At 42.9% G+C, this 288,358-nt stretch overlaps 11 protein-coding genes and 1 non-coding gene across 14 annotated transcripts; 6 read left to right on the top strand and 6 right to left on the bottom strand.

Annotated features, from left to right (window-relative positions):
• Window positions 1–37,742: 37,742 nt before the first annotated feature.
• LOC103177639 (mucin-21) lies at window positions 37,743–59,852 on the bottom strand. Its single transcript, XM_007891889.2, has 4 exons — window positions 59,593–59,852; window positions 42,901–44,127; window positions 42,095–42,173; window positions 37,743–38,550 (listed from the first exon to the last, which is right to left on the bottom strand). The coding sequence occupies exons 1-4, from the start codon at window positions 59,633–59,635 to the stop codon at window positions 38,466–38,468; spliced, it is 1,434 nt and encodes a 477-aa protein (XP_007890080.2). The 5' UTR covers window positions 59,636–59,852; the 3' UTR covers window positions 37,743–38,465.
• Window positions 59,853–61,720: 1,868 nt separating this feature from the next.
• On the top strand, window positions 61,721–107,210 carry LOC103177640 (diacylglycerol kinase theta). The gene is made up of 23 exons (XM_042344445.1): window positions 61,721–61,757; window positions 63,432–63,511; window positions 66,059–66,161; window positions 70,566–70,651; window positions 71,658–71,783; window positions 72,538–72,691; window positions 73,517–73,597; window positions 76,096–76,196; window positions 78,079–78,302; window positions 79,166–79,256; window positions 80,254–80,308; window positions 82,273–82,334; window positions 85,579–85,729; window positions 86,554–86,592; window positions 88,412–88,527; window positions 91,208–91,359; window positions 92,475–92,623; window positions 94,738–94,919; window positions 95,802–95,902; window positions 97,431–97,577; window positions 99,344–99,455; window positions 100,980–101,132; window positions 102,599–107,210. The coding sequence occupies exons 1-23, from the start codon at window positions 61,721–61,723 to the stop codon at window positions 102,698–102,700; spliced, it is 2,604 nt and encodes an 867-aa protein (XP_042200379.1). The 3' UTR covers window positions 102,701–107,210.
• A 5,374-nt stretch (window positions 107,211–112,584) lies between these two features.
• Window positions 112,585–129,758, bottom strand: wdr32 (WD repeat domain 32). The gene is made up of 7 exons (XM_007891891.2): window positions 129,424–129,758; window positions 127,434–127,547; window positions 121,820–122,017; window positions 120,185–120,384; window positions 116,863–116,976; window positions 114,531–114,676; window positions 112,585–113,738 (listed from the first exon to the last, which is right to left on the bottom strand). The coding sequence occupies exons 1-7, from the start codon at window positions 129,717–129,719 to the stop codon at window positions 113,370–113,372; spliced, it is 1,437 nt and encodes a 478-aa protein (XP_007890082.2). The 5' UTR covers window positions 129,720–129,758; the 3' UTR covers window positions 112,585–113,369.
• A 5,368-nt stretch (window positions 129,759–135,126) lies between these two features.
• si:ch211-175m2.5 (uncharacterized LOC103177642) lies at window positions 135,127–143,285 on the bottom strand. Its single transcript, NM_001292716.1, is given in 5 exon segments — window positions 135,127–136,318; window positions 136,406–136,536; window positions 138,140–138,239; window positions 140,499–140,672; window positions 143,192–143,285. Coding segments are annotated over 5 exon segments (720 nt in total). The 5' UTR covers window positions 143,234–143,285; the 3' UTR covers window positions 135,127–136,045.
• Window positions 143,286–144,479: 1,194 nt separating this feature from the next.
• Window positions 144,480–152,201, top strand: dctn6 (dynactin subunit 6). Its single transcript, NM_001292720.1, is given in 7 exon segments — window positions 144,480–144,523; window positions 146,077–146,141; window positions 148,176–148,281; window positions 149,379–149,467; window positions 149,637–149,684; window positions 150,969–151,111; window positions 152,095–152,201. Coding segments are annotated over 7 exon segments (588 nt in total). The 5' UTR covers window positions 144,480–144,485; the 3' UTR covers window positions 152,194–152,201.
• A 5,384-nt stretch (window positions 152,202–157,585) lies between these two features.
• LOC121850785 lies at window positions 157,586–157,751 on the top strand. The gene has a single exon (XR_006085758.1). It is a non-coding gene; the product is annotated as a U1 spliceosomal RNA (small nuclear RNA).
• A 1,257-nt stretch (window positions 157,752–159,008) lies between these two features.
• Window positions 159,009–184,166, top strand: gtf2e2 (general transcription factor IIE, polypeptide 2, beta). Of its 3 annotated transcripts, none has more exon segments than NM_001292728.1 (8): window positions 159,009–159,190; window positions 161,649–161,804; window positions 171,577–171,662; window positions 174,497–174,604; window positions 176,145–176,327; window positions 176,968–177,061; window positions 181,871–181,986; window positions 183,631–184,068. In NM_001292728.1, coding segments are annotated over 7 exon segments (870 nt in total). In that variant the 5' UTR covers window positions 159,009–159,190; window positions 161,649–161,650; the 3' UTR covers window positions 183,760–184,068.
• smim18 (small integral membrane protein 18) lies at window positions 164,763–166,021 on the bottom strand. The gene is made up of 2 exons (XM_007891894.2): window positions 165,991–166,021; window positions 164,763–165,701 (listed from the first exon to the last, which is right to left on the bottom strand). Exon 2 carries the CDS (start codon window positions 165,656–165,658, stop codon window positions 165,353–165,355), a length of 306 nt encoding a protein of 101 aa, XP_007890085.1. The 5' UTR covers window positions 165,659–165,701; window positions 165,991–166,021; the 3' UTR covers window positions 164,763–165,352.
• Window positions 184,167–192,742: 8,576 nt separating the features above from the next.
• On the bottom strand, window positions 192,743–223,202 carry b4galt1l (DP-Gal:betaGlcNAc beta 1,4- galactosyltransferase, polypeptide 1, like). The gene is made up of 6 exons (XM_042344519.1): window positions 222,929–223,202; window positions 215,680–215,915; window positions 199,161–199,348; window positions 197,401–197,523; window positions 196,855–196,959; window positions 192,743–196,157 (listed from the first exon to the last, which is right to left on the bottom strand). Exons 1-6 carry the CDS (start codon window positions 223,200–223,202, stop codon window positions 196,007–196,009), a joined length of 1,077 nt encoding a protein of 358 aa, XP_042200453.1. The 3' UTR covers window positions 192,743–196,006.
• A 9,050-nt stretch (window positions 223,203–232,252) lies between these two features.
• LOC103177648 (leptin receptor overlapping transcript like 1) lies at window positions 232,253–242,489 on the bottom strand. Its single transcript, XM_007891898.2, has 4 exons — window positions 242,411–242,489; window positions 239,477–239,552; window positions 237,257–237,443; window positions 232,253–233,232 (listed from the first exon to the last, which is right to left on the bottom strand). Exons 1-4 carry the CDS (start codon window positions 242,424–242,426, stop codon window positions 233,116–233,118), a joined length of 396 nt encoding a protein of 131 aa, XP_007890089.1. The 5' UTR covers window positions 242,427–242,489; the 3' UTR covers window positions 232,253–233,115.
• Window positions 242,490–249,574: 7,085 nt separating this feature from the next.
• On the top strand, window positions 249,575–259,058 carry saraf (store-operated calcium entry-associated regulatory factor). The gene is made up of 6 exons (XM_007891899.2): window positions 249,575–249,688; window positions 251,090–251,268; window positions 252,812–253,238; window positions 254,514–254,655; window positions 256,521–256,636; window positions 257,755–259,058. The coding sequence occupies exons 1-6, from the start codon at window positions 249,628–249,630 to the stop codon at window positions 257,778–257,780; spliced, it is 951 nt and encodes a 316-aa protein (XP_007890090.1). The 5' UTR covers window positions 249,575–249,627; the 3' UTR covers window positions 257,781–259,058.
• Window positions 259,059–263,767: 4,709 nt separating this feature from the next.
• gsr (glutathione reductase) lies at window positions 263,768–283,818 on the top strand. The gene is made up of 13 exons (XM_042339591.1): window positions 263,768–263,975; window positions 267,992–268,018; window positions 269,465–269,553; window positions 272,608–272,677; window positions 272,942–273,089; window positions 274,721–274,775; window positions 275,970–276,069; window positions 276,998–277,084; window positions 277,183–277,341; window positions 278,348–278,459; window positions 278,861–278,992; window positions 281,135–281,268; window positions 283,245–283,818. The coding sequence occupies exons 1-13, from the start codon at window positions 263,820–263,822 to the stop codon at window positions 283,392–283,394; spliced, it is 1,419 nt and encodes a 472-aa protein (XP_042195525.1). The 5' UTR covers window positions 263,768–263,819; the 3' UTR covers window positions 283,395–283,818.
• Window positions 283,819–288,358: the final 4,540 nt, after the last annotated feature.

The following is a 288,358-nucleotide window of genomic DNA, read 5'->3' on the forward strand; positions in this document are numbered from 1 at the left end:
CTGAAGTCAGACAGATATGATGAAATCATGACCCCCAAAGATTGACAAGCAGAAGAAAAATAGCTATTATTTTTACATTGCTTTATGCCAAAGCACGTCCCCTATAATTCTTGAATGCTCGCAGAAAAGCAAGGCAGAAGAGTGTCAAAATAACAATTAATATGTATGCTGCAACACAAAACTGCTAATAGTTGTAAGGCATTAAGAAACAAAATGACTCAGTGTCATCTTAGGTATCCAGCTGTTTCCTCCAGCTGGGCATATTTTGCCTGCAGTGACCCATATGTTAACTTGATTGTGCTTAGTTTTGGGATTAGAAATATCCTTGATTTTATGTTGGCAAAGTCTGATTTTCATTAGCAGTGGACGTGAAAGTGTGACCTTTTTCCATTTTGCTTTGTACCATTGTATATTGGGTCAGTATGTCAGAGGCTCCGCTTGGTAAAAACAATCAGGTTGATTTACAGACAGATTCAATCTCATAGTTGTTGCGCACTAAAATTTCTTTTAACAAACGAACAGCTTTAGTAGGTCTGGTGAGTCAATTTACTAGACAAATAATAAATTGCAAGTCCTAAATTAGGCATATTGTGTATGCATTCTGTGCCTAATTAGAATAAAATTCATTTACTTGTCTTCCCATGAATTGCCTTTTGTCTCATTGAAGCTAATTGGCAGTCATGTGGAAAAGGAATCTTGTTGGAATAAGCCAATATTCTCCCTCATTGTGTTCAGCAGTCTGACCTCAAGCTTGCTTACTTCACTACCTGATGGAAGCAAGCTTGGAGTCAGGCTACTAAGTACAACAAAGAGTTGATAAGCTACAGCTCCGATATCAACTCACTTATGTCGTTGCAAAATATTTACAAGAATTGGATTTTTATTCCAGTTTTTCATTTGACGTTAAAAATGCAAATTGATTTTGCCTTGCAGAAAAAATGGATTCCTAATGGAATTTCTCACAGAAACAAAAACAGTTTGGACTTATAAAGTACCTTTCACATAGGCTAGAGTTGTGATTGTAACCCTCCAGGTCCTGAATGGCCCCTTTATGCCATGATGACCAGAATTATACAGCCTGAGTATGACCCAGAGAACACATACAGTTCGGTCACTATGATGTAAGGAGACTGCCCAGGACCCAGAGGTGTGCAGAAGAGAACAACAAGGATGATCCCAAGTGTCAGAAGAATGAGCTCTGAACATTGATTAGACGAATTAGGGCTTTTCAGTCTTGAGAGAAGATGACTCAGAGGGGACTCAAAGAATTTTAAATGGGATTGAAAAGTAAAACCAGAACAAAACTTTAATGTACCAAGTCAGTAGAACCCCTGAGGGGGTGTTTTGATCTATTTGATCTATTTGATCTCTATTTGAATCACCCGAGTGACGACAGCCTGGATAGCATCTCAGATTTTATCCGCACGCCTTCAGACTCCCTTGTCTTAGACATCCCTTGGCTGTTGATGTTTAAGTGTGCTAATTAGTACAGTCCGTAAATTCAAATCCTCTGGTAAACCTACCTCAGTTACTGGACTCAGCACTGTTAAGGTGGGGAATTGTTTATCATGTAAAAGGTTATTAGAATATGGAATGCTTTGCCACAAGCGCTGTTGAGGCTGCAACTTAAAATTTACAAGGGAATTAGATAGTTATTTAAGGTATAGAACAGTAACAACTTGTATTTATAAAGAAGGATTTGGGGAGAGAGCAGGAATTGGGATTACAGTAAATAGCTGCAGTGGAGCAACTCGTCCCAGCATAGGATCAGTGGGCCAAATGCCCTGCTCTGTGCTGTAATCTTTCTATGATTCTAAATCACTATGAGTTCAACAGGATTTCACCCATCTCTGTTTGTTTATTGGTCTCATGTGACTCTTTTACTCATTAAAGTAAAATCAAACTCTACAGCTCTGCAGAGTTTAAGTCAAGTTTCTCCATGGTCTCCAATAATCTCAGGAATGCTTTTCACGTAATTATTCTTAGCTGCTTGAATGCTTGTAGTATAATTATCCTTATTTCCGAGCTCCTTGGTGAAACTTTGAAACATCCATTTCCAAGAGGAGGCGCAAGGATGATAAAATCTCTGCTCTGTTGAAGGCCAGCAGTGAAGGGGAACTCTGCAGGATTTACCCGGGAGGACAATAAAAACAAGTGGCCAACATCCAGCAAATACTGCTTGAGCTCTAGAACTTTTAATATAAACAAGCCTAAGGTTCTGGACCACAAATTAGCAGCCATCTTCACCCACAAAATCTACAGTCACACCACTTGAACTAAATACTGTGAAGTACTTTAGATGTCTCAATGACATGATATGGTCTATATCAAATGCAAGGATGATATTATAGACAGGCTCTAGACGGGTTTAGGTCCATGAACTTGTAACATGCAAACAAAATAAGTTAGAATTAGTAGAAAAGTGCTAGAATAGGTAAAATAGAAATAAAAACAGAGAATGGAACAGAAGAGAAAATAGAGGGAAAAGGGACTACAGGGCAAGCATATGCAAAGTTTTGTTTCTTTTTTATATTTATTGTAATGGTTCAGAGATAATATTTTGTAATAATGAAGCTGTACTAGTTTCTTTATAGTGTTTTAATTTCATTTTAACGCGTGGAATGGTTCAGTACAATGCGACATAAGTCTAATAGCAGATTCATATATTGGTCTCATTTGAGATATGTCTTAGCAGGATTCCTTAATAAGACTAATTTGAATCGCTCAATTAGCAACTCTTTCCCATAACAAGAAGTACAATACACCAAGCCACAGGGAGACGAGGAGAAATGTTTTTACCCAGAGAGTTGATACCATCTGGAATAGACTGCCTGAAAGGGTGTTGGAAGCAGATTTGATAGTAACTTTCAAATGGGAATTGGATAAATACTTGAAAAGGAAATATTTGAAGGGCTATGGGATAAGAGCGAGGGAGTGAGACTAGTTGGCAGTTCTTTCAAACAGCCGACACAGGGACAATGGGCTGAATGATCTCTTTCTGTGCTGTAAGATTCTATGATTCAATGATTCCAGATGCGACAAGTCCTCAACACAATCTACTTCAATCCACGAATGTTTGTGGGACACTGCTGAGAGCAACTGGCTGCCCTGTTTCGCCCACAAATATACAGTCAATTCACTTTACAGTATATTCTGTGAAGCGCTTTGAGACGTCTAGAAGATGTGAAAAGTGCTACATCAAATTCAAGGATTATTATTATTATTATTTCCAATATGGAGCTCCGGTGGTCAACAAGAATCTTTATAATGGACCACAAAAAATACTGATAATCATAGGCAATGAGTGAAAATATTCTTGGGTGGGAGTGGCTAAGTAACGCCCAGTTATAGGATTGATACCCTTTAAGACAGGCAAGCCGATCAGAAGTGAGGACACCCCAAAGAGCAGCCTACCAGACCGATAGTGGGCGGGCATCACTGATGTGTTGGGAGCGGCGCAAGAGGGGGCCCTCCCGTCGAGTTGGGGCCGCTCGGAGGACTGGCTGTGGTACTCCTTAGGTCTTTCTCTTCTCACCTCCCCTTAAAGGGGTGAGCTATAGATAGATTTGGGAGGAGTGGGGAGCTGAGTCCCCTCTGTCCTAGCTACATACAATACAAGTATATATTTATATAGCACCTTTCATATCAGGAGGACATCATATTCCTTGCTTGACACCCAAACTGGGGGTGGGAGCTGAGGATATGAAACCCAGAGTTAACTTTAAGTAATTTTTAATCCACCAATTGTGTCCCTAACCCTCCATATATTTCACTTATATTTACTTCTACTGGGATAATGTTCTGTGGTGACAGTTACCCTTTACCCAAGTGGTCATTATTCTTATGATAACAACAACAAAATTACATTTGTATAACGCCTTTCACGTCCCAAGGCGCTGGGCAATCAGTGTATCATGAGTATTCATATCTCTCAGGCCAGCCCAAAGCTGTCTGTCTATCTACCAGTCAGGTTACCTAGATCAGGACCACTGAGGTAAATGGTGGAGCCACAACTGATTAACAGCTGAGGTTGGCCTAACTTAGCACAGATCAGGTTTAAACTTACAGCTTTCTGCATATAGTCGAGTGTTGCACCAACTATACCATGAAGGCTTTCGAGTTCTTGCTATTATGGCAGCTGGTATCTCATGAAATAGTTATTGCCAATAGTGTTCCTGTCCTGTCAAAAACTGAAAAATGCACATTAGTGCTTTGATGTGTTTACCATCAATAAGCCACAGTGAACAAAATTCTAACCTTGATTATATTTTACAATTTTGAACAATGGCCAATAAAAGCTAAGAATATTAGGAACTCTGTTTTCTTAAAATAATGTTGAAATATTAACCTGTGGAATAACAGTATAGGTTTCAAGGTCCAAAACTGATTCTTTGATTCATTAGCACCCATAAGAATAAATTAAAATAACGACAATTTAGTGAATGCTAAAGTAGTACATATATCCTGTAGATATCCTTCGAAAGTCATGAATCATAGAATCATAGCACAAAAAGAGGCCATTCGGCCCATCGAGTTTGTGCCGGCTCTTTGAATACAGCAATTAATGTCAATCCCACTCCCCAGCCCTTTCCCCATAACCCTGCAAACCCGTCCTCCTCAAAAACCCATCCAACGTTTTTAAAAGTAGTTATCGAATCGGCCTCCACCACCCTTTCAGGTAATGCGTTCCAGATTCGAACAACTCGCTGCGTGAAAACATTTCTTCTCACCTCCCCTCTGCTTTTTTAGAGACTATTTTGAATCTGTGATGCTATTTTGAAATTAGATCATTTATGCCCATCAGAGACTGAAATATCTGGAAGAACGTTCAGCATTTTGTTATTGGTGTTACTGAGACCCCCACTATAATGCACTCTTGATCCTCTGTGTTATTTGCTCTTTAGCTTATAAGCCACCCTCTGTAATGCTCTCTTGAGATCACAGACGTTCCTTTTAATGCTCTGTTGGGCCTGTAAAGCTCCCTTTGTAATACTCTCTTGAATCCTGAAGAGTGTTCTCTGTAATGCTATTGAGCGCATACTGCTCACTCTATAGTGTTCTCTCGAGTTCATAGAACTCCCTTTGTACTGCTTCCTTGAGTCTATAGAGCTCTCTATGTAATGCTCTGCTGTACTTGGAACATTTGGGTAATGCTGCCTTGAGTACATAGAACTTGCTTTTTTGGTTTGATATACCCTTAACCCTATAATTTATTTGCTAAATGCTCTATAATGTATTAATCAGATAATATCCCTGAAGCTTAAGTTCTGCTGTTTGTCTATTTAGTTGTGTTACAGATTTGACGCTCTTCTGTTTTAAATATACATGAAAACAAGAAATAGTCTTCCATGTATCTTCTAAAGTTGCTCATAACAAATAACCAAATTTCAGATCCTCCACATTTTAATGCTGAATAATCAACGCTGTTGATGAATATAATCAGTGATAATCTTGGGAATGTTAGAAATCTTGGGAGATCAATGATTAAAGTCAAATCCTACTTCAGCATCATTTCAAGCTCAATTTGGTTGGGCTGTTTTACACATAAAAGGTGATTTTGTAACTCAGATTTCCTAATACAAAGTAGCTTTAATATTTCTCCAAAACACTTCTCAACTACCTTAAAACCTTCTTACATTAAAGAATAAAGTACAGGTGATCATTGAGCATATTACTATACAGATATGACCTGGAAACAATAACTTGCATTTATAGGAGGATAGACCTCAGGGGGAGGTAGTATAGCATAATGGACGGTTAAAGCCTATTATTACAACTTTTCATGAAGTTTACATTTTGAGCTGGGTTACTTGCTACTGCCAATATTGAAATAATAATTGTGGTTTCACTCCAGTGATATGTCGACCCGATGTAATATGTAGATTCTTTCAAAAGACGCAATATCCCTTTGAAATAGTATTAAAATAAATTCACTTCAGTTCCACAATAATAACAACAACTTGCATTTATATAGCACCCTTCATGTAAGAATGTTTTTGAACACTTTACAGGGGAAGAGTCGGACACTGAACAAGGGAGAGGGGAGAGGGGGAGAGGTGGCCATAAAGTGGAAGAAAAAAGTCTGTTGCAAATAACTTCTTTTTCACATTCCTGATCCGCTCTCCTGAAAAGAAACAAGACTTCACCATGATTTCTCAGACCCGATTCCAATAACTTCATGTTCATGTACCTTGATGATGATATTCTATAACTTACATTTCTCCAGAGCTCAGAGCAGTGTTGTTTACTTCACCAGTGCATCAGCCTGAGCTGTTTGCTCCACAAAGCCATCCACCAGCTGAGTGACGTGCAGATAAAAGAAAAATATGAATACTGAAAAATAAAAGAAAAGGCTGGAGGTACCCAGCAGGGCAGGCCTCATTTTCTCAGCATCTCTTTCAGATGCTGACTAACTAGACTTGCATTTTCAGCACTTTCTGCAATTGCTTTTGCAGCAGCATCCCACTGTGAATGTTTTCTGGGCTTGGGTAGCAACGGTATATGGCATCAAGTTTTCTTAAGCAAAATGGGGCTAATACTGTGAACAGAAAGTATTACTCTAGTCTTCCCCTCTCCTTTACGTGTTTGAATAAAGAGGTTCTCTTTTGTTACAGTATTGACTGCGACAGATTTGCACAGTTGGTTGGTAGCACCTCTCACCTCTAAGTCAGAAAGGTTGTGGGTTTATGATCTCACAGTCATCAGGACATGAGACCATGAAGTCAACTGACAGTCCAGTGCAGTGCTGGAGTGTGCTGCTTTATTGGAGGTGCTGTCCTTCAGATGAGACGTTAAACCAATGTCCTGTTTTACTTTTCAGGTGGATGTTAAAAATTCCATGGCACTGTTTGAAAACAGAAGGGAGTTTCTTCTGGTGGCCTAGTCAGCAATCCATCAGATAAAATTGGTCACTCACATTATGACTGTTTGTGGAACATTGCTCTGTACAAATAGCCTGCCTCATCTGCCTACAAAACGGTTACTGCAATTTACAGTAAAGTTCCGTGAAGTGCTTTAAGACGTCCTCCCAAAATGAAAGGCACTACGTGAAATTCAAAGATTATTTATTGTGTATCACTGTGTCTTACAATTCATTTTTCAAAGCATCTCGTAAAAGACATAAGTAAAGCTGCAGCTTTTTGCTGCTCAGACAATTATTTACCTCTCACTCCTCCTGACTTGACTCACTAATATGTCCTTGCCCAACTGTTTCCAACTAATTCCTCCTAAACTAACCGTAGGTTGATATTAGCAAATCAGAACACTCTGGATTTATAATGTTTGCAATGATTTTGTCTCTAGACGTATTAAAATAATATAACATTCAGTCTGCATTGTTTGCAGTTTATACAGTGAAAAACACTTATGTTATTTCAGTGCCCATTAACATAACTAAACCGCAGAATGGAACGAAATGAATGGGAGGTAATGAGATGTTCAGGGAATTATAGCTCATCAGACTGCCGCAGGTTACCTTCCAGTCAATTAAACTGATTACCTACTCAACAATTCCAACACAATTCAAAAATAGTGTTCGATGTCATGCATCTCCAATTACCATAATCCCAAGTAAATCTACTTTTCTGTTCTGATCTTTTAACTTATTCTAAACAAACATGCATTAGGTTCTGTTGGAGCTGATACGTGTTCCAAAAGTCAAGCCCTGAATCAGAACCTACTCACATCTTCATTGCCCATGTTGTAAATGGTCCTCACAAATGATGTCCTCTCTCTGTGTGACCAGGGTTAAGTCTGCCTCCTTGTCCTGGACCTCCCTGCTGCTTTTGATACAGTCGATCATGCCATCCTCCCCCACCATTTCACCTCCCTCATCCACCTTAGTAATACTGCACTCTGTGGGTTCAAGTCCTACCTGACCCACTGCCACTATGTCTCTGAAAATGGTTTCTCCCCTCTTCCCCACTGGGTCACATGCAGCATAGCCCAAGGCTCCAACCTTGACCCCCCCTTTTCCTCTCAGTGATATCATTCACAACTTCCACATGTATGCAGATGACACCTAAATCTACTTTCCTCTTCCAGTTATGGTCTTGCAATGTTCTGGCCTCTTGTTTTTCAGATGCCTAGGTCTGGATGAACTCCAACTTTTTGCAGCTGAATGTTGACAAGTCAAATCCTTAGCTCCTGTCAACATCTTCTCATGTGCGGCTCTGACCTCCTTAACCTCCCCACCTATCCCTCAGATTTATTCAACTGATGGGTAACCTTGGCTGTCCCCAGCTGTCTTTCCTTCCACACATCTGGTCCCTGACCAGGACCACCTTCCCCCACCTCTGCTACATTGCCCGCCACCAACTATATCTCACGTCCTTAAGCAAACCTTATTCATGCATTTGTTACCTCCCGCCTCGATTATTCCAATGTGTTCACCGTTGATCTCCTCATCTCCATTCATAAAATGCAACTAATTCAAAATTCTGCATCTCATATCCTCACCCACACAAAACTCTGTACATCCACCATTCCAGTCCTTATCAGACTCCACTGGCTCCTACTACTGAATGGATCAATCTCTAGATCCTAACATTCACACAAAAATCCCTTCATGTCCTGGGACACCCCCACTCTTCTACCTGCCTCCTCTGCTCGGCAAGTTCAGGCCTACTGCATGTCCCTCCTCCACTTCGCTCCACCAATGTCAGTCATGCCTTCAGCTACTGCCCTCTGAAACTCTGGAACACTCACCCTCAATCCCTTCATCTTGCCTCCTCCTTGCCCGCCTTCAGATCACCCTGAAGACCTTCCTCTTTGACCACCTACGGTCGGTCACTTCCCCCCACTTCCCAGCTCAGCGTCAGGCTCCACCACTTGTTAAGCACTCCGAGATGCTACCCTGCATGAAGGGTGCTATATAAATGCATGTTGTGTTAATGGATCACATTTAACAAATCGATAAATATTTTACCTGATATTTTCTCAGTGTGTATTCACTATATAAACAAAATGTATGTTTGTATGAACATTCCCGTGATATGACATTGACTCAATCCTGGTTCCACCAGTGTAAAAATCACATTTGACCATATCAGTCTATTCTTAACCGATAGCTTCAATCCCATTCCCAACCAGATGTTTGTCCAGCTCCTTCTTGAAACATATCCTATAAGCCTTAACTGCTTTCTCTGGATGTCTAATGCTGCAGACCCTCTGCTTTTTGGGGTATAGTTTTCTAATCTCCAGACTTGCTGGAGGTTTACATACAAAAACATGATAACATTTCAGACAGAGTATACTAGTGATCCATCTAGTTTACCACAGCTTAAGCAACTTACATTTACAAAACACCCTTCATGCAGGGTAACAACTCAGAGCACTTAACAATGTCATAGTTTGATGCCAAGCCAGGAGGGAAAAGGGGAAGTGACCATAGGCATGGTCGAGGGAAAACCATCCAACTTTCCAAAAGATTCCTTCAACACATTACAGACATGTGATATTTACAATATCAGCCTGGCTCAGAGAGTAGCATCTCACTTCTGGAACAGAAGGATGTAGGATCAAGCCCTATGTCAGCACTTTGAACTCACATAATCTAAGCTGATGCTCCAATGCAGGTTTAGGGATAAATTGTATTGCTGGAGGTGGCCATTGAATGATATGTCAAACCAAGATGGACATTAAAGGTGGACACCTGTTCAAGTGGACATTAAAGACCCCGTGGCAGCACTCAAAAAAGGTGTCCTGGCCAACAATCTACCAAATATTGGTCATTCACTCTGAATGGCTGTTTGTGGGGCATGGCTGCGTGCAAATTGGCTGCCGTGTTTGCCCATGAAAACAGTCATTCCACTTTAAAATACAGTATATCCTGTAAACTACTTTGGGATGCCCTCCTGATGTAAAAGGTGCTAAACTAAAAATGTAAGGATTAGTATTAGTACTAGCCACATACAATACCACATTGGTTTATCTAGTGCTGGTTTAAAACGAGTTTTTGTTTTGACCTATTGCACAACCTAACAAGAGAGCACACATTCCATTCCAACAATCTATCTCTAGGATTTCCATGTGTCGGTGGGATACACGGAAATCTCAGCTTGGTTTGGATACTCTTAAGCACGGTGATGGGTTTACGCATGTGTCAGACACCGGCTGACAAAAATAAATAATTAAATAAGATTTCCAGGGGATTTCTGACATTATCCAATATTCTTTCTGGTTTTTTTACATACAGTTGTACAACTTGGACATGGCACATCCTTACAATTGTCTGACTTGCTTACCTTGACTAATTTGCTATACTGAGATCTATCATAGACGTTTTGGTTACTTTATTCCATATGATGTTACAACCACAAGTATTTTTTTCTCTGCTTAATCTTATTTTAAATATGACATTTCTACTTTATTTTCTCTTAAAAAGAGAGGTTACTGAGGATCCAAAAGATTGCGCTTCCCTTGATCAATAAATGCCTTACATTTCTCAATTGATTTTTTGTTACCATTCTGGACAGATGATATAAAGTCACATTGTGTGCAAAGAACATTGGCTTGATCTAAAGGAAATGGAAAGTTTAATGTTTTTATAGCTTGGTTTCAAGAGTTCCTGTTGTAACTTTCTTGCAGGAAAGTCTTGGTAAATTCAAGAGAGGTGTTTAAATGCAATCTGTTTGTCATCCTTACAAAAAGTATCTAGCATTGTACATAGGGAGGGGCCACAAGGGTGATTCGTGGTTACTGTATGGCAGGGCAGCAAACTTGGTAATTAATGTGCTTTAAATTAAAACTTTATAATTTAATGGTTAGAAATTACGTAGAGTCGAACGGCTCCCTTCAGACAGTGTTCTAAATGTTGGAGTCCATGAAGCTGGATTATCCATTGTATTTACGATTAGTAAAAAAAGCAGCTTTCCTGTGAGTTTTTCATTAAAAAAAATTCCTTACATTTGGTACAACATCTTTGACACGGGAGGACACCTGAAAGCACTTCACGGGATATACTGTAAAGTGTAGTGACTATATATTTTGTAGGTGAATGCAGCAGCCGATTTGAGCACAGCTACACAAACAGGCAGGGAATGAATGACCAATTTTATTTGGGGGATTGTTGGCCAGGACACCAGGAGAAATTCTATTTTCAAATAGATCGGCACAGTATCGATTCAATTCCAATATTTTGTTGCAAAGCACATCTTAGAGCCAGCTCAGCAACAAGGTAACACCAGTTACCTCCCCCAAGATTTTGTTAAATGTCACCAGTGATATTATTCACTGAAAAGGTGCAGCAGCTTGTCTGGGCTCTGCTGCTCGGTACCCACTTTGCTCTCTTGAGGATGAGAATTGTCAGATGTGACAATTCATTTGTTTGGATTTTAATTTCAGGAGCTTTGAAACACAATGTAACAAATAACTTGAAATTTCACTTAAAGAGCAAAGCCTGGGGTTATATTGCAAACATCACAGTATCAGAAGCCAAGTTATTTGTTTCTGTAGAAACCTGGTTTATAGAGATTACGAGGGCATTTCTCTTGAGATTTAATTGCAAGGGAAAACTTATATAACATGTAGTCTGCTTTATTAGTAAAATCCATCTTGTTAGCTGCACTAGAGTGTTGTAATTGGGATAAATCCTATTTATGTACATGTTTGTAAGGTCCACTCTTTCCATGTGTTGTATCCCAAGTTAGTGTTGTCTGCCCCTGGTTGGGAAAGTGCCAATAAGGTCTCCTCCATATTTTGTTTGTAACCCAAATGTGTCTCTGTGCAGTCAGTATCTTAATCTGCTGCTCAGCACCAGTTGGAATCACAAACTGCACGTTATGATTGTGACAATGTTGGTATCCAATGCTGCATTGTTTACAGTGTTGTCAGGATATGGTCAAAGGTGTTTTGAATATGAATTGCTAGGCAGATGACATATCTGTAAATGTACTGTACATTTGTCCCATAGATTGCCAGATCCATCATTTCCACTTGCCGTATCTCTCAGAGATACATGTCCACTGTTTTCAACCCATTTATTGGAGAATATATTATCCACTGACAACAGCAGTTTAGTTCCCTCAGAGCTTTTCTATAACAACAACATTAACAAGAAATTACATTTGTATAGCACCTTACACGTTGGGAGGATGTCGAGAAGCCGCTGGACAAATAAGATTTGGACATGAGCAGAGAGTTGCGATCAGGAGGGGTGGAAGGTAGAGGTAGGAGGGTGACTAAAGGTACGGTTGAAGAGGAGGGTCTTGAGATGTGCCTTGAAAGAGAAAAGGGTCGGAACGAGACAAAGGGATTGTGAGAATTGAATCATGTCACAAACCTCCTGTGGGGTTATTGCTGTTTCAGAGAGCATAAAGAGTTGCACACTCTATATTGAGCAATATTTACGATATTTCTTAAGTGTTCTGTAGATTAACAAGCACTCTAGGATGCTACACTGCATGAGGGGTGCTATATAAATGCAAGTTGTTGTTAACACTGGCATTAAACTTGAGGAATTCCAAGGAATATTGCAAATATTACCCTGATACGGTTTCAGTCAAATTTTCTAAGGTAACATATTTCACTGAAAATACCTGCCTAAAAGCCTTCGAAGAACGTGCTGAGCCTTAATAATATGAACAATTCTCACTCTGCAAATCTTTTAACTGGGATCATTTCTGCAGTATTTGTAGTGGGTGATAGAACTGTAAACATACCTATTGCTTGAACAATGAGGACTATAAAGAAAGGGTTAGATATCAGTGTCTAATCAGGAACCTTCAAATGTCAATTCATTCTGTTCTTAGAGCTTCCATCTAATTAAATTCTGTCCAGTAGCAGTAATACTGACAGTCAGACTTGATTTAGCATCTCAGTTCAGTACAAATATCAACAGGAGGTACTCACCCAAAACAAGTTATATCTGTTGGAATGGAGGAGTAATAGGGAAGCCCCTGTGCAAGACTGTAGGAATTTTGGGAGTTCAACACAGGTGATTTAATACAATAGTATAACTTTCTTCAAAGTAATTGCACAGTGTCAGGAGTTTGTAATGTGACTTGATGCCATTACACAAGCTATGGCAACTAATAGCACTCACACAGACCGACAAGAAGCAAGCCTTAATTCACTCCTCTTACTCTGAGAGCTCTTGCCAATGAGCAATTCAGATCTATGCTCAGTTTGTTGTTAATCAACAACTTGGATTGCCAGATATAGCCATGGCAATTTCAAAGCATAAAATACTAGACTTTCAGTTAATTTTCCTGCAGGAGGACATCCCAAGGCACTGGACAGTCATGGATCTGCACCCGAGCTGGTGGTTGGGATCAGGAGGGGTGGAGGGTGGGAAGGGTAGGGATGGGAGGGTGACCAAAGGCATGGTCGAAGATTTGGATCTTGAGATGGGTCTTGAAGGAGGCAAGGGAGGAGACAAGGCTGACGGACTGTGGGATGGAGTTCCCGAGGGTGGGGGCAGAAAGGCTGATGGCCCACCCACCAATGGTGGGGCGGGCAAGACTGGTGACATTAATCAGGCCAAAGCCCGCTGAGCAGAGGGAATGGACAGGTTGGTAGGAGGTTAGGAGGTCACAGAGTAGGGAGGAGCAAGGCCGTGGAGGGCTTTGAAGGTGAGGATCAGGATCTTGAACTGTATCCTCTGAATGATGGGGAGCCAGTGGAGTCGGGTGAGGATGGGGGTGATGGGGTCACAGAGCCTGGAGCGGGAGAGGACATGGGTTGCAGAGTTCTGGATGATCTGCAGCCTGTGGAGGGAGGAGTTGGGGAGGCCGACAAGCAGGGAGTTTGCGTAGTTGCGTAGGATGTGATGACCGTGTGGGTGAGGGTCTTGGCGGCCTGCGATGAGAGATAGTGGCGAAGCTAGGCGATGTTGTGGAGTTTGGAAAGGTGGAGTTGGTCATGGCACAGATGTGGAAGATGAAGGACAATTGAGGGTTGAACAGGACGCCGAGTTTTCCATATTGGCTCTGTGAGGTGTAGATTGCGTACATGAATACATTCCCGTTAACCACAGACTCTCACACTTGTCTAAGCCTCAAAATTCAGACTGATATCACTATTTAAATTTACTGAGAACTGAAACAAAATATAGCTATTAGCAAACCACAATAATATAACAATTATAACAATAATGATAACCCTTACATTTGGTATAGCCCCTTATCACGTTGGAAGGATGTTTCAAAACCCTTCACAGCATTTGATGTGAAATAGATTTAAAGGCAAATGTCACAGCATAATTGCCCACAGAATGTCCCACAAACAGTCATGGAATGAGTGACCAATTTAATTTGGGGGATTGTTTGCCACGACACCAGGAGACACTCCCTTCTCTTTTCTAATAGTGCCATGGGGTCTTTAACATCCACCTGAACAGGCAGATGGGACCTCAGTTTAACCTCTCATCCAAAGGACAGCACCTCTGACAATGCAATCCCCCCCCACCCCTCCAACTCCCAATATTGCAATGGACTATGTGAATTCAGGCCAAGAAGGGACTTGAACTCACCAACTTCTGACTCAGGAACAAGAGTGCTACCACTGAGCCATGCTGACACTTCAATGGGATGAGTCTGCAATATTCCTAACCATATTCACACGGTCACACGAGAAATGCTTCACAAGATGAAGAAGGCCCTTCAGCCTATTTGATCTCATTCTTCGAGAATACCCACTCTACAATCTTCCCGTTGGAGCATCAACTATGTATTAGATGAGTCCAGCATCCTGACCATAACCACCCTTCCTATTATTGTCAGTAATTACCCATTGCATAAATAAATATTTCCCGGCGTCTGTCCTGAAATTGTCAAAGTAAACTTACTTTGGAGTTATTTCTCCCTTTGCTTCAACAACCAGAATTAGACATTTCAATCAATTTCTATTTTTAGCATCATCAATGAATTAGAGTAAGGCATAAACACAATAAGATTCATTCATAATTTTATTGCCTGGTCTAAAATTTATATGTTCCTATCCTCACCCAAATGTTCAGTCGAACTTCAAACAGGAATCATTGCCTTTGAAGATTTTGTTAGTATAATGTAGTAAGGATCTGAGATCCTTTCTGATGTTACTCTACTTTGATCTGTTGTCCTTGTTGAAGTCCGTACTCCACTTTCTCAGAGCAACCCCACCCAAAGTTTGTTTTTGCAGCTTAAATCCTTGCAGGTTTTGTTTAATAGAATATTTACACAAACAACTTCCTTTAATTTCCCATAAATCTAAAGCCACAATAGCACTCTACAAAGCACTATACATTGCAGGATTTCCCTTCAAAGCCCAAAGCCTATCCATTTATTAACTAAATTGAAACAAATGTTATGTGATAATGCTAATGTTCCATACTCCTATCATTGAGAAAAAGCATTTAATTTCATTATTTCATAATTTAAATCCTAAATAAGCACTGAACGAAATGTTTGCTGAATTTAATGAAATTTGGAAGAGTGCTTGATAGCACTCCCAACAACAACTATAACTAAAACTAAGTAACAAAACAACTAAAATAAAACAAGTAAAACAACATCGCTTGTATATCACCTGTCACACAAAATGAACATCTCAAAGGACTTAACAGATCCCTGTGGTAAAAATTCACCTGGGCCTAGATTTATTAGTGTAGCAATTCAGTGTGAGAATTTGGTTAATTGATGAATTCAAGCCCATGTTTTATAGTTACAAGAAAAGAACATACAAAATTTGCAGAACTTACAGAATTTGTCCACAAAATACAGTTAAACAACTTTATAGTATATCTAGTGGAGCGCTTTGAGATGTCTCCACAATGTGAAAAAGGCAAATAGTTTATATCAAATGCAAGAATTATCATTATAGAATTTTTAGAATGGTGACAAAATCCATGGTGCAAGTTTTTTATGATAGTTTAGAAGGCTGGGAGAGAGAGAGAGCAAGAGTTCCCGAGGCCTGGGGTACAGTAGCTAATGGCCCAGCCACTGATAAGAGAGATGGAAGAAGGAGCGAGCAGTAGACCAGAATGGTAAAAGCAGATGGCACAAGTATGAGAATAGTACAATTTCTGACCTAAAGACAATCCATCCTAACCTTGTGTACAAAACTAAGACATTGTTGATTCTGGCATCACTGTATCTCCAATATAGGTGGTGCTAATAATTTACAGAAATTTAGGGCATACTATTAACATTATTTTCCCCTTAGCTGCCCAGATTACGTCACAAGTCTTAATTCACAGACTTAATGGTACATAATATATTTGCAAATTGAACAGATTTCACACTCACTCCCAAACATACATATTCAGAATTATATTACTGAGGAAGGTCTGACTGGATTCCTGTCTGGAATCTGTTTTAAATGTTCTTTGAATACGGTTATCTCCTTATGGAGATAAAATATCCTTTCATCCTAACAAAATATCATAGCATGTTCATCATCCCTTAACTCTGCTGTTGCAGTGAAGGCTCACCTTGTGTAGTTTTGTGAAGTGTATTGAATGACCTGTTTCTATGACGAAAGACCATGTGATGCCAATGAAAACCAAAATATCTACCTCAGAGGAAAGGTTTCACTAGCTGGTGGAAAGGTCAGAGAGGTAGTTTGAAGAGTTGATGGGTAAGGCATTGTATATTCCATATTGAGTGATTGAATGTTTTGAATTGAGCAGCAACTGGATTCTTGCCGGATCATTTTAGTTGTTTGTTTATTAAGGGCACGAGGGCTTAAACCAAATCACGCTTGGTTTCATGCATCTAAAATTGATACTTTTTTTTAAATGACTAAATTTTTCCACTAGGCAGCCACACAGATCTTTGCTTATGTTATAAAAACAGTTTGGGTTCATCGGGTGATTTGGGATCATTGACATTAAACAGTATGATTGGGTATCAGCCTGGCTCAGTTGATAGCACTTTCACCTTTGAGTCAGAAGGTTATGGGTTCAAACCCCATGTTGGGACTTTGAACTTATATATTTTATCCAGTGCTGTGGCAGAGATGGGTGGGGGAGAGGGGGTAGACAACTTCCTTGCTGTTATACTCTATGGCTCTATTTATAAAGCCAAGGATCCCATATGCTTTTTTAACAGCTTTGTCAACTTATCCTACCACCTTCAACGATTTGTGTATGTGAACTCTTGAGGTCTCCCTGTTCCTGACCCCCTTTAAAATTGTACCATTTATCTTATATTACCTCTCCTCATTCCTCCTCCCAAAATGCATCACTTCACATTTCTCTGCGTTAAATTCCATCTGCCACATGTCTGCCCATTTCATCAGTTTGTCTACATCCTCCTGCAGTCTTGCTACTACTCTATCTTGCAATCCACCTCACCCTCTCGCTTGCTTCCTTCAAATCCCATCTAAAGACCTTCTTCTTCAACCGTGCCTTCAGCCACCCTCCCATTCCCTCCCCTCCATCCCTCCTGACCCCCAACTCCCAACTCGGGTCCAAAAAAAAACCTGTCCAGCACCCTGGGACATCTTTCCGATATGAAAGGCACTATACAAGTGTAATTTTTTTGTCATTGTCTTTGGGAAGATGGGAACTCAACATCTATCTGGGCTACTGCACCTCCTAAAGAGGTCATAGCTAGAGTTGGACACCATCTATTGAGGATGATTCCCAGATACACAGGGTAGCATTACAAGTCAGGGAGACTGTGTTTCACTGGATGCTTTTACTTTATTCATTCACTTTTATTTAACTACATTACATGAAAGGTGCAATACAAATGCAAGTGATTATTATTTTACTGCCTTAATTTTGAATTAGAGGCTGGGGAAGCAGAGACTCTCTCTCTCCTTCTATTGACTATTGCAATGGAATCTAGACCCTTTCCTTGAAACATCGGACATCAGTTGTACTCACATGTGAAGTTTCTAGGTTACCAGGGAAGCAATTTACTCACACTTTACTGGTAGTTTTATTGTTAATGGGATTTTTATTGTACACTCCCAACTGTTCACCAACTTTTCACATCAATATTCCTGATTTTCCACCTGTGATATCTCTTCATTGAGTTTATATTGATTCAAGGATACCAATATGTGTCAAAATTGAGCTTTTTTAAAAAAAAGAGTCCATATTCCAGGAGATGAAATAACAATAATTTCTTATTGGATATAGAGCTTTTTCATGACAAATCATTTTAAGGCGCTTCACACAATTACTGTGAAATGTAGTGACAGATGCTTATCTTGGCAAAGGGGCAGATAATCTGTGATTACAGTGTGCACAAACAGCATAGATCTGACCAATTAAACTCTCTGCATGAGAGCAACACTGATTTGTTATATCTTTAACCACCTCTTGTCTAGACAGCAGTGATCAGCAATAAGCCACGGAGACAAGATAGCTCATAAACCATTATAGAGATTAAACAAATCTTTGCGGCTAATCAAGTAGCATTGGAGAGAGTATCAATTGCTCCTGGCTATTGTGGTGGAGGTTGCATCCCATATTATGTTAGATTCCTCTTAATTTTAATAGGGAGGGTTTCTGGTGAGTATGTGTCCATCTAAGTCTAGGAAGGCTTGTGGGAAGTCCACCTATAATGTAATCCTTGTTAGAACAGTCAAGAGGGAAACATCGGATCTCATCATTTCCTCATCCAATAATTGGGCATTGAAATGTCTTGCTTGATCTTATAAAGAAAGTGTCTGCTTGATCTCTAATTGTATTGAGTGGAGGGAGAAGCAACTTCATGATGCACAATTGGTCATCCAATCAAAATGCAGTCATTTGTTTGCCATTCCTCCATCCTGCAGATCAAAACATTCTTCTGTCTATACATATATCAGCAGAAATTCCACATCAGTCAAAATTTATTGTACTTAAGTAGCATTCAGAGTATTCAGAATCTGGCAAATTGTTGAATTCAGTCTTAACTTTCAAGCTTTTTTTTGCTGTTCTTAAAAACACTTACTAAAATGGTTTTAATGTAAGACTATTTACGAAATTACCAAATTCTGGACATTCTAAAATGTTAATGGAGTAAATTGAGACGCAGGTTAAATCTCTCCCCCATCAGAATGTTTTATTTACTCTGTGGATTCTGTCGAAGCATTAAGCCCCACAGATCCCTTCCTTTGGGATCTGAGACCTGAAATCCCATTTGTCCTTAGTTTTCTGATCATTGTCTTATGATTTAAGACCGTGCAAAATTTTGGAAAACTCTTACATCAAGTCTCAAGTTGGAAGCTGTTTTTTTGCAGTAATTGACAACGATCTGTGGGGCAGCGTTTTCAATTTAAGACTGAATTTAAGAATTTTCCAAAATTCTGCATGACCTTAAATTGTAAGAGAATGGTCAAAAGATGGAATTTGGGGCCTCAGAATTTCAAACTCACTGGAGTTGAATCCAAATTGCATGCAGCCGTGCACACTCATCACACAACACAACTACTGGTTCCAATACAACAACAACAGAATTACATTTGTGTGGCGCCTTTCACCTCGGGAGGATGTCCCAAGGCGCTAGACAGTCAGTGTTTCGCACGGTCTTAAATCATAAGACAATAATCAAAAGGCTAAGGACATGTGGGATTTCAGGTCTCAGATCCCAAAGGAAGGGATCTGTGGGATCTAATGCTTAGACAGAATCCACAGAGTAGACAAAATACAACTATCATACTATGTTGAATTGATTTAACATTTTACCAGAAAGACAATAAATTGAAATATCTAATTTCACTTAAAATGATTATTTGAAATAAGGATCAGTTTATTTGATGACATCAGAATATATTAATATAATCCTTGCATTTGATATATAAATTGCTATTAAAATCATTGAAAATTTGGGTATAGAAGAGGCCATGCAGTTCACTGTTGATAGTTGGTCCCTCACTATAGCTGTCCATTCTTAATCCCATTCGCCTACTCTTTCCTGATTTTCTTTAAAAATGTTTCTCAAGTATGTATCCAATTTCCTTTCCAACTTATTCCACATTCTAACCTATCTCTGTGTAGGTTAGAAATATGTCTTTGAACTTCCCCCTCCCATTTTCTCCTGGTAATAATATTCAGTTTATACCTTTTTTGTTACTGACTCGCTGATCAGACAAACTATTCTCAGTCTATTTATTCCTATCAATGGCATTCTTAATTTTGTAAACCTCTATCAGATTTCCCCCTTAACCTACACCCTACTTTAGAAGTTGCCCCACCCATCCAACATCCTTCTGAATGGCCCCATAATAATAATAATCCTTGCAATTGATACAGTGCCTTTCATGTCAGGAGGATATCTCAAGTCACTTCAAAGGATTTTGTGAGCAAACAGAGCAGCCAATTTGTACACAGCAACGTCCCACAACCAGCCATGAAGTGAATGACTTTTAACCTGAATTTGCAGAACACCTCAGTTTAACACTGAAGGACAGTATCTCTAATAATAGAGATTTAGCCATGAGCAATATTGAGCCCAGCTGCAGAGAATCACTTTTATGCGGGTACTTAGAAGAAGCTTTTCTGAATGTATTGAAAATAATATTGGCGATTAGCTGCAAAAAACAATTAAAAATGATAAATGCCTCCAATATCTTTGCATTTAAGTTTCTTTTGGTGTTGCGTACATTCTCCTTCGATCAGATGGAAAATGACTCATATTTACAAGCCATAATAAAAATGCATATCAGAATTCTCCTAAAGCTACCATGTATTGTAATGAATTCGACAGCATAACCAGTATAACCAGTGTATGAGTGTTCCTAGCTGTAACTAATTGAAGCTAAGAGTAATGTAGAAATTGTCTGTCTCTTAATATTTTGTCAATGCATATAATTAATTAGTATCATGTTGCTGCTTTTTGGACTCAATTTCTTTCTTTTTTTGCCAGCATTACATCAACTTGACACATTTCACAATGTTGCTATGTTGTATACCAACAGCCGGGCGGGTGATTTTATGCGGCCCGCGATCATTTCCATCATTCTAACTTCCCTCCCTCCCTGGTGAATGTTTTCCCAGGGTAGCAGCAGGAGCCGGTGGTTGGGAGGCTCAGCACCCAGACCCAGACCAACCTGGCAGCTTTGCAGGGACACAGCCGACTAACTACCCCGGTTTGCAGAGAGGGACACATTAATTAATAATAATAATAATAATTAATTATTATTATTAATAATAATCCCTCCAAAATCAAAAACAATAATTAAATTGGTCATTTTCAATCTACGACTGTTTGTGGGACATTGCTGTGCGCCATTGGCTGCCGCGTTCGCCCACAAATATACAGTCAGTTCACTTTACAGTGTGTTCTGTGAAGCGCTTTGGGACGTCCTCCCGACGTGAAAAGCGCTATATCAAATGCAAGGATTATTATTATTATTATTATTATTTATTGCAGTCTGTCAGGAAGGCGAGCGCGGCTCTTATCTACCACGTCTTTAGCAAACAACCATCAGCTCCTGCCGCAGCAGACAGTGACCCGCGCTTGGGAGAGAGATTGGGAGAGAGGGGCAAGAGAGAATGGGAGGGAGAGAGACAGGGGTGGGGAGAGACAGAATGGGGGAGAGAGAGGGGGTAGACAGAGGGGGGGAGACAGAGCGGGTGGGGGAAGAGAGAGGGGCGAGAGAGGGAAGGGTCAACCTTCAGCCTGAACCAGGCCAAGAGGCTGTGGTGGTGCCAGGGTTCGGAAGGTACCAATATGAGAGGGCAGAAAGGGCCATTGTACAATGTTTTATGCTTTTTGGCGCTGATACTCCTCACAAATCGGCGTCCGCCTTTTTTCCATGAAAGTCCTGAGCCCTTTTGGGGAGCCAGTACACCACTGTTAAGATGAAAGCGGTCAATAAACAAAACCTGCACTTACCAATTATCTCAAAGAGCAATGCATTGCACGACTCATGATGGCAGGTCTTGTTTTACCAAGACATCTTGAGAAACTTACAGTATCGAGCAATTCATTGAATCTCTGAATGATCAAAGGTCAAACCCTAATTTTTATACTGTGCATCAAACACTTGAAATAAACAGCATTTAAAAAATTTCAAAGTTTCATAAATAATTCATTACATTTCCGAATGCCCAAGCATGTCAATAGAAGAGAACTGCTGGAACAATTGAAAAAGAAGAACACGCCATTCTTTTCTGTACATGAAAAGTCAAGATTTGAACTATTTTATTGCCTAATGGGGTAAATACTTGGTTTGGGTCAATTAGAAACAATCTGCTCCGAAAGCTTTGCTATTGCCCTGCCTATGCAATGACTTCTGTTGCATGTAAGTACCTTGGGATGTCCTCCCGACGTGAAAAGTGCTAGGTAAATGTAAATTTGTATTGTTTTGTATACACACCATTACACTTCGGTCTTTGTATTTCAGCTTCAGCTTTATTAAAATTGGGTCTAAAGGAAATAAACTGACATCACCAATTCACAATTCAATAGAATACTCCCTTTGCTATAAAACACATATCTATAGTGTTGCTACAGCGGAGATGTTCTCTGTTAATATTAGGTTTAGGGCAAGTAGATGATGTATCTTTATAATGGGAAATCCGATCAACCACACGCATCATTAAACATGCCCCCAAACAGAAAATAATAAACAGCTGAATAGGTTACAGAGAGTTGAACAAGCGCTCTGAAATGCTACCCTGCGTGGAGGGCGCTATATAAGTGCAAGTTGTTGTTGTTACCAGGAAGGGTGTGTTGAAGCCAGGACAATTTTAAAAATCAGCTTGATGCTTTGATCGGAACAACAACAACAATAAAATTACATTTTAGAGCATTTTTCACGTCGAGAGGATGTCCAAAGGTGCTGGACAGTCAGGAGTCAGGACCCGAGCACGGGGGAGGGAAGGCAGAGAGGTGGGAGGGTGACTGAAGGCACGATCGAAGAGGAGGGTCTTGAGACCGGCCTTGAAGGAGGCAAGGGAGGAAGCACTACCATCGAGGTGAAGGGATTGTGGGATGGAGTTCCAGAGTGTGGGGGCTGAGAGGCTGAAAGCCCGGATACCGATGGTAGTGCGGGTCGGGTGGGAGACATGGAGCAGACAGGAGCCCGCTAAATGGAAGGAGTGGGCAGGTTGGTAGGGAGTCAGCAGGTCAGAGACATAGGAGGGGGTAAGGCCATGGATGGCTTTAAAGGTGAGGACGAGGATCTTGAACTTGATCCTCTGGGGGATGGGGAGCCAGTGGAGTCAGGCGAGGGTGGGAGTCATGGGGTCACGGAGCCTGGTGCATGAGAGTATACGAGCTTCAGAGTTTTGGATGATCTGCAGCTTGTGAAGGGAATAGTTGGGAAGGCCGATGAGGAGGGAATTTCCATAATGAGTTTTGATGTGACGAATGTGTGGGTGAGGGTTTCGGCAGCCTGAGGGGTGAGGCAGTGGCAGAGTCTGGTAATGTTGAGGAAGTGGTGGTAGGCAGTGCCGGTCATGGGGTGGATGTGGGGGAGAAAGGACAGTTCAGGGTCAAACAAGACACCCAGGTTCCTGACTGGCTTAGTGAGGTTGAGTTTATAGCCATGAAGGCTGATGCTGCCAGCGCCTGAGGTGCGGAGACGCTGGCGCGAGCCAATCAGGAGGGCCTCGGTCTTGCTGACATTGAGTTGGAGAAAGTTGTCCCTCATCCAGGGCTTGATGTCGGACAGGCAGTCAGTCAAGACGCCAATAGTCCTGGAGTTGAGGGTGGAGGCAGAGAGATAGAGTAGGATGTTATCTGCATACATGTGGAAATTTACCCCATGTCTGCAGATGATGTCACCAAGGGGGAGCATGTAGAGGGTGAAGAGGAGGGGACCAAGGACAGAGCCCTGAGGAACACTGCACAAGATGGTGCGGGAGCTGAAGGAGAAGCCATTTGCAGAGAGAAGTGGAGTCGGTGTAAAAAATAGGACCTGAACCAGTCAAGGACAGAACCTTGAAGGTTGAGGTGGGAGGAGAGGCGGTGGAGGAGGATTAAATAGTCCACAGTATCAAAGGCGGTGGAAAGGTCGAGGAGGACGAGGAGGCAGAGGGAGCCCTGGTCACACATGGTCAGGATGTCATTTGTGACCTTGACCCGAGCAGTTTTTGTGCTGTGGGCATCACAGAAATCCGATTGGAGGGGCTCATGGAGGGAATGAGAGGAGAGGAAAGAGCGAAGCTGGGAGGCAATGGCTCTCTCAAGGACCTTGGACAGAAAAGGGAGGTGGGGGATGGGCCAGTTAAGGATAGTTGTGATGGGTCAAGGGAAGGTTTATTCAAGGTGGGGGTGATAGTGGCTGTTTTGAGGGGAGTAGGAACAGTACCAGATGACAGGTACTTATCATGAGTTAATGATGTCAGCGAGTAGTGGGGCAAGGAGGTGGAGCTGGGATTTAAGGAGAGGGGTGAGGATGGGGTCCAGGGAGCAGGTGGTGGGCTTCATGGAGGATATGGTGGTGATGACAGAGTAGAGGGTGACAGGTTCGAAGGTGTGGAAGGAGGGATGGATAATAGTCGGAGTGTGGGGGGTGGGTAAGGAGGGGGTGGAAGTTGGGAGGGCAGTGGCAGCATTTCCTTGCAGTGGGAGTTGGAGGAAAGAATCTGTGAGGCTTGGCGGGGAGGGCTGAGGAGCCAGTTGGTGGTGGAGAACAGGAGCCTGGGGTTGCCCTTCGCCTCCAGGATTAACCTGGGAAGATGGTAAAGTGGGTATCCTGACAGGATGAGATCAGATGAGCCAAAGGGCCTACTTCATCTGAACCTCTCTTATGATCTTGTAATATTATGCCTTGTAAGAGATTTAGCAAATACATGATTCCTTATTATAGATTCTGTGTTGTTCCTAATAGAAGGCCGGGTATGCACTCCAAAGCCCCTAGAATTTCATTCTTAAAATGATCAACATCACTTATAAGAAAGATTGATGCACTGGGGTTGTAATCCATACTAATGAAGACAAAATGTCTGTGTGTCTGTCTGTTATCCAATAATGCAATAACCGGTTGGCGTAGAGACATGATTTATACCTCATCGGAAAAGCTAGTGGGAGTGTCATGCGCATATTATGTTTGGGGGATCTCCTACCGTGACCTAAACAAGCTCATCACACATGTATGAAATCCAACAAGGAGCCCTCTCAACACAAGTCCTCCCAACAGGAGTCCTCCCACAGGAGTCCTCCCAAAAGGATATTTATGAAACTATGTGAACAAGGGAAGCTAACAAGTTCAATAGCACATCTTCTTAATATTTAGGGCTAAAGATGCCTAAGAAGCGAAGATCAAGCCTTCAAGGACAAAATGCCAGTAGAAAAAGAGAAGGACGATTAAATGAAACTGGTTGCAAGGGTAACTGCACCGGGTACAGCTAGTAACCAAACTGAATGAAACTGATAGCAATGAGTCAATGACTTTATTCTAGGTGTGTGTTGTATGGATTGCAGATTCACGTGGTCAGCCTTGAGCAATACAATAGTCTAATGCAAAGTGGAGTTATATACATTAGAAGGTTCATGGATACAATGATGTATTGGATTGATTGAAGCTTACTTTTACATGACATCGGTTATTGCAATATGTTTGTGCGTGTGTATATGTGTATACACTTGACACTACAGATCATTGTGAGATGAAGATGGCATTGTTTTTTGGGGTCAGCCGGGTGTCTGACACATGTGGAAACCCATCCCCATGCTTAAGAGTATCCAAACCAAGCTGAGATTTCCATGCATCCCACCTACACATGAAAATCTCAGAGATCGATTGTTGAAATGTAATGCGCACTCTCTCCCTGGAGGAACACATCCTGCTTACCTGATTCCGGAAAGTATTAGGTGCAGGTTGGCGAGAGCCAAAGCTTGGGCACCCCAGAATGTGCGTTGGAGTAACTGATGGAGTCTAACCAACCAGTGGAGCCTGGCGAGGACTGGTGTGATGGTGGGAATATGGGTGGTAGAGTTCTGAATCAGTTGTAGTTTGTGGGTAATGGAGCTGGGGAGAGCAGCGAAGAGGACATTAGAATAGTCGAGACGGGAAGTAATAGGCAATGATTACAATTAAATTGCCAGCCTCACAATTTGCTTGCTGTAGTGCCCTGTCTGGCCACTGGTGACACTGCCATCCCTCTAGTGGCTCCAGATTTCAAATCATCTGCTGCAATCTTGGATTCCAACCTTGACGTGAACGATCAGAGTTTTTGGTTTGGGCTCTTAGACAGTAAACTAAGCCAGTAAGGAACATTTAATGAATGCCACAACATTTACCCCAACATTACTTAAATTCAGAACGAGACATGTTTAGGCATAACGCAATTTTATCCTTATTATAAAAACTGACAGAGATTTCTGCATAGGTCTTCAAAGGAATACAAAGCAATTTTGCTGAAGTAGTGAAGCTGTAAAATAATGATCAGTATCAGAAGGGCATGAATTGTGTTGATATAAAAGCAGCTCACTTCCTTGAATGCTGATGGTGTCGCTCTGCCCTGGTTCAGATTGCTTAAGGGAGGAGAGGGAGCGGCTATCAGCTGGTTTGCCTGTTAATTACATTTCCCCCAAATCTGGAGATTCATTGCACACTTTTACCCTCCAGGCTTTCTCAAGGCGAATTATAATTCTATATTTCTAATCTCTTGAAAATGAGCTGGTAGTTGGTACAGAGGAACCAGCCTCCACTCTCTGGAATCTGAAGCAATCCACGTAAGACTATGAGAACGTAATAATTGCTAGATAAAAAAAAGACGAAGGTCCATCTAGTTCACCTTCCACCTTCCTGGCAGTCGCATGCACATATGTCCCGAACTACCCATGTACTGTATCCCATAAGGTTATTTCCTAAAAGAAAACTGTCTAATCCATATTGGAAGATGAGTTTTCATAACAACTCTTTCCCTTTGGATTCATTTCTTGCTCTTTTATTTTAGTACCTTGTCCAATATAAATATAGCCACCGGAATAAATACATCTAGCAGTACACAGGTATCTGCCCTGAATGTGACCAAGGTTACTCCAAAGGAATTGAATATTTTTTTTACTTGCAAGAGTCAAGATATTTTTTTGATTTCACACAATCATGCAATCCTTTATTTCAGGTCACCTCATACACCCTGACCATTGGCACTACACTACTTTGTTTTCGTTTTTTTTCACTTTTCACTTCGTCATCCAAAAACTGCAAATGACCATACTATAAATGGCAAGTCATGGCTGGTCAATGGGTTGGCTCCAAATAAGTCTTCTCTCTGACTTTACTTAGACTTTCCTGCAGTAAGAATAGAATTCCTTCAGTTCACCTCAGGAATAGAAGGACACATATTTACAAATGTTGCTGGTTTGTAATATTAGCTGGGAAGAGGTTCATGGAGTTAGTGGGTGAGTGGTGACCTCCTGAACTGCATAAAACAATGACTTTACCATCTTTTTTATAACTTTCAAATGCCTTCATGCCCTTGTCTTATCCTTGTGACTTTCTCTGTTGCTATTTCCAGAACTAAGTAAACAAGTGAAGACAATGAAGGGTTGGCCACGAGAGAGGTGGAAAACTAAAAGGTTTTGGGTGTGATTGTTGCACCAAACTCTACTCCCCGATTACCCAGTCCTTGCCAGAATGCACTGGCTGCCTATCCCAGAGAGGATCAACTTCAAGATCCTCACCCTTGTCTTCAAATCCCTCCATTCCTTTGCACCCCCCTACCTCTCTGACCTCCTCTCTCCTCACAACGGTGCCCGCTGCCTTCGCTCCACCGGGTCTGGCCTCCTCCTTGTCCCCCAAGTCCTCCATTCCACCATCGGCAGCCGTGCCTTCAGCCACTGTGCCCCGAGGCTCTGGAACTCCCTTCCTCAATCGCTTCGCCTCGCCCCCTCTCTTCCTATTTTCAGGTCTCGGCTGAAGACCTTTCTTTTCGACCGTGCCTTTGGTCATCTTCCTCCCCCTCCCCCTGGCTCGGCCCCGGGATCCGTTACTGTCAAGTGCACTGAGACGCTGTCCGGTGTGAAAGGCGCTATATAAATCCAAGTTGTTGTTGTTGTCGCTGATCGTTTTAACATATTTGGAGTCCTGTAGCTCAGTGGTTAGAGCACTCGCCTCGCAAGCGAGACACCTGGATTGATTCCTGGCAGGGCGAAATGTTGGGGAAGTTTTCTCAATCCACATGCCTCTGCTTACCTAGCAGTAAGTAGGAACTCAGTTATTAGTCGATTGGTGGAACGCCTAATTCCTTAACAAAAAATTGATCACTTCAATCTACGACTGTTTGTGGGACACTGCTGTGCGCACATTGGCTGCCGCATTTTGTCCACAAAATATGTAGTCAATTCATTTTACAGTATTCGGTGAAGCTTAAGACATCTCAAAGACGAGATAAGGCGCTATATCAATTGCAGGGATTATTTTTATATTTACTGAAGGTTTCCAAACAACGTAAAGTTCTTAACAACAAAACTATTTAAATACTGGGTCACATCTCAAGAGCATTTGACAACAAGTTGTAAAAAAAATTCAAACCTTTGTGTAGGTTGCTGGTACACACCTTCATTACATCGAGGCTCAACTATTGCAAACTCACTGCTTATCGGCCTCCCCATCTCCTCCCTCCATAGGCTGCAGATCATCCAGAATCTGTAGCCCATGTCCTCTCCCGCACTAGGCTCCACGATCCTATCACCCCCATCCTCGCCCAACTCCACTGGCTTCCCATCACACAGAAGATACAGTTCAAGATCCTGGTCCTCTCCTTCAAAGCCCTCCACGGTCTTGCTCCCCCTATCTCTCCGACCTCCTAACCCCCTACCATCCTGTTCGGTCCATCCGCTCAGCAGGCTCCGGCCTGCTTCACATCCCCCGCCTCGCTTGCCCGACTATCGGCGGGCGGGCCTTCCGCCACTGCACCCACCCTCTGGAACTCCATTCCGCAGTCCCTCCGTCTCACCCGCTACCTTCAAGACTCACCTCAAGACCCTCCTCTTCGACCGTGCTTTCGATCTCCCTGCTTCCCCCCCTGTCCCCCTCCCCACCCCGACTTCAGCTCGGATCCATAACTCTGTCTGCCCAGTGCCTTGAAAGGCACTATATAAATGTAATTTTGTTGTTGTTGTTATTGGTAAGGACACATTGGAACTCTGGGATCAACTCTGGTTTGTTTCATGTGATATTTATAATAATAATAAAAATAAGCCTTGCATTTGATATCGCGCTTTTCACGTCTTCTAGACGTCTCAAAGCGCTTCACAGAATAGACTGTAAAGTGAATTGACTGTATATATTGTGGGTGAAACGGGGCAGCCAATTGCGGATAGTCGTGGATTGAAGTGACAAAATTGAGAAATTTGAGAAATCAAGGCAAGAGGCAATGATAGCATGGATGAGAGTTTCAGCAGCATTTGGTGTGAGATAGAGGCAGAGGCAGGTAATATGACAGAAGTGAATGAAAGCAATCTTGTTTAGGGACCATATGTGGGGCAGGAAGAACAGCTAAGGATCGAAAAGGACACCAAAGTTGCGAACTGGTTCAGTGAATTTGAGAGGTTGATTGGGAGGTTGAGGTGGTCAGAGCCAGAGGTGAGGAGATGTTGGCGAGAGGTGAGGAGGATGACTTGTCTATTCTGGGCTATAAGAAGTTGGTGCTCATCCAAGTCTTGATGTCTGACACGATGGAAGCCAGAATATCAGCAGACCTAGGGTCGTGGCTAGAGGAGGAAAAGTAGTACATCTGCCGATGATATCACCAAGAAGGAGCATGTAAATGAAGAAAAAGGAGGGGTAAGCACTGAGGTATCCCTCAAGTGATCATGCAAGGACAGGAGGAGAAACCATTGGATGAGACAAAATGAAGGTGGTCTATTAGGATTTGAACTAGGTGAGTGGGATCCCTCGAGGGTTGGATGAGGGAGGATAGTTTTCCAGGCTCTGTGAGAAGGGTTGCTGTGTGGTTCTAGAAATACATGAATCAAAGCAACACTTGTCAGATTTATCAGGGGCGGGTCAACAATGGGACACGGTAATTGTTTCAGACAAGCAGACTCGTTGGATCAGAAGGTTAAGAAAGGTTAATGTCAGCTTGCACAAGAACATGAACTGAGTCACAATTAACTTCATTCAACTCATATACTAACTCTAACCGGCCAATATGGTTCACCAGCTGCTAAATTTAGCACATGCTTGGAATGACCAGGGCATGGATTAGATTTTAGAAAATAGTTGCTAAACTGGTTGTTTAGTCCCAGTAGAGTTATGTGCACTCAATATCAGGTTACTGTGAGAGAGAGGATTGTGTGTTTAGACAGTAATTGAGCATGCTATATTTTGCTTGAAAGGGATCGTCTGAGTTTTCTTTTCAATGAAATGACGTGTAAGAGCAATTGGTATGTCACTCCATTGTTACAGAAGAGCCACAGTGCTTTCAGAGTGGTATTTAAACAGCTGATGTATGCTGACTGGACTAAGTTGAAAAGTGATGTGAGCTCAGGAATTCTTCTGAATTCTTCTGAATTGAATTTCAAATGTCATGTTGCAACATATTTGGTGTTGCAAAGCAAACATAGCACTCCCTAGTCAAAGACACTTAAACAAAGAGGAATAACACTTTTACGTCACTAATTTATCTCAGGAACAATGCATAATGTACAATGGCTGGTTTCCAGGACTGCAGATATGGCAAGACCTGTCACTCACAGTCAGATCAGCTGTTCACAGCAGAGAGTGTGCTGAGAGAAAAGCTATCCGATATTAGTGGCATTCCCAGCTCACTGAGGCCCTAGTAAAATTAAACATTTGCAGCACAGGTAAAAATCTCAGAGCTCCTGATATCTGCCACAGGAATTCCTGACTATTATTATTTGCTAATAATTTTATGTTGATGCTCTTAATTTACTCTAGATGTAGATCTAGATGTTTCACTGCAGTCCCGTTTGCCTGTTCTGATGGACATTAGAGATTCCATGGCATAATGTGAAAAGGGCAGGGATTTTTCCCATTGTCCTGGCCAACAATCCTCCAGATAAAATTAATTGCTAGAGCTTCACAAGCGAGACACCTGGGTTTGATTCCTGGGCAGGGGGGAATGTTGGGCAAGTTTCCTTACTCCACATGCCTCTGGTTACGTAGCAGTAAGTAGCCTGATGATTAGTTGGATTGACGGATCGCTTTTCCGGGGGTAATAATCTCTTTAAAAAATTGGTCACTTCAATCCACAACTATTTGTGGGACGCTGCTGTGTGCAATTGGCTGTCACATTTCGCCCACAAAATATACAGTCAATTCACTTTACAGTGTGTTCTGTGAAGCGCTTTGGGATGTCCTCCTGACATGAAAAGCGCTATAACAAATGCAAGGATTATTATTATTATTCTGTGAAGCGCTTTGAGACGTCTAGAAGACATGATAAGGTGCGATATCAAATGCATAGATTATTATTATTATTACTATTATCACTTCCTGGTTGTCTTTGGGACACTACTGTGGGCAAACTGGCTCCTGCATTCCTCCACATAATATGCAGTCGCTGCACCTTACAGAAATGTTGTGAACATCTTTGATGTTATAGGTGAAATATCAAATGTGTGGATTATTATTATTAATACTCCACTCCGCATCTCAAAAAGTTGAGGTGTATGAATATTAATGCATAAAGTATAAACCAACCTTTGCCAAAGGGCACTCTGATTGTCCTTATATTTGTTTGACAGCAAGGTTCCAGTGCACGTCAAGCTTGCGGGAAGTAAGACCAGTGTGCAAACAGTTCTCATTTATCGATTGGAGCTCCTGGGGATGCAGTGGAGAGGCTTCCTTCAACCCATTTGCGAGGTCAAGGATCGAGCAGTGAGGTGGTTTGTGGCAAACATGGGAAGCGGCTACAGGGAAGGAGGGCTCCTGCCAACACTGACCTGTCACTAAGCACGCTAGAGGCAGAATCAGCTTCACAGCAGGCATGTTTATTTGCCAAAGGCCTCTCACATGAGGACCTGGGTTGAGCAGCTTGATACCGTGGCATTGGACTTGAATCCCAAGAACATGACTGGCATGTCACAAGCTGTCCTATAAAGATCCTCCCATTACTTTGAAGGCAGATGTCTGCCAGATAGCTGATGAGAAAAATCTGAGGTTTGGGGCGACAGCTGGTGGAAGGCTTTATCTGGAGTCCGAGTTTATGAACACACATTTATACATCCTGAGCCTGGAATCCACCTTGATTGGCCAGCAGAGAGGAAAGCAGATGCTGCTTAAGCTCTGCACTGCTAACTGGTGGAACCATCTCTCAATGGGAAGGGATACATGTTCGAGTTGTGGGCAAGAAGATGGTGGCAATGATCTCACGCATTTCATGCTGAGCTGTGTTGCCCACCAGGAAGCTCACAAGGAGTTCCTGGTTTCTACCATCCGCCTAGTGGTGGCTCAAACCCATGTTTATCAGAAGTCAGATGACCTGACTAGTGACTATCCTCCTTGGGAGGGAGGCAAGTGGTAAGGATTATTCTTACGATTATTATAAAGTAGATTTGGACAAAGATAATATGAGTTGCCAAACACGGAAGCTTTCTATCATGTTTCCAGTCCAACTAGGAACGAGCAATTGTTGATTTTGTTATATATATAATAATTAATGCCTTTGATAGCATCCCACAAACAGGTATGAATGGTTTTTTTCCCCTGGGGATTGTTAGGACACTATGGGATCTTAACATCCACCTGAACAGGCAGACAATTTCTCATCTCATCTCATCGAAACTACGGCACCTCCAACAATGCAGCATACCATTCTATGTTTGACCGTCAGCCTAGACTATGTGAGTTCCAATCCCTGACATGGGAATAGAAGCTTTCAAGAGGGAACTGAATAGATATATGAAAAGGGAGTGATTTGGAACAAGGGAAATGCAGGTAAATGGGGTTGAATGGATTTCTTCTTGTTGGTTCTTCTTTCAAAAAGCAAACACACACACAATAAGCTGAATGAATTGTTTCCGTACAAAGTTTTGTGGTTCCAAAATCTTGACAGCCATCCTGGTAGCTCCTATGGGCACTTTGTCAAAATAATTTTTCAATGAAAGATCCAATGAAATACAGGAATCTTCCAACAGACAGGCACTGTGATTCCTAGCATCCCACAAAATGCAGCTATCCCAACATGTCATGTGCATGGCTAGGTGATCATGGACATTCTGTGTAGGAATATCACAAGTGACTGAGGACAATATTTGCTACTCAAATTGAAGGCCTCGGGCATTTCATGTATGTCAGTGAAACAAAACATATTTTTTTAAACTGTTAGACGTGAATCCAGGCATGTTTGCATTACAAACATAGTTTTCCTTGCATTGCAAATCCACCAAGCACAAAGGTTGATGTTTTGTCTGCAGTAGTTATATATTTGAGGCGTTTACTGGGTGAATGCACTACTGGTGCTGTTGCACTGAAAGATGTTACATCTGTTATTCTCTGTGTTCTAAAACACTACATAGCATATATCCCTCTATCCCGTTAAAGGAAAATGCCATGTAGATCAGAAGACTTGATGAGCATTGGCCAATGCCTTGTCGACACCCACTCTTTTTACATAGGAGAGGTAAGCAACCTGGAAACTATCGCAAGGTGATGCCGGGAAGACCACAAGCATTGCTATGCTTAGATAAAACCTTCACGAGTTGTGCCAGAAACACAAGAGCTGCTGCACATTTACCTCAACCTCTGTATTAATCCAGAGAGAGAGTGCAGACTCCCAGAGGTGAAGCTTTGTGCAGTGCATGAGAACTCTTTTATTTCGATATGCAACTACAGATTGGGGTTGAAAAAGCATTCAAATGGCAAAACCAGAGGAAATGGTGCCTTGCCTCAAAAACAGGGCACACAATATAAAGTGCATTACTTTCAGAGAAACCCATGCAAGTTCACCTGCCTTTGGTCTGAGAATAATTCAGTTCAGAGCCGAAGTTTTGCAAGACAGAAAACACAGTTTTATATTGCTGGTATTTGTTATTATAATAATAATAATAATCCTTGCATTTGATATAGCGTTATATCAGATGTCTCAACATCTTAAAGCACTTAACAAGATTTCTCAGTGCTTCATGAAGCTATTGAGTGAAGAGCACTATATATATATATTCAAGTTGTTTTTGTTGATTTTACTGTGAAGTGAAGTGACCATGTATTTTGTTGGTGAACCCAGCAGCCAATTTGTGGACCGCAATCTTCCACAAAAATAGAGCGAATGACCAATTTTATTGTGGAATTGTTGGCCAGGACACCAGAAATCTCCCTTTTCTTTTCAAATAGTGCCATGGGATATTTGACATGCAACTGAACAGGCAAATGAGATCTTGATTTAATGTCTTATCCAAAGGACAGTCCCTCCAACAATGAGATCAGCATTGCATAGGGATGTCAGCTAAGACTGTTGAGTTTAAAATCCCGATAAGGGCTTCAACCGACAACCTCTGACCCAGAGTCAAGAGTGCTACCAGCAGGCTGATGGCCTTTTTTCAAAGTTTCTGTCATTAAAGGGTATTCAACCCCAATACGTCTGAACAGAACATCACTGGCAGTCTAGAGTTCCTGACTTCCCTGGCTGAAATAACATGGATTGGGAGGGAATAGATTCTGTGAGGGAAGAACAAAATTAAAATGTCCAAATTAGGGTCCAGTCCACTGTGATGTTCATGCCAAATACTTCAAAATATTAAAGTCCTTGGCTGTATAGTTACAATTTCAAATTAATTTGTTCTTTGCAGAATTCAGTGTTTATTTTTGACAACTTTCTCCTTTCTTGAAGGCCACAATTCTTGCTGGGATATGATTATAAGTCCGGCTGATTTCCTGTTTCTTGTCCAAATTACCATTCTTCACGCGTGGGCCTAGATATTGTGTGTTGATAAGATGAGTGCCTCACAGTGAAATCCCACAATGACACACGCACACTTTCCATGGAGGGAGAGGGGTTTCATCTCTGATGATTTGACCCTTTTCTAACCCAGGGTATTAGAGAAGGGGAAATATGGTGTGTTCTAGGTAAGATCAGCCAATTCAGTACGCATCTTCAGGTAATATCGGTTAAGGCGTGATTCATTTTACTTCATCAATGGAACTGGAATTTGGTGGTTTCAACAAGAACTAACACCAACAGGGTACAGCTAAATTTAGCTCTTGTTCGAGTACATTCGGTAACAAAGAGAAGCAGGACATTTTCCTACCTTTTTTCCTTTATTAATTACCAGCATAATTTAATTCTACACTGCATAACCAAGCTTTGGTTAGTATGAACTTCCTTACATAACACAAACTGACACAGTAAAAATAGCACAGTGTAATGAATAGGAAGTTTATTGTGCTCCATGAATTCTGGAGCTAGTTCCACGTTAACCATTGCAACCAAAACAGGGCATGATTTATTGTCTTCGTTTCATGCTTCTATTGATAGGTAATGTGATTTTTCACAAATAATAGAACAAGATACAATATATTCAAACAGGATCTATGTATTCAGCATAACACCACCATGTTCCCTTGTACAGACACAAGTATACTATCTAAAATCTGGGAGAAAGCACTATCACCAAAACAAAAAATCAGGCTTCAAAGCCTATACGTGGTGCAAATAAGTTGGCGTTCAAATTGATTTGCATCAATAATTGGCTAGCATGGCTTAAACATTAAATAAAGCATCAAACATCACAACATTCCAACAGAATGATAAATATGTGCTGACAGTAGGAATGTTGCTGACGTTTTACTGACTAAACTCCGTCAATAACAGCAAAAAAATTCTGTGAGTAGATGATTCGCCATGTCCCCAAAATGATGTAAGACTAAGCATTGTAAAAACGCTGAGTGAATACAGAACAAACTTTCAATTCTCAATTATACATACACATAGGCAACCCTAAAGAAGTAAAGTTACTAATTTAAAGTCACGCTGGTCAACCAGGATAAAGAGACAAACAATCGATCCCAGGCATGTATAAAATCTTACAAGCGTGCAATATTTGTATGATTTAGAAAGCTATTCCTTGCATTTGTTTTAATGCATGTGTATATAGGTGGGAAAATATTGTATGTAACCTTCATCAAGCAGCACTATTTAAATAGAGGAAAAAAGTTACACTGAAACTTAAAACACTGTCGTGTAATTCTTGGTTTGTGATGTTGAGAGATTCTCCTTCAGTCTATAAAAGTGATTCTGCAACAGATTATGGTCACTTTCTTTCACAGATTTATAGTAAAAATTGCTAAATACTGTATGTACTGCTTCTCTGTCTCGGGATGCAGGTGATAATGTTATGCAAGTATATTTTATATTGGAAGAAAACGTGAACAAACTTCATGAGTTGCAAGAGTTGTAAACCATGACATAGGGAATTTGTTTTATGTCGGCATTCCTGCCTAACTTTACAATACTCGCCAGCTACCTAAAAAAATAAACATCTTCACGAAGAGGCTTTCCTATTACAGCGATGCTGAATGGGGGCAGAACTGCCTTGTCAAATCCGGCCATCAGAATGCCACAACTTAATTTTTACTTTACATATACAAATATAGATGTTTTCTTTTGGTACAATCACTTCATTTGCTATTTTTTTATTCCTATATCTCAATGTCAGAAATGGTTTGTGTACTGTAATATGCAAGAAGTATACACCAGATTCTTATAATTCAGTTACAAAGCAATTCTGTCACTGTACTTTCCTGTCAATCATCTGATAGTGCTATATTGCACTACTTGGAATTCTAAATCTTTAATCAATGACAATTCAGCATCATGTTTAATTTATTACAGCACAAAGGTCATTTGAAGATTTCATTACATTTTAATTAAAACATTATTGTTGTCAGAGTGCGAGTATTAAGGAGGGTGTGTGTGCTTGAAATCTGTATGATTCAAGCTTTACTCTCATGCTTTAAGAACATAAAAAGGTTCTGCAAATAGTTTCATTGAAGAATCTCCCTCTACCACTCTATCTCGCTCCCTTTCTTTCTGTCTTTAAATCCCGCCTTAAATCCTTCCTCTTTGAATGCACCTATAGCCCCCTCCCCCACTCTCGCGCTCTCCTCTTTCTTGCTTGACATCCAACCATGTCCTTGTAACGTCCTCCGAGACATTACCCTAAGGGCTGAGTGCTATGTACCTGCAAGTTGTTGTTGTTCATTGCTCCCAATGGTAATCACACAAAACTCCAGAACACCTACTTACCCTCACAACCTACATTAGGTAATTTTGGTCAGTTATTTCCAGGGTATCTTGGTGCCACGGTTCCAGGAGCTCAAGAATCATTGTTACTCTTATTACTTTAACCTCATTTATAACCTTATGTAGTATTCACCTCATATGCTTGATAGCATTTATCTAGAGCTATGAGCATGGAATTGAAGGGCATAGCCTCAAAGCAAGACTGAGAATTACAAGGACATTTGTTCAGAGCAGTGGATATCTGGAAGGTTAGAGGAGTCAGGACCCGGAGTCTTCCCACTGAGTAAGGTGCTCTGCTGTGTCCTGGCACACACTTTGGTCACTGACCCACCTTCGAATTTAAGATCCTCATCCTCACCTACAAGGCCATTCACGGCCTCGCTCCCTCCTACTTCTCCGACCTTATATCCCCCTACCTACGTGCCCGTACCCTCTGTTTCTCTGGCTCCGGTCTGCTCCACATCCCCCGCCCCAACCGCCCTACCATCGGTGGCCTCTCAGCCCCTAGGCTCTGGAACTCTATCCCCCAGTGCCTTCGCCGCCTCCTCCCTTTCCTCCTTCAAGGCCGGTCTCAAGACCTTTCTCTTTGACCGTGCCTTCAGTTTCCCTCTCGACTCTCTACCCCCTCCTCGCTCCCTCCCTTCCCTCCCCTCACCCTGATCATTTCCCCCTTGTTCGGGTCCTGACCCAACTGTACAGCGCCTTGGGACGTCCTCCCGACGTGAAAGGCGCTCAATAAATGGAATCTTGTTGTTGTTGTTGTTCTCAGTTTAGAGATCACCGAGGAGACCAGAACCAGAGAGAAAAAAATCAACAGAAACTTTTCAAGGGATCCAACAGAAGGTATTAAAAGTTTTAAGTTAACATTGAGGCACTTGGAGGACCCCCACTAACTACCTTAATTGTCTCATGAATCAATGATTGTAAAAACAGTGCACTTTAAGAGTCTTGCATGAGCCTACATCCAAGAGAACATGAAGAACTCCAATTGAAATTCAATTAGGGCTGAGGTTTCAAACTTTTAAAAGACAAGAATCAAATCATATTTCCATACATATAGTGAACTTTATATTCATTTGGTGTAATTTACATTGAAGACAAGCTGGGAAAATAAGCAAGGTCAAGCATATATGACTACCTTGATTGTAGAACAGCTTGCAAAGCTCCATAAATCAAAACACTGTCTGTGACATGATCGTGTATTAGTAAGCATTGTTTGGTGACTTAGCTAAGTGGATACAAGACCGTTCTACAAACTAAGAGGGGTGCATTTGGGTAAGAAAATAATACAAATTACAAACCATTTTAAAACAAACTGAGGGAAAAAAAGAATACTGTACTTCGCAGTTTAAAAACCTCTTCAAACATCTTCTATCCACATCGTAATAAAAGCAAGCTGTCAGAGGTTGATCTGATCAAGTGCCTTTGGTTAATTGGTCAGCACTTACGAATCGTCATACAAAGGATTATTAAAATTCCCCCACGAACCATAGTCCTGATCATCCAGTAGTCGTCCATATGTTGTTTTTCTGCAACAAATAAGAAATCATTTGAACATTACACCTTTTGGTAGTACAACATATCTACATTGTACGGTATTTACAGCATTTTGCAGACCGTTTGTTCAATAAATCAAAATAAGGATTTTAATTTTGGGCTCAAATATGAGTCTCCCCTTCAACTGTTGATAAAAGAAAAAAAAACAATTGACTCAAACATCTTTTTCCATAAATTAATGGGTGGCAGTCCTTCTGGGAGAAAGTGCCTTAGCATTACCAAGACTGGCATTGCAAAGCAGATGGATTAATATCAGCAAATGTTTAGACAACCAAGTAATTTCAATCAATCTTTATTTTTTATCAATGTGTATTTGATATTGGATTTTCCATTACAAGCATATGCCACGCTACCTTACCAGTGGAACAAACAGCTTGTGAGATTTTTTTTTAATATTAGAGTCAATTGTGGTTGTTATAGAAACCCACTGGTGTTGGCAAGAGATAATCAGGTAAATCTGTATTTTGTCACGATTTTGGATGAAAGCCGCTAAGCTGTGACATGCGGTAAGTGAGAGTTTAAATCGACAGAAAAGAATCCGCATATTTTCCCCTCAGAATCTGGCTTAGAGCTAATATTCATTCATCATAAAATCATACAATATTACAGCACAAAACTGGCCACGTGACCCCATCAAGTCTGTGCTGGTGTTTTTCTCACATGGGCCACCTAATCTGGTTTCACTCTCCTATTCACTCCCCATAACTTTCTCTTTAATATTTCTCTTTCTTCAAGCCTCTATCCAAATGCTTTTTAGAAGAATATAATTTACATAGAGCCTTTCGCATCAGGAGCTCATCTCAGTTCAAATAAATAGAACCATAGGAATTTACAACACAGAAGAAGGCCATTTGGACCATCGTGTCTGTGCCAGCTCCTTTTAGAGCAATTCTTTCAGTCCCATTTGCCTGCCCTTTCCTTGTAGCCCTGTAGTTTACTGGATATGTTTGAACAGAATTATTATTTTAAGGTCTGCAAAACCATTTTACAAACATGACTGCCATCAACTTCACACATTGTTCAATTATTACAATGCAGTGTTCGAGGGTTCTTTACTGCTATTTAATAGTAATAATAATCCTTGTACAGTACCTCATCACGTCATTGAAACGTCTCAAAGGGCTTCACAGAATATATTGTAAAGTGGATTGACTGTATATTTGAGTCAATTCATTGATCCACAACAACTAGGGAAAGTACTGATAATTTCCAAAAATCAATCAAACTAATCATTTATATTTGCCGACACTCCCTCAAGGTTCCATGATCTCATAGAAAACAGTTGCTAAAGTAATTCATTGATCTATTTTCCTGGTTTTGTATGGAATCACATCTGTCAAGTTCTCAGAAACAGCCGTCATTTCCATGGCTGAGAAACGTTGTAAACCACTGAATACATACAAGTATTCAATAAACTAACAGCTGCATGTAAATGATCTGGAATAATGAATACAATCTTATTTAGGTGACTAGTATCAAGCAAAGCAACATACACACCAACATTATCAACTTAAGTAAACCCATTAATGTATAACAGCACATACTACCACATTGTGCATAAACAATATTTCCATAAACTCCTGATAAAAAAATCTTCCCCCCACCCCCTCCCTCTCGGCTGCCTCGGAGGCATCTGACCACCTTCCCCTCTGGGCTTCTTCCCACAATGACCTATCCTTGTCAGTCACTCTTCTCCATAGATCCCTCTCCACCACTCTCCATTCCCCTGCTCCCTTCTCTTCCCGAACTGTCTCCTATTCACATAAGTCACCTCAGTACACCAGCCACCTCCACTCCCTTAAAGCACAGTTGCATGCCACTGAATGCACCTGGCTTAAATCGAACTTAACAGTCCATCAGCAGATCTGACTGGACCTTATCAAGTCCTACTGCTCCACCCTCGCCTCTGCTAAATCGTCATTCTACTCTAAGACAATCTTGGAGGCCAAGGACAACCCCAGACTCCTCTTCTCCATGCCCAACCTCTCACACCTCGCCCATCCTCACCTCAAATGCCAACTGTGAGGCAATGCTGGACTTCCTCAAATCGAAAGTCGAGGGGATCCGCTCAGCTGCCTCTGCCATTCCATCTACTACCCTCTCCCCATCTCCCCCTCCCACCCTGGACCTTACCCATCCCTCCCTCCACACCTTCAAACCTGTCTCCCACTCCTCTTTCACCACCACTATAACCTGCATGAAACTGACGACCTGCTCCCTCGACCCCATCCCTACCTCTCTCCTTACCTCCCAGCTCCACCTCCTTGCCCCTCTACTCACTGACATCATAAACCTCTCCCTGTCCTCTAGTACTGTTCCCACCCCATTATAAATGGCCGGCATTACTCTTATCCTTAAAACTCCCTCCCTGGACCCATCTCTACTCTCAAACTACCGCCCAATCGCCAACCTCCCTTTCCTCTCCAAAGTCCTGGAACGAGTTTTTTCTTCCCAGCTTCGCATCTTCCTCTCCCGCCACTCCCTTCACAAACCCCTCCAATCAGGTTTCCGTGCTGCCCACAACACAGAAACAGCTCTGGTCAAAGTGACAAATGACATTCTGTCCATCTGCAACCAGGGCTCCCTCTGCCTCCTCGTTCTCCGTAACTTCTCTGCTGCCTTTGACACTGTTGATCACTCTATCCTCATCCACCACCTCTCCTCTCACCTCAACCTTCATGGCGCTGTCCTTGACTGGTTCAGACCGTATCTCTCACACCGCCTGCACTTCATCTCCACAAACAGTTTCTCCTCGAGCTCCCGCAGCGTCTCGTGCGGTGTTCCTCAGGGCTCTGTCCTTGGTCCCCTCCACTTCAATATCTATACGCTCCCTCTTGGTGACATCATCCGCAGATGTGGAGTCAACTTCCACATGTATGCGGATGACACCCAACTCTACCTCTCTGCCTCCACCCTTGACTCCAGGACCACTGCTGTCCTGACAAGACCTGGTTGAGAGCCAACTTTCTTCAGTTGAACATCAACAAGGCTCTCCTGATTGGCTCCCGTCAGCGCCTCCTCACCTCAGGCACTGACAACATCACCATCCATGGTTGCACACTCCACCTCACTGAGTCAGTTCGGAACGTTGGTGTCTTGTTTGACCCTCAACTATCCTTTCTACCCCACATCTGTGCCATGACCTGCTCTGCCTTCCCCCACCTCCGCACCTCCGCAAGATTATAATGCAAATTGTAATGTTCTCTGAATAACAACTTGTTGATTAAAATTTTCACAAATGTCTTAGGGAACTTAGTTTAGAATCCAGTATGGGATTTAGAGCCAACAGGAATTCCCAAGATCATAAGAGGCTGGGATGAAAGAGACACTTCAGCTCATATGATCTCATTCTTTAGAAATAGCAACCCCGTCTCCTTCCCATAACAGCCACAAAGTGGTTTCTTAAATGAGCCTAGCGTCTTGGCCACTCTTTTTGTCAGAATCAGATAAATGGCAATTATGAATTGACTGTATTTGATATTCAGCTAAGAATGAGCATGTTTTCGCAAACCTTACCTTAACTTCAAGTAAGCCACTCCTCCAAATACCACCAAAACAGCTATGATGATAACCACAACAATGGCTGCCACGCTTCCTAGTGATGAAAATAACAAAATAGTGACTAAGGGACAATATCATTGATATAGCGCCTTATCACATAATAATAATAATCCTTGCATTTGATATAGCGCTTTTCACGTTGGGAGGACGTCCCAAAGCGCTTCACAGAACACACTGTAAAGTGAATTGACTGTATATTTGTGGGCGAACGCGGCAGCCAATTGCGCACAGCAGTGTTCCACAAACAGTCATGGATTAAATGACCACTTTTTTTTAAAAAAGGGATTATTACCTCCGGATAGGTGATCAGCCAATCGACTAACAACCGGGTTCCTACTTACTGCTGGGTGAACAGAGGCGTGTGGAGTAAGAAAACTTGCCCTACGTTTCGCCCTGCCTGGGAATCAAACCCGGGTCCTCTCACTTGCAAGGGGAGTGCTCTAACCACTAAGGTACAGGACTTCACTAGCTAATAATAGCTAGCTAACGTTAATGTTTCACACAGGGTTATGATATAGTAATCCAATGTCCAATGTTGAACAACAGTTAACTATTAAGCGGTTAAAAATAGCTATTTGATTGTTTCCATTTCTATGTACTGAGGCTGCTGATCTACAGTGGTCTTTGCAGAAAAATAAATCTGCAGGATGGGATCAATTAATTAATTGAAACACTACCTTTTTTCACAAATAAAATGTTACTCAATAGATACCCTTTACTGAGAAAGGCTAAGTGCAGATGCACTATATCTTTTATCTCACCTGCACTCAAATGGTCACTGGTTTGGTTATTTTTGATGGCGCTTTGCTGGGATGATGATGTTGCAGTTGATGGTGAAGATGTAAAGCTTACAACAGTATTAGTTGCACTTGGTTTTCCATTTGTAGCAAACGTTGGCGAGGCTATTGGCTGACTTACACTTGAAGCTGGTAATGATGCACTGGATGCCTCTGTGTCATTTGTAGTTGTAGTTGGTAGCCATGTACTGGTTTCCTGTGTATTATTTGCAGTTGTAGCTGGTAGAGATGTACTGGATTCTTGTGTGTTATTTGCAGTTGTAGATGTACTTGAAACCTCTGTTTCATCTGTATTTGTAGCTGGTAGAGATGTACTGGATTCCTGTGTGTTATTTGCAGTTGTCGATGTACTGGATACCTCTGTTTCATTTGCAGTTGTAGTTGGTACAGATGTACTGGATTCCTCTGTGTTATTTGCAGTTGTAGCTGGTAGAGATGTAATGGATTCCTGTGTGTTATTTGCAGTTGTAGATGTACTGGATACCTCTGTTTCATTTGCAGTTGTAGTTGGTACAGATGTACTGGATTCCTCTGTGTTATTTGCAGTTGTAGCTGGTAGAGATGTAATGGATTCCTGGGTGTTATTTGCAGTTGTCGATGTACTGGATACCTCTGTTTCATTTGCAGTTGTAGTTGGTACACATGTACTGGATTCCTCTGTGTTATTTGCAGTTGTAGCTGGTAGAGATGTAATGGATTCCTGTGTGTTATTTGCAGTTGTAGATGTACTGGATACCTCTGTTTCATTTGCAGTTGTAGTTGGTACAGATGTACTGGATTCCTCTGTGTTATTTGCAGTTGTAGCTGGTAGAGATGTAATGGATTCCTGGGTGTCATTTGCAGTTGTAGATGTACTGGATATCTCTGTTTCCTTTGCATTTGTAGTTGGTAGAGATGTACTGGATTCCTCTCTGTTGTTTGCAGCAGAAGAGAGCAATGTTGCAAAACCAGTTGACTGGCTTACAGTGGAAGCTGACTGGAGTGTATTAGCTGGGGACTGACTGTTGGATGAGTTTGGGGTTCCTGTGATCATACTGTTCCCAATTGTGTCACTCTTCCCTCCATTATAGGGAATGGTTGTCACTTTAGGACTTTCAGGCACGGTGGTTGATGTAATGCTCGTTGTGACCCTGGTTGATGCCAGATTGCGTGTAGCTGCAATTGTAGTAGATGTGCTCAAGACCGTTGTGTCTGTAATAAAGGATATTTTTGTTACATTTTATTCTTCAGTTTTATTTTTGAATAATTAGATATGACTGGTCAAATCTAATTGTTCAAAGAAAACAAAGTAAATAATTGGGTAAACTAGCAGACATATTCCCTGTAATGCCCTTCATACAAGTCACGCTTTGATTCCTATGTGCTTAAATAAGATTAGAACCAAGGAACCCTGTCTGGATTCAAAGTACTCTTTTACTTTAAAAAAAGGGTCCACAGTATCCCTAAACCATCAGACGGAGCTGCAGACTATTTCTCCATCCTCTACATCTTCACCTTTGTCGTTCACAGGTGCCAGTGGCACATCAATGTCAGACTGTAGTTATGCAGTCTCACAATGTAAGCTGAGGCCATCTAGGAAAGTATAATGTATCAAAACTTGGGGAGCCTGAGTTCAACACCCTCACTCACGCATGCTGGGAGCAAAACAATCCAACACCCTGCTCATGTCAGTGGCACAAACAAATTGCAGTTAAGCTCTGAGACACAAGGGCGCAAAGACTGTCTGAGATCCTGGCAAGAAAATCACATCCAGCAACAGTGCTGCAAAAAATCCCTGTGGCAGATCAGAACCAAGACTTGCTGGACAATGCCAGTGTGCCTATCAGCCCAGTCCAAGGCGTTGAAAGGACAGAGGCTGACTGAAAGCACTTGGTAGAGAGGAGGAGGTGAACCAACACCAGCCTGCAGTGCAATAAGGAAAGCAGGAAACAGGCACAAGGATGCTAGCAGAGAAGATAGAAGGTGAATCAACTCTACAGGATTGGCTATGGAGAATGCTGCATGTTGATCTGCAGAAGCGAAACATTATAAACCAAACAAACAGGAGAAAAAACAATATTTTTCTTTTAAAGGACATTTATAAAAGAGGTGTCAACCTGGCTCAGTAGGTAACTCTCGCCTCTGAGTCAGAAGGTTTTGGAATTAAGTCTCACATCAGGACACTGAGCACACAGTTTTGGCTGACACTCCAGTGCAGTGCTGGGTGTGTGCTGCATTGTTGGATGTGCCGTCCTTTGGGTGATAAGCTAAACCAAGTTCCTGACTGCCTGTTTAGGTGGATGTTAAAGATCCCATGACAGTATTGGAAAAGAGCTGGGAGTTTTTCCCTGGTGCCCTGGCCAACAATCCTCCACAGAAATGATTCACTTCATAGTTGCTTGTGGAACATTGCTTTGTCGATAAAAATTATGAGAGAGTGATTCCAAGCAAATTAGAGCAAACAGGAAAATCCAGAAATATGGAATAAAATGATTGATGGAAGTAATTTTCAACTCCGGACAGATAAAACAAAGACATTCTAGGCAGTAATGCTGATCTCAGGGGCTTTCCTAATAAGATGAATCACTTGTTTATATCCTGGGAGGCAAAAACCCTTGCAACCAATCAATAATATAGGAATAAAGTAAATAAATTGAAGTGTGGAGAGTTACATTTTGCAGTAGCTTCTTCACAGTGGACCTACAGCACTCAAATAAGCCGTTTGGTACAATTATTCCACTCAATTGCCTTCACTCCACATGTGCCTCCAGCCATCTCTAACCTCTACAGAAATGTGGGTATTGTATTTTAAATGAAAGTGGCTCAGCCAACTAATGGCTTTTATAATATTTTTTAAAATGCAAATAGCCAGGCTCAGCTGATAGCACTTTTGTCTCTGAGTCAAAAGGGTGTGGATCCAAGCTCCACATCAACACTTTGAGCTCATGATCTAGTCTTTTTGTTTGCAAGATTCACAAAATGACAAATTACGAATGTCACAAATTGAGACTCCAACATTGTCAATCTTTACCGAAAAAGGCGTTCACTGGCTCGGCACAATTCAGTATATGTGACGTTTGATCTACTACCAATTCAAATCATACTCTTGTGTGTAGAATGTTTAATTGCAGCCATAAAATTGGATCAAATACTCCCATGCAGTGCTGGGGATGAGCTGCATTGTCAGATGAGATGTTAAACTAAGGTCCCATCTCCCTGATGAGGTGGATATTAAAGATCCCACGGTACTATTCAAAAAGAGAAGGGAGTTTCTTCCTGATATCCCGGCCAGCAATCTTACTTCATTGACTGTTTCAAAGACACTGCTGTGAGCCAACTGGCTAACATGGCAAATACATATACACAGTCACCACACTTCACAGTAAAATCCTTTGAAGCACATTGTGGCATCTCGATCACATAATAAGGTGAGGATTACTACAATCTCAAACCTGGAAATACAAGTATGCCTTAATTTACTCCCCAAAACATTGAATGTGTAATATTTGTAAACTGGATACTTTGTATTAATTGTACCTTCAAGGTAGCAAATATTGAAAAACTTTGTGTTTGCCAGATTCACAAAATGACAAATTAGGAATGTCACAAATTGAGACGCCAATGTTGTTGACCTTTACAGAAAGAGGCATTCACTGGCTCGGGACAATCAGGTTTTGAGGTGTAGTGTATGTGATGTTTGACCTACTACCAATTCAAATCATATTGTTTTGTGTATTACTTTTAATTGCAGCCATACAATTGGATCAAATACTTTTGAGTTGCTGAGCAATCTACAATGCAGTTTGAACAACAAAGTAGAATAAGTATATATAAGTCTCAACATTCCACCTTGTATCCGTTCTTTAAACCTGACATTTTAAGACATTCTCCTGATATAAAAGGCACTATATAAATGCACTGTATTGCAATTGCATTGTATACATTAACTTCAGTGGTTATGTGTTTTGTTTAGGAGTACAGGTTTGTATGTTTGACTTGCACCAATGATATCGTGTATAAACCTGTGCATTAGATACAGTTCCAGGCAAGTTCCCAAGTGTTGATAACATCAGGAAACTCAACTCTATGATTTATTGTGTAATTTAGTTTTCCTACTCTAAAATAAGGTCAAAGTAATAACACATCTTCCACGTGCACCATAGTAATTTTTAGATGAATGAATCATGGCAAAGATTTATAGAGATGATAAAGTTTGATGGGAGTGGCAGCGAGCGACAATACTGAACATTGAGAGTCATTGAAACTGTGAGAGTGAAACTCCAGGACAATGAGAGCCATTTCGCCCACAAAATACACAGACAATTCACTTTACAGTATATTGTGTGCAGCGCTTTGAGACGTCTCGGAGATATCATAAAACACTATATCTAATGGAAGGATTATTATTAGTATTGAAACTGTGAGAGTGAAACTCCAGGAATTTTGTTTGTCAACTGAACTGGGACTGAATTACTATCCGCAATCTTCTGCACTCACCCAGTCTGTCTCTACTGTACTTCGCTCCATCCCACATTTCCATGATGATGCAAAAGGTTACAAAATTTCACAAGAATTGGTGATATTGATACCACAGACTATATTATTACTTGTTGGAACTTTTAGCAATTTCCACAGGAACGTCTCAGGCGTTCTGAGGCCTTAAATGATAATAATAATAATCTTTGCATTTCATATAGCACCTTATCAAGTCTTCCGTAACGTCTCACAGAGCTTCAACAACAACAACAACAACAAGATTCCATTTATAAAGCGCCTTTCACGTCAGGAGGACGTCCCAAGGCGCTGCAGTTGGGTCATGACCCGAGCAGGGGGGAAATGGTCAGGGTGAGGGGAGGGAAGGGAGGGAGCGAGGAGGGGGGAAATGGTCAGGGTGAGGGGAGGGAAGGGAGGGGGCGAGGAGGGGGAAGAGAGTTGAGAGGGGAGCTGAAGGCACGGTCAAAGAGAAAGGTCTTGAGACCGGCCTTGAAGGAGGAAAGGGTGGAGGCGGCGAAGGCACTGGGGGATGGAGTTCCAGAGCCTCGGGGCTGAGAGGCTGAAGGCCCGGCCACCGATGGTAGGGCGGTTGGGGCGGGGGATGTGGAGCAGACCAGAGCCAGAGGAACGGAGGGTACGGGCAGGTAGGTAGGGGGATAGTAGGTTGGAGAGGTAGGAGGGAGCGAGGCCGTGAATGGCCTTGTAGGTGAGGATGAGGATCTTGAAATCAATCCTCTGGGGGATGGGGAGCCAGTGGAGGTGAGCGAGGGTGGGAGTGATGTGGTCGCGGTGTCTGGTGCGGGACAGTACACGAGCTGCAGAGTTCTGAATGACCTGCAGTGTGGAGGGAGGTGGCGGGAAGGCCGGCGAGGAGAGAGTTCCCATAGTCCAGCCTTGAGGTGACAAAGGCGTGGACCAGGGTTTCAGCAGCGTGAGGGGTGAGGTAGTGCCGTAGTCTGGCGATGTTCCGAAGGTGATGGAAGGCGGTGCCAGTTGTAGTGCGGATGTGAGGGAGAAAGGACAGCTCAGGGTCGAACAAAAGGGTTCACAGAATATACTGTAAAGTGAATTGACTGTATATTTTATGGGGGAAAAGCGGCAGCCAATTGTGCACAGCAATGTCCCACAAACAGTCGTGGATTGAGTGACCTCTGGAAAAACGATCTGCGAATCGACTAACAACCGGGTTCCTATTTACTGCGAGGTAAACAGAGGCATGTGGAGTAAGAAAACTTGCCCAACATTTTGCTCTCCGGGAATTCAACAAATAGTCCCCATTCCTAGCTTTTAAGACTTTTCTTATGAATTTAAGATGGAACCAAATGTTCGAGTCCTCTTTAATCTATCCTGTTCATCTTTGCAATCTACAACCTTCATTAGCTTTGTGTCATCTGCAAATTTAGCCACTGTGCTTGTGACTCATGGCTTCAGATCATTTATGATGATGTTAAATAAAAGAGGTCCCAACACAGTCCCCTGTGGAACTCCACTGGTATCATTCTCCCAGCCCGATGACATTCCCTGTACCACCACCCTCTGGGTCTATCAGTCAGCCAATTACGTATCCATTGTAAGATACTTCCTCTGATTCCCACTTTCTTTGTTTTCAGTACCAGCCTTTCAAGAGAAACTGTACCAAAGGCCTTACTGAAATCCAGATATACAACATATACTGCCTTATCCTTATCAATCTCCTTGCCACACTGTTAAAAAAAAACAAATCAGTTTGGCAGGATCTCCCTTTTAATAAACCCAAATTGGCTATCTTTTATCATTTTGTTACTATCCAGATGCTCCTTGATCTTATTTTTAATAAGAAAATTTGGAAGCTGATATAAATTACAAGTGAACTTTTAGCATTTTTCATAATTCAGTGCAACTGTAATACAGGACATGAAAAACAGTGGAACTTCCCAACCCTTAAGATGTCACCTCAATTTAGGTATATAATATCCAACCAAAGTCCATCTCAGCCAAAGCATGCAAGGTGCACATTTTGCTCTGTTAAGTTATGCAAAGATGTATAAAGTTCACATTTTTAACCATTCAGTAGACCAACAAGGTAACAATGTGGTCAGCTTCCTCAAGTCCTGAGCTCTGCTCAGTAACTCAGGCCTGCTGTGCGTGTCCCACCTTCTGAGCCTTATAATAATAATAATCCATGCATTTGATGTATCACTTGATCACCTTGTTCAGACTGCTCAAAGTGCTTCACAGGATTTATTGTAAAGTGGATGGACTGTGTATTTTGTGAGCGGAACGCTACAGCCAGTTGCACAAAGCAATGTCCCACAAACAGCCATAAAGTGAGTGACCAATTTTATTTGGGGGATTTGTTGGCTAGGGCACCAGGAGATACTCCCTTCTCTTTTTGAACAGTGCCATGGAATCTTTCACGTCCACCTGAACAGGCAGATGAGACCTCGGTTTAACGTCCGAAGGGCAGTATCTCAGACAATGCAACATCCTCCCCCACCCCACCCCACCAGCAAGGCATTGGAGTGTCAGCTTAGACAATGTGTTTACAAATCCCAACATGGGGCTTGAACCCATAACCTTCTGACTCAGAGGCGATAATGTCTTCAGTTATGATACACCCTAACCTCTGGAGCTCCTCCCTGTACCCCTCCATATAGCCTCCCCCTCTATCGGTCTGTAAATTCCACCTAGAAGCACATCTCTTTGAGCACAGCTACTCCACCCTCCCTTCTCCCTTGCTTATCATCCAAGCCAGTCCTTGTGAAGAGTTCCAAGACTGTAACCTATGTGAAGGGCACTCTGTAAATACAAGTAGTAATTAATGACTGGACAGGTTACCAGGGGGGTGGTTGTGTCCAGGACACTTGATACAATATTTAAGAAACAGCTTGATGCTATGCTGGGAGATGGTAGGACAGGTATTGTGGAAGGAAGAAGGATAAGATTAAATGGGCCAAAGGGCCTCCATTCAAATTACTCATCATCTGCAACCACACCACTGCCTACAAAATTCTGTGAAGCACTTCCTGTAAATCCTATGAAGCACTCCCAATGTGAAATATGCTAAACCAAATGCAAGGATTATTATTATTATTATTATCGAGTGATTTCTTTCAAGGTCCACCTCAAGACCTTCCGCGTTGACTGTGCTTTTGGCCATCTTCCCTCGCACCCACCCCATCCTTTGCCCACCTCCATCCTTTCAGCTCCCACCCCCAGCTTAGACTGTCCATCGCCTTCAAACATCCTCCAACGTGAAAGGCGCTGTATAAATGTAATTTTTGTTTTCTGATGGTGGGTTCACCATGGCTATAACAGATACATACAGGTGGGAAAGGGTGAGTTGGGAGGGGAGTAGTTTAGGGAACTGATACCAAGCGTTTGGTACCCACAAGACCAGGTTTTAACCCTCAGGATGCTAAATACAGCTTGAGTTTTGCTTGCAGACCATGTCTGTCTTTGATTATTTTAATCCCAACATTCACTACAACATTTACAGCAGATTTAAACTGGAGAGCTTTGTAAGTTCCTCAACATATGCCTTCCATTATAATCCTTGTATTTGATGCTTGACATCAAATGGAATGCCTTCCGTTCTAGCTCACAATAAATAGCCTCAGTAAACTCTCCTCTGAGCAGTAAATAATTTATTATTTCCCTAATGGACTGTGTTATAGTTGGCAAATGATCGGAAGAATATTTGAAACTTCTGACTGTTAAGAAGAATGAAAATTGTACCAATTTGGTGACTCAGCTCGCAATGTTTCTCCTAATATGAAAATGTCTGCATTTCTGTAGAGTATAATTTGTCTCCATGGAATGATCACAATAGATTTTTCAATGAGCTTCAATCTGCAAACTCAGCTCATTGAAGCTCACTTGTACACGTTAGTATGGAATTTGTTTACTCAGCCATCTGGATTCTTTCATATGCATCTTGTGTCTAAGTATTTATACACCCATAAACAGCTTGTTATTTCACATGCATGGATTACCAAAACTACAACAGGTACATAGTCTAGTTTGACTACACCTTATGTTTCTAAGAGCCATCATTTCATAATTTGGGATCCGAAATTGCAGGTTGAGCTAATGGCTAATAGCTAATAGTTATTGTTGGTCTGCTACACTGGAAATATATGAGAAATTACTCTGGACAAGAGACTTTCACATGTGATGCATATGTTGACATAGATACCTGATCTTTGAATAATTTCGAAGCTTTATTCCTATTGACTGCACAGGGGAGCAAAGGGAACTGTAGCAATGCAGTTGTCATAGGGGATTCGTTAATCAAGGGGATAGACAGGCAATTCTGCAACCACAGACAACAACAACAACTTGCATTTATAAAGCGCCCTTCATGCAGGGTAGCATCCCAGAGCACTTCACAGTGGTGGGGTCTGACCATGAGCCAAGGGCAGAAGTTACTCTCACATGGTGTGTTGTATCCCTGATGCCAGGGTAGAGGATGTCACAGAATGGATGCAGAGTATTCTGCGGGGGGCAGGGGAACAGACAGAAGTCATGGTCCAGTTTGGAACTAATGACATAGCAACGAAAATGATTAAGGTCCGACAGGCAGAGTTTTGGGAACTAGGGAGGAGACTAAAGAGCAGGAACTCAAACATGATAATCTCTGGATTACTCCTAGTGCCATGTGCTAGTGCATATACGAACAACAAGATAAAGCATATCAATATGTATCTGGAGAAAAGGTACAAGAAGGAGGGCTTCAGATTCCTGGGTGAGTTCTGGAGGGGGCTGGGACCCATGTCCTCGCAGGGAGGATGACGAGTACTGTAGGGGAGGGTTTAAACTAATTTGGCAGGGGGAAGGAAACAGGGTGTAACTTCAGAGAGGAAAAACAAGGAACTTAGAGGACTGGGAGAGACAAACAAACTATACGACAGTATATAGTTTGGGACATGACATATCAAGTGACTGCCAGGGTGGTGGAAGGCGAACTAGATGGACCTTGGTCTTCTTTCGTCCAGCAAATTCTTATGTTTTTATCTCAATAAAAGCTTTCAAAAGGGAATTGGATAGGTACTGAAAAAGGAAGAATTTGCAGGGTTATGGAGTAAGAGCAGGGAATGGGACTAGTTGGTAGCTCTTTCACAGAGATGGCACAGGCACAATGGACCAAATGACCTCCTTCTGTGCTGTAAGATTCTATGATTTATACAAACACCCGGGGACCAGATTGGCATGACTGCAGTGACACAGTTGTTCCACATAACCTTTCTACAATTGTTTAGCTCATACATGTATTTAGAACAGTGCTTTTGAAAGCCTCTGGAAAGCTTAGATACAATACAATAATACACATTGCACCCTTCACATCCAGAGGACAATCCAAAGCGCTGGATGGGTACCCAAGCTGGGAGTGGGAGCCAAGGTGCGTAGGGAGGGGAAAGATGACAAAGAGCAGTTAAAGAGATACATTTTGAGCTCTGCCTTGAAAGAGGGGAAGAAGATAGCAAAGCTATGAAGCACAAGCTGTCTACTGTGGGTTCATCTTACCTAGTAACAGGAAGAAGAATGATTGCCACCAGAAAGTGATTGCTTCACCTCTGGTTGTTGGGAGAGGAAGAATAAAAGGTGATTTTTTTTACCACAAAGCAGTTGTGAACATGGCTACATAGAAGCTATTTCATAATAAAGGAGGATTCAAATCAGTATGTAGAAGAAAAAAGGAAATAGAAACCTCTTTAAATCTCATGCTCAGTGGCCAGAATCTATTGCAAACGAGTTTCCCAACATAAACTGGAGATTACAATTGGAAGCGGAGTATTACAAATGCAGCCTTCCTCACTTTGAGACTACAGAAATACACGGTCACTACACTTTACAGTGAATGTTGTAAAGTGCTTTAAGACATCCTCCTGATGTGAAAGGCGCTACTTCAAATATACGTCCCGTGGATTAGTGGTCATAGCGTTCGCCTCGCAAGCAAGAGGACCTGGGTTTGATTCCCGGGCAGGGTGAAACATTGTTACTCCACACACCTGTGTTTTCCAGCAGTAAGTAGGAACCCGATTGCTAGTCAATTAGCGGATCGTTTTTCTGGGAGTAATAATCCTTTCAAAAAAAACAAAAAACACTGCTGTGCGCAATTGGCTGCCGTGCTTCACCCATAAAATATACAGGCCATTCACTTTACAGTATATTCTGTGAAGTTCTTTGAGACGTCTAGAAGACATGATAAGGCGCTATATCAATGGAAGTATTATTATTATATGGAATTTTATTATTTTATTGAGACTCAACCAGCTATTGATGCCTATGTATTCATCCAATCAAGAAGTGGAGAATCTATAATAAATTACTAGATATAAATGGAATAAGATTTCAGAGGGAAAAAAAGATCAGACTAAACAGCAAGGAATTTAAATGGAGCACAATTCATTTATACTTTGTGACACACTTCAAAACTGCACAGGCCCAAACAAGTGAGAGTAAACCAATTGAATATCATACATATTGATATCATACTCTTGCAACAACGTTTTCTTCAATACCAGAAATATTTATTTCCTAATATTTTCTAGTTATTGCCGTTACCATTGTTTTGACTTTGGATTAAAATGCATCTTGAAACTTTTTTTTTATAAATTGCTCTTCCTCAAAAAAGGATCTAGAAAACGTTCCAAGCAAACAATATTCTAGAGATAACTAAAAATATGGTGTCAACCGTTTAACTCGTGGGAAGACAATTCTGCACAAGGTTCAAAATGATCTTTGGCCCATTTTATCTCATTTTATCCAAGTACGCAACCTTTCCATTACAATGTAAAGTCACTCTTCCTAGTAATCCAATATCCAAGGCTCCCTCTCGTGATTTAGAAGCAAGATAAAGAATGTGTTTCTTTTGTGTTGCATTTCACACATGTTTGCGAATGTTTTTTTTCTGAACACTCATACACTCTGCAAAATAGTAACTCACCCACATAATAAATATCAGGTGCTTTTTGGGGGACTCTTGGTGAGGTGACCTGGTAAAATAATGCAATCATTTTTTATTTTCCCTTTGACAAATTTTCCCCTCTTCCCCTTTCCCTACAACGATGAACACTGGTTACCCTGATATCCCTTTCCTTCTTCTGAGGTTACAGTTCAACAGGAATCTCAGCTATTCTTCATGTGTGTGTCTTAGCAGTGAATAGCAACAGGCTGCTCAGCCATTAGAGCCATAGAAGGGCTATCCCATTCTTTCCTTGCCTGGCATATCTACACTTGCACATGGAAAGGAGAGATGACTGAAATTTTGCAGTTGATTTTCCTATCCGAATCATAGTCGCCTGGCTGGGATCAGCTAATTTGAGGTCAACAATTAAAAATGAATATAAGTACAGAAGTCGCTGGGAACACCCAGCAGGTCAGGCAGCTTCCATGGAGAGAGGAAAATTAGTTAACGTTTCAGGTCAGTGATGCTTAATCAAAAATGAATCGCTTTGGCTTAGCACCGGATAAACCCGCTGAGCCACAAGGCAAAGCTCGACTGATTTTAGGTTACATTTAGGTTACCCGGACTAAACTCCATACCAATATCTCACCAGTTCTGGTCAGGCTCCACTGGTTCTCCATCACCGAACGGATCAACTTCAAGATCCTCACACCCGTGTTCAAACCCCTTCACTCTCTGGCACCTCACAACCTCTCCGACCTCATCACTCCCCAATCCACCACCCAGTGCCTCCTCTCAACTGGCATCAGTCTTCTGCTCATCCCTCGCACCCTCTGCCCCACCATTGGAGGTCGCGCTTTCAGCCACTACACCCCAAAACTCTGGAACACTCTCCCTCAATCCCTCCGCCTTGCCCCCTCTCTCCCCTTTTTCAAGTTCTGCCTGAAAACCTTCCTTTTCAACCGTGCTCATGGCCACCTCCCCCTCCCCCGGCTCAGAGTCAGGCTCCGCCACTGTTAAGCGCTCTTGAGACGCTACCCTGTGTGGAGGGCACTATCTAAGTGTGAGTTGTTGTTGTACATTGGAATACATGGTACATATTTTACTGGTCCTCAAGGTTTATATTCAGCGTAATGGGTTTGGTACCAATGTCAGCTAAACACTTATTTCTAGGCTCCCGTATACCCTGCACACCACTGTTAAATTTCAGAAAACAGTATACGTTAATCATGAGTCATGGAGTTAGTTTCTGCAAATTACTAGCAATTTGAGTGCTACAAGAATATAATAGAATAGTATTTTGAGTATTGCCCTCATCTATACACCCTCACACCCTTACAGTGCCTTGTCTCTGTGATCTTCCCCTTCCCCCCCACCCCTTCTGCTCCCCCATCTGCTTGGCTGATTTGGACCTGCTGTACATCTCCTGCCCATTATCCCCCCCCCCCCACCCTAACAAGAGTATCCAAAATCTACTTCTCCAATTCTACAGAAACCTCCCCCCCCCCCGCCTTTCCTCAGCTCCAACTGCATCTTTGTGAAGTGCTTTAACACGTTATACAAAAACACCAACGACAACAACTTGAATTTATAAACACCCTTCACACAGAGCAGCATCTCGGAGCACTCTACTATGTGAAGTGTGCTACATAAATGCAAGTTGCTGCTGTAAGAAGGAAGTATATTTCCTTTCCTATCAGGGACAGCTGTCGAAGGTTAAACAAAAGTGAGATGCACATTCTCTTTTTGCAGCTTGTTACTTCAGGCCTAATGCTAAAAATACAGTATGTATCTTTCAATAAGCCAGACAGTCAATGATTCAGGCTAGATATCAATTATTCCCTCCACAAAAATGCCATTTCCCTTCATGTCAATCCTATTAACAAGAATCTAAAATGGAAACAAAATGTTCTAAAAGGCTGATAAAGCTTCCACATGAAAGTACTCAGCATTTTAATATATTCATTTCACATAGATATTATTCCACATGAAGGATACTAACCAACTCCATCTGTGGCAATCATGCAGTAGAATGAGTAATTCACATGTGGGCTAGATGAAATATTCAACTGTATAATGTTCAATTGTAATTGCACCCAGTATCTAGCATATTAACAACCTCGACATTACCACAGAAAAAGAAAAATACCACCCGACAACAACAATAACAAAATTACATTTGTATAGCGCCTTTCACGTCGGGAGGATGTTCCAAGGCTCTGGACAGACAGAGTTACGGACCCGAGCTGGGGGTCAAGGTGGGGGAGGGTGGAGGGCAGGGGGGAAGTAGGGAGATCAAAAGGAGGTCAAAGAGGAGGGTCTTGAGATGGGTCTTGAAGGTGGCGAGGCAGAGGGACTGTGTGATGGAGTTCCAGAGGGTGGGGGCAGAGTGGCGGAAGGCATGCCCGCCAATAGTGCGGCAAGCAAGGCGGCGGACGTGAAGCAGACCGGAGCCGGCTGAGCGGAGGGAGCGAACAGTAAAGGGTTAGGAGGTCAGAGAGGTAGGGGGGAGCAAGACCATGGAGGGCTTTGAAGGTGAGGTCCAGGATCTTGAACTGTATCCTCTGTGTAATGGGAAGCCGGTGGAGTTGGGCAAGGATGGGGGTGATATGGTCGCGGAGAAGACATAGGCTGCAGAGTTCTGGATGATCTGCAGCCTATGGAGGGAGGAGTATAACTTCATAAAGCAAAAAAAAGACTGTTAAATATCAAGTGTGTGTGTGCAGAGACCATAAAATGACTCAGCTCATTCAGAAATGACTGTTGGGTGTTGCTTAGTCTGTTATATCTGTGATAATCAGATATACAGCCAACTGCTGAAAAACAATTGTAAAAACTGAATACACTCCAGGGCCAGCACTGGGATCTTCATAACAACTAATAATTGTTTAGGCTCAGGGTTGGGAAGGGGAGCTAGGTTGAGTTTACTGATACTGGAGGGGGGGAGCAGGAGAGGGGGGAAGAGGACCAAAATGTACCAGGGAGGAGAGGGTGAGTTTATCCAAGGTTCAGTAAGTGCTGGGGGAAGGGGGCAAAATGGCCGAGTTTCAATGGGAACCAAGTCAATTCTATAAGTACAATTATTCTTACCTAATCTGCCTACAATGAAGCTCTGTCTTGCTCCAGTTCACACTGATTTACACAGCACATTCACACGGAGTGATGCATACATGTGCAATGAACTTTTCTTCCATCCCCACGAGAAGCTCCAATTTCTGTCCACTGGCAGAGTTGCGGATTTGACTGACATAACAGAGGCAGGCTGCGAGGGATCCTTACGGAGAGTGAGTGGGAAGCATTTGGTAGCATTCCCTTAATAATAATGATAAATCTTTGCTGGTGGGGGGGAGCGGGGGCTTGTAGTTACATCTCTGTAGCCGTGAAAGCCTGAGATCCTCAATAGCAAAATATATTAGTTTCCTGCCTTCGAGGTACATAAGTATAGAATAATTTACTTTATTGAATTCCTCTAATTTGCAACTTCCCACTGTGTTTGATTAGCTTTGATAACGGCTGCTTCACGTTAGGGTCTAAAAGCACCACTGTGTTACCTCCAGCTGTAGCAGCCTCTCCTGACTATCAGAAATAACTTACAAGATGTTATGTTTGAATAAACCAGCTAATAGTAGACATCAGTTCCAGTTGACTGTAGATTTGCTGAGTGTAAATCTGCGGTCACCTGCCAATTTTATCTTTTTCTCCTCTCCTGACGTCAATAACTCTTTTCTGTCGTATGATTCTATGAGGAGAGAGTGACCTTCAGTACCTGCCCATACTGCCCATTCTCAGAATATCATATAATCTGGGCATTATATGTCAGCAGACTGCTTGATCGGGGGCATCACAGCCGATTCCCATCCACACACGTAGTAATAATAATACTTGCATTTGATATAGTGCCCTATCACGTCTTTGAGACGTCTCAAAGCACTTCTCATGCACTTTCCAGTTGGGGGTCAATGGATGTTTAGGGAAAACAGGGCATTCCCCCTCCCGAGCATAGCAGCCTTGAGGCCAATTGTCGTGCTGACCAAAGCTAACTCAGCACACAGCGCAGCAGGCATGGAATGGCTCAGCTGCGTGGTCTCCACAAGGTTTTGGAAGAATTTCAAACCAAAATAAAATTCCTTGCATTTGATACAGTGCTTTATCAGGTCAATACCTCTCAAAGCACTTCACACCGAGTTTTCCGTGAGATAAAGTGACTGTATTTGTAACCCGGCATCCAATGTGCACACAGTGATGTCCCACAAACAGACGTGAGGTGAGCGAGCAATTTTATCTGAGGGATTGTTGGACTTCCTTCCCTTTTGAATAGTGACATGCAGATGGGACCTCGGTTTAACCTCTCTGTAGGATGGCGCCTCTGACAATGTGGCACCTTCCCAGCGCTGCACTGAAATATCAGCCCAGACACTTCTGTGTTCATCCATAGCTTCCCACCATCCTCATTTGCAAGATCATAAGCAGGTCCTCCATACACCAGGGTCATCGTTTTTTCTTATTACGGGACAAGCGCCGGGGCGGTGGGACGAGTCGGTAGCTCTTCCAGAGCCGGCCCAGGTACCGTGGGCCGAATGGCCTCCTTCTGTGCTGTAAGATTCTATGATCCTCTGACTGGACCTTGATGGTGACTCGGCAGAACTGCTCTGGGTTTGATACCACAGGCACAGAGCACAAGCCCGAGCTGCCAGCCTGTGCCGGTCTGTGCCGGCCTGTGCCGGCCTGTGCCGGCCTGTGCCAGTCTGTGTCGGGCTCTGCCGGCCTGTGCCAGCCTGTGCCGGGCTCTGCCAGCCTGTGCCAGCCTGTGCCGGGCTCTGCCAGCCTGTGCCAGTCTGTGCCAGCCTCAGCAGCACTGCCACTCACAGGGAAAGGTGCCCACACTCAGCAGCTCAGCCCTGCCCCTGCCCCTGCCCCTGCCCTGCCCCTGCCCTGCCCTGCCCCTGCCCTGCCCTGCCCTGCCCCTGCCCTGCCCTGCCTGCCCTGCCCCTGCCCTGCCCTGCCCTGCCCTGCCCTGCCCTGCCTGCCCTGCCCTGCCCTGCCCTGCCCTGCCCTGCCCCTGTCCTGCCCTGCCCTGCCCCTGCCCCTGTCCTGCCCTGCCCTGCCCCTGCCCTGCCCCTGCCCTGCCCGGCTCCTCGCTGCCAGCCCAGTGCCCTCCCTCCCCGGGTCTGTTTGCTGGGTTACCGACGTTATTAAGACAGCCGAGAGGGCTCGGCCGGGGCCGGGGCCGGGGAGGGGACCGGGGACGGGGAGGGGACCGGGGACGGTAACGCGAAATAAAGGAATAAACTTACCCGCAGCAACGAGGAGGAGAGCGAGGATCAGTGCGCGGGACATCGCTGCCGGTGACCGCTCCGCTCCGCTCAGGGCACTGCTCAACCCCCAGTGCGGGTACCGCGGGGCTCACATACACCACCACCACCACCAACAACAACAACAACAACACACACACACCACAGGCACTCACCCACTGACCGACTGTCAGCGCTGAACCAAACCCTCTGCACAACCTGTGAGTGTGAGTGTGTGTGTGTGAGTGAGTGTGTGTGAGTGTGAGAGTGTGTGTGTGAGTGTGTGTGTGTGAGTGTGTGTGAGTGAGTGTGTGTGAGTGTGAGAGTGTGTGTGTGAGTGAGTGAGTGAGTGAGTGTGTGTGTGAGTGTGAGTGAGTGTGTGTGAGAGTGTGAGTGAGTGTGTGTGAGTGTGAGTGAGTGAGTGAGTGAGTGAGTGAGTGTGTGTGTGAGTGAGTGAGTGAGTGTGAGGGAGAGGAGCCCGCGCTCAGTGACAGTCAATAGCCACAAGTGTCAGTGTGCACTGACTGCCGTGATCCAGGAGGACAAGGAGGCAGAGAGAGCCCTGGTCACAGATAGAGAGTATGTCGTTTGTGACTTTCACAAGTGCAGTCTCTGTACTGTGGGCGGAAACCGGACTGGAGGGGTTCGAAGAGGGAGTGGGAAGAGAGGTGTGCGCGAAGTTGATTGGCAACAATGCGTTCTAGGACTTTTGCGAGGAAGGGCAGGTTAGAAATAGAATGGTATGGCTGGGGTTTGAGCAATCTAGGGAAGATTTTTTGAGGAGGAGGGTGATGACAGCAGTTTTGAGGAGGGCAGGGACTGATCTGGAGGAGAGGGACTGGTTGATGACGTCAGCCAGTAGTGGGCAGAGGAGGGGGAGCTGGGTGACCAGCAAGTTGGTGGGGAGGGGGTTGAGGCAGCAGGTGGTGGGTTTCATGGAGGTGATGGTGGGTGAGAGGAAGGAAGGAGAGATGGGGAGGAAGGAATGTAGGATGGGGATGGTGGTAGGAGTAGATGATGGGGAGGGTGAGGGGGACAGAGAGGGGGTGGTGCTGGGTGTCAAGAGGCTGCCTGGCAACAAGCCGGGCAACAAGCTATAAACGTGTTTGCAATAACTCTAAAACACCCACCTTTACTCAGGAGATCCTGCATTCTGAAAAATCGAAGCAGCTGACTTATACTCTAGGGATTAAGCACAGATACGAACGTGAATGGCTCCTCGACAATTGCGTTTTTAGTGTAACTTTAATGCTCAGGGAATCAATGTTTTGATAGAGATTGTCCTAATTCCCATCTTGATGTTCATCACTGAGGCTCACAGTACAGATGATTTATGAGTCAATGAATTACTAAGGTGAATAAAGATTAACAAAGTTTGAAAAGGTCATTGCATTGGGATTGAAAATGTATACTAACTGTGGGACTACTGCAATAGTATATACCAGGGACCTTCTTCATGTCCTCTAGGTGAAGTAAAGGTGAAGTTCTATTGTGAGAGGCTCCTTGGCATCAATTAAATTAATGTATAATCTTCTAAACAAGGAACATTAAAATTAGTTTTTATCCACAAAATAATAATTGTTATTTGGAGTGAGTTTCAGGATCTTTATTGTCAGAAAAGAAGAATTGGGGAATCAATTTGACTCCCCCCAAAAGATCGGCGAAAATAATTTTGAAACATAAAAATACTCTGTAAGTCAAGCCAGATACTCTCAGTACATTAATTGCATTTTTGTAAAAAGAAAAGCTTCACAGATGAAGGCAATGAATCCAATCCAAAAGCGAAGAATGGACACTCAATGCAAATCGAGGTGTGCATTCTGAAACCCACCTTAATACAACAACAACAACAAGATTCCATTTATAGAGCACCTTTCACGTCGGGAGGACGTCCCAAGGCGCTGTACAGTTGTGTCAGGACCCGAGCAGGGGGAAATGGTCGGTGAGGGAGGAAGGAGGGACGAGGAGGGGGTAGAGAGTTGAGAGGGGAGCTGAAGGCACGGTCAAAGAGAAAGGTCTTGAGACCGGCCTTGAAGAAGGAAAGGGAGGAAGCGGCGAAGGCACTGGGGTATAGAGATAATAACAATCCATGTATTTAATATAGCGCCTATTGCATCTGTGTGCCTATTGCATGGTGCACCAATCCCCAGAACCAGTAGTGCAGCAAGGTGAGTTTGGGGATACCCATAATGGGAGGTTGACCTGATGTTTGTTTTTTGCATCCCATTTTGAGCCGATTTTTGCATCCCATAAAGTAACGTAGGATTAACTGCGCCGTATAATCTGAAAGGTGGCTTTTATTTGTTTTCACTTTTTCAGGTTGTGCATCAAAAGTATACAATTTATAGCATATGCTGTTAACAATTGCAACTGTTTGCCCTGTTTTTGTAAATATATCTTCAAAGGATAAAAACTAATGTGATCCTCACATTTAACATTTTGACCTTTAACCAGGGATCTTGGGAGATAAGTTTGGCTAAGACCAGATTACTTAAGTAATTGTATTGGAATGGTTCATTGTTAATGGATCCTCCAGTTGTTCACCAATCATTCCACTAGTTCTCTGTTCTGTACCTAACAGAGCTGAATATTTCACAGGCAAAATCAGAAATAGCTGTCTGAAGTGCCTTCCTTTTTATCAGAACAGGAAGCCAGTGGGTTGCATATTTCATGAAGAACCTCTAATTCCCAGGGGAGATTTCATTCCTCTCCCTGTTGCTGGCTGCACATTGCACTAAATGTTTGCATTGCATCATAACCTTTTTTTTAATGATGGACTTTTATGCTTGGTGAATGCAGAGTCACATAACTAGTTGATGAGGGGATTATGATTAGTCTCATTATCTCTGAGTTGGGCCAGCCAAGGTTCAACGGGAACTGACTTGTAGCAGTGTCCCAAGATAGGCAAGCTCGCCTTGCTCCTTGAATATTCAGTAAAAATCTAGTCACTCAATTAATACGAAACTCCAGTTATCTGTAAGGTTTGGTTCTCTTGATTTGCCATATTCTTTATTTTGTAAAAACTATAATTTTAGATCAGACTTCACCAAGTATGTGAACTGTGAGTTTTTTTAAGTCAATTTTGAACTTTGGAAAATAACTTCCAAGTTGGGTCTTACAGCAAACCATCTAAAATAATTATTAATGTGGACTTGAATAATAATCCTTGCAGTTGATATGGTACCTTTCATATTGGGGGTAACATCTTAAAACGCTTCATGGGATTTACTGTTAAGTGTAATCACTGTATTTTGAGGTCAAACACAGCAACCAATTTGCACACAGCAGTGTCCCACAACCCGCCATTAAGTGAATGACCAATTTTAATGTGGGAATTGTGGACCAGAACACCAGGAGAAGCTTCCTTCATGTTTCAAATAATGCCATGGGATCTTTAACATGCACCTGAACAGGTTTAAGGTCTAATCTGAAGGACATCATCTCTGACAATTCAGCATCCCACCCCAGCACTTAATTGGAGTGTCAGCCTGGACTGTGAGCTCAAAGTCCTAATGTGTCGCTTGAACCCACAACCTGACTCGGGAGAGTGTGAGAGAGAATATAGAGAAGAATGACTGAGAGAAGCTCCCTTACTTCAGAAAGAGATGTAAATATCTGCAAACTACATTCACAGCAGAAAAGTCAATACAAAATGATGCAATTTATGGATTTCATTCTTTTCTTTATTATCAGGTGTATACATTTAGTACAATTGGGTCCATATACAGCATTTTTTGTGGTAACATATGGTTAACTACATATAATTTAAATGAACACAGGATATATTTTATATAAGGTAAATCTTGTTAGATTATAACAACATCCTATCTTTATCTTTTCAGTATGTAACTTCATGTCTCACGAAAAATGTTTGAAGAATGTGAGGACTCTTTGCTCGTGTCTGGCAGCAAACCTTGTGAAGGTAAGTGACTTCAGAGCTTGTGCAATGACATAACCATGGTTTAAAACCTTATGGACCTGATGCATGTTGAACACAAAAGTAAAGTGTGATGTTTATACTGTCTTTATCACAGTGGTTCAGGATTAGTGTGAAGTTACAGTTGTATTTCACAATGTTGCTTTAAATCTAGGAAATATAAAACGTTAAATGTTTTTCTTTTGTACCAGTGTGTAGTTGTAACGATGCATTGGTCTGGAGTATTATAAAGCATGATAATTGTTGCTCAAATACTTATTTTAACACTATTCTGATCTTATCTTTACAAAGATTTCCGTTGATGTTTAAACAGAACTAATTCATTCGTCAGATCACCTAGAGAACTCAGAAGAGGCTAACCACATTTCTGTCTCCAAAACACATTTCATGGAATTTGCCTTTGATCTAAAATATCAATATGCTTGTCTAAGGCAATATCTTGTCTACTGTAATATTATGTGGGTGGTGGTACCAAACAGGAGGAGAGATTCACCTTAAGAACCATTTCAAGAATACAACTCAGGCATTTATTTTAAAGGTGACATCCATTTTGTTGTCACTTTTTTTAAAAAACACAAAATGAATTTGAACAGTGAGTGAGTGGTATGTGTGGGCGTTAATGGAGGAACTGAAATAACTTTGGCAGGGATACTGTCATTAACTTGACTTCTTGAGAACTCGTGTGGTTTCAGCTGTGTGGTGTTCATTCCAAGTCTGTATCACCAGGGATTTCACCAGCAGTAGTTGTTTATACACACTAGAGAAGGAGAAAGAGAGGGGAAGATTTAAAAATATACTTTTAAATATCTTTTGTTGCCTTTTCCTTTTTTATTTTAACGAGACATTAATAACAAGATCCCTGCCCTAGCATTTCAGCAAAATCAAGAAATGACGTTATTTGGGTTTCGGTGGTAATAGTGCTATTTATTTCAAATCTTTTTGGTCAGCCTAGCATCTATCGGATACATACAGGAACCTCTCCTGTGCTTAAGAGTATTCAAATTGGACTGAGAGTTCTAAATATCTACACATGGAAATGTCCCTAAATCTGAATTGGAATGCTTACACTCTCTCTGGAGGGTCGCATCCTACGTACCTAATTCCAGAGAGTGTTAGGAGGAGGTTGGTAAGAGCCAAGGCTAGAGTGAGTAGGGGTACAGCTGAACGTTAACCAGCTAAAACTGCACAGCTTGCCATTTGGAGCACTGCGTGTAAAGCCTTGTACTGTTTTTCCAGCTAAGATTACGCATTAGGGCTTGCAGGGTTAAGAGTAGCCGAATGGGAAGAATTCCTGTCCCCAGGAATTAGAGAGTATTCAGACTGGTTTTGATACCCTCTTCAGAAATGTGTTTACTTAAAACTTGGACCAAATTGTTAAATACTGTGGTCTTATTTCCAGTATTACTTAAAGGGATTCCAAAATAAAAAGCAAATTGATGTGGGAATAAAGATAACTATGGCTAAGGAAAATCTAGTTCTCAGTCTTAGTGTCAATTAATCCTATGAGATCCCTCTGGCCTAGAAACTGGACTGAATAGTAACAGCCATATTTATACTGCTGTCAACCTGCAAGAGCTAGATTGAGGTCACCTCGTCTAAGCTGAGACGCAAATGTAGTATTGAGAGTACATTGCATTGTCGGAGATGCCGTACCTTGGATGAGATGTTAAAGCAAGGTCCTGTCTGCCTGTTCAAGTAGATGTTAAAGATTCCGTGGCACTTCTTAAAAAGAGTGGTGTCCTGGTCCATAATCCCCAAATAAAATTGGTGATTTGTTTCAAGGCTGTTTGTGGGACATTGCTGTGAGCAATTGGGCTGCCGGGTTAACCTGTAAATGTACTACTGTCACTCCCATTCACAGTAGATCCTGAGAAGCGCTTTACCAAATACAAAGTGAAAGGCCATACCAAATACAAGAATTATTAGTATTTATTATAATTTCCCTTTTACACATTGCTATCTATTGTGCATCTACAGCTTTCTGTACATGAGTCCTACTTGGCACACCACATTCTCCTAACCAGGAGGTGGGACGCCTTGCTTCCTGGTGTCAATAATCCTATTCTACATCTAGCTGCTGGAAGTTGAGAGGGACCTGGATTGACTAGCCCATTGATATTTTGTTTTAAGATACTCCTTATCAGGAAGCACATTGCCTCTACTCATTGGGCATAATAGACCAGCTGAGGTTAGAGTTAGTCTGTGACTCTGTGGGATGCAAGGTCAGATTTCTTCATTCTACTATTGGAACATTAATGACCTGTACCAGATGACTGCTACACTATTTATCAATAAAGAGATCTGTAGTTTCAAAGTTGGTGTCAGTAATCCATCAATTTAAATGTAGTACACCAGCAAAGTTGGTGTCAATAATCCATCAGTTTAAATGTAGTACACCAGCAAAGTTGGTGTCAGTAATCCATCAATTTAAATGTAATACACCAGCAAAGTTGGTGTCAGTAATCCATCAATTTAAATGTAGTACACCAGCAACTAACGTGGTTATAAAGTGGGATACGTTTATTTTTCTAGATTCCTGTGGCGCACTGTCTTGGGGCTCCTGGACAGTACAAAAAGAAATTTTGCTCTGTATGTAGAAAACAACTGGAGGAGACTCCTGCAATACGATGTGAAGGTACAGAGATGATGTTTCATTATTTGCACTTTATGAAGAAAAGTATCTATAATAGGAAAAAAAAGTTACCTGAAGCAGAATAAATCCTCTCTAATGATATTATATCAAGTTAGCAGCAACGATTATTGCATCCATCGAAAATGTTCATATCTGTATAAAAACATTTCTGCTTTCCAGTTCACGTATTCATCCCAGAAATAGTACGCATCTACTTTTGTTTGGTCTCTGGCACACATGGAAGTCCAACACCATGCTTAAGAGAATCCAAACTAGACTGAGAATTCCACATGTGTAAGAAAATTTCCCTTTGCCTGGGATGGAATGCACTCTCCTTTCCTAATCCCAGAATCTATTGGGTGCAAGTTGCAAAGATCCAAAATTTGGGGACTGTAGAGTGTACTGATGGAAGTTAACCAGCTAACGCTGAATAGCTTTGCCATTGTGAAAATTGTCTGACAAACTTCCTGCTGCTTGTTCAGCTAGAATCCTTACCCCAAGTGCCTGTTATACCAAAGTCCTGTTGCCAATGAACCCGGCTGGCGTGTGTGTCATCAGCAGAGCCTGGAGGATTATATAGAGGATTGTGGAGTCCTGTAGCTCAGTGGTTAGAGCACTCGCTTTGCAAGCGAGAGACCTGAGTTCAATTCCAGGCAGAGGGCGAAACCTTGGGCAAGTTTCCTTACTTCACACACCTAATAATAATCCCTCCAAAACCAAAAACAATAATAAATTTTCAATTTACGACTGCTTGTGGGACATTGCTGTGCGCAATTGGCTGCCGCGTTTGCCCACAAATATACAGTCAATTCACTTTACAGTGTGTTCTGTGAAGCGCTTTGGGACGTCCTCCCGACATGAAAAGCGCTATGTCAAATGCAAGGATTATTATTATTATATGTACTTGGCTCAATAACTGGACTACTGAGAAATAGTATAAAATTGATTTGACTACAGTAAAAAGTGTTGATCGCTGACAGTAATTACTTGATACATAATAGGTAGAAATGAGACTATTGCAGAATTAATTCAAAATGCAAGCATGTGCTGTGTTTGCTAACCTGTCCCCAACCCCACACCCCTTGTGTTTGTACAGTCTTTGTAAAAGTCCATGATTTACTCTCTTTTGCCCAGTGTACCTGCACTGTGTGCTTCTTGTGGCCAAGCAGGAAGGCTAGAAACTAACCTCTGCCAATGCTGCACTTTAATTGAGAGGCATGGATAGTTATACCACATAAATTGGGATGAATCGATGGATGTGCCTGTAACACTATGGGATATATCGAATGTCATTATCACAGTACCCCTGAAACTTCTCTAAAAGTTGAGCATTAAAGGGCTACCCAAGTGTCAGTGAGAAATTAAACTAACACAGAGAATGGTGAATGGGTGCTGAGTAATTTGTTAAAAATACATAAAACTGGGAAAAAAAAGTCTTTATAAACTTTATACTGAAAGGTCAAGAGTCCACTAATTATTTACTATTATTTTGCTGCCCTTGGGAAGAAATAGCCTCAGCTTTTGTGCTGTTTTAAGACCACTTCCTCTCGATGCACAACTCACCATCACAGCTATCACAAATGCTACTTCAGTCCTCACACCATCTTCTCTACTAAATCCTCTAATGTGTCAAAAGGTTTATTTAACATCACCGCTTTAAACATCCACATGAAAACGTACATATCTGCATAAAATAAAACAGTTTACGGTTTAAATAAAACAAATTTGGCAAACAAGACAAGTTTTGCAAAGCAGAGTAAACTTAACTCATGGCAACAGAAATAGAATTGTTCTTTAAAAAAAAGGCAAGATACTGCAGATCCTGGAAATTTATCTTCTATATACCTATACTAATAATCTTCTATACTAATAAAATTACAATGTCTGTCTGAGTTTCAAGATGGATCTCAATAACCGATTGACGTAGAAATATGATTTATACCTCATCAGAAAGGTCTTGTTTTTGGGTATCTCCTATCGTTCATGAATTATATTCAGTTTTCGCTGCAATTATACCTGGTGACCGCGGAATCAAAGTGACGCTGTGGCATCGTGCGTTACAGAGCACGTAGATATGTACCCCTGCACTGCAGTTACACCTGGTGGCCGCGCCGGCTGACCGTGGCGTTGTGGCATCCTGCGTCATAGACCACGCAAGTAGCCAAGCGGTGGGAACAAAATTAAAAACATAAGCTAAGTCGCAGCAAAAACAACAAAATTACATTTTTAAAGCGCCAAGTCCTCCCACTGAATCCTCCCAAAAGGAGTCCTCCCAGATGAGTTTAGATAAAGATGAAATGTCTGTCTGTGTGTCTGTCTGTGTGTCAATGTATATTCCATATTGGGTCCTTTGGTTGCAAGTGAAGCTGCAACGGCTAGTCTGAAATAAAAACGGAAGTTGCTGAGAACACTTAGCAGGTCAGGCAGCATCTATGGAGAGAGGAAAGTGAGTTAAGGTTCCAGGTCGAGTGTTCCCAGCAACTTCTGTTGTTAGCTTAGAATTGTTCTTTGTTGGGCCAATTCATAGAGAGCTTTGCTGTGTGTGTGACCAGCAAAAAAGTGAAATTGTGTCCCTAACTCTCATTACTCAACCTGAAAACCGAAATCATCACGGAAAAAGCAAAAATAAAGATGATGCACTAAAACAGCGTTGGACTCTGTGCTGGAAGTAATGTTTGAATAGTTGAATTGAATTTGTAAGTGGATCAGGAGGTGCCTGGTTACAGTTAAACCGTTCTCTGGATGGTCTATGTTGGATAGCTCAATAATGTGAAGGAGTTTATTTTGGTGTCAAACCCCGCCACCCGCACATCTGTGAAACCACTGAAGTTGAATATAATTTGGTTGGTGTAGTAAAGGTGCTACACTAATGTTTAACAAATTGTGCCTGAGCTTCCAAAGTCAATGAAAGGCATTATTCATCTTGTTTTCATTATCGCTGTGCTGTTATAAGTCAAGTCACATTTTTCACTGGCAATTGTTGCCTTTTATTTTTTGTATTTTCTGACAATTTACACACAGAGTGATGAGATCAGGTTTAACAAATGAGTGGATGAGAAGCACTTTTAATGATACCACCTCCTCCTCGGTTCCAAACCACCCAAAATGTCTGCAAGTCTACCAGTCATCCCCCTAATGCACAGATATCTTATACATCCAATGTATGTACCTGCATTCTGTACCATCTGTAACTCAATGTTAGTCTACAAATAATCACTCTACTTCGCAGAAAATTTCTAAAGCTCTTTGAGACGTTTCAAAGGTGCTATATTGAATGCAATTATAATTATTGACATGCTTTGCATTCTATGAAGTTTGGAGAGAGTATGTATTCTTTGCAATTCTCAATAAAAATTCTCAAGCGATGTTGCCAATAAAAGCAACCTAAGTTATAGCTCGGGGCTCTTGGATCACAATCCATAACAACTATTACAACAGCACATCGCAGGACCCAATGCAAACCGATTGCTACCATTTGCTCCTTACGCACCTCTCCAATATTGCACTGTTAGCTAAGCACAGAAATATGATGTTGCTCTGGGCACTATTCATTTTATGTTTTGAAACTAATTTAAACAAACCAATGATGCATGATTTGAACACCAACCACATGTTCATTGAATAAAGGACAAAACTTGCATGGTTCCCAAGGTCTGATTATAATACTGCTTCCAAACAGATGCACTGGAATTTTGTGTATTCAGTTCGCTTACTGCATAACTCTCCTTTCATATGCAGACCTATCCTTGTTGTCTTGTTGAATGTGTAATTGTATATTACACAATTGTATATTACAGCGGACGTCCTCCCGACGTGAAAGGCGCTCTATAAATGGAATTTTGTTGTTGTTGTTGTATATAGTGAATATAGTGAAATAGAGTGAATTCAGAGAGGAGAGAAAGCAGATGGTCAATTCGGTGCTATCGAGTTGCGTGCAAGAAAACTGCCCAACTGTGCAACAACAGGAAAACTTCGAGTATGTTGAAGCAGTATTTAAATGAATGAGCAAGCCACCACCAAATCATCTGGTTACATAATTGACCTTAGACAAATAGATGTTTGTCCCCTGGGAAATGCTGTAAAAACAAAAGGTATTTGTTCTGTTTTTGTTCATTGTGTGGATAAAATCTTGAAGTGAAGCTTGTTGTAATACACTATAAACACCAATAAGGCAACTTCGTAAGTTGAAATGGGAAGCAACAGGTTTTTGTGGTATGAGAAGAGAGGAAAAGAGTTGTAGTTCTAAGAGTCTTATCTGACCATGTGTATAAACAGCCTGAAGTGTGCTTACAAAATTCATTTTAATTTCCACTTTTGTATGCAACTACTAATATTGCTCAGAACTTTATTCATTGTCATAATTGTGCATTTCTAAGGACATCTCCTCATTTTTTTTGCTTTCACTAGTGTGTGAGTTACACGTCCACACAGACTGTGCAGCATTCGCATGCAGTGACTGCCGACGATGTCATCAAGATGGACAGCACGATCATGTGAGTATCCGACACAATCAGATTGCACCTATCTGTTACTAGTGAAACAACAGTCTTGTACCAATTGTGTTCATTGCCAAATAAGGTATAAGATCACAAGAGGGGTATGAAGACCATTTGATTCATCCTTCCTGTTCATACTGTAAATCTTCCTCTTTTTCACTCAAAGATGACAATGTCCATGACAATAACAACACAAATCTTTTGTACCACAGCTCACTAAAGCTTCAGTAGGGTATGCTATCACTCCAGCTGCATTCTGGCAATTTGACCTCTGTCAGCACAAAAATCATTTGGGGAGTTTTCAAAAATTGGTTTGTTTTAATTATTGGCACATTTTACACAGTATATACTTGTCTTATATTGGTGAATTATTGCAAAGTTTATATATTCATTGTGGAGTCCTGTAGCTCAGTGGTTAGAGCACTCGCCTTGCAAGCGAGAGACCTGGGTTCGATTCCCGGCATAGTGAAACGTTGAGCAAGTTTCCTTACTCAACATGCCTCTGTTTCCCTAGCAGTAAAGAGGAACCTGGTTGTTAGGCGATTAGTGGATCACTTTTCCGGGATTAATAATCCCTTCAAAAAAAAATGTAGTCACTCAATCCACGATTGTTTGTATGACACTGCTGTGAGCAATTGGCTGTCGCGTTTCAGCCCACAAAATAAACAATCAATTCATTTTACAGTATATTCTGTGAAGCGCTTTGAGACATCGCGAAGACGTGATAAGGCGCTTTAGCAAATGCAAGGATTATTATTATAAAGATTTTTATTATTGTATTGAGACTCAACCAGCTATTGATGCATAAGTGTTCATCTGATCAAGAAGTGATACTTTCACATACTTTTACGGCATCAGTGATGCTGTAATAGGTTGTCAGTCAAAGTCATGTTTAATTTTAAAGGTACCATATCTGATTAGCAGGCTTTACCATGTGGAGGTTGAAGGGCTTGTATGTATGAGAGCAGCACATTTTCATTCATTCATCCCAATTCTTTGACAGGATTTGTATCACCATCACTGGAGGGAAGGGAATCTCTCTTCTAATGCACGTTGTGAAGTCTGTAAGAAATCATGTGGTTCCTCGGAAGTCCTGTCAGGCATGCGATGTGAATGGTGCGGGACTATGGTAAGTATCCACTTTAATTAGATCAGAACTGTGTGTTAGTATCCACTAAATGCACTGAGAATTGCTGATAACTCATGGCAATTGAACTGAACCGTGCAGAGAAAAGGGAACCTGTTTTGATTTTTAGTTTGCTGATTGAACTGATCTCAATTAGTAATATCCTAGATGTCAAGATTGGTTTGGGTTTCCCCTCTTTTAATTTTAAGGGTAGCATATCAAATTCACAAGCTACCATACTGTGTGTTCATGTGGCCCATGGAGGAGGTTTGTGTACATGTATAAATAATGCATGAGAACTGCAGTTCCCCATGGTGAGGTGCTAGGACTTGGACATGTGTGGGCCTGAGAACTTTGCCCTGAATTGTTTTGTGCCCTTGATCTTGTGGGACGAACCTGTCTTCACTTGGTGCTTCACCAGAGTGACACAGCTGGAATCAGTAACTTGTCTGGGAGTTTTTAAATGTGCCTCCTACTAGCCAGTGTCACAAGCATGGTTGAGTATATTCTCACAATGTCACAAGCTCACAATGTCCTCTCTTAGCTTGTCTTGTTTAAATTTAGGAGCCTTGGCTATTTACTTTCTTGTGACTATTAAGCTGCTTCACTAATGGTGGTTTAGGTAGCACAAATTACAGCTGGCATCAAGAGCAAGCAGTAAAGTCTTTGACAACAATTTATCAGTGTTAGCTTACTTTTGGGCTGATTTTGTTTGAAAAGTTGAATGAATTTTTCATTTCAATCTCTCATCCCACAGGTTCATGTTGGCTGCTACAGTTTTCTCACATCAGAATGTAACTTTGGAAGACTAAGGTCCATGATTCTTCCTTCAAACTGTGTGCGTTTGTGTTCTCGCAATTTCAGCAAGTTCCATTGTTTTCGTATATCAGAGAGTCCTCAGATGGAACAAAGTAAGCAAGAGAAGTGGCTATATTATTACATGCTGATATGTATCGAGCATGCCTGTCTATGAAAGCTGGCATGCTCATGTATATGAATACCTCCTACAACTGTTCTTCACTTGCCCCAACACATCCAATGCCCTCATTTATGCCCCTATCACTTCAAATTTGATTTGTCTAATGCTCTCCTTGATGGCCATCCGAGCTAAACTCTTCAGATTGTCCAGAATTCTACAGCTCTTACACACTAAGCTCTTACACACTATGCTCTTACACACTAAGCTCAATGGGCCCTTCACCCCCACCCTTGCTAAATTCAACTGGCTTCCTGTTTCCTAGCAGATTGACTTCAAAATCCTCGTCCTTATTTTCAAGTGGCTCCATGGCCTTGCGACACCTTACCCCAGCAAATACCTCCAGGCTCACTGTCCAACTAACTATCTCCACGTCACAAACTCAGGTCTGCTATCTACCCCCCACCCTTACTATCCTCCCCCATTAGCAACTGAACTTTCAGTGACAGTGCCCCAATTTCTTAAATTCCCTCCCAAGATGTCTTCACTTCTCACCTGTCTTCTCTGTTTCAGTTTTCAGTTAACTCTCTTCTGCCTCACTCATTTCCCGCCTTTCTTGGGTCTCCACTCTATATCTGTAAAGCACGTCGAACTATTACCCTACATGTCTCTTTATCTCTCATTCTCCCAACTTAGGCTCCAGGAATAACTCAGAGCTTTGAATGAAGTGTTATGCCTGCTGGAGGGCTATACAAAGTGGTTCCCAGTGCCCCCTGGGCTGTGTTACCAACTGTAGTTGAATTTGATTTTTCTTCCATAGATGATGATGAAGACAATGATGTTGATAGTGGAAACAGTGGTTCATATAAAGACTCACAGTCTGCTTCTACACCTGATTCTGGTGAGCTACGTTACCTGTCACTGTTGCTCTGTTCAATTGCTTATCTTGATATGTATATCGATCCTTTGAAATAAGATTAATAAGACTAACCATAAGAACATAAGAATTAGGAGCAGGAGTAGGCCATTCGGCCCCTCGAGCCTGCCCCGCCATTCAATCAGATCATGGCTGATCTATTCTAACTCCACCTACCCGCCTTATCCCCATATCCCTTAATCCCTTTATCCACAAGAAATCTATCAATCTCAGTCTTGCATATGTTCAAGGACTGAGCATCTACAGCCTTTTGGGGTGGAGAATTCCATAAATTTCCTACCCTCTGAGTGAAGAAGTTTTTCCTCAACTCAGTGCGAAAGGGCTTACCCTTAATTTTAAGACTGTGACCCCAGGTTATAGTTTCTCCAACCAGAGGAAAAAGTCTCCCACTATCTATTCTGTCGTGCCCCTTAATAATCTTTCTATAAGATCACCTCTTATTCTTCCATATTCTAGAGAATATAGGCCTAAATTGCTCAACCTATCCTCATAACTCATCCCCCTCATCCCAGGTACCAACCTAGTGAATCTACGTTGTACCCCCTCCAAGGCGAGTACATCCTTTCTTAAATAAGGAGACCAAAACTGCACACAATACTCTAGGTGCGGTCTCACCAGGGCCCTATACAGTTGCAGCAAGACTTCCCTACTCCTATATTCTAACTCTTTTGTAACAAATGCCAACATACCGTTAGTCTTCTTAATTGCTTGCTGCATCTGCAAACTAACTTTTTGTGACTGGTGTATAGGGACACCCAAGTCCCTCTGAACTGTAACACTATCTAGTCTCTCCCCTTCTAAAAAATAATCTGCTCTACTGTTTTTGCCACCTAGGTAAATGACCTCACACTTCCCTACATTATACTTCATCTGCCACCTATTTGCCCACTCACCTAGCCTATCTATATCTCGTTGCATTTTTTTAATGTCATCCTCGGTGTTTACTCTCCCTCCTAGTTTAGTGAAATAACTAGACAAGTTATTAGCAGGTTGGAATTTTTGGAAGGTCAGTTGGGTGTGTGACATGCGGAAACTCATCTCCATGTGTAAGAATATCCAAATCAGACTGGGACAACCATATATGTATACCATCTAAACATGGAAATTTCCCATTTTTCTGGATTGGATTGTGCACTCTCTCCCTGGACGGGCACTCTCTCCTGTTAACCTAATTCCAAAGAGTAGGTTGGCAAAAGTGTGCATTGGAGTACTAATATAATTTAAGCAGCTAAATCCACAGAGGTTACCACTGACAGCACTGTCTGGCAAGCTTCCTTCTGCTTGTCCAGCTAGGTCCACCATATCTTTTAAGGCTTTCGCTTGGCAGGGCTAACAGATGCCAGCTCCTCGGAACAAGCCTTGCCAATAAGCCAGGCTGGCTGAACTGTCATCTGTGCTTTGGAATACTGCAAACCTGTCTAGCTCAGGAACTGGACTTCACTACATTACCTACCTCCACCTATTTTATATCAAATCCTATTGAAACCCTCATTCATGCCTTTGTTACCTCCAGGCTAGATTTTTCTAACACGTTCGTTCCTCACTGATTCAAACTCCGTCACCCATATCCTCACAGGCACCAAACTCTACAAACCCACCACCCAGTGCTTTACAGGCTTCCCTGGCGCCCTACCTCCCTGTAGATTGAGTTTAAAGGTCCTCCTTTAAGAAAGAAACCTCCTTCTGCAACCACTGCTCAATTAACTCAGGCCCGATGCCCCCTGCCCCTTTCTTATCTGTTTAATAAATTTAATAAATTTCACCTAAATAAGCTACCTCTTAGTCTGTCTATGGTCAACTCCTCTTCCCCCTTCTTCATTGCTTGACGTCCAACCCCATACAAAGTGCCCCGAGATGTTATCCTATGTGAAGGGTGATATATAGACAAAGGTTTTTGTTGAAGTGAATTGCCACAGAGGATTGAATTGATTTCAATATTCTGTTGCCAAGCATATCACCTCTGCCCGATTAATACACGCCTTTGATGATGTTACAATATCAAACCCCTCCAAACAATTTGTACCTCTATCTCACCAATTATATTCCTTATACCTTGGGCATTAATATACATTCACCTCAGTTTCAAAGATGCTGAAAGAAGTATCAGTAACAATTTATGCATTTGATATATCACCTATAACATCAAAATGCTTCACAAATTCCTCTGCTTGGTAGTTTGTAGAACAGTGTAACCAGGTTGCCCATAGAAAAGACCCATAAACAGCTCTGAACTGACTAATGGATTTTATTTGGAGAATGATGTTGGTTGGGATACTGAAAGAAACTCCGTTTTTTTAAGTAGGATCTACATTGTCCCGAGACCTCTTAGTGAGACATTGTGGGTAATTTGCCTGTTGTGTTTGTCACAGTGACTTCGCTTGACAATAATAATCTGGAAATGCTTTGAAATGTTTTGAAGTTTATTGTTCTGTTTTACTATTATAAGTGTTCACTCTTCTCAGGTAAGCAATCCTTGAAACTTTTTGATGGGAATGACACCATCAAGCGGAACCTATTTCGTCTTATTACTGTACCTCGCATTTCAAAAATAGAAGAAGCAGTGGTGAGTTAATTTAGTCCTAAACCAGTAGAAACGTCTGCTACAATGTCTGATGCTAAAGAATAAAAACTGATTTAAATGTGATCACCTAAACCATTTAATCTGACCTCTGTACCCTGTCTGGACTGACTTCTGTACCCTGTCTGGACTGACTTCTGCATCCTGTCTGCACTGCCAACACTGTACCCTGTCTGGAGCATCTGGACAGTAATAAAAAGATAGCCAATAGGAATTTATTAAGAGGAGATCCTTCCAAGTTAGTTTACTGGTTTTCTTTGATTGTGTGACAAAGGAGCTTGATATGGATAAGGCTGTGCATGTTGTATATCTGGATTTCAGTAAGGCCTTTGGTACAGTTTCTCTTGAAAGGCTGGTACTGAAAACAAAGAAAGTGGGAATCAGAGGAAGTATCTTACAATGGATACGTAATTGGCTGACTGATAGACCCAGAGGGTGGTGGTACAGGGAATGTCATCGGGCTGGGAGAATGATACCAGTGGAGTTCCACAGGGGACTGTGTTGGGATCTCTTTTATTTAACATCATCATAAATGATCTGAAGTCATGAGTCACAACCACAGTGGCTAAATTTGCAGATGACACAAAGCTAATGAAGGTTGTAGGTTGTAAAGATGAACAGGATAGATTACAGGAGAACTTGAACATTCTTGGGAATTGGGCAGATTGATGGCAGATAAAATGCAAAGTGCTTCAAATGGGGCCAAAAATTCCAGGAAGGAACTGTTATTTAAATGGAAAGAAAATAATCTGTATGGAAAATGAAAGGGACCAGGGGGTCCTGATTGATAATAAAATGAAGCTATAGCAACAGTGTTTGTTAAGCAACCTAGATGCTAGGTTGTATTAACAGGACAATATTGAGCTGAAATAGTGGAGTAATCTTGCCATTTTACAAATCACTGGTGCGACCACACTTGGAATACTGTGTGCAGTTCTGGTCACTGCAACATGAAAAGGATATTGTAGCAATTGAGGGATACATAGGAGGGCAACAAATGACTGAGGGGATGGAGGGACTGGACTAGATTAGATAAACCGGGCATGTTCACGCTGGAGAAGAGAAGATTGAGGGGAGATATGATTATAGCCTTTAAGATTCTGAAAGGAATAGATAACGTAGACCATGATAAACTCTTTTATCTTGTACTGAACAGTAGAACTAGAGGACATGGCCTGCAATTGAAATGGGGGTAAATTCAGAATTAATCTGCAGAAGCACTACTTCAATGAACGAGTAGTAAACGTATGGAACAGGCTCCCCAGGGAGACAGTGGAAACAGAAAGTGTTGTTTGTTTCGAGAACAAATTAGATAGATTTCCTTTAGAAAATCATATCTCAGGATAGAGTGTATAGTTTGGGGCACAACATGTCAAACGACTGCCAGGATGGTGGAAGGTGAACTAGATGGACCTTGGTTTTCGTTTGCTTAGCAAATTCGTACGTTCTAATGCCCATTTTGTCTGGGATGCAGTTGTAGTACTCGTGTCTCTGGGTAGGAAAGTTTTGAGTTCAAGCCACATGTCATGCCATCATGTAGAGAAAACAGATGAGTTTTAATTGTTGGTTCAGTGGTTTCTGATAGCTCACCAAGTTCATGTTGGGTGTGGTGGGGGAAGTTCATCTTGCTTATCTGTGCCATCGCCTGATGTCTTTTTTTTAAAATGTAAGCAATGTAGAATGAATTGATTAATTTCTTTAGAAAATATATTTGCACAAACAAATCTTTGATCTAATCTTTCATATGAAGAGGAAGGTATCAATATTAGCACCAAGGATGATGTGAGTAAATCGAAAGTGTTGTGGGTAGGTTACAAATTTGTGGGTGAATTTGACTCTAATCTCACTTTTGCTGTTCCTTTAATAGGATGCTGCTCTGCGAGCATACTATATTCCTGATGATCCTCAGGATTATGAGCTCCAAACCTTCACCCAGGATGTTTCCTCTAGTGAGGATATTATCAACAGTAATGGAAATCCTGGAGAAACCAGGAACCATTTGGTGTTTCGTGACACCATACCTGAAGCTTGGGTACTACGAGCAAAACCAAAGGATTCTGAAATAGTAAAGATTTACCCTGGATGGCTAAAGTAAGTTGTTTCTTGCAGATAAATTGAATTACTAAATGGAAGAGGAAAATGTTTTGGAATGGCAAAAACCAGTTGATATCTGATTTAAATTTTTTTAAAAACATTTCCAATTATTTTTCTAATTTTCTTTAGAAAAAGAAGTACAACAAGGAAATCCTGCTCCTTACTCTGTCCCAAACCCTTCTATTACCCTCTCCCTCATGTGAAGGAAACGCAGCAGCTAATTGCACACAACAGTGTCCCACAAGCACTCGTGGATTGAGTAACCAATTTTTTTTTTGAAGAAATTGTTACCCCCAGAAAAGCGATCCACCAATCAACTAATAACCGGGTTCCTACTTACTGCTAGATAAACAGAAGGTGTGGAGTAAGGAAACTTGCCCAACATTTCGTTCTGCTGGGAATCAAACCCAAGTCTCTTGAAATTGAACCCAGAGTGTTCTATCTACTGAGCTTTGTGGCATAAATCTATGCTAGTTTGTTATTTTGTACGATTATTTTGTTGACCAACCAAAGAGGTTGGCCACCACTGACCTAGGCCAATTTTACCACCACACCAGCCTCAGTTGAAACTAGATTAGAACCAGCTAGTTTCTCGTCTACAGGTTGCCTCTCCAGTCATCTTAATTTTTGAGAATTGCTCGGGCTAGTGAATTTGGGTAGAAAAAAAACTATTGCCAGGCGAAACGTATTTGATTTGTGGAAGAATCACATTGAATCAATTTCACCCCAATCCTGCTGGACACATCCACAAAACATTACCACACTTCCTGTGCTCATGATTATTATTATTGTCACATACCCCATTTCATCCCAATGAAGTAAAACTATGTAATTACATGAATGCTGTGTTTTTGTTTCAGACTTGGCGTGGCCTATATCTCAATGCCTATAAATAAAGAAACTATAGTTGAAGCAGTTATCAAGGAGGTTCTTTTCCAGCTAGGACGGCAGGTCAGTTCTGATTAGAAATATTGCTGTTTAATTTGTGTGAAATATTTAGCCAACGTGCAATATACAGGGTAAAGAATCTAAAAATGTTATAGCACAAAAACGGGTCCCTATGCTATTAACTTCAATCCCACTCGCCTGAAACCCAACATATTTCCTACTATTAGCATCCAGACCATTATCTTAAAATTTAAGATAAATTCTTAAATTCAGTCATAATTTTGTAGCGGTTTTTCTACAGGTCCCTTTAAGAACAGTGTAAAACCAGCTATCATATTGAGATTGAGTTTAACTCTACACCATCTTAAATGTTTGGGACATTTGTTTTAAAGCTAAGGCTAGATGGAATTTCATGCCTCTGCTTGCTTGATCCCATTAACATTTCTCTTTTTAATCTATCCAATACACAGCTAATACAATTTACACCACCTTTAGACATGTTGATGCTATAACTGCTACATCAAATGTATAAGCTATAATTTTGTTATTATGCAATTTCAATATTGGATCCCATAATTTTTTTAGGAGACTTAAATATTTAGCACGTCAAAAGCATTATGTTGAATGTTACACACTGCTGATGATAGGCTTTCTTATCTGTATTTAATTGGAGTGTGTTTATCTCATTGTGGTGAGCAAACCATACCTACTATCAAGTCTAACTTCAGTAAAAGGAGAATGCTGAGGTGCCTCGCTGTGTGGCAGTGATAGAATATATATCCTCGATTCACACAAATTAACATCAGTCTTGGATGTACACTAGAGATGAGATGCCAGGGACAAAATGCCACAAGTAGGGAGTAGAAATTAGATGATCAGCCACCATTCTCTTACGCAATTCTGAACATGCAGCAGCAATGGAATGGAATTTTGGCACAGGTTTCCAGTCTACAACACTGATCGTGAAATACCAATTTGACGTCACTAATAATCACCAGTGTGATGTCCTACATTTATATCCTGATCATTAGAATGACCTTTCAATCAATTATTCTCACAGGACGAAAACCCCGATGATTTCCAATTGATAGAGATATTCATGGGTTGTAAAGAAGGTAAGAACTTTCTAGATTTTTAAACATTGAACAAAAACAAAAGTCTGCAACCCATATTTTTCCGACACTGAGTTGCACATATCCATTATGCCATATATGTTAGGCTTCACCAATCCCAGTTCCCTAGTCAACCTGTGGCCTGACTTTTGAACCCTTTTACAGTTTTCTCCCTCCCTATATATGCAATTTATTCCAGCCCTATTCTCTTGCCTGTGACCCTCCACTCTTCCACTCCACCATTGCTATGTGAGGATCTTGGTGGAACCAGGAGACAGTGGAGCCTGACCAGGATGGGGGTGATGAGCATTTAGAGCCAAATGCAGAAGAGTCCTGGAGAGTTCTGAATAAACTGGAGCTTGAGGGGGTTGGTTTAGAGAGGCCTATGAGAACATAAGGGGACTGACCAGTTCGTAGATGTTAAGCAGACAAGAGTATCATTAATGATCCCCAGTGTTTGAGGAATCCGCTATGAACAATGATTAAATAAGCTTGGACTCTTCAGTTTCGAAAAAAAAATTTCAGAGGGGACTTTGTAGGTATACAAGATTTTAAATGGGATTCAGAAAGTAAATCTAGAAAAATGCTTTTGGATACACTGAGTCAACAGAAAAGAAGATACAGATTTAAAGTTGCAAAAGGCAATTTCAGGACAGACACTAAAGTATTTATTTACCAAAGGGTAATTAACAACTGGAAAGGGTTGTTAAAGCTACGACACTGGAGCTCATTTAAAACAAACAATTTGATGCTATGATCGGAAGGCGGTGGGTATTCTGGAAAGATTAAATAAAATGGACTGAAGGACCTTCTTCATCTGAACCTGTCTTGTGATCTTGTAAAGTGAGTTTTAAGAAGTCAAGTCTAGAGATGACAAAAGTTATGAATGAAAGTTTTGGCTATATTGAGGGTAAGGTAGGAACTGAGTGGACAATATTCTGTATGTGGACAAAATGCAGTGTTGGTCAAGAACCAAATAGAGTTTGAGATGGAACAAACAACAGATGGAGGCTTGAGCCAAGTAAAACAGGATGGCTTTGATTTTACATCCAGTTGAATGAAGTTAAGGCTCATCCACGATTTAGTTTGTGAAAGTCGGTCAAAAACAACAACAAAATTACATGTGTAACCATCTGAGGTCCTGGAGTTGGGTAAATTTAGGTGTCGTCGGCATACATGTGGAACTTAACCTCATGCTTTTTGATGGTGCTAACAACAGCAAAATTACATTTGTATAGCACCTTTCACGTCGGGAGGACGTCTCAAAGCGCTTAATAAAGGGAAGCATGTAGATAACAAAAAGGAGAAGGTCTTCTGGTGTTCTTCTGGTGTAAAGTGTGGGAGTGAAGAGAGAAGACATTTGAAGAGACCTTGGCCTTAAAAAGGGTTGGTCTAGAAGTGTGAGCAGGAAGGAAAGACTGTGAAGAAGGAATGATGAATGGTGTTAAAGCGACAAACTAGCTCAAGCAAGAACAGGAAATCTTGGTTCCTGACTGAAAGAAAATCAATGATAATTTTGACTGGGCTTTCTCAGTGCTGTGGGCAGGAAGCATTCCAGACCAGAGTCTTGAACAGGAAATGGTGGAATTGGTGGGAGATAACTGGGAGGTGATGACAGGTTCCAGTAGTTTGGAGAAGGCAGGTTGGAGATGTAATTAAAGTTAGGATTGAAAGGGTCAAGGTGTTTTTTTTCAGGAGGGGCTGAACTTTAGCCAATTTTTATCTTGTAGATGTTAATTAACGTTTTATGTATTTCCACCGTTTCTGCTTCTATGGTTTAAACAAAGGTGTAACAGATGCTCAATAGCTTCAGATTTATTTCATGTGTTAAAAAACCTGTAAAATCGATGGATGTAAAATAAAAGTAACTTTCCATCTCTGAATGTATCTTTTCAAAAAAATACAGATGTTGTGGTGCTCTTATTTAGTGAAAGGGATTTAACTAACCTTTCTGTGTGTCTTTATAGTCCAGCGAGTGGCACTCTATCATCAGGAACTGTTTCTTTGTAGACTTCAACATATTAGAAAGGTGAGAAATTAAACAAGCTTATTTTTTGTGAAAGTTGTATATCTTAATTAACTTAATTTGTATCAACATGGAATCAGCTGATGAGCTGCATTTTAGTGATTAGTATGAATGTTAGTCAAAGGAACAATCTCATTTATGCCATTCTCAGACATGTAGACGTCACAGGTGAAAGCTTAAGGGAAGTGAACAATCACAGGTAAATCTTCCAAAGAGCTAAAGCTTCATTAAATGTCTTAATTGAAGGTAAACTCAGTGATGCTCTCCTATATGATCAGTTTTAGTACTGACCAGTGAAGTTCTACAGATAACTGTCCCATTGCCCCACATGTGGATCATATTGAATTCTGTAGAGCAGTCACCTCTGTCTATATATATTCTTCAGTCTTTTTGTTAATCAAATATTCATCCAAATCTATATTTAATTCCTTTTAATTGGTGGGAACAGTGCAGTTAATGTACACATTTTAAGATATCATCATACACATACATATTTTGTGAGCTGTCATTATTAAGTTTACGTGGTTCTTACAAGGGTGTATTGAATACACTGGAACTGTACCTTAGTTTTGTTGCATGTTGGAAACATCTATTCTAAGTCGCACTCTTTAATAGAGACACGGATTCATGTCTAGAACTTCATGGCATAAAGCTCTTGCTTTGTGATTTCAATGAGAGAAACTCATCAAAGGCAAAATATTAAGAATCAATGTTGGGCTAATAGACATGTTTTTGCCCACAAAATCCACAGTCACTTCACTTTAAGATATGTTTTGAGATATGCTCTTGACATGAAAGGTGTCATATCAAATACAAATATGATTATATTGATAGTGACAGAAACCAAAACACATTATGTGCGTGCTAGGCTTGTGTTCAAAAGTGGATTTCAATGAACAATTGCATCCCCTCCCCAAGGTCCTGGATGCGTTATATAAAATCAATAGTCCCCCCCATCTACAGCATATTTTCCCCAAACAACAACAACAACAAGATTCCATTTATAGAGCGCCTTTCACATCGGGAGGACGTCCCAAGGCGCTGTACAGTTAGGTCAGGACCCGAGCAGGGGGGAAATGGTCAGGGGGAGGGGAGCAAAGGGAGGGGGCGAGGAAGGGGTAGAGAGTCAAGAGGGGAGCTGAAGGCACAGTCAAAGAGAAAGGTCTTGAGACCGGCCTTGAAGGAGGAAAGGGAGGAGGCGGCGAAGGCACTGGGGGATAGAGTTCCAGAGCCTCGGGGCTGAGAGGCTGAAGGCCCGTCCACCGATGGTAGGGCGGTTGGGGCGGGGGATGTGGAGCAGACCGGAGCCAGAGGAACGGAGGGTACGGGCAGGTAGGTAGGGGGATAGTAGGTCGGAGAGGTAGGAGGGAGCGAGGCCGTGAATGGCCTTGTAGGTGAGGATGAGGATCTTGAATTCGATCCTCTGGGGGATGGGGAGCCAGTGGAGGCGAGCGAGGGTGGGAGTGATGTGGTCGCGGTGTCTGGTGCGGGACAGTACACGAGCTGCAGAGTTCTGAATGACCTGCAGTGTGGAGGGAGGTGCCGGGAAGGCCGGCGAGGAGAGAGTTCCCATAGTCCAGCCTTGAGGTGATAAAGGCGTGGACCAGGGTTTCAGCCGCGTGAGGGGTGAGGTAGTGCCGTAGTCTGGCGATGTTTTGGAGGTGATGGAAGAAAGGACAGCTCAGGGTCGAACAAAACGCCGAGGTTCCTGACTGGCTTTGAGAGGTGGACAGCGCAGCCTTGGATGCTGATGCTGTCAGCGCCTGAGGTGCGGAGGGCCTCAGTTTTACGCACGTTGAGCTGAAGAAAGTTGTCTCTCGTCCAGGACTCGATGTCGGACAGGCAGCTGTCAGGACATCGGTGGTCGTGGAGTTGAGGGTAGAGGAGGAAAGGTAGAGTTGGGTGTCATCCGCATACATGTGGAAGTTAACCCCATGTCTGCGGATGATGTCACCACAGGGGGAGCATATAGAGGGTGAAGAGGAGGGGACCGAGGACAGAGCCCTGAGGGACACTGCACGAGACAGTACGGGGGCCGGAGGAAAAAACGTTTGTGGAAACAAAATGAAGACGGTGGAAGAGATACGACCTAAACCACTCAAGGACAGGGCCTTGATGGTTGAGGTGGGAGGACAGGCGGTGGAGGAGGATAGCGTGGTCGACCGTATCGAATGCTGCCGATAGGTCGAGGAGGACAAGGAGGCAGAGGGAGCCCTGGTCGCAGATGGTCAGGATGTCATTGGTGACCTTGACCAGGGCAGTTTCTGTGCTGTGGGCAGCACGGAAACCTGACTGAAGGGGTTCGAATAGTGAATGGATGGAGAGGAAAGAGCGCAGCTGAGAGGCGACAACTCTTTCAAGGACCTTGGACAGGAAGGGGAGGTTGGAGATGGGCCGGTAGCTTGATAGCTGCGACGCATCAAAGGAGGGATTTTTCAAAGTGGGAGTGATGATGGCAGTTTTTAAGGGAATGGGAACAGAGCCAGAGGAGAGAGAAGGACAGGTTGATGATGTCTGTGATATGTGGGGCAAGGAGGTGGAGCTGAGAGATAAGGAGTGGAGTGGGAATGGGGTCAAGGGAGCAGGTGGTGGGTTTCAGGGATAGGATGAGTTTGGTGACAGAGGGTGGGGAAACGGTATGAAGGTGTGTAGGGGAGAATGGGTCGGAGTCGGAGTGTGGAAGGGAGGGGGGTGGGTGGAGGTTGGAGGGGGAGTGACCGTGGAGCGGATTCCCTTGATTTTGGATTCAAGGAAATCCAGCATCTCCTCACAGTGAAGGTTAGAATCCCCTGGATCAAGACTAATGCAAGCAGGAAAAATCAGTGAATCCCTTTTTAAGTGATATTGATTTGTGTTGCATGAATGAATAATCAACACCTTTTATTTAGCATTAAGAGAAATTAAACACATGAACCCATCATTCCCTTCCAAAACCTAATGTTATGATAACTCAATAAGAAGGAGGTGTACTCTAAAACCATTGAGTAATCATTGATATTTTCTATTGCTTTAGAGCACTGAACAAATAGGATGTGGAAGAGGAGCAATGGAAGTTTATCATGACCAATGTATCCAACAAATTATAATTCAAACCTGTCACTCTCTTTACGTATAAAAGCCAGATTGCAGATTCCATTTCAGCAGTTGTAATTTTTAAGATTAACTAGAACATGCTTTGATGATATTTCTTTGCCTTGTATACAGATTAGCATTGTCTTATTGTGCAATGACATTCTCTGCTTTGCAGACATCAATTCGACAAATGAATCAGACCCGGTTTTATATCACAAAGAACAAGAATTCAGTGGTGCAGATCATACTTTTGGTTATAGGCCTCCCACCTAAGCTGTCTGAGGAAGATTATCTCGCCCTCCTGAAGAAGCACTTAGACATCAAAAGTAAGTTGTGTGCACAAGAAAGGAGAAAAGTATGATAAAATAATCAAGGGTAAATTTAAAAAAAGGTAAATGTGTCGTCTCTGTAGTGCGTTCATCTCGCATGCAAAACATTAGGCAAGTTTCCCTAGTTTAAGTGCCTCTGTTTACCGAGCAGTAAGTAGTGACCCGATTGTCAATTGGCGGATTGCTTTCCAGGGGTAATGGTTTGTTTGTCAGCCTGGCGCAGTGGTAGCACTCTTGTATCTGATTCAGAAAGTTGTGGGTTCAAGCCCCACGTCGGGACTTGCAATCACATAGTCTAAGGTGACGCTCCAATGCAGTGCTGGGATTGTGTGTTGCATTGTCAGAGGTGCTGTCCTTCGGATGAGATGTTAAACCGAGGTACCACCTGCCTGTTCAGGTGGATGTTAAAGATCCCATTGCACTATTTGAAAAGAGAAGGGAGTTTCTCTCAGTGTCCTGGCCAACAATCCCCCAAATAAAATTGGTTACTCACTCCATAGCTGTTCGTGAGATATTGCTGTGCGCTACTGGCTGCTGCGCTTCACCCATAAAATACACAATCAATCCACTTTACAGTATATCCTGTAGAGCTTTGAGGTGTCTCAATAACGTGATAAGGTGCTATATCAAATGCAAGGATTATTATAGTAAAACCATTAACCTCAGGAGGGTATATTAACGTATAACTGCTTGGCTTTATTTGAATAATGGTACAAATATTGTACAAGTACTAAACAAACTAAATTTTCATGTGTGTCTTTGAACAGAACTAAGTAGACTATTACATCAGCTGAAGTAATTCTTTTTCTTTTTAATCTCAGGTAACCTAATATCTCTAAGTTACGTTTACGCAATTCAAGGTAAGATTTTCCCCCCCCCACCCCAGTTTTTGTTATGTTTGGGGGAATGCATTCCAAGAAAAAAATGGTCAATTGAAGTTCTTTATTTAAATAGAGAAATTCCTGGGGGCAGTGCAACTGATGAATTGCTGCTTTTCTTCAACTGTTTAATTTTTGGGGGTTGGCCAGACATATGTCTGACATATGCAAAAAAACATCATCAGACACAGGTCAGCACAAGCCAAGGCTGGGGTACCCGGGATTGTGAAGTCTAACTTGCTAAAACTGCCAATGAGAGCACTGCCTGACAAGCTTTCCTGCTGCTTGTCCAGCAAGGACCATCCTACCTGTTACGGCTTTAACTTGCAGGGTTAACGGGAGCTGGTTGGGAAGAGTCCCTGCTCCAGTGACTGGACTGCGCTTCCAAGTCTTGCCGGTGAGCCAGTGAGCAACTTAAACTGTTGCTCTGTTTCTCCCTTACTCACCTTGACTTTCCCTTTTCTTTGTTCAGGTCTTTTTGTCTTCCTCTGACATTGGTTGAATGGCCCACTTCCTTGTCATTGTACTAGGTACAAAGTACAGCATCCCCAAGAAATGCTCACTGTTGGATTGTTCAGTGTGCTCCAGATTGTATGTTGGCGTGATAGCTTGTTTGATTAATAATGTTTCCTTCAGCTAGAGGCATTTCTAAGCAATCAGCATCACTGGAGAGTAAAATACAGTTGTGATACCTACTTGTAATCAAAGCATATCATAAATATTAGTGTTTTGTGGTACCCATGCATAGTTTGGGGAATATGGTTTTAAATACTTTTCTAATTGTGAATTCTGCATATTTTGAAGACAGAAGTCTTTACTCAAAACGCAGCAATTTGCTGTGTCTGAAAGCAGCATTGCATGATCATAGTCACACCTATTTTCAGAGCAGTTATCTAACTCACAATGACTCACAATGATGTATGAATCAGATCTTGGCACCTGGAAATGCTTGACTGAAAGGTTGAGACCACACCTCCATCAACTTCTTTGCATTATTCCATTGTGTTAGTTATTCCTCCTTCCTATTTGGGTTGCAGTTATTTTCTACGTCCCTTTACTAGAAACAACATTAGGAGTTGGAAGTTCAGAACTTTCTTTATTTGAGATATTGATGCATTAAATTAAATTATATTCAAATGGGAACCTATTATTTGCATTAATATTAAGAGTAGGATAGAGAATCATGGATGATTGAAAGTGAATTTCAGAATTGCAATCTAATTGCAGAATTCAAGTAAAAATTATAGATTGCTCGCTAAAGCCACAATATTGGAGCACAGATTTATGTTTCTGTGGTTTTGTTATGAGGTATCCTGTGGAGTTCTATAGCTAAGTGTTTAGAGCACTCGCCTCGTAAGCGAGAGACCTGGTTTCGATTCCTGGCAGGGTGAAACCTTGGGAAAGTTTCCTTACTCCACACGCCTGATAATAATCCCTCAAGAAAAAAAAAATAATTTGATCACTCATCCACGACTGTTTGTGGGACACTGCTGTGCGCAATTGGCTGCCGCATTTCACCCATAAAATATACAGTCAATTCACTTTACAGTATATTCTGTGAAGCGCTTTGAGACGTCTAGAAGACTTGAAAAGAGCTATATCAAATGTAAGGATTATTATTATTATTATTGTTTATTTTGGGGCACCTTAATCCTATTTTGTTCTTTTATTGCTGCTGTTTGAGCTCTATTGTGGCCATGGTGCTGGGTAGTTTAGTGATCTGGTGTTGGCCGGTAGCTGGATTTACTACAGACAAAATCAGTTTTATGGTAAATATTATAGTTGGTTTGTTTGTTCACAGGTGCAGTCGTACTGGATATCTCGTGCTTTACAGAAGCAGAGAGGATTTACATGCTAGTTAAAGATATTATTATCCACGATAAACAACTCACATCTATCATAATTCCTGAAATTCGGGTAAGAGATCTGAGGAGCTCATTGCACTGACCTTGCTGATAAGAGGAACACACTGCCCATTTAATGCAGGTTTTACTAAACTCTGTACAGCTACTTTCTTATAAGAAGTTGGCATTACTGAAGGAAGATATCATTTTTTAATATTAAAAAAAGTTTACTTGTCTTTTTTCAAAACAGTGTTAGATTAACTGATGGGACCTGGTGTGGGTAATAATACAGTGGACTCACAAGCAAATGCTTCTGATTGGACACATTTAATGAGAATTCTACACAATACATTGTGCTGGGTGGGGATTTGGGGGGGAAATAACCATGTATGTGCAATCTAATAAATGTAATAATTCAGCCTTTTATGGTAGCCCATACCTTCTCAACCTATCTTATTGTATCCTGTTTTTGTATAACTCATGAGCACCACAGCCTAGAGTGAGATATGGAATTGGCTTGTGAATTGCTGAGTTCCTTTCAAACTGCAATCACCCAGTTTTTTACTATGAAGTTCCCTCCCAGAATGATGGCATGTGCACTACGCTCACAATCACTAACAAGCACACAGATTACACTTCAGTTACAACAGCCAGGCGATCCCTTCTACAGTCTGTGATTCACCAAAACAAAGTTGATAGTTTGCAGTAATTTTCTTAGAAAATAGCGTTGGACAGTGGAGTCTTGGAGTGTTTTCCAAAAGACATTGGGGTCACCTCTGGGGAGAGGACAACATCAGGACAGACATTTGAAAGTTTTCTTTAGTCAGAGGCCGATTAACGAATGGATCAGGTTGCTAGAAAGGGTGGTTAAGGCCGGGACACTGAACATCTAAAAAAAAAGCTTGACTCTGTGATGTGAGGTGGGTATTCCAGAACGATGAGATCAAATGACTAATCCAAACCGTTGTTTGGATGAAGGTAGCCATTTGATCTCATTGTTCTGGAGTTTTCCCAAAGTGGGTTACAATCTTTCTATTGGAGAGATTTTACAGTCTTTGTATTTGCAGTTTTTTCTGTTGACTTGACCCGCAATGTTTGGGAAAGTGAGTTGTCCCATGGCTGTGGGAACAGAGACCTCTGTAGTGTCTGTTCTCTGTTGCGCATCTCCTTGTGCTGGTTTACATAGCACCACCAGCCTGCAAACTGCCTTCCCTGCCAGAGATTGCTGGATGATGGTGTGAGGCTAAAGAACAAGCAATAATCATAGAAACAATGAGATAAGGAATAAACGTGAACTTATTGTTGCACACGTGGTTATGTGGGTAATAATCATTTCTCAATATTTTAAGTAAATACTCCTCTGTGGGGTTAACTGACTTTTGAGGTGCCCAGTGCAGATGGTAACTGAAGCTGAACTTTATGTGAAACCTATTGGGTGATTAATTTACCGTTTTGTAACATTCTGAAGCTACTGAAGCTGTTTCACTTCAAATATCGTGGTGTTTAACATACAAAAATATTGTAAAATTGAACGTGTTTCGTATTTGTTCTGCCAATGTCAATTTTTTCTTACTAGCTGCTTTCCCAGAGGTTATCAGGTAAGGGTTTGGTTGTAGTCGATAGTATAGGACCAGATATAGAGCCAGAATATCTGTCTTAGGTACAGACTGTCAAGTTCTGCTTTTAGAAATCAAGTTATCTTGATGCATCTATCTCAGTTTTCTTTATTGCTGAATCTATATACATTGAGATACTTTAACATTAATTTTTGAAGGTATTTCTCAGAAGGCAGATTGTTTGAATTCAAAAGACTGTCAGTATATACAATGCATTTTAAATGCATATTGTATTATTGAGAGTTCCATCAATCCAAACATTTTTATAAATCATAAATAAGGGTATTTTGTACTGTTGAATTAACATGAAATGCATTGTCATTTCTATCTGTCTCTGTATATTACTCTTTTATTGTAGGTGCATTTGCATTTTTAAAGTTTTTATTAAACTTTTATTAAATATACAAAATAAACATAAATGGATTCATTTGAGAAGACGAACTGCTTCCTACAGAATTTGCTCCATGTATCAGATTATTCACTCCTTTTTGAATGTCTGCAATCTATTAATATGTAGATCATTAAAGTGACAATCTTAATTGACTGGGGAACACCCATTAATCCCACTAAGGTCTCACCAATTGTTATTTTCTGGTAATAATATACCTGCAGTATGAGAAGCTTAGAAATCCCTAAGTGGTATGGGACTCGGCAGAGATTTTGCATTTATAGACTATAACCATAAGTGTGAAACTGACATTACTTTCAAATGTTGGTTAACAAATAGCATATCATTATCAAAGCCTAACTAGATAAACATAGAAGAATGTCATCCTTTATGCTGAAACCCAGAAGATGGTCAGAAAGTTGTCCCATGGCATGAGTGCCAGATCACAGTGAGTAAGTGCTGTAGCCAAAACATTTCATCTTACATTTGTTATGGCTGGTACATACTTTATATCTATTTTGAATGCAGATAAAAGCAAGTAATGTCAAAAGTTTGAATTTGAGTTTGCTGGCATCTAAGCTCAATATTTTAACAAAAGAGATGTAACACGAAAAGCATGAGTCGTGAAAAAAAAAAGAGCCACCTGAATGGGAATGTATCTGACAGATATTTTAACTGTTACTAGATTTATGTTTACTGTGTAGACTAAGGCTTTGCTTCCCTAGTAATATAATAACTTTTTGTATTAGTACAAGCAGGTGCCGCAGGACTGTTGTCCTCTCCTTCTCTTCGTGAATCCAAAAAGTGGGGGCCTTAAAGGCCGGGAGCTGCTATGCAGCTTCCGAAAACTGCTGAACCCACATCAGGTCTTTGACCTTTCTAATGGAGGACCTCTGCCTGGGTAAAGTGCCATTTTGTATTTAATTACATGGGGAAGCAAAGTACAGTAGAACCTCACTAATCCGGGCACTCAAAGAACTGGGTAAAAGTGACCTTGGTGAGGTGACCTGATTACTGAACAACAACAACAACAACAAGATTCCATTTATAGAGCGCCTTTTACGTCGGGAGGACGTCCCAGGTCGGGTGATTCAGGTCACTGATGTAATGTTAATGGCATTGGTAATGAGAAAAAGGTGATGAACATTCAACAACCATACTTTGCACTCTCATTAAAATAAAGGCATTGTCGCATTTAAAACAAAAGCTGTCGTGTATTCAGTTTACCTTTTGAGAATGCATCCAAATTGTGTTCTGGCAATGCCATAGATCACAGCTAACTGTGACTGTTGCGCTTGCTGTTTTTGATTAAGTCCATTCTCTCACACAAGGACAGCTCCTTCCATGGTGGCGTGTCTACAACACTTGTCAACAGTCACTTAATCAAAACAAACAATGTTCACACAAACCATGTGCTCTGAATACAGCACTTACCAAGAATTGGCCGCAGGAGCTCAGGTTAGGCCGCGGGCGCCGGGTAAAGTAGATTTTCAGCTCGCGCCGCTTCCGCGATCCCAACACTCCCCGCGCCGCGTATCCATGACCGGAGCCCACTCTACCCACAGTAGGAGCGTCGAGGATACAGCGCGAGAAGCCCGAGGCCTAGCGCACTCTGTACAGGTTAATAGTGGAGGAGGGTGTTTGTACTGGGTTCAAAGCAGAAGAGGGAGCTGTAGTGGCCACAATCAATGACCGTTGTCCTGAATAGTGAGATCTCTGGTTTACTGAAGCAGACAGACTATCTTTTAATATTGTCAGTGAAAGAGACTGAAAATGTGCCCACAATTGTGTGGTGGCTGGACTACTGAGGTGACCGCATACCGGGTTTCTACTACACTGTGGAACAAAAACTTATTAACTCAATATCCAATTAGTTTCCACAGACACCAGAGCCATTTTAAGCTTTTGTTTCTCTCGTTCCCAGCAGTCACAGTGCAACTTGCTAGTCCACTTATTCCACACTACTTCGTTTTATTTTTAAATAGTTTAAATTTCTTTCATCACTTTTTTCTGCAGACTCCACACATTCCGCCATGTTCCATATTTCCGAATACTGGTTTGTGGAGGAGACGGAACGGTTGGCTGGGTTCTTGGTGGACTGGAAGAACTCCGATTTAAACTGAGCTGTTCAGAACCTCCTGTGGCTATATTACCGTTGGGAACAGGTAAGGCAGAGAACACCCAGCTCTTCTACAAATACTGAATAACCATGATCCTGCCCATTTCTTTCAATGTTGTGAATGGTATTATTGAACTGTCTGAATACTGTTGATTGAGGTTTACAGAAATAGTTGGTACTTCATGGATTTTTTAAGGTCCCACCAACTCTCTAGTGAAGTTGATCATGTGAGGCCCAAAGAACACTTTCAGATAGATCTTATGAAGTGAAATTTTCTTAGATTTATTCATTGTAGTAGGAGACATTTTCAGAACATTTCCTCTGAGGATGAAATGAATGAAGTCCATGGTAGAGAGAGTTGTGTGGGGGTTGTTCATGCTATCGGTTGATGGGCTAGATGGCTTCTTCTCATTCCATGCTTTTTGTTTTCTAAGATGAATACTGTTATAATTCCATGGAAATTCTCCGCTTACATTACAGCTGAACAGTTTACAAAAATCTTCTGCACTTAAGGAGAAATCAAAAGCACAGTATTAATTCTCCAGAGAGACTCATTCAGGATCAGGAGAATTTGCTCAATCAATAAGTGCTCTAATGATCTCAAATGGCAATTGGCATCCTTTTCATTCTTGAATACCATTGACAATATTGATCATTTCACTCATTCAGTCATATGGTGTCTTCATTAACTCAGCAGAGACTGATATTGTTTTGATTCCTGGATATGGACACAATGGATACGCTATCACAGTTGAACATTAACATGCATTATGTACTTGCTTCATATTACAATCCCATTACCTGTCACCATGCTTTAGAAATTCGGGAATTATCTAGTAATTCGCTTCTGATTATATTGTATTTAATTTTGACTTTATCTTCTATTTGTTTCTCAGTCCTGGTGTCTAACTGGCCTACTTTGTAATGAAGCCAAAGGCTTTGAATAACCTTCGTGTTTCGCTGTTCTGCCTGTTAACTGCTGAGTCTTCCTCCTATCAACATTCTATTTCTTTCTAATAAATCTCAAACTGTGCTACTGTAAACTGTTTCTTTTACGTGAAAGGTACTATATAAATATAAGTTCAGTTTGAGAGGCTTATCATGCACTAGGACATTGAGCATCAACCAAGTGAGCAAAATGTTCAGCGACGTTATGCAGTTTCAACAAACAGCTAAAATTTGATTGAGAAAAGAGCCCGAATGCCTGTTACTGGACAATCGAATTCTGTTGATAAACCTGGAGGGTCTGCCAACTAAGAAAATGTACTAAAGTGTCAAACTGTTGAATTGTTCAGTGTACCCACAAATGTGTACTGCTAACCAGCCATTACATTGCTTCAGAAGCCACATTACATTCACATGTAAATTTCCGTGGCTGGAATGCAATCCAGTGTCTCCCTGAAGGACTGCACCTTGTTTATCCAATCCCAGAAAGTATTAGGCTCAGGTTGGCAAGAGCCAAGGCTTGAGTATGCCAAATTGGGTGTTGGGATACTGCTAGAGTTTAACCAGATAAAACACATAGCTTGCCACTAAAAGCACTGTCTGGCAAACTACCTGCTGCTTATCCAGCTAGGACCACCCTACCCATCAAGGCTATGGCTTGCAAGGTTAACGAACTGAGTGCGAAGAATCCCTGCCCTCAGTGACTGGTCTGCCCTTCCAGATCCTGCCGATGCGCCAGGCTGGGCTTTGTTGTCATCGGCAGTGCCCTGGAATGCTGCTTACCCGCCTGACTGAGGAACTGGACTCGAGACTGCCACCCGGGGCTGCCTCAATTCCGACATTCCATTGGCAAACATGTCATCTTGGGGCCAGTTCAGACTCAGAGTAACCCCGTTTACCACTCCCTTCACCCTCAAAGGATTAGTTCTAATAATTGATTAGCTAATTAGGGGAAAAGTCAAATTTCTTTCATAGATTTGAATAGCTAAATTAAATCACCGAATCGCCCCAAATTCCAGGAATTCATTGCGTATGAAGGTTAGTTTATTGCATTCTTTCTTAAATTCTTGTTAAATAAACAAAGTGCTAAGTGCAACAAACTTCAAACCCTTTCAGACATCCCCTTCTGTTGACATTGCTGCTGATGATGACTTTGCAAACCTTCAATCCTTAAAGTTGAGGCATTGCTGATGTTTTTTCTCATGCCTTTGCTAGGCAATGATTTGGCAAGGGTGCTTCGCTGGGGTCCCGGTTATAGTGGAGATGATCCCTATTCCATTCTGTTGGCTGTCGATGAAGCAGAGGAGATCCTGGTTGATCGTTGGACAATCCTGTTAGATTCCCAGGAAGCTGTCGATGACCCTGAAAATGGCATTCCAGAGCTCGAGCCACCAAAGGTACCTAGCCACCCACCTACAATACACAGTCACTACACTGTTATAGTAAAATCTTGTGATGTGCTCTGAGACGTTTCAGCGACATCATAAGGTCCTATTATCAAATCCAAGGATTATTATTGATTGTAATATATTATTATACCCTCTACCAAGACATGATCAAAATAGTCATGTACTAGTATATTAATATGTTTGAATTGGACAAAAGAGACAGGATCCATCTACATGTCTTACTAAACACTTGATTCCTTAAATACAAAATGTTGTCCACAAAGAACCATTATGGTAAATACTGTAATTTTGTTGTTTCATAGCTAATTTCTGCTTTTTCATGTTCTGTGAACGGTGTAATAGGGCAGTATTTATTTGGCTCCAGATTATATAAGAATATCTTAAAAGAACAGTGTTGTCTATGTTTTTACCAATGTTGACCAGGGAATATACAGAACAAATTTCTATATGAAGAACTTGATTTTACTGCTTTTAAGTTCTATTTTTTCTGTAATAGAAAGACTGAGATTCCAAAATGATTTTTGTTTACCATAAAGTTGTTTAGTGTGAGATTTGCTTTTGGCTAGTTTAAGAGAGCTGACCATTTCTCTTAGTACATAGTACACTCAATATTCAGTGAAAATTGATGTTATTTTCAATCGTCAAGGGTGGGGAATCTAGGAATGAGTCAACAAACTATTTATTAAGATTAATTTACAGTATATGACTGCTTATATTTGCAATTGGAAGGCACTTGATAAGGTAATTGTTCAGTTTTAATCGTTGGCAACTTTTGTGTAAATGCAGCTGTTGCAACATATCCAGGTTAGACACTATTAGTATTTTGGGTGATTGCGTACTTTACTATGGGTGTTATTCGTTTTTTGGCAGATTGTACAGATGAACAATTATTGTGGTGTTGGAATTGATGCAGAGTTGAGTCTGGACTTCCATCAAGCAAGGGAAGAAGATCCGGACAAATTCAATAGCAGGTGAGATTAATAGGTTAAATTGTGTATTAGTACTGCAAGACCCTACCTTTGTGAAGTGCACTGTATAAATAGTGAGGTTAACAGGTTAAATTGTATGTTAATATTGAGAGACACTACCTGAGTGAAGGTTAATAGATTAAATTGTGTATTAGCACTGCGAGACCCTACCCGTGTGAAGAATGCTATATAAATGTAAGTTGGTGTTGTGTTATTCATTAATGCATGAAGGAAATGTCATTTAAATTGGAATCTAAAGAGGACTGAGGTGACGAATGCAAATCATTGACTAACCTGTCCTATCTATGTGTCCTTTAGTAAAACCCATTTTCAGTCGCCATTTTTTTGTGTTGTAAAATTGTACTAATCAGCACATTGGATTCCATCTACTCTACAGCTGAAAATTAATACCCTAGCTCATTCTTCTCTAAATTCAGCAATGGAAATCCTTTAGTATCAAACTTCAAGTGCTTGATGTTAGATGGTGTTATACACCCAGATAAAAACAATAAATATAACTGTTCCGCTTGTCTTTATTTTTGCTCAGATCTTCAGGTAACACTCGTGATTCCTGTTAGGCCAAGTACACATCCAACAATCACAAAATTATTTTTACCATCAAAGGAGACTGCAGTAAATATAGAAATATTTATTACCACGCCCTCAAAACACACAATCAATACACTTTACAGTAAATCCTGTGAAGTGCTTTGAGATGCCTCCTGATGTGAAAGGCACTATATCATATACAATAATTATTATTTTTATTCTAGTTTGCTATCTCTGACTTTATTGTTCTCTTTTAAGTGTTCACTGCTAATTCTTTTCTTTTTCTCTTTGTTTATTTATGATTTTCTTTCACTCTCTTCCCCCCTCTCTATCTGGTCATTGTTAATATTTACCCATTTGCACTTTGTTGTAAGTTGCAATTTAGATTTAAAAAATTGGAACAACATGCTATAATAACACTACATACAATGGAAGCTGGTTAAGTCGGACACATGGCCGTTTTATCCAGTATAAGAGGTGTCCGAGGGTAACTGAAATACCATTCCCACCCAGCAGAGGAGCATCACCAACACCGTATAAAAATATGTAATAATGTTGTTTCACTTGAAACAATGTTAACTAACCAAACAGGACACAAGTATTTTAACCTAGGAGTTCAAGCTAAAATCCTGTACCTCAACAGATTTCAGTGAAGTATGTTTACATTTGTTTGGCTGCAAAATACCAGCAGAGGAGGAGCTTCCTGCCGTTCCCATTAGATGGAAACAGGATCAATTAGCAACGGTGCTGAGGTGATTGACAGCCTGGAGCCACTTGTGAATGGCTGGGCTGTCAATCAATGAGTGCATTCAGCGGCTCAGCTGTCAATCAATGAATTGGGGCCGGGCATTTTGTTAAATTTACCCGGGGTCACGGGTAACCAGCGTCCAGCAAAAATGTATTCCACTACATATAAAAAGAGAACATAAGGTTATCCCATTAAAAATATATCTTCTGATATGTTGCTTATTTTTAAATTTAGATTTCATAACAAAGGTGTATATGTCAAAGTTGGACTGCAGAAGATTAGCCACACCCGAAGCCTTCGCAAGGATTTGAAGCTACAAGTTGATGAACGTGAAGTAGAGCTTCCAAATATTGAAGGCCTGATCTTTCTTAACATTCCCAGGTAGAACGTTGTGTGAAACCAGAGAGCTTCTCTGACATGTAACCTCACAGTTGGCTCAGTTGGTAGCACTCACATCTCTGAGTTAGAAGGTTATGGGTTCAAGCCCCACATTGTGAATTTGAGCTCACAGTCAAGGCTGACATCCCAATAAGTGCTGGAAGAGTGCTAATTGTTGGAGATGCCATCCTTTGCATGAGATGCCATCCTTTGCATGAAATCAAGTTCTTGTTAAAGATCTCATGGCAGTCTTTGAAAAGAATTGTGATGGGCAATATTTTTCCAAATAAAATTGGTCATTCGTTTCTTTGGTGTGCACAAATTAGCTGTTGCATTTGCCCACAAAATACACAGTTGCTGCACTTCACAGTAAATCCTGTGATGCGTTTTGAGACATTCTCCTGACATGATAGGTGCAATATCAAATGCAAGTATTGTTATGTTACTGTCCTTTTTTTCTGAACTAGTTAAGAATGATTAAATTTCAGAACTATTAATAATTATACTTGCATTTGTTATAGCGCCTTATCACTTTGTCCAGAAGTGCTTCACATGATTTTACTGTGAACTGTAATGGCTGTGTATTGGAGAAAAACACAGCAGCCAATATGCACACAGTAATGTCCCACAAACAGCTATGAAGTACATTGTGATTTGGTTCCTAATTGTGATCTAAAACATATTCTTGTGATAACCATTGTTCTCCCAGTTTAGTCAGTGTTTGGATTGGGATTGAATCCAATGAAATGTTAGAACTCTTGCCCACTTCAAATTAATTGGCTCCTCATCTCACTGTTGCCTTATTTCCTGTCAGCCTGACACAGTTGCTAGCACTCTTACCTTTGGATCAGAAGGTTTAAAACCCACATTAATCTTATAGTTTAATCAAATCTGAATTCCAGTGCAGGTAATGAGGGAACAATTGATACACAGATTAAATGAATGGAAAGATAATATAAAGATTGTACAAAGTCTACACAGAAAAAAAAGGGGAAAGGTCTGGGAGAAGTATATAAGTTTAACTAAATATAATAATTAAAACATAAGTGTGCACATACCTAAAGCATTTGATTATTATTACTGAAAGCCTGTTGTTGAGGTGGAACATTATTACAGTCATGCATTGCAGTCGCTCATATTTAACTAAAACAAAATCTCTGTTAGTGCAGACTTGTGAGTTTGGGATAAATGAGAGGCTTTTTCTGTAAATTGTGCTTAAGAATGCTTGCTTTTGATTCTTATTTAAAAGGCTATATATATTAATTTGTACATATACAGTAAACCCCACCATCTGGCCACCACGTATCCAGATTTTGAAGTTAGCTGGACCAGGTTCGGAAAAAAGCTGCAGTTTTGAGCACTAAAAATCTACGCCGTGTTTTTAAACTCCCACCAGTCTATGTGGCGCCCACAGTTTGACTCTGATTTGTTTAACCATGAGCATCAGGTTGAATAGAGAACTATTGTTACTTTATTGTCTATTTATTTATTTAAAATTCTTTTTTATTCATTTTCAATGCTCGGTCGGATTGATTTTTACTTATTTTCTTCTATTTTAAGTGTTTAGGCTCTGGAATCAGGCTACGTCACTATTAAGCGCTCTGAGACACTACCCTGCGTGCCTGGCACAAGTTGCTGTTGTTGTTTAATGTAAGGTTTAGCAGTTAGCCAGAATCTCTGGCTTGCCGGACCTGATCCCACCCCATTAGTCCGTTGGAGGTGGGCAGTAACTGCATGTTAACCATTGGGTTTTATCTGCTTGTTCACAGCTGGGGGTCTGGAGCAGACTTGTGGGGGTCTGATAATGACAGCCGGTTTGATAAATCCAAGCTTGATGATGGTATACTTGAAGTCGTTGGGGTTACCGGCGTAGTACATATGGTACAAATTCATTGTTTTCTCTCATTATTAATTCCGCAACTCTCAAGATTGCTTCCCCAGTTCCTCTCGACACTCCTTTTTGGTTTTCAAAATCCACCTAAAATCCTATCTAATTGCTTTCAGTCACCTCTTCCCTCTCCCTCCCAGCTCTGATTCCCATCAGTCTTTATAAAATTTGCATGTTTTATTTTAAAATGAGCTAGCTGGCTGCACACATGTGGATTCGGGTTCCACACCCCAATGCACTATACGCGCGCCATAGTGTATATATTATAATATTATATTATATATGAAATTCCATAATATAATGAAACACATTATAATCGGGTTCTACTGTTCTATATTCTCCTTATTTTGAAATAAAGTGGTACACACTGCTGTTCCACAGACAAAAGGCATTTGTTTTCTTAGTTTTGTTTCAATTCCCAATATTTAACTGCTTTGTAGATTATATGTGAAAAAAAAGCTGAGCCCTGAAATTCCATATTTCATATTGAGCAGAATTGAAGAAAATTATTAAAGTTACATTCAGTCTTATTCAAAAATGAAAAAATGAAAAAACAGGTTCAAATTAAGGCTAAAAATAAGATTTTTAACCAATTCTGTGCAATCATAAGTAGACATACAATTGAAAATAAATCCCTTCTCTGCTCAACACCATTATCATAAGGGTGAGGCTATAATTGATATAAATGCAAGGATTATTATGATATAAAGATTCTCATCGCAAAAACAGGTACTGTACAGCAGCCTTGTTCAGGAGAACTCAGGATTCATCATCGATTTGTTCCCAGGAGAAAAGAACCTACAGATTGGCTTTATTCTAGCCCTGTAATGGTACAGAACTCAAACCTCATAAATCTCACCTCAATTTCACCATTGCCCTCATTGACAATCTCCCTAACTCCACCATTCTCAAAGTTTATTCAAAATTCAAAGTCATTGATAACTCTGTCACCCATATCCTCACCTGTACTAAACTCCATACCTCCATCAACACTGTCGTTGCCAGGCTCCATTGGCTCCCTGTTGCAGATTTCAAGATCCTCAAACTCGCCGTCAAATCATGTAATGCCTTTGCACCTCCCTACTTCTCCAACCGGCTCACACCCCATTCCCATACCCGTCACCTTTGCTCAGTCAGTTTGAATCTGCACATCACTCAATCCCTCCGCTCCACCATCGACAGCCGTGCCTTTAGCTACTACGTCTTGAACCTCTTTGACTCCCTGTCTCAATCCCTCTGCCTCGTTGACTGTGCCTGCGATCTCCTCCCCTTTCACCTTGGCTCGACATCTATCTACACCATCGTTCGTGCCCTGGGATGATACTATATAAATGCAAATTATTATATTTTTTAAATCGCTTACAGCTACCAACAGAGATTAGCTGTTGTCCAAATTAGATATTTCTGTATGGTATTCCTTTGGGTTAAAATCTGTTCTAATTTGTTAACTGTTTATAGAATGAACTATCCATTTTCTGCAGACAGTAATTTAAGGAGGCATCTTCTGAATGTTGTAGGGACAGGTGCAAGGTGGATTGCGCTCTGGAATCCGTATTGCACAGGGGACATATTTCCGTCTCACGCTGTTAAAACGACTTCATATGCAAGTTGATGGAGAACCATGGATTCAGCCACCAGGACATGTGATCATTTCTGCAGCAGGACCAAAGGTAAATAGACACAGGGTACATGATTATTATTATTATGATTATTTTTATTATTGTATGGTCTAAAGCATTATAAGTGACGGTGGTTAAAGGGAGAACGCAGCAGCTGGAGCAACTCCACTGAATGAAATTCTGAGGACAGATAATTGTTCAAGGTAGGACCCAAGATTGAAACATTTCTGAACAAAAGAATGAAGCAAAACTGGCTGCCGTTGTCATAGCCACAACTGCTATTGGGATGTGGACCATATTACCCGGGCTGACTATTGAAGCTGATTGAAGTGTGACATTAAAAGGAAACTTGACGGGCATCTGACTCAAGAAAAACTGGATAAACATCTTAAAGTGATACTATACCAATGTAAAATGGTATCAGAAAAGAGAAGGGAATTGGAGTTAGGTTTCACGTCAGGAGGACGTCTCACGGCACTGAACAATCAGGGATTGATTGAGCGGAGTGGGAGGGGGCGGGGGGTTGGGATCAGAAAGGGTAGGAGGTTGGCCAAAGGCATGGTCAAAGAGGAGGGTTTTGAATCGGGTCTTGAAGGAGGCAACAGAGGGAGCGAGGCAAAGGGAATGTGGGATGGAGTTCCAGAGGGTGGGGGCATGGAGGCTGAAGGCCCGACCGCCGATGATGGGGCGGGGGTTCCATGGAACAGGCTGGAGCCTGCTGAGCGGAGGGGGCGGACAGGTTGATAAGGAGTTAGCAGGTTGGAGAGGAAGGAGGAGCAAGGCCATGGAGGGCTTTGAAGGTGGATTTTGAACTCAACCCTTTGAGGAATTAGAAGCCAGTGAAGCCGGGTGAGGGAGGGTGTGATGGGGTCATGGAGCCTGATGCAGGAGAGGACATGAGCTTCAGAGTTCTGGGTGCTTGTGGAGAGAAGAGTTGGAAAGGCCGACAAGCAGGGCGTTGGATAGCCTGGAGCTTGTGAAGGGAAGAGGCAGGTAGTCCAGTGAGCAGAGTAATCTAATCTAGTCTGGACGTGATGAATGTGTGGATTTAGATCTCGGTGGTCTGAGGTGTAGTCGCTGAGGTAGGCATTGTTTGAAGGTGGGGGAAAGCTGAGCAGGTCAGAGCATAAATGTGAAGTTTAAAGGACAATTGCAACACATTACTTTCACACTGGTTCCACGAGGTGGATGGTGCATCTATGTAGATTTCTGCTGTTAGCGTGTGAGACGAGAAGGCACTGACTGGAGCCAAGAAGGATAGCCTCTGTCTTGTCTCCATTCAACTGGGGAAAGTTAGTGCTGACTGTGCACTAGCCAGTTTTCTACAGATAAGATCCTGTAAGGAATTTAAGCACTTTTCAATCTTTTGTCTTATTATTAATTCGGAACAAATAGTGTGTATAACAGCTAATTGTTACCAAAGTGGAAGGTAAACGAGTATGGTATACCATGATTGTCCATGTCTGCCTTGTTTCAGTTTGTCACCTATATTGAGCTGTTGGTTTTGTGTTTTTCAGGCTCGCATGTTGAGGAAATGCAAACAGAAACAAAAGAAGCAGGCGGGAAGTTTCAAGGAGGCACGTTCAGAAAGCATAGCAACCAATGAAATGGGGAACTGAGAAAACACGCCTGTACTAATCTGGAACAAAGCTTAATATGTCTTACTTGTTTGCAGTTAATTCATCAGAAGTTTAGCTCCATAAATCAAGGGATCGGTCATTGTAATTATTACATTTTGCAAAGGTTTGCATTGTGAGATTGTTTTGACCATTTCCCTTGAAACGCTTATGTTGCTTATGTTGCAATCAAGTGCCTCATAGTTCAACAGTAACCTCATAACCAGGTGCTGACTCATCAGTCATTTTTTAACCAATCAATGTTTCGCTTTCTCCGATAAATTGGCTTGTTATCAAGATATCATTGATAAATCGAGAGGCAAAGCATCTTTTACATTTTTTGTAATCACAGCAAATGCCTCACTTTGAAGCCGTATTCCGAATTGTTTCATCGTACTTGGAAATGGGTTACTGAGTTGAGTCTTAACTTACATAAACTTGTGCAATTGATGGGTCTGAGAGAGCATCTCACTGCGCAAGATCCTAGCTCAACAAACACTCTTGGTGTGAGCAGACCAAGGCTGGCGAGTTGAAATTCAGTCAATTCTCAGTTGGAACATTGCTTACTTGGTTCTCAAGGAGTTTCAATCGAGAACCAGGACCCTTTGAAAAATTATTCTGAGTGCATTATAGATACAATAGCTTCTTACAGGAGAAAGACATTCAGAGTTCCTTAGTATTTGTTTACCTCTGATGTTTTAAATTAACACAGTGGAACTCTGAGCAGATTTTTATATTTGAGCTTACTAGAGTTGATCTAAAGTGAATAGCTCTCTTATACCTTATCAAAGACAAATGTGTTTAGAAAGAAAATAGTTTTATGGTGAAAGAATATTTATGGGTATTAGTACATTCAGGGATATTTTGTGAGCACATGGATAGAGTAAGAAGTTTGCAATGCTGGTTAAGCATTCTAACATACACAATAGTGACCACACAACAAACAAGCAATATATTTTGACACCTCCCAATGTGTCCCTCCTTTTATAAAATTACTGTAATAAGAACACTATTGTGGTAAAAATCCAGGAAAACATTTGACACCATCATAACTTCTGCCTGGTTTACACTGCTGGAAGTGAGGTGACATTGCTTCCAGCATTAGAGTAATGTGGAGCAAAAAGCCTGAGTTATATTTCTCACGCCCATTTGCTTTCCCCTGTGGCTGAGGGGAGATCTGCAATTGCTTAACTAAGTAAATCTCTGCAAATAGCACCGTGTAAATTGAACTTTAAACTTCACAGATCATGTACCTTGCAACCTATGTTGAGATTTGAGATCCTGTTGTGTTGACAAAGCTGTCAGATAATATTTAATCATTCCAATCAGGTTTGTGTGAAATACTGCACAAATATGTAATATGTATTATAAATTAATCCCTACCCAGACAGGACAGCTACAGACATGATGAGGATCGTGATGAGGGTCTGTGAAATGTGCCTAAACATAAGATGAACACATTTGTGACATAAACCCCAGTGGAAGTCAGTGAATTCATGCTCTGTAATTGATCACATAATGTCGTTATGGCCAGTTATAAAGTTATAAATAGTGTTTTACCTCCCAAGGGTTAGAATTGTTCATTGCCAGAAATTGCAATACTGTGCCAATTTTTTCACTAAATGCCTACACTATGCTGTGTAAATAATAGTTTACAGCACATCACAGAATCATCTAGTGAATTCTACTCCAACTTGTTTCTATTAAATTGCTGTTTGAATTGGCTGCACACTTTTTTCAAAACTTAAGAGCACACACAGGTTGGTGTAGCTGTACAGATTACATGTGGTATTAAAATCTGATAACAGAACTTAGAGCAACAGCTCAAATGATGTGCCCAGGTACTAACCTGCTTGGGAAGTCACTTACAAGTCATCTCTCTCTCTGACATGTATACATTCTTCCCTGGGAGAAAGGAAAATGAAACCAAAATAATGGCAGTAACTGGCACACTTTGGGTTTTACAGTGATGCAAAGAGGATAGTTCCTGCAAAACAATGTTTTGATCCGTAGCACTCTGTTTACACGATAGAAAATATATTGCTTATAAGCTTTCAAATTGGCTCAAGACCTTTGCTCAGCTTGGGCTTGTTTTGACCTTAAACACATGTGACAAACCCACTTGTGTGAAATTATGTTTCAGGAATGATTTCTTATCTAGATACTTAATAAGTAAGGTGGATACAGTGCTGGGCTACACTGAGGTATGACCTGTTGATTACGAGAGATTAATGAAATGTTTGAATTATGTTGTATATTTTTTGAATAACTTCGCTCATTCCCTGAGTAGAATTCTTACTGGAATCTGATTCACTGTCACACATGTTTAAATGATGCGTGGGCTGAAATATCAGTCGGTATTATATCTAACCCCTTTGCTGATGCAAAATTATAATAGGGCAATCTCATCAGCGATTAATATCAACAAAGGTGCTTTGCATAACTGACCAGAATTTCAAACTAAGGAACTGAAAGTACTGGAATCAGTGTTATGAGATGATTTTACCAAGCTAATCATAGTTAGTGGTTCACATTATATACTGTACACATTTATTGAAAGAAAGTTAAAAATATAATTTCTAAAGCAGCCATGGCAACAAAGTACTGTGTACTAAGGAACTAATGTTTTTTTTTGCAGGAACTGAGTTCTAGCATTTTTCTGATATTGCAGCACTTCCAAGGAATAGAAGTTGGATCCCTTTGGGAAATGAAAACGATTTCTAGCTCCCAAAATGTTTACATTTTTAAATTCTAAAGTTTTCTTTCAGTAATGTTAGCACATTCTGGAATATATAGTAACATTTGTACCTCTTGAGTTGTCAGAACCAATTTATTTTATTACAAGTCTTTAATAGATCACTTTATTTTAACGGTTTCAATTTTAAATTTCTTGGGGAACAATTGTGTAGCAGCTATTTTTTTTAATTTAATGGAAAATGTATTCCCAAAGGTATTGAGTTGCTACAGTTTCTAACTTGGTTACATTCTAAAATTCTTGTTTTATAGCAAAATAATGATCCCAATCACATCTGCTATTAAAGCCAATGATGTGAGTATTTATCCTCCGTTTATAGCCTACAGATACACAGACAGTACACTTCACTGCAACTCCTGTAACTCCCTTAAAACATCTCTGTATAATAAGGAGCTCTGTCTAATGGGAAGATTTTATTAATATAGATTTATGAAAGATCCTGACACAATTTTTGTTAATGGTAAACCACAAATTAATATCGTGGTCATTATCATTCAGAGGATGGGAAGTCCAGACTTAAATGAAGTCTGGGGGGTCAGTCTTCTGGATCACTGAAGCTTGTAGGTACTACAATTAATTGCGTGACAGCCAGTAACTCTTCCCCATTTTGTCACTGGTCATGTTTGCCATTGTTTGGCAGAAGGGATGTTAGCAGTATGTCAGACATATCGCATCATTTGCCTAAAACCTATCAACCTTATCAATATTTGAAATGAATGTAAGAATGAAGAAAATGTATTCAGCTCATCCATCTTTATCCGTTTCTTCCTTCAGAAACTAAACCATTTTCATTACAAATTCCATCCTTTTATTAAAGGACAAATCAGCCATTTTTTTCATTTGCCTTTGTAATACTTTTCTTGTTAAAACTCATTTGGATTAAGTCATCCAGTGTTGTTTTTGATTACATTATGGTACAGCATTAAAAACATTCAGTTTCTGTATTGCCTCCAGAAATAGATACTACTGTTTCATATAGAGATTGTGAGTGTTGTCCTGTGAACATTGTAATTTTATCTCTGTTGGGTAGTGCTTGTATTTCTTTAATGGAATCCAGTCACAAGGTGCAGATGCTTGGTGTAATACCATAATTCATAAAGAATTGTTTATTAGGCAATATGACAATACAGTACTTTCAGTATTGACTTACTCAAACAAGCAAACATGAAAAAGGTAGAATTTAAACAGAACAATTTTCTGCTCAAAGTGCCAGTAATGCCAACCAAACAATCCTTGAATTACCATTTCATGTCAGGGCTTTGATGAGTTTTGGGATTTTTTCTTTTAGAGTGCTGGAATCCATAAGAACTGCCAATGTGTTCAATGTGTTGAAAGCATCTATGGCCTTTGTCTAAAACTTGTTGGATGTGAAAGTATACTGTTTACTTGTGGAAACGATTTCTTCCTGTAGTTTGTCTTATGCAATGTTAGTTCTCGAGTTTCTGTTTTGTAGCCTAAGCAGTGGGAAGACCTCTTGCACACAAGTTTTGTGTTGTGCTACTCGTGGTTCATTTGTCGATGACCTAAGTAAGGACCATATCATTCCACCACCTGTACTAAAATTAGAATTTGCGTCCTTTGATGTTGACTACATCAGTTGTGTATATTTTGAAGTGATAAGGTAAATGATTTGCTTTTGTTGTAAAAATTTGCACTGAAAGTGTGACATATAATCACTTATTCTGAATGTATTGTTCAATAGAGACTTATGGAAAGAATTCCAACATTTCTGCAATTTAATAAAACCAAATTTCTATGTGTGTGCCTGTAGTTTTATGCAAAGGATAGAAAGAAAGAACTTCGATATGCAGCATCCATATACCTATTTCTCTTCAGTGCATTGTGTAAGGGAGACGTATGGGTTGGGATCGGAGCCACAATTACACAGTTCCCAATCTAAGCCATCAGCAGCAGCAAGTGGAAAATACACTCTTGTGCAGCTTCCGGTGGCCATCAGGACTGGCATTGACAGATGCCTGATAGTAACTTGTGTGTTTTAAGCGCTCTTGAGACACTACCCTGCGTGGAGGGCGCTATATAAGTGCAAGTTGTCGTCGTTTTAGGTCAAGGCAAAGGGAGGGAGTAAAAACAACGATCAAACAAAAAGTAAGTACCTATTTTACGCATTTCACATGGTACATAGTGTGGCAGCTAATCAATCTAAAAGGTTTACTGGTTACGCTTTAATTGGACCCCTTTTTGAGGTTTCTCAGCTGTAAGTCATTTTTTCCTGTGATATACAGTATTGGAAGCCAGGACACCGAGGGAAACCATGGAATCTGTAACATCCACATGAATAGACAGGACTTGAATTCAATGTCACATCTGAAAGTTGGCACCTCCAACACTGCAGCAAACCCCCAGCACTGTTATTAGCCTTGTGTCAGCTGAGACCAGTGGTGGCCAACCTGTGAGTGCCCCACACACGCACATTTGCATTAGCCTTGTGTGATCAAAAGTGTGTTTTCAGGTTTATGGCATAAATCACAAAATATTCAATCAAGAAAATGTATTTTGATGTCCTTGGACTATGAGTTCAAAGTCCCAAAGTGGGTATTGAGTTCACAACTTTCTGACTCCGAGGCGAGAGTACTATTATCTGAGCAAGGCTGTTTTACTATATTTCATTTAACTATAGATCTGTGTTTGTTATGATGTGTTCACATTGACTTACATTGATGCATTTTTCCTTTAAAAAAGTCACGTTTTGCCCACAGAATACACAGTCACTACACTTTACAGTATATTCTGTGAAGCGCTTTGAGACGTCTCAAAGACATGATAAGGCGCTATATCAAATGCAAGGTTTATTATTATTGAATGAACAATTTTTATAAGAATTAATTATTTCTTAAAGTAATTCAGACTTCATTTCTAATAAGAAATCTTGGGTCCAAAATGAGTTTGTGCCAAAGTGCGAGCGGGTAGGGTAGTCCTAGCTGGACAAGTAGCGTGAAAGCTTGTGATATCATTGACAATGGCAAGCTATCCGGTTTTAGTTGATTAGACTCTAGCAGTAGTCTTGCAACACACCCCAAGCCTTGGTTCTTGCCAACCTGCACCTAATACTTTCCAGAATCCGGTAAGCAGGATATGTCCCTCCAGGGAGAGAGTGCGCATTCCATACCAATAATCTATCTCTGGGATTTCCATGTGTAGTTGGGATGCAGGGAAATCTCATCTTAGTTTGGATACCCTTAAGCATGATGATGGGTTTCCGCATGTGATAGACACCTAGTGACCAAAATAAATTGTCTGGAAATGTGGAGAGAACACTATCTTTGACTGTAAGGAGCTGAGCAACAGCTACAGAATCAATGCTGCCTGATGAGAGATTGTATAGATTCACACAGGAAGAAAAAGAGAACCTGTTTCCCACAATTTATTAGATCATGGCAGGTTTTAATCCCATTTCTCTGCCTTTTATCCAATTTCCCTGTTTTTTGTTGGTAATTCCTTAAAACCCTTGCTTCCTAAGGATCTGTCTATGTCCCTTTTAAGCTTCCTGATCAATTCTGCCTCTACAGCCTTCTAGGCATTGCTTCAGTGTTACAAGCCTTTGCATGAAGATATTTTTGCTGATCTCACATCTAACTGTCTTAACTCTAAGTTTAAGACTATTACCTCTTGTTTTGGATTACTCGACTACAACAAATAGTCTCCCCTGTCTATCTTGTCAATTCCCAATTTTATTTGATATATCTCAGATCTGGTCTGGACACTTTTATAAAAATACTTCTATCTGGATACATAATGTTGGTGCTTATTTATATTTTATGTGAACTGCAAGATGCTGCATTTTAATCTGATTTAAAAAGGGTAATGATATTTCTTCTGCTCTTTAGTTTTGTCACGTTTTACACTGTCTCATTATCATGTGCCTTAAAGTCAAAATCAGAAAAAATAAATGCTCCAATTTCCCCACTGTGACACTTTCCCCACACTTCGAGAAATTTTGACTTGGTACTTGGAGATGTTAAATCGAGGTCCCACCTGCCTGATCAGGTGGATGTTAAGGATCCCTTGTTATTACTTAAAATGAGAAGTGAGTTCCCCTCGTGTCTATTAACATCAGTTGATCTAACAGAGATCTGTTTGGAATGGTAGAGAAGGTTCAACAGGCAGCTCAATCTTGCATTAGAGTCCACTGAATATGCCACGAGGAGTGCTAGTATTAGTGTATCACTATATCCTGGTATTAATTTATTAAATAAACATAGGAATACATAAAAATTATACATTTAACTTTTCCTATTAAATCATATGGTTTGAGGTTACGATGGCGTTCCCCATTAGGTGGCAGCAGAGCATTGCCTTTAAATTCATCTTTCCCTCTAGAGTGCGCTCTTGTAGTATTTTCTTGGCATCACGTTTGCCGCCGGCAGTCAAAACATCCATTGAAAGAAACTTCTGCCTTTAGCATCAGTGCTATCACCGTTATCGGTTCTAAAGTCATAGGAGAAGAAGAATTTTACCATGATCTTTCAACTTTAACTTCATTCATCGAAGATCGTCTGTCACCAAGTGTCCTGTCCCATTGTGCTCCACAGATCACTCTCTGACCAGATAACAGATCCTAGTTTCTCAGTAAGATCACCGAGACTTTCAGACACCAATTTGATTATCATAAAGATTTTACTATAAGCTTTATAGAAAATTAGTCAACAGTCATATAAATTTAACAAGACATATTGTCATAATGCTTTGACAATATTACTATAAACATTCAGCTCCAGAACCTCTAAAATGACTGATGTCATGTAGTGTCAGACTATGATGTATTCTTTCAAGACAGCTACTTTCTACAGTTATGTCCAATACTGAAAACATACTACTGTATTTCCTTGATTCTCTCTCATCCAAACTGCAGACTGTTCTAGCTCATTGCAATGTAATCATCTCTTTAGTTACATAATTAACTCTAGACACTTCCAGGTATCCTCGTGGCAGCCACTCAAGCAGAAGATTGCACCTGCAGAAGTTTTATCTGCAACTTAGCAAGTGTCCTTTGATCTAAGATCCTTGGATCTCTGAGCACTGGAAGTCCACAACCTCCCAGAGCATGTCCATCATCAGCAGCCATGTGGATCTCCTTTGAAGTCAGGTTAGACGTGTTGTTCAAAGGCAAACTAATTAGAAGCTAATGGACTCAGTTAAAGTATAAACGTCTGATACAACTTACTGAAAGCCGTGAGCAACAAAAACCAAAAAGAAGACAACGAAGGATGCTTTGAAATATGCACAGCAATGGTCAGCAATAAATACGGGCTGTCAAACATGAAAATGATTAAAAGGTATATTGGGAATCTCAAAACATAACAATGCTAAGAAGGTTGTACAACTTGTAACAATGCTAAAAAGGTTAAACAATTTGTGAAAGCATGCAATAATCAACAACATTGAAGAACAATCTATTCATCCTCATCTGTTAGTAAACAATTTAATCTTCGAGGCAGGTCAAGGCTTTGCTTTTCTCTTTCATGCTACTTGTATTTCTTCCCTTATTAACCTTTTCTTTTTAAAGTCCTGGAATGAGTCGTTGCTTCCCAGCGACATTCCTTCCTCTGCCCCTCTCCCTTCACAAACCTCTCCAATCAGGTTTCTGTGCTGCCACAGCAGAGAAACAGATTTGGTCGAAGTGACAAATGACATTCTGTCCATCTGCGACCAGGGCTCCCTCTGCCTCCTCGTCCTCTCTGCTGCCTTCAAAGCCATTGACCACTCTATCCTCATCCACCACCTCTCCTCTCAACCTTCATGGTTCTGTCTTTGATTTAGTTCAGATCCTACCTCTCACACCGTCTCCACTTCATCTCCAGAAACGGTTTTCACCTCTAGCCCCCACACTGTTTCGTGCGGCGTTCCTCAGGCCTCTGTCCTTGGTCGCCTCCTTTTCAACATCTAAATAGTCCCTTTTGGTGACATCATCCACAGACATGGGGTCAACTTCCACATGTATGTGGATGACACCCAACTGTCTGCCTCCACCCTTGAATCCAGGACCACTGCTGTCCTGACAGAATGTGTGTCGGACATCAAGTCCTGGATGAGAGTTAACTTTCTACAGTTGAACCGAGGCTCTCCTGATTGGCTCCCGTCAGCACCTCCACACCTCAAGCGCTGACAGAATCACCATCCGAGGATGCACACTCCACCTCACTGAGTCAGTCTGGAACCTTGGCATCTTGTTTGACCCTTCTACCCCACATCCGCGCTATGACCTGCTCTGCCTTCCCCCACCTCTGCAACATCGCCCGGCTCTGCCACTCACTGTCTCACACCGCAGGCTGCCGAGACCTTCATACACGCATTCATAACATCCAGACTTGTCTGCAAACTCCCTGCTTGTTGGCCTCGCCAACTCCTCCATCCATAGGCTGCAGATCATCCAGAACTCTGCAGCCCGTGTCCTCTCCTGCACCAGGGACCATGAACCAATCACCCCCATCTTCACCCGACTCCACTGGCTTCCCATCACACAGAGGATACAGTTCAAGATCCTGGTCCTCACCTTCAAAGCCCTCCACGGTCTTGCTCCCCCCCTACCTCTTCAATATCCTAACCCTGTGCCATCCTACCCGCTCCCTCCACTCTGCAGGCTCCGGCCTTCTTCACGCCTTACGCTCACCCACCTCACCATTGTTGGGTGGGCCTTCAGCCACACTGCCCCACCATCTGGAACTGCATCCTGCAGTCCCTGCGCCTCGCCCCTTCCTCCCGTGCCTCCTTCAAGACCCTCTTCTTCAAACACTCCTTCGATCACCCTCCTTTCCCCGCTGCCCTCCACCCTCACAGACCCCAATCCCCAGCTCGGGTCCGGAATACTGATTATCCAACACCTTGGGACGTCCTCCCAATGTGAAAGGTGATATACAAATATAATTTTGTTGTTGTTAGAATCACAATGAATGAAAATGTCATCCTCTCTTTCATTTCCACTGCATCTAATAGATCATATTCTAATAATAACTGATCCCATTTCTTAAAAGTATTGAAAAGATATTTCAGTATTATTAAAACAGAATTAGATTGAGGGTGATGCCAATTGTTTTATGCCCAAAGACTAATTGCAATAATGGAGTATTGGAAATACAGTTCAGATTTGCAAGTACAGAAAATTACTCACCAGTGGTAAGATTTGGCTAAGGCCAATCACTTTATTCCAAGTTAACTGCAACATTTATAGCCGCACAATTTTACATTAGCATATGGTGAGATTATGAAATACATTCAGCTTCTGTATGTTCTAAGTACAGTACTTTGTAATATTTAGTTTTCACATATACGGGCTACATACACATTTGTACATCTGAAATTAAATAATTTACTTACATTTTCTCACTAATTACTTATGTGTAACTGAAGTTGATCTAATATTTTTTCTATTTCTCCATTTTAATAAAAATGGTAAACTCAAATTAATGCAGTCCTACTTCTAATATACAGTACCGTTTTACAAATGTTTCTAAATATGAACCACAAATCTGTAGTGTGTAAATGTTGATACAGTGTATTACTTTCAACCATCAATTCATTTCTAAGTATGAAAATAAGGTTTAAGGTAAACATTTAACACACAACAAAAGTCGTTTTAAGGGTCTTGATAGGTAGCAAAACTCCACGAGAAAAACACATTAGCACACCAGTTATAACTATAAAATTGAGACCTGCTGGTTTGTTGTATTGCACTGAAATGCCAAATTGCATTTGGGTTTTAAACTGCTGACAAAATACCTTATCATTAATCACTAATTTTGATCTGCTCCAATTAACATTAAAAACAATTTGCTTTTGTAACAATCTGCCAAATTAGCTGCTCAAGTCAGCACTTCCTCAGCACCTTGGGATGTCCTCCCGACATGAAAGGCGCTATACAAATGTATATTTGTTGTTGTTCCTACATGTAATTCAGGATACTTAAAACTTTGGCCGATACAACAAAACATGTCCACTTAGGCATCCAGAGGCTAGCTGACAATGAGTGGGTGAAAACTTAGTTGTAAGTACAACATCACTGTGTGAATAAATAGTTCTGATCTCTTGCAGCTTGCTTGCATCTCTGGGTAAGCAATCACATAGTTCACTACATTGGGTGTCAAAACCTAACAAGCGAATCCCATAGCCATAAGGAGAGCAAATCAGTCGACCATCAGGACTGAAGCAAAGTTCTTTAATGTATCCACGGCCCACGTTAGCCTCTTCAATGTAATGCGTAAGAGAAAGGGAGCAACGAGGAGCTGCTGCCTGGACTGAAGGACCTTCCTGGAATTCATAGATGCAAGTCCACTGGTAACAATAAAAACAGAATGGAAGTTACTCTTCTGCATGCTTTTACATTCCTTATTATAAGAGAAGATGGCTTGATGTCTTCGTCCACTAGAAAATGACATTATGGTGTCTTTGAACAACATATTTTCAATTAACATAATGCTGCAGTTGCAGACATTCGAACTAGATAATAAACCTAAAATTGCTTTCCTGACATTTCTCTCAATATATTTCTGATATTGCATTGAATGAGGTGTTCAAAATATAAATTTTTAATTGAAGATAAATAGAGGTGACAGTATTTATAATAGGAAGTACTTCTCCCCTCCTCCAATCTAGATGAATTATTTGAGGAAAAAAACTATCCTGTAGAAGTTAATGAAATACAAGTTTATTTTCGTCTGATAGAGAACTGCCCTTTCAGATAACCTGTCAACATAATAACTCAAATTGGCATCCCTTCGGACCCTGGATTTTGTTCAATTCAAGATGTGTATCTAGTCAGTAATGAAGATTTCCAAAAGTACTCAGCCAGAACCAAATCTTATTGGCTTAGATGGTTGGTTATGGATTGGAGTGCAGGATCAAAATAAATAAATCTTTCTTACTCTTGTGCAACCATTTGTCAAACAGAACTGCAGTTGATCTTTGGAGGAGGAGAGTAGAGAGGAGTGGGGGTAAAGAATAGCTTTAATTTTAAATACCTTCCACAAAATATGATTTCCTAATCTTTACTTACCTAGATGAGTAATGGATTAACATTAAAAAGAGTTCCCCCAATATCTAAATTCTACTTTAAAAATCCCTCACCTCCTGGTCATCTGTGTTGCTTGTGCATCTAATTAACGCAGCCCAACCTTTGGGATGAAGTTGCAGTGATGTAATACAACTCCCACGAAACTTTTCGGCAGGAATCTCTGGCGTTAAAACTTCTAGACTATTTCTTGGTGAGCCGCCTGTAAAAAAAATTGTATTCATAACCACTTAACCCTCAAATTATTCTATCATTCAATCCTTTCAAAAACTCTGCTGCTCTCTGATGCCGATTACAAACCAGATTGACGTAAATTGTATATAAAGGTAGAAATACAATTTACAATTATAAATCCATAAACTGGATTTTTTAATACAGAACTGACAGCAGAAGAAATCAGCCTTATTAAGTTTAGAATGGAATCTCTAAGTTTGAAACACTATCAGTGTACATTGGATAAATGTACTTTCACCGCATCATTATGGGATCTCAAATGCAACAATTTTAAATGGGTTTAGGACTCTCACAAATGGGGTTTCCTTTCTAGCTGATACATGTTCAGGTCTGCATAGACTCTGCTCTGAATCAATCTATTATGTGTTTACATGATTTGTTTTCTGTAACCAGCAGGAAGTTGGTTTCAAGGGAAAGCTTGCTAGACAGTGCCCTAAATGGCAAGCTGTGGTTTTAGCGCCTTGGGACGTCCTCCTGATGTGGAAGGCGCAACTTCCTGCTGGCTCCCCTGGGACAACTGACCATGAACCTGATGAGGAATGTGAAGGTTGAACCATCCCTCTATCGCCATCTTGTTCCTGAGCCAGGCCCCCGAACATTCGCACAAGTCTCTGTGTTTGATTGGTAGCGTGTCTTCAGTTTCTCTTGCTTGAATATTTTTTGATTTATGACATGAATCAAGAAATATTCAATAAAGAAAAATGATTTTGGTGGCCGGCCATAAAGCCCGTAAAGGTTGTCCACCACTGATCCAGGCTGACACGTGAACAATGGTCACTGGTGAAACTCACAAGCTTCAAGGTAGAGAATTTTTTTCGATTTTTTTTGGAGCCATCGTAGTTTATTTGGTCAGCCAGGTGTGATACATGCGGTAACCCATCACCATGCTTAAGAGTATCCAAACCAAGCTGAGATTTCCATGCATCCCACCTCTACATGGAAATCCCAGAGATGTTTATTGGAATGGAATGCAGAATCTCTCCTTGGAGGGACACACCCTGCTTACCCAAATCCACAAAGTATTAGGTTGGCAGCAGTGAAAGCTTAGGGACCCCAGGAGTGTGTTGGGGTACTGCTGGAGTCTATCCAACTAAAACAACAACAAAATTACATTTGTAAAGCGCCTTCCACATCAGGACGACATCCCAAGGCACTAAAACCACATAGCTTGCCATTCAGGGCACTGTCTAGCAAGCTTTCCCTCTGCTTGTCCAACTAGAACCACCCTACCCATTAATGCTGTGTCTTATAGAGGTAACAGGAGCTGAGTGGGAGGATTCCCTGGCCCCAGTGACTAGTTTACCCTTCCAGGTGCTACCGATGAGCCAGGCTGGCTGTGCTGTTATCAGCAATGCCCTGGAATACTGCAAACCCATCTGGTTCGGGCACGAGATGGCCACAGAGAAATGGCTGAATTCTGAGCTGGTGATAAGAGCACTGCAGAAGAAGGTTGCTAGATTACTCTCTTAAATTTGCTTTCTAACCTCAAAAATGACCTGATCCATCAGAATAAACTAAAGGCAGTGCTTTGCTAAGGTTGATGACTTCCCTAAGACCTGCAAAATCATCCGAAACCATAAGAAACACAGTTGGACATTGTTCAGCCTATTGTATGAATATCTTCCAATAAAACTGTCCTAATGCTCAAACCCAGAAGTGGCAAAGCTAATACCCAAATGCGTTTGAAATAAGCCGCCTACAAAAGTGTCTCATTTTGGTTCTGGATAAGATTTATAATTGATGAATTTGCTAGCTTTGCTAGAACAATTAAAGGTCATATTTAGAGCTGTTGAAAATGTATGCAGAGCTCCAACTGAAGCAGGATAGATGTGGTAGGTCTTGCCCATTCGTTTCACCCACAAAATATATAGTCAATTCACTTAGCAGTATATTCTGTGAAGCGCTTTGAGACTTTTAGAAGACGTGATAAGGTGCTATATCAAATACAAGGATTATTATTCTCCCCACTGGTGACTACTTTTGGCAGCATCATTTCTAAAAAATGGCATGAGAAACTACAAAATGTCAATGGAGAGAAAGGAACATGATCACCCAGAGCAAACACATTCAGACACAATCAAGTCATAGTGGTCTAAACATCAAAGATTCTTTCCAACTGACTGGTCAGTGGTTCAATCTTCATCAAAACATTACCTTCTCTCTCTGCCTGCACACGAGATTGTGATGTATATTTTTCAATGTTTTGGCTTGCGCCTATCTGATGACTATGCGATCGTAAATTAGGCAAGCTGGAAGTAGTTGTCAAATCTAGAGAAATCAAAAGAAATGTAGGTAAGCTTTTAAATGTTAAAATGATGTCAGAAGCTTCTCAGCATGAAATTCACTAACATTCAAGTGGATGGTATAAATTTGGGAATCATACACCTTCACAAGATAACATCTATGGGTATAGCTCAAAAAACACAATCAGTCCTTCATCAATAGAGGACACTAACCCCTATCAATGTGAGGGCAGATTTAAAATAACCAACATAAAGATGCCATCAAAAGGACCCTACCTACCTCTGGGAATCCAGGGTTGGCAATCTTCATGAATTATGACCTGGCAAAAGCAATAAATTAGCAAAGCTGGAAAAATATTCTGAGATCTCACAGCAAACACAAAAACTATTAAACCGTTCACATCCTGAACCTCTCAAGTTCCCTATTTAAAATGTTAACTCTGGATCAAATGGCTGAGCTCAAAGCCCAGACTGACATTCCAGTGCAGTGTGGAGTAGTTGAATGTTGCATTGTAAAAAGTGCTAACCTTTGGAAGAGATGTTAAACTATGGTCTTCCTGCTTAGCTGGATGTTAAAGATATCATGACGCTAGTTTAAAAAAAGTGTTCTAGCCAACAATCCACCAGATAAATTGATCATTTCATGGCTGTTGTGGGGCTTTGCTGCGCACAGATTGGCTGCTGCAATAAATAGTCACTACACTTAACAACAGTTATTTGTGAAGCATTTTCTCATTTCTCATTTATGTTTTAACGCAATACAGTTTACATTTAAATGGGCCCTTTCCCGTTGGGAGGATGTATCAAAGCCATTCAACAGCTGGTTGGGCAAGTGAGTTTGAAGCAGGCGAAGCAGCATAAACAATATAAGTGCTACACCAAATGCAATGATCGTTATATTATGATCAAGTCCAGGTTTGACTACGCCAACTCTGCTCATCAGGTTTCCAAACTCTTTCCGTCACAAGCTGCAGACCATCCATTCTCTAGAACTCCATCCTAGAGTCTCCTCGCCTCTTCCCTCCTACAAGGTCCAACTCAAGACCTTCCTCTTTGACAAACCTTCTAATATCTCCTCCCTCCACCCAAATCCAAACCCTGGACCGTGCAGTGCCTTGGGTTCTAACTCTCATTGAATTAAAAACATGCGGGTAACCCAAATCACACATCTCAAGAGTGGTTTAAGGTGGGAACGGGAACCAGAAAAGTCAAGCCATCATGGCAGACAAAATACAACATTAAACTTAAGGTATCTCTTAACGGGTAGGTGGTATCTACAAGACAGCACTTTGGAGAAAACAATCTCCCCATCCTTCGAATACTGATTTTAAGATTTAATTGTGCAAGTCCTTGTAGAAACAATACAACTCATTCATCTACAATTTTTTTAAGCTACCAATATTGATTGGTACCTAACAAAACATAATAGACTATCTAAACTTAAAGAGCAAAAACATGCAAGAGTTAATCTACAGTTGTTAAATATGAAATCCATAAGTTACATAAAAAATACATAAGGAATAAGAGGATTAAAATTCAAATAAAAAGGAGTTTAAGGTTATCTAAAACCTAATAGCGAAAGATTATGTTAGACAAGCTAAAGATGACAGCAAAACCCTTTTACAGAATTCAGCTAAGTAAACAGCACAGTGTGAAATAAGGAACAAGTCCATTAAGAAATAAATTGGACAGTAATTGTCTCCGCTCAGCTGGCGCCAGCTTCCTTCTCCGCTCAGCCGGCTCCAGCCTCCTTCTCCGCTCAGCTGGCGCCAGCTTCCTTCTCCGCTCAGCCGGCTCCAGCCTCCTTCTCCGCTCAGCTGGCGCCAGCTTCCTGCTCGTTTCTCGTCCCCTCCACAACTAGCAGCTTTGCTTTCAGCCACCATACCCCCAAAATTTGGAACTCTCCCTCAATCTCTCCACCTTGCCCCCACTTTCCCCTTTTTTCAATTCATGTCAGAAGACCTTCGTCTTCAACTGCTTATGGCAACCCCATCCTTTCCCTGGCTTGGCGTCAGGCTCCACCACTGTTAAGCGCTCCAAGACACTACCGCAAGTGAAGGGCGCTATATAAACGCAAGCTGTTGAGAATTCAAGATTCTTACTGGAGTATGAGAAGTTCGGAACAACTTCTTCCAGAAGGTTATCAGGATACGGAAAAATTTGCCAATTTTGGCAGAGTGGATGGGGACTTTTAAAATAGAATCAGACAACAAATGCAGATGAAGTGTTGACTAACATGGGGAAAAGAGCAGGGATTTGGGATTAAAATTTTCAGTGTATCGTCCTCTTTGACCGCGCTTGCGGCCATCTTCCCCCCCTAACCCTCGCATCCCAACGCCCTGCTCAGGTGCACATTCTGGACTGTTCAGAGCCTTGGGACATTCTCCTGACATGAAAGGCGCTATAGAAATATAAATTTGTATTGTAAAATAGATGTCTTCTTGAAGGAGCAAACACTGACCAAAAAAAAGGCCGAATGGCTTCCTACTATCATACAATTCTAAATGTACACAAATCAGTATAGAAGCAAATAACACAGCAAGAATTTCAATAGAATATTTTAAATTTCTTTACATCTAAATACTAGATTCAAAATCAATGTACAATTGTCTTCAATACACACTCACTTACAAAACATACTCATAGCACATTTCAGTAAATTCTGTGAAACACTCGAGATGTCCCCCTGAAATGAATCGTTCTGTATCATACCCGTACTAAACTCCGTAGCCCCATCACACCAGTTCTAGCCAGGATCCACTGGCCCCCTATTGCTCACACTCGTCTTCAAATCTCTTCATGCACTGGCACCTCCCTCCCTCTCCAACCTGCTTACCCCCCCAACCCACTACTCAATGCCTCCACTCGACTAGTTCCGGCCTCTTGCTCGTCCCCCGTACCTTTCATTCCACCATCTGTAGCCGGGCTTTCAGCCAATACGCCCCGAGACTCTGGAACACTCTTCCTCTATCTCTTCGCCTTGATCCCTCCATCCCCATCTTAAGGTCATGCCATAGGCACATACGGTCATCTCCCCCTTGCCCCGGTGTCGTGTTCCACCACTGTCAAGCGCTCTAGGACTTTACCCTGCATGAGGGGCGCTATATAAATGCAAGTTGTTGTTATATCAAATGTAAGGATTGTTAGTACTTTAAACCTTGTGATGTTTTTGAGGAAGAAACAGTGGACATCTTGTCAGTCAACACAAAACACTAAGTGCTAAATGGACTAACCTGTGCCTGAAGCAGAACGCTTGCCTCGTAAACTGCGGGTGGAAACTTCTAATGACTGGGTTAAATCAAGGTCATGAAGAATTAGAAGATAGCCAGATGATGTTGATATTAGCATCTTTGAACAATCTGGTGTCAAACGCATTCGCATTAGATAACGCGTGTGAAAGAATTTTTTGTGTGGGCAGCCATCTTCTGTGAATCTGCATTAAAAGGTATTAATATTAATGAACATCAAAATTATTCGAAAAATAGTCCTAGCTAAATTAATGCTCGACACACATTTGGTATAATATACAGCTCCTAGATTACTGCTGTAGCTTTGGTAGATGGTGGTATCATGAAAGCCACTCTTTAGTAAAAGGGGGATGCAAGCTGAACTGGCTCCAAGGAATATCAGAATCGAGTCAACCCTCTGCAGCGGTCTTGGCCCAGAGACGTTTACAAATGTAGTTATGATACCCTAAATACAATCTGACATTTCTTTGAGTTGAGTGCATCTAGACGTATATAACAACAAAATTACATTTATAGAGCACATTTCACGTCGGGAGGACATCCCAAGGCGCTGGACAGTCAGGGATCAGGACCAGAGCACAGGGGATAGGTGGGGTACGGGTGAGGGAAGGCAGAGAGGTGGGAGGGAGACCGAAGGCACGATCGAAGAGGGGGGGTCTTGAGACCGGCCTTGAAGGAGGCAAGGGAGGAAGCGAGGCGAAGGGACTGTGGGATGGAGTTCCAGAGTGTGGGGGCAGAGAAGCTGAAAGCTCGGCCACCGATGGTAGGGCGGGTCGGGCAGGCGATATGGAGTGGGCCAGAGCCCGCTGAACGAAGGAAACGCGCAGGTTGGTAGGGAGTCAGCAGGTCAGAGAAGCAGAAGAGTACAAGCTGCAGAGTTTTGGATGATCTGCAGCTTGTGAAGGGAAGAGTTGGGAAGGCCGATGAAGAGGGAGTTCCCGTAATCGAGCCTTGATGTGACGAATGTGTGGGTGAGGGTTTCGGCAGCCTGAGGGGTGAGGCAGTGGCAGAGTCTGGCAATGTTGCGGAGGTGGTGGTAGGCAGTGCCGGTCATGGCCAGATGTGGGGGAGAAAGGACAGTTCAGGGTCAAACAAGATACCCAGATTCCTGACTGGTTTAGTGAGGTTGAGTGTGCAGCTGTTGATGCTGACACTGCCCGCGCCGATGGTGCGGAGGCACTAGCGCGAGCCAATCAGGAGGGCCTTGGTCTTGCTAACTTTCAGCTGGAGAAAGTTGTCCCTCGTTCAGGACTTGATGTCGGACAAGCAGTCGGTCAGGACTCCAGTTGTCCTGGAGTCGAGGGTGGAGGCAGAGAGATAGAGTTTGGTGTCATCCGCAAACATGTGGAAGTTTACCCCATGTCTGCGGATGACCAAGGGGGAGCATGTAGAGGGTGAAGAGGAGGGGACCGAGGACAGAGCCCTAAGGAACGCCACATGAGACGGTGCGGGGCTTGAGGAGAAGCTGTTTGCAACAACAACAAAATTACATTTATAGAGCGCCTTTCACGTCGGGAGGACGTGGTTAAATCTACACAATCCATGTGTTCAACACCATGACTTATTTTAGTTTTAACACTCGACCAAAATAAAGGGATTGTTGGAAAAAATAACACCAACCTATTTGTGTCCCATGTGATTACATTCCCATCAAATCCTGACGTCACTAAGAGTCTTGTGTTAGTGTCATATTCAATGTTCTTTACCCAGCTCGTATGGCCATGCAAGGTGCAGACCTTTGAGTTGAGGTTACGTAAATCCCATAGTGCTACTGTAGTATCATCAGAGCAGGTCGCAAATAGCCTGTTGTCAAGGAACCTAAAAGAGAAGCATAAGATAAGCTGCATTTTGAGAACTACAACACATTCAATATTCTCAGAATTTAGCAGGAGTTACATTAAAAGATATACAATAAATGGCATCTGGCAAACTAACAAACATTTAAAGTATCAATACAACTGGTCTGCTCCCTACATTTTGAACCTTCCCTAATTAGAAGGAGGGAACAGAGACGTGTTCTGAAGCTGCCAAAGTCACTCTTTTGTTGAACACTGGAAGATACAAGAGTGGCCCAGAACATTATATTTGGGAAAGAGAATAGAGGAACTAAGATGGGTGAGGAAAAATTAGAGCATGAAAGCACATATGCTACATGCCTTTGCACTAATGGGTTTAGAGAACAGTAATGTAATTTCATTATTCAAGAAGGAAGGAGGGAACCAAGCAAGCAACTGTGGGCTCAAAGATTTACCAGTGGTGGGTAAATTACTGGAATCTATCACAGGGACAGAATAAATGAGCATTTAACAACAATTTACATTTATATAGTGCACTTCTCGCAGGGTAGGTTCCAGAGCATTTGACAGTGGTGAAGCAGGTGACTGTAAGCACGGTTCGAAGAGGAAGGTCTTGCGGTGCGACCTGAAGTTGTGGGAAGGAAGGGGCGAGACGGAGAGATAAGAGAAAAGTGTTCCAGAGTTTCGGGGCGTATTGGCTGAAAGCACAGCCACCGATAGTGGAACGGAGGGCATGAGGGACATACAAGAGGCTGGAGCCAGTCAAATGGAGGCTGCGGGTAGTGGACTGCGGAGTAAGCAGGTCGGAGAGTTAGGAAGGAGCAAGGGCATGTAGAGATTTGAAAACGAGTTTGAGAATCTTGAAATCGATCCATTCAGCAATAGGGAGCCAGTGGATCCTGGCGAGAACTGGGGTGATGGAGATACGGAATTTAGTGCAGGCGAGTACGCGGGCGGCGGAGTTTTGGATCAGCTGGATCTCGGGAATAAAACCCAAATTTGCCCATCCTCTCACCACAGGAATCTCTGATGAATCTGCAAACTTGCTTAAACTCCCATATCCTCCTTCATTCAGTTCTTCAGTACAGATTCCTATGAGTCACCAGATTCTGTTGGATTCCTGTCTTCAAATGGATCGGCCTTACCCTCACATATATATCCCTCAATGCCCTAGCACTTCCCTATTTCTCTTATCTGCCCAGCCTCAGTGGCCGAGCATTTCGTCCATCTGCCCTAACCTCTGGAAATGCCTGACTCTATTCCTCCGTCTGTCTTTAAAGCCCACTTTAAAACTTACCTCATCAACTGCGCCTGTGGTCACCTCCCCCTTCCCCTCCTCAACTCGACACCCATCCATTTTGAAGCACTCCCAGTTATTATGAATACAAGTTGCAGTTATTTATATTGGTTCCGGTCTACTCCATGTCTCCCGCCCGACCTGCCCTACACTCTGGAACTCCATCCCACAGTCCCTTTACCTCACTTCCTCCCTCGTCTCCTTCAAGACCTCCTCTTCGATCGTGCCTTCAGTCGCCCTCCCACCTCTCTCCCTTCCCTCACTCCTACCCCACCCCTCCCCCATGCTGGGGTCCCAACCCCTGACTGTCCAGCACCTTGGGACGTCCTCCTGACGTGAAAGGCGCTCTACAAATGTAGTTGTTGTTTTGTACCAATTACATCTTTGAATGTTTATTGGTAAATTTACCAACTAATAGATCCCCCCCATTTTATTGCGATCAATTTAAACATAAAAAAAAGAAACATACAGCGCAAGAGGGGGCCATTTGGTCCAACAAGCATGCTCATAGAGGAAGGATGTTGCTTCATCCCACTGGCCCCCTTATCCTTATCCCGCCTTATCCCACCGCTTCACGACTCTTTTATATATATGTCTTCCCTAAGATACAGTGATCTCCGCCCCTAACACCCTACCCAGGAGGGCATTCCACCCCAGCTACTCTCTTGGTGAAAAAAGTTCTAAGTTCTCCTTTTGATCTTGTGACTATCTTATAACTATGTCCCCTAGTTACTGGCTTCCCTATCAATGGAAATAACTTCTCTCTAATTACCCTAACAAACACCCCTCATAATTTTGTACACCTCTGCCAGGTCCCAACCCTCTCTGCTCAAATGAAAACAGAACCAGCCACGCCAATCTCTCCTCATAACTGAAGCCCTTCATTCCTGGAATCATTCTCAGAAACCTACTGTGCACTATATTCTGTGAAGCGCTTTGAGATGTCTCAATGATGTGATAAGGCGCTAAATCAAATGCAAGTATTATTATCATCTTTCCTAAAGTGAGACCCCCAAAACTGAACGCAACACTCCAGTTGCAGCCTAACCAATGATCTATACAAACTTAGCATTGTTGCTTTTTTATTATTTTTTATTTCTTATCTGTTCTTCATGCTATCAAAATTGGTGTTGTTTAAATATAATAATATAAAAGCTTCATTTTTGATCGTTCTCATTTGCTCTCAAAACCAATATTAAATTATGTCATGTTATGATCACTATTTCCCAATGTTCCCTTACCATCAAATTGTTAGTTAGTGTTGTTAGTTATCACCTGGGCCAATAGAAAGGTGCGGAGATATTTGCCAAAGTTTGCAGGGAGATCTACGATTCTTGCGGAAAATTGCGGGGGTTTTGATTGGTGCTATTGAGGTACATTTACTACAAACATACATTTGTTCACTTTATTAATAAAAATCAAACATGAGGAAATACATATTAAGATTGTTGCAAAAGCAATTATTAATTGCTTCTTTAACAAAAACTGTGTGGCCCTTTGGGGGGGGGGGGGGGGGGGGAGAAGCTCACCACCTCCTGCCTCTCAGGGCCCAGCACCACACACAGAGAGAGACACAGAGAGAGACACACATACTCAGACACAGAGACAAACGCACATGCACACACACACACACAGAGGAGAGATGCACATTCACTCATAAACACCCAAAACTATAGAAGACACACGCAGACACACTCACAAACATATACACATTCAGAGAGAAGCACACTCACACAGACACTAACAAACACACACATATACAGGAGAGGCACACTCACATAGACACTAACAAACACATAAGAGAGACACACACACATGCACTCACAAACACAGACTCACACACACAGACACTCATAAACACATAGAGACTCACACACACACAAACAGAGACTCACACACACACTCACTCACAAACACATAGAAACTCACACACACACTCACAAACACAGAGACACACACACACATAGAGATTCATACACACACAGACACTCTCAAACACATAGAGACTCTCTCACACACACACACTCACATACAGAGAGATTCATACACATACACAGAGACACACACACTCAAACACATAGAGAGATTCATACACACACAGACACTCACAAACACACAGAGACTCATACACACACACACACACAGAGACACTCACAAAAACATAAGAGACACACACACAATCACAAAGAGACACACACACACCAACACTCACAAACACGTAGAGACACACACACACAGACACTCACAAACACGTAGAGAGACTCACACACACACACAGACACTCACAAACACATAGAGAGACTCACACACACAGACACTCACAAACACATAGAGAGACTCACACACACAGACACTCACAAACACATAGAGAGACTCACACAAACACTCACAAACACATAGAGAGACTCTCACACACACACAGACACGTAGAGAGACTCACACACACAGACACTCACAAACACATAGAGAGACTCACACACACACACAGACACTCACAAACACATAGAGAGACTCACACAAACACTCACAAACACATAGAGAGACTCTCACACACACACACAGACACTCACAAACACAGAGACAACAACAACAAAATTACATTTATAGAGCACCTTTCATGTTGGGGCCTGAGCATGGGGGAGGGGTGGTGTAGGGGTGAGGGAAGGCAGAGAGGTGGGAAGGCGACCAAAAGCACGATTGAAGAAAAGGGTCTTGAAACCGGCCTTGAAGGAGGCAAGGGAGGACGCGAGGCGAAGGGACAGTGGGATGGAGTTCCAGAGTGTGGGCGCAGAGAGGCTGAAAGTCCGGCCACCGATGGTAAGGCGGGTCGGGAGACGTGGAGCAGTCCGGAGCCCGCTGAACGGAGGGAGCGGGCAGGTTGGTAGGGAGTCAGCAGGTCAGAGAAGTAGGAGGGGGCAACAACAAGATTACATTTGTGTAGTGCCTTTCACGTCAGGAGGACGTCCCAAGGCGCTGGACAGTGTACAGTATTTCAGATCCGAGTTGGGATCAGAGTAGGAGAAGGGAGGGCAAGTGGGGTGACCAATGGCATGGTCGAAGAGGAGGTTTTGAGGCGGGATTTGAAGGAGGCTAAGGAGGGGGTGAGGCGGAGTGATTGGGGGATGGAATTCCAGAGGTTGGGGGCAGAGAGGTTGAAGGATCTCCCACCAATGGTGGGGCGGATGAGTTGCGGGACGTGGAGCAGGCCATTTGCATAGTTTGCATGAACATGAGTTTCAGCGGCCTGAAGGGTGAGGTAGTGGCGGAGTAGGCGATGTTAGGAGGTGAGGGAAGGCAGAACAGGTCATGAAGATCTTGAACTCGATCCTCTGGCGGATGGGGAGCCAGTGGAGTTGGGCGAGGGTGGGAGTCATGGGTTCATGGTGCGCGAGAGTACACAAGTTGCAGAGTTTTGGATGATCTGCAACCTGTGAAGGGAAGAGTTAGGAAGACCGAAGAGGAGGGAGTTTCCGTAATCGAGTTTCCATAATAGAGAAACTCACACACGCGCACACACACACACACACACAGAAACTCACAAACATAGAGAGACTCACACAAACAGACACTCACAAACACATAGACTCACAAACACACACAGAAACTCACAAACATAGAGAGACTCACACAAACAGACACTCACAAACACATAGAGACACACACCACACACTCACAAACACATGACACACACACACAGACGCTCACAAACACAGAGAGACAGACACGCACACACAAACGCATATAGAGAGACACAGACAATCACAACAGCGAGGCCTCCGCGTGGAGTGAAGCCCATTAGCAGCTTGCACCACACCTCGCAGGCACGTCTCGAGCCGCCCCGCCCACCGTTACATCATGCAAACAGCACTGAGGCCCGCGGGCCCAAAACTACATTTGTAGTGGGTTTTGTGGCGGATTCCACGGGAGGAAAGTGCGGCCACACTTTTCTATTAACCCAGGTTATCACTAAGTCAAGTATGATTTGTTCCTTTGTTGGTTCTAACAGATAATATTCAAGAAACTAATCTGGATACATTGTAGAAATATATTGGCTTTGCTACCGGAATGAGGACCACACAAAAGCAGAAAGACACAGGCAGGTCACCTAAAACCACCAGTAGACATTTTGGTGTAAACTAACCTGATGTTATTCACACAATCCTCATGAGCGTCAGACAAAGTTTTGATATGTTTTGAAGATACTGGATCAAACAAGAGGATTTCAGTCTGCTCACAAGCCACTGTTAGAACTGATCTACACAGGAAAATAAACAACATCAAAATAATTACTTTATTTCCTGTCCAGACTATGTTAAATATTACTAAATGGATTTAATTATGAAACATTTTCTTTGGTTTCTTTCGTATAATTTAACACCCAGCTGACCACAAAATATCAATGGCAAAGATTATTGTTGTTGTAACTGAGGTCTTGGAAACAATACATACAAAATACAATGCAAAATTAAATCCATATTGTGATTTCAAAAGCAAACAAATGTGCTGTCTGTGTATGAAGAGAGGTATACACATATAGTCTGTGTGAATATACCGTGTGTCTTTTTTTGGGGTGTGGGCGGAGGGAAGAGGTTAGCCAAAGTGTTTGACATGTGCAGAAATCCATCATAATTTGAATATCCAAAGCAAAATATTGAGTATTTCATATATGTATGGAAATTTGTCTGAATGAAGTGTGCACTCAATTCTGAGAGGAATGCATATACAGTAATATTCACATCTCGAAGCATGTAGGTTAGAAGATCAGCCATGATCTTATTAAATGGTGGGGTAGGCTTGAGGGGCCGAATGGCCTACTCCTGCTCCTGATTCTTAAGTTCTTATGTTAATCATCCAATGGCACTGTTCAAAGAGAAAGAAGTTTCTCTATCCCAGTGTCCTGGCCAACAATAAAATTGGTCATTCGTTTCAGCGCTGTTTGTGAGCTGTTGCTGTGTGAAAATTGTGCTGCCGTATTCGCCTATAAATATACAGTCACTCCATGTCACTGCAAATGCCAGGATTATCATTTTCATTCATCAGAGCCAGAAACAGCCATGGATCCAATAAGCTTCCAACAAGCAACTGCCAGCCTCAGCAATTGATGGTCACTCGATCCATGAGTGTGTGCGGGACACTGCCGTGCGCACTTGGCCATGGCATTTCGCCCACAAAATGCACTTTGCAGCGTATGCTGTAAAGCGCTTTGAGACGTCTCGGAAGGCGTAATAACAATCCTTGCGTTTGATGTTAACGCCTGATCACACCTTCCAGACGTCCCAAAGCGCTTCACAGAAATATACTGCAGAGCGAACCGACTGTACATAACCGTGGGCGAAGCGCGGCAGCCGGGTCGCGCACGGCCGCGATCCCACAAGCAGTCGCGGAATGAAGTGACCGATTTATTTTAGGTAATCACTACCCCCCCCCCGGAAAAGCCATCCGCCGACCAACTGACAGCCGGGTTCCTGTTCGGATGGGCAAACGGAGGCGCGCGGAGCGGAGTAGGGAAACTTGCCCAACATTTCGCCCCGGCCGGGAATCAAACCCGGGGAGGGGGGGAGGGAGGGGGTCTCGCTCGCCAGGCGGGAGCTCGAACCCCTGAGCCACAGGACAAGGCACTACACCAAAGGCGAAAGGATAAGAATAATAATAATAATCCTTGCATTTGATATAGCGCTTTTCACGTCGGGAGGACGTCCCAAAGCGCTTCACAGAACACACTGTAAAGTGAGTTGACTGTATATTTGTGGGTGAACGCGGCAGCCAATTGCGCACAGCAATGCCCCACAAACAGTCATATGCATTGAAAATGACCAATTTATTATTATTGTTTTGGTTTTGGAGGGATTATTATTAGGCTCTGTGTGGAGTAAGGAAACTTGCCCAAGGTTTCGCCCTCTGCCTGGAATTGAACTCAGGTCTCTCGCTTGCAAAGCGAGTGCTCTAACCACTGAGCTACAGGAAGGATTGGTGTAACCGCGATTTAAACCTTCCTGTTGTTGTTGTTGTGGTGGTGGTGTGTGTGTGGTGTGTGTGTGTGTGGGTCACCCCCTGATCCGGTTCACCACGCGGTGATCCCGGTGTCCGGGGTGGGGGGGGGGGAGGGGGGCACACGGTGTCGGGGCTCTTACCCGTCTGGGGAGTACTCCAGGTTGAACACGGCGCCGTGAGTCTTCGTGCTCAGCGGCACCGAGTCCGCCGGGTTCATGGAGCTGTACAGACTGGTCATGATTCTGAAGGTCTCGCGTCCCGGATCCACCAGCGCCCCGAGGCCTCGGCCCACCGAGCGCCTGTTCAGCCACGAGAAGACGCCGGCCGGGGGAGCGCGGCGGTGGTGGTGGTGATGGCGGCGGCTGGGGGCCGGGGCCGGCGGTGCCACCGACGGGCATTGCTCAGCCCCGGGCCGCTGCTTCTTGTCAGCGCTCATGGCCTCCTCGCAGTGCCGCCCACCAGCCTCGCGCCGCCCCGCCCCGCGCGCACTTCCGGCCCAACCGTCACAACGGCCACAAGCCTCGCGTCCCAGCAAAGCCGCTCCCCCGACAGCACAGCCCGGCACAACCCGCCCCCCCCCCCCCACAGCCCGGCACAACCCGCCCCCCCCCCCCCCGACAGCCAGCCCGGCACAACCCGCCCCCCCCCCCCCCCCGCAACACAGCACAGCCCGGCACAACCCGCCCCCCCCCCCCCGACAGCACAGCCCGGCACAACCCGCCCCCCCCCCCCCCGACAGCACAGCGCCGGCACAACCCGCGCCCCCCCCCCCCCCCCGACAGCACAGCCAAACCCGCCCCCCCCCCCCCCCCCGACAGCACAGCACAACCCGCCCCCCCCCCCCCCCCCGACAGCACAGCACAACCCGCCCCCCCCCCCCCCCCCGACAGCACAGCCCGGCACAACCCGCCCCCCCCCCGACAGCACAGCCCGGCACAACCCGCCCCCCCCCCCCCCCGACAGCACAACCCGCCCCCCCCCCCCACCACACAACCTCTGCCACACCCCTCCCCGACAACACAACCCCCCACAACTCTCCCATTTATCTTTAAGACGCGATAAGGCGCTATATCAAATGTACGGATTATTATTATTTACATTAAACTTTATAGCGTAGAAAGAGGCCATTCAGCCCAACCGTGCGGGTGTTTCTATATTCCACACGACCCCAATCCCTCACTGAGAGCCCTCTATGCCCCTAAACCCACTCTTATATCTACAACTAACTTTTATATCTGTGCCCTCTAACTTGTGGATTTATCGACCAGTGGAGACAGCCTATTAACAACCACCTTATCAAATCCTCACATAACCTTAAACCCCTCTCAACTATCTCAGCTCTGTCTAATCTTTCTTGTTGGCCGTAGCCACTCGTTCCTGGTAACTTATTAATTTTACACAGCACTCCCTCCATCTACAATGTCAAAATGCCTCAAAGAGCTTAACAGTTAATTCCTGTCATGTATAGTCACTGTACTTGAAGGTGAGCGCACAACTGTGGCCCACAAACAGCCTTAAAAGTGAATGATCGATTCTATTTGGATGATTGTTGCGCAACAATCCAGGAATTTCCCGGAGAAATTCACTTCTCTTTCTTTTAAAGACAAATGACGAAAATCTTTATCATCAAATTGTTGAGTTGTTTTACAACAAGCCACTATTATTGATGAAATATAACAGGAAAAAATGGATGAATTGAGAAACAATGCTTTTCCACAGTCCTCACCCTTGTTTTCTTTACGAAATTTTAATGTTTTGAACAAACATTTTCCTACTAAACATTATCTACTTTCAGTGCTTGCAGACTCTATATTTTTGCCAAAGTGCCAAATAACAGCAAAACGCGTTTAAAAAAAGGAAATGCTTCAGAAGGTGTCTTTCACTTTCATGTTAAAGAACCAGGGCCAGATCCAGATCAAGACAGATCTCATTTGGGGGCCCTTTGAGCTACGCATGCAAAATGTACAGCAATATATTTTTAAGATACTTTCCTGCATGACTTCACTGTTGCAAACATGTCAGCTGAATGATCAAAACTTAGCGTTCATGTCAAATCATGCTCAACAGACATGATTAGGAGTGCATTAAATCTATCCTGGATCTTTGTAGATCTGAGTGAGTTTTTGATGAGACTCACCTTTAAGAACGAGTAGTTCACCTTCACAGTATTACTGGTCCTGTTAAGAACATATGAAGAGCAACAATGTTAGAAATGTTGATTCCACCAAGGGGCTCTGTTTCATAGGCAGCACTTGAATATTTCTCACGGAGTTATCTCACAATTATTACATGATATGAAATCCAGAAGGTGCACAAATTCACCAACACTGTCTGTATCAAAATTTTGTTTTTTCAGTGCTATTAAGATAAGCTTGATGCTGCTAGACATGCCTCCTGCTCTCCATCTGTCTCTTACCTGGTCTGACTTCCTGGTGATATGACTCATACCTCCAGCTGTACCCTCTTGCTGTCACTCACCACGGAGCCTCACCAACAACAACTTGCATTTATATAGCGCCCTTCACACAGGGCAGTGTCTCAGAGTGCTTAACAGTGGTGGAGCCTGACTCTGAGTCAGAGAGAGTGAGGAGGTGACGGTAAGCCTGGGTGAAAAAGAAGGTCTTCAGTTGTGACCTAAAGGAGAGGAAGGAGGGGGCAAAGTGGAGGGATTAGGGGAAGAGTTCCAAAGCTTTGGGGCATACTGCTTCAAAGCGTAGCTACCGATGGTGGAGCGTAGGGGGCGAGGGACAAGCAGGAGACCAGAACCATCTGAGGGGAGGCAACACATAGTGGAGTGGGGAGAAAGTAGATCAGAAATATAGTGAGGTTGCCAGAGTGCAAAGGGATTTGTAGATGAGTGAGAGGATCTTGAAATCAATCTTCTGTGATAGGGAGCCAGTGGTGCCTAGCGAGGACTGGTGTGATGGGAGTACAAAGTTTAGTGTGGGTGAGAATACAACCAGCGGAGTACTTTGTGGATAGTGGAGCTGAGGAGACCAGCGAGCAATGCATTGGTGAAGTCGAGGCGGGAGGTGATGAAGACGAAGACAAAACGTTTCGGCTGCCTTGGGGGTGAGGTACGGTCAGAGGCGGGCAATGTGATAGAGGTGATGGAAAGCGATTTTGTTTCGGGATTGGATGATGGGGAGGAAGAACCTGACATCCAGGTTAAGTACAGCTTTGGTAAATCTTAGGAAAGGCAGGGGCGGTGGAGGAGGTCAGAGCCACAGGAGAGAAGCTGTCTTGTTGAAGTTTGTGCTCATCCACGTCTTAATGTGCCGGGCAGTCAAGCTCACAGAACATTAGTGGACCTGGAGTCATAACTGGATGAGAAATAGATTTGGATGTCATCCACATATATGTGGAAGTTTACTCCATGTCTGGGGATGACATTGCCAAGAAGGAGCATGTAAATGAGGAATAGAAGGGGGCCAAGGATGGAGCCTGTGACCGGCCGGGGTCAGAATGAAAAAACTTCTGTGGAGACGAAGTGCTGGCGGTTGGTCAAGGACTTGAACCAGGCGGCAAGTGTAGTGCCACTGAAGTGGATGAGGGAGGAGGCGGTGGAGGAGGACGGGTTGAGAATGCAGCAGAGAGGTCCAGGAGGAAAAGGAGGCAGAGGGAGCCCTGGTCGCAGAGAGAGAGGACGTCATTAGTGACTTTGATGGGCTGGTAAATAACACAATGAGTGCCCTGCCCCTCTCCCTCCTCCACGCTGCCTCCTTTAGCCCCCACTGACTCCATGACTGCGGGTTGACTATGTCCCGCAGATTGATTTGCCTCCAGTCTCGGCATGTGTGTTTCAGCTGCCGCCACAATCAGAGCCACCCCCTCCTAAAAAAAACCCACTTCTCTTCCCCACCCTTCACTACTCCCACTCAATCTTTCTCTTCTATCATCCTCCTCACCTTCTCTTGCACCTGGACCCTTCCACAGCCTCCCTCTGGTCTAGCCTGGGCATCCTTCGCCAGGCTCATCGTGATACTTGTCAGCAAGCAGAACTCCTGACTCCCACATCCCCTACTTTCTCTGCAAGGCCCACCTCCCCCACTAGCTAACCCCCCCTTCCCTCATCCACATCCTTCCCAATTCTCCCCCCTCATACTCAACAGTCACACTCAAAAGCGTGAGAGGGCGCTATATCAGATGCAAGATACAACCCCTCCTACTTCCTCCCCCGCCAGGGCCCCTATTCGGAGTGCCCTCCAAAATCCTTGTGTCTGATATAGCGCCTTATCACGTTATTGAGAATGACTGTTGATTAGGAGAAGGGAGAGTTGGGGAGAGCAACGGGAAGACAAGACAGTCAGGAGGCAAAGGCATGAAACAAAGTCAGTGCCCCTCAGAACTTGGGGCCCTGAGTCATGGTTTACCTGGCTTGTTGGTTTATCTGGCCCTGCTCAGAACAACTGTAATTCACAACTTTAAAACGTATCACTTGATCATTGACTTTTGAAATATTGTAAATCTTGAGAAACCTGCTCTAGGAAGCTGATGATGACCTCATCAGCTTGGTATAACTTGGAAGGACAGGCCAGTCACTGGGGGAAGGGAGTCATCCCACTCAGCTCCTATTAACCCTGCAAGCCAAAGCCCTAACAGGTACGTTGGTCCTAGCTGGATAATCAGTGAGAAAGCTTGCCAGACAGCAATTTCAATGGCAAGCTATGCGGTTTTAGCTGGTTAGACTCCAGCAGTTACCCCAACGCACATTCTGGAGTCCCCAAGCCTTGGCTCTTGCCAACCTGCGCCTAATTCTTTCCGAAATTAGGTAAACAGGATGTGTCCCTCCAGGGCATTCCATTCCAACAATCTATCTCTGGATTTCCATGTGCAGGTGGGATGCAGGGAAATCACAGCTTGGTTTGGATACTCCATAAACAGTAACCTCCTGATATATCGTCACTCCAAGGGAAAAAAGCCCAGTGATCCTCATATCTGGGGGTGACTATGTAGGCATGAGTCCTCCAGGGCCACTGGGGGCCTGAAACAACCATGAGGACCGAGACCAACACACACTGCTCAGTTTTTATGCTATACCCAGTTGTCAAGCACCAGCTAAATAGGTAGCACATGCAATGAATATTTAACACTTATGCACTATATCAAATGCAAGGATTATTATTGTTATAAACCCTTTGTCACTGATTTATAATAATCCTTGCATTTGATGTAGCGCCTTATCACGTCTTTGAGACATCCCACCGAATGTATGTAAAATGAATTGACTTGTGTATTTTGTGGGCAAAACGCAGCAGCCAATTGCACAGAGCAGTGTCCCACAAACAGTCATGGATTGAGTGACCAATTTATTATTATTATTTCAAGGGATTATCACCCCCAGAAAAGCAATACGCGAATCGACTAAAAATAAAAAGGTTCTTGCTTGCTTACTGCTTGGTAACCAGAGGCGTGAGGAGTAATTTGCCTAACGTTTCGCCCTGATGGGATTCAAACCCAAGTTCAATTGTTGGCCAGGACACCAGGAGAAACTCCCTTCGCTTTCTGAATAGTAACATGGGATCTTTAATAACATCCACCTGAACAGGCAGATAGGACAATGCAACACACCCCCAGCACCGAATTGGAGTGTCACCTTAGACTAAATGATTCCAAGCCGCAACGTGGGGCTTGAACCCACAACCTTCTGGCTCAGGGACAAGAATGAACCCTTTGTCACTGATTTATAATAATAATCCTTGCATTTGATGTAGCACCTTATCACGTCGAGATGTCTCACAGAATGTACTGTAAAATGAATTGACTCTAAGGTAACTTGCCTTACAGCCAAGTGCATTGAGCCAGGTTGACAGACAAAATCAGTAACGCACTGCTGATTTCTTAAGAAAACTGATTTACTTAATACATTATTTGCCATTTACTCAGTACACATCAGTTCAGCCACATTATGGATACTACATATTTCACTGTGACACACAAAATGAGAGTTCAATTACAGAGATCTTTTATAATTTAGCAAGACATAGGTTTATAAAGCAGTTTATACCAAACTTAATTGACTTCTAAGTACTGTAACGTTACGATCAAATGTCTAGACAGCAGTAAAAGCTATCTTCAGAGAGCTAAGAAATTCATGTGTAACAATATTTGCATTACTAAAATATCTTTGCGTAAAACAGCAAACCATCTTACTGAAAAGTGCAAAATTAAAAACATTGTGCACCACAAATGTAGCACAATTTATGTTAAACCTCAAATTACTGTATTCTGACCAAAACTAAAACTAGCATTTAATCTGAACATTTTATATTCAAATACATATCATGAGGAAGAAAAACATACTCGCTTCATTTGTCTTGTAACACCAGCATCACCTAGAAAATAGTGAACTGTTTTCAGATTGATATATTCTGTGACAAGTTCTGTATTAAGCACTGGACTGCGTAGGAAATGCACACATTTATATAATGGGCATATTTGTGTACCTCTGTATAAAACAGTACAAAATAACTGAGTAGACAGGACCAGAACCTGAGTAATAATGGCTCCCTTTGGTTTCCACTGCATTATCTAAACCATAGTTTGTTTAGTTATTTCTGCAACTTTTAAAGAAGCAGTTCTAATTTTGCTTTGTTTGGGCGTTTACATGTAAAGCTCCCTCTTACTTTCTTTCCAGTTTTACTTTTAATTTACATTATACAGGACTAGCAAATGCACATTCCAAAAGTAAGATAACATGTTGTAATTTCCAAATAATCATCAGCATGAAGCTGAAAATACATGACAGGATTTCAGACAATTTTACTCCTTCATTTCCTTCTCCTTCGGTAATCGTCCCAACATATAAAACTCTTTGTTTGGACGCATATCAGTAAGATGAGCTATTCGGTTGGACATTGAGTAAAATGCAGCAATGACACCTATATCCCAGGCATCCTCACGATCAAATCCATGCGCCTCTAGCTTTTTAAAATTGTTTTCTCCGATATTTTCTCCACAGCTGACAGCAAGAGCAAAATCCAACATAGCACGTTGTCGGTCATCCAAGTCAGCCAAATGCCAGTTCACTGCCACCTATGAGAAGCAGCCAGAACAGAGAAAACGGTTTATAACCAGACATTTGGCTTTGCAAACGTGAATATTTCATTGCGTGGTACTTACTTGATCTGCCAGAGTTGGGTTTTTGGAATATATGCGATGGACTGCACTGTGGGCAATCACACAGTATGGACAGCTATTATTAGCACTTGTTGCCACAATGATGAGTTCTCTATCTGCTTTGCTGAGTTGGCCTAAACAAAAATGGGAGACAAGACAAGGAAAATTATACACAATTATTTTTTGCAAGAATCGGATCTATTAAAAGCTCCTAGTGTCAATAGTTTACTCATAAATAATAATGTTTTCTACATTTGGGTAATTTCAATGGTGCTTTGAACCATTCATATGCAGAATTAACTGGTAGAGCACTTCCAGTTAGGTTATGTTAAACTCACCTGTAGCATTAGAACTGGTGTCCTCTCCCCTCCTCAGTATCAATTCCCTAACCCCCTTTTCCTAGTTATGTTGAACATCTTAAGATGAGGATTTTGTTGTTGGCTCTGGTCCCTGAAGTCTTATTTTCCTCAAACTTGGACATCTGTTCTTCATTCATTCTCTCTCTTGCACACGCACACACACGCGCACGCACACACGTGTATATTTTCATACTAGAGAAGTGCCTCTCAGGTTTGCAACTCTGGCTCCTGGACCCTTCCTTCCAGCCTTATGCTCCTCCCCCCTACTACCCTGTATTCATGACATGTTTGGAAGCTGTTGCCACCAAAGTTGATCACGAAAATCAAAAGGATCGGAGGTATTTGCTGTGATGGAGATGGTAGAGGAAGATGGAGATTGGTGAAAACATTAGGAAACAAATATACTGGCTACCAGGCTTAGATCTCAGGCCAGTGTCTGCTTGAAAGTAAACTTTACAAGATTCTGCAAGCAGAGGTCTGCATCTCTCTAATTTGAGATGCCATGGCTTTACACCCACATCCCCTCCCACATCCCCCACTACACTAGCCCCGACATCCCCTACCTCCCCCCCACTACACTGCCGCCCCTCCTCCATGGCTTTATGCAGACCCAAGGACACTGAAGGCCACAGAGACGATAAGAGAGTGTGGCAAGAATTAAATAACAGCACAGAACTCATGATAAAAAGCCTGGCTTTAGAGATACGTCTGGGACTGAACACCCTTTAACTTCAGGAGAATGGTTTCTCTGTCAGGTTTCTCACAGCTTTTTTTATAAAAAAAGAATGTTACCGAGAGACAAAATTTTTAAACCCAGCTGGTAGAACATTTTGTTTTAAAAGTGAAATATTTTACTTTTAAAACAAAATGTTCTACCAGCTGGGTTTCAAAAAACGTAGGCCAGTACCTGCAAAGAAACATGAAATCAGACTTCTCTACTCTTAGCAGAACAAAATATCTCATCAATATCTACTTGTGTATATTTAATAGAGTAAACCAGCTAAACCAGCTAAAGTAGAGTAAACAAGTTACGCACATGCTCAACAATGCAGCATCACTGAGTCTCATTTGCAAATAAACTCTTGAAGAGTAAATAAGCTAAAGTTCTCCATTAAAACAAAAGGTTGCAGTAATTGGTAAAGCATTAGTAATTAAAGGCAGAATAATAACCATTTATACCATGTACAATGACATACATTTCTCAATGTCCCTAAAAGACATAGCCATTCAGATTTTGATCAAATAAAACCACTATTTTACCTCTTTCAACTCTCAGTGCTTTTTTTCCCAATACTGCATTTTTTCAAACATAAAACACGTAGACTGAAAAATACGACAGTTGAGTGAGCTCTGGATTTGGGGATAACTTTCACCATACCTGCTTCTTTATTCATAAGTGCATTGTAGTAGGCAAAGAAGGCTCGAAATTCAGTCGGTCGATGTGAAAGCACTTTAAATACATTTGGCAAAAAACCACTCTGAAAACGAGTAATGTGAATATACCATTAGTAAACACATCAGATTCAATACACATTTCTACAGACTGCTTTTTTAAAAGTACAATTTAAATGATAAACAAGGGAAAATAGATACTACTGGAGAAAGCGGGAGAGCAAAATAGAGAGGGACATCAGGACAGACACCCAGAGAGAGAGATGTAGAGGAAGAGAAGTAAGAATCAGACAGTCATCTTAACAAAGCCAATGGAAAGGTAGATAGAGATGAAGAGTTTCCATAACCAAATAATCTGGTTTGAGAGGTGACGTGAAAGGATCTGTACAAATGTAATTTGTTGCTGTTGAAAAGACTGAAGTTATTGAAGAAAGGTCATTTTATCCTCTCCTCTCAAAAAAAACCCTAATCTTTCCAACATGCTAATTAAACACAAGTACAATCCCATAGCACAGGGTGGTCCAACCTTTTGGCTGCCGTGGGCCGGATTCCCTATTTGAGAAAAGGCCGCGGGTTGCATTCAGGGCGGTCCAGCACACTCTGGTGTCCTCAAGCCTCTTGCCTCCGAGGCCTAAAACTCTCCAGAATTAGGTAAGCGGGATGTGTCCCTCCAGGGAGAGTGTGCATTACATTCCAACAATCTATCTCTGAGATTTCCACGTGTAGGTGGGATGCATGGAAATCTCAGTTTGGTTTGGATACTCTTAAGCATGGGGATGGGTTTCCACATGTGTCAGACACCCGGATGAATGAAGAAAGCATGAAACATTGAAGAGTTAAAATACAAGTTCTATATGTAAATACTGCTGGATGCAATGTGACATTTAAATATACCACTCATATCTCCTGTCACCAGGGGCTGAGGAGAGCACTGTGCTTGCATTGTTAAGTGTATGTACAGAGACCTCTACTAATCACCATTAGTTTAATAATATTGAAAGATATTCCTTTTTGGTGGACCACTCAAAAGGCTTTTAATGGGCTATTTTTGTGCAGATGATGAATGGATGTACAATGCTACAGTGATGTGAACTAATTAGTCTAATTCCTCATGTAGTTTTCAGCCAAACTCCAGGGCAAATCAGTTCACAACTATGCATCTCAAACCCAATTAATAAAGATTTTGCAACATTTTGTTGCAATTTCCAGTCCAACCAATATAAATAAGGCATTAAGGCAGTTTTTAAAATCTACTTATTTTGCAGCAGAATACATTCAAATGCAATTTCAACTGAGATTTACAGTTATACTAAAATGTTTTATTTTATGTTTATTTAAAGAAACACTTTAAAAAAAACTATCAGAGGTAGTGACTGTTGGCAAACAGGACAGCTATTGGATTCAGCAAAGCCACAAAACTGCCATGGTGTGAAATTCTAATTAATCTGGAGGAAAACTAGCTAGAACGGAGAATTTGCATTTTCACTGCAATAGCATCTTTAATGATCACCTGAAAAACAGAATGATAAGATCTGTCTAACCTCTTTGTAAATATATTAAATGTATTAAGAGAGCAATGCATGTTGAAAATGCTTTCAGCATGCATTGCTCCCTTAATACATTTTTCAAATGGTTAAAATTTATTTTTAGTGAACTATTTCTGAGAAAGAAAGGGAAGAATCTTAGTTCTGGTAAACAGAGCTTAGTATCCTGGAACCATAGGAATTCATTTGGCCCATCGTATCTGTGCTGGCTCCCTCAAGAGCAATCCTTCCAGTCCCACCTACCTGCTCTTTCCCCATATCCCTGTATCTGACTGTTTTTAAGGTATTTGTCGAATTCCCTTTTGAAGCACAATATGAATTTTGCCTCAACTACCACTCCTGGCAGGGTATGCCATATCTTAACTACTCTGTGCATGAAAACATTTCTCCATTTGCTCATTTACTATTTCAATCGTTATCCTCTAGCTACTGACACTCCTATAATTAACTTCAAATGGTTCCAGGTCCGTCATAGTAAAGAATAACAAAGCATTTTATCCCCAACTTCAGAAGAACATCTTCAATTACATGAGTGTGATATTAATACTTTCTACCTAAGCTGCCTGCATGCGTGTGTGGGTTGGTGAAAAGGCCACTGACCCCAGTGTCACTAACATTGTCACCAGGTGGTGTGCAAACTTTCCAGAGATCGAGTCAGAGCAGTGGAAAATCTCACCAGGATCAATGGTGAACAACAAATTTCAAAATCTTTTTATGTTCCACAACTTAAATGTAAAACTCAGCACGAACATCCAATAAAGCACCAAACATACTTAATACAGAATAAATAATAATACTCACTTTAGTTTCAATCTCCTCCATGAGTTCAACAATATCATAGGGGAGATCCTTTTTATATGGGATGGGATATCGCCCAATGGTTTGTTCAGGTTCCGATGACTTTGTGCAGTATTCCATTGAGCTTGCAGGAAGGTTCATTGGTCTTGTCCATCGTGAGGTCAACCCAATCAAAGGCTACAACGTAAATGATGAAAGAACAATGACAAAAGACGACAGCAAATCCACCCTTTCATTCTTACAACCCACACTTGTTGAATAATAATAATCCTTGCATTTTATATAGCACTTTTCACATCTTCTAGACGTCTCAAAGCTCTTAATGTCAACTAATGGGGCGGGGGGAGATAAGCAAGGTTTCTTTGGAGCTGAACTGGCTCCAAGGTGACATGATGGCAATGGAATGTCAGAATCGAGCCAGGCCTCAGTGACAGACTTGATAGTCCAGTTCCAGATCCAGGTACGTCTGCAATATTCCAGGGCACTGCTGATGACAGCACAGACAGCCTGATTCATCAGCAGGAATTGGAAGGGCAGACCAGTCACTGGCCAGAGGTTCTTCGCATTCAGCTCCTGTTAACCCTGTAAGTCAAAGCCTCAACAAGCTGGGTCCTTAGTGGTCCTAATTGGACAAAGCTTTGTTTTTTTTAGCTGGTTAGATTGCAGCAGTACCCAATGCTTAGACAGTATGTCATTTATCTCTGAGATATTCCTTTACCTATATTTTCTCTTGTAATTAGGAAGCACATTTAAAAATGTGTGTTTCATATTTGGACCATGCAACAATAATGCTGGATAATATCTCAGAACACTGTACAGACAAGATGAGGAAGTCCTAGGGCTGCAAAGTATTTGTAGGGGAGAGTAAGGACCTTGAAATAATCTACTGAGAGCCAGAAGAGCTTGGCAAGGACTGGAGCGATGGGCATGAGAAATTTGGTGTGGTAGAGGAAGCAGGCATTGGCACAATACAAAATATTGCAACATTACAAGATTCTGTCAATGTATGTTGAGGTTTCAGCAAGAATCAGGTCGTGGACTAACTTTCTCCAGTTGAATGTCAATATTTTGTATGTGTATTGTTTTCAGTGGATTAAATATTTAAAAAAATCTAGTTCTCAATTAAACTACTGTAGTCATAAGATAATGAATACAGTATGCAGCCCAGTGTCATGTGAGAGCCGCATTATAGTTTAGTCAGTCGCACTCCCACCTCTGAGTCAGTCGATTTTAGGTTGGGACTTTTGAGTTCAGTCTAAGCTGATACTCCAGTGCTGTTCTTGGAGAGAGCTACTGTCTGAGGTATCTGATACATTGAACCAATTTTCCACCCACACATCCCGGTGGATATTAAAGATCCCATGGTACTAGTTGAAAAGACAAGGAAGTTTCTCCCCCGTGTCCTGGCCAACAATCTCCCTCCACCCTCGACTCGAGGACCACTGCTGTCCTAACGGATTGTCAGTCACACATTAAGTCCTGTATGAGCGCTAACTTTTTCTAGTTGAATGTCAACAAGACCATGGCCCTACCGCTTGGCTCCTGTCAGCGCCTCCACACCTCAGGTGCTGACGCCATCGCACTCCATGGATGCACACTCCACCTCCCTGGGCCAGCGTGGAACCTTGGCATCTGGTTTAAACCACATCCGTGCCATGACCTGTTCTGCCTTCACCCACCTCCGCAACTCCGCCACTGCCTCTCCCCTCATGCCAAGACATCTAGGCTCAACTATGCTAACTCCCTGCTTGTTGGTCTTCCCAACTCTTCCCTGTACAAGCAGCAGATCATTCAGAACGCTGCAGCTCGTGTCCTCTCCTGAACCAAGCTCCGTGACCTCATCACCTCCACCCTCGCCCGGCTCAACGGGCTCCCCATCCCCAGAGGATACAGTTCAAAATCCTCGTCGTCGCCTTCAAAGCTCCTCCCTACCCTCTGTGACCTGCAAACTCCATATAGACCCGTCCGCTCCCTCTGCTCAGCGGGCTCCAGCCACTCCACCATCGGAGGTCAGGCCATCAGACATCCTGCCCCCCCCCCCATCCTTTGAACTGGTGTCCAAATGGTGACCGTCCAGCGCCTCGGGATGTCCTCCTGCCATGAAAGGTGCTGTCACAGGTGTGACTTGATGTAGTGACTGTTAGTAATTGTTCAGTGGCCCTGCCCTGCCCTGCCCGCCTGCCCTACCCTGCCCTGCCTGCCCTGCCCGCCTGCCCTGCCGCCCTGCCCTGCTTGCCTGCCCTGCCTGCCCTGCTTGCCTGCCCTCCCTCCCTGCCCTCCCCTGCCTGCCCTGCCCTCCTTGCCCTGCCCTCCCTGCCTGCCCTGCCTGCCCTGCCCTGCTTGCCCTGCCCTCCCTGCCTGCCCGCCCTGCCTGCCCGCCCTGCCTGCCCTGCCCTGCTTGCCCTGCCCTGCCTGCCCTCCCTGCCTGCCCTGCTTGCCTGCCCTCCCTGCCCTGCCTGCCCTCCTGCCCTCCCTGCCCTCCCTCCCTGCCTGCCCTCCCTGCCTGCCCTGCAGACACAGTGACCGCGGCACCGCCGCTCGCTCCCCTTCAGCCCTCTCAAGGTGAGGGGCGATCACACGCACGTTGTGATCTATCACCGCGGACACAGACACAGCCCCACTGTCGGCCGAGCGGGGAGGCCCGGGGGCCCCGGGGGGGGGACAGGCTCTCAGCCACACACTCTGAAGCTACTCACAGACGCGGCGCGGACAGCGGCCAGGCAGCGGGCCCGGTACATGGCGGCCTGGTCCCGGCCTCCCCTCCGGCAGTGACTGACTGCCTGAGCAACTGCATCCGGGAGCAAACCCCGCCTGACCCCTCCCCCTGACTCCTCCCCTCCCCTGACCCCTCCCCCTTCCCCTCCCCCTGACCCCTCCCCCCCTCCCCCTGACCCCTCCTCCCCCTCCCCCTGACCCCTCCCCCTGACCGCTCCTCCCCTCCCCCTGACCCTGACCCCTCCCCCTCCCCCTGACCCTCCCCCTGACCGCTCCCCCCTCCCCCTGACCCCTCCCCCCCCTCCCCCTCCCCCTGACCCCTCCCCCTCCCCCCGCCTGACCCCTCCCGCCCCTATATAAAAACATACAGCACACACGCATTGCACTGTGTTAAGCTATAGAATACGCTCAATAGAAAATATTAAGCATTTAACTCCATTTCCATTAACCATATATATTTCACTCACAAAATGCACAGTCACTGCACTCTACAGTATATTCCGTGAAGTGCTTTCACACGTCTTGAAGACCCGATAAGGCGCTCTATCAAATGCAAGGATTATTAGTATGATATGAATATTAAAATGTTAAACGTTTACAGAGAAATAGGAATTGTGGCTGATTTTCCCTGCTGTTGGCAGCACAGAAACCCGATTGGAGAAGCTCATGGTGGGAGTTAGTAGTGTGACCATGTACAGTGTCCAGTCTGACCATGTACAGTGTGACCAGGTACAGTGTGACCGTGTACAGTGTAGAGTGTGACCAGGTACAGTGTGATCATGTACAGTGTACAGTGTGACCATGTACGGTGTGACCATGTACAGTGTAGAGTGTGACCAGGTACAGTGTGACCATGTACAGTGTACAGTGTGAGCAGGTACAGTGCGACCATGTACAGTGTACAGTGTGACCATGTACAGTGTACAGTGTGTCCAGGTACAGTGTGACCATGTACAGTGTACACTGTGACCATGTACAGTGTGACCAGGTACAGTGTATATGTGACCATGTACAGTGTACAGTGTGACCAGGTACAGTGTACAGTGTGACCAGGTATAGTGTGACCATGTACATTGCATAGTGTGACCATGTGCAGTGTGACCAGGTACAGTGTACAGTGTGACCAGGTACATTGCACAGTGTGACCATGTACAGTGTAGAGTGTGACCAATGTACTGTCTGACCGGAAGTCACCTTGTGACCGATGTAAAGACTACATCTCCCATGAAGCCCCGCGGGCGGAGTGGTCGCGCAGGCGCACTGCGAGTAAAGAAGATGGCGGATGTGCCGGGGAAGCAGTTGATGCAGAGAAGGTGAGAGGCGGCGGCTGCTCACTGTGTGCTCCCCGGGCAGGGCATCCCGGGCCGGGCATCCCGGGCCGGACTGGCACCAGGCGAGGCCGTGTCTGTTAATGAAGCAGTTTGTGTTGTCCATACACTGCGCTGCCCTCCCTGACTCTGCTCTGAATGTCCCGGCATTCATCTCACATCCATAACAACAACAACAACAACAACAACAAGATTACATTTGTAAAGCGCCTTTCACGTCTGGAGGGGGAGGGGAAGGTGGTGGCTGATGGCATGGTCGAAGAGGAGGGTCTTGAAGCGGGACTTGAAGGAGGTTAGGGAGAGGGTGAGGCGGAGTGATTGGGGGATGGAGTTCCAGAGGTTGGGAGCAGAGTGGCTGAAGGCTCTCTCACCAATGGTGGGGCGGGTGGGTCGGGGGATGTGGAGCAGGACAGAGCCGGCTGAGCGGAGGGAGCGGGCGGGTTGGTAGGGGGTTAGGAGGTCACAGAAGTAGGGTGGGGCGAGACCATGGAGGGCTTTGTAGGAGAGGACCAGGATCTTGAACTGGATCCTCTGAAGGATAGGGAGCCAATGGAGTCGGACGAGAATGGGGGAGATGGGGTCACGGAGTTTGGTGCGGGAGAGGACACGGGCTGCAGAGTTCTGGATTATCTGCAGTCTGTGGAGGGAGGAGTTGGGAAGGCCGACAAGCAGGGAGTTTGCATAGTCGAGCCCGGAGGCAATGAAGGCATGAACAAGAGTTTCAGCAGCCTGAGGGGTGAGGTAGTGGCGGAGTCAGGAGATGTTACGGGGGTGAGAGAAGGCAGAGCGGGTCATGGCTTGGATGTGGGGAAGAAAAGACAGTTGCGGGTCGAACAAGACACCTAGGTTCCTGACTGGCAAGTCATCTTCACATCCACTACACAACAATTCATCTTCACACCCACTACACAACAATTCATCTTCACACCCACTACACAACAATTCATCTTCACAGCCACTACAAAACAAGTCATCTTAATATCCACTGCACAACAAGTCATCTTCACATCCACTACACAACAAGTCATCTTCATGTCCACTACACAACCTAGTTTTGTCTGGCAGTGATAGCCTGCCTCTGAGTCAGAAGCTTGTGGGTCAAGCCTCATGTTGGGATGATGACCTTATATAGTCTAAGCTGGGGGAGCGCTGCCTTGTCAGAGGTGCTGATGTACAGATCAAATGTTAAACTGGTGCCCTGGCTGCACATTCGGGTGGACATCATGCGGCAATACAATGCACAGTGTAGGGAGTTGCTCCTTGTATCCAGGCCAACAACCCCCAGGATAAAATTGCTCATTCACTTCATGGCTGTTCATGAGACATCCTGTGTACAGATTGGGTTGTACCACAGTAAACTACAAAATACCGTTATTACACTTCACAGTAAATTCTTTGAAGCTGTTTCAGCTGCCCTCCCAACATTAAATGCTCTTTTATCTATTGCAAGGATTACTGTTTTAGATTTTAAACTCAGTGGATTATTTGATGCAAATGGATTAATTAAATATCCACTAATGATTTTTTTTGCTTTGCAGTGTGAAGATTGCAGCTGGAGCTGTTGTCTGTGTTGAAAGTGAAATCAGAGGAGATGTTACCATTGGTAAGCGATGCTCATGGTGCTATCAGTGTCTGCTAGGAAATTTGGCTCTTCCCTCTGAAAGAGAAATTTAAAAACCAGGGAATATAAAATTATTGCTAATGAAGTAGGACATGACATTGGAAAACATTTTTTCACTGCGTTATAAGGCTGTACATTGAAATATTTGAAATTGAGGGAAACTTGGAAATAAGGATAATGGAATGGAGAAAATGTGGTAGAAAGATTTGCCATGATAAAATGGCGGAACAAACTAGATGGGCTGAACGGTCCATGTTACTATCAAGATACTCCTTTAAGAAATAGTAAACTGAGTACTCATGGAAGATGTCCTTAAAGCTAGACGAACTATGTGGAGCTTAAGGGTCAGTTGCTTAGACGGCTTTAATTTACATAGATAACCAATTTTTGAAACAAACTATAAAATGGCCAGATGTCCTAACAACAACAACAAAATTACGTCCCAAGGCACTGGACAGACAGAGGTGGGGTGGGGAGGGGTGGGGGAGAGGGGGGAAGCAGAGATCGAAAGTACGGTCGAAGAGGAGGGCCTTGAGGTGGGTCTTGAAGTGGGCAAGGAAGGTGGCGAGGCGGAGGGACTGTGGGATGGAGTTCCAGAGGGTGGGTGCAGAGTGGTGGAAGGCCCGCCTGCCAATAGTGGGGCAAGCAAGGCGGGGGACGTGAAGCAGGCCAGAGCCCGCTGAGCAGAGGGAGTGAACAGGATGGTAGGGGATTATGAGGTTGGAGAGGTAGGGGGGAGCAAGACCTTGGAGGGCTTTGAAGGTGAGGACCAGAATCTTGAACTGTATCCGCTGTGTGACGGGAAGCCAGTGGAATTGGGCGAGGATGGGGGTGATAGAGTCGCGGAGCCTTGTGCGGGAGAGGACACAGGCTGCAGAGTTCTGGATGATCTGCAGGCTGTGGAGGGAGGGGAGTTGGGAAGGGCGACAAGCAATGAGTTTCCATAGTCGAGCCTCGATGTAATGAAAGCGTGTATGAGGGTTTCGGCAGCCTGCTGTGCTAGACAGTGTTGGAGCCAGGTGAAGTTGCAGAGGTGGGGGAAGGCAAAGCGGGTCATGGCGCAGATGTGGGGTAGAACAAAAGACTGTGAGAGAGAAAGAAACTGTAAAAGGAATTATTTTGTTATGTAATTGGGTAGAGACACAGCAAATGAAAAGTATAGAACAATATTATACCCATATCAAAAATGAGGAGATATTGTGATATGTAAGTGTAATCAAATCAGTGGAGAAATTTCTTCAAAAAATTGGTCACTCAATCCACGACTGTTCGTGGGACACTGCTGTGCCTGACTAGCTGTCACGTTTCGCCCGTAAAATATACAGTCAATCACTTTGCAGTATATTCTATGAAGCGCTTTGAGACGCCTGGAGACATGATGAGGCACTATATCAAATGCAACAATTGTTGTTATTATATTTAAAAAGATCCTACTTCACTTTCAATGTCATTCAAATGTAGTGGAGCAATTAAAATGTCTAACATAATGGGGTGAAATATACACTGATTTCTAACAGGATTCCTTAATAAAGAATTTAGAAATATGTCATGCCAATGCATGGGAACTTCCCTCCAATGCAGTTTACATTTGGAGTGTACTTCCGTTAACCAATGTTTTTGTTACATTGTTAAATGTCATTATAATGACATTTGAGAACCCACATAGACCTCATTTGTGGTGTTGATCTTTGGTGCAGCTGTTTTGGTTTCTTTCCCCATTCTTCTGAAACATCCTAGAATCAGTTGACTATTTTTAAAGGTAAGTATTACAAGTTTTAGGTGGAATTTACACTCAGAGACTGCTCACTCGCAATGAGAGCTCCATTGAAGTATTCCTTATTTAAGATCCAGCAACTGCTTTTAATTAATTTAGGTGAAACGCTTAATATAAATTTAATAAACATTTCTTGCATACTGTGAATCTAGTAAATGTCTACTTAATTCTGTAAGCTGTCATATTTTGACCATAACATCTTTGGTAAGGATGAAGACAGTATCTGCACTATCTATTTCTAGGACCCAGGACAGTGGTGCATCCCAAGGCTCGCATTATTGCTGAAGCAGGGCCAATTATCATTGGGGAAGGGAACTTGATTGAAGAACAAGCACTTATCATTAACAGGTGAGTGAAACAGAATGAACACCTGACTTGCGTTCTCAAAGAATAAGATGCAAAAGGTGGTAATATGGTGACTAGCACTTTTTTTATTGCAACAAAAATATTTGTATCTGACTCCTCACAATGTACTTGAATGTTGTACTATGTATAAAATGTCTAATTAGAATGTGCGCAATTGGCTGACGCGTTTCACCCACAAAATATACAGTCAATCCATTTTACAATATATTATGTGAAACGCTTTGAGGTTTCTCAACGATGTGATAAGGCACTATATCAAATGGAAGGATTATTATTATTTACGCTTTCCCACTTCATGCTTTATTTCCAATACTTAGTCTGTGCAGTGATTTTCCATGAAGATTCTGACAAATCATGCGAAAATAAGCAGGATTTCATAGGTGGAGTTGCAAAGTGATTCTTGAGTTACACAAGTCACCTTTAGAAGGACCAATACATGATTCAATAAATTTTAGTGGTGAATCTTAATATTGTTTAACAACTGAGTGCACGATTAGCTTTTTAGTAACATAACACTAGTTAGAAGAGAGCTGTACATTTGTATCAGCTTGGCTCCCAAGGCAACACTCTCACCAAGGTTGTGAGAATTTGAGTATAAACCAGCTTCAGATTCATTACTGCTTGAATATTTTATTGTTTTCCCGCTGCATAAGCCAGGCATAATTATGTTGGTTGTTATTGGTCCAGTGCTGCTTGTTGCTATGGAAATCATATTTACTCTATGAAGCACACACAATAAATTATGATCAACAAAGATGTACCTTGATTTTGTCAAAGTGTTGAATATGTTAGTAGAGTTTAATGAGGAATTGACCTGCAGGAAATCCACTAGAAGTAGATTGGGAACAAGGACAGCTCGATATAATGCATTTCCAGGTTCTGGAAAGACTCCTCATTTGCTCAACCTATTTCTTAACAAATCCCATCAATAAATACCAGGAATTAGATCCTAGTGATTTACAGTTTGCCTTTAAACATTACCTTCATAATTACAAATTGTACTGAACACATGATCTACTACGGGCAGTAGAATAATCCTTACTCTCCATTTTGAAAACATGTATTGCTTCTTGTTGCAGGTATCCAGAAAATGTCATGTTGCAGAAAGAAGACGTTGAACCTAAAATTATGAATATTGGAACAAACAATGTATTTGAAGTTGGATGCAGTATCCTTTCATATATTTGGGTTAAAAGTAGTTACCGCCCGGGTTTGCTCTAGAAATGGATGGTGACAGATTATTACTTAATAAGTTAGATAAAATGGTGTGAAATGGGGTAATCAGTTTGCACAAAAGAAAATTGGAAAAATAAATCATCTTTAACTGTTGTGTTCAGATTTTGAAGCTCTGAAGATTGGAGATAACAATGTAATTGAATCTAAAGGTGAGTCTTTATTTTTAGAAATTCTAATCTTTATTTGTAAACTCAACTTGTTTCGTAGAGAAGATAATTAGAGAATTTTTTGTTTGATCCTTGCAGTGTTCAAGTTTTGAAAGCTTCAGAGGACCAGAAAAACAACTTTACATGAATAGAGTATCTTCACAAAATAAACTTCTCAAAGCACTTAATCCAATTAAATTAATTGGAAATAAAGTGAATATTACACAGGGTGAATCAAAAGTCCTTAGTCGTAGATCTCTATGAAATGATTAAACTGCTGCCAAGTAAACGGACGTTTACACATATTAACTCGGTGACAAAAAAGTTCATGAACGTGATGAAAAACATTTCCTGTAATAGCTGCACACTCTACAAATGTTATCTTAAAAAAGAATATAATTAAACATTTAAAACTTTATGAGTAAGGACTTCTGATTCACCCTGCAGAGGTAAAGATGGCAGTCAATCTGTTTGAGCAACATTTGAGCAACATCCCACAATGAACGCTGGAATGTATCTTACACATAAATTGATCCATCATTGTTAGTAGATGGGCCAGGCTTCGACCTGTTTATATAGATTATGACTTTGGACTGTGGGCTATTGGCTTTCCCCACAGACCCAAGCAGCATCCCCGAGAGCACCTGTGTTGGGCATTTTGGAGTAGCAATGCTTCAAACGTTTGAGATAGCTGGACCAGATTTGTGTTTTTGCAATATTTGTGAATATTTGTGATTTGTTTTTTTTAGAAAAACACAGGGTGTCAACCAGGCTCAGTTGTCGGCAATCTTGCCTCAGAGTCAGAAGTTGTGGGTTTAAGCCCCACATCAGGACTTTGTGCTCACAGTCTGGACTGAAACTCCATAGAATCATAAAATCTTACAACACATAAGGAGACCATTCGGACCATCGTGCTTGTGCCAGCTCTTTGAAAGAGCTACCAACTAGTCCCACAATCCCGCTCTTATTCCACTCCAGTGCAGTGCTGGGGGTGTACTGAGTCATCGTAGGTGCCTTCCTTCGGATGAGAAATTAAACACAGGTCCTGTTTGCTTGTGTAGTTGGGCACATGTTGTAGCTGAGGTTTGAGTATATATTGTAAATCTGCAGGCACATCTTTATTTTCATTTGCAGTGCCAGATCACATAACCATATGTGGCCCTTCTGTGGCTGGCTCAGTCACCTATTTATTCTGCTTTTTCCTGAGGATCTTGTAATCAATCTGTTTGCAGTGAGTGACTATATGCCTCTTTTTTTAAATGTATAATGTTTTCTTTTTTGTAAAAGCATTTGTAGGTAGAAATGTGATCCTGACCAATGGATGCATTATTGGAGCATGTTGTGAGGTAAAATCTTGTGAAGTGATTCCAGAAAACACTGTCATCTATGGAGTTGACTGCATGCGAAGAGTCCAGACAGAACGACCTCAGGTAAGGCCTGTTGTGCAGATTGACGTAGTAATACTATTTCACATTGGTGCTTTTCAACTAGAGGACGAATAAAAGGTTTTTCAATATTGTAAAATGTCAATGAAAGGAAAGAGGTGTTAGTTTGCTGGATCAAATAAGGGGGTGAGTTACAACTGCGTCAATATTCGTGAATTGTTCTGACTACGTATAATATAGATTTTGGCCCAAATGCTTCTGGTGATATTACCAATATAGTAATAAATATTACTAACATTTTTGGTGATTCCTGAATGTTAGTAAACATGTACATTAAGGGTCTCAGAGAAGATCTTACAGATCTAAATGAGATTGACAAAGTAAAGGCAAATAAATACTTTCCACATTCATTAAAACAGCAGAATAAGCAGACACAGATTCAGGGTTCTGAAAGGCTATTTGAAGATATACACCAGGAAGTATTTACATAGGATGATTAACTATTGGAAAAGGTTACCGGGAACGCTGGTTAACGCCAATCGTTTGAGAAACAGGTTGATCCTGCAATGGGAAGGCAGGAAGGTGGTGGGTGTTGTGGAAGCATAAGATCAAAGGGCTAAAGGGTCTTGTGTGCTGCATTGCTTAAAGTCCATTGGAAGAGAGGTATATTTACATAATTGAATTGTTTATTGCCTTTATAAAATCCAGCACAGTTTTGAAGTGGTGTAATAGATCAGGCTTTACAATTGACCAAAATTGGACATGCTAGATAGTGACATTGGGAATGAATGTGGAAGTATCCCATTCCTCAGCTGGTTGCACACAAGCCATCTCTTGAACATTTTACTGAACCAAAAATAAACAGGAATATTTACCTCCAAATATGGGAAAATATATCTGAGAATTGAAAAGATTTTATATAAACCTTGATTTGCTATTGACCAGTTGTTTCCTAGTTGACATTCTGTTGCTTGCTTAGATAGCCTTTACACTACATCTGTTGCATTATCTCATCTTTTTATTTACAGCCGCAGACACTACAGTTAGATTTCCTAATGAAGATCTTACCTAATTATCATCACCTAAAGAAAACTGTGAAAGGAAACTCCACTCCAATAAAGACCTGAAGAAAACTAAAATCTGTGCATTGTTCCCAATTATTGTCATTTCCTTTTTTTCTTGTACATTAAGGTCTTTTCCAGACATGACCAGTATTAAATGAGAAATTATTCTATGCACAACCTCACCATTACCTTCTATAATGCATATATTGCTTGATTGTAATGCAAGCAAGAAAGGAATTAGGAAATGCAAAATGTATCAGTTATTAGTGCTAACATTCCATTAACTGTGCTTCCCTTTACATCTATCCTTTTCAATATTTGTTACTGCAATATTTTGTTTTTATTTAACCTGGGTAGAAGGTATTTATTTCATATCAAAATTATCCTTTATAAAATAGTCCTATTATAATGCTTGCATTTGATATAGCACCTTTTCACCTTGCAAGATCACATATTACTGATCTATAATACTTTAAACTTGTTTGGAACCTTTGAAAAAAATTCCACAGAAAATTAGAATAAGAAAAAATGATGTTTGACTTTTTCTGCATGATCCTTGTTTGACATTTATGTCCTATAGCACAGCCAGCCTGACTCTTCTCACTCAGTTCCCATTAATCCTGCAAGCCAAAGCCCTAATGGATAGCTGGACAAGCAGTGGGAAAGCTTGCCAGACCATGATATCAGTGACAAACTATGTGGTTTTAGCTGGTTAGACTCCAGCAGTTACCCCAACGCACACTCTGGGGTCCCCAAGCCTTGGCTCTTGCCAACCTGCGACTAATACTTTCCGGTATTAGGTAAGCAGGATGTGGCCCTCCAGAGAAAGAGAGGGCATTCCATACCAACAATCTGGGATTTCTATATATAGGTGACGAGCATCAACCTGGCTCAGTGATAACACTGATTCAGAAGGTTGTGGGTTCAAGCCCAATATCGGGATTTGCAATTATACTAAACTGACACTCCAATAAAGTGCTGGGTGTTTGTTGAATTGTCGGAGATGCCATCCTTCGGATAAAACTGAGGTTCCGTCTGCCTGTTCAGGTGGACGTTAAAGATCCCATGGCACTATTCGAAAAGAGAAGGGAATTTCACCCAGGGTCCTGGCCAACAAATCCCCCAAATAAAATTGGTCACTAACTCCATGGCTATTTCCAGGGTGAGTCTCCGTTACTGCTCCACAACTCAGACAAGTGTTCACTCCTTGAGCACCATTAGGCCTATCCCTTTTCAGTACCAATTGAGTTACTGCATTTAATCATTTTAGTTTCAGTACAATATCTGAAATTTTGTGCTCCCAGCATCCACAACAGTCAACTTCACCAGTTGGTGTGCGCAAACTGGCAGATGTGTTTCACGCACAAAATACCCAGTCAATACAGAGAATATACTGTGAAGCACTTTGAGACGTTGGCGATGAGATTAGGCGCTATATGAAATGCAAGGATTATTATTATAAATTGGGTGCATGGAACTGTTCTTGATATTGTTAAGCTTAGTGATGGGTATCGCTTGTGTCAAGACACCCAGCTAACCAAAAAAAATGCTCTGCTGCAGTGTCATGTATTAGTGGTTTAAAGGTGTGGATAAATAAAAGTACAGTTTGTCCAGATCCATTAATTGGTTTATATGGGCATATGAAATTGGTCATATTTTGGGGCAATTGCCAATTGAAGTTGAAGTGGTAATGTGGTTCATTAGTGTGCTTTTCTTATGTAAACTGACATGTATGCCTTATTTCAGGACTCTGGAACGATTAATTTTAAATCTTTAAAAAGTTGTACAAAGTGTTTACCTGTTTTTTGAACAGTGATTATTTCTGTAGGGAATTTCAGTGCCTCTAAAGGTTCTTGAGGGGAATCTGAAATCGATTTTTTCACACTTTTGCGATGATGTATCAGATGCAGCTTTCAAAGCATGAGGAACAACAACTTGCATTTATGCAGTGTCCTTCATATAGGATAGTGTCTCGGAGGACTTTTCAGCGACTGGGATAGGTGCTGAGCAGAGTAGGGGGGAGGTGACCATTAGGCGCAATCAAAGGGGTAATTTTAAATATATTTTTCTTCCTACCTTTATAATGGTACATGATACTTGTGTCTTTAAAAATAAAACCTTTAAAAAGTACATTTTAAAACCATTTTTAAAAACAAATTATTCAGAATTCCACTTAATCCTAAAACCAGAAGTCATGCAATGAGTGTGAGATGAGCTACAGTCACAGACGGTGGAAACAAAAGGTACAAGGATTCCTATCATTTGAAAGTTAGCAGAATTTTCTAGGGAAATATCTTGTAGTATTTTATTTTAAAGTTTTTATTTGCTTTGTGTATTCCACTGAAAGATTTTTAAGAGTTTGCAAATAAAAACTGCAGTTTTTGTTTCTTCAAAAAAAGGGGACTTAAATAGTTCTGCTTAATTTGTGCTTTGTCCAAGATCCTAAATTTAATTATAGTTCCACTAGAAAGCAATACTGGATTTATTATGAATTCTAATAGCTGCCATGATCCATTTGTGTCAGGCTGGCTCAGTTGTTTCTGAGTCAGAAATTTGTGGGCTAAAGCTCCACGTCGGGACTTGGAACTCTATGTTGATACTCCAGTGCAGTGTTGGGTGTGTACTGCATTGTTGGAGGTGCTGTCCTTCGGATGAGACTTTAAACTTGATGTCTGCCTGTTCACGTGGACGTTAAAGATTCTATGGCACTATCTGAAAACGGGAGATTTTCCCAGAGGAAAGTCCAAGCCAACAATCACTGCAGCCATTCACTTCATGACTGTTTCTGGAACCTTCTGTGCAAACTGGTTGCCCTTTTTACTTACAAAACACACAATCTCTACACTTAATAATATCTTTGCATTTTGGTTACTGTCCTTCACAAAATGTTACATTAACAGTAGGTTCCTTTAAGTCCATTCAAGGTTACAGGTGCCACATCAAATGGACTGATTATCTTTCACCAGAGGAGAGAGATAAAGCAGGTTGAGAATGCCACCTGCTTTGGGACATTGTGGTGCACAAATTGCTGTGTTATCCCACAAAACAGTCTCTGCATTTTACACTATTATCCTGTGAAGCACTTTGGGACATCCTCCTGACATGAAAGGTGCTATGGCAAACGTAAATTTATTATTCTTGACTGACAAGATGAAGAACAAAGATGGTAAGATTAGAAATTTACTACAAAGAAGAAGGCCATTTGGCCAACCATGTCCCCAATAAAGCTGAACTGTATTTTTAACAGATGGCGGAGATGTCCCTCTGTTCAATTCATTCAGTCTTCTGAGTCAAAAAGACAATGCCACACTTTCGATTTGAAGAGAATGTAGTTTATTAAGAGAATTTAAAAAAATCAGAATGTCAACACTAATAAGGTTATCTCATAAAATAGTACAAAACAAGTTTTCATAAACTACCTTGTGCCTTCTACAGGGTGACCAAACAGTCATGATACCATAACAATGTCCAATAAGTTTTAAAGAAATGATGATTTTTTTTGGATAATACGGTAGATATCACAATTTTTTGGTCACCTTGTATAACCTTTTGAAAGGGAGCTGAGGGGAGTGATGGGAAGAGCTGAAGCGGGAGGTATGAAGCAGTGCGGAGAGCGACAGGAAGGTGGTGCCACTGATGACTCATTTCCCCAGTTGTAATCCACATGTATGTGGATGACATCCAACTCTATCTCTCTGCCTCCACCCTCGACTCCAGACCCACTACTGTCCTGACAGAATGTCTGTCAGACATCAAGTCCTGGATGAGAGTTAACTTTCTCCAGCTGAACGTCAACAAGACCGAGGCTCTCCTGATTGGCTTCCGTCAGTGTCTCCACATCTCAGGCGGTGACAGCATCACCATCCATGGCTGCACACTGAGCCAGTCCGGACCCTTGGGGTCTTGTTTGACCCTCAACTATCCTTTCTACCCCACATCCGTGCTGTGACCCATTCTGCCTTCCCCCACCTCCACAACATCGCCCAACAGAGGATATAATTCAAGATCCTGTTCCTCACCTTTGAAATTCTCCATGGCCTTGCTCCCCCCTACCTCTGCGACCTCCTAACCCCCTAACAACCTGCTTGCTCCCTCCGCTCAGCAGGCTCCAACCTGCTTCACATCCCACGCCTCGCCCAAGTCCTGTGGAGTCCTGGAGTGACACATTACATGCTAATGGCACTTTATTTGCAGTTCCTATAATTATTATGTCACCTCTCTGAAACTAATGATGGAACCTTTTTTATTCCAGTCATTATCTTTCTCCCATCAGAGACTTCAGAATCTGACAGTGTAACAGAAACAAGCTGCTGCTAGAGCACTGCATTGACTCAGGTAACATCACTAGATTCCCACATATTAATCAGCATTAGCTGCAGTGTGTCTAAGTCCTACCCAAAACGAGTTTTGTGGTGTAGTGAGTGTAGCTCACTGTAGCTCAGTGGTTAGAGCACTCGCCTTGCAAGTGAGACACCTGGGTTCAATTCCAGGCAGAGGGCGAAACCTTGGGCAAGTTTCCTTACTCCACACACCTAATAATAATCCCTCCAAAAAAAAAACAATATTAAATTGGTCATTTTCAATCCATGACTTTGTGGGACATTGCTGTGCGCAATTGGCTGTCGTGTTTGCCCACAAGTATAGTCAATTTCTTGCTTTTGATATAGCGCTTTTCACATCTTCTAGACGTCTCAAAGCGCTTCACAGAATATACTGTAAAGTGAATTGACTGTATATTTGTGGGCGAAACGCGACAGCCAATTGCGCACAGCAGTGTCCCACAAACAGTCGTGGATCGAGTGACCAAGCTATTATTATTTTTTTTCTTGAGGGATTATTATCAGGCGTGTGGAGTAAGGAAACTTGCCTAAGGTTTCACCCTGCCGGTTTTGTGGGTGAAATGCAGCAGCCAATTGCGCACAGCAGAATTTTCTAATCAGTACGTGATTTCCCACTCGTGGCTATTTCTAGTCAACAACAACAACAGCAAAATTACATTTATAGAGCGCCTTTCATGTCGGGAGGAAGTCCTTTTGAAGTTACATTTCGTAGGGCTGGTGACAGAACAGAAGGAAAAGTATCTCCATTCACCATTTCCTTTTTTTGTACCATACTCAGGCGAGTAAGGGGTTAACCCCCATCTGCCATTGATTGGCTGAAGATTTGGTGCATTATCGCCCCTCCATTTCTGATCTTTATGCAAATGCGGGGGGGAGGGGGGGGGGGGGGAAGGGGAGGATTATATTTTTGTACCGAATTGTGAATTTAAATAAACCGCAGAATAAGAGAGTTGCAAAGAGAATTGTATTTTCACGATTGGTTTGCAGTGATTTGGGATGAAGGGAATAAAAACGTTAAGAGGAAAGTTTGGAAGGTGGGAGGCGGTGGGGGGTAGAGCTAATGGTGAGCAGGTGGTGGTGGTGAGGGATATATATATATATATATATCTATATATAGACCTCTGACATGAGAGAGATCATCATCAGGAAGGTGCTGCTCCCAGGACGAGTCTAACCTATTGCACTGCGTGTTTGCTGCCGCCTGCGATGTCCCCAAATGCGGGACACTCGGCTGCAGACCGTGTGTGAGCGGGTCCTGTGTCCTGTGTCGGCGCTCTCCTCCTCCTCCTCCTCCTCTGGTTCAAACTAAACGCAACACATTTCTCATCAGCTCTGAGCGTGAGGGTCCGGGGAGGGAAAAGGAGGGCCTTGGACTTGAAGCTCAGCTCAACCTCGGCAAAGGCCGGATAGGGCCTGACCCCCCCCTCCTCCCCCCCCGGGCAGGAGCTCACCGGGCGGCCCGCGAACCCGCCCAAGACTGCCGACTGAAACTGAAGGCGCGGGTGACCCACTGTGGACATGTAAACCCGCGGCACAGCGGACCCTCCACCGCGAGCTACATACAGGGAGGGCCCGAAATGTCTGTCCGCAACGGTCACTCACCGCGAAATGTCTGTCCGCAACGGTCACTCACCGCGCGGGGGGGCCCGGCACCCAGGGGGGGCCCAGCACCCAGGGGGGGCCCAGGGGGGGCCCGGCACCCAGGGGGGGCCCAGGGGGGGCCCGGCACCCGGGGGGCCCGGGGGGGGCCGGCACCCAGGGGGGGCCCAGGGGGGGCCCGGCACCCAGGGGGGGCCCAGGGGGGGCCCGGCACCCAGGGGGGGCCCAGGGGGGGCCCGGCACCCGGGGGGGCCCTTACCAGGGCGGGCGGGATGTGGTGCTCAGGGCCTACCGAGTTTGCAGCGCGAGGTCCACCCAACACACGGCCCTATATATATATATATATATATGCAGCGGAGTGGCTGTTGTGGCTCAGCTCTCAGGGCGTTTGAAACTGTGAGACAAGGCCTTCAGAGGGAGAAACTCCCCCACAAAGGTTTTACATTCATAACAGAGAGCAGCTGCAGCCGCTCACACCGCAACGCGCTGGCGGCGCGCGCATCCCTCCCCCCGCTCCCCGGCGGCGCGGCTTGTTTTACGTCACATGCGGGATGTGTGACGCGTTTCCGGCAGCCATTGTTTCCCACAAATCCCCGCGGCGCCGCTGTTGCCAGGAGATACAGAGAGAGAGATTGAGAGAGTGAGTGAGAGAGAAAGAAAGAAAGAAAGCAGCTACACTCACATAGTGTGTATGTGTGAGAGAGAGTGTGTGTGTGCGACGGAGAGGAGGTAGAGGGAGAGAGTGTGACAGAGAAGAGATAAGAGGGCGAGAGAGAGTGTGAGAAAAGAGATGGATGGAGTGAGGAAATAGAGGAGAGAGCGAGAGACAGGAAATAGAGGTGAGAGAGCGAGAAAGATAGTGAGTGAAAGGGAGAGTAACAGAGAGGGGGTGTGTGGGAGAGAGAGAGAGAGGGGAAGTGAATGATAGTGAGAGAAGGTTAGAGAGAAAGAGATATTGAAAGATAGTGAGTGTTAGTGAGAGACAGAGAACAGCAAAAGAGAGAGTGAGTTAGAGAGGCTGACAGTCAGGCCGGGCCGGGCCACAGTACCATGTCTGGGTGATCATTCAGGTGATGCGAACAGGACACACGGTGAAGCTAAGCTTGGAGGCGAGTGAGCAAGTGAGTGATACTCGGGTGTGTTAGTACGTCAGCTCCCATTAACCCTGCAAGCGAAAGCCCTAATGGTAGGGTGTCCCGCTGGACAAGCAGCGGGAAAGCTTGCCAGACAGTGTTCTCAATGATAGGCTATGTGGTTTTAGCTGGTTAGACTCCAGCAGTTACCCCAATGTACACTCTGAGGTCCCCAAACCTTGGATCTTACCAACCTGTGCCTAATACTTTCCGGAATTGGATAAGCAGGGTACGTCCCTCCAAGAAGAGAGTGCACATTTCATTCCAAAAATGTATCTCTGGAATTTCCATGTGTAAGTGGGATGCATGGAAATCTCAGCTTCGTTTGGATACTCTTAAGCATGGTGATAGGTTTCCGCACATACCCAGTTGACCAAAAAAAAGAACTGCACTTGCCTCCTGTATGTCCCTTGTGAGACCAGCAATGCTTCACTAGCAGCTGGTTTCAGCAGGCTGGTCTCCTCGCACTGGTTTCTCTGACTTTCATTCATTTTGATTGTGGTTCACTATCCGTCAAATATATTATTCCTGATGCAGCCAGCTGACTGTATCTACTTCTCCTAACCTGACCAGGTCATCATCTTTTGCTCTCTGCCTCTCTTTTTCTTTCCTATCCCCAACTAATCTCCCCCTCTCAGAATTGGTATCCCAAACTGTTTGCTGTACCTGTTCAAATTATTGAATTACGTATTTACTTCACATGTAAAATAGTGTTCATGGTCACCTTGGATACAACTAAAATGTTATACTGATAAAGTATTCCAGCTCCACCTACACATTGGAGCCATGATCTGGATGGTTGGCATGCAGGTAAATAGCATTTTACTATATTGCCCACAGTGATGTTCAGCCCATTGTGGAGCCAATGACACTAACTCAAGAAGTGATGTGCTGCCTTTTCACTATCAATGTTACAACAACTACAAGATTACATTCGTATAGCGCCTTTCATGTTGGGAGGACGACTCAAGGCGCTGGACAGTGTACAGCATTTCAGACCTGAGCTGGGGTCAGGTGGGAGAAGGGAGGGGAAGGGGGTGACCAATGGCATGGTTGAAGAGGAGAGTTTTGAAGCGGGACTTAAAGGAGGCTCAGGAGGGGGTGAGGCGGAGTGATTGGGGGATGAAGTTCCAGAGGTTGGGGGCAGAGTGACTGAAGGCTCTCCCGCCAATGGTGGGGCGGGTGGGTTGGAGGACGTGGAGCAGGCCAGAGCGCGCTGAGCGGAGGGAGCGGGTGGGTTGGTAGGGGGTTAAGAGGTCACAGAGATAGAGTGGGGCGACACCATTGAGGTCTTTGTAGGTGAGGACCAGGTTTTTGAACTGGATTCTCTGAAGGATAGGGAGCCAATGGAGTTGGGCGAGAATTGGGGGGATGGGGTCACAGAGTTTGGCGCAGGAGTGGACACGGGCTGCAGAGTTCTGGATTATCTGCAGCCTGTGGAGGGAGGAGTTGGGACGGCCGATAAGCAGGGGGTTTGCGTAGTTGAGCCTGGAGGTGATGAAGGCATGAACAAGAGTTTCAGCGACCTGAATTACATTAAAAAGATGAGTCGGAGGAGCCCAAGGATTCATTGTAAAGTTCTTTGATATGCTGTAGTCTTTAGCCGCTTGTGAAAGCCTTAAAAAGCTTTCTGTCGCAGGAAAAATATATGCTTATGGTATACTTGTTATGTATACCACATTACTGATTTTTATCATTGTGTTTTCGTGTTGGAAATGGGTTTCAAACGTGCATCACTAAAGCAAGAATGTTGCTTGTTCCTTCTCTAGAGATTTAATTCCATGACACAGGAATTTTAAAAGTACCTCTAACCCCAAAGTACCCTTAAATGATTTGCTTATTGGAAGAGCACGAGGAAGCCACACAGGGGAAACCAGATTCAGTCCGTGATCCAGGAGAGAGATAATTCTACTCAACTAAGGCATTCCTTGAGGGCACTGTGGACTCTGCATGATCTTCTAGCTAATGTATCCTGTTCTGTTGATGTATTTAATTATATGCCTTTCACCCAGTGATAACAACTGAGACATGCTGACACTGATTTGCACACCAAGTGGCTTGTCTTATGTTTTGGGGCTCCGTTAACACCTTCATGTGTGCTGCTTTTTTCACTGCCCTTGTTTCTACGCTAGGAAGCTTAGACTCCTCCCGCTCTCTGCTCCCGATAGTCAGCTTTCAGCCCTAAGGAAAGTAAAGCCCTAAGGGAAGACTTTCCTCTTTGACTGTGCCTTCGGTCACCTTCCCTCTCTTTCCAGCTCGGCGTCAAACCTCGCTGTTGTTAAGTGCGTGAAGGATGCTATATAAATGCCAATTATTTTAAGGAAAACGGTGACCTGGGTAAGAGAACCTCCCACATGTTTGGTCAGATCTTTCATGTTTCTGTGAGATTATAACTTCGACACTCTGAACGGTAATAATTTGTTGTCTTTTTTTTGTGTTGAAGTAGAAATGGATCCAGCGTTGTTGAAAGAGAGAGAACTGTTCAAGAAGCGAGCTCTCTCCAATCCTGTGATCGAGAAACGGAAGGTGACTGCTTCTTCAGACTCAAGTTCCAAAAAGAAGAAAAGGCCAGATCAAGGGAGTTCCTCAAAGCAAAATTCAGGTAAATACCAGTAGATACAAAATACAGAATAACATGTTATCTTTCGTACTGTGTGAAGGTTATTCTTGTAAGGATAGTAAGAACTGCATAAAATAATTGATACATTGTGTTGCAGAGAAGGAAAATGAAGTTTTTGTATTTGAGCACCTCAATGTGTTATTGACATGATAAATGTCAAAATGTCAGTGAAAATAATACTACTTGCATGTGGTATAGCTCATTTCACATAGGGAGTATATCCCAAAGCACTTTACAGGATATACTTTAAAGTGTAGTGACTGTATGTTTTGTGGGTGAACATGGCATCCAGGTTGTGCACAGCAATGTCCCACAATCAGCCATGAAGTGAATGACCTGTTTTATTGTGGGATTGTTGGCCTTGACACTCGGTGAAACTCCCTTCTCTTTTCAAGTAGTGGATTCTTTAACGTTCACCTGGACAGGCAGATGGGTGTTTGGTTCAATGTCTCACCTGAAGTAAGGCACCTCCAACAATGTAGCACACCCCAGCACTGAATTGGAGTGTTAGCTTAGACTATATTAGTTTTAAGTGCCGATGTGATGCATGAACCTACAACATCTGACTGAGGTGAGAGTGCTATCACCAACTGAGCCAAGGTGATGTACTAAGAAGATGGAAAATTAATGTATATCCCCATGTGCTGGAATGTAACGCAGATTGTTGGTGAGATAAGACCTTCAGAGAGCTACTAGCTTGAAAATCTGATTTGAGCCTAGCTTTGAGGAATTAGCCCATTGTGGTTCTCCTATCCTGACAAAATCCACTCCTGAAGAGCTTTTCTAAGTTCAAAACGGGGAGAGAGAGAGGGAACTGCCCAGGCTGGTTTGTTGCTTTTACAAGGTGCCTTTGGACTTCTGCTGCTCTTATCTGAGGTTCAGCAAAAGACAGTCTAATTCAGTGGGCATTAGAGCTTTTGGATCACCTAGCTGATTGATGATGGATATTGTGGAATTGGACTTCTGAAAATGCAGCAAACTCCCAACACTGCACTGGAGCATCAACCTAGTATGTGAGCTCAATTCCCAACATGTGGTTTGAACTTCCCAACCTTCTGATCATCTGAGCCAGACTTACATCTGAATAAATGAATGAAATATCAGGACATCGTGATAGTAAAAATGGCATATATAGTAATGAATAATTTTTAAGTGCTCTGAGATGCTATCCTGCGTGGAGGGCGCTATATAAGTGCAAGTTGTTGTTGTTGAATTGCATTAGTAAAACAATTTAAAAGATTAATTTAGGCACATATGACTATGTCTTGGTGTCTTGTTTGACTTCAACTGCCCTCTATATCTCACATCTGTGCTCTGACCCACTCAACTTTGCCTCACCTCCGAAATATTGTCTGCCTTTGCCACTACATCTCCCCTCGGACCAGCGAGATTCTCATCTATGCAGTTTCAGGCTTGACTCCCCACTCTTCCCAACACAAACCATCTAGAACTCTGCAGCTTGTGTCCTTTCCCGCACCAGGCTCCACCTCCATCCACGTATATCCCCCAATTGCTTATTTTGCCCAAATCTATCCTAGAATATAGGAATGTTTGTTGCTGTAAAGGTGATGGTCAGACCATATTTAAGGTACGCTGTAGTGTTTGCTACTTGATCCTTGAAAGGATGCAGAAGTGAGCAAGTAAATCTTAGGAACCTAAGATGGTTAAGGAAGTTAGGCAATGGACAGGATGGAAAAATCAATGCTGGGAAACCAAAAAGATACTTCTATAATTGTTTATCTCCACTAAATTACTTTCTTTTGGTCAGGTGGGTTTGACACATGCTTAATAGTATTCCACATGCTACATTCCACATGAATGCATCTACATATGGAAATTTCCCTGTGTCTGGAATGGAATGCGCACTCTCTTCTGGATGAACACACCCTGTTTACTTAATTTTGGAAAGCATGAGTTGCCAGGCATCAAGAATTGAGGCTTTGGAAACCTTGAGCACTGTCATTGAGAGTACTATTTGGCATGGTTTCTGCTGCTTGTCCATCCTATCCATTAGGGTTTGGGCTTTCAGGGTTAACACAAACCGAGTGGGAAAAATCTCTTGGTTTGCCCTCCAAATTATACCAATGACCTAGGCCAGGGATAACCAACTTGAGGCCCGCGTGACTATTTTACATGTGCGTGATGCAGCCCACCGGCAGCATTGGCCATCCGTGGTTTAGCCTATAATGGAACTGGACTACCAAGACCACCACAGAGGATTAATTCAATTTCGACATTCCATTGCCAAGCATGCATTTGATCAGCATGTTCCCTGTCATGTCCAGTTTAGTAGGCTCAGCAAAGCTAGTTTTTGTTCCAAATTATTGATGTACAACATAAATCGACCTAAGCACAGATCCTTGAGGCACATTGAGATTTATGTGGATCTGTATGCAGCTCCATGTATGAACATTTCTTTCTGTGATCTAGCCAATTTGTAATCCATCATAGAAATTCCACTCTTCTCTCCCTTTTTACCTTGTGAACCAATCGCTTGTGTGGCATTATCAAAAGCTTTGCTTAAATTTAAAGTTGTAACAATCAGAGTTCCCTTTGTTTGCAAAGTCATAATTTCTCACAGAACTCCAATATGTTTGTCATATGATCTCTTTCCCGTAAAGCAATGCTGAGGCCCTATCATAATTCTATATTTTTCCAGGGGCTTTAGTGTTCTCACCTTTAGGATGTTTTCAGTTTTTCCCTACAGCTGATGTCGGGCTTAGAGGTGTACAGCTTCCTGGGTTTTTTTTTTTCTCTTTTTTGTAAATTGATTAGATTTGATTCCTTGGCAAAGATGAGACTGTAAGTTGATCGTTGGACATTTTCAAGGTATGGAGGAGATTCACCAGTTTGATTGAGCAAATTGTTCCAATGTGAAGGATTCAAGCATTAAGGGACAAAAGTTCAAATCAGAAAGTTAAGAGGAAAGAAATCTTTACACATGCTGCAGTTTGTCTTGTGTAATAGTGATATGATGAAAAGGTACATAGCTAGGATTGAGAACGATGGAATAGGGATAATCTTGTGAGACCCAATGACCTTTATTGTTGTAATAACACCAAATTGCATTTATTTACATTTATCGCCTTTCACGTCGCGAGATTATCCCAAGTGCTAGACAGTTGAGGGTTTGTACTCGAGGATGGGGTTGAATTTGAGAGGGTTGGGAGACAAAGGGTGTTGGCTGGGGGGTTCATACTGTCTTTGTGAGATGAAGTGTGCATCTGTGTAGATTAATGTGAAACATTTATTTGTTTTACAGTATTCTATTTTCAGAAAAAGTCAATCAGAAAGTAATGTAATCAAACAATTGTTGGCATTGTACACTCATAGCTGTACTCCAGTGTCAGCGAGAATCTTACTGGAAAAGGCACCTCTAAAGTAGTAGTGATAATTGTTTTTCCTCCTGAGAAATAGAAGTGGTTGTTTCATGTTACCCTCCAAACATTTTCTCCATTCCATTGAAACCATACTGAATTTCTTGTGTATTTCAGTTTATTACTTTTAAGTGAGGATAATCAATCATTTTTTTAAACTACTTCAACTTTGTGCCTTCTCATGGAATCCATCATAGCTCTTACTGGATGGCGTTTGTTTTCCATGGAATTTATACTTTTGTCATTGGCGCAGCAGCAGCAGTTAAACAGCTCGTATAGAAATGCTAACATAACCAAGCTGATAACAGCAAGAACAAACAACAGTAAAATGACAAAGCAGGCTATGTTCCAGCTATCGTGAAATAACTTTGTATCTTGAACTTGAAGCTGAATGTCATGATGAAGTGATGCACGGTTGTTGATAAAGAGCCACGTTTCACTGACGTTCTGTGTTATCATGCTGAGAAATGAGGTGGGGCAGCGCTCTTCTTCACTTCACAACCTGTGAATAGTTACAAATATTTTGAAGTTACCAGAATTCCTTTGACCACATTTGTCTATAACACGGGCACTAAAAAAACAACCCGGCAAGTTGTGTTTCAAATGGCTGTGGTTCTGTGCAATCGACCAGTGGGTCAACCAGTGTAAGGAACGATTTGTAACAGTAGAGTAAATAACTTCATAATGATGTAACATTTACAATCACACATTAGTCATGAAAATTAAATCATGTAAAAAGTCATTCCATAACCCTTTCATCAGTCCTGTAGCTCAGTGGTTAGAGCACTCACCTTGCAAGCGAGAGGACCTGGGTTCTATTCTGGGCAGGGTGAAATGTTGGGAAAATTATCTTACTCCTCACGCCTCTGTTCACCTAGTAGTAAGCAGGAACCTGTTGTTAGTTGATTGCGTATCACTTTTCCGGGGTAATAATACCTTTTTTTAAAAAAAATTGGTCTCTCAATTCATGACTGTGTGTGGGACACTGCTGTGCACAATTGGCTGCTGTGTTTTGTCCACAAAATATACAGACAATTAATTTTACAGTATATTCTATGAAGCACTTTGAGATGTCTCGAAAACATGATGAGGCGATTATCAAATGCAAGGATTATTATCATAATGCATATTTCCAGATAATTTTTAAAAATAATGTTTTGGAACTGCTTCTCCGAGTCCCTTTCCAAACTTGAACATGTTTTTTGTGGCATGGAGATCAGAAATTAATGTTGTATTCCCAAGCGTGGTCTTACCAGCATAAACACACTGAGCAAGTGTATTTATTGTTCTGGATACTTACGGCAGTATTTGGTTTGGTTTTCAAATATGAATCAGTGCACAACTTTAGTGTCTGGTTTGATCCTCAGCTCTCCTTTCTCTTCTCCCTGCCCCCCCCCCCGCCACCACATCATCCAATCCCTGTACAAAATTGCTTTTCTTCACTTCTGCCATGCTGCCCGCCTCCACCACTTCTGCCATGCTGCCCGCCTCCACCACTTCTGCCATGCTGCCCGCCTCCACCACTTCTGCCATGCTGCCCGCCTCCACCACTTCTGCCATGCTGCCCGCCTCCACCACTTCTGCCATGCTGCCCGCCTCCACCGCGATCTCACACCAACTGCCACCAAAACCCTTATCAATGTCTTTTTTACCTCCAGCCTTCCAATGCACATATTACTTGTCTCCATAGCTTTGCCATCCTAAATTTCATCTTATTCAAAACTCTTGCTACCTACAACCTCATCATCTCCAAATTCCATACACACAGTCCTCACCGGGCTCCACAGGTTCCCTATCTTAAAGGAGATCAACTTTGAAGTCCTCACCTATAAATCTCTTAAAATCCTATCACCTCCCTATCACTCTGGTCTGCTCCTACCTTGCTCCTCTGCTCGTCCACTATGCTCGGCAAGCTCGCACATGCTGGTGCCTCTCTGAGACATCATTGATGGCTGAATCTCAAATTCTACACCCCTAACCCCTGGCCATAACCTACCTTTTCGACTGCACCTATGGTCACCTCCCCCATCTTCCCTCTCCCAAGCTCGATGGCTGATCCCACCTTTGTAAACAGCACCAACACATTATCCTACGTATAGGGCAAATTAGTGTTATTATTGTTGTATTTTACTCTATTAAATTGACATTGATGAGTCTTCTGTCCTTTCCCCAAGTCCCTTTCTATGCCTTCAAAAAAAATTGGTCACTCAATCGACGACTGTTTGTGGGTCACTGCTGCGGGTTTCGCCCACAAAATATACAGTCAATTCACTTTACCGTATATTCTGCGAAGAACTTTGAGATGTCTCGAAGACATGATAAGACACTATATCAAATGCAAGGATTATTATTATTATTCTCCCTCAACTATTTCAATCTCAATCTGCCAATGTGGAATATTTAGCCTAGTTCAGTTGGTAGCACTTACCTCTGAGTTAGGAGGTTATGGATTCAAGCCCCATGTTGGAACTTTGAACTCATATAATCTACACCAGCAGTCCAATGCAGTGATCTGCTAGTATAGGGTATGATACATTGTTGGAAGTGCCATCCTTTAGATGAGATGGTATCCCATCTACCTATTCAAATGGAAGTGAAATTCAAAATTGGCACTATTCAAAAAGAGAAAGGAGTTTCTCTTAATTTCCTGGCCAACAATCCCCCCCCACAATAACATTGAAGCATGGAAATGAATGACAGATTTTATCTGGAGGATTATTGGCTGGGAAATTAGGAGAAACTCCTTTCTCTTTTCGAATAGTGGCATGGGATCTTAAAACCTCCACCTGATCAGGTAGTTGGTTTAACAACTCATCAGAAAGAGTCCTACCTCACGAACCATCAGCAGTACATCTGCACAAACAGTTTCTCCTCCCGCTCTCATCCGGTTACCTGCAGGGTACCCCAAGGATCCATCCTTGGCCCTCTCCTCTTCCTAATCTATATGCTCCCTCTTGAGCATGTCGTCTGCAGACATGGGGTACACTTACACATGTATGCGGACGACACCCAACTCTATTTTTCCACCTCACTTTGCAACTCCCAGTCCCCTGATGTTCTGTCAGCCTGCCTGTCAGACCTCAGGAGATGGATGAGCGCCAATTTCCATCAGCTAAATGTTGACAAGACGGAAGCCATACTCTTTGGCTCTCGTCAACGTCTAAAATCTCACGGCTCACACCTCCTCCACCTACCCGACCTCCCCCTAAAACTCTCCGAACCTGTACGCAACCTAAGCGTCATGTTCAATCCCCAATTATCCTTCCTCCTCCACATCCGGTCCCTCACCAACACCTCCTTCTACCACCTCCGATGCATCGCCTGTCTCCACCAATACCTCACTCCAAAAGCCACTGAAACCCTGGTCCATGCCTTTGTCACCTCTCGACTGGACTATTCAAATGCCTTCCCCGCCGGTTTCCCCTCCACTACCATTCATAAATCCAGGTCATCCAAAACTCTGCCGCCTGCATTCTTACCCGCACCAAACTCTGCTCCCGATTACCCCAGTCCTTGCCAGACTGCACTGGCTGCCTATCCCAGAGAGGATCAACTTCAAGATCCTCACTCTTGTCTTCAAATCCCTCCACTCCTCTGCAGCCCCCTACCTCTCTGACCTCCTCTCTCCTCAAGACAGTACCCGTTACCTTCGTTCCTCCGAGGAAGTCGCAGAAATGCTGGCACAAATCATTCACAAATCATTGAATACTGGAGAGCTGCTAGGGGACTGGGGAAAGGCAGATGTTACTCCTATTTTTAAGAAAGGTAACAAAAGTGACCCAGGAAACAACAGACCAGTAAGTTTGACGTCCATTGTGGGTAAAAATATTGAGACTTATTGAGGATAAAATTGTGGAGCACCTGGACAGATGTAAACTCATAAATGAGAGTCAATATGGGTTCATGAAGGGGAGAGCCTGACAATCTAATTTACTGTTTTTCTTTGATGGGGTGAAAAGGGAGCTTGATAAGGGTAAGGCTGTGGATGTTGCATATCTGGATTTCAATACGTGCTTTGATTCAGTTCCTCTTGAGAGGCTGGTACTGAAAATAAAGAAAGCAGGAATCAGTGGAAGTATATTACAATGGATATGTAATTGGTTGACCGGAAGAACTGAGAGGGTGGTTGTACAGAAAATGTCATCATACTGGGAAAATGTTACCAGTGGAGTTCCACAAGGGTCTGTTTTGGGACCTTTTTAGTGGGGAAATCCTGCCACTGTTTAAACCATTGGTGAGACCATACTTAGAGTACTGTATACAGTTCTAGTCGCTGCAGCACAAAGAGGATATCGGAGAAATTGAGAGGATACAGGGGAGGGCAACCAAAATGGTTGAGTGAATGGAGGGACTGGACTATGAGAAGCGACTAAGTAAATTGGGCATGTTCACGCTGGAAAAGAGAAGATTGACAGGTGACATGATTGCTCTCTTTAAGATTCTAAAGGGGCAAAACAGTATAGATCACAACAGGCTGTTTCAACTTATCCAGAATAGTAAAACCAGAGAACAGGGCCTGCGATTGAAGGGAGGGAAATTCAGAACAAATCTATGGAAATACTATTTCAGTGAGCGAATAGTAAACCTATGGAACAGGCTCCCTGGGGAGACAGTTGAAGCAGGAAGTGTTGATTCCTTCATACACAAATTAGATAGATTTCTTTTAGGAAATAACATTATGGGATACAGTACATGGGTAGTTTGGGACATATGTGCATGTGACCGCCAGGAAGGTGGAAGGTGAACTAGATGGACCTTGGTCTTTCTTTCGTATAGCATTTCTCATGTTATTAAGGGATTTTCTCCTGGTCTCTTGGCCAACATTTATCTGTTTGTCAAATTTTGTTCAAATGGCTGACTGCTGTGTTGATACTACATATGACTGCTTATGAATTGCTTTGAAATGTATAGAAATGATAAATGCAAAGTCTTTCTCTTTTTGGAAGAAATGTAGAGCCTTCACTTTAGACTGAAGCCTGCTGCCATTGCCATCTGTGAAAAATGTACAAACAGGAGACACTCCAAGACTTCTTGTTAACAGGAACAGTGTAGTTACCATAGCATAGAATCTTAGAAATTTACGACGCATAGGAGGCTATCAAACCCACTGAGTTTGCACCGACCGGCAAATAGTTATTACATGGAATATTACAGCATGGAAACTGGCCATTCAATTCGAGTCTGCACCAGTATTTATACTCTACATGAGCTCTACCCCTTGTAATACAACCCCTCCCATACCCTCTATTCTCCTCTCCTTCATGTATGCATCAAGTTTCCTCTTAAATACAATGATGCTTTCTGCTTCAACCACAGTTTTGATTCACATTCTCACCACCCTCTGCGTAGGGAAGGTCCTCCTAAGTTCTGTTTTAGGTTATCTGTTGGCTATCATATATTTATGTCCACTTGCTTTGGACTCGCTAACAAGTGGAATGTTTATTTTCTTTACCACATATTTTAAATATACTAAAAAATTGGATTTTTTTAAAAAACATTGCTCTTGATCAGATAATAACATATAAGCATACTGGTTATTGCAAAAATCAATGAATGCGACAACAGTAAATCACATTTAAAATACCCTTTCCCATCTACACCCTTCTATTTCAGATGCTCTGCAGGATGTTATGCAGCACAAAGACAATGATGTTGATTGCCTCGATCGCTTTCTTGTTCATTTTTAACCCATTGTAATCCTGTTAAGTTTTCTGGAAGCTGTTTTTTAAATCTGAAATAAGCATTAAAAATCCTTATCTAATTATCTAGTGCAGATTATCAATAAAACAAAGGCAATGGAGAAAGGCATCAGCACAGCCGTTTTTCAAAATGTGTAGATAAAATGCCTTTCTGTCTCTGAAATGAAATCCTGCTCACTTGTGATGGATAAAACCTGACTCAAAAAAGAGCCTCGATTCACCTACCTGTCTTTCTGGAGGAGCTGCAAGATGTGCTTGTAACCAGAAATGGTGTAATGTGATCTGTGATGGTTGGAGCCTATACTGAATAAAAGAGGAACTGAAACTGGCTTCTATTTGCTAAGAATGAATGTGATCATCACTGGCACATTTTCATTGGTATTGCTCTCTCGAGGGTGGGACTCCAAGGTTCATAAATTAGGAAAATGCCTTCTGCCCTTATTAATGTATTCCCAAAAAATCCCAAATGTTTATTCCTGCGGAAGATAAACAATTATATATGACATAAAGGAAGATTAAATACAAATCTATATATCATTGCATTTATTCCACATCCTCCCCCGAATGTATTGAGTCCTCCTGGAATATAGTGCCACAATAAAGGCCACTAGGAGGGTTGACAGAGCAGTCATGAATATGGATCTTTTTCTTATTAATATTTATCTGCTTCTTTTCCAGAGAATGGATCTTTCAATTACAGAGGACTTCCAGGAAGCAGTGGGTATAAATTTGGAGTCCTTGCTAAAATTGTCAACTACATGAAGGTAAAGTAACTTTTGAATCCTGTTACTGGTACGTTTGATGTTTGTTTTCCCTGACTATAGTACAGACATTGAATAATTCCAGGATTTGACATGGATGAGGAACTGAAGCTAATTGCTGAAACATGAATTATCTTAGGAATTTTACTGCACCTGATAAATCAAATTGGTCAAAGCAACAATTATTTCTTGTTTCACTTCCACCAAAACAATAATAATTTTCCTTGCTATTTAGCAGGAATGTAAAATTGTTCCAATAAATTAATTTTGTAACGTTTTGATGGTGCTAACAATGTAAAAAAAAATAAAAGGCAGATTTTGACAAAAGTACTGCAATTTAATCTAAGAATTGTTAATATTGTCACCTGATTTATTTCAGGTTGCATTTCCGCACCTAGTGCTGGCAGTGAAATATATAAATCATGCATTTACTTACTCTCTTATTACCCATAGAACCCTAGCTATTTATAGCACAAACGAAGCCCATTCAGTCTCTTTAATCTACAATCCTTTAATGTTATTTTTTTGATGGTGCTAATTGATTTAGGATACACTCTTTTTCTGGCTTCTGATCCTCACATCCATCTATCCTATGGGAAAGTATTTGCTGGATGCTTGTAAATGTTGTACTTGTGCATCCTCTCATTCAACTTTCATGAACCTAGTTTGCTCTTATGATTCTTTTATTTGCTGTTTCATTTCTCCTTCAATCTCATCTTTCTCTAGTTTAGCTGTGTCTTCATAATTTGGAATCATCCTCTTGTTCTCTGAACTCTTTCCAATGCATCAATTTCTGTTTGGATGTAGAATGCTACACACTGTATCCCAGGCGGGGCCTCACAAATTAGTGATTCACGTGATATCAGAACAAATTGTTTTTGACTTTTCATAATGTTCTCCAATTCATTCCAGAGTATAATTTGTCTTGTTGACAACTACCTTATTCCCTTTATTGAATAACACGGTAGGGTTTGCTGTTCCACAGGCCGTTGTTGTCCTTCAAAATCTTTAAAATTACTAAGCAGGCATTTAATTCATCGGGTTTGTTCATAATACATGCCTGGCTGAACTCTACATCTGTTGTTTTTTTTCTGACCCAAATTACTGGATCTGGGATTTCTCCAATGGTGCTTTGTGCCAACTGGCTGCTAATGAGAACAGCATACTACAGACCAGAGGATCAATTTATCTCTTGTATGGGATGTGCATGTGTAGCTTCTGGTATCCTGCCATGTAACATATCCAGTTTCTCCATGTACATCTAGAGAAAACTTGTGTTTGATGAACAACATCAAAATAAAAGTGCTTCACATATAATTGACTGTATCTGTAGGCAATTGGAGCAGCTAATAATTTGTTTACCACAGTGTCCCACCCACAAACAACAAAAATAAATAAATGACTTATTTATAATAATATACCAATTTATATTAAGGATTATTGGCCAGTATTCCTTCTCTTTTCATATTGTGACTTTGGATCTTTAATACCCACTTGATCAGGCAGATGGGATTTCTGTTTAATGTCTCATGCAAAGGATGCGCCCTCCAATTCAGTGCTTCCTCAGTACCAGACTGGACTTTGAGATCACTGCATTGGACTGAGCTCAGTTCCTGAGCGGGGGCATGAATAGAGTTGAGGAATGAATCCACTATCTTCTGACACAAAGGATTACCAGCTGAGCCTAGCTGACACTGAAATTGGGATTTTCTGGAGAAAAGCCTTTTTTGGGAATAGGTGACCCGGAATTCTGGAAGGGTTTACCAAAACGCCAGTAGACCCTCAAAAGACATTTTACTAAGGCACTTAAGATAATTTCACTACTCTGATTATGGTCAAATGCAGTTTAAGAAGTGCAGAACTCATTTAAAATAGGAGGAATGCAAAACAACAACTTGCATATAGCACCTTCACAGAGTGCTTTGCAGGGTCAGGGTTGGACACTAAACAACAGACAGGGAAAGGAGGCCAAGGCACATTCAAAGAAGTTGGATTTGAGGCAGGATGTAAAAACAGAAAGAGCAAGTGAGACAGAGTAGCAGGGGTGGGAATTCCAGAGGATAGGAGCTTAGGAACTGAAGGCTAGGTTAAGGTTTCTTAACCTTTAACCAATGGTGCACGGGGAGGACAGTGGGTTCAAAGCAAGCCTGAGTTAGCTGAGGGTGGGAGCAGAGGAGGAGAGAATTAGAGTGATGGGGAGGTGCCAGGGAGTAAATGGATTTGTATATAAGGGTGTGGAGCTCAAAATCAATATGCTGGGAGGATGGGAATCTGTGAAGCGATTGAGTGGATTCAACACAAATAATAATTGTATTTGACATATCGCTTCTAATATTGAGTACACCTCAAAGTGCTTTAGAGTTTTTCTGCAGGGCCAGGTAATAATAATAATAATCCTTGCATTTGATATAGAGCTTTTCACTTCTTCTCGACATCTCAAAGCGCTTCACAGAATATGCTGTAAAGTGAATTGACCGTATATTTGTGAACGAATGGTAGATCCGGATCAACTCCTAAATTAACCAGCTTCCAAAGTAGTTCCACGGATCCTCCAGATTTCTCGCAGTATTTTGCTGAAATGTATTTTTCTAAAAGCTGCAAGTGGAGTTCCTGAGCAGAAAGTGATTTTAATTTGTCATTTTTAATGCGCTATAACCTATCTAAAATTGTTTATTGTCTTCCCTACCACAAAGCAGACATGGTAAAGTGTTAGACTAAGCAAGGTACCAGTCTTCAGATAGTGTGACTACTCAGTATTTGATTGACCACGAACAGTCAGAACAGAGTAGCAGTAAAACCTTATTTAGAAGTGATTAAACCTGTACATTTTTACCCAGACGCGTCACCAACGTGGAGACACCTATCCGTTGACACTGGAAGAAATTCTGGATGAGACTAAGCTGCTGGATATTGGCATGAGACAGAAACAATGGCTGATGAGTGAGGTATTGTGCATTTTGAGAACTATAAAAGCACTGAATTAACAATACTTCTTCAGCTGAGATCTATCCTAAGATGAAATGGTGCATTTTCCACTGAAAGAAATCTCACTCCTATATTTGATACATTTTTATTGAAGCTACCCCTGATTGTACAGATTTGACATTGGTGGTTGCTGAGTTAGATGTTCATTGTATTCCTCAATCTGAATTACTTCTTTAAGTAAAGGATATACGTTTGTTTCTTGGCTTAGGAATGGTGGTTTCAGCTCTGTGAATGGAAACAATATTATACTGCAAATTTGTATTTGATGTTTAGTCCAAGAAAGCTCCTTTTATTTGCTCAACCATTAAATTGAAATTTCCTTCCACTGATTTCAATTGTGTCTTTAGATCATCCCCCTGCAGCCCCTTTAGCATTCCAGGATTATTTTCTTTGATATACTGAAAGATTCAGATTTGTTTTGACAAGTTTTAGCTACTTTAACAAAAGCAGGCTGAAGTACCATTGCTTATCCACGTTCTAATAATAATCATCCTTGCATTTGATATAGTGCCTTATCACGTCTTTGAGACCTCTGAAAGCGCTTCACAGAATATACTGTAAAATGAAGTAACTGTATATTTTGTGGGCAAAAAACAGCAGCCAATTGCTCACAGCAGTGTCCCACAAATAGCGCTGTGAGCTGTCTGGAGGCTAGACTCAATACCTTGAGAGGTCTTTTCAATAAATTTAGCATCTAGTTCATGCCAATGGATAATTTTAAATTTGTGTTACAGAACTCTTTCCTCCCCCCCCCCCGCCACTGTAAAGTGTTATCTCTAGTCCTTATGTTAACAAATGTCCCCATTGGAGGGGTGGAGGAAGAGGTAAACCAGGTCTCCTGAACTGGCTCCAAGGTGACATATTTGGCAACGGAATGTCAGAATTGAGAAGCTCTCTGTTGCAGTCTCGGTAGTCTGGGTCTTGAGCCAGGCAGGTCCGCGTATTCCAGGGCACCGCTGATGGCTGCACAGCCAGCCTGGCTCCTCGGCAGGAGTTGGAAGACATACGTCACTGGGAGGAGTAATTCTTCCCACTCAGCTCCTGTTAACTCTGCAAGTCAAAGCCCTAACAGGTAGGGTGGTCCGAGCTGGACAAGCAGCAGGAAAGCTTGCCAGACAGTGCTCTCAATGACAAGCTACGTGGTTTTAGCTGGTTAGACTTCAGCAATACCCCATTGCACACTCCCCAAGCCTTGGCTCTTACCAACCTGCGCCTAATACTTTCCGGAATTAGGTAAGCAGGATGTGTCTCTCCGGGGAAAGAGTGTGCATTGCATTCCAATAAACATCTCTGGGATTTCCATGATCGGTGGTGGGATGCGTGGAACTGGCTTGGATACTCTGATGGGTTTCCACATGTCTCAGATCCCGAGCTGACCAACAAAATAACTTAGGTTTCTGATGAGTGTTGGTAGGAGTATCTCACTCATTTGGTTTGACTGTTGGTATTTTTTTCACTGAACTCCTTTTCCATGAACTCCTTATTTTTAATCTTTCTCAGGCACTAATAAACAATCCAAAAATTGACGTGTTAGATGGAAAATATGTCTTCAAACCCAAGTACAACTTAAAAGACAAAAAGGCTTTGCTCAGACTTTTGGATAAACATGATCAGCGGGGCTTGGGAGGGATCCTCCTGGATGATATAGAGGAAGGATTGCCTAATTCCCAGAAAGCTATAAAGGTACAGTATATGGTGAAATGTTTGTCAGGTGACTGTACAACTTGTAAATGATAGATAGCCAAATTTAGTTTATTTGGCATTCTCAACTTAATTAGTGATTTTGGATGGTAAGTATTACTATTTCCTGGAATAAAGTTAAGAGCAATGAATCAAACATATACTGTTATAATAAATTAATATTTTTTACATTTTATGTAGTGCATTTCACAGTACAAGGTTATCTCAAAGCATATCACAGGATTCTCTCAGTCAGAATGTTATGGGTTCAAGCTCCATGTAGGGACTTTGAGCTCACAGTAGACTGATTACTTGAGGGGAGCCCTGCTTTGCCAATGGTGCCATCCTTTGATGAAACATGTTTGCCTGTTCAGGTGGACAAGTGAAGATCCCAAGCAATATTCAAAAAGAGAAAGCAATCTCTCCTGGTGTTCTGGCCAACAATCCCCCAGATAAAATTGCTTATTGCGGGACATTGCTGTGACCAGATTGGCTGATGTATTTGCTACAAAATGAAAGTCATTACACTTCATAGTAAAATCCTGTGAAGTGCTTTGAGACATTATTCAAATTATTAAGCGTTTTGCTGCTTTCGTAGCAGGGCTACATGATGAGGGTATAATGCTCATTATGTACTTCTCAGGCTTTAGGGGACCAAATCATTTTTGTGACAAGACCTGATAAGAAGAAGATTCTGTTCTACAATGACAAGAGCTGCCAGTTCACAATGGATGAAGGTGAGATTTCCTCCCAAAGTGTATAAATGCAAACTTGTACTGAATGTGTTGAATTTGAACATGGTGGCATTTTGCCTTTCACAATTGATGAGGCTTTGCTGTGTGCCCCTGTAACGGTTGTTTATGAAAGACAATGTGTCCTGTAGCTCAGTGGTTAGAGCACTCGCCTTGCAAGTGAGACACCTGGGTTCAATTCCAGGCAGGGTGAAACCTTGGGCAAGTTTCCTTACTCCACACAGAGCCTAATAATAATCCCTCCAAAACAATAATAAATTGGTCATTTTCAATCCACGACTGTTTGTGGGACACTGCTGTGCGCAAATGGCTGCCGCGTTTCGTTTCGCCCACAAATACACGGTCAATTCACTTTACAGCATATTCTGTGAAGCGCTTTGAGATGTCTAGAAGACGTGAAAAGCGCTATATTAACTGCAAGGATTATTATTATATTATTATAGCAGTGAATGCAATTCAACAGCATAAGAGTTCAGAATTCAGCCATCATTCACAAAGTCCTATTGATTCGTAACTCTGCCATCCATATCCTCACTTGTACCAAAATCTGCACCCCCATCACCCCAGTTGTTGACAGGCTTTATCGGCTTTTGTAGCATTGAACAGATGTCTTTCAGCCTATCTGCCCTCAATCTGTGGTACTCCATCCCGAAGCTTCTTTCCTCACCCCTTTCAAGGTCCGTCTTGAGACCTCCCTATTTCAGTCATCTTTCCTCTTACCCTCCTCCTGGCTCCCATCCCAGCTGATTGTCAAGTGCATTGTGAGATGCCCCCAGTAAAATCTCTTAGGGTCCTCCAACGTACTCTACAATGTACTCAAGATGGGGTGTGAGCAACACCTTATATAGCATCAGTATCTCTTTTGATCTGCATTTTATCTTTCTGCTATTGCAGACAGATTATTTGCTTCTCACAATATCCCACTTAACTATCATTTAAGAAGTACACCTGTGGCTCAACGAAGTTAACCATAACTTAGTTGAGAGTTCCATCTCCAGTTAGCTAATCCATGAGAGGCTAGCAAAGTGGTTTCTAAGTTTGTCCTCAAATATTTATGTTGAAAATAGATGCAGTAGATATTAATGAAAGACTAATTTAAAAAAAAGTGCAAACAACACCCCCCTCCAGATGTGGTTTACTAACTGATGGGGGATCTGGTGTTTGTTCATTGCTAAGTGATACTGTGTGTTTTGTTGCCTTCTGCTCTCTACGTTTCTGTCACAGTGTTTAGCAGTATACAGCTCATTTGAAAGCCACTGCAAAACGGGAGATTGTTTCCACAATAGAACAATATCACTTTTAAGCATCACCTAAAAATATACAGCTTGGTATAGGTATTCTCACTGGTACCCACTGTCAATGTTGCTGTCCATCAGCAGTCACGCTGAATGCTTCAACCCCCATTATCGCTGCAAGGCCCACTGGCCCCAGACCTCAGGGGCAAATCCCTCCTCCCTCATCCACATTCCCACTCTCCCTATCAATGCTCTCACACCCCCCGCCCATCTTGTACATTCCTCTACCAACCTTTTCTTTCCGTATAGCCCTACAAAATGTCTGCTCCTCTTCAACAAAGCCCTCGCTGTCAATGACCTCATTGTTGATGGAAACATCGACATCCTCGCCCTCACAGAAACCCTTCTAGCTTCCCTCTGCCTCTGTTCTGAACCCCTCCTCATCCTAGGAAACAAAAATCACTTGCATTTATATAGCGCCCTTCGTGCCAGGCAGCGTCTTGGAGGGTTTATAGGTGACTTCAACCTGCACTTCGCCCCCTTTTGCTCTATCTCCACTGACTTCTCTCCTTGCAAGCTCTCCCTCCACATCCACTCTGCTACCCATGTTCATGGCCACTGGCTTGATCTGATGATACCCGGGGCCTCAGCGTCTCAGAAATCGGAAATCACTATTACCAACAAAGCCATCTCCTTTACCTCCTCCATCCGTATCCCCGCCACCCAACCTACCTCCATCTCCTACCACTCCTAGAAAAAAATCTCCCCACACTCCCTCTCCACTGCCCTCTGTCATCTGAACTCCTCCCCTTCTGGGCTTCCTCCCGCAATGACCTTATCTGGTCCATCAGCAGATCTGGCTGGACCACATCAAAACTTACCGCTCCGCCCTCGCCTCCGCTAAATCATTCTACTACTCCAAGATAATCTTGGAGGCCAAGGACAACCCCAGGCTCCTCTTCATCACAAACGGACTCCTCGCCCACTCTTTCATGCCTCGCCCATCCTCTCCTCCAACTTCAACTGTGAGGAGACCCTGACCTTCCTTGAGACCAAAATTGAGGGGATCCGCTTGGCTGCCTCTGCCCTTTCAACTACCACCCCCTCCCCATCTGCCCCTCACACCCAGGCCCCTACCCATCCTTCCCTCAGCACCTTCGAACCTGTCTACCCCTCCTCTTTCATCACCATTATGACCCATAGAAAACCTACTACCTGTTCCCTTAACCCTATTCCTACTCCTCCCAGCTTCACCTCCTTGGCCCTATACTCACATACATTATCATCCTCTCCTTGTCCAGTGGAACGGTTACCACCCCCTTAAAAACAACCGTTATAACAACAACAACTTGTACGTATATAGCGCCCTCCACGCCGGGCAGCGTCTCAAAGTGCTTAACAATGGTGGAGCCCAAGGCCGAGCCAGGGGGAGGGGCAAGGTGACCGTAGGCGCGGTCAAAAAGGAAGATGTTCAGGCGCGATCTGAAGATGGGGAAGGAGGGGGCGAGGCGAAGGGGTTGAGGGAGGGCGTAGTGGCTGGAGGCACGACCGCCGATGGTTAAGAGGACGATTCGAGGGGGTTCGGAAGAGGCCGGACTCAGTAGAGCGGAGGCAGCGGGTACTGCTGGGGGGGAGAGGAGGTGAGAGGGATAGGGGGGTGCCAGGAATGGAGGGATTTGAACACTACAGTGAGGATCCTGAAGTCGATCCACTCTGTGACAGGGAGCCAGTGGAGTTTGGAAAGGACTGGAGTAATCGGGGTACGAGGCTTAGTCCGGGTGAGAATGTGGGCAGCGGAGTTTTGAATAAGCTGAATTTTGTGAATAGTGGAGGAGGGGAGACTGGTGAGGAGGGCATTAGAGTCCAGCTGAGAGGTGACGGTGGCATGGACATGGGTTTGGGAAGCTTTTGGGGTGAGGTATTGTCGGAGATGGGCATTCTGGCGGAGGTGGAAGAAAGCGGTGCTGGTCAGGAACCAGATGTGGGGGAGGAAGGATAACTGGGGATTGAACTAAGTTGTGCACGGGTTCAGAGAGTTTTAAGGACAGGTCTGGTAGGTTTAGGAGGTTGGAACTATGGGCAGAAGACATCGGCGGGAGCCAAAGAATATGGCTTCCATCTTGTTGACGTTTAACTGCAGGAAATTTGGCTCATCCAGCTCCTGATGTCCGACAGACAAGCTGACAGAACATCGGGGGACTGGGGGTCGCAGCTGGAGGTGGAAAAGTAGAGTTGAGTGTCATCTGCATACATGTGGAAGTTAACCCCGTGTCTGCGGATGACATCACCAGGAGGGAGCATATAGATGAGGAAGAGAAGGGGGCCAAGAATGGAGCCCCGGGGTTCCCCGCAGGTGACTGGGTGGAAGCGCGAAGAAAAGTCATTTGCAGAAATGTAGTGCTGGCGGTTTGTAAGGTAGGACTCGAACCAAGCGAGTGCGGTCCCACTGAGGTGGATGATGGAGGACAACACCCCTATCCTCAAAAAAACCTTCCCTGGACCCATCCCTGCTCTCCAATTGCCACCCCATCTCCAGCCTCCCTTTCTAAGGTCCTGGAACGAATCCTTCACTCCTTTCTCTCCCGCCACTCCCTCTACAAATCCCTCCAATCAGGTTTCCGAGCTGCCCATAGCACCGAAACAGCCTTGGATAGAGTTCAAAACTCACATCCTCGCCTTTAAAGCAATCCACGCCCTGACTCCTTCCTACCTCTGTGACCTGTGCCTACCTTCCTACCCATATCAATCTCTCCGCTCCCTCTGCTCAGCAGGTCCCCCTCCTAGCTCACCACCATTGGCAGTCGGGCCTTCAGCCTCTCTGCCCCCACCCTTTGGAATGCCATCCCACAGTCCCTTTCTCTCTTTCCCTCCCTTGCCGCCTTCACGGCACGTCTCAAGGCCCTCCCCTTCAACCACGCCTTCGGTCACCCTCCTACCCCTACGCTCTCTGAACTCCACAACCCCCCGGATACCAACCCCCTGCTCGGGTCCAAATCCATGACTGTCCAGCACCTTGGGACATCCTCCTGATGTGAAAGGCGCTATACAAATGTAATTTGTTGTTGTTCAAGCTTCACATTTTGAGCTCATAGTCTAGGCTGATTTTCCAATACAGTTCTGAGCAAGCCTTTGATTGTCAGAGGTTAAACTGAGGTCCCGTCTGCCTGTACAGGTAGACGTTAAAGATCCCATGGCAATATTCAAAAAGAGAAGGGAGTTTCTCTCAATGTCCTGGCCTAAAATCCCCTAAATAAAATTGGTCATTTACTTTATCGCTATTTTTGGGACATTGTTATTTGCAAATTAGCTGCCTCTTTTGCCTGCAGATACACATTCATTACACGTTAGAGTTGAGTCCTGGTAGGCAATTTAAGATGTTTTGACAGTATGATAAGGGGCTATATCAAATGCAAAATTTATTACATTCTCATTGTTCAATATTATCCTTTTTATAAGTTTGTTATAAATTTGGTTTTAGCAAATTTATTTAATAAGATTTAATACCTGGACTCTGCACCTGCTGCTCTTCATTATTGCTGTTTTTCATTTTGGATTGTAGAATTTCAGAAGCTGTGGAGGGGTATCCCAGTGGATTCTATGGATGAAGAGAAGATTGAGGAGTACCTGAAAAGGCAAGGCATTTCCTCAATGCAGGAGACTGGACCAAAGAAGGTGGTATGTGTATTTTTACATAGCTTCACTCTGGAGGTATTTTTGTTAAAGCAGTTAAAGGTTTCCTGACAAATAATAATAATTGGCCTTGCATTTGATGTAGCGCCTTATCACATCTTCGAGATGTGCTTCATAGATAATACTATATATTTTGGGGGCAAAACCTTCCACGTAATACAAGAATAGATCTCTAGTAAATCACTCTTGATGTAGAATTTCCAATTAAATTTTGATTGTTTTACAATCAACAGATTTAAGCACTGAAGACAGTATTTTAATTATTTGGAAGCCACAGTCAAATACTGTACCTGCAGATTTTCTATCTTTTATATAATGCTTGGGAGTTTGTTGTGAAGTCTAAAAGGCAGTGATTAAGAATTGATGACAACAACAACCATAACAACAAATTACATTTGTATATGTATGTGACTATGTGTTATGTGTTTTCGATTTCAAGATCCTCACCTTTGTATTCAAGTCCCTGCACTCCTCCATACCCCGCTACCTCTCTGACCTCCTCTCTCCTCAAAACAGTACCCGTTACCTTCGTTCCTCCGGGTCTGACCTCCTCCTCGTCCCCCGAGTCCTCCGCTCCACCCTCGCGGCCGTATCTTCAGCCACTATGCCCTGAGGCTCTGGAACTGCCTGATTCACTCCCTTCGTCTCGCTCCCTCCCTTCCCATTTTCAGGTCTCTGCTGAAGACCTTTCTTTTCGACCGCGCCTTTGATCACCTTCCTCCCCCTCCCCCTGACTCGGCCCCGGGATCCGTTACTGTAAAGCGCTCTGAGACGCCGTCCGGCGTGGAGGGCACTATATAAATCCAAGTTGTTGTTTGTTGTGGGTGAACCCAACTGCCAATTTGCACGCAGCAATATCGCACAAGCAGCTGTGGAGTGAGTGACCAATTTTATTTGAACTCAGCCTCTGTCCTTCTATCTTTTATCAATGTTTCAGTGAAGCTGTAGATGAGCTTCAGGTGCAGTACCTGTCCAAATCTTCCCCCCCCCCCCCAACCACGCATGAACATTAACTTTAAATGACTCCAAACCTTAAATGTGGAACAGTGAAGCTTGAAATGTATGATGAATATTCTGCTTTGCCAACATTTTCTGTTTTTTATTGTATATTTCTAGTGTTGTATCTTCTCTTAACTGTCTCGCCATATTCCCATCTCATGTTCAAATGATTCATTTTTAATAAACTTCTACTGGAATTTCACACTGACATCATGCTGGTGGGTCACTTACCACAAAGCAACACTGCCCTTTCAACAACAACAACAAGATTCCATTTATAGAGCACCTTTCATGTCGGGAGGAAGTCCTAAGGCGCTTTCCCTAATGTCATCAAGATTGCTATTATCTATACAAATTATTGTATCCCACACGATTGCTTTTATATAAAAAAAATACAAATTGTAAAGGTGCCAGAAAACACAATGGGATAAATATTCCAATGATACTATCACTTGGCATTTATCAGTCATATTTAGGGAATAAATATGCTTGTCTTAAGTTTACCAACTGACTGAACAGTGATGAGTGCATGCGCTATTTAAACTAAAGAAACACTTCAAAGGGAAGAGAAAATAATTGCTAACATTTGAACGTCTGCTATAGATTTATAAATGTGCATGTTTATCCTAGATGTGCATTCAGAAGAGGAAAAAACCTGGCTCTCAGAGAAAAAGGAAATTCAAAACTCACAATGACCACATGGCTGGGATATTGGAGGATTACACTGAAGGCGTTTCTACCAGCCATTCTACAAAGTAATGAACAACAATTCAGCAGCAGCTGAATAATCCTGTGCAGGTTTATTGAGATTGGCACAGGAATAGAATTCAACCAATCTGCCGGTTTGTTACTTCAATCTGCTTTTTTGCAGTGGCCTCCAATGGAAGTCTTGTTTGGACAGTTTTTATCCAGCTACATCAGTGATTACAGTTTTACCACCAGGATTGAGTGTTTTCTTTGGGGAGAGGGATGATTCAAAATGTATTATTTTGTGTATGCCATTTTGTCTTATTAAAACTGTAATGAATAGTTAAGTAAGTGCTCAAATACAAATCTGTGGTTATCAGGTGCAGTTTTGGAAGGTTTGGAGTTGTTTTTCCTCCTCAGTGAATGATGTCAGTATCCCACAGGCAAAAGCACAATAATAATAATAATCTTTGCATTGATTTAGTGCCTTATTACGTCATTGAGACGTCTCAGTGCTTCACAGAATATATTGTAAAGTGGATTGACTGTGCATTTTGTGGGCAGCAGCCAATTGCGCCCAGCCGTGTCCCACAAACAGTCATGGATTGAGTGATCACATTTTTTTTGAAAGATTGTTACCCCTGCAAAGTGATCTGCCTATCAATCAACTAATAACAGGTTAACTAACTTACTGTTAGGTAAATAGATGCTTGTAGAGAAAGGAAACTTGCCTAAGGTTTCACCCTGCCCGGGAATCGAACCTGGGTCCTCTCATTTGCGAGGCGAGTGCTCTAACCACAACACTACAGGATTCCAATTCTGGATATTAGGTGTGGGTTTTCAGAGTAATGCAGTCATTGTCTGACCAGCTGGTAACTGTCAGCTGATAAGAAGTGGGGAGTTAAGCAGGGTCTTCCAGGCTGAGCTGGTTTTAAGCTGATGTGCCTGGAATAGAGTATCAGTGGGTGATGTGGGCGTGTTGGTCTTGGTTCTCAGGTTCCTGAGCCAGCCAGTCACGAAGGACAGTGATTCTTCTCTCTAATCCTGCAAGCACTGCATTGGAGTGTCCGATCAAGTGTCTCATTGACTGTCGGTTCCAAGTGTTGACGTGGGATTTGAACGTACAACCTTCTGACTCAGAGGCTAGAGAACTACCATCTGAGTCGGGGTGGCCCTAGCTGGACAAGCAGTACAAATCTTCCAAGACATGCTTGCAATAGTTAATCTCCAGCAATGCCCTGTGACTTGTGCTAAACCAGCACCTAATATTTATTGGAATTAAGGGAGACCGTCATTCCACTAGGGCGAGACTGCACACCTCATTATAACAATCTTTGCATCATTGATGTCTCGAAGTGCTTCACATGATATACTGTAAATTGGGTGAAAGCAACAGCCAATTGGTATTCAGCAATGTCCCACAACAGCTACATGACTCAAGTTTATTTAGAGGATTGTTGCCAGTACACTGGGAGAAACTACTTTCTTAATAGTGCCACAGGATCTTTAACATCCACCAGGACAGGTAGATGGGACCTTGGTTTAATGTTTCATCAGAAGGATATCACCTCTGACAATGTAACACTGCAATGGACTATATGGGTTCCAAATCCCGATGTGGGTCTTGAACCTACAACCTTATGACGCAGAATGCTACCAACTGAGGCATGCTGACATTCAAAGGACCAAAAGAAAATACCCATGTGTAGGTGGCATACTCAAGTCCTACTTAACCAACCGCCAGCACTTCATATTTGCCAATTTTTTTTCTCTCACCCCCGGCTGGTCACCTATGAGGTACCCCAGGGCTCCATCCTTGGACCCCTTTTCCACATCTACATGCTCCCTCTCAACAATGCCATCCGCAGACACAGTTTTAACTTCCACATGTATGACGGTGGTACTCCTCCAGCTGTGACTCCCAGTCTCCTGCTGTCCTGTCAACTTGTTTGACGGATATCAAAGCATGGATGAGTGCAAATTTCCTGCAGCTGAATGTCGGCAAGACAGAAGCCATACTCTTTGGCTCCTGTCAACGTCTTCTCTCCTGCGGGTCTGAACCCCTTAACGTCTCTGGGCTCTCCCTCAGACTCTCCAAACCCGTGCACAACTTAGGCATCAGGGTCGATCCCCAGCTTTCCTTTCTACCCCACATCTGTTCCCTGACCAGGACCACTTTTTTCCACCTCCGTCACATTGCCCGCCTTCGTCCGTACCTCAAAACCGATGCAGCTTAACCCCTCATCCACGCCTTTGTCACTTCCTGGCTGGACTATTCCAACGCCCATCTCGCTGGTCTCCCTAACTCCACCATACACAAAATCGAATTAATTCAAAACTTCGCCACCCGGATATTCATCTGCATGAAGCTCTGTATCCCCATCACACCAATCCTTGACTGGCTCCCAATCACCAAACAGATCAGAGGACTTCAAGATCCTCTCGCTCGTTTTCAAATCACTTCATTCCCTCACACCTCCCTACCTATCTGACCTCCAGCATCCGCTGTCTCCGCTCAGCTGGTTCCAGCCTAATTGTCCCTTCCATTCAACCATGCCTTCAGCCATTATGTTCCAAAACTCTGGAACGCTCTCCCTTGATCCCTCCGCCTTGCCCGTTCTGCCCCACCTTCAAATCCTGCCTAAAGACCTTTTTGATCGCACTTACAGTCACATCCCTCTCCCCTTGGGTTGTTGTAAGACTTCGCCACTGTGAAGTGCTAAGGGCGCTAAAAAAGTGCCAGTTGTTGGCATGCGGATGTCTGGTTTGGATACTTTTAATCATGGCACTGGATTTCAATAACAAACTATTTGTGTGTTGTGTATAGTGCTGTTTCTTCATACACATATATCCTGAATTACTTTGAATGCACCACTATCTCATCATCCTTCAAAGAAAGTCCTAGGAAAAAATAATTATTTATATTTACATTTAGACCACCTTTCATGTCAGGAGGACATCTGAAATTGTTCCAAAAACCTCCAGATAAGTATTTTCAAACCTCCAGGTTAAGTATGTTTTCATTTATCTTTTCTTCCTCTATCTCCCTCCTTTCCTTTCTAATCTGCTCTTCCCTTTTGTTTCCCTCAGAACCCCTCATTAAATTATATATTAGGTTGGGCTCTTGTCTAACTTAATAAATTAAGCCAGGAGTCCAATCTTTTGGCTGCCGAAGGCTGGATTCCCTATTGGAGAAGGCACTGCGGCTGCATAAGCAATAATTTGTGTTTCCCTTCCAAAAACATAACAACATTGACACAGCACTTTTTTCATGTTGGAAGGACATCTTGACACTGTCGGCTGGGCACCTGAGCTGGGGATGGGAGCTGAGAGAGATGGGGTGGGAAAGAAAAAGATGACCAAAAGCATGGTCAAAGAGTTAGGTCTTGACTTGCCTTGGAAGCAGGGAGGGAGTCAACGAGTTGGAGGGATTCCAGGAATAGAGCTCCAGAGAACGGGTAAAATGGCAATGGTGGGGCAGATGGTGGGGGTTGGAGATGGTGAGCAAATGGGGGAGGGGTGGGGCATGCAGCAAGCTGGTATTTACTGGTCTAAAAGAATGGCCAGGTCGAGAAATTGCAGAGATAGAGAGGGGAGGAGATGGAATGAAGGATGTATAGAATTTTCTCACTGGGGAAAGGGAGTTTTCTGTGAGGAAACAATGCAGCTCATCACTCAGTGTCTGTCCTTGGGAGGCTCTGAACGTCTGTCCTGACAGTGAACCCCAAAACTTTGCCCTCACTTCTCTGCTCTCTCTCTTTGTTTCTCTCTCAATTCCTCTCAATCACCCTCTTTCTACTCCCTCTCGCGCGCACTCTCTCACTCGCCCTCACAACCTCTCCTCTCAGTCTCTCTCCACCCCCACCCCTCCCATCACTCTCAACCCCCTCTTCTCTCTGACTCAATCTCACTCCCAAACACACACACTATCTCCACACTCTCAATCACTGTCTTCTCTCACTCTCTATTTCTGTTCCCTTCCCCCTCCTCCCACACATTCTCTTTCTCCTAATCTCCCCCTCTCCCACACACACTAGGATTTCTGCAATTAATGTGTAAAATAATATCTCAAATTATATTTGCGATGTTTATATATATATATATTTGAGACATATGATCAATCTCATATGAAGGTAGTTGGTTGTGACTTTGCTCGAGGAGAAACAAAGGACTGTTTATAAACAACAAACTGCTTTCATTCCTTATCAGTCATTTTCTCATGGAAAAATGGTCTGCAGCTGGAGAGAGCTATGTTGCATTTGTTTTTACAAAGGAACCATCTTGCAAAAGACAATAGATGAAAGGTCACCTAATCAACAGTATAAACGGAGATCTATTCGAGAGAGGACGAAATTGGAATTTGTAGTCGTGAATCATATTCCAGCTTCTAAAGAATGAAGATCAAGACTACGATTTAAGCAACTCTAGACGTACAATAATATCTGGATACTTTTGGGTGATATCGAACTGGAAACCATACAATACTTGGATACCTTTTGATGGACATATATTTGGATTAAATTGGACATTGGTCCCCTATCTCTCCCACAGCATTTGGTTTGGTCAAGTTAAATCGCTGTGAACTATAGTATATGTGGATACATAAGCATAGTTGGATGTATTCTTTTAATTACTTAGAAATTATTAATCTGAATTAATAAACCTTGATTAATTGTACAACATTTGTATCAGTCCTTACTTCACCTCAGGGTTATGAAAATAAATTAACCCTTACAACAGTCACCTCTCTCATTCACTTTCCCCCTCTCACACGGACACTCTCACACTCTTAATCTCTCTACTCTCTCCCTCTCTGTCAATCACTCTGTCTCTCTCTCCCCCCCCCCCTCCCTCACCCCTGCTTTCTCACCTCTCTCTCACACACACTCTTCTCATTCAATCGCTCCACCCAACCGCTGTCCGCTGCTGGCCGACACAGTCAACCAGGCCCTCTCTTCAGGCTCTGTCAAACTCCCCCTCAAAACCGCTGTCATCACTCCCCTCTTCAAAAAAAAACACCTTGATCTCTCGAACCTTGCAAACTACCAGGTCATTTCAAACTTGCCCTTAATTTCTAGTCTTCAAACACATTGTTGCCAAACAACTTTGCTCACACCTCTCCCTCCACTCACTGCCTCTACTCTAACCCCTCCAGTCGGGATTACGCCCTGCCCACAGCAGATAAAGTGCTTGTCAAAGTCACAAATAACCTCCTCTCCTCCCTCTGTTCCCTGCTTTCCTGGATTTCTCCGCGGCTTTTGACAAAGTCGATCACAGCACCTTTCTTGACTGCCTCTGCTCCCTCACTCATTTTAGTTGGACCGAACTCTCTTGGTTGGCATCCTACTTGACCCACTGTCATCACTGTCTCCGCTAACCATTTTTCTTCCCACTAAACAGTCACCTGAGGCATGCCCCAAAACTCCATTCTCAGCCCCCTTCTTTTCCTCATTTACATGCGGAAGAGAGCTAAGTTATGAAGGTAGCTCAGAGGAGCTGCTGGTTTAAAAGAGGCGATTTGAGAAGCTAGTTCTCTGAAGCCTCTGTACTGTGTTCTCTAGATTAAGTAACAGCCTTTTCTGTACGGTTGCAGTTTGCTGATAGTAAACTGTTAGACTATGTTGGTCTCTGTAATCTTGATTATCTGGTGTCCAGAACACGAGACTCAATCTTTAGAGTTAACAACGATGACACACAAATCTACTTTTCCTCCTCCAGTTATGACCCCAGGTCCACCAATGTCCTCTTGTCAGACATCAAGGCCTGGATGAGCACCAACTTTTGCAGCTGAATGTTGACAAAAGGAGGCTATGCTCCTCTGCTTCCGTCCATGTTTTCTCACCTGCGGCTCCGACCTCCTTAACCTACCTCAGACTCACTGAACCTGTGCACAACCTCGGCATCAGGTTTGATCCCTTGTTGCCCTCCTGCCCTATATCTGGTCCCTGACCAGGATTGTCTTCCCCCCAGCTTTGTCACATTGTCCACCTCCAACTGTACCTCACACCCAGTGCAGCCAAAACCCAGATCCACTCATTCATCATCTCCTGCTTCAATTTTTCTAATGCCATCCTCACAAGTCATCCCAGCTTTACTATTCATTAATTCCAATTAATTCAAAACTCTGCCAACTCTATCCCAAATCAAACTCCGCACTCCATTACCCCAATCCCTATCAGGTTCCACTGGCTCCCTATCGATTTCAAGATCCTCATGTACAAGTCATGTACAAATCACTTCATACCCTGGCACTTCCCTATCCGTCCAACCTGCTTAGACCCCACTCCCTACCTACCACTCACATACTTACTTATCTCTGTTGATCCTTGGTCAGGCGTCTGTCTCCTTTTGATGCATGTATCCGATTCTACTAATACGGATCATCCTACCCATAATCAAGTCATTGTGTTAAACTAAAACAGGAAATAAACACATGCAACATTTTTTTTAAACAACCAACATATTTATTACCAGGAAAATTCTGCCCTGGGTTTTCCTCAAGATCATTACAATTTGAACGTGTATTATTTTCTTGAAACAAAGCATGATTTAAAAAAAACACAACCTGCTAAAACAAATTTTAAAATAACCCATCTGTTTAACATACATCCGAACACATTTATTCAACACCTTGAAAAAGTAGATTCTTATCAAAGTTACCCTAAATATGCACTTCTGTCCTTTTTAAAAAGGAAAAGCTGAAACCCACAAGCATTCATTTGAAATAAAATTTGGCATTGTAAAATGTTTGCATATTTAATTCTTAGTGCAAATTTTTGCAAAACTGAGTGTAAACATGTCAGTCAGAAATAGTTGATCTTGCTATCCATTGGAAACTACAGCTCCAGTCTGAAAAACATTGTAGCAGAGATTAAACTTTGGATAGGGTTTCACATGTCCTTCCCTCACCTTACAGTACCCGTTTTTCTGAGTGGGTTTACACAGAGAAACCTACTTATTTGCAATAGCAGAAAGGTGCCGTTCATCTCTGTATATATGGAATATAAGCAGAGGGTGAGGAGAAGGAAAATGTTATACATCAGCAGCAAGATTTATATAATGTATTTTTTCACATAAAATGTATCTCCCTCTCCCACTCCAAATTCGCCCCAGTTTGCCACCTGAAAATAATAATAATCCTTGCTTTGATACAGCGCCTTATCATTACAATATAAGAACTATTGGTAAAGCTGCAAGTGGCAGCTGCTTCTCCAAAATTAAGAGAATTAGAGTGAATTTACTGTATAAAAAGTTAGTTTTTCATTACAAAATTCTCAGCAAAACAAAACACACTCTTATTGAATGAGGCTGGGAGAAATATGTGGACATCTTTAATTCAAATCACAGATTCTTCAAGGAAGATAACCTTCATTCTCAATATAATAATAATCGTTGCATTTGACATAGCGCTTTTCATGTCTTCTAGACGTCTCAAAGCGCTTCACAGAATATGCTGTAAAGTGAATTGACTGAATATTTGTAAGCGAAACGCGGCAGCCAACTGCGCACAGCAATGTCCCACAAACAGTCGTGGATTGAAAATGACCAATTTATTATTCTTTTGTTTTGGAGGGATTATTATTAGGCGTGTGGAGTAAGGAAACTTGCCCAAGGTTTCGCTCTGCCTGGAATTGAACTCAGGTCTCTCGCTTGCAAAGCGAGTGCTCTAACCACTGAGCCACAGGACTCCACATATCCTTCACATATCATAGGATACTGATCAAGTACAGTAGTCCTAGGTAAAAGGAGGACATTATAGGGAGCACAACTGTGAGTTCTGTGCTACTGAACTATATTTTGTTTTGCAAGATCCAGATGTAATGTCTGGTAGAAGTAGACTGATTGCTGCATTGAGCAGCCTAGTCTGTTTAAGTGCCGGCCAGGACACATCTGTAGAATATGTGCAATAGCTTGTGATCTAACAAGACAGAGTTGTACCAGCTAGTTTGTAAAACCCTAAAACCTACAAATCACCAGCAATATTTTCCAAAGAATTTCAACTAGGATTTAAAAGAAAATTCACACACTGCTTTATAAAAATGCGCGTGCACAAGGGTTTATTCACCCAACATTTAACTAACAACAGTAACCAAATTGAAAGCAACAGAAGTCGCAAGTAGCAACTCTGCTGGAAATGAGGATCACTGACCTGCAAGAATTCTGCTTGGATGCAACTGACATCTGAGGCAGAGTTCTAGGTTGAAGTAAAACACTTATGTTTGCTGTCACTATCTGCAGCTCAGAGATGCTATTTGTTATTCTGATCACATTTTTGGTTATATTGTCCTGATTTATTTTGAATATATTCAGTATATTTAAAAATCTTATGTAAAAGTTATAACTAAAGAAATTTAATTACATCTCATCCATCATATTTTCAAATTTCAGACCATTCAGTGAGTAAAAAGGCCAATCATAAAAATTAAATGCAAATTTTGAAACCATTTCCGACATTAGTTGACCGATTCTAAGACAGAATAATCAAATGTAAATAGAAGTTTGTTTAGGTGATTGTTATATGCAACAGATTATTCAGTAACGGGCTTTCCTGCAGTCCAATTGATGAAGGATCTGATTTGTAGCTGGATAAACTTGCCTATATAACTGAAGTAACTTGTTCATTTTTTTTCATGTGAAAATATTTGGATCCCAATGTTACAAACCACAATAAAGATGTTAGAAACGACAGCTACTCTGTATGAGTGATAGAATATATAAACAGCTTTTCTAGCCTGAACCCAAATACTTTTCAGCCAGATGGAACATAACAATTAAAAGAAATACATTTGATAAAGCTACTTATGTTGAAATATTGCAACTTAATTCTCATGAGGTACTAATAATAGTACTTGCATTTCAAGTAGCACATCACCAAAACATCTCAAAGCATTGCAGAAGATTTACTGTAAAGTATAGTGACTATTTGTAGGCCAATGTGTGCACAGCAGAAACGAAGTGAATTTTATTTGGGGGATTGTTGGCCAGGACAATGGGAGAAACTCACTTCTCTTTTTGACTTGTGGCCAAGGATCTTTAACATGCATCTGAACAGGCAGTTGGGGCGTTGGTTTATAACGTGTCATCCGAAGGACGGCATCTCCGAGTGCATTACACTGGAGTGCCACTCGACTCTGAGCTCAAAATCCCAACATGGCACTTGAACCTATAACCTTTTGATGTGCAGTGACTTTGACGTGCAGGATTGCAACAACTAATATGCGCCTACCTCAACCCAATTAGGAATTTAACGATTCACCAAATCCAGACAAACTCACCTGAAGAGGTAGCACTTTCCACAATGCATTATACTGGAGTGTCAGCCAAATATAATAACTCAAGTCATGGTGTGGGGCTCAAATCCACAACCTTCTGACCCTGCGGCAAGAGTGCTACCAACTGCGCTAGACTGACTCTTACCAGAATAGGACAGGGCCATCTGATTTCTCCTTCAATGCTCCGCATTTAGCACATTCCTACATCAATCTCTACTCCCTTAACCTTGTTGCTGCATCTGAAATGAAATATACATACCCCCTGGAGAGATGCTTCCTGCTTACTTAGTTCTGGAAAGTATGAAGTGTAAGTTGGCAAGTCAAGGGTCAGGGACCTCAGAGTGTGTAGCACATGGCTTGCCATTGGCATGTTTCTCACTGTTTGTGCAGCTGAGACCACTCTCCCCATTAAGATGTTGGCTTGCAGGATTAAGAAAAGCTACGTGGGAAGATTTTCTGCTGTGACTGCTACCTTCTACGTCCTGTTGATGAGCGAGGTGGCTGGTCTGTCATCAATAGTTTATTTAAGTACTGTGGTGGACCTGCCTTTCTCAGATGATCAAGACTTGATTCCAATAGTTCACAGCCAGCTTATCTCTCCTTCCTCACCCCCTCCCACCACCAAAAAAGATGATAACTGGAACATATACAGTTCCCATTTATTGGCTTGAATAATATATATTGAGATGATTAGAAGATCAGAGATGGCCTATTATGTTAGCACTTTAAATTTAATTTAGGCGCAGGGTTCTCTGATATTAGGCACCAGGGAACGCCATGTATTGCTATGTGGTCGGCACAGATAACACTCCCACTGGTCTGGAATAATCTTTTCTTAACAGAAGCAAGGAGTCCAGGTCATGAGCAACAGGGTAGAGAAAATGTTCAATAGGAAGTAATGGAATAATTAGCTAAATACGATGTATTTAGAGATACAGCACAATGTCATAAGTTTGCTTGGTTGAATTCAGACTTTCACAATAACATAGGGAAATGTTTAGAACTAAAGAGGATTGTCCTAGGGGAAGGCAGGCCAGCAGCTGGGAGCTCTTTTGTGCACTGGTACATGACAAGCCACAAAAGGCGAACATGATTAAAGGTAACTGCAAACCTAAGAGGAGAAATGGAATAAAATGGAAAATGTAACAGAAAAGTCATCTGGGTTTCTTAGTAAAGAGAAGTCACGAGATCGAAAAGCAGTAGGGCAGTCAAAATGTAAAAGCTCCTGGAAAACAGGAAGCAGACAGCTGCTTAAGTTTGGCACAAACGCTGGTAATATTAGCTGAATTTTGTTGACATTTAACTCTTAAAATGCTTTAGCTGTCAGAAACATTTATTTCCTCCTTGTATATTTTGCTTAAATTGGATGCATGTTCAGATAAGGCTTGCTATCAGTGTGCAGTGATGTGTATTCCCTGTGGTATAATTTCTACTGTTAAAATCCTTCATGTCTCCTCAACCATTTTTGGGAGGGCAAATGTTCTCCTATAAGAAGCCTACATTATTTCCTCATTTTACTATTTGCTATCACGCCCTACATTTAAAATTAGTAAAATTCATAGTTTGTTTATTTGTCATATCTGCAAAGTACCCCTGGGGCAATTAGCACATCTTATAAGAAGCTAGAACATGTTCCTACTCTCAAAGCAACAAGATTATTAAAAAAAAGTTTTGAGCCAGATTTCTCATCTCTTCTCCTGATGGTGTTGACTCTATCATGAACTACAATTTCAGGGTTACCTCAGGTTTGAGTCCAGGCAGATGGCACAGCCATGGGGATATTATAGCGGAACCTGATCTTATCTTTTCCTAAAATCCACACAGTGCACATAACAGCAGAGGCCATTGGAACCAGCAATGGTGGCGATTTACCCTTTCTAGTCCAAGGAACAATAATATCAACTGAAACACCACTTGGGAGTTAATACAGAATGGAAATCCACCCTGTGAGTTAAGGTCCATACAGCAGGTGCTAAACCAGGACTGAACCACTACTTACTAGGCCATCGGTAAGATAAAAATCAAGCTAAGAATTAGGTTTGAGTAGTTAAGTTCACAAAGAGATGAAGGAATACATTTTGTGCAGTTCCTCATTTAGCATTGACCTAAAACACCAGATCACAGCACAGTCTTCTGGGAAATTGATTTATTTTCTTCCAGCTCTTAATAACTTTTTTAAAATCTGTGAATTTCTAAGATTTAAGAACTAAATTGTAGCTCATTGGCCTGCAAGTAAGTTTTTTCATTAAGATATTTGTCAGTCTCCTTGGGCCAGGCTGATTGCTAATTGTATTTGGGGCCAAGTAAAGTGGAAATGTCAATCTTCTTTGGTAGAGTTTAACAATGTAGGATCGAAAATTTACCAAAAATAAATGTTCCATCTCAGATTAAAAACTAGGCACTAGGAGCCGAAAGGAAACAGTTACCTGGAGGGTGCAGTGCCAGGTACTTTACACCAACTTTTACGTAAGTTAAGTGTTACCTCCGATGCTCTTTGAGACGCTACCCTGTGTGGAGGGCGCTATATAAGTGCAAATTGTTGTTGTTCCAAAGGTAACCACAATATTCCTTGTTGCACTGCTGTGTATCGGGGGAAATAGAAGCAAAAAGTTAATTACCTTAGCCCAAATGACAGTAGGCAATATTTTTATAACAGTAAATTTTCCAGAATATGTTTAAGAATTCCTAATATAGGCACAGGATATATAAAGGAGGTATGTATATGTTTTGAAGAATGCAGAATGCAGTGGTTTTAAATACAGAATTGATGGGATACCCCCGTTTAAAAAATATTATCTATCCCAAGTATAGAGTAGATTGCCTCTTAAAACATTTTTGTCATTTAAAATATACTTCATATAAACAAATAAATTGTATAGGAAATTGTGAAGCAAGACTTCACCATCAAATCTGATAAACATACTAAGACACATAGAGGGCAATGAATAAGGCACATATATGGAATAGAACATGAAGAGGAAGTTCCTGGATTTGACAAATCCAGATGTAGCTGAGAAAGGAAGGAAGGAATTTCTTCAGCATCTTAGTTAACTCAAGGAAGGTGGCCTTCCAGGCCCACCAATGTCCACATCGATAAAGGTGTACAAGGGATACTTCTTGATCTCTATTACTCGATACTTCAGTGAGTTCAGACCATCATTCTGCATTGTCAGTCTGGTATTTGAAATTTTGTTAAACCTGCAAACAAATAATTCAAAACAATTAAACTTTAATCTAATGTACAATAAGTCTTTGATGGATTGGAATGTATAAATCCTTACTATATCAAAGGAAATCATTTATTTTTAAAAATGGTTTCATTGCTTTTGGGTGGGCAATGGCAACAATAAACCTTTTGGGTGGTCAATGGCAACAATAAACCTTTTGGGTGGTCAATGGCAACAATAAACCTTGTTTAAATGTCTCAAAGGACATCACAAGTAACTACTGTCAAATGTTACAGCTGTTTTGTAGGCAAGCAAAACAGCCTTTTTTGCTAATAAGAGCTCACAGTCTGGCAGATTGTTAGGCAGGACACCGGTTCTCATCAACAACCTTCCAAATAAATTCATCTCAATTTAGGATCTTGCTGGAGCAACTGGCTGTATTCCATGTATGGCCAAGCATTCCTTCAAAAACAATTACTCCATTTGACTGTAATTACCTGTGAAGCACTTTGAGACATTTCAAAGCATTATAAAAATGCAAGCTTTTTCTTTCTTTGAAGTGTTGAAAACTTGACTAAAAATTAGAGTACTGGAGGAAGAGGCAAAACAATCAGTATGAAACTGATTACATGCTCTTGATAGCATCCTCTCCACTTTCCTGGATAATATTTAAATGTGTGTCTACAGGCATACAGGCTCTGTTTGGTTTAGAGTAGTAACCAGCTCACCTCTGAGGATTAGGTTCATTGTTTTTATCTCGTTCATGTTTTATCATTCTGCATTTTCCTATGACACCATCTGGCCTTGATATTCCCATGCCTTTGAAAATTATCCTAAAAAAAGAAAAAGGATTAGACAGATGGGAAACAAAAATTTAAGCATTTCACTTTCTAGCCTGGAGAAATCTTGGAAATCTGTATAGTTAATTCTTGGGATTAGATAAGTATTACGCACACCTTCTGGGTGGACAGTGTGGCTCAATACTAGACAAACAGAAATCAAACATATGTGGAATTATCAGTAGTTTTGTTTGGAGATTTGTGTTTGTGTTGTGTTTGTGTTTTCACAATAAATTAAGCTGTAAGCAGCACCCGCCTTGTACAATCCATGTGAAACACTAAATTTGTCTTGGCTTCACTGCTCAAACCCAATGGGAGAGATTGTATCACTTATGCTACATAAGCAAAGTGAGGAAAAGAAAACCATTTTGTCAAATGATTGTCAATTTGGCACAATTTCACATGGATTGTACAATAAATCAAACAAAAACCTACCTCTTGTAGATATCATCATCTTCCCCTCCCCAGCCCCAATATTCATTGGGAAATCCATTGATTTTCTCATGTTGTTCTTTACTCAAAGATGAGATACCTCCAAAGAACTGATTGTATGGTAAGCTTGAAAAAAAAATAAGATTTAATAATAGTCTTTATAATTCTTGATTTCTCCTATTCTCCCCTAATATTTTCATGCTTAAATCTTTATAGGAACTTATCTATTCTTATCTTATTTAGTATGATCTCCAGTATTTTATTCTTTTGATACATATAGTTCATTATGCAATGGTGGTAATAAAGATAATCGTCTAGAAGTTACAACAGCACTCAGTGATTGCTGAACCCACACCAAATTGTGAATTCTAATATGTCAACTTCAGTTAGTTTGCAACATTATGCTTTTCAATCTACTCGGCATGTCTTGGAGATCATGGAAACCAATAGTCTACTTTCAAAGGACAAGGATTCACACCTAATTAAGATCTGTTACAAAACAGTGATCATTTCACATCAATGGGCAAAATTTTTTGAATAAAGAAGGCCTTTGAGTCTATTTGATCTCATCCTTACCAACCTCATCCTTACCTACAGTTTCCCCATTACCAAATCAAGCTGTTTCTAAAATGAGTCTGGTTTCCTGGCCTTGATCACTGCCCTAATAATCCATTCCAACTGTTACTTGCGTAAAGAAATAATTTCTAATGTCCTGCCCTAAAGATGCCTCAACATCTGCTCGACTCTCTTGCTCGCTTAGTAGACCTGGAAGTTTTTTAAGGGTTTACTTTCTTTATCCTATTAATACCTCAATTAAAATGTATCTGTTTGTGAAGTTGAAGCTCCCTAACTGATCTGGTTATTCCTTGTGGCTCTAGCACTGGAGATCAGCCAGTTTCACCCTGCTCTTCTCTGTACTACCATTAGGAGGCTCCATGTATTACATTATCCCATACTGTACATATAGTTCCGAGGTGCACCCATTCAACGAATTGTAAAATATCATCATGGCATCTGAGAATTAGAAGTTATTTGATTTCCTCATTGAAATCTTGAAAGTCACAGTAGTAAAGATAAAATAGTAGAGTAATTAGAAGGATGGCTGAGGGACACGGAAAGCAGATCCTGTTTCTGAAATTGGCAGGACTTAGTGATCTGGCTGTATTTTGTATATTAATGATTTGGACGTAAAATGGGATTACAAAATAAATGTACCCTGATGAAATCTCAATGTGTTTCATGTATGAATGGAGGAGGATTGTAAGAAAAATACTCTATAATACTCAAATAAATACCTAATTCTGTATGTCAGAGCTCACCTCCCCTACAGAGTAATTTACAAATGTCACCTCCTGGACCAGAATACCAGCTGGCAGGATCAAAGAAATGGTACAGACGCCTGAAGAGCAGTTATCTCATACTCAAGAGTTATGTTGTTTTTAATCAATAAAATGTACCCTATCTTGTGAACAATGGAGTAATAATGTTCATTTCTGCTGCTGTCGGTATTGTGATCTGTATTGACATTGGCTTGCTGCACAGGTCATATGGCAGTCAAGAATGGCAACCAGTCATCAAATCATTGCATGTTTGATATGCGTTGCAAATCGAAGAAGAAAAGATCCAGCCAAGGCTATTCTTCTAAAAGATTTTACTTTAAGCAGGTTTCAAATTTGAAGGTATTTAGAAACTCAATGAACTAAATATAACCAATCTTTGTACTCTTTTCTATTTTAAAAAAATGCAGACACTGTTAATCTCACCGGAAACCAAATTTATCCATTGCCACTGCTATGTGTCTTGGCTGGCTGTAACACTTGTAGAGGTTTCGGTCATCCATGGGAATCAAATCAACATCACTGAACACAAAACAGTTGTAGTCATATTCTTTCAAAGCTTCCACAAAACCTACGTTGAGAATCTTAGCCCGATTAAAGGTTTCCTCGCCATGCTGAAAAGATAAATCAGAAAAATAAACACAGAAGTCCAACTCATCATCATCATCATCATGAAATCCATTCTGAAACTCTTTGAAAAAAAATGATGATTAAACTGGGAACATCAGTTGCATTAAGAGCAAAATGAGAACCATAGAAATCTGATGACCAGAAGAAGGCCATTCAGCCCATCGTGATTTGGCTCTTTTAAATAGCAATCCTTTCCATCCCATTTACCTGCCCTTTCCCCATACCTCTGCAGTTTACTCTTTTTTTAAGAAAAATATATTTATCTAGTTTTCTTTTGAAAGCTAATATGGATTCTGTCTCAACCACCGCACACAGCAGGGTATTCCATATCCTAACAACTCTGCGTGAAACAAATTCTACTTATCTCCCCGTTTGCTTCTTTCCTGAATGTCGCCAGACTACGGCACTACCTCACCCCTCACGCGGCTGAAACTCTGGTCTACGCCTTTATCACCTCAAGGCTGGACTATGGGAACTCTCTCCTCGCCTGCCTTCCCGGCACCTCCCTCCACACTGCAGGTCATTCAGAACTCTGCAGCTCGTGTACTGTCCCGCACCAGACTTCGGGACCACATCACTCCCACCCTCGCTCGCCTCCACTGGCTCCCCATCCCCCAGAGGATCGAATTCAAGATCCTCATCCTCACCTACAAGGCCATTCACGGCCTCGCTCCCTCCTACCTCTCTGACCTACTATCCCCCTACCTACCTGCCCGTACCCTCCGTTCCTCTGGCTCCGGTCTGCTCCACATTCCCCGCCCCAACCGCCCTACCATCGGTGGTCGGGCCTTCAGCCTCTCAGCCCCGAGGCTCTGGAACTCTATCCCCAGTGCCTTCGCCGCTTCCTCCCTTTCCTCCTTCAAGGCCGGTCTCAAGACCTTTCTCTTTGACCGTGCCTTCAGCTCCCCTCTCGACTCTCTACCCCTCCTCGCTCCCTCCCTTCCCTCCCCTCACCCTGACCATTTCCCCCCTGCTCGGGTCCTGACCCAACTGTACAGCGCCTTGGGACGTCCTCCCGACGTGAAAGGCGCTCAATAAATGGAATCTTGTTGTTGTTGTTTCCTAGCTATAATAAATTGATACCCTCTGGTCACTGATCACCAATCATTAAAATCAAGATCTAACTCAACTGTGTTCAACATCACTTCTGCCACCATATCCTTCATTTCAATCTGCTTTTCCTGAAGAAATGGTAAATTACTCAAATTATCTTCCAAACGATCATAGTAAATCTGGTAATAAAATAGAAGAAACCACGAGGATTGCACGATTCAAAGACATTTTGTCTTATTGTGCAACCAAAACAAATGGCGGGGGGGGAAGGGAGGAAAGGTGGGGGTGGGACTAAACAGAGAGCCAAGCATGGACAAACTGTGCCAAATAGCTTCCTTGTTTGCTGAAAAATTCTATAATTTTACCACAGCACTCTTTTACATCTTACTTAAATCAAAGTATCCAGGCACTTCAGCAAAAGGCTGTTAGATGAAACCAAAACAGATTTTTTTTTGAAAAAGTACATTGTTCAGAGTTAAAAGTAATTCTCCCCACATCAGGATTCTGAACTTCCTCTGATTTTCTTGAGTGTTGGTAACTACTTAGTTCGCTGATAACATGGAACTTCATATAAACAAGCATTAGTGGCAATAACTTCTTATCTCCGCTTCTGAGTCACAGTTCCTGTAGACTACTAAAATCAAACTTACAATCAAAGTTTACCCTTAAGAATTGTATGGTTACTATGAGCTGTTAGGTTTATTAAATTATCATCCTGTTGTATACTCAAATATTCTATAGAAATACAAGTAAACTCATCACTTCAAGAGAAAGGGGCTCGGTGATGAGTTATCCGGAATGGCAAGTTAGGTAGGTGAATACACACATAAATAAATTATATTGACAGGATGGTGACAAGTTATTAGGAGTCAGGGTCAAGTTATTAGGAGTTAACTGTATCATAGGCTTTTTATAAATCCTGAATGTACTAACTCATGTTGAGGATGTGGATCTGAAGTAGGCTTTTGGAACTTTCCCTGGGCTATTCACTCACGGAGTTGAGGGGAAGACATGGTTGCACAGATCCCCTTCCAACAGGTTACACATTGGACAGTGAATACATTCAGGAAAGTTTCCCCTCCCCTCTTCCTTAGTCCTGGTATACAAAGACCAGCTGGCTAGAGATCATCAATCTTAGCAGAGACCAGAGTTTAAGCCTGGGATTCTCCAAGCCAATATGACTCACAACCACACAAAAAATGAACAGCACAATATCATGTCAAAACATCTTAAAATGAACATTCTGATTTTTTCCATCCACATCTTCAATACTAAAATACATGGAAGAACTACCAGGATTTGTAGTTAATCCAATAAAAAATGCTGAAACAGAAATGATCTTTGATGTGATTGAGAAAATGAATCACAACAGCAAGGACATGAGCATGGAACCAAAGGGTAGAATAGAAAGCATATAGAGTGAGAAAATTAAGACTGATGAAACAGGCAGGGTAAAGTTAACAGACCATAGGAGAGCTGAAAATAATAATTATCCTTACATTGTATATAGTGGATGGGCATCTCAAAGTGTTTCACAGGATGTGCTGTAAACTGCATTTTGTAGACGAAAGAATCAATGTGGCAAACAATGGTGACAAAAGCGGTACAACTCGGCAATCCAAAGAAATATTAAATTGCAAAACTATTGAAATGCATCATATTTTATTTGCTGTGTGTCTGTTTTCTAGTGAAGTAAACATTGCCTACAAAATCCCTGAGGCCCTCCAGATATGAAATTACTGCTAAGCTAAGTTCCTCCATAAACCTCAGAAAGGAGTGGCCAGTTGATAGAGCTCTAGAGGATTAGGGCTTGAACAGCAGCATAAGAGCTGCCAGAGCTGACATCAGAGCTACAAATTAATGCCCAAAACACAAGCTTCGCAGGGCTGCACTCCAGCACTCTGTATGAATGCTAGCTCTGTTTTTATTACCAATGTTAAAGTTTCATACACTGCTTCCTCTGCCAGTGGAAGTCTCCAAGAACCTGTAAACTCTGTTAACCATCATGTACCGATCCAGGGTTAGTGGAGCATGCATTAAGACAGCAAATGTCTGGCTTGCCAATGGAAAAATTGCACTGGGTTCTTTCAAGTCAAATTCATAAGACAATGTGCTTATTACAGATTTTCCCTATGTCACAAAGTAACCTCTTTAACCCTTATTGGAGAGGTTCAACGTGGAAACTTCCTAGTACCCTAGATAAGTATCAATGCCCATTTCACTTTACGCACATCACAATGCCTCCAATTTATGAAGTGTCAGTAATCATGCATTGAAGTCTATATCCAGATTCTCCAGATGAAACATAATGTGGCAGCTGGAGAGACTTTAAAATAGGAGGGTAAAAAGCCTTCTTTGGCAAAGGTTTGAGTGAATCTTGGACACCTCAATGTGTTCACAGCCAATGCGTGCGTTCAAAACATTAACAGTCTCTACCTCAGCTATAGCTAACCATTGGGTGCAAAGCAAAGTTTCAATTTTAAAAGAAATTATGCTTTCAAAAAAAGTTTAGATACTTTTTTTAACCCAACTGTATTCATGTTTACTTACCCTACTTTAACCAAACTAAAACATTTAAAAAAAAGCTGATTCATCATCCACTTCTCTCATTACTTCTGCCTTTCACTAATAACTACCTCCATTTCCAGCATGGAGTTGACTTGCTCGCAAGACTTATTGGTACATCACCCATCCTGATTAGCGGTTCCAGTCGTTAATTAGCCTCTGGGTAAAGAAAAACATCCTGATATCTGTCCTGAAATTGTCCATTGCAACTTGTGCGCTTATTTGACAATCTTGGCATATCTAAAAGTATTGTTGTAGGTTTACTTTTCCAATTGAGTTTAAAATCTTGAACACCTCTATACCTCTAAAGCCCTCGGAGATGACTTTTGCAAGCCCGAAGTGTCCTAGGTTATCTAAGAGTTACTCATAGCTCATTCCTCGAACACTGGGGATCATCCATGTTGCTCTTCTCTGCACCGTCTATAGGGCCTGGGCAGCCCTTTATGTTGTGGCTGATAATATCTGCATTGCCTGATAGTGATTCTACTGCAGACTCTCAATGCTGACCTTGACCATTGGTCACATGGTGCAAACATTCCTTTGCATGTTTACAGATATTTGACAGGTTCTCTGATCTCAATACAGTCTTCAGACCTACAGCTTTGTTGAGAGCAGCTTGTTGGCAAGTACAAGCAATGGAGGCTAAAGCAAAGGTATCTCTCTGACCTTGATGTTCTACTTCCCTAATGCCTGATATTATGCTGTTATTTTGCTTGCACATTAAAAGAAAGTAACCAGGGGAAAGAAGCCAGAGTGCTTACTTACTATGCTTACTTACTAAAGATGTAAACATTCTAAAGTGATATTTTAAAATAAAGAAAACAGAACTGTGCTAACAATCCATACAAGAGGAAAACGATTACCGTATTAGAGGCCTCTTAGTATTACACAGAATAATCACATCAATCTTGAGAAAGGTTTTCCTTTTGGTGATGCACATTCATGCACAGAGCCCAGAAGGAGTGACATAAAATCTGCAAAGTATATTTCACATTACCGGCCCAGGTGAGCAGAGGAGAAGTTCTTCCTTCTCTTTATAGCAGCTAGCTAATGCAGTGGAGAGAGGCAAAAATCACACTTCCATAGCACCTTTCACAACCTCAATTTGTGTTCTGCAGAAGATAGAAGAAACAAGCACAGATCTAGAAAAGAAAGCAAGTGGGTTGGGGGTAAAGAGAAGAGAAAGATAAGTGGAGTAAATGTTAAAATAAGCAAAGGAAACATTCTTAAAAGGTATTTTTCATAACATCAATTTTTTGAACCACAATCAGAATTGTTTAGGGAATTTCAACCTCATCTAATGGTGATACACCATCTCATATTAAAACGCTGATTTTTTAAAACTTGCATCAACACAATTAACTTCAAAGGAAACTTGTGAAGTAATATTACAGTAGCTAATATAAACATTGCTTTACTCATTCTTTGAGCGAACATCAACTTGCAACATACAAATAGAATTTCCATCAACCCAAGAAGGAAAATCACCAAAGGACCAGGTTCCGCTAAAAATATCAATTCCATGACTCAGTCAAGTACTAAGAAAAGTTTCAAGTATCATTCTTTTTCTACTCCACTGTACAGAAGCTTTCATTTTGAGTCTTGCTTCCAGACTTTAGACAGGATCCTAAGCAATAAAGTAAGATTTGTACAGTTGCAGTATTGTAAATGGTGAATATTGCTTGCATTTGATTTAGCATAATAATAATAAGAATAATCCTTGCATTTAATATAGTGCTTTTCACGTCGCAAGGACATCCCAAAGCGCTTCACAGAACACACTGTAAAGTGAATTGACTGTATATTTGTGGGCGAACGCGGCAGCCAATTGCGCACAGCAATGTCCCACAAACAGTCGTGGATTGAAAATGACCAATTTATTATTTTTTTTGTTTTGGAGGGATTATTACTAGGCGTGTGGAGTAAGGAAACTTGCCCAAGGTTTCGCCCTGCCTGGAATTGAACTCAGGTCTCTCACTTGCAAAGCGAGTGCTCTAACCACTGAGCTACAGGACTCCACGAGCATAATCACATAAGTCAATAAGAATCCTTTGACACTAGGCTATGTTTCTAAATGAGTAAACCATGCGTAAAAGCATGTATATATGTGTATCACCATGTGTATAATGTGCAGAGGGAATCGCGAGTGCCTTTCATCAAGGATCTGACAATCAATGGAAAGGATCAGATATTTTTGTAACCGATGAAAACGGTTTAATGATTAAGGACACTGGTAGCTCTCTCTATACAACAACAACAACAACAACTTGTACTTATATAGCGCAATATAGCGCCCTCCATGCAGAGTAGCTTCTCAGACTGCTTAACAGTGTCGGAGCCTGACTCCATGCAGGAGGGGGAAGTTAGTCGTAAGCACGGTTGAAAAGGAAGGTTTTCAGGCGGGGCTTGACAAGGGGAAGGGGGAAAGGCAGAGGGACTGTGTTCCAAAGGGAGAGTATTCCAAAGTTTTGGGACGTAGTGGCTGAAAGCGCGACCTCCAATGGTGGGTCAGAGGATGCGAGGGTCAAGCAGGAGGCTGGTGCCAATCGAGCGGAGGCACCGGGTGATGGATTGGGGAGTGAGGAGGTCAGAGAGGTAGGGAGGTGCCAGAGAGTGAATGGATTTGAACACGAGTGTGAGGATCCGTTTGGTGATGGGGAGCCAGTGAAGCCTGGTCAGAATTGGTGAGATTTGGGTATGGAGTTTGGTCCGGGTCAGTATGCGGGCGGCAGAATTCTGAATGAGCTGGATTTTTTGAATAGTGGAGTTGAGGAGACCGGCGAGGAGTGTGTTTGAGTAATCCAGGCGGGAGGTGACAAACACATGAATGAGGGTTTGGGCTGAATTTGGGGTAAGGTACGGTCGGAGGCGGGCAATGTGGTGGAGGTGGAGGAAAGCGGTCCTGGTTAGGTACGAGATATGGGGGAGGAAGGACTGCTAGGGGTTGAACTGGACGCCCAGATTGAGCACTGGTTCGGTGAGTCTGAGGGAGAGCCCAGGGAGGTTGAGGAGTTTAGATCTGCAGGAGTGAAGACGTTGACGGAAGCCAAGGAGTATGGCTTCCATCTTGTCCACATTCAGCTGCAGAAAGTTTGCACTCATCCAGGCCCTGATGTTTGCCAGACAAGCTGATAGAACATCAATAGACCTGGAGTCAATGTTGGAGGAGGCAAAGTAGATTTGCATGTCATCCGCATACATGTGGAAGTTTACCCCGTGTCTGCGGATGACATCACCCAGAGGGAGCATACAGATGAGGAAAAGAAGAGGGCCAAGGATGGAGCCCTGGGGTACCCCGCAGGTGACCGGGTGGGGGCGCGAGGAGAATCCATTTGCTGAGATGAAGTGGAGGCAGTTGGTTAAGTAGGACTCGAACCATGCGAGAGTGGTCCCACTAAGGTGGATGAGGGAGGACAATTTGTATAAAACACTGCATATTAGTCAAAGCCAATCAGATCTAATAAGGAGAAAGATTTTCCAACTGATCTTCCTCAGAGTCCACAAACCATTAAAACGTCCTTTGGCCTGGAATAAATTGGCCTCAGAATTTATACACTGCAACCCACGAGAGCCAGACAGATCTTGAACATACAGGGAGATAGACATGGTTCACGATCAAGCAGTTTAACAACACAGAGAAAAAAACTCTCAGCCTCCGGCATGACTAACAGGGACAGAGACGACTCACTATGTTTAACAGACCTGGAGGAGTGCAGGCACCTTTCTTCCACAGCCAGTGTCCTGTATTCTCTCGCTATGGCTACTCTCACTCCCGGTTCTCACCCAGGTACCAACTAATTGGTCTCAGGCAACAACAATACATTCCTTTTTTATCCTTTCATGCCAGGAGGATGCCCCAAGGCACTGGACAGTCGAAGTTTTGCACCAGAGCTGGGAGTTGAGTTCGGGAGGGGTAGGGGCCAAGGGGGGTGAGGGTGGGAAGATGATCAAAGGTGTGATCAAAGAGGGCAGTCTTGAGACGGACCTTGATGGGGTGAAAGGAAGGCATAGCACTCGACTTCAGAATAGTCCAGACGTGGCCATGTGGCTAGGCCTCAGACCTTCTTTGTCTTCCCTGATCTGGCAGAGCCAGAAATTTCCTTCATGCAGTTCCAGAATCAGAGAGACTGGGGGCAAATCATGTTACAGCTTTCATACCACCCAATTCCTCTCAGTACAGTGCAAGACCCATTAGGCTCAGTTGGCTGCCACAATGTCTGACCTAAAGTCTGTTAAAACACTTAGTGTCAATGGGAGGGGGAGGGGAAGGACACTTCCCACACACAGAATAGGTAATGACATGATTTATATATGCTTAACAAACATTCAGCAATTTGAGGACATTACACCAAATAGCTTTGGAAAGTTAATAAAGGCAAGGCTCCTTCAATAGTTGCCAGCTTGTACATTGACACAAAGAGATTGAATTCAACCGTAAAACTGAACAATTGTGTTTTGTTATTGGTTCGCACCAACGCCTAGCACCAAGGCAATTGTTCTGAACAATGGTGAAAGCTGCCTAAATCCAAATATTTGGGGTGGGGGGGGGGGGGGGGTGGAGCCATAACCTCGACTGAAGTACTGGTTTTAAGAAGAGACTTGAAGACAGATAGGGAAAGGACGAGAGACAATATGATACAAAATTGGATTTGTATAGCGCCTTTCACATTGGGAGGACGTCTCAAGGTGTTGGACAGTCATGGATTTGGACTTGAACTGGGGGTCGGGATTGAGGAGAGTGGAGGGCAGGGAGTTAGCCGAAGGCTCGGTCGAAGAGGAGGGTTTTGAGATGCGCCTTGAAGAAGGCAAGGGAGGGGGCGGGGCGAAGGGAATGTGGGATAGAATTCCATAGGATGGGGGCAGAAAGGTTGAAGGCCTTTGGAGCGGGCCGGGTGGAGGATGTGGAGCAGGCCATACCCTGCTGAACGGAGGGAACAGGTTGATATGGGATCAGCAGATCGCAGAGGTAGGAAGGAGCAAAGTCGTGGAGGGCCTTGAAGGCGAGGACGAGGATTTTGAACTCTATCCTCTGGGGATAGGGAGCCAGTGGAGCTGGGAATAGATGATGGGGTCACAGAGCTTCGTGTGGGAGAGGACAAGAGCTGCAGATATAGTGAGCTTTAGGGAGTTCCAGAGGTTTGGGGTGTAAAGTCTGAGGCCTGTGACCAATGCTGGAGGACACTTTTGAGGTCCATAATAATAATAATGATGATGGCTTGACAAAGTATCTGATGAACAAAATATCAACCTCATGCAAAAAGTAGCTATTTTCAAACTTCTAAGAAAAGTAACAACAAATATGTAATATATAGGTCTGACTGATCCATCACCGGAAACCACTTAGAAAATACCTCTACAGAATGATTTAAACTGTAATAACATAACAATAAGAAATATAATAATTAACTTTGTATTGCACCTTTCAAATCCGAGCATGAGCCATGTGGTTCTGCAGTATTCCAGGGCACTGCTGATGACAGCACAGCCATCAGCAGCACTTGGAGGAGGGCAAGGATTTTTCTCACTCAGCTCTTGTTAACCCTGTGAGCCAAATCTCTAATAGGTAAGTAAGTGCTAGCTAAACAAGCAGCAGGACGTCACAAAGCACTTCACAGGATACACTGTAAAGTACAATGACTGTGTGTTATGTGAACGAACATGACAGCAAATTCATTTCAAGCACCGCAATGAAACAGCCATGAAGTGAATGACCATTTATTTTTCTTTACTAATAGTACTGCAGGATCATTAGCAGCCACCTGAACAGGCAGATGCAACCTTGGTTACTGTCTCATCCAAAGGATGGCACCTTCAGCAATGCAGCACACCTCCAGCGCTACACTGGACTGCCAGCTTAGGCTATAGGAATTCCAAGTCTCGATGAAGCTTGAACCTACAACTATCTGACTGAGAGGCGAGAGTGCTACCAACTGAGCCAGGCATTCCTGTGTGAAGGACCATTTCATGGATGTGCTGAGTTTCATCCTCCTTTGTGGAGGGGGGGCGCGGGGGGTGGAGCAGAGGTAAGTAGAGTCGTGTAGGGTAGTGCTAGCTGGACAAGCAGCAGGAATCTTGCCACACTGTGCTCTCAACAACAAGCTGTGCAGTTTTAAACTCCAGCAGTACTCCAAAGCATATCTTTGGATCCCTAAGCTTTGGCTCTCACCAACTAGCAGGGTGCTTCCCTCCAGGGATAGAGTGCTGATTCCATTCCAGACACAGGGAAATGACCAAGTGTATGCGGAGGACAGATGTGGAACACTCCTTCTGGTATGGACCCTCTTAAGGATGGGTTTCCATATGTCAGCACCCAGCTGTCACACAACAATAAAATACCGCAGAGTTTATCACTGGTAAAAAGATCCCAGTTTACATAGGACACTGAAACAAGGAGATAATATTTCCTGGAAGTCAAGGTGGAGTTAATTACGAGTGATCAAATAGAGAAATGGTGGGCATGATACTCAATTTTCCACATGAGGAAACAAAGGAGGGGAGAAACAACAACAACAAAATTACATTTATAGAGCGTCTTTCACATCGGGAGGACGTCCCAAAACACTGAACAGTCAGGTGTCGGGATCCGAGCATGGGGGAGGGGTGGTGTAGGGGTGAGGGAAGGCAGAGAGGTGGGAGGGTGCCAAAGGCACGATTGAAGAGAAGGGTCTTGAGACCAGTTTTGAAGGAGGCGAGGGAGGGAGCGAGGCGAAGGGACTGTGGGATGGAGTTCCAGAGTGTGGGGGCAGAGAGGCTGAAAGCCCGGCCACCGATGGTAGGGCAGGTTGGGCGGGAGACATGGAGTAGACCGGAGCCCACTGAACGGAGGGAGTGGGCAGGTTGGTAGGTAGTCAGCAGGTCAGAGATGGTGGCATTGCCAGTCATTGCACGGATGTGGTGGAGAAAGGACAGTTCAGGGTCAAACAAGATCCCAGGTTCCTGACTGGCTTAGTGAGGTTGAGTGTACAGCTGTGGGCTGATGCTGCCAGCGCCTGAGGTGCGGAGGTGCTGGCGCGAGCCAATCAGGAGGGCCCCGGTCTTGCTGACGTTGAGTTGGAGAAAGTTGTCCCTCATCCAGGACTTCATGTCGGACAGGCAGTCGGTCAGGATGCCAGTAGTCCTGGAGTTGAGGGTGGAGGCAGAGAAATAAAAGTTTGGTATCATCCGTATACATGTGGAAATTTACCCCATGTCTGCGGATGATGTCATCAAGGGGGAGCATGTAGAAGGTGAAGAGGAGAGAACCAAGGACAGAGTCCTGAGGAACACTGCACGAGACAGTGCAGGGGCTGGAGGAGGAGTCGTTTGCAGAGACAAAGTGGAGGCGGTGTGAAAGGTAGGACCTGAACCAATCGAGGACAGAACCTTGAAGGTTGAGGTGGGAGGAGAGGCGGTGGAGGAGGATTGAGTGGTCCACGGTGTCAAAGGCACTGGAGAGGTCGAGGAGGACGAAGAGGCAGGGGGAGCCCTGGTCGCACATGGTCAGGATGTCATTTGTGATCTTAACCAGAGCAGTTTCTGTGCTGTGGGCAAGAAAACAATTGAAAACTCTTTACTACATTATTAAAAGCAATTAGATTTTTCTGACTCCTGGAGCGAATAGGAGATAAAGGGCAAGAACAAGTGACAAGGCAGATCTACTTGATATATGAGGTTCAAAGTTCTTAAAAAATGATTGTATTTCAAGGCCCCGTGGAACAATGAAATTCCCATTTGTATGTCCAGGATGAACCACCAAAAATGGACTTCAGTGAATGTTAGAAAGGGAGACATGGAGCAGGCCGGAGTCCAATGTGAGCGGACAGGTTGATGTTGGTCAGCAGGTCACAGAGGTTGGGAGGAGCAAGGATGTGGGGGACTTTGAAGGCTAGGACAAGGGTTTTGACATCTATCCTACAGAGAGATGGGGAACTAGTGGAGCCGGACGAGGGGGGGTGGTGGGAGGGGGGGGTTGTTGGGTGCGACGCATTTGTTTTTGCAGACTCCACAAAAAATTGCGGGCACGATATTCTATTGGCCAGCCTAATTGTTAAAAACTAAGGCTTATATGCAGCACCTTTGGAGTTAGGATGATAAACACTCTGATGCCTGAAGACAGGTCAACCATCCAGTGAGGGATGCCTCTGTCAACAGAGGGAAACATCACAGTTAAGCCTGCAAATACAATCAACTCAATAAGGTTTGTTTCAAGGCTGGCTGCTTCTTGATTGATTTGAGGGAGATAAAGGCCTTGTGGTTCATTGTGGAAGAGGGTTAGTTGCATTACTGTTAGCCTTTCATTATCAACAAAATCCAGCAGTTATACTTCAGGAATTTCAGATAATGAACTCTCACCGTGATGGAGGATTTATTTGGGTCAGTCAGGTGTCTGACACAATGCGGACACCCATCACCATGCTTAAGAGTATCCAAACCAAGATGAGATTTCCATGCATCCCACCTATAGATGGAAATCCCAGATATAGATTGTTGGAATGGAATAAGCCCTCTCTCCCTGGAGGGACACATCCTGCTTACTCAATTCCGGAAAGTATTAGGTACAGGTTAGCAAGAGCCAAGGCTTGGGGACCCCAGAGTGTGGTTGGGGATTGCTGGTGTCTAACTAGGTAAAACTGCATAGCTTGCCATTGATATTGCTGTCTGGCAAGCTTTCCCGCTGCTTGTCCAGCTAGAACCACCCAACCTTTTAGGGCTTTGGCTTGCAGGGTTAACAGGAGCTGAGTGAGATGACTCCCTGGCCCCAGTGACTGAACTGCCCTTCCAGGTCCTGCCGATGAGCCCCGCTTGGCTGCACTGTCATCAGCAGTGCTTTGGAATACTTCGGTACTCAGGAACCAGACTAGAGACCATCACAGAGATCTGGCTCGATTCCGACATTCCATTGCCAACCATGTCACCTTGGAGCCAGTTCAGCTCCAAGCAAACTCCACTTACTCCCGCAAGGAGGATCGACTCCTCCCCCCCCCCCGATGGAGGATGTAACACTTGAGTTCTATAGCCCTGAAGCAATGTGATAGAAGCGATCAAGGCAGGAGCTTAAAACCAATTAAGGCCAGATCAGATCATGTAACAGTACCAGTAGGGATTTCTCTCAATTTGACAAATGTTATAGGTTTAGAGATCTGCTTGGGAAATACAGCTGTCCCAAAAATGAATTCTGTTCCCTACCAGTCTGAATGCATAACAGATGGATTAATAATTATCCACCAGTTCAATAATAAACAAACAATTTACATTGGCTCAGTAACTAGCATTCTTGCCTTCAGGTTGGAAAGTTGTAGGTTCATGCCCCACACCAGAATTTGAGTTCATAATCTAGGCTAACACACCAGTGCAGTCCTCAGACAGGGCTGTTCTTCAGATTAAACTAAAGCCCCATTCCATGTGTGCTTGTTGTGAAAGTTCAAATATTGTAAAATGTCTGTGGTAATGAATTAAAGAACAGAGATTTGTTCTAATTTCCTGCCCAATATTCCTCAGCCAAAGATCACCAAAAACAAAATATTAATTGGTCACAACAACTTGCATTTATATAGTGTCTTGCACTCAGGGCAGGGTCTCTGGAGCGCTGCTTATTTATCTGATTACTGTTTGTGGGTCGCAACTGGCATTTAAATTGCTGCATAAGTAAAAACAATCGATATTATATGGCGTGCAAATATAGTTTGTAATCTTTAATCAAGTACTAGACTTTACAACTGCGTTTTGATTGAGCATTGTGAGTCAAGTCAATTATTAATAGAAGTACATCAGATAGCAACTAATTGCATTATAAAACACGATAAGGTCACGGAGCCTCGTGCGGGAGAGGCCACGAGCTGCAGAGTTCTGGATGATCTGCAGCCTGTGGAGGGAGGAGTTGGGGTGGCCGACAAGCAGTGAGTTTGCATAGTCGAGCCTGGTTGTTATGAATGCATGTATGAGGGTCTTGGCAGCCTGTGGTGTGAGACAGTGAAGGAGCTGGGCGACGTTGCAGAGGTGGGGGAAGGCAGAGTGGGTCATGGTGCAGATGTGGGGTAGAAAGGATAGTTGAGGGTCAAACAAGGTTCCGGACTGGCTTAGCAAGGTGGAATGTGCAACCATGGATGGTGATGCTATCAGACCCTGAGGTGAGGAGGCGCTGATGGGAGCCAATCAGGAGAGCAACAGGTCAAGAAACATAAAAAAAACATTCCTTCCCTGTGCTCTTGCAGTGATGCAGATTCCAGAAATGTCTCGAGAGGCTACCACAACAACAACAAGAACAAGATTACGTTTCACAAACTGTCTCCTCCCTCCACCTTCCCATGCCTAGCCCATCCTCTCCTCAAATTCCAACTGTGAGGAGATGCTGGACTTCCTCGAATCCAAAATCGAGGGGATACGTTCAGCCACCTCAGCCCAGTCCACCACCACCCCCACATCACCTCTCCCTCATGACCCACCTACCCAAGCCCCTCTATACCGTAACCAGGTCTCTCCAACCAGTGTATAAGATAGCAAGTATGCAAGTAGAAGATAGCAACTTGGGGATCTAAAAGAGAATTTAGGAGGGACTAATTCACGCAGCGGGTAGTGAGTTTGCGGTCCTTGCTGCCTGAAGCAGTGGTTGAATCAGATCGTGTAGATACATTCAGGAGGAAGCTCGACCTCCACATGAGAAGCGGGCAATAGAAGGTTATGGGAGGGAGTAAGGAGTGGGTGAAGACTTGTGTGGAGTATAAGCACCGGCAAGAACTGATTGGCCTGAGTGGTGTGTTTCCGTGCTGTACATTCTTTTAATTTTTTTCATAATCCCTTAACATGTTTACATAAAGATTAATCTATTGCTTGAATGCCTTTGATCTTCTGCAGCAGTTCATTCCATGTGGTTCCTTTGTGTAAAGATTGCTTTCTGAGTATGCTTTCACTGGTTTAATTCTAATATAAAATTTATGTTCTCTCTAACTTCATGTAGAGTGAAGTTATAGAATCATAATGTTAACAGCACAAAACAGATATTTTGTCCCTATGCTCTGGCAGGTTCCTGCATTAAAAATGTCTGATTTATGGGTTATCAGATTGCTGCCAATGCCACTTCCTGTGTGCTGGTATGTGTAATGTGTAGGAAGTGATGGTGGTGGTAATCTAATGATCTGGAAGTTGTCAATTTTAGTATGAGAGTATCTCCCTGAATGAGGTCCATAATGAAACTGCATTACAGCCATACTGCATTACAGACAAATGACCACCATAAAAGAGGTGCATAATTATGTAGCCCACACTATTATCCTCTTGTGCCGGAGTTTACTAAATGCCTTCTGAAAATCCACATACATAACCTCTGCGTCTCTACTATCCACAACCTTACAAATTCTGCCAAAGAATTCTTATTAGGTTGTTTAGACATGCCACCCTCACAACCATGCTGATTGCCAGGCTCTTCTTGATTATGAAGTTCCTCACACTCTCTAATGATGGGGTCTAGTAATAAGTAATGTTCCTACTGTTGACTTTAAACTCTCTGCCTGTACTTACTTGAATTCTCTCTTCCTCACGTTTGTGCGACATTTAATATCTTTGGTATTATTCCAGAATCCAGGGAATTAAAACTCTTACCCAAAATTCTTTACACTTATTTTTAATCCCTGTGGTCTGGTGACTCAGAAGTTTCAGTCTCATTAATTTGTCCATTGCAGTCTTTCTACCTTATCTTTTTAACTCCATCTACAGCACGAATGTTCCTCCTACTGACAGCATCATATCCCTCATTTCCACTGTGGAGATTAAAGCAAAATATTCATTCAACATTGTCCTTGTCCAATTCAAGTGTTACTGAGACCATCTCCTCTTTCATTAATCTTTCTTATTGTAATTATAAAACATCTATTTTCACTAAAACCATCTATATGTTTTCATGCTCTCTGCTCTCCTATTTTCTGGACTTCCTTGTATTGTTTTCTGTAAAGCCTCCTTGCCACTTTCTCTCACCCTTACAGAAGGCTGATACAAATTTCCTATGCACATAAAGAAAGGATAGGAAGGAAAGAACTCAGAGGCACAACTGGTGTTGTGTATCGAAGTGGCACATAACACAACTAGATTAATCACCCCAAGTATCCAGGGCATCCAACTACCTGCCAATTACTAAGATCACATGAAAGCCAAACACTGGCAAGTTGCCCAGCCTCATATCCACTCCATCAGCTTTTTGACAGCTTGCCTTACACCTTTCAGGATTTATGTACATTGACTGGTTTAAAAGATCACCTGTTCCTTATCTTGATCATTTTATGGAGAACTTTATTGGCATTCACTCTCCAATAAAAAAGGCTGTAATAAATACCATAAGTAGTAATAAAATTTGAAAAGTACTACAAAATGAAACGTTACTAATAGCCAGAACCTATAGTTCTCACATTAACAAAACATTAAATACAAATTAGAAGATAAAGATTATAATATGTTTAAAGTCGGAAGCTTTTAACCCAAACTAGTTTTATAAACCGATCCATTGCCATGGGTTCAGTATTGCAAGTTATATACCATAAACAACTACATTTATGGGGACAGTCACAGACTTCCATTTCCAGATTTGGTCGGCGAGTTGCTTGAAATTAAATGGTTAAAAAGTGGAATACAACCTTTCAATTTATAGTGCATCAGCTACATCCCCTATTTTATTACAACAAGTCTGAAACACTTCCTGATTCAAAGTTATCTAATTATGGACAGTTCTTACCTGATTTATAATATATACTCCATAGTCAAGCTGCTGCCGTTGCAGAATTGGATGCAAGTAAGATAACCAGTATTTCAGGTGTTCATCACGATTACGAAAAGGAATGAGGATGGCAACTTTCTGAAGTGCCACACAGTCTGCTGGGGTAAAGTGTCCACCCTCTCTTACCATTGGATTAGCCTTCATCACATCCTCCAAATTAACAGGTCGGGAAAATTCTACTGCAAGTGGTCCCACTATAAGAGGGCAAAATAAACCATAATTAAATCAGTGTCAAAAGTTGGTCACTTGCTAGCTATAGCATTTTATCCGTTTTCAAGACTCTTCCTGACTAGAATCATTGCTTGAAATAACTTCCATCAAAAATATTTTTTTTAAAAAATGAAATACAAAATGCAGAGGGTGCTTTACAAAACAAACTAAAAAGGTCAGCATACAATTTTGGAGAACAAGTCAGTGACTGAAGGAAGAAATATTGCTACGTAAACATGCTTTGAAAAAGATAAAACAAGGAAATTATAGCAACAGCATCAAACAAACAGAACTTGCGAAGAAGAGGAACGGAACTGTTAATGATTGATACACTTGGAAGAGAAATACCAGTGAGTCAAACAACAAAACTAAAAGCTGGCACACTGTAAAAAAATATGGAAAATGCCAGTAAATTATCAGCATTTGTAAGGGAAAGATAAGGTTATGCTTATCCTGTTATTATTATTCCCAAGTAGATTTAATGCATAAACAGCTACAAAACTATCTATCCTTTTCAGAGTTTCAACCTGACATGCATAAGCTACTACTTCCTACATAGTACCCCATACCACACAAGTTGCTGCTTCCTGTATCCTATGTAGCATCCTCCACCTTACATGTAAGCTACTTCCTGCATCTTAAACAGCATTGCTGCACATAATGTGTTTGTTTCCAACCTGTCTAAAGGATAAATTAGATAAAACTATCAGAGATAATGAGGATTATGGTAGATGTATTAAATTAGTTTTTTTACATTAAATCTTCTCAAAAAAACATTGTAGTTTATTATAATAATTATTGCATTTGGTATTTCACGTTGGGAGGACTTCCCAAATTCAACTGTGAAGTGGAGTGTTTGTAGGAGAATGCGGCGACCAATTTTGCGCACAGCAATGACTCACAAACAGCCATGGAGTGAGTGACCAATTTTATTTGGTAGGATTGTTGGCCAGGACACCGGGAGAAACTCCCTTCTCTTTTCGAATAGCTCCATTGGATCTTTAACTTCCACCAGTGCCTCAGTTAACGTTGCATCTGAAGGACAACACCTCCAGCAATGCAACACCTCCTCAGCACTGCATTGGAGTGCCATCTTAGACTAGGGGTCTCCAACCGATTGATCCCCGCTCGAAGGTGCTCTCATTTCCTCTGTTTTTTAAAGAGATCAGAGAGAAGAAAGAGAGAAAAGTATGTCCAATAGTTCTAAAAGAATTATGGAAAGAGGAGGCTCAATGGCAGAATAGTGTGTTGCTCAAGACCTTCATGTTCAGACACTTTAAGACAATCTGAGAACATTTGTTAAATAGTGACATTACCTTTTTGGTGTTCATAGTCTAATCACTTGATTGAAATAATAATAATAATAATCCTTGCATTTGATATAGCGCTTTTCATGTCGGAGGACGTCCCAAATCGCTTCACAGAACACACTGTAAAGTGAATTGACTGTATATTTGTGGGCGAACACGGCAGGCAATTGCGCACAGCAATGTCCCACAAACAGTCGTAGATTGAAAATGACCAATTTATTATTGTTTTTTTGTTTTGGAGGGATTATTATTAGGCTCTGTGTGGAGTAAGGAAACTTGCCCAAGGTTTCGCCCTCTGCCTGGAATTGAACTCAGGTCTCTCATTTGCAAAGCGAGTGCTCTAACCACTGAGCTACAGGACTCCACAACAAACGCCAAACCATCCAAAACCAGATGGCACAGTGGAAAATTGAGAATGCACCACGTGTAGTTTGTTACAAGCAACAGGAATGTACTTTACATATACCGATACCTTTCGTTGCCCAGAATAGTAAAGCAGATGCTTATTGTATTGTCAGGATTTCTCTTAACAGTGTATGCAACCAAACTAATGACAATGATCATTTCTAAAATAAACTGGTGCTGACCGTACTAAAGAACACATAATGCAGGGAGAAAGATGGAGAATCTGCCAAACCATCTCAGGCTTCATGCAACTTTATTTTGGCAGTAGATTGGGCAAGCTATTAATCTCATATGGAGCATAACAAAAACTAAAACTACAGTTAATCATATTAACAACTTGTAAGAACAAACCTTAGCCAAAACCACATACTCAAAAACAGCTGAATTCTAGATCCAATACAGCTGATCAAGATTATTATGACAATATAGCCTTTCATTTGTTTTAAAGTCAGGCACATTGATTGCCCCATTCCCCACCATCACTGCAAGACCTGCTGGACCCAGACCCCGGGGGCCAACCTCTCCTCCCTCATCCTGGTTCCCGTCCTCCCTGCCTATCACTCCATTACCCCTTCCCGTCTCACACATTCCCCCGGCAACGGTCCTCTCCACACCGGCCTACAAAATGTCCGCTCCATCTGCAACAAGTCTCTGACCATTAATGATCTCATCATTGATGAAAATATCGACATCATGGCCCTCACTGAAACCTGGATTACCCCAGGCAACACCTTCCCTTCACTGAGGCCACACCACCTGGCTCTACCTCCCACCATATCCCACGTCCCAACTGCTGTGGTGGTGGTGTGGCCCTAGTCTCCAGGGCCTCACTTGCTCTATCCCCCTACACCTCTGGCTCATTCCCCTCATTTGAGCACCTTTCACTTCACCATTCCTCCAATCTTTCCCTCCAAATTCTCATTTACCACCCACCCAAAACCTCCCCCACCTTCATTTCTGATGTCTCCACCCTCCTAGCTTCTCTCTGCCTCTGTTCTGAATGCCTCCTCATCCTCGGCAACTTCACTTCACCCCCTCCTGCTCCATCTCCTCGGACTTCTCTCTCTTTTCCTTTCACAATCTCTCCTGCCACCCACGTTCATGGCTACCCACTCGACCTGGTGATTACCCGGGGCCTCAGTGTCTCGGATATCACGATCACAGGCAAAGCCATCCCCGATCACCATTTCATCTCCTTCAACTCCTCAATCACTTTCCCAACTACCACCAAACAAACCTCCAGCTCCTAGAAAAAAATCTCCCTGCAATCCCTCTCCACTGCTCTGGAGTCATCTGAACTCCTCCCCCTCTGGCCTACCCCCCGCACTGATTTACCCTCCTCGCTCAATCTCCTCCACAACTCCCTCGCCACCACCGTCCTTGCCCCCCTCAGCTCCCGAATCGTCTTCTACTCATAAACCTCACCTTGCTACAATAGCCACCTCTGCTCCCTCAAGGGTCAGGTATGGGCCGCCGAATGCACCTGGCTCAAATCTGATCTAACAGTCCACCAGCAGATCTGGCTGTATCACATCAAAACGTACCGCTCCACCCTTGCCTCTGCCAAACAGGCCTCCTACTCCAAAATAATCTTGGAGGCGAAAGCAAACCCCAGGCTCCTGTTCTCCACCACCAACCGACTCCTCCACCCATCCTCCCACGTCTCGCCCATTCTCTCCTCAGGCTCTGACTGTGAGGAGATGCTGGATTTCCTCGAGTCTAAAATCGAGGGGATCTGTTCACTGCCTCCACCCTCCCAACTGCCACTCCCTTCCCCCACCACACTCCGACCCCTATCCATCCCTCCCTCCACAAATTCTTGAACCTGTCTTCCCCTCCTCTCTCATCACCATAACCAGCATTAAACAAACTACCTGCTAGCTTGACACCATCCCCAGCCCTCTCCTTACCTCCCAGCTCCCCTTCCTCACCCCTCTACTCTCCAATACCATCAATCTCTCCTTATCATCCGGTACTGTTCCCATCCCCCTAAAAACAGTTATAATTACCCCTTTCCTGAAAAGAATCCTCCCCAGACCCATCCCTGATTTCTAATTACCTGCCAATCTCCAAACTCCCTTTTCTTTCCAAGGTCCTTGAAAGAGTCATTGCTTCCCAGCTTCGCTCTTTTGTCTCCTACCACTCCCTTCACGAGCCTCTCCAATCTTGTTTCCGTACTGCTCTGATCAAGGTGGCAACAACATCCTGTCTATCTGTGACAAGGGCTCCCTCTGCCTCCTCTTCCTCCCTGCTGCCTTCAATACTGTGGAATACTCCATCCTCCTCCACTGTCTCTCCTCTCACCTCAACCTTCAAGGTTCCTTGAAATGGTGAGCATTGCATATACCTTGACCTATTTTTAATCCAATCTTTTGCAAATGAACCAGACCTAGAATGTAAGGTCCACACAGAAGAGCAATTGGGGATTGGGGGAGGGGGGTGGGTAGGAGTAATTACAACAACAACTTACATTTTATATAGCGCCCTTCACTTAGGGTAGCATCTCAGAACCCTTGTAAAAAATATTCCAATTAATTTAATTAAACTTAGTTTTCTTTTTTAAAGTACAATTGATCAGAATTGAAAATGTTCATTATTATGTGCAAAAAGTAGTCATACAAAACTTGTGAGTAAATCAGAAGTAGGCAATGCAAATAGTGCAGAATAACAATGAGGCTTAAAATAGAAATAGCAGCTGGCTGACACCAAACTTTCGTTTTAAATACTCTGTAGAAAGCTCAACAATTTTGAGGTCTTGCAAAAGAATGAATTAGAGAAAGCAATAGGAGGCCTCAATTTCAAGATGAGGATCTATGGAGGAAGAGCACTCCAGAGAAAAAGGAAGAATTTGTTGATTAAATAAAAATGACATTTCTTTGAAAAAAATATGCCCAGTGACTTCAGCAAAAAATTGCCGAAGAAGGCGACTGAAATAAATATAATAATGTACTCGTGGCGGTTGGCTGCATTTCTGGAGAGAATTGATCAAGCAATATAAAGAAAAGATGGATTTGGGTATCCAAAAAGGGCAGACGTGTTAGCTCTTTCAAATTCCTATTCACGGGCATGCAGGCAACTTGAATTGAAAGTAGATCCACCACATTTCACAGAAGCAAAATCGAGAGACTGCCAGGCTCTTGTTGTTTTGCAGGTGCTTGTCATAGGGGTTACAAAATTTTCCCAAACCTGGAGGATGGTTGTGAGAAACTAAACCAGTCGTGAATACTGCAACGGTTACATGCATGATAGAACAGTGTTAAGTATAGTTTGAAGTTAACAACAACTTGCTAATAGTGCCCTTCACAATCTCAAGTACATTGTTGCAGAAGAATGGAGTTCAGTAAGTAATACACTTATACAAAGTACATTGTTGCATAAAGATAATGATGTATAATTGATTTACATTGTTCCATTTCACCCCAAAGCCTTCCCCCACCTTCCTCTCGGTCATCTCCACTCTCCTTTGTTCCCTCTGCTCTGAATGCCTCCTAATCCTAGGCGACTTCAACCTCCACTTCACCCCCTCCTGCTCTACCTCTGCCGACTTCTCCTCCCTCCTCTCTTCCCTTAACTTCGCCCTCCTCCTCCCCTCATGACCGTGGCCACCCCCCTGGTCAAAGTCACTAATGACATTCTGAACATCTGTGATCAGGGCTCCCTCTGCCTCCTTGTCCTCCTCGACCTCTCTGCTGCCTTCGACACTGTCGACCACTCCATCGTCATACACCGCCTCTCCTCTTTACTTAATCTTCACGGACCTGCCCTTGCCTGGTTCGATTCCTATCTCTCTCACCGTCTCCACTTTGTTGCCTCTAACGGTTTCTCCTCCAGCCCCCGCACTGTCACGTCTGGTGTCCCCCAGGGCTCTGTCCTTGGCCCTCTCCTCTTTAATATCTACATGCTCCCCCCTTGCTAATATCATCCGCAGACATGGGGTCAACTTCCATATGGAGGCGGATGACACCCAACTCTATCTTCCTGCCTCCACCCTCAACTCCAGGACCACTGCTGTCCTGACAGACCACCTGTCGGACACCAAGTCCTGGATGAGGGCAAATTTCCTACAGTTGTATGTGAACAAGACTGAGGCCCTCCTGATTGGCTCGCGCCGGCGCCTCAGCACCTCAGGCTCTGGCAACATCAACCTCAATGGTTGCACAATACAACTCACCAAACCAGTCAGGAACCGAGGTGTCTTGTTCAACCCTCAACTGTCTTTTCTCCCAAGTCATGACCCGCTCTGCCTTCCCTCACCCCTGTAACATCGCCCGACTCCGCCACTACCTCACCCCTCAGTGTATGGACAGTGTATGAGCTCAGTGTACGGATAGTGTATGTGCTCAGTGTATGTGCTCAGTGTATAGACAGTGTATGTGCTCAGTGTATGGACAGTGTGTGGACAGTGTATGAGCTCAGTGTGTGGACAGTGTATGTGCTCAGTGTGTGGACAGTGTATGGACAGTGTATGTGCTCAGTGTATGTGCTCAGTGTGTGGACAGTGTATGTGCTCAGTGTGTGGACAGTGTATGTGCTCAGTGTATAGACAGTGTATGTGCTCAGTGTATAGACAGTGTATGTGCTCAGTGTATAGACAGTGTATGTGCTCAGTGTATGTGCTCAGTGTGTGGACAGTGTATGTGCTCAGTGTGTGGACAGTGTATAGACAGTGTATGTGCTCAGTGTATAGACAGTGTATGTGCTCAGTGTATGTGCTCAGTGTATAGACAGTGTATGTGCTCAGTGTATGGACAGTGTGTGGACAGTGTATGAGCTCAGTGTGTGGACAGTGTATGGACAGTGTATGTGCTCAGTGTATGTGCTCAGTGTGTGGACAGTGTATGTGCTCAGTGTGTGGACAGTGTATGGACAGTGTATGTGCTCAGTGTATGTGCTCAGTGTGTGGACAGTGTATGTGCTCAGTGTGTGGACAGTGTATGTGCTCAGTGTATAGACAGTGTATGTGCTCAGTGTATAGACAGTGTATGTGCTCAGTGTATAGACAGTGTATGTGCTCAGTGTATAGACAGTGTATGTGCTCAGTGTATGTGCTCAGTGTGTGGACAGTGTATGTGCTCAGTGTGTGGACAGTGTATAGACAGTGTATGTGCTCAGTGTATAGACAGTGTATGTGCTCAGTGTATAGACAGTGTATGTGCTCAGTGTGTGGACAGTGTATGTGCTCAGTGTATAGACAGTGTATGGACAGTGTATAGACAGTGTATGGACGCCCCCTGGCCTCGGGCTGTGTCGGCCCTGCCCGGCCCGGCCCGGCCCTGCCTTACCCAGATGCGGGGAGCTCTCCGGACAGGCGGGGGCGGGGGCCGCGGGGCTGCCGCCGTGGGGCCGGGGGCTGGCGGTGGCGTTGGGCGGCGGACGGCCGCGGTCGCCGCTCAGGGAGCGCACGATGTAGGCGGTGTAGCCGAAGCCGTCCAGATAGTACAGGAGGGTGACGACCAGGTGCAGAGTGCACAGCATCACCACCACCGAGCACAGCCCGAGCAGCGAGCGGCCGGGAACCGCCACCAACCCCACCGGCCGACCTCTGCCGCCCTCCATCCCCGCACCGCACCGACCCGACCCGACCCGAGCGCCGTCCGTCCCCTCTCTCTGCCTCGCCGACCGACAGCGCCCCCCGCGGCCCCGCACAGCAACAGGGGCGTCTCCCGTCACCGCCTCGTCGTCACCTCGACGACCATCGCCAACCAACCCCCATCGCCGTCAACATCACAGGGCGTTGTTAATAATAATAATAACAATGCTTGCATTTGATATAGCGCTTTTCACGTCGGGAGGACGTCCCGAAGCGCTTCACAGAACACACTGTAAAGTGAATTGACTGTATATTTGTGGGCGAACGCGGCAGCCAATTGCGCACAGCAATGTCCCACAAACAGTCGTAGATTGAAAATGACCAATTTATTAATGTTTTGTTTTTTTGGAGGGATTATTATTAGGCTCTGTGTGGAGTAAGGAAACTTGCCCAAGGTTTCACTCTGCCTGGAATAGACTACGGCACTACCTCACCCCTCACGCGGCTGAAACCCTGGTCCACGCCTTTATCACCTCAAGGCTGGACTATGGGAACTCTCTCCTCGCCGGCCTTCCCGCCACCTCCCTCCACACTGCAGGTCATTCAGAACTCTGCAGCTCGTGTACTGTCCCGCACCAGACACCGCGACCACATCACTCCCACCCTCGCTCGCCTCCACTGGCTCCCCATCCCCCAGAGGATCGAATTCAAGATCCTCATCCTCACCTACAAGGCCATTCACGGCCTTGCTCCCTCCTACCTCTCCGACCTACTATCTCCCTACCTACCTGCCCGTACCCTCCGTTCCTCTGGCTCCGGTCTGCTCCACGTCCCCCGCCCCAACCGCCCTACCATCGGTGGTCGGGCCTTCAGCCTCTCAGCCCCGAGGCTCTGGAACTCCATCCCCCAGTGCCTTCGCCGCCTCCTCCCTTTCCTCCTTCAAGGCCGGTCTCAAAACCTTTCTCTTTGACTGTGCCTTCACCTCCCCTCTCGACTCTCTACCCCCTCCTCGCTCCCTCCCTTCCCTCCCCTCACCCTGACCATTTCCCCCCTCCTCACTCCCTCCCTTCCCTCACCCTGACCATTTCCCCTCTGCTCGGGTCCTGACCTAACTGTACAGCGCCTTGGGACGTCCTCCCGACGTGAAAGGCGCTCTATAAATGGAATCTTGTTGTTGTTGTTAATTCGAAATGAGTTTATCAAAGAAGGCCGTATATTCAACAAGGAATGGACTTCAAATTTTTTTTTACCAGTGTGGGTGGAAAAGCTTTCTGCTTAATTTGCAAAGAAAGTGTGGCAGCGCTCAAAGACTACAACTTGAATCGCTATTTTGAGAGCAAACGTGTTTGCAAATATAAGAAAGTTTCTGCCGAAGAAAAAGGAAAGAAAGCTGATGAGATAGTTGCTCAAATGCAAAAAGAGCAAAGCATTTTCACAAAACAATTTGCGTCCCAGGATGAGATTACAAGAGTGAGTTATGTGACTGCACCCAAAATTGCCAAGAACAGCAAACCATTCTCTGAAGGAGAATTTATAAAGGAATGTATGGTTGACTCTGCCTCGATTTTATGCCCAGACAAGAAAAACTAGTTCGAGAACATTAGCATGTCAAGGTGAACTATTATGAGATGTGTTGAGAATATCTCTGAGAACTTGTATCTGCAGTTACAAAAATAAAGTAAGCAATTTTGCATGTTTTTCACTGGCATTCGATGAGAGTTGTGATGTCGAAGACACAGTCCAGTTGATAATTTTTATTCGAGATATCACCAAACATTTTGAGCTCACAGAAGAATTGGCATCAATAAAGGCAATGAAAGATACGACAACTGGAGAAGACTTTTTGGAGGCAGTAATAAGTGTGTCTTAAAATTAGGAGTGGAGTGGAAAAAATTGGTGAATGTGACCACTGATGGAAGCTCAAATCTGACAGGCAAAAATGTTGGGTTACTGAAAAGAATTCAAGATCAAGTCAAAGAAACAAATCCAGAACAGAATATTGTTTTTCTACACTGCATTATCCACCAAGAGGTCCTCTGAGAGTGTTCTAAAACTAAGCAATGTCGTGGACACAGTTACGAAAGTGGTTAACTACATTCGAGCAAGAGGATTAAACTACAGCAATTTGTAACTCTGCTTGAGGAATTGGAATCCGAGCACACGGATGTTCTGTATCACACAAATGTAAAATGGCTTAGTTTTGGAAAGGTCTTGAAAAGAGTGTGGGAACTGAGAACAGAGATTGATTCATTTTTGGGCATGAAACAAAAAGATTCGGATTTCCCATATTTGAATGATGTGAATTGGCTCGCTGATTTAGCATTTGCCATGATATCATGGACCATATGAATGAACTGAATTCAAAACTGCAATGGAAGGGGGCCTTTGTGCACGATTTGTATTGCAGTGTCAAGTCATTTATGACAAAATTATTTATTTTATCGTATCAGATAGGAAACAGGCAGTTCGCCCACTTTCCAACTTTGCAGCAGATTACTGTTTGCGATCAAAGCCTTAAAAAGTATACTTTGTCACTACTTGAGTTACATAACGAATTTTCTCACCGATTCCAGGATTTCAATTTGATCGAAAATGACCTGTCTTTGATCTCTTCATCTTTCTCATTTGATGTTGACAAAGCCCCATTTTGACCTCCAACTCGAGCTTATTGACCTGCAATGTGATCCATTGCTTGTGGAGCAATTCAAATCAGTGCCGCTTCCCAGTTTTTACGCCTCTCTTAATGAATAAACCTTTCCAAAAATAAAGGCTCATGCCCGGAGGATTCTTGTGCTGTTTGGATCAACATACATATGCAAGGAGACATTTCTGTGATGAAATTCAATAAATCAAAACATAGATCTGTGATGACTTATGACCATCTTGCAGCATTTTGCTGCAATTGCATTTTATGCATGTACAATTTTATTTTATGCATGTACAAGTTTAAGACTTGATTTTGAGCTATTATGAAGTTTGTGGCCCGCGAAGGGTGGGAGTTAAATATTCCAGGATATAATGTGTTCAGGAAGGATAGAGAAGGAAGAAAAGGAGGAGGGTTGGCAATATTAGTTAAGGATACAATTATAGCTGTAGAAAGGAAAGAGGCTCTGGAGGGCCCGACAACAGAATCCATCTGGTTAAAGAAATAAGAAAGGAGTGGTTACACTGATAGGGGTTTACAATAGACCACCAGACAGCCGGAGGGAGATAGAGGAGCAGATCTGCAACCATCGCGGATAGATGTAAGGCGAACAGAGTTGTGATAATGGGGGATTTCAATTATCCCAATATAGACTGGCAAAATACCAGTGCTAAGGGCAAGGTAGGAGAAAGATTCATAAACTGTGTAAGAGGAAGAAAGCATTGCTGGATCTAGTCCTGGGGAATGAAATAGGTCAGGTTGAACAGGTTTCGGTAGGGGAGCACTAGGTAACAGTGACCATAATATTATTAGATTTAGATTCCTCATGAACGGGGATAAAGTACAGTCAAGGGTGAAAATGCTTGACTGGAAAAGGGCTAATTTTGATTGGCTAAAGGGAACCTAAAGTTGGTGGACTGGCAAGTAAGAATGGCAGGTAAAATGACTTATGAGCAATGGGAGATCTTCAAAGATATGATAGCTCAAGGTCTACATAGATATATTCCCACAAAAGGGAAATGTGCGACAACCAAGCCAGCCTGGATGACCAGGGATATTCTGTCTAGGATGAAAAAGACGAAGACGGCGTACGACAATTGGAAGATGCAAGATACTGAGGATAGCAAAGCGCATTATAGAGAATGTAGGAGTGCTCTTAAAAGAGTGAAAAGACAGGCTAAAAGATCGCATGAGAAGAGGTTAGCGGGTAACATAAAGGGGAATCCTAAAATATTTTACAAGCACATAAAGGAAAAAAGGTTAGTTAAAGGTAGGGTGGGGCCAATCAAAGACAATGACGGCAATCTTGTTGTGGAGGCAGAGGGTGGCTGATGTACTGAACGAGTACTTTGCATCTGTCTTCACAACGGAAACGGATGCCCCAAATGCCACAGTATTGGATGAGGGTAGAGGAAATAGATCAGATTACTATAGACAGAGAGGAAGTTCTGAAAAGATTGACTGGGCTCAAAATTGATAAGTCACCAGGACCAGATGGGTTTCACCCAAGGTTGCTGTGGGAGATACGGGTTCAAATAGCGGAGGCTTTGGCCATTATATTTCAATCTTCATTGGACACAGGAGTGGTGCCAAGAGACTGGAGAGTGGCTAATGTTACCCCCTCTACAAAAAGGGGCAGAAAGACAAACCCGGAAATTACAGGCCAGTCAGCCTAACTTCGGTAATAGGAAAACTACTGGAGACCATAATCCGGGACAGAATAAATCTCTACTTAGAGGAACACGAGGTAATTAGAGACAGCCAACATGGATTTGTTAAAGGCAAATCTTGCCTAACAAATCTAATAGAATTTTTTGAAGAGGTGACTGCGAGGGTTGATGAGGGAAATGCGGTGGACGTTATTTACATGGATTTCAAAAAGGCTTTTGACACAGTACCGCATAAGAGATTAATAAAAAATTAGAGGCCCACGGTATTAAGGGGACAGTGGCAGTTTGGATTAAGAACTGGCTGAGTGACAGAAAGCAGAGGGTGGTGGTTAATGGGTGTTTCTCGAAATGGAAGGTGTGCAGCGGTGTCCCCCAGGGATCGGTATTGGGACCACTGCTCTTTCTAATATATATTAATGATCTGGACTTGGGCATAGAGAGCACTATTTCCAAGTTTGCAGATGATACAAAGTTAGGTAGGGTAGTAAATAGTGAGGAGGACTGTAACCAACTGCAAGCAGACATACACAGAATGGTGGAATGGGCTGACATGTGGCAGATGGATTTCAATGTGGATAAGTGTGAGGTGATACACTTAGGTAGGAAAAATGATAGGAGGCAATATAGACTTGGTAGCTCAATCTTAAGGGGGTGAACGTACAGAGAGATCTGGGTGTTCAAGTAAGCGAATCATTAAAGGTAGCGGGGCAGGTAGATAAGGCAGTAAAAAAGGCATTTGGTGTACTGAGCTTTATTAGTAGGGGCATAGAGTATAAGAGTAGGGAGGTTATGGTTAATCTGTACAAAACACTGGTTAGGCCTCAGCTGGAGTACTGCGTCCAGTTCTGGGCACCTTACTTCAGGAAGGACATTAAGGCACTGGAAAGGGTGCAGAGGAGATTCACGAGAATGATACCAGGAATGGGGAACCTTAGCTATGAGGACAGGCTGGAAAAGTTAGGACTTTTCCCATTAGAGCAGAGAAGGTTACGTGGGGACCTGATAGAGGTCTTCAAGATCATGAAAGGTTTCGACAGGCTAGATAGGGAAAAGCTGTTTCCGCTGGTAGGTGTGTCTGTGACTCATGGTCACAGTCTTAAGATATCTACCAAAAGAAGCAGAGGGGAGGTTAGAAGAAATGTTTTCACTCAGCGAGTTGTTCGAATTTGGAATGATCTGCCCGAAAGGGCAGTGAAGTCCGATTCGATAACAGCTTTTAAGAGAACTGGATAAGTATCTGGGGAAGATGGGTTAGCAGGGTTATGGGGAGAAAGCTGGTGATTGGGGTTAGTGAAAGTGACTTGCTCTGTCAAAGAGCCGGCACAGACTCGATGGGCTGAATGGCCTCCTTCTGTGCTGTAACATTCTATGAATCTATGGAAACTCGTGAAGTGGCCCACCAGCCAAAATAATTGCTCACCCTTGTTCTAAAGTCCAATGCAGCAGGTCTACTCAATAGCAACTGCACAATCCTCGGGTGAAGGTAAATAAGACATGCTTCTCCAGATTTCTCAGCAATAGGTCAGTGTAGGACGGAGCCCTCCTTCCATGCTATTGTTTCCCCTTTACACTGGTAAGATAACATGTCCTGAGCCAGGTGAACACAAAGCCAACCTGATTCATAGTGAGTCAAGCTGATTCATTGTGAGTCAACCTGACACATACTGAGCCAACCTGACACAAACCGAGCCAAACTGGTGTTAGAATTTACACTTTTTGGATTATGTTGGAATCATAATAGATGTTGCGAACGGGTTAACTTTTAAGTTAAGTGTGGGGGGGCAACTGGACTGACTGTCATGGGATAGGACACATCTGGTTTTCTGTTTTTGAAAGAATAACGGACAGCTTTGGAAAAGGGCAGAAGGTCACCTCTTATCAGTAAATGACAACAAGCCCACAGAGGTAACGGTCCAAGGTACCAGTCGACACAGGATCTCGACTAAGCAATAAGTCGCTAGATTCTGACAGGGCCAACCGACAGAAGGCAACACTCAAGAATAGCAGCTAACGAGCAAGTTGCTTAAACCAGAGGACCTCGGTACCATCCCAGGATACTGATAAGAAATAACCAGTCACTTAAAAGGAATGCACTAATGATCCCACACCACAAAATAATGAGCACCAGATGTGTGTGTGTGCTGAGGCACGTACACCCCATGACGTGTTCACGTGAACCCAGCATGATTTCGACCGGGTGATCTAATGTCCGCACCATGATTGGACGAACATCGGTATTAGAGTTCCGTTAACTTTGTGAACGGGGCCATCCCGGGTCGCGGAGACAAGGGTACGGAAGATGGGGCCGTCCCGGGTCGCGGAGACAAGGGTACGGGAGATGGGGCTGTCCCGGGTCGCGGAAACAAGGGTAAGGGAGATGGAAGACTGAGAGCCAGAAACACTAAGACTGAGGATATCAGATGGAAGATTGAAAGCTGTAAGCAAGAAGACTGAAAGCATGAAGAATCAAGCTTGTGTGCTGTAAAGACACAGTGTTGAACTCGAGATATCTACGGTGGTTTTATTCTGTTATAAGATCTGTTGATTGTACCGGCCTTTGGTCTGACCCATCGGGATATTGGGGAATAACGAACGAATAATAATAAAACAGTCTGATATGTAAACGGATTATGGCTGATTTTATTTTCTAACACTGGCACGTCCTGAGCCAAGGTGACACTTCCTGAGCCAGACATTTGGACAAAATACTGGAAGGTGCCCTATGCCTGTGGAACTGCACACCAACAAAAAAACACTGCTTCACACAAAGGGTGGTGGGAATGTAGAATGTCACATCAACAACTTGCATTTATAATATTTATAATATATACCTATAATATATACAGTATATGTGTGTATATTATATATAACACCTTGGGACCTCCTCCCAGCCTGTAGTTATTTGTTGTTATTTATTCTGTTCCCCAGTCACTTCATGTGTTACACTCACTCTGCCCCCTATAAATAAATTTTTAAAAATGTGGTCACTCTTTGCGTGACTGTTTGTGGGACACTGCTGTGCACAATTGGCTGTGGCATTTCGCCCATAAAATACGCAATCACTATACTTCAGTGTATCCTGCGATTGCTTTGAGATGTCTCAAAGACGTGATAAGGTGCCATGTCAAATTCAATGATTATTATTATTATTTATACAACGCCCTTCACTTGGGGTAGCATCTTGGAACACCTACAGTGGTAGAGCTTGATTTTGAGCTGGGAATCGGGGGAGGTGACCATAGGTGCCGTAGAAGGGTCTTCAGGTATAATCTGAAGATGGGCAGGGAGGAGGAAAGGTAGAGATTGAGGCAGAGCTCCATAGTTTGGGGGTATAATGGATGAAAGCACACCCGCCAATGGGTGTGTTCTTTTGATGCTAACTCAAGCCTTCAAACTTTGGTTCTTCAAACTCAAGATAGATATTAAAATATATCTTAGTATAGCCTGTTTCTTTGTTGATATTGACATGCCTTTGTAGGAAAAAAATAAGTTGATTTTTCTACTTGCATTATTATTCCTCTCCTCCAAGCAAGTTAAAATCTCATTCTCACCACATGCTTTTTCTAACAAGCTTCTCCATTCTGCCCGTCCTCTATTGCAATGGTGGCCAACCTTTTTGGTCGGCCACAAAATACAGTTTTTTGTTTGAATATTGATTATTTTATGCCATGTTTGTTGAGTTAAGCAGTGGGAAAAACCCATACATTCTGCTGCGTAGCCTGAGAGACTGACAGTAGTTTGAAAGATGCTGGGAAAGGGGGAGGAGGGATGGTGACATGTGGGAGAACATCCACCATCATGGACTACAGACGTGAACTGCAGCTGGTGCTTCCATAGAAAGGTTGAGAGGATAGGGAGGAGGGAACATGGTCAATGGGATGGTGGTTATGTAAGGATATTGATACTCACTAAGAAAGATAAGTGGGAATACAGAATATTCATCTATTGCTTGAATGTTTTGCTGAAGTGCATCAACTCAAGTACAGGGAATAGGTTGACCTCATCATCCAGTTGAAAGCCTTCTTTGCAATCAGGAATAACACCAGGGTAGGCATTTTTTGCTGTTACAATGACCCATTATTTGAATTAGACATATTCTTAGACACTGAATGAAGCACAATAAGACCTTCAAATATTCCCATAATAATTAAAAGTTAATTGCAACATATTCCATCTCAATTAGCACTGATGGCGGTGACTCTCATTCCTTTGGAGATGAGTGCAGGATTTGGTGATGTGTTTGTCAGGGTTTAACCCATTGCCGGCTATAGGCGCAGGGTGAAAAGGGGTACAGAATGTGTAATCAGGATGTAAGTGTTCCAATTTGTCAGATTAGTATACTGCCAAGTATGTTAGCCAGTGTGAATGTTGCAGTACACACTGAAAATCATCTAGTCGTATTTCTACTGTTAGATTATTCCTTTTTAGTATCCAATGACAGCAAGAGTGAATAAATGCTAAACATGTGCTTTTTTATGCAGCAGGTAACAACAAATAAATCAAACAGAGTTGCAGAGAAATTGAGGGCAATTACCTAGATTAATATATTATGAATAAAGAGAGCAATGACTAAACTTTGCACAATTTTTGACAACATACACTTTAGCAAAAATTAAATATGAAGCATCTTGGGATGTCCTCCTGGCATGAAAGGCATTATATAAATGTATTTCTATATTTCTTGTTTAAAAAAATAAACTATTAAACACATTCAACTTTTCTAAAACATTATATTTTAACAAATTTATAAAGCTTCAAAATCTTCACTTTTCTCACGTTTAATGGACTGTTCTCATATTTTAGTACATACAGCAACACAAGAGATTGTTTTAAAAAAACTAGAACAAAGCACACAAATAGTGATCTCAGACATTTTAATAAATGTTACTTTAAATGATGGAAAATACAAAAACAAAATCTAGTTTTAACTAATAAAGGACAACCCAAAATTTAAAATGTTACTACTCCCAAATGTAAGCATACCCCTGTGTACACACTTTCCTGATTTTATGCTGACCTTTCTTTTACAACAAACACACAGTAAAACTAAGTGCAATAAAACATGGCACCACACTATCTAAACATCCCACTCAAAGACTTACCACAAAAGATCTACTACATTTCTAAAGCAATGCCATTTATTCTGTAAATTAGAACATAAAAGGTAGCAAATTATTTTAAAAGAGACTGTATCCCGTGTCTTGTTTATACAAGCTTCAAGCCAAAGCTGATTCAAGTAAAATGCAAGGATTTAAAAATATAGAAAATCAAACTTACTAGTTTTCATATAATGTTCCATCCAACCTTAGTCACTTCTGTCAAGACAGAGGTATCGGTACTGCTGCAGCAATAGGGACTCTCTTAAATAGTTTGCCAGGGTTAAATGCATCCTAAAATTTTTAATGTTTGTAAGTGATTTTGTAGGCTAACAAAAGGGATGCAATCTCTTTAACAAATGTTTATACAAATGGACATATGCCACTGAAAACAAAGACTTGAGTGCCTCCAATGCTGTACTCAGTACTTGATATTATTGCACTGTTGTTCTTCAGCTGGATGATAGATACATTAAATGGATTCTGCAGCCTGAAGCAGGCTTACTCACTGATGATTATCGTACATATCTCACCACTGCTGCCAGCTGAACTCGTCATTCGTGCCAAAAACCAGAATAAATCCCAGAATGGTTGCAAAGATTATGACATTTCCTGTTAGCACTAGTGCACATGCTCCCCATTGAATCTGAAATAAATAATACTAGGTTAGAAAGAAATTCTTTGGCATAACTCACCTGTAATACCTCAATAACTTTGAACAAACTATTCTGATCAATAAGAATAAGTTTCTACCAAACTTTCACATAAATCAAGAGTCAAATAGAATAGCTAGAAATCAACATCAATTAATTGGAAAAACACAATCACTGAAAAAAAATTGGATCAGCAATTTTGAAACATTTTAATAAAATTGACAAAATGACTGAGTACTGGTTCCTTAAGTATGGAGGTACTGAGCCTAATTTAGTTTGCTTCGAGTAGAGTGATTTGGTGCTCTCTATTTCAATGTCAGATGTAGATTTTCCATGCATAAGGACCAAGAATGCATTTGCCCCCTTTGACTATAATCTGATAACTAGCAGAGTCTGTCCAAATGCTAACAGACTAATGCTGACTTATAAGCAATCTTCCCGGGTTATTACTGTACTTGGGAACATGCCTAGATTACATATGGTTTCCAGAAGCACCCACTGTGTAATAGAGTCTGAGAACAGTGGTTGTCCTGCAGCTCAGTGGTTAGAGCATTCGCCTCGCAAGCGAAAGACCTGGGTTCGATTCTCGGCAGGGCGAAATGTAGGACAAGTTTCCTTACTCCACACGCCTGTTTAACTAGCAGTAAGTAGGAACCCGATTGTTAGTTGATTGGCAGATCGCTTTTCCGGGGATAATAATTTCTTCAAAAAATAATAATAAATTGGTCACTTCAATCCACGACTGTTTGTGGGACACTGCTGTGTGCAATTTCACTGCCGCGTTTCGCCCATAAAAATATACAGTCAATTCACTTTACAGTATATTCTGTGAAGTGCTTTGAGACATCTCGAAGACATGATAAAGCGCTATATCAAATGCATGTATTATTATTATTTAACAGATACGTTATCATGCTAGCAAGTTAAACTGGAGCACTCTAACAAAGTAACTTTACAAGAAGAAACGGGTGTTGCCAGCAGCCCAGAAATGCTCAATTAGCATTTTGCTGAAACTTGTTACTCCTTACTGCACAGACATTCAAGAATTGGTCTGATGGCAAAGTTTTAATAAATGCTACGAAACTCAATTAGACAAAAATAACATGTAATGGCTCTGATTGGGTTTTAGTATTACAGGCTGAAAACTCTGGTTCATAGGATTTGCTGGATGACACATTTGTAGCTTCCCTAAACAGAACTGAGGGGAAACATTTTTTTTCCCTTTTATAGAAATGGTTCTAAGTACGTGATAAGGTGTATTCCACTTTTGGAAACAATGACATACCCAGAATATTTCCTGCTCTCTGGTCCAAAGGAAACCTTTGTTGCCCTTAATTTCTCTTTAAATAATATGTACAGACTAGTTCCCACCAGCTACTGCTGACTAAGAAGGATTTGTGTCCTTAAAACCACCACATTATAACTGAAAAGAAAGAGTCCAGGATCCTTTTTCTGCCAAAAACATTGGGCTGAATGTAAAATAAGCTGCTCAACTGCTGAAATTGTTTACTTGAGAAGATCGAACAACAACAACAAAATTACAGTTGTATAGTACCTTGCACGCCGGGAAGACGTCCCAAGGCACTGGACAGAGTTTCAGACCTGAGCTGGGGGTCGGGGTCGGGGAGGGTGTGGGGAGAAGCAGGGAGATTGAAAGCACGTTCGAGGAGGATGGTCTTGAGATGGGTCTTGAAGGAGGCAAGGGAAGGGGCGAGGCAAAGGGACTGCGGGATGGAGATCCAGAGGGTGGGGGCAGAGTGGGAGCGACACGGCGGGAATATGAAACAGGCCGGAGCCCACTGCGCGAAGGGAGCAAGCAGGATGATAGGGGGTTAGGAGGTCGCAGAGGTAGGGGGGGAGTAAGACCATGGAGGGCTTTGAAGGTAAGGACCAGGATCTTAAACTTTATCCTCTGTGTGATGGGAAGCCAGTGGAGTCGGGCAAGGATGGGGGTGATAGGGTCACGGAGCCTGGTGTGGGAGAGGACACAGGCTGTAGAGTTCTTGGTGAATCCAAGCTCAGTGAAGAGAATATGCTCTTCAGTATTCTGCTTGTATTTATTTTTTTTGGTCAGCTGGATGTCTGATAAATGTGGAAGTCCATCACCATGCTTAATCCAGCCAGTGATCCACATATGTGTGTCACCCACACAAGCATCTGGAATGGAATCCAACTCTCACTCTGGAGGGATGCATTCTATTTACCTAATCCTGGACGAGGGCCAACTCTCTCCAACTCAACGTCAGCACGACTGAGGCCCTCCTGATTGGCTCACGCCAGCACCTCCGCACCTCAGGCGCTGGCAGCATCAGCCCACGGCTGCACACTCACCTCACTAAACCAGTCAGGAACCTGGGTGTCTTGTTTGACCCTGAACTGTCCTTTCTCCCCCACATCTGCGCCATGAACGGCACTACCTACCACCACCTCCGCAACATTGTCAGTCTCCGCCACTGCCTCACCCCTCAGGCTGCCGAAACCCTCACCCACACATTCATCCCATCAAAGCTCGATTACGGGAACTCCCTCCTCATCGGCCTTCCCAACTCTTCCCTTCAAAAGCTGCAGATCACCCAAAACTCTGCAGCTCGTGTACTCTCACGCACCAGGCTCCGCGACCCCATCACTCCCACCCTCGCCTGACTCCACTGGTTCCCATCCCATGGAGGATCGAGTTCAAGATCATTGCCCTCACTTTTAAGGCCATCCATGGCCTTGCCCCCTCCTACCTCTCTGACCAGCTGACTCCCTACCAACCTGCCCACTCCCTTCGTTCATTGGGCTCCGGCCTGTTTCATGTCTCCCGCTCGACCTGCCCTACCATCGGTGTCGGGCTTTCAGCCTCTCTGCCCCCGCACTCTGGAACTCCATCCCACAGTCCCTTCGCCTCGCTTCCTCCCTTGCCTCCTTCAAGGCCAGTCTCAAGATCCTTCTCTTCGATCGTGCCTTTGGTCGTCCTCCCACCTCTCCGCCTTCCCTCACCCCTACATCGCCCCTTCCCCATGCTCGGGCACCGACACCTGGCTGTTCAGCGCTTTGGGACGTCCTCCCGATGTGAAAGGTATTCTATAAATGTAATTTTGTTGTTTGTTGGTGTTGTTGTATTAGATGCAGGTTGACAAATTTCAAGGCTTCAGGACCCCAGAGTGTACGTTGTAGTACGGCTGGAGTTTAACCAGCTAAAACACATATCTACTCATTGAGAGCACTATCTGACAAGCTTCCTGTTGTTTATCAAACTAGGACCACCCTACCGGTTAGCACTCTGGCCTGCAAAATAGGGTCTGTCACTACTATTATCCTGCCAATGAGTCAGGCTGGCTGGTCTGTCATCAGCAGAGTCCTGGAATACTGCTGACCCAGCAGGCTCAGGAACTGGGCCACTGCAGATGATTGATTGATTCAATTCCAGCAATTCACTGCTTAGCACATCACCTTGAAAACAGATAACCTCCAAAGAAACCCCAATTTATCCCCTCAATCCCCCCTTCCAGGAGAATTCTCAATGTGTAGAAACATTTTCTTTGCTGTCTAATTCCAATCTTTTGCAAATAAAATTAAGAGTTAACACTGATTCATGTTGCAATACCCGCCATTTTGAAAAAGACTCCTTTAGTGTATGACAAGCAGATGCAGGACAATTGATAAATCACATTGTTCTTCAAGGACAGAGAAAAATAAGTAAACACAGTAAGATCGCAATGGACAGAATAAGATCATAAGAGTTCATTTATGGGGCTGCTGACTATCAAACAAAGTGTATACAAAATTTATATAGATAAAAGGGTTTACAAAATGTTGCAGTGCAAAACTGAACATAAATTTAAAGATAAAAGAACGCATCATTCAACTAGAAGAAATTGGTTGACTATTTCAGAAATATTTTAAAATTAAACCTATTCTCACATTAACTATGAAAACATGTTTTTNGTTGGTAAAGACATTATTAAGATTACTTTTATCATTAATCATTAAACTTTTGATCCATTCATGCAGTGTCAGGATTATCATACTCACCACTGTTGCTCTGGCAAATATTAGAGGTAGCGCAAAAGCAGAAACAACAATGCCTGTCGTAAGAAATATGGCAAGTTCTTTACACGCACTGCTTGCTGCATCAGTATCATCCACTGTTCTGCTTGATATGCAGTATGGGATTGGAGAGAGAATGTAAAAGAAAAGGACAAACAATGGCCAGTATTTGCTGTAAGAGAAAAGGGTAGAAAGAAAATAGCATGTCTGAAAAATGAAATTAACACCTTCCCCATACTTTCGCCTCTTCAGCAGCTGCTTGACTCCTTTTTGAGGTACAGTGGGCCAGATATACAAGTGATAGTCATTGATGCACAAGCCTTGACAAGCTGCAACCGAGCCTAGCTTGATCTGGTCCTAACATAATATCCACATAAAACTTCATCCAGTGAGAATCACTGGACAATGATCATGAGCTGACCTGGCTTGCTTTCTCCTCCTCAACTTAAAAGGAGCTGTGATTTTCTTTTGTCTTTTGTCAGCCGGGTGTCTGACCCAATGCTTAAAACTATCCAAACCAAGCTGAAAATTCCATGCATCCCACCTACACATGGAAATCCAAGAGAGAGATGGTTGAATGGAATGCGCACTCTCTCCTTGGCAGGACACATACTGCTTACCTAATTCCAGAAAGTATTAGGCAATTTGTAGGGAAATAAAAGGAAATATGTTCATAGAAACTTCTATGGACTGAACAGGCTTCCAGGAAGTGGTATGAACGGATTAGTTGAGGAGTCAACATGATATCACAACTCTTTGAAAGACCAACTGGTAACTATCCTCGGGGGGGGTGGGGGGGGGGAAGTAAGTGAGGTCTCCTTGGAGCTGAACTGGCTCTAAGGTGACCTGTTTGGCAACGGAATGTCGGAATCTAGTCAGCCCCCTGTGATGCTCCCAGTCTGGTTCCTGAAACAGGTGGCTCCGCGGTATTCATGGGAGTCCTGGAGCTCAGTGGTTAGAGCACTCGCTTTGCAAGCGAGACACCTGGGTTCAATTCCAGGCAGTGCTAAACCTAGAGCAAGTTTCCTTACTCCACATGGCTGATAATAATCCCTCCAAAACAAAACAATAATAAATTGGTCATTTTCAATCCACGATTGTTTGTGGGACACTGCTGTGCTCAATTGACTGCTGCGTTTCGCCCACAAATATATGTCTACATCCGCAGACATGGCGTCAACTTCCACATGTATGCGGATTACACCCAACTCTACCTCTCTGCCTCCACCCTTGATTCCGGTACCACTGCTGTGCTGACAGAAGGTCTCAGACATCAAGTCCTGGATGAGAGCTAACTTTCTACAGTTGAACGTCAACAAGAACGTCAATAAAGAGGCTCTGCTGATTGGCTCCCGTCAGCGCCTCCTCACCTCAGGCGCTGACAGCGTCACCATCCATGGTTGCACACTCCACCTTGCTAAGCCAGTCTGGAACCTTGGAGTCTTGTTCGACCCTCAACTATCCTTTCTACCCTACATTCGCTCCATGATCCGCTCTGCCTTCCCCCACCTCCGCAACTTCACCTGGCTCCAGCACTGTCTCACACTGCAGGCTGCCGAAAACAAATCATTCACTTATGAACCCCAGTCTCATAAATTTACTCGAATTTCTTAATTTCCAGTTAACTCTTTGACCGTGCCTTCAGCTCCCCTCTCGACTCTCTACCCCCTCCTCGCTCACTCCCTTCCCTCCCCTCACCCTGACCATTTCCCCACTGCTCGGGTCCTGACCCAACTGTACAGCGCCTTGGGACGTCCTCCCGACGTGAAAGGCGCTCAATAAATGGAATCTTGTTGTTGTTGTTGTTAAGAATAAATTTGGAATGTAGTTATATTACTGAAATATTTCACTCCTAGTATTTTTATCTTTAGTTATGGAAAACAACAATAACAGTGTAAACAAAACCCAAAATACTGCAGATGCTGGAAATCTAAAACAAAAACAGAAGTCGCTGGGAACGTCAGAACTTACGAAGTGTCTGACGAAGGGTCGTTGACCCACTTTCCTTTCTCCATAGATGCTGCCTGACCTGCTGAGTGTTCCCAGCGATTTCTTTTTTTGAATAACTTAAAAGTAACTGTTAACAATACCACTATCATTAAAGTGAAAGCCAGTCAGTGATTAAAAGCCTAGTAAGTTTTTCTTTAATATAGAAAACTGGTAAACCTATGTTGAGTTGAATAAAAGTTATTCTTTTTAACTTACTTATACTCTGGAAGGGCACATCCAAGCGTAAGAAACATCAATCCAATGGCTCCGCCAAAGGAGAGACTGATCAGAGCTGAAACAGGTAAAAAAACACAAAAGATTACTTAACCTGTGACCTCTAAGCGTGCTAACTTATACATGCATCATTTCCCTTGAATCACTGAATGTTCTTTTTTTACAAAACAGGATAATTATGCAACAATCATAACTCCTTTAGTGAGGCTCTCACAGAATTACATAGACAATTACAGGACAATGGGAAAACAAAATAAAACCACCCTAAGAAATTTATAGGACATATAATCTCTGATCAATACATTTATCACAGACTTCATATGGAACCAGTAAAACATTGCTTAGTTCTTTGTGGTTCAGAATGTGATTTGAACCTTGTGATTTTATTACTACCTTGAAATCACTCCAAAATTCTCTACATAAAGCAGCTAACGAGAAACAGAACAATATCAGACGAATTGTGTAGTACGGTTTAAGGGAGTGTAAAATTGATCAAGAATTGGGGGATCAAATCATCTTAAAGTGATAATACTATTAGTGATTTGGATCTTTTTCCAGCTATATACAGAACTGCAGTTCACTGCACAAATAGGATATATACTTTGACAAACAAACTACCTATCTACTAGGGGCCTCTCAGCCCCTAGGCTCTGGAACTCCATCCCCCAGTGCCTTCGCCGCCTCCTCCCTTTCCTCCTTCAAGGCCAGTCTCAAGACCTTTCTCTTTGACCGAGCCTTCACCTCCCCTTTCGACTCTCTACCCCCTCCTCGCTCCCTCCCTTCCCTCCCCTCACCCTGACCATTTCCCCCCTGCTCGGGTCCTGACCTAACTGTACAGCGCCTTGGGACGTCCTCCCGACGTGAAAGGCGCTCAATAAATGGAATCTTGTTGTTGTTGTTGTTCAATATAATATACATTGTTAAGCCGGTTAAGTCAGACACATTGGGGCCAGACGGTTTGTGCCTTTTAAGAGGCATCCGAAGCTAACCAAAGTTTCTTTACCTCTTCCCGCTCACCAAAGGCGCAGTGGTGGCGCACGCTTCCTCCGATTGCTATTCCCATTGGACGGGAAGGAGACCAATTAGCGTTGACAGCCTGGAACCGCTTGTGAATGGATGGGCTCCACCTATTCACAAGCGGCTCAGCTGTCAATTAATCCTCCCATTCCCTCTCTTGTTTCTTCCCCGTTCCTCCTCACTGATTGACAACCCAAAGATGTTTGTGAATGTCTGGAGTCCGCTGTTAATCAATTGTGGATTGCTTTCCTGGGGTAATAATCTCTCAATCCACAACTGATTATGGGACACTGCTGTGCGCAACTGGGTGCCGCATTTCACCCACAAAATACACCCTCAATTTATTTTACAATATATTCTGAGACATCGCAATGACGTAGTAAGGTGCTACATCAAATGCAAGTATTATTATTATTATAATTTATTGGTTCTTGACTGATCTTTTAATCCAAACAAAATCTCCAATAATGTAGTTCTTTGTTCCACATTTCAAAGTACAATGCTGAAAATTTAAATGTTAAGTGTTTTTAAGACTCAAGGATGACGTCAACATCCTTTTTGTTTGTTCTTAAACCTAATCACAAATTTTGTTTTGTGCTTGTTTTAATAAAAAAGTAAAGTAAATCTATACTAACAGCATTATTCCAGACATTCAGGGTTAAAACATTTGGCACTGGGAAGTTGTTTAGATTGATTTCTTCGAACAGAATGTACAAAATCAGAAAAGATAATTACAGTAAAATAATAAAACAGAGTTTAAAAATTACCAATGCTATCCCTCTCATGGCTCTCAAATCAATTAATTGCTAAATAATAATAATCCTTGCATTTGATATAGAGTATTTTATGCAGGGAGGAAGTCAAAAAGTGCTTCACAGGATACTGTAAAGTGCAGTTATTGTAAAGGTACTATGTCAAATGCAAGGATTATTATATATTGTTAATTTATAGGCAAGCACGGCAGCAACAACTTGCATGCACATAGCCCCATTCATGTGGAGTAGCATCTCGGGAGTGCAAATTGGCAGCCAATTTGCCTAAACATTGTCCCAGAAACAGCCATGAAGTGAATGTTCTTTTTTTGGGGCGGAGGGGATTGCTGGCCAGAATACCAGGAGAAACTCCCTTCTCTTTTGAAATAATACTATGGGATCTTTATGAGCACCTGAACAAGCAGACAAGACTTCAGTTTAACATCTGATCTGAAAGATAGCACTTCCAAAAATGCAGGTCAGCCGAGACTATATGAGTTCAAAGTCCTGACGTTGAACCCACAATCTTCTGAATCAGAGGCAACCAAGAGGCTGACCAACTGCGCTCGGCACAGAAGTTATCCAATTCTCTCTAGAATATACAAACACAAAGCGTCTTAACTGTCACATTTTGATTAACAGTGAGGTGCAAAACAAAGTTCTGGTTAATCAAAGATCCAAGTATCCAGATACCCACCTTCTAAATAATGACAGATTGTATTCAAATATTCAAATTGTATTTCGGCCACAAAATATACAAACAATTCACTTTACAGTATATTCTGTGACGTGCTTTGCGATGTGATAAGGCGCTGCATCAAATCAAGGATTATTGTTGTTATTATTATTAAACACTGGACCTGACTTGCATCGTCTTACACTATGTTAACCTGATGAAGAAAGCATTTCTGACAGACAATCTCCAGAGAAGGTCGAGGGGCTGAAAACCACCGACATTTATACATTATATAATGTATAGTTATATATCCTCTCACAAAGGCTAAAGGCGGCCTGAGTGTCCCCAGTGTCCCCGGGTAATCCCGGGCCACTGCCTGCCCGCCTGCTCCTGACAGCCCTCCCGGGTTATTCCCGGGTTCCTCCCGGTGTGTCGGGGTGTCCCCGGGTTACTCCCGGTGCTGTGGCTCACCTTTAATCCCCGCCATGATGACCGCGGCGCCACCCGACACACTTCCGGTCCCGGACCTGCGCAGTTTCCGTCAGCGCGCACATGCGCACTGGTGTGCAGCGGCTGCTCCGCGGTGTCAGGTGTGATGTGGAGCGGCGGCGGTGACTGGGCCTCTCTGTGCAGATTGCTGCTGCATCGCACCCTCTCCAGACACAGCGCCCCCTTAACCAACCACCACCACCAGCCTGCATTTAAATAGCACCCCTCACGCAGGATAGCGTCCCAGAGCGCTTGACAGTGGCTGAGCACGAGCTGGGGCAGCGGGAGGCGACCATAGCCACGGTATAATAGCAACACCTCAGCCGTGAACTGAAGATGCAGAAGGAGGGTACAAGACGGATGGACAGAAGCAGATTGTTCCTGGGTTTCAGGGGCTACAGTGACGTGCAGCGCAGAAGGCTGGAGAGCCAGTCGGGCGGAGGCGGCGGGTTGTGGGTTGGCGGGGGAGAGCGGGTTAGCAGGTCACAGAAGTAGGGAGGCGCCAGGGCACGAAGGGATTTGAAAACGATTGTGAGGATCTTGAAATCGATCCATTCGGCGACAGGGAGCCTTTGAAACCTGGCTGGAGCTGGTGTGATGTGGGTGCGGAGTTTAGTGCAGGTGAACGTGCATGTGGCAGTTTTGGATCAGTTGGATTCTGCGCATGGTAACTCCCAATAGCTTGTCAATGAGCCCTTTTAACCCCGGAGTGATGAGTGATCAGGTGTTTACTTCATATAGAGGGGTCACTGTTAATATCAGATTATATAAAGGTGTCATGTTGCTTGATGGGATCTCTCCCTGTTAGTCCGGCTAGCTGAGGTTTAACTGTATAAGGATTCTATTCTTATATCACACATTCCTGTATTTCAGTCTGATATTACTTCAATCTTATTTTGGTTCACATTATTTCTAACTTATCAGATTGACACACACCATTAGATTTAACAATTGCATTCATGCGTTCAGGTTCCTGCTTTGCCATCTGAACTTTCCAATATAAGCATTTTAAAGTTTTAAAGTTTACAAAATTTCACAATCACATTGAAAAATCCTACAGTAGTACAATTGACTTTACAACTATGCACAAGAACAAGTTTGACTTTATGGGCTATGCAATGTACATAAACTGATTTCATATATCTGTTTTCATACATTCTTGAACTCTGAATACATGTCCTGACATTACTGTGGCGGCTTTATAGGTTCTTCTAGAAAATAAACTATCAATGAAACACAAGAACCTCTCTTTAACTTCTAGATTGTGGAGGCCTGTAATTTAGTTAGCACATTCGTCTTGCAAGCAAGAGGACTCGGGTTCGATTCCTGGGCAGAGTGAAATCTTAGACAGGTTTCCTAACTCCACATGCTGCTGTTTACCTTGCAGTAAATCAGAACCTGGCTGTTAGTCAATTGGTAGGTAATTCTGGGGATAATAATTTCTTAAAAAAACATTTGTTCAATCAATCAACGACTGCGTGTGGGACACTGCTGTGTGCAATTGGCGGCCGCGTTTCGCCCACAAAATATAGTTAATTGACTTTACAGTATCAGAAGTTGCTGGGAACACTCAGCAGGTCAGACAGCATCTATGGAGAAAGGAAAGTGAGTCAACATTTCGGGTCCATGACCCTTCGTCAGAACTGGGGCATGTTGGGTGGAAGAGGCTTTTAAGGGCTAACAGAGAGGGGGAAGCAGGGCAAGGAAGACAAAGGAGAAAATGGGTTAGAAGACAGGAGATGATGGGTTACAGTGGTGTTAATGATGCAGAACAAAGTGGGGGATTGCTACAAAGCAGGGGAATAGAGATGTTAATACTGCAGAAGAAAGATGGGGAGGGGAGAGGAAAAGAACTTACACCAAAACAGGGAGAGAAAAGTTATGTCTGGGACCAAGATGATGTGGTAATAGTCGTCACAAGAGAGGGGGAGGGGAAAGGTGAGCTGTTATGGTCTGAAATGGAACAGTCAGTCAGTCAGGCAGCATCTATGGAGAAAGGAACTACCCCAACATGTCCCAGTTCTGACAAAGGGTCGTGGAACCGAAACATTGACTCACTTTCCTTTCTCCATAGATGCTGTCCAACCTGCTGACTGTTCCCAGCGACTTCTGTTTTTGTTTTCAGATTTCCAGCATTTGCAGTATTTTGTGTTTTATGTCACCTTAAAGCCAGTTCTGTTTCCAAGGAGACCCTGCTTACTTACCTTGCCACCCTCCGAAAATAGTCACATAAGTAATGCTTACATTTGATATTGGACCTTATCACGTCTTCGAGGCTTCTCAAAGCACTTCACAGAATATATTGTAAAGTGAATTGACTGTTTATTTTGTGGGTGAAACAGCCAATTACGCACAGCAGTTAGTTATTTAGTCGCAAGTTAGTCATTTGATGTTCGACAAGCAAGACCAAAAAAAACCACAAATACATCTCATTCTCTCCCTCTCCCACATTTTGTCTGACCATGACTTAGGGCCACCCTCCAATCCCCCCTACCCTCCAATCCACCCTACCCTCCATCCTTCTTGATTCCAACCCCCAGTTTATGTGCAAACCCTTAACTGTCCATGCCTTAGGATATCCTTCTGATGTGACAGATGCTATGTAGATGTAATTTTTTTTCTCTCCGATGTACCCATCTCTCCCCCATATACTCTCTCTCTCTTCCATGTACCCATCTCTCTCATGTACTGTGTGTGTCTCCCATGCCGTGTGTGTGTCAATCTCATGCACTGTGTGGGCCTCTCCAATGCACTGTGTTTGCCTCTCATAGAATCATAAAATTATACAGCACAGAATGAGGCCATTCAGCCCATCATGTCTGTGCTGGCTCTTTTAAAAGAGTTATCTAAATCAATCCCACTCCCTGCTTTCTCCCCATAGCCCTGCAAACTTGCCCTCCCCAAATAATTACTACAACAACTTGGATTTATATAGCGCCCTCCATGCAGGATGGCATCTCAGAGCACTTCACAGTAATGAATCCCGGGGCCGAGCCAGGGGAAGGGGGAGGAAGGTGACCAAAGGCACGGAGTTTTGAATAATCTGGATTTTATGGATGGTAGTGGAGGGGAGACCGGCGAGGAGGAAATTTGAATAGTCCAGCCGAGAGGTGACAAAAGCATGGACCAGAGTTTCAGCTGCTTTTGGAGAGAGGTATTGGTGGAGACGGGCAATGCGTCAGAGGTGGAAGAAAGCGGTGCTGGTGAGGGACTGGATGTGGGGGAGGAAGAATAATTAGGGATCGAACCTGGTGCCTAGGTTGCGTATGGGTTCGGAAGTTTTAGGGGGAGGTCGGGTTGATGGAGGAGGTGAGAACCATGAGATTTTAGACATTGACAAGAGCCAAAAAGTATGGCTTCTGTCTTGTCAACATTCAGCTGAAGGAAATTTGCGCTCATCCAGCTCCTGAGGTCTGACAGAACATCAGGGGACTGGGGGTTGTAAAGTGAGGTGGAAAAATAGAGTTGGGTGTTGTCCGCATACATGTGGAAGTGTATCCCGTGTCTGCGGATGACATCCCCAAGAGGGAGCATAAAGATCAGAAAGAGGAGGGGGCCAATGATGGATCCTTGGGGTACCCCACAGGTGACAGGGTGAGAGCGGGAGGAGAAGCCGTTTGTGCAGATGTACTGCTGGCGGTTTGTGAGGTAGGACTCGAACCAGGCGAGTGTGGTCCCATTGAGGTGGATGATGGAAGAAAGGCGGTGGAGGAGGATGGCGTGATCGACTGTGTCGAATGCGGCGGAGAGGTCCAGGAGGACAAGGAGGCAGAGGGAGCCCTGGTCACAGATAGAGAGGATGTCGTTTGAGATTACCTACTTCTCTCTTAAAAGTTGTTATCGAATCGGCTTCCACATCCCTTTCAGGCAATGCAATCCAGGTCAGAACAGCTCACTGTGTGAAAAAATTCTCCTCACCTCCCCTCTGCTTCTTTTAACAATTATTTTAAATTGGTGTCCTCGGGTTACGGACCCACCCGCCAGTGGAAATAGTTTCTCCTTGTTCATCCTATCAAATCCCCTCATAATTTTGAAAACTTCTATTAAGTCTACTCTTAACTCTCTCTGCTCCAAGGAGAATAATCCTAGCTTCTCTAGCCTTTGCCTGGTACACCAGCCATCTCCGTTCCCTCAAGGCACAAGTACGAGCTGCCGAACGCGCCTGGATCAAATCCAAACTAACGGTCCATCGGCAGATTTGGCTACATCATACCAAGATCTACCGCTGCACTCTTGCCTCTGCCAAATCCTCCTTCTACTCCAAGGTTATCTTGGAGGCAAAGGACAACGCCAGGTTTCTCTGTTCGACCACAAACCGTCTCCTCCATCCACCCTCCCATGCCTCGCCCATCCTCTCCTCAAACTCCCAACTGTGAGGAGATGCTGGACTTACTTGAATCCAAAAACAAGGGGATAAGTTCAGTCACCTCAGCCCCGTCCACAGCTACCCCCACATCAACTCTCCCTCATGACCCACCCATCCCCCCCTAAACTCCTTCGACCCTATCTCTCAATCCTCCCTCACCACGACTGTCCGCAAACTCAAACCCACCACCACCACCAACACCTTGTGACATCCTCCCAACGTGAAAGGCACTATACAAATGTAATCTTGTTGTTGCTTCCTCAATCCCATCCCCACCTCTCTCCTCATCTCCCAGCTCCACCTTCTGGCCCCCCTCCTGTCCGACGTCATCAACCTCTCCTTGTCCACTGGTTTCCACTCCCCCTAAAAACAGCCGTCATCACCCCCATCTTGAAAAAACCTTCCCTGGACCAATCCCTGCTCTCCAGCCCCATCTTTAAGCTCCCATTCCTCTCCAAGGTCCTGGAATGAGTCATCGCGTCCGAGGTCCGTTGCTTTCTTTCTTTCTCACTTGAACCCCTCCAATCCAGCTTCCACGCTGCCCACAGCACGGAAACAGCCCTGGTCAAAGTCACTAATGACATTCAGAACATCTGTGATCAGGGCTCCCTCTGCCTCCTTGTCCTCCTCGACCTCTCTGCTGCCTTCGACACTGTCGACCACTCCATCCTCATACACCGCCTCTCCTCTTTACTTAATCTTCACAGACCTGCCCTTGCCTGGTTCAATTCCTATCTCTCTCACCATTTCCACTTTGTTGCCTCTAACGGCTGCTCCTCCAGCCCCCGCACTGTCACGTCTGGTGTCCCCCAGGGCTCTGTCCTTGGCCCTCTCCTCTTTAATATCTACATGCTCCCCCCTTGGTGACATCATTCTCAGACATGGGGTCAACTTCCATATGTATGCGGATGACACCCAACTCTATCTTTCTGCCTCCACCCTCAACTCCAGGAACACTGCTGTCCTGACAGACTGCCTGTCGGACATCAAGTCCTGGATAAAGGCAAATTTCCTACAGTTGAATGTGAACAAGACTGAGGCCCTCCTGATTGGCTCGAGCCAGCGCCTCAGCACCTCAGGCTCTGGCAACATCAACCTCCGTGGTTGCACACTTGAACTCAACAACAACAACTTGGATTTATATAGTGCCCTCCAGGCCGGACAACATCTCAGAGCGCTTCACAGTAATGGATCCCGGGACCGAGCCGGGGGGAGCGGGAGGAAGATGACCAAAGGCGCGGTCGAAAAGAAAGGTCTTCAGCGGATCCTGAAAGTGGGAAGAGAGGGGGCGAGGCAAAGGGAGTGAGGAAGGCAGTTCCAGAGCCTCGGGGCGTAGTGGCTCAAGGCATGGCCGCTGATGGTGGAGCAGAGGACTCGGGGGACAAGGAGGATGCCAGACCCAGTGGAGCGAAGGCAGTGGGCACTGTTGTGAGGAGAGAGGAGGTCAGAGAGGTAAAGAGGTGCAGAGGATTGGAGGGATTTGAAGACAAGGGTGAGGATCTTGAAGTTGATTCTTTTTGGGGCAGGCAGCCAGTGCAGTCTGGCAAGGACAGGTAATCGGGGAGCGGAGTTTGGTGTGGGTAAGAATGCGGGCGGCAGAGTTTTGTATGACCTGGATTTTATGAATGGTAGTGGAGGGGAGACCGGCGAGGAGGGCATTTTAATAGTCCAGCCGAGAGGTGACAAAGGCATGGACCAGGGTTTCAGTGGCTTTTGGAGTGAGGTATTGGCGATGTGTCATAGGTGGAAGAAGGCGGTGCTGGTGAGGGACTAGATGTGGGGGAGGAAGGACAATTGGGGGTCAAGCCTAACGTCTGAGTTGCATACAGGTTCAGAGAGTTTTAGGGGGAGGTCAGGTAGGTGGAGGAAGTGAGAACCGTGTGATTTAACTTGACTCACCAAGCCAGTCAGGAACCTTGGTGTCTTGTTCGACCCTCAACTGTCCTTTCTTCCCCACATCCAAGCCATGACCCACTCTGCCTTCTCTCACCCCCGTAACATCGCCCGACTCCGCCACTACCTCACCCTTCAGGCCGCTGAAACTCTTGTTCATGCCTTCATCACATCCAGGCTCGACTATGCAAACCCCTGCTTGTCAGCCTTCACAACTCCTCCCTCCACAGACTGCAGATAATCCAGAACTCTGCAGCCCGTGTCCTCTCCCGCACCAAACTCTGTGACCCCATCTCTCCCACTCTCACCCGACTCCATTGGCTCCCTATCCTACAGAGGATCCAGTTCAAGATCCTGGTCCTCACATACAAAGCCCTCCATGGCCTCGCCTCACCCTACCTCTGTGACCTCCTAACCCCCTACCAACCCGCCTGTTTCCTCCGCTCAGCCGGCTCTGTCCTGCTCCACATCCCCCGACCCACCCGCCCCACCATGGGTGGGAGAGCCTTCAGCCACTCTGCCCCCAACCTCTGGAACCCCATCCCACAGTCACTGGACAGGGTGATTTATCCACCTTGAGCACCGACAACCTTGTTAGTACTTCCTCTCGGTTTAGTCTGATCTTATCCACATTCTCTCCCCTCTCCTCTGATGCTGTGGTATTATCTGCCTCCTCCCCCTGTTCCTTTGTGAATCAGATGCCCTCATGGTCTTATGTAGTGTGTGTTGTGTGTCTTGTCATTCACTGTGCAAATGAACACACCCCAAGGGACCCCTGAGTGATTGTGACGTCACTCGTAACGACATCCATCACGTAGTGCGTGGGCGGGGCCGCTGACTCTGCCGCTGCGGCGCGCGCAGCCCCGGCCGGAAGCGGCCGTTAGGTGGTGCGTGCGCATGCGCGAGCTATCCCGACTGTCCGGAAGTGGACGTGGCAGACATGTCTCCCGCGGGCGGCCTGCTGTTGCTCCTGGCGTTGGCTGAGGCCTGGGACGGTTCAGGTGCGTGATGCCCCTCAGCTCGGATCACAGCTGACCCGTTACTGTCATCTTACTGCACATCACACAGGCGGGGCAGCAGCACCTGCCCTCAGCTCCTCACCAGGGCAATTAACACGGGTTTGTAGCCCAAACCCACCAAACAATAGCCCCAAAGTAGCCCCAATGTATTGTGCCGCCCCCTATGGGGAGGCAGAGTGGCTGATTTAGGTCAGAGCTTTTGAAACTAAGAAAATGTCTTCAAAAGCAGAAAAAAACACTTGCAGATTTACATAAGGAAATTAAAAATTAGGCATCCACTCCAAGCTGTTTTTTCATGCCCAGTGACAACAAAACCCTTGAACCTACCCAATCTGACCACATTGCTCCTATTCCCTACTCTGTCCTCTGTTATATTCTCCCTCGTTTATGTTTCGTTTCCTCCCTCTTAAATACGTAGGTTTTTTTTTTGCATTTACCACAGCTTCCGTAGTGAGCTTCAGGTCGTCATCAACCTCAATATCCTACACTTACCCTGCGTTTAAAAATAGCCTGCATTTTTGGTTTCACATCCATTTTTTATAATTTACAGATTTTATTGTCTCTCTTGACCAGAAAAATTGTAAAACATAAAGTCTCCATTGCTTGTAACACAATGATTGTGTGCCAGCCTGGCTCAGTTGATAGCACTCTCACTTCTCAGTCAAATGGTTGTGGGTTCAAGGCCCAGGTTGTGGCTTTCAATTCGCAAATTGACACTCTGGTGCAGTGCTGGTGGTGCACTGCATTGTTGGAGTTGCCATCCAAATGAGATGTTAAACTGAGGTCCCGCCTGCCTGTTCAGGTTAGATGTTAAAGATCCTGTGGCACTGTTTTAAAAGAAGGGAGGTTTTCCTGGCTGGCTCAGTTAGTAGCACTCTTGTCTATGAGCCAGAAGGTTGTGGATTCAAGCTCCATGTTGGAGCTTTCAACTCGCATAGTCTTGGCTGATCACTCCAATGCTAGGAAGCACTGTGTTGTTGGAGATGCCACCTTTCAGATAAGATGTTAAACCAACGTAGACAATCCTTCAGATAAGGAAAAAGTAAATATGATGTGGAAGGTTATCCAAAACAAGAAGTATGTTGGAGTACTGCTAGAGTGGTCTAGAAAGCTTCTGGCAGCTTGTCCAGCTAGGATCACCCTACCCATTAGGGTTTTTAGCTGAATAGGGACCTGAGTTTGTGTGGAAGCCAAACTGATTTGTATTTTTGCAGTTGCATTTTGTACACCCTCCCTCGTAGCTGAAGTAGCTTACAACAACTTGCATTTATACAGCGCCCATCATTGAGGGTAGTGTCCCAGAGCACTTAACATGTACTTGACATGTCATGATCTAATACAGAATAAAAGCAAGTATTACATTTTTCTTTTTTTCATTTCCAGACAGGATTCTTCTTCGAGAGATCCAGGCTCTGACACTATACAATGGGCGTTACACCAATGGCCGTCGTACCAAATCTGTACCCCAGCTGAAATGTGTTGGTGGCACTGCTGGATGTGGCACCTTTATTCCGGAAGTGGTACAGTGCTACAACAAAGGTTGGGATGGTTATGATGTGCAGGTAATGTGATGCTTTGGTGTGAAATTGGATTTTGAGTATTTTGATTGTCTGGGCAGTAACAAATTAATAAACCAGGATTGTATTTTACCCATTAGCTACTCACAAGATCTGCAGTGAATAATCTGCCTTCATGTTAATAAATGTTATTGCCTGAGGATATTTTTTTAAATAATTAATTGGATACTGCTACTGGATATTTCATAGACTTGGGCACATACAGGACCAATAGAAGCCTTTGTGGTGGTTATAGCCAGTTGTAAAGTTGAAAATTGCCAAATTCTTTAATTTCCTAATTTCCTAACAATTCCTTTTATCAATGGTCTTTCCAGCTATTTAAGTATTGGCCTGACTCAGTTGGTAGCACTCTTGTCTGTGAGTCAGAATGTTGTGGGTTCAAGCTCCACGTTGGGGTTTCAACTCACACCTAGGCTGATCATTGCAATGCTGTCAATCCACTTTACAGTATATCCAATGAAGTCCTTTGAGACGTCTCAACGAAATGATCAGGCGCTACAAGATATCAAATGCGAGGAATATTATTATTGAATCTGGGTATTTTTTGGTCTATGAGCTACACAGCTACACTGTTTGATGCATTTACACCATCTTTGCTCAACTTTAAGAGGGAAGAGGCTTTAATAACATTGTCCTTGTGATAATGGTTACTCATTGATTTGTCTGGCAATGGTATGACCTTTGTACGATATATAGAATATGATAATAATAGAAATCCTTGATATAGCGCCTTATCACGTATTTGAGACCTCTGAACGCACTTCACAGAATGCTGTAAAGTTAATTGACTGTATATTTTGTGGGCGAAACGTGGCAACCAATTACGCACAGCAATGGCTGACAAACATGGATTGAGACTAAATTTTTTTTTGAAAGGGATTATTAACCCCGGAAAAGCAATCCGCCAATTGACTAATACCCAGCTTCCTACTTATTGCTGGATGAACAAGGTGTGTGGAATAAGGAAACTTGCCTAATGTTCACCCTGCCTAGAAATCGAACCCAAATTCTCTTGCTTGCGAGATGAGCGCTCTATGATGTCCGCTTATCCCGTGTATACCATTATAACTATTTTTCAACTTTAGTTCCATTGCTTGTTTTTGGTATTTAAATATATATCTAGTAAGTGCCATCAAGCACGTTCATAGGCGTGATTCAAGCTATAAAATGTGAACTGGAGTATTATTTAATTTTAACAAATAAAGATACTATTTGATGCAAAAAAATTTTTTTAGCATGCTTTATGGATATGATTTTTTTTTAGCATGCTTTATGTATATGATCCCGAGGCTCTGGAATTCCCTTCCTCACTCCTTTCGCTTCGCTACCTTTCTTCCTATTTTCATGTCCCTGCTGAAGAACTTTCTTTTCAACCACGTCTTTGGTCAATTTCCCACTCTCCCCCTGGCTCGGCCCCGGGATCCGTTACTGTGAAGCGCTCTGAGACGCCGTCTGGTGTGTAGGGCGCTGTATAAATCCTTGTTGTTCATTTATGTACTATAAAATGTATGTTTTTTATCTTATACAGTGGGAATGTAAAACTGATATGGACCACGCTTATCGATTTGGAACAATCATGGTTACGTGTGAAGGCTACAACTATCCAGAAGATCCGTATGTTTTGCAGGGATCCTGTGGTCTGGAATATATGATAGAGCTTACTGAGGAAGGCTATCGGAAAAGGAAAAGTAACACTGGATTCTATTCTGGATCACCCAACTATCAAACTTCCTATTCCTCTGATTCAAGTAATGTGGTGGTGGTACTGATACTGCTGGGTGTTGCTTATTTACTTTACAAAGTCTTTTTGAGTCACCAGCAGCTGAGGAACCAGGCAGCCTCAGATGGAAGTGGCTTTTCTGGTCCTTATGGACCAGGTCCCCATGGTCCAGGTCCCCATGGTCCATATCCCACTGCTCCTCCTCCCCCACCTGGCTTTAAACCGGACTTCACAGGTAAATTCATCTTTTTCCCCTCGTTATTTCAGTTATATTGCATAGAATTTCATGGAACTTATAATGCCAAAAAGACCATTCAACTCTGCCAATGTTTACAATCCACTTGAACCTCCATCCATCCTAATTCCACTTCCCTAGGTTTTCTCTATTCCCTTCTGTCTCACGTATGTATCAAATTTCCTCTTACATGAAGTAATGGTTTCTGTTTTAACCAAAGTTTGCCAGAGAGTTCCACATTCTCTGCCTGATAAGAACTTCCTCCTAAATTCATTTTTAGATATGTTAGTGATTATCTGATCACACGGTTAAGAATTGTCAAAATGATTCACAGGATTTTACTATGAAATGCAGTGAATGTGTATTTGTAGGTGAACTTATATTTACCTTCTCAAACCCTTTCATAATCTTAAACTGGTGCCCCATACGAAAGAAAATGATATGATTGACTTTCTGGTCATCAAGTTGCCACTGATATCACTTCCTGTACATACAGAGTGCATACTAACTAAAGGTTGGACCCTGTTATAGTGCTGGTCTGTCATCAGCAGGGCTCTGGAACACTGCAGACCTGTCTGGCTCAGGAACCACAACAACAACTTATATAATGCCCTTCATGTGGGCAGCAACTCAGAAAGGGACCGAACTACTGAGACTGCCACAGAGGATTGACATTGCCAAATGTTGCTACCTATAGTCCAAGGCTCTTCCTTTATATCCACAAACATGGCTAGTCAGCAGGTACCTTGTGTACCAGAGTTATTTACAGACCCGCATTATATGGAAGCTATAACAGGTAAAAGGTATAACTGCTTTAAATATGATATAATACCAGTGCCTATAAATTTCATAAATTATCATGATTTGCTCTTCCATTGTAATTTCTAAGCTTAAAATGTTAATCCTTTAGGTTTTTGAGTTTTTTTGCTTATTGTCCTGCTTCTCGATTAAGAGTGATTAGTAATCCACAAAGGGATAATGTTTTTGTTCTGCCACATGAATGAATTGGTGGGTCAAATTGTTCGGTTTCATAAATAATTACATAACAGCTCTCCAGGTAGTATTGCATGAAATTTCTGGTCTGGTGCCCATTTCTCATTCAACACTGAGTATCTGTAAATGGGAAAGTTTTTTTTAACACATCTTGAATTATTATAACAAAGTTAGATGTCTATCTTGGCTCACCTATTGATCAGTAATAAACACTATTTGTTCACTATCTTGCATAGGTTATCGCTATATATCTAACTAATACATACATGTGCTTTGTTTCAGGTGACGAACAAGAAGGTTTTAGAGGTGGTCCCCATCAAGGGAATAACTATGGACCTCGGAATGCTGGCAATAGTTCAGGCCCGGGGTTTTGGTCTGGAATGGGTGCAGGAGGTCTGCTTGGATATCTGATGGGAAGCAGGAGGTATGCCATTTATAATCTTATAGCTTCTGCCATTATCTTTGTTTGACTGTTTTTAAATTCATCTTAAATTCATCTCCTTAAAAATGTTATTATGCAAGTGAGCTTCAACAATCTTGCCTGATTCACAACTAACTTCTACCTGCCCTTTAGAATCTTATCAAAAATATTTCCAGGATTGCTGTTTATATCAAGTACAATAAAACTTGTACAAGTCTTATCTTCATAAATCAGATAATCGCCTAAGTTGCCTAATATCTGCACCCGAGTCCCATCAAAACCACATAGCTTTATTTTCTCTGGTCATATTTATCATCTACTAATTCTTAATGTTGCTCCCATTACTCCCGCGCTCACGAGCTGCATTGAATCGCGGGAAATGACTTCCTGACCTGCCAGTGCATATGTGCACTTAACGGCTGCAGTGACAAAGTACCTCATATGAACTTAATGACTACATTGAATTACGCATGTGTAGTGCAGAGTATTGATTAAATCAGATTTTATACGGTTTAAACAGTTTGCTTGCAACTTGGAATTCTCGTAAGTCATATTAAATGTTATGGTCCCAACTGATACGACTTATGTAAGTTTTACTGTATATCACTGAAAGGCACAGATGCTGGACAGTGTACAGCATTGCTCAAAACTGAAGTGGGCAGTGTCTGATATGGCTGGGATTCCTAACTTTTACATGAGCCAACTTGATAAGACCTTGGCACCGTGTACAACCCAGTCATCTGCTGAGAGCTTGTTCCTCCCATAACAATCTTTATACTGCGTATTGTCTACCCCGCAGGATCAAGAGTTTCAGGTCTATACTTTTCTGAAAATTTACAAGTTGGTGCATTCACATCTACTTGGATGCACACTGCACCTCACTGAACCAATGTGGAATTTTGGTGATTTATTCAATTCTCATTTTTTTTACTTTAAACCCCACATCCACACTTTGTTCTGTGAAGCTTTTACCCAGCTCGGCAATATTGCCCCTTGGGCCGCTGAGATCCTTATCCATGCTTCTGTTATTTAAGTAATAATAATAGTCCTTGCACTTGATATAGTGCTTTTTACATCTTCTAAAGCGTTTCACAGAATATCCTGTAAAATGAATTAACTGTATGTTTGTGGGCAAAACACGACAGCCAATTGCGCACAGCAGTGTCCCACAAACAGTCGTTGATTGGAATGACCAAATTATTATTGTTTTTTTCTGAGGAATTATTATCCGTGGAAAAGTGATTCACCAATCGACTAACAACCGGGTTCCTACTTACTGCTGGGTAAACAAAGGTGTGTGGAGTAAGGAAACTTGCCCAACATTTCGCTCTGCTGAGAATAGAACCCAAGTCTCTTGCTTGCGAGGCGAGTGCTCTAACCACTGGGCTATAGGACTCCAGCCTTAAGCAACTCTGCTCACTGGTTTACTCAACTTTTTCTCCACAAGCTGCAGATCATTCAGAACTGCAGCTCATGTCCTCTCTTGCTCCAGACTCCCAAGAGCGTATCACCCCCACCCGGCTTCACTGGATCCTTATCCCCCAGAGGATCAAGTTCAACATCCTTGACTTTTAAAGCCGTCCATGGTTGCCCACCCTACCTCTGTGACCCAACTTTGTTCCTTCCTCTCGGCTCCCACATTCCCTGTCCCTCCATCGGGAGTTGGGCCGTCTGCCCATGTCCCTTCACCTCGCTTCTTCCCTCCCTCCTTCAAGACCTGTTTCAAAACCTTCCTCTTCAGCCTCCAGTCATCTTCGCACTCGCACCTACCCCCCCTCCAACCCGGGGTCGAGATGCAAACCATCAACTGTCTCGCACCTTTGGACATTCCATTGACACAAAATGCAATTATTGTTTTTTCTCTGCAGGTCACAGCCAAGCCCTTCTTACCCATACAGCTGGGGACATCAATCACACCCCCCACCACACAGGAATATGAGTGGCATAAATTCTCCTGGTACTTCAGGAACCAGGACAGCTTCAGGTAAATTTCCCCACAGATGTAAAACATTTATGTATCACTTTATGTTTGTTGTTCTGAGGAAGCTAGTGATATTGTCATGTATGCAGTCAAAATAAATGATCCCAAGAACTTCTGGGATTTGAAAATGCGGATATTGAATATAAATTTAGGAAAGTCCTATTCATATTATATAGGTCTTTGGTTGGGCTGAATTGGAATATTATGTTCAGCTTTGATATTTGATTGAATAAACAGGGGTATGATAACCAGGGTTACAATAAGCAATATTATGCTATTATGCTTAAGTATAGTACATTACTGTGGTGACAATATCAAAGTTTGCAAGCAGCAGACAAGGATTCTCTAGGTTTGAGAACGCAGATGATAGTGGGTGTTTAATCTCTTGCAACTGTTCTTGTATTGTTGACGTTTGTTCTTCTTCTGATGGTACTCGAATCTATGAACTTTGGGTGAGAGTTCTTCCCTCTTTTGGATGAGTGAACAATGCAGGCTCACTCACCCCTCACAAACTCAGGTGTAACTCATCTATATTTTATATCTTTGTTATCTACTACAGACCGATCAGTGCACAGCAGCACCCACCTGATTGTTTTAGTCAGGTCAGTCTTGACTGATCAAACAACAGCTACATACTCCAGCAATGAATTCATGACGCAACAGACTACAGCTGCAATAACAAATTCCACTTCTTTCGTAGCCGATTTAACTCTTCATAATACAATACTCGCCATATTGACATCTTCTAATACCATTTTATCTAGTGTTATACCAACTACCCTGTGACACCAGTTATTTTTAGATAGTTCTGCATTTCAGCTCAATTTAACTTCCAACAGCATTTTATAATCAAGATTGTATGTCTGCAAGTTATCTCAACACCTGTTAAGTATAAACACTATGCCAACATTTGTATAAGTCACTTCTGATCCTGGCAATACTTCTGATTTCAACAGTACTTATGATCCCAACATATATATAATATATATTTTATATATATATATACATAACATCTGAACCTTATATATATAGATCTATATAAAAACTATTAATTTACTGAATTTAGCTTAAAATGAAGTCTTCTGAAGGATGTTGAAATTCATTTTTTTCCTTTTTAATAGGATTTGGTGGTACACAAAGAAGATGAAATGGATACTTCAAGACCTAAAAAGAACATACATGTCCAATTCTTGATATGCTATTGGGTTATTTTGATTGTGATTATGTCCAACCCAAGTATACACTCTGTATGATGTTGTGGACTGGTTTCTGAAACATTGAATCATTTCATTGTGGTGTTTTGTTTGTAAGCTGATATCTACTGTAGTCAAAACCTCTTAACTGATTCCTTATCAATGAAGCTAAGCTACAACTGATGGGGAAATATAATAGATGGGTGTGAAAGCATAATGAGCCAAGGCAGCTATTGCCCTAATTAGTTAGGAGCAGTTCTGTTACAATTTATTGTATACAATTTTATTGGACAAAGAAATTATAAAGTACTCTTATTTTAAGTATAAATTTCTTCCCTTAATATTTTGTCGTTTTAAAAAAATCTTTATTCTTTTGCCATTTATAGTGTAGGTTTTCACAAGTTGTTAAACTGCATTTTAAGTCCAATGTCAGTTGGAGCAAGTGAACCAATAGGATTGGAGGGTTTGCTGGGTCTTTCTATTACTATATTTTGCCTTTTGCTGCTGTTTTTCTATATTGATTGGGAGGCATCTGAGCCTACACAATTCATTATTGTCTGAGGACTAATGCTTCAAAACTGCCCAATGAGCATTGAATATCATTCTGCATTTAATGAAGTTGCTTGCTAATATTCTTGAGCATTGTGTAGTCCAGTGGTGACCAACCTATGTGGCCCACAAGGTTGTCAGGAAACAGCCCAGAACATTCACATTAGTCTAGGTAAGTCTATGTTTCATCGGTAGTGTGTTTTCATCTTTTTCTTGATTGAATATTTCTTGATTTATGGCATAAATCAAGAAATATTTAATCAAAAAAATGTATTTTGTTGGCCGACCATAAAGGTGTAGTCTACCTTCCCTTTCTGTCTTTTCCAGGCAATTGTAAATACTCGTGTAATCTTTACTGGAGTATTTAGTAGTGACCAGTCCTATTGTGGATACGGAAGCAGTGCAGTTAATAGATCAAAGAAAATACAAATCGACATCAATACAACAAAAACAACTTCAATCAGAAATTATAATAGCACTCTAGTAGCATACTGTGCCAGTTCCTTCTCTACCAGATTGAAAGAATGAAGACCCTACCAGGTTGGTTATCTGTCTGAGCATTGTGTGGCAGCAGAAAAAGCCGACTTAAAACAGGAGGGCTGTACTTTGTGTAAGTACTGTGAAATGTTGGTTTAGCTATGCCCTTGTTCTGAATTAAAATTTTAATTCTCTACTACAACAAATATGACTGGAAAATATTTATTTTGCTTTGCCTGCAAGGTTTTAAAAGATGTTACTGTAGTTTTGCCACTGGCCAGTAACAAGTGAAGAATGTCCCCTGACCCAACTGTACAGCGCCTTGGGACATCCTCCCAACGTGAAAGGCGCTCTATGAATGGAATCATCTTCTTCTTATTATCCCGTTTTCATTCATAACATGTTGAGTAGAATCATTTGAAAACCCCCTTTTTTCCCTAAGTTTTTAAAAGTAGAAATAATCCTTGCATTTGATATAGTGTCTTATCACGTTATATCATTGAGATGTCTCAAAGTGCTTCACGATATTGTTGATTGACTTGTGTATTTTTGTGGGTGAAAGACGGCAGCCAGTTTGCACACATTATCCCACAAACATCCATGGAGTGAGTGAACAATTTTATTTGGGGGATTGATGGCCAGGACACCAGGAAAAACTTCTCTTCGAATAGTGCAATGGAATCTTTAACATCCACCTAAACCTGCAGTCAGGACCTCGGTTTAATGTCTAATCTGAAGGTTGGCACCTCCTTCAATGCAAGATTTGATTCAGTGAGTCGTTGAAGTACACAGAGGACTGACGTCAGACTGATTCTGTCTGAATAATGTCATTGTTCGTCAAATCTTCTGAGTCACTGCTGAAGCTGCTAAAGTTCAATTCGAACAAAGTGATAAGATCACACCTCACGCATACAGACAGAACAAATATGGGGCAGAGTTCTGTATTTAAGCCCAAAACAAAATTCAAGTATAATGATCTATTGTCAGCCAGCTCAGTTGAGCCTTGGAGCGTGACTAATGCTTGCAAAATGTCATAGGGTGTAACAGAAAAACTGCATCAAACCTGCTTTTTCCATAAAGCATGTACTGTAACATTATCTGCACCACACCTATTCAGTTGCCCGAGGAAAGGTGCCACAGATTCCCCTTGCCATAAGAAGTAATCAAACAAAAATCTATTAAATCTTATAGCATACATAATTCATCTTATTAGCTGCTTTCTGACATATTCCTATCTTCCTACATCAGGAACTGAGTTCATAAAATATTTGAAAATTAATTTGCACTTACAAATATAACTTCCCAACCAGGCATTTGTCCATTTTTAAATGGGTTTATCCTGACGGCTCTATTTTCATTGTGCTAAATGAATTAGAAAGGTTGGGATTACACAAACAACAGATTTATGTTTATATAGCATCTCTCCCGTCAGGAAGATGTCCAAGGCGCTGGGGCTAAGAGACTGCCCTCTCAGTGATAGCTAGGTGTATGACTCATGCGGAAACCCATCACCATGCTCAAGAGTATCCAAACTAAGCTGAGATTTCTCTGCATCCCACCTACACATGGAAATCCCAGAGATACATTGTTGGAATGGAATGTGTGCTCTCTCCCTCTGGATTACCTGATTCCGGAAAGTATTAGGCGCAGGTTGGCAAGAGCTCAGGCTTGGGGACCCCAGTGTGTGGGTTGGGGTACTGCTGGAGTCTAACCAGCTAAAACCACGTAGCTTGTCGTTGAAACAAAAACAGAGAGAACAAAGTTCTGACAGAGGGTCGTGGACCCGAAACATTGACTCACTTTCCACAACTGGCACCGCCTTCCATCACCTCCGGAATATCGCCAGACTACGGCATTACCTCACCCCTCACGCGGCTGAAATCCTGGTTCATGCCTTTGTCACCTCAAGGCTGGACTATGGGAACTCTCTCCTCGTCGGCCTTCCCGCCACCTCCCTCCACACTGCAGGTCATTCAGAGCTCTGCAGCTCATGTACTGTCCCGCACCAGACACCGCGACCACATCACTCCCACCCTCGCTCGCCTCCACTGGCTCCCCATCCCCCAGAGGATTGATTTCAAGATCCTCATCCTCACCTACAAGGCCATTCACGGCCTTGCTCCCTCCTACCTCTCCAACCTACTATCTCCCTACCTACCTGCCCGTACCCTCCGTTCCTCTGGCTCCGGTCTGCTCCACATCCCCCGCCCCAACCGCCCTACCATCGGTGGCCGGGCCTTCAGCCTCTCAGCCCCTAGGCTCTGGAACGCCATCCCCCAGTGCCTTCGCCGCCTCCTCCCTTTCCTCCTTCAAGGCCGGTCTCAAAACCTTTCTCTTTGACCGAGCCTTCAGCTCCCCTCTCGACTCTCTACCCCCTCCTCGCTCCCTCCCTTCCCTCCCCTCACCCTGACCATTTCCCCCCTCCTCACTCCCTCCCTTCCCTCCCCTCACCCTGACCATTTCCCCCCTCCTCGCTCCCTCCCTTCCCTCCCCTCACCCTGACCATTTCCCCCCTCCTCGCTCCCTCCCTTCCCTCCCCTCACCCTGACCATTTCCCCCCTGCTCGGGTCATGACCCAACTGTGCAGCGCCTTGGGACGTTCTCCTGACGTGAAAGGCGCTTTATAAATGGAATCTTGTTGTTGTTGTTGTTTCTCCACAGATGCTGCCTGACCTGTCGAGTGTTCCCAGCCCTCTCTGTTTTGGTTTCAGATTCCAGCATCTGCAGTGTTTTGTAGCTTGTCATTGATAACGCTTTCTGGCAAATTTTCCCGCTGCTTGTCCAGCTGGGACCACCCTATCCATTAAGGGCCTTGGTTGCTGCGTTAACAGGAGCTGAGTGGGTGACTCCCTGCCCCCAGTGACTGCTCTGCCCTTCGAGATCCTTGTGGTTGTTGTTGGAGGCCGTCACAGAGATCTGACTCCATTCCATTGCCAAACGGGTCACCTCAGAGCAGGTCAGCTCCGAGGACACCCCACGGACCTCCTCTCTCTCTCTCACTGATGAACCCTCCTCTCTGTGATAGCGCCCTCTCTCTCTCTCTCTCTGATAGCCCCCCCTCTCTGATAGCCCCTCCCCTGTCTGATAGCCCCTCCTATCTGATAGCCCCTCCCCTCCCCGATAGCCCCTCCCATCTCTGATGGCCCCTCCCATCTCTGATGGCCCCTCCCCTGTCTGATAGCCCCTCCCATCTCTAATAGCCCTTCCCCTGCCCCTCACACTGAGCCCCACCCCCTCCGGTAGCCCCTCCCCTCGCGGCCCTGCCCCTCACACTGAGCCCCGCCCCCTCCGGTAGCCCCTCCCCTCGCGGCCCTGCCCCTCACACTGAGCCCCGCCCCCTCCGGTAGCCTCTCCCCTCGCGGCCCTGCCCCTCACACTGAGCCCCGCCCCCTCCGGTAGCCCCTCCCCTCGCGGCCCTGCCGCTCACACTGAGCCCCTCCCCCTCCGGTAGCCCCTCACCTCGCGGCCCTGCCCCTCACACTGAGCCCCGCCCCCTCCGGTAGCCCCTCACCTCGCGGCCCTGCCCCTCACACTGAGCCCCGCCCCCTCCGGTAGCCCCTCCCCTCGCGGCCCTGCCCCTCACACTGAGCCCCGCCCCCTCCGGTAGCCTCTCCCCTCGCGGCCCTGCCCCTCACACTGAGCCTCTCCCCTCCGGTAGCCCCTCCCCTCGCGGCCCTGCCCCTCACACTGAGCCCCGCCCCCTCCGGTAGCCTCTCCCCTCGCGGCCCTGCCCCTCACACTGAGCCTCTCCCCTCCGGTAGCCCCTCCCCTCGCGGCCCTGCCCCTCACACTGAGCCTCTCCCCTCCGGTAGCCCCTCCCCTCGCGGCCCTGCCCCTCACACTGAGCCCCGCCCCTCGCGGCCCTGCCCCTCACACTGAGCCCCGCCCCCTCCGGTAGCCCCTCCCCTCGCGGCCCTGCCCCTCACACTGAGCCCCGCCCCCCCGGTAGCCCCGCCCCTCGCGGCCCTGCCCCTCACACTGAGCCCCGCCCCCTCCGGTAGCCCCTCCCCTCGCGGCCCTGCCCCTCACACTGAGCCCCGCCCCCTCTGGTAGCTCCTCCCCTCGTGGCCCTGCCCCTCACACTGAGCCCCTCCCCTCGCGGCCCTGCCCCTCACACTGAGCCTCTCCCCTCCGGTAGCCCCTCCCCTCGCGGCCCTGCCCCTCACACTGAGCCCCGCCCCCTCCAGTAGCCCCTCCCCTCGCGGCACTGCCCCTCACACTGAGCCCCGCCCCCTCCGGTAGCCCCTCCCCTCGCGGCCCTGCCCCTCACACTGAGCCCCGCCCCTCGCGGCCCTGCCCCTCACACTGAGCCCCGCCCCCCGCGGTAGCCCCGCCCCTCGCGGCCCTGCCCCTCACACTGAGCCCCGCCCCCGCGGTAGCCCCGCCCCTCGCGGCCCTGCCCCTCACACTGAGCCCCGCCCCCCGCGGTAGCCCCTCCCCTCGCGGCCCTGCCCCTCACACTGAGCCCCGCCCCCCGCGGTAGCCCCGCCCCTCGCGGCCCTGCCCCTCACACTGAGCCCCGCCCCCCGCGGTAGCCCCGCCCCTCGCGGCCCTGCCCCTCACACTGAGCCCCGCCCCCCGCGGTAGCCCCGCCCCTCGCGGCCCTGCCCCTCACACTGAGCCCCGCCCCCCCGCGGTAGCCCCGCCCCTCGCGGCCCTGCCCCTCACACTGAGCCCCGCCCCCCGCGGTAGCCCCGCCCCTCGCGGCCCTGCCCCTCACACTGAGCCCCGCCCCCCGCGGTAGCCCCGCCCCTCGCGGCCCTGCCCCTCACACTGAGCCCCGCCCCCCGCGGTAGCCCCGCCCCTCGCGGCCCTGCCCCTCACACTGAGCCCCGCCCCCCGCGGTAGCCCCGCCCCTCGCGGCCCTGCCCTCTCTCTCGCTCTCCCCTCTCATGGCCCTCTTGGCTCAGTGTGTGTCGGTGCCGCTGTGGCTGCGCGGGGCTGTGGGCGCGGCTGGTGTGAGCGGGATGTCGGGCTGTGTGCCGGGCTCGGGGCCGCTCGGGGCCCGCCTGGACCTGCTGGTGATCGGCGGCGGCTCGGGGGGGTTGGCCGCGGCCCGCAGGGCGGCCGAGCTCGGCAGGAGGGCCGCCGTGATCGAGAGCAACCGACTGGGGGGGACCTGTGTAAGTGAGTCAGAGACAGGGACCCGCCCCGGTCACTGTCATTATTACTGCAGAGTAACTGTGTGTGTGTGAGAGTAACTGCGAGAGAGAGTAACTGTGTGTGAGAGTGACTGTGAGAGAGAGTAACTGAGGGAGAGAGAGTAACTGTGAGAGAGAGAGAGTAACTGCGAGAGAGAGAGTAACTGTGTGTGAGAGAGAGTAACTGCGAGAGAGAGTAACTGTGAGAGAGAGTAACTGTGAGAGAGAGTAACTGAGAGAGAGAGTAACTGTGTGAGAGTGACTGTGAGAGAGAGTAACTGAGGGAGAGAGAGTAACTGTGAGAGAGAGAGAGTAACTGCGAGAGAGAGAGTAACTGTGTGTGAGAGAGTAACTGAGGGAGAGAGAGTAACTGTGAGAGAGAGAGAGTAACTGAGGGAGAGAGAGTAACTGTGAGAGAGAGAGAGAGAGTAACTGCGAGAGAGAGAGTAACTGCGAGAGAGAGAGCGTAACTGCGAGAGAGAGCGTAACTGCGAGAGAGAGAGTAACTGTGAGAGAGAGTAACTGTGAGAGAGAGTAACTGAGGGAGAGAGAGTAACTGTGAGAGAGAGAGTAACTGCGAGAGAGAGAGTAACTGTGTGTGAGAGAGTAACTGCGAGAGAGAGAGCGTAACTGCGAGAGAGAGCGTAACTGCGAGAGAGAGTAACTGTGAGAGAGAGTAACTGTGAGAGAGAGTAACTGTGAGAGAGAGTAACTGAGGGAGAGAGAGTAACTGTGAGAGAGAGAGAGTAACTGCGAGAGAGAGAGTAACTGTGTGTGAGAGAGTAACTGCGAGAGAGAGAGCGTAACTGCGAGAGAGAGAGCGTAACTGCGAGAGAGAGAGTAACTGTGTGAGAGTAACTGTGAGAGAGAGTAACTGAGGGAGAGAGAGTAACTGCGAGAGAGAGAGAGAGTAACTGCGAGAGAGAGAGTAACTGTGAGAGAGAGAGAGTAACTGCGAGAGAGAGAGTAACTGTGTGTGAGAGAGTAACTGCGAGAGAGAGAGAGAGTAACTGCGAGAGAGAGAGAGAGTAACTGCGAGAGAGAGAGAGAGAGTAACTGCGAGAGAGAGAGAGAGTAACTGCGAGAGAGAGAGTAACTGCGAGAGAGAGAGAGTAACTGGTGTGAGAGAGAGAGTAACTGTGTGGAAGATGGTAACTGTTTGTGTGTGTGAGAGAGTAACTGTGTGCGAGAGGGTAACTGTGTGTGTGCGAGAGGGTAACTGTGTGTGTGCGAGAGGGTAACTGTGTGTGTGCGAGAGGGTAACTGTGTGTGTGCGAGAGGGCAACTGTGTGTGTGCGAGAGGGCAACTGTGTGTGTGCGAGAGGGTAACTGTGTGTGTGCGAGAGGGTAACTGTGTGTGTGCGAGAGGGCAACTGTGTGTGTGCGAGAGGGCAACTGTGTGTGTGCGAGAGGGTAACTGTGTGTGTGCGAGAGGGTAACTGTGTGTGTGCGAGAGGGCAACTGTGTGTGTGCGAGAGGGTAACTGTGTGTGTGCGAGAGGGTAACTGTGTGTGTGCGAGAGGGTAACTGTGTGTGTGCGAGAGGGCAACTGTGTGTGTGCGAGAGGGCAACTGTGTGTGTGCGAGAGGGCAACTGTGTGTGTGCGAGAGGGTAACTGTGTGTGTGCGAGAGGGTAACTGTGTGTGTGCGAGAGGGTAACTGTGTGTGTGCGAGAGGGCAACTGTGTGTGTGCGAGAGGGCAACTGTGTGTGTGCGAGAGGGCAACTGTGTGTGTGCGAGAGGGCAACTGTGTGTGTGCGAGAGGGTAACTGTGTGTGTGCGAGAGGGTAACTGTGTGTGTGCGAGAGGGTAACTGTGTGTGTGCGAGAGGGTAACTGTGTGTGTGCGAGAGGGCAACTGTGTGTGTGCGAGAGGGTAACTGTGTGTGCGAGAGGGCAGCTGTGTGTGTGCGAGAGGGCAACTGTGTGTGTGCGAGAGGGCAACTGTGTGTGTGCGAGAGGGTAACTGTGTGTGTGCGAGAGGGCAACTGTGTGTGTGCGAGAGGGCAGCTGTGTGTGTGCGAGAGGGCAGCTGTGTGTGTGCGAGAGGGCAGCTGTGTGTGTGCGAGAGGGCAGCTGTGTGTGTGCGAGAGGGCAGCTGTGTGTGTGCGAGAGGGCAGCTGTGTGTGTGCGAGAGGGCAGCTGTGTGTGTGCGAGAGGGCAGCTGTGTGTGTGCGAGAGGGCAACTGTGTGTGTGCGAGAGGGCAACTGTGTGAAAGGGCAACTGTAAGCGTGTGAGAGGGTAACTAAGTGTAAGTGTGTGAGAGGGTAACTAAGTGTAAGTGTGTGAGAGGGTAACTAAGTGTAAGTGTGTGAGAGGGTAACTAAGTGTGTGAGAGGGTAACTTAGTGTGTGAGAGGGTAACTAAGTGTAAGTGTGTGAGAGGGTAACTAAGTGTAAGTGTGTGAGAGGGTAACTAAGTGTAAGTGTGTGAGAGGGTAACTAAGTGTAAGTGTGTGAGAGGGTAACTAAGTGTAAGTGTGTGAGAGGGTAACTAAGTGTAAGTGTGTGAGAGGGTGAGTGTGTAACTGTTAGTGAGATAGTAAACCTCTCTGTGTGTGAACTCAGCTCAGAGAGTAACTGTGTGACTGAGAGGGAGTGACTGACAAATAATAATAATCTTTGCATTTCATATTGTGCTTTTCACGTCTTCTCGACGTCTCAAAGCACTTCACAGAATACTCTGTAAAGTGAATTGTTTGTATATTTTGGGGCGAAAAGCAGCAGCCGATTGCACACAGCGGAGTCCCACAAACAGTCGTGGATTGAGTGACCAAATTATTATTTTTTGAAGAGATTATTCCCCTTGGAAAGTGTTCCACCAAACAAATCCTACTTACTGCTTGGTAAGCAGAGGAGTGATCGAGAGCGCGTGAGATTGTGAGAAAGAGTGGGAGACTGTGTGAGAGGTGCGGAGGGCCCATCGGGACCCATTCTGGAGTCCTGTAGCTCAGTGGTTAGAGCACTCGCTTTGCAAGTGAGAGACCTGAGTTCAATTCCAGGCAGAGGGCGAAACCTTGGGCAAATTTCCTTACTCCACACAGAGCCTAATAATAATCCCTCCAAAAAAACAAAACATTAATAAATTGGTCATTTTCAATCTACGACTGTTTGTGGGACATTGCTGTGCGCAATTGGCTGCCGCGTCCGCCCACAAATATACAGTCAGTTCACTTTACAGTGTGTTCTGAGAAGTGCTTTGGGACGTCCTCCTGACGTGAAAAGCGCTATATCAAATGCAAGGATTATTATTATTATTATTCTTGCTCGGCTCCCCGTCCCCCAGTGGATCAAGTTCGAAATCCTCCCTCTCAACTGCCTCCATGACATATTCCCTGTCTGATCCACCCACCATCGGGTGAGCTTTTAACCATTCTGTTTCCACTCTGGGACTCCATCCCGGAGTCCCTCCACTTCAGACCTCCCTCTCCCTCCCTGCTTGCCTTCAAAACCCGCCTCAAGACCTATCTTTGGGACTCCACTTGCAACTCAGTACCCAGCCCAGTTGTGTATAGCACTTTGAAACACCTTCCGCCTGTGAACGGTGTTATATAAAATGTTAATTGCAATGGGAGTTTAAAGGGAATAAGATTTGTATTGTAGTTTGTGATAGGCGTACAAGTCTTGGAGCAGAATGAGTTTTGAGTCCCTATGCATTCAGGATAGAGTATTTAGGGATGGGCCAAATACTCGACTGTGGGGAAGAATGAGAATGACTAATGGAAAACCACCATCCTGATAAGAGATGAAAGAAGAATATTTGCCATTGTGGGAGGAGAAAAAAAGTGCAAGTCATACAGAGGTCACCAAATGTATATCAAATGCAAGGATTATTATTATTATTTATGAAATGTTTCCTTGTAATAATTTATAATGTATTGATTTGAATAAATTGTTTTGTACTTCAAGCACTATTAATTAATTACTTTACTGTTCAATTTTGAAACGTATGATGCTTGGATAATTATAATTATTTGACTTTTCTTTTTTGATGCACAGGTGAATGTTGGATGTGTACCTAAAAAGGTAAGCTTATTGTTTTTTGAGGGGCTGGAGCCCTGGATCATTAGACTGCTATGAATGGCTAATTCATAATTATGAAATAGCTGATATAATGAAATAATAGCTGATATTCAGTAATGAAATAGCTGATATATAGTGGAATGTGTCCTGGCACGTTTTCATTTTTGTGAGGAAGAATTGCCAAGAGGACTCGCCTTGCTGCTCACATAGCTTAGCGATAGCGAGCATTATATTTGGCAAGTACATGTATCTAGTTTCTCAATTCAGGCGTGGTGGAATTTGACCTGGGATGATACCGGGGTAAGTGATTTGACCTATAAGCAGGAACTGGAACTTTTGCCGTTGGAACAAAGAGGGTTGAGAGGTGACCTTTTTTTCTTAAACTCTACAGTTGATGACCTACTCAGCCAGTTATAATCAAACATCATGTATCTGAAAATTTTGATTATTTTAAACTTACTATGCGAACAAGTGATGTAGAAATAGCCTCAGCATCAATATTATTGGGGGAAAATTGTTTCACATTTTTATGAATAACAAAATGGGTCCTCCTGTTTTATGTGGAGTTCTGTAGCTTAGTGGTTAAAGCACTCGCTTCACAAGCGAGAGGACCTGAATTTGATTCCCAGGTGGGACAAAACCTTAGGTAAGTTTCCTTACTCCTCACGCCTCTGCTTACTCAGCAGTAAGTAAGAACTTGGTTGTTAGTCGATTGGCAGATCGCTTTGCTGGGGGTAATAATTCCTTAAAAAAGGAAAAATTAAAAAAAATTGGCCAATCAATCCATGACTGTTGTGAGACACTGCTATGCATAATTGGCTGCTGCGTTTCGCCCACAAAATATAGTCAATTCACTATACAATATATTCTGTGAAGTGTGTTGAGATTTTTCAAAGACTTCATAAGGCGCTGTAGCAAATGCAAGGATTATTATTGTTATCATCCTGAAGGCCAAGGACAACCCCAGGCTCCTCTCCTCTACTCCACCACAAACCAGTTTCACACACCTTCCCTGACCATCCTCTCCTCCAACTCCTGTAGCTTAGTGGTTAGAGCACTCGCCTCACAAATGCTATTGGCCCTTGTGAATGGACCCCTCTGTCCCCACTTTCAAGTCCCTCCTAAAGACCTTTGATCATGCTTACAGTCACCTCCTCTCACCCTCTCCCCATGGCTCCCCATGTCAAGCACTCCGGGATGCTCCCCTATGTGAAGGGCGCTATATAAATGCAAGTTGTTGTTGAACTGCAATGCATCCTGGTTACTCTGAGAACGGCAGATGAAAGCTGGTCAAAAACTCTGCCATTTACTATTTCATTTTGCTTGAGGAAAAATTTTCCAACGCTTTGGAATGTCCTCTCAACGTGAAAAGTGCTATACAAATGTAATTTGTTGTTGTTGTTATTGTTGTATCTGTTTCTCTTGTCTGACCCTGTCCTTTTGCTCCAGGTGATGTGGAATGCTGCTGTGCATGCTGAATACCTTCATGATCATGCTGACTATGGCTTTGAAGTGCCCAGTGTGAAGTTCAGTTGGCGGTAAGTGTGAAGAAGGCAGTAACTATTTAACTGGTAAAAATTTCCTCCATATGGTTTTGTATTTTTCCTCAGTCCTGAATTCTGTAAATAACTAAACGCAAAATACTGCAGATGCTGGAAATCTGAAACAAAAACAGAAGTCGCAGGAAGCACTCGTGATCCCGAAACCTTGACTCACTTTCCTTTCTCCATAGATGCTGCCAGACCTGCTGAGTGTTCCCACTGTAACTAACTAGATGTTCTTATTACAATGGTAGTATCTGTGAAGAATGTCATTCTGCTGGTAGTGTATTGAATATCTATTGTGGCGATGCTATTTGATGTGATTGTAGATAAGTGGTCACTCACAGATGAATGCAGATTTAGTGTACTACTGAAGAAAACTTTATCACAAACTGCGAGCATTCAGGAATCAACAAGCCATTTTGCTTCTTGAGTTGAGCCCACCATCAAGCTTTTCATTTTGCTCTGGGTTAGATGAAGTTGTGTTCTAATCCAGTCTTGTAGAAACATAGAGTCATGAGCCATATTTGGCTCAGGAAACAGATTCGATAAACAACGTTTAAGAGAGTAGATAGATATTTGGGGAGGACAAGTTTGCAGGGCTATGGGGAGAAAGCGGGGGAGTGTGATTTAATTCGATAGCTCTTTTCAAAGAGCTGGCACAGACACGATGGGCCAAATGGCCTCCTTCTCTGCTGTATAATTCTATGATTCTATGAAGGGTCTTGGTGTGGCTTACAGTAAGCTCAGCTTTAGGAGAAAGCATGTGTCTCAGATAATTCCTGCTGACTTTTTGCTTACAGAGATGTGTGCATGGTTTTAAACATGTCACATAGTAAAAAAAAATTCTTGAGTCAGGTTTTTTGAATATTCAGTTGAAATAGTCATCTAAAGTAACACTTGTCTGAATAATCCAACAAAATGGGTATACTCAATTGATGCATGTTTTTTGATTAGCAATATAATGACGCATATTAAACACACAATCCCCAGGAACTGTTTTCATGTATTTAAAGGAATACAACTTGCACCTCATGGTGAATCTTCTCTCTTTGTAGCTAAATGCGTGTCAGTTAAATAATAGCAACTTGTGCATACTACTGTACAAGTGTCAATAGCTTGTTTACAAAGTTGAAAATTAACAAATGATTGTGTAACCTCTTCAAGTCGTCAAGATCATGAAAGGTTTCGACAGGCTAGATAAGGAAAAGCTGTTTCCGCTGGTAGATGTGTCTGTGACCCGTGGTCACAGTCTTAAGGTATCTACCAAAAGAAGCAGAGGGGAGGTTAGAAGAATTTTTTTCACTCAGCGAGTTGTTCGAATTTGGAATGATCTGCCCGAAAGGGCAGTGAAGTCCGATTCGATAACAGCTTTTAAGAGAGAACTGGATAGGTATCTGGGGAAGACAGGTTTCAGGGTTACGGGGAGAAAGCTGGTGAGTGGGGTTAGTGAAAGTGACTTGCTCTGTCAAAGAGCCGGCACAGACTCGATGGGCCGAATGGCCTCCTTCTGTGCCGTAACATTCTATGAATCTATGAATAAGTTTGAATTGAGGGTAGAATATTCGAAAATGTCCAGTGTATTTGACAAAGTTTCCTCACATTTGCAATGTCTTTGTTGTAATGATTCCAATACGCCTACGATTCATTTTGTATGTAATGAAAAGCTTGTGAAAGAATTGGTTTGAACAGCTTTGTTGAACCCAGATTTGAACATGTATGCCTCAGTACAAATCTGGGTTCAACAAAGTGTTTCTAACTCATTCTTTCATAATCTTTTAGATTGGGCACTCCCATAAAGAATATGTGAGCAAAAAGCCACAACATGTAAGGAACAATGTGCTGACCTGGGTATTATGATAATCCTATTATTTGATCTAGTGACTCAATACATTATTAAAACATCTCAAAATGCTTCATGGCATTTTACTGTGTAGTATAGTGACTGTATTTATAGATGAATGTGGCAGCCAATTTGCGCACAGCAATGTCCCACAAACAGTATGAAGTGAGTGACTAATTTTATATAGGGGATTGCTGGCCAGGTTAACAGGAGAAACTCTCTTTTCAAATAATGTCATAGGATTGTTAATGTCCACCTGAAGGGCCTTGATTCAATTCTCATCTGAAAGACCTTCTGACTTGGAGATGAGAGTGCTTCCAGGCAGGGCGAAACCTTGGGCAAGTTTCCTTACTCCACACGCCTAATAATAATCCCTCAAAAACAAAACAATAATAAATTGGTCATTTTCAATTCACGACTGTTTGTGGGACACGGCTGTGCGCAATTGGCTGTCAGGTTTCACCCACAAATATACGGTCAATTCACTTTACACAGCTTTGTGAAGCACTTTGAGACGTCTAGAAGACATGAAAAGCGCTATATCAAATGCAAGGATTATTATTATTTTACCAACTGAGCTATGCTGATGCCTGCCAAAATGGGCACTGTTTTAGGAATATATTTTAAGAAATTTCATTGATGAAGTTATTATTTGCTACTCATACATCTTTAAACATTATTAATTTCCCTTTGCGGACTGATCCGGGGAGTGGAATTAGACCAGGTGGCTCAGGAGGAGAAAAACACCACCGAGCACTTGATAAATTCTATGTAATTATGTCTGTTGATGTTCCGGGGTCCATGATTTACCAGTCCATGAACTGTCAACTTAATATAAAGTATTAATTAAACAATTTAACCAATACAATGTAGGATTATGGGGAGGGCATGTGAGGGCTCCGGGGAGATGGGGGTGGAAGTGGATAGAAAGAAAGAACAGGGCTGGTAGAGTGCGGTGGAGCAAAGCATATAATGACCCCATAACTCTTGCTGGAAGAATTTTTTAGTTAGTACTATAGATAATTTATTTGTGTTTTTGGATGGTGACCCATTCATTATCCACTCTGTTTGCATTTGCACAATGAACCCGGTCCCAATTCATTTGGATAATAGGTTCTTTGTCTTTATGCTAGTATATGTTCACTTTGGATGTGCTACATGTTGGAGAGGAAATATTTTTGAAGTAAAACTTACCCTTTGTGTTGCAGAATGATAAAGGAGAAACGAGATGCCTATGTCAGCAAATTGAATGACATCTATCAAAACAATTTAAATAAGGTTTGTAATCCCAAAATGCCTTAAAGTGTAGAGACAGATAAAACAAACCCGAAAGAATACCTTCTGATACACGGCTGTAACAGGTTACAGGAAGGTCATCATACTGGACTCAATATTTAAGAAACTGCTCAATGTGCTAATGTAGGGTCGATATTCTAGAAGGATGAGAGGAAAAGGACAGAAGGCCTTCCTCCTTCGAGCCTCATTGTAGTTACCTAAAGGAATCCAGAATAAGCTTGTACACAATAAACATTGTATTTGCAGGATCAAGTTGAAACTATTCGTGGTCATGCTACCTTTACGTCAGATGCTGAGCCTACACTGGAAGTAGATGGAAAACGATACACCGCTCCACACATTCTGATTGCAACAGGGGGTCGGCCAATAGTGCCCAGTGATAAAGACATTCCTGGTAGGTACTCTGTACTTTCCCTTCTGCTTTACATGTACTACAACATCATGAACTAAATTTGAAGATTTGTCTGCTTATTTAGATAGATGGTAAAATGCCATATCACTGTTCAAAGACAGAATGGCATTTCTGCTGGTCAAAAATCCTCCAAATGGAGCATCTCTGTTAGCATGGTGGATTGTGCTGCAGCTTGCAGATCAGGAGTTGCTAGCTCAACTCCTGGTCAGAGTTTTCTGGTCTCAGCTGGGTCAGCATGAGGAGGCTCAATTGGCCCAGGCCTTCCCAGGATTAAGGAGGGAAAATCAACCAGGGTTTCTGTTCCTGGATTCTCTATAGCACCCTCTACGTTGTGTGCATAAGGCACCTGGGTGGACCTAGGTCAGGGTTGGGTGTGACACGGTAGACACTCATTGCCACACATGACCAATAGCTGCTTGGGCATGATAAAGCAACATCTGTGGAACCCCAACCCACAAGAGGAGGCCAGATCAGCAACATGGAGACAGATTAGCCACTAAATTAAAAAATAAATCCTCCAGATAAATTTGTCATTCCTTCATGGCTTTTGTGGCTCCTGCAAATTGGCTGCCGTGTTTGCCTACAGGTACATACTATACTTCACTATACTTTATGTGAAAGTAAATAACCATCCTCATTATGGGGGAGGTAAGTGGTGTCTCCTTGGAGCTGAACTGGCTCCAAGGTGACATACCTGGCAATGGAATGTCGGAATCGAGCCAGGGCTCTGTGATGGTCTCTAGTCCGGTTCCTGAGCCAGGTAAGTCTGCAGTATTGCAGGGCACTGCTGATGACAGCACAGCCAGCCTGGCTCATCGGCAGGATCTAGAAGGGCAGAGTCATCCCACTTAGCTCCTGTTAACCCTGCATGCCAAAGCCATAATGGGTAAGGTGGTTTTAACTGGACAAGCAACAGGAAAGCTTGCTAGACAGCGATATCAATGGCAAACTATGCCATTTTAGCTGGTTAGGCTCCAGCAGTTACCCCAACTCTGGTGTCCCTAAATCTTGGCTCTTGCCAACCTGCTTAATAGGTAAGCAGGATGCATCCCTCCAGGGAGAGCGGGCACCTTCCATTCCAACAATCTATCTGTGGGATTACCATCTATAGGTACAATGTATGGAAATCTCAGTTTGGTTTGGATACTCTGGGTGATGGGTTTCTGCATTTGTCAGACACCTGGCTGACCAAAATAAATAAATAGGTAGATAGGTAGACAGGTTGTTGTTGTGAATGTTAAAGACCTCATGGTACTTTTCGAAAAATAGAAAGCAGTTTATAATAATCCCTTAACTAAAATTGGTCATTCACTTCATGGCTGTTTGTGGGACATTGCTGTGTGCAAATTGGCTGCTGTGTTTATCTACAAACAACACAGTCACTCCACTTTACAGTAAATCCTGTGAAACACTTTTCCATATCCTCCTGACGTGACCGGTGCTATAATATGTAAATCAAATGTAAGAATTATTATTAAAGTTATGTTTGGTGTCTGGAAGACCTTGTAATTCAAAAGAGGCGTATGCAATGACATTTTCCCATGATTTTCTTAAGTCCTGATAAATTTAGTAATCTTAATGTTTATTTGACATTCATTTACTATCTTTTTCAGGAGCTAGTCTTGGTATCTCAAGTGATGGATTTTTTGAGCTTGAAGAGCTGCCTAGGTAAACTGATCATTGGATAGCTGTTTAACTGTGATGGGATTCTTGAAAACAGGGCAAGTTATCCTTAGTAATTATTTCTTTGAGTCTGAGCTCATAGTTGAATGTAGATTTTTTTAAAAAAAACCATTTGAAACTGATGAAAAGTACATCAGTATAAAATTGCACAAAATTCAAAAGAGGACAACATTTGAAGTTAATTTTGGTGTATTGAGTAGTTTAGCTGTGCATATAATGCACACAAGAGATTCCCATTCATCAATTTATACAAAACTGATGCTGGTTCCAATTAACAATCATCCTTTAATCCTAGCAATAGTTCTTGGTCCTCCAGTAACTTATTGCAGGTTAATAATCACAATAATAATCCTTACATTGCGCCTTATTACGTCTTTGAGACTACTCAAAGTGTTTCACAGAATATACTTAAATATGGCTTAAGTGTGTGTCTGGTCTTGAAACTCAGGCCATCTAGTTAGAGCTGATGTTTTACTCAGTGTTGCATCGTAATTCATAATATTTTCTGAGATGGGCAGCATATATTTTAGGGAAGGTGGCCATATGAACAATTATATCTAGATTTATTTAATGTTTCTAAATCTGCTGTTACTATTGCTAGAATTTTGCAAGATTATTGCTACTTTGGGATTTCCAACACATTGCAGTTTTCTTAATATAATTCTTACATCATTTCTGCCATGTTTCACCCACAAACATACAGTCATTTCACATTACAGTATATTCTGTGAATACAACATATTCACACACCAACTGTTACACAATTTGCATTTTGCTCTGTTATGGAAGTGAAATGGAGCCACAAAGATGGTGAAAAAACAATTAGATACGCACACAAGATTTAGCTGAGGATGCAACTGAGAGAATAGGAATTTGGAATACGTTTAAAGTACAGAATATGAAAAGTATAGAGTAGAGTTAATGTGGGGTTTACATTCAAAAGTGCAGAGTAGGTTAAACACTGAAAGTGATGGAAAATAGATTGAGAAACAGAGAGAAAAATAGAGAGAAAGTCAGAGAGACAGAAAATTATCCTGTTTGAACTTACTTTATCTCTATTCTTTACTAAGGAAAAGCACATTACTAGCATCTGAAAGACCTAGCGTGACTTCTTAAAGCGATTTTTAGAATTCAGTACTTTTTGCTGTGTAAAAAAAGTGTAATTTGCTTTCCCTTTAGAAAAAGTGTAATCGTAGGAGCTGGTTACATAGCTGTGGAGATAGCAGGTATCCTCTCTGCACTTGGATCAAATGCTCATCTGCTCATACGGCATGAAAAGGTAAACACCATTAATGTTATAAAGATTCTGCAACCATTGCCACTGTTGTGCTTGTATTTACAGTACCTTCCTTGTCAATTTCAATTGAATGGTTGATGACATTTAACTTTCTTCTCATAATCCGGTTCCTGAGCCAGAACTGCAGACCAGCCAGCCTGGCTCACCAACAGGACTTGGAGGGGCAGAGGATTGGGAGCAGGGATTCTTCCCACTCTGACTCATTTAAGACATAACAATGTTTCTGTATCCTATGTTTAGACTCCAAACTGACTGTAGACATTTATTATTTTTAGAAACTTGTGGTGTAAGCATTGGTCAGACCCTGGTCAGACTCTATCTGGAGTACTGCATTCAGTTTTGGGTACCACACCTCAGGAAGAATATATTGGCTCTGGAGGGGGTGCAATGCAGTTTCATCAGAATGATACCAGGGCTTAAAGAGTTAAATTATGAGGACTGGTTGCATAAACTTGGTCTCTATTCCCTTGAGTTTAGACAGTTGAAAGCTGATCTGGTTGAGGCTTTTAAAATAATAAAGGGATTCGATGGGGTAGATACAGAAGAATTATTTCCTCTGGTGGGAGAACCAGAACAAGAGGCATCATCTTAAAATTAGAGCTCGGCCATTTAGGAGTGAAATCAGGAGGTAGGTTTGCACCTAAAAGGTAGTGGAAATCTGGAACTCTCTCCCCCAAAAGGCTGTGGGTGCTGGATCCATTCACATTTTCAAGACTGAGGTGGATAGACATTTGTTAGGCAGAGTATCAAGGGATATGGGACAAAGGGTGGGTAATTGGAGTTGATGTACTGGTCAACCAAGATCTTATATAATGGTGGAACAGGCTCAAGGGACTGAATGGCCCGCTCCTGTTTCTATGTTCCTGGATTCCTATGTTTCTATTACAGAATTTCTTTTCAATGCCCTTAGGTCCTGAGAACTTTTGATTCAATGATAAGTTTAAATTGTACGCAAGAATTGGAAAGTGCTGGTGTTAAAATTCTGAAGCATACTCAGGTAACTAAACACCTATTTTTGTAAAAAAAAAATTATTTTAAAAGGAGGTTTGAATTGTGCAATTACTTTTTTGACCTTTTTTAAATACCTAATGTCAGGTTAAATCCTTAAAGAAAAGTGGTGGCAGTTTAGAAGTGACGATCGTGACTGGAGAATCAGATCAAACTGCTACAACATCTGTACTCAAAGATGTTGATTGTCTATTGTGGGCAATTGGACGTAGTCCTAATACGGATGGACTGAACCTGAGCCAACTGGTGAGAATCTAATTCTAAACTCCTGGAAAACTGCACATTTGTTGTCTTCATGTAAAGTCAGGGTAAGGCTGAAGTGGCATAGGGTGTCAGGTTTACTTCTAACAGCTACTATTACAGCTACTCACCACTCTGCTACTGCCAATCAGTTCTTCCCTCCCACCGCCCTTCTCGCCTTTTCTTTCTCTCTCCTGGACCCCATTATTCCCTCTGTTCCAGCCTGGGCATCCTCCGTTAGGCCCATCATGGCTGTCGGCAATAATTGTCCCAAAGCAGCTGCCCCATCACCCGCTCTCCCCGACACAGCTACCTCCCCCATTCACATTGTTACCCTTCCCAACTCCCCCCCCCCATAAGGTTATTTCTCCCCCACAGCCTAAATCCCAACTTACCTTCCCTCACAAGCCCTCCTCCATCAGCTAACCCACTCGCATTTCCCTCCAAAACATCTGCTCCCTCTCCAATAAAGCCTTCACGATCCATGACCTCATCCTGGACGAGCACATCGATACTCTTGGGCTCATAGAAACCTGTTCCCCGTTGACCCTGTCTCCCTGATTGAAACCTTCCCCCTGCCCCAGTTACATCTTTCACCCCCCCACCCCTGCTGCCCAAACCAACGTGGTGGTGGGATGGCCCTCATCTCTCAAACTTCCTTGCTCTATTCCCCCTATTCCTCCGGCTCCTTACCCTCCTTTGAACATTTAAGCCTGTACCATCCCTCCCTCTCCTTCAAAATCCTCCTTATTTATCGTCCTCCAGAACCACCTGGTTCCTTCATCCCTGACATCTCCTCCCTCCTCTACACTGAACCCCTGGTTATAATGGGTGATTTCAACGTAAACTCTTCTTGCCCCATCTCCTTTGACCTCACTCCATAGAAAACCTCACTATCCATATAAACTCACCAACCCACAACTGTGGCCACCCCCTCGACCTTGTTATCTCTCATTATATTCAATTGTGGCTTTAAAGTAGATAACTATTAAATTGTGTGTTGTTATCTTAGGGATTGAAACTAGATCCAAAGGGTCACGTAGTTGTGGATGAATTTCAGAACACCAGCAAAAAGGGCATCTACGCAGTAGGCGATGTGTGTGGAAAGGCTTTGCTTACACCAGGTAACAGTTCTGTACACTGAGCTTCCTCTTTGCATGCTTATTTCTACACTTGGAAGTGCTCTCCTTGCCTGTCTGTTCGTACTGTGGAAGTTCTGGCAAATAAACTCATTGTTGGTCATGTTATGTCATGTTAACGTAAGATTTTCTTCCATGGTGTCCGATGATGTTGAGTAATGCAGTTACCATTGGTATGAAAAATCCCACCTCAATTAACTATTGGTCTCTACTTATTCATAGTGTCTGAGGCAATCTCTTTAGTGTGGGGTGGGTATGTGTTTAGGGTGGGGGCGGTTTCAACATCTTTCCACATAACTACCAGCTGTTGGTTTCCTTTGTGGCATTTCTTTCTGACTGTTTTGAGCCCCTGGCATTGTACCGATCTTTTTATTTTTTTATTCCAGTTGCTATAGCTGCTGGTAGGAAATTAGCGCACAGGTTGTTTGAGGGGAAGGAAGACTCCAAGATGGATTATAGCAACATCCCTACAGTGGTATTCAGTCACCCACCCATTGGCACTGTAGGACTCACAGAAGGTACAAACTTTAATTTTTTGTCTGAATGTTTGTAAGAAAACTTTAATCATTTAAAATATTTCCAATAAGCATTATAAGTCCTTAATATCTTAATACTCACATAATAATAAAATAATAATCATTACGTTTGGTGTAGCGGCATTCGCATCAGGGGGATATCCCAAAGCTCTTCACAGGATATACTGTAAAATGACTGCGTGTTTGTGGGCAAATGGGGCAGCCAATTTGCGCACTGCAATATCTCACAAACAGCCATGGATCGAGTGACCAATTTTATTTAGGGGATTTGTTGGCCAGGACACTGGGAGAAACTTCCTTCTCTTTGAATAATGCTGTGGGGTCACTGAAGTCCACCTGAACATGCTGATAGGGTCCATGTCCTCATCTGAAGGATGGCACTTAATAATAATAATAATAATAATAATAATCCTTGCATTTGATATAGCGCTTTTCACGTCGGGAGGACGTCCCAAAGCGCTTCACAGAATATACTGTAAAGTGAATTGACTGTATATTTGTGGGCGAACGCGGCAGCCAATTGCGCACAGCAATGTCCCACAAACAGTCGTAGATTGAAAATGACCAATTTATTATTGTTTTTTTTTGTTTTGGAGGGATTATTATTAGGCTCTGTGTGGAGTAAGGAAACTTGCCCAAGGTTTCGCCCTCTGCCTGGAATTGAACTCAGGTCTCTCACTTGCAAAGCGAGTGCTCTAACCACTGAGCTACAGGACTCCACTTCCAATAATGCAGCACACCCCCAGCACTGGAGTATTCATCTTCAATTAGTCTATGTTAGTCCCACCTCGTGACATGGGACTTGAACCCACAAGCTTCCGACTCGAGGCGAGAGTGCTACCAATTGAGCCAGGCTGACACACAAATACCAATAGCTAAGGGGTATTGTTACACTGACTTATCATCAAAAGAAAATATTTTTGAGGTGGTTGTAGGGTTTCAGTGTAGATAAGGTCTGTGCTTCCAAACTATCAAGGCTCAGGTGATTTGAAGGCCTCTCGCAGAAAATTTTCAAAGGTCATAGAAACGGGGCAAATCTCAGAGGATTCAAGACTGTCACACATTCAATAAAGGTTCAAACTTGCACTTGATGGATGTCAAATTGAGGACTACTATTATTTGTGGGGTGGGGGCTGGGATGGAGGTAAGCAGGATCTCCTTGGAGCTGAACTGGTTCGAAGGTGACATGCTTGGCAACAGAATGTCACAATCGAGCTGGCAAGGTTAACAGCAACCAACAGGTGGGAGTTTTGCAGCTGGACGAGCAGCTGGTTAGTCTCCAGCATTACCCCAAAACATACTCGGGGCTCCTCAAGCCTTGGTTGTATCTAATACTCTCCGGAAATAGGTAAGCAGGTCCCTCCAGGGAGAGAATACACATTCCATTCCAGACATTTCCATGTATAGAGCTCCAGTTTGGTATGGATACTTGATGGATTTCTGCATGTGTCAGACACCTGGCTGGGCAAAAACTAAAGGATTCAAAATTAGCAAATGCCATTGATATTTTTAAAGAAGAGGATAAAGATGAATAATGATGATAAATAAATGTATTTAATATCGTGCCTTATTGCATCATCAAGATGTCTCAAAGCACTTCACAGAATGTACTGTAGAGTTACTGTGTATTTTGTGGGTGAACAAGGCGGCTGATTTAAGCACAGCAAAGTCCCACAAACAGCTGTGAAACGAATGACCAATTCCAGTGGATTGTAAAATTTCTTCCTGAGATCGCAGATGATAGTGATAGAATTCTTCTGGCACAAAGTGGCAATCTCTTAAATCCTAAGAAAAGCAAAATATTTTTTCATTTATGATTCTAGTACACATTTATGAGTCAAATTTCTTATGATATTTCTGGCTACATATGAATAAATTCTTTTAAATTTATTTACATGGATGTAACTATTTATGTTAACTTTGTTAAATTAAGACTATTTGGAGTTTGGATTTGTGGTGTGCTGTTTTGTAGATCATAGTTTACTGTACATCCCAAACAGGCTGTTCATAGCTTGGTTTGTGACTGGTTTAAACAATATTTATTTACAGGTGAGAAAATACCTATTTGTGATTGAAGTATTGAGTGGAGCAGAATTGAGACTGATCTAATTACTTGCATTCCAGAGGAAGCAGTGACTAAGTATGGCAGGGAACGTCTGAAGATCTACACAACCTCTTTTACCCCAATGTATCATGCAGTCACTTCGAGGAAAACAAAGTGTGTCATGAAGTTGGTTTGTGCTGAGAAAGAAGAGAAGGTAGGAAATAGTTTGAATAACTTATGTACATTTTCCTCCACTAGTTTCCCATCCCCCAGTAGATGGAATCCAAATTCCTTGTCTCATTTTCCTACGTCTCCATGGGGTTGCCCCACTCTATCTCTGTCTCCAGCTGCGACCCTACTGCCTTTGCAGCTCAGCAAACAGCCTGTTCCATGTTTACTGCCCAATCTCAGCTTTCAGCCATTCTGCCGCCATTCTCTGGAACAACGTCCCAGAGTCCCTCCACCTTTCCCTTCCCTCCCCATTTTCAAACCCCACCTTGATATATCTCTTCAGACACTGCCCCCTCCTAAATTCAGGCTCCTAATCCAATATGGACCCGAAAGTAGCGATATAAATTGATGTGATTGTAATCAATATTTTCAATCTTTTCAACAAATCATAGCATAACAATTGAGTTAAATTGCAGCTGTAATAAAAAAACCTTCATTTAATGTTCATTAGTTTCATTTGTCAAATACAAAAGGATTTAGGTGATAGGTAAACGTAATTCTTCCTTGTTACACATTCCATCACACCCATAGACGAATGCTCATTGTTTCCTCTCAATAACAGTGTTTTTCTTTGTTGTCTTTTCGGGATAGCTTGTTGAGTTCCTCAACAAGTTCCACTTGTAGCCATAGCTTTTGTTTCTCAGCATGCCTTCAAATTGTTTTTGAAAGGCTTTGATGTAATTTAAGCTCCACAGTCAGTTAATTCAGTCAATGCTGGAGGTTGTCCCAGTGTGCGAGTGTAGAAAGAGATTTCAAGCCAAAAAAGTGTATGTGTTCATATCATGCTTACAAGAGGGTTAGGCTGAGGGGCTTATTGTAAATTGTAAATAAGAGTCCCAACAAATCACGTCCAAAACCACAAGCAATGACACGATGGGAGTAAAATGGTGACAATAAACCACAGCTTGGTTGTTTCATAACATTTTTAAGTGTTAAAGCCTCTCAGACTACAGGAATCTACAAAGGAAAACAAAAAAGAGTGTGAAAACCTATTGATAGCAATCTAAAGATATAGTGCAAATAGACACCTAACTAACACACACTAGTAAAAACGAGCTGTATATGATATTCGGGCTAGTACGCTGACTTTCATGGGTTAAAGATTCTCTTATATAATAAGAACAGGAGTTCTAAAGTTCTGTGGTTCTATAAGGAATGAATTACAAAGGGATGGGGAAAGGGCGGATAAATAGGACTGAAAGGATTGCTTTTTAAAAGAGCCACCACAAACACGATGGACCAAGTGGACTCCCTATGATTCTAGGGAGTGGGAATTGCGGGACCAATATCCTCCTTGTCTTTCTTTCAGAGAGAGACATCAACCTATTGATTTTTTTTAGTGTGACTTGCCAGGGTTATTACTGAACAGCGTCAGGAGATTGTTTGTGTTGAAGAATGGTTATTTTCCCAATGACAGCCGGAATCCCTATCCATGACAATTCAATTACCTATAGATACAGATATTGTAATGCAAATTTAATAATATCAACTTGTAAGGCTGCATTTTTGAACAAGTGTGAATATAAACTCCACCACTTTCATTTTCACCTCACGAGACATTTGGATGAAAAAGGCCCTTTGGCCCATTTGATCTCATTACTCCAGAACATGCTTACTATATACATTTACTGGAGCTTGTTTGTCACAATACAACCTGGTTAGATCAACCAGAGTGATGGGGATATGAATTTCTCTCTAAGTACAGAACTGTGCAGTGCTTTAAATACAATAATAATAATCCTTGCATTTGATATAGCGCTTTTCACGTCGGGAGGACGTCCCAAAGCGCTTCACAGAACACACTGTAAAGTGAATTGACTGTATATTTGTGGGCGAACGCGGCAGCCAATTACGCACAGCAATGTCCCACAAACAGTCGTAGATTGAAAATGACCAATTTTTTTTATTATTGTTTTTGGTTTTGGAGCGATTATTATGACCTTTTCTCTCTCATTTCAGGTTGTGGGACTTCACATGCAGGGTTTTGGATCTGATGAAATGCTTCAAGGTTTTGCTATTGCAATCAAGATGGGAGCAACAAAATCTGACTTTGATAACACTGTAGCAATTCATCCCACATCTTCAGAGGAACTAGTTACAATGCGCTAGGACCGCTTGTGTGAAACCTTTCAATCCAAATATAAAATGATCGCTGAATGTTTTATTGAAAAAATGTGCTTTGAAGAAAAGGTTTTTCAAGTGGGATCAGAAACATTGCAACTAATGCAGTATTTTGTCATTTCCAGAGTACCACAAGAATATTGAATGCCTTGCATAGCTTAAGTGCACTTCTGCACACAAGACACTGCACGTAGTTTCTGGATCCCATCTAGACCTTATCTGCCTTTCATCAGTTTACCTCTTGCCAGCCAGGCTCAGTTGGTAGCACTTGTGCCTTTGAGTTACAAGGTTGTGGGTTCAAGGCCGACATCAGAGCTTTGAACCCAATGTTAAGGTTGACATTCTAGTGCAATGCGGAGGGGGGGGGGGGGGCTATATTGTTGGAGGTGCCATTTTTAAATGAGATGTTAAACTGAGATCATGTCTGCCTGTCCAGGTGGACGTTAAAGATCCCATAGCTCTATTCAAAAACAGAAAGGTGTGTCTCCCCATGTCCTGGCCAATAATCCATATAAAATTAATTAATTATTCACTAATTATGGCACAAATTGTCAGCCTACAAATAGTGACGACACTTCCCAGTGAATGTTTTTAAGATGTTTTGATGACAATAATGCACTATGCAATATCAAAAGCAAGGATTATTGTAATAGGATTATTATTTGCTTCCAAAATAATTGTCTTTGCTAGGTTTCCTAGCTCTATAAAGTTCTGAAACATTTTTCTAGAATAATTTTCTGGAGAGGCATTGGGAACAACTGTGATTCAAGTTGAGAAGTACAGACAAGTAAGATCCTTAACATAAAGAGATGTCCAATGCTCTGTGGCTTCTGCCTTGCCTTGATTCCTCTTTGATCACATCTTTGTTCATCTTTCCACCCCACACGCTTGGCCCCATACCCCTCCCGCATCCAACCCCCAGTTCAGGTACAAACCCTTGATTGTCCAGCGCCTTGGGATGACCTCCCGATATATAAATGCAATATAAATGGAATTTGTTGTTGTTATATCTGAAGCTGTTTTCTTAAGAAATGTCATGTAAAAGGAATTCTGAAGTTTGTGTGTGGTATAAAGAAATTCGCACCACATTCCATGCAATAATTCTAATCATTTTTGAGGGTAAATTCTTCGGGAAAGTTTAGTAGAGTAAGTTAATTTACATAGTTGATTTGCAAGGAAATTCTTATCATGCGATATAGGCTACTTTTTTAGCTGTCCCTATAATTTTTGTAGGTCACTCATTCATACACTCGGCTGACCAAAAAAATCAGATCTGTGTAAGTCCCATTATAATGGTTTTTGATACTATATTTATAAAGGAACCCTGTAACTAGATATTGGGGTCTACAATCTGAATGGACGTATGTGTCAACCAATGGAACTTTGCACGAACATGTTGGTGTGGAGTTCTCACAGTTCTATTTGCAACTCATGAATATTGCATTTTAGATCTCTTTAAGAACTGCTAGTATGTCAGTATTATGTAATCTGTTTAATAGAATGAGTGAGTTATTGAAATTGATGTTCGGCCCAATGATCATGTTGAAGGTATAGCCATATCTAAACCTTACGTTCTTGTCTCTAAAGGCGAAATAAGAATTTATAGTTTCCTTTTGAGAACACACATTTCAGGTAAATGAAGATCAAATTTCAGATATGGAAAGATGCACCTTGTTCTGGAATATCTCGAGAGAATTTTAGTTGTCATGTTCATTTCTTTTCTAATGATTATCATGTCCTTTGTTTTTGTAGTTTGCGTAAACAAATATACTCAGGCTATTTTACTAGCTTTTGAAATAAATTATGCAGCTTTTTTTAAAACCAATTATACATTTGACAAGTGTAAAGTTTTTTAAAATGAACTATTTAGTTTCACAATGTTACAGCCATAACACTTTTTGATTTCAATTTATTGTATGATATTATGGTTTTCTGTGGTAATCAGTATGTTTCGCAGTCTGCAATTTTCATGCCACAAAATGATTAAGTGCTTTTTGATTCACATCATTCTATAAAGGTGTTGTACTGTATTGGCTTTTTAAAAGGACCAAATTTGAGGCTTTCTAAATGATCAATGTTTTATTTTTATGCTTTTTAAAATGAAGAAATATATTCTAAAACTCCTTAATAAATAATGCTTTTGGGTACACAGATTCAATTCACTGGTTTCTTTCTTTGTATCGCAAAGAGTTGGCAAAGAACAATAATACATTCCTGAAACAAAAACAGAGAGAGCTGGAAGTGAGTCAACAATTTTGGTCCACGGCCCTTTGTCGGAACTGGACGAAGGGTCGTGGACCTGAAACGTTGACTCACTTTCTCCATAGATGCTGCCTGACCTGCTGAGTTTTCCCAGGTCTGTTTTGTTTCAGATTTCCAGCATCTGCAGTGTTTTGTGTTGTGAATAATACATTCCTATAGCATAAAGGAGATCTCAACGTGGGTGTTTTGGACACCAGGCAAGACGTGGGAGGAGTTTAAAGGTGACCAAAGGCACTTTTATGAATGGATTTTAGAAGGTTTTTAAAAGGGGCAATATGGATTGAGGATCAAAGAAATTTACGACCCATCTTATCTGTCGACCCTTTGAAAGAGCAATTTCTTCAGTCCCATTTCTCTGCTCTCTTCCCCCCCCCATCAACCTGCGCATACCCATTGCAATTTACCCTTTTTAAATATCTATCTAGTTTCCTCATGAAATCTAATTTGGATTCTGGCTTGACCACCGTACATGGCAGGACATTCCATATTCCTAACAACTTAGTGATTAAAAAAAAAGGCCTAACCTTGCCCTTTGCTGCCTTTCTATCGTAAATACCCTCTCATCACTGACTGACTGACCAATTATGATAATTTCCCTCTATCCTATCAAAACCTCTCCAAATTTTGAAGATATTTGTCAGGCCACCCTTCAACCTTCTTTGTTCCATTGAAAATATGGCCAGTTCCTTTAGTCTTTGCCCATAAGTCAAATCACTCCTCTCTGGTATGATCCTCATAAATATCTCTACGGTCTTGACGTCCATCCTAAAGTGCAGTGACCAAAATGACACAATATGATCTAATTCAGGATGATCTAACTGGCGGCCTGTGGGCCACATCTGGCCCGCTGGGTTATTGTATCTCGCTTGAGAACATTTCCAACATTGCAACTTCTGCTCCCTCCTTGGTGAACATCCTCCTATGCAGATAGTGAATGCCGTGCAGCTGATTGGGAGAGAGGAGGAAGGGAGAGGGAAGAGTATGTGTATGAGAGGGGGTAGAGAGAGAGTGATTGAGGGAGAGAGCGGAAAGGGGGAGAGTGTGAATGTGAGGGAGACAGGGAGAGAGAGAAACAGAAAGAGGGAGATTGAGAGAGGGTGATTTAGAGAGAGTTTGAGGGGATAGAAAGAGAGTGTGGGAGAGAGGGAGAGAATAATTGAGAGGGAAGAATGTGAGAGAGGAGGAGGGGGAAGAGTGATTGAGGGGGAGGTGAGAGGGAAGAGAGGGTGTGAGAAGGGGAGTGAGAGAGAATGTGTGAGAGAAGTAGCGCGTGTGTGAGAGTGCGTGAGAGAGAGGGTAGAGAGAGCACGAGGGGGAGCGAGAAAAACAAAAAGAGTGAAAGCAGAGAGAGAGGGAGGGATAAGTTTTGTGGTTCACTGTCAGGTCAGATGATCGGAGCCTCCCTCAGCCGCTGAGGGAGGATCAAGGACAGACACTGAGCGACGTGACGTGTAGTTTGCTCACAGAAAACCCTCTTTCCCCAGTAAGAAACGTCTATATGACTTTCATTCCACCTCCTCCCTACCTCTGAGACCCAGCCATTTCCTTCGCCCAGCAAACACCATTTTTCTTCATGCTTTTCCCCCACTGCATCTGCCCCACCATTGCCATTTTGCCGCCGCTCTCTGGAGCTCCATTCCTGGAATCCCTCCGACTCGCTCCTTCCCTCCCCTCTTTCAAGGAACGTCACAACCTAACTCTTCGACCACGCTTTTGGAAATCTTTTCCCATCCACATCCCATCCCTCGGCTCCCACCCCAGCTCAGGTGCCCAGCTGACAGTGTCAAGATGTCCATCCAACATGCAAAAGGTGCTGTATCAATGTTGTTATGTTTCTGGAAGGGAAACGCAAAATATTGCTTCTGCAGCCGGAGTCCTTTCTCCAATAGAGAATCCAGCCCTCAGCAGCGAAAAGATTGCCCTCCCCTCCGATCTAACTTATGATTTATACCAGTTAAACATCACCTGTTCAGTTTTATTTCCATGCTCCTACTTATAAAACCTACGATCCCAATAACTTTGACAATGCTAGGATCACAGCTTTGTCCACCTGCCACCTTTAATGATTTATGTATGTTAACCCCAAGGTTTTCTACTCTGCTCATACATTTACTCTATTCTTCCTCCTCAGATTTTTAACTTCACACTTTTCTGCATTAAATTTCAAATCCACCTCTCTGCCCAATCTTCTAGTCTGCCTGGGTCCATCTGAAGTCGTTGCAATCTTCATTGTTAGCTACTAATCTGAAAAATAACCTGAAAACTAACAGCAGTTAATAAAAAAGAAAAACGGATTTATGTTTTAGGTGTGACCTTACATCAACATCAACAACTTGCATTTATATAACCCCTTTATGCGGGGTAGGGTCCCGGAGTGCTTATCCCAGCCACTACGCCCCGAGGCTCTGGAACTCCCTTCCTCCATCCCTTCGCCTCGCCCGCTCTTCCTATTTTCAGGTCTCGGCTGAAGACCTTTGTTTTCGACCGCGCCTTTGGTCATCTTCCTCCCGCTACCCCTGGCTCGGCCCCGGGATCCATTACTGTAAAGCGCTCTGAGATGCCGTCCGGCGTCACTAAGAATACATCAGCCGCAAATGCACAAAGTATCAAATAACTTGGACTCTTCGTTGCCCTGCCATTACTGCTTCAGAAACCTGTGGACCAGGTGCCCTTAAAGCCACCTCATTTTG

This window comes from Callorhinchus milii, unplaced genomic scaffold, assembly GCF_018977255.1.
Source record: "Callorhinchus milii isolate IMCB2004 unplaced genomic scaffold, IMCB_Cmil_1.0 Scaffold1, whole genome shotgun sequence".
In the NCBI taxonomy this organism is placed as follows: Eukaryota; Metazoa; Chordata; class Chondrichthyes; order Chimaeriformes; family Callorhinchidae; genus Callorhinchus; species Callorhinchus milii.

Bases quoted from the DNA above. Each gene is read 5' to 3' on its own strand.
- b4galt1l (XM_042344519.1), bottom strand. From the start codon at position 223,202: ATGGAGGGCGGCAGAGGTCGGCCGGTGGGGTTGGTGGCGGTTCCCGGC. The intron at 215,916-222,928 runs GTAAGGCAGGGC...GCCCTCTTATAG, and splicing joins GGAGAGCTCCCCGCATCTGG to TGGGACCACTTGCAGTAGAA. The intron at 199,349-215,679 runs GTAAGAACTGTC...TTATCTTTTCAG, and splicing joins GAGTATATATTATAAATCAG to CATGGCGAGGAAACCTTTAA.
- gtf2e2 (XM_042345404.1), top strand. From the start codon at position 161,651: ATGGATCCAGCGTTGTTGAAAGAGAGAGAACTGTTCAAGAAGCGAGCT. The intron at 161,805-171,576 runs GTAAATACCAGT...CTTCTTTTCCAG, and splicing joins TTCCTCAAAGCAAAATTCAG to AGAATGGATCTTTCAATTAC. The intron at 174,605-176,144 runs GTATTGTGCATT...AATCTTTCTCAG, and splicing joins AACAATGGCTGATGAGTGAG to GCACTAATAAACAATCCAAA.
- wdr32 (XM_007891891.2), bottom strand. From the start codon at position 129,719: ATGAGCGCTGACAAGAAGCAGCGGCCCGGGGCTGAGCAATGCCCGTCG. The intron at 120,385-121,819 runs GTTGGTGTTATT...CTTTTAATGCAG, and splicing joins ATCACATGGGACACAAATAG to ATTCACAGAAGATGGCTGCC. The intron at 113,739-114,530 runs GTGAGGGATTTT...TATTGTTACCAG, and splicing joins GCAACACAGATGACCAGGAG to TGGACTTGCATCTATGAATT.
- LOC103177648 (XM_007891898.2), bottom strand. The intron at 237,444-239,476 runs GTAAGTTAAAAA...TTTCTCTTACAG, and splicing joins TGTGCCCTTCCAGAGTATAA to CAAATACTGGCCATTGTTTG. The intron at 233,233-237,256 runs GTGAGTATGATA...TATTTATTTCAG, and splicing joins TATTTGCCAGAGCAACAGTG to ATTCAATGGGGAGCATGTGC.
- gsr (XM_042339591.1), top strand. From the start codon at position 263,820: ATGTCGGGCTGTGTGCCGGGCTCGGGGCCGCTCGGGGCCCGCCTGGAC. The intron at 278,460-278,860 runs GTAACAGTTCTG...TTTTTATTCCAG, and splicing joins AAAGGCTTTGCTTACACCAG to TTGCTATAGCTGCTGGTAGG. The intron at 278,993-281,134 runs GTACAAACTTTA...CTTGCATTCCAG, and splicing joins CACTGTAGGACTCACAGAAG to AGGAAGCAGTGACTAAGTAT.
- LOC103177640 (XM_042344445.1), top strand. From the start codon at position 61,721: ATGGTGCACCAATCCCCAGAACCAGTAGTGCAGCAAG. The intron at 72,692-73,516 runs GTAAGCAAGAGA...TTTCTTCCATAG, and splicing joins GAGTCCTCAGATGGAACAAA to ATGATGATGAAGACAATGAT. The intron at 79,257-80,253 runs GTCAGTTCTGAT...TTATTCTCACAG, and splicing joins TTTTCCAGCTAGGACGGCAG to GACGAAAACCCCGATGATTT.
- smim18 (XM_007891894.2), bottom strand. From the start codon at position 165,658: ATGATAACACAGAACGTCAGTGAAACGTGGCTCTTTATCAACAACCGT.
- LOC103177639 (XM_007891889.2), bottom strand. From the start codon at position 59,635: ATGTCCCGCGCACTGATCCTCGCTCTCCTCCTCGTTGCTGCGG. The intron at 44,128-59,592 runs GTAAGTTTATTC...CCTTTATTACAG, and splicing joins TCTCCTCCTCGTTGCTGCGG to ACACAACGGTCTTGAGCACA. The intron at 38,551-42,094 runs GTAAGGTTTGCG...TATTTGTTGCAG, and splicing joins GTGGCTTACTTGAAGTTAAG to AAAAACAACATATGGACGAC.
- saraf (XM_007891899.2), top strand. From the start codon at position 249,628: ATGTCTCCCGCGGGCGGCCTGCTGTTGCTCCTGGCGTTGGCTGAGGCC. The intron at 254,656-256,520 runs GTATGCCATTTA...TTTTCTCTGCAG, and splicing joins TATCTGATGGGAAGCAGGAG to GTCACAGCCAAGCCCTTCTT. The intron at 256,637-257,754 runs GTAAATTTCCCC...CCTTTTTAATAG, and splicing joins AGGAACCAGGACAGCTTCAG to GATTTGGTGGTACACAAAGA.